Source organism: Ursus americanus, chromosome 10, assembly GCF_024610735.1.
Source record: "Ursus americanus isolate L20-20 chromosome 10, mUrsAme1.1.p, whole genome shotgun sequence".
Taxonomy (NCBI): Eukaryota; Metazoa; Chordata; class Mammalia; order Carnivora; family Ursidae; genus Ursus; species Ursus americanus.
Genome location: NC_142136.1, coordinates 548312 through 795341, shown reverse-complemented (window position 1 = coordinate 795341; position 247030 = coordinate 548312). Strand labels below are relative to the sequence as shown.

Genomic DNA, 247030 nt, shown 5'->3' with positions numbered 1-247030 from the left:
AGAAAATCTAAGAGAAGCAGAGAAAAAGCTGTGACCAAAAAAAAGAACTAAGTTTTTAACAGAACACAAAATTAACAGAAAAGCCAAAATATAATGGAAAGTCATGTTTTCAATAGCCACAAAACCGTGACAAAATTCCTAGTAGCAAACAGGGAAATATGCACATGAAAAGCGTGTTTACATGACGTGGGAGCAGAGAGAAAGCCTGAGGAAGGAACGCAGTGGCTGACCTTACGCTTATCTGCAGCGTCTGAGGACGCCATACGGCCCTCACCGTAGAAGACAGACCAGGTGACTCTGGAGTCGCAGGAGAAAACAGACGGGCAATTGCCACAAGTTGTTTTAGAGCCTGTCCTAGCGTGGTGTCAATGAAATGACATGCTCCTGGCACGGTGCCGCGTGAGGGGCGCGTCGTGGGGCGGGACCTGAATTACCACCTCGAGAAAACCACAGTTGGATCATCTCCTTCTTGACACCAAACTAAATTGCCGTGGTCAAAGATTGAAGTGTTAGCAAAAAAAACGAAGCCATAAATAGAAGAAGAAAACATGAGATACAAGTTTTTTTTAATTCTCATTGGAAAAAAGTCTAACCATGAATTAAGATACATTCTTTTCTCAAGTGACAAGCGTTCTGAAAGTTTTCATGGGGAACGGTGTGCCTGGGGCTTCCGGATAGGACTCGAGTACTCATTACTTGAGTGTGCATACAGCGGCCGGTGGACGAGCGTAGGCCAGCAACCTGTGTGTGCATGGAGGGTGCGTGCTCTGGGTGAGCTTTAAGAGAAGGGGCCAGGCCGAGGAGATGGTTACGATGAGCGCCCACCCACTGTGGTTTCCAGAAAGGAGAGAAGCCACGGCTGGCGGCAGAGTGGATTCCAAGGGATCGTTTTGAGACACGTCAGTTCAGAGCTTTGCAGATGTTTGGGCACCATCGTGCGGAGAGGCTTCCTGAGCCAGAAGGGGTGCCACCTGGGTGGCCTGGAATGGGGGACAGGCCAAGTCTGCCCCTGGGGGTGAGCCGGCTCCACGAAGGCTGGCCGCCGGGTGAGGAATTGTGAGGGTCTGGGCCGAGAGGGAGGGGCGGAGGGAGATGGGAGGGCTGGGACGACTGGGGCCTACACACAGAAGCCAGGGTTCACAGACTGGTCAGACTGGCCTACGGGGGCAGTGAGTGGAAGGGAAGCCCCATACCCCGTGTCCAGGCCCAGTGGCCAACGTCCCTGGTCGATGCCGTCACTACCCGCAGGGGAGAAGGGGAGGTGCGCAACCCGCCTCCCCTGCCCCCCCCTCCTCCCGCGGGAACTGAGGAGGCCTGGCGGGAAGAACCACGACCTGGGCAGACGTGGGGGCTGGGCCAGCAGAGGCGGGAGGTTGGGGCGGCCACGCGGCCGTGGAGGGAAGCACGTGTGGCAGACCAGGCGTGCCCTTGGCAGTGATGTGGAGTGACGGGGTCTCAGCGAACATACAGGCCTGTCTCAGCTTCGGAGGTGCCCGTACCTTTGACCCAAGAGATTCCATTTCCAGGTAATTACTGTGCGACGTGCTGCCACTCACTTCCTGGAAGCACTTCTGGTGCCGTCACGTTACAGAAGAATTCCTGGGTGTCCACCAGCACGTTTCAGTGTGTGTCCCAGCGAGTGTGCGAGGGACCGAGGGGCGAGTGTGCATGGCGTCCTGGAGGGCGAGGAACAGGGCAGAGTGGGCTTGCACTGCGTACCCTTCCCACTGTCTGAATTTCTGTCAAAACAACGTAAGTACCATTAATGACAAATGAAGAAAAACAGAGTGGTGCCCCCTCTGGCCCCACACCCCAGCTGCGTCATTTACTTCCTGTCATTGTTCGAACCTCCGATTCCTTGAAACCAAATTTGCTGTTTCTCAAGAGAATCTGTGAACAAGAGGACGTTAGGCCCGTATTTGCCCCCAGCGCTTCTCCCCTACGTCTGTCCCGATTCTGAGCGCTTCGGTCAGATTACTGTACGTATTTGTATTAATCAGACTTTGCACATTTTTGTCTAAAAGCCGAATGCTCGTCCCCGGCGTGGTGGTATTGTGATTCACCCCAGAGCCGAGGAGCCGGCCTGGCCCTGCATCCGCCACACACGGCCCCGCTCAGCGCCGTGCTCAGAGTCCCAGACACACCAGCTCCCGGCGCTCAGAGTCCACGTCCCGGGCACGCGCTGTGTGGGCGTTGGCTTCGTGCTCTCTCGGGGTCTCCACTTGTTCTGCCCACGAGAGAAGCGCATGTCTCGTCCTGTCGCTAGGGTCGGCCGTGTCCTGACCACCTGCCCTTCCCCCCGCGGGCCCCCTCGCGGCCCTGCGCGGTGACTCTCGGAGAGGAGGCATGGGGGATGCCCGTTCTGGGTCCCTGCCGGTCTCCTTGTTTGCGTAGAAAGCTCTAGGATCCAAGTCGTTTTCCTCAGGACTGTGGAGGCTTTGCTCTGAAGTTTCCAGCTAAAGTCTACTGCCATTTTGTAACTAACCTGTTGTTTCGAGTTTTTCCACAAAATTTTGAAGCCTTCTGTTCCTGAATTTTGTGCTGCTGTTCCACCAGAACTCCTGGCTCCATTCTGGGAAGTGTTCTCCCTACCTTGCATCTTCCCATCCCACCTTCTTTGAGAGAAACTCGTTCAGCAGACAGGCCACAAGATGTATCGAGAAGCAGCAGCCGTGGCCCCTGTCGCCCCTGCCCGTGGCGCACTGCTCCACGTGTGTTTCTGCGTCGGACTATTATCTCTTGTTTTCTGAGCTCTCCGTCTTAACAGCAGCCCCTTTTATGGCCACGGTATCTTCTTGTACCTCAGAGACCCGGTTTCAAAGTTGTTCTCAGGTTCTCAGGGTTGGTAAAGGGCTGGACGGTAGGGAGCTCAGGCTCGGTTGGCTGTGTGCAGTCGCTGTTGTGTCTCCCCCTTTATCTGACTTGCGGTGTGTGTCGGGGTCACGGGGCTGGGCTCGGGACCCCCCTCACAGCCTGCGTCCCTCCGGTCCCAGCTTGGCAGGACTGTCTCCTCGAGGAGAGTCTTCCCGGCCCAGTTTGGCCCTGCACGGGCAGCGTCTGGTGAACGGTCCACATTCCATAAACACCGATGTGAGTGATGAGGTGCCGGTATGACACACGAGCAAGGACTAGAGCCAAAGAATAAACACAAGTGTGGGTGCTGAGGAGCTGAGGAAGGAGTTTGAGCAAAGACATGGTTCCTGCACCAGGAGCTGGGAAACATCCAATTTTTGTAGCAACCAGGGGCCACTGCTGCTGGGACAGCCCGTGGCAGGTGGAGGCCGGGGCACAGGCAGCGTTTCTTCTGGATGAGGAATCGAGCAGGTGTACAGACTGGGAGGAAGGGGCTGCGGAGGGGAGGGGTGAAGCCCAGGGGCATATGTGTGTGTACGTGTGTGGGAGCGAGTTTGCACATGTCTCTTTGTGTGCGTGTGCCTCTGTGTATACACACATGTGCACATTTGTGTATACACGTGTGTGCATGTGCGCGTGTTCTTGCTAAGACAGGCCCTCATGTAAACATAGGCAAAGATACGGATGAATGCAAAGCAACAGGCTGAAGACCTGAGGAGGTCTGTAAGGATCCCTGTTATCAGTGATGTGCAGATCAAGGTCAACTGCTTTGTAGCCGAGACCTTGCATTTTACATGGACGCGGTGTTCGGTCTGCTTCTCAATGATGGCACATTCTTGAGGCACCAGAGTCCGTGCAGAGAGATGGTTTCAGGCTGCAGCTTTGAAGTCAGACGGCCCAGGGGTCCGAGCCTGGCTCTGTCACCATCGGGTGCCCCTACAAAAATTACTTAAACTCTCTCAACCTGGTTTTCTTGTCTTCTTGAAGGGCATAGTGCTGGTTGGCTGGTGGGCTTGTTCTGAGTTAACACGTACAAAGGTACCCCTACTACGTACCGCCCGCCACAAAAGGGTGAGTGGGGTCAGTGCACATCACAGACGAAACCAGCCTGCAGGAGGGCAGGGAAGTGTGGGAAGGGAATAAAGAGCAGAAATAAAGTGACCCAAACACCCTGAGAGACAAAGATTCCCAGACCGAGAATTAAGACCTATGTCTCCATAATCCACCAGACAGGCAGGGTAAATAGAAAAACACACATGGGGTAAAATAAACAATGAAAAACTACCTACCACAAAAACGGATCAGGAAAGCTGCAGTGGCCTCACTCATGCCAGGCAGTTCCGAGGACAAGGAGCTCTCCCAGGGACGGAGGGCCCACTTCGGAAAGAGAAAGGACACATGGGTCACCTTGAACCCTGACTGCAGGCCTCTAGGAACAGACCTTCGGAATGCACGGAGCAAGACCCGACGGAGCGGGAGAGGAGCAACGGGGACGGACAAATCCGTACTGGAAGGCGGGGGCGTCAACGCTCTTCTTTCAGTACTCGAGAAACAGAAAATCATGAAGAACCCGAAATGTGACTGGGCCCTTACAGAGTACTGCCCCCACAGCAGAACATTCTTTTCGAGTGCACGGGGACATGCGTCAAGGGAGGCCTACGGTGGGACATTAAACAGTCTCAGGTTTAAAAGGATAAAATTATACAGAATATGTCATCTGAACACAAATTAAATTAGAAATCTAACAAAGATTACTGTAAATAACCAAATGTTTGGAAATTAACCAATACATTTTTTTTTCTTTTTGAAGATTTTATTTTTAAGCAATGTCTACCCCATGTGGGGCTTGAACTCAGAAACCTGAGATCAAGGGTCGTACGCTGCACTGACTGAGCCAGCCAGGTGCCCCTAGCAATACACGTCTAAATAAATAATCCAGTAATTCTAATATAAATAAATAACGTAAGTAAATTACACACTTTTAAGTCACCCATGACTCAAATAAAACAAGGAAAATTAGAAAGTATTTTGAGTAAATAGGAAAACACAACATGTGAAAGTTTATTTAAAAAACAGCTAAAGAAATGCTTACAGGGAAATTTATAGCTTCAAACGTTTACAGTAAAAGAGATGGAAGTTTTAAATACAGTGACCGAAGCATCCACCTTCAAAAACTAGAAACAGAAGAACAACTTAAAGCCAAAGTAAATGGGAAGAAATAATAAAAGTAGAAATTAAAGAACTAGAATACGAGCAGATAGAGAAGACCCACAAAACTGACGAGCCTCTAGCCAGCCTAGTTGGAGAGGAAACAAAAACGAGCGATACCAGGACGGAAAGGACACGGTTCCAGGTCCTGCGGAGAAGGCTCTGAGTCGTTCACGCCAGTAAATTGTACAGCTTATAGCTGGCAAGGCCAAATTCCATGAGAGTCAAGCTGTCCAGATGCACACAAGAAGAAACAGAAAATAGTTGAATTTGTCATTTTAAATCTTTCCACACACACACATGCACACGCAAAGTCCACAACTGGAGGGTGTACTGGTGAATTCTCTTCAACTTCTGGGGAAGAAGCAACACCAATCTTACACAGTCTTTCCGAAACACAGGAGAGAATACCTCACAACTATTTTATGAGTCCAGCATTACCCTGACACAAAAACCAGACAAAAATATTACAAGAAAAGAAAATGACAGGCCAGTAGCCCTTCACCAAATATTAGCAGTTTGAATCCAGCAATATATAAAATAAGTAATACACCAAAACCAAGTGAAATCTGGTGCAGAAGTGCATGGTTAACTTAACATTTGAAAATCTAAAAAACAAAATAATAACAATCATCTCAATAGAAGCAGCATGTGATGAAATTCAACAGTGTTGATTTAAAGAACAGCTCCCAGCAAAGTAGGAGTAGAAAGGCACTTCCCTGAGCTGAGCAAGGACATTGACGTCATGCCTCAAACAGACGGAAAGCTTTCCCCCTGCGGCTGGGACGAGGGCGTGGAAGGAGGTGGTAGCCGCCGCGCTAAGACGGGAAAAAGAAAGAAAATGCAAACAGGTGGGAGGCAGTTTGTAAAGTCGTCTTCAGTCACACACAGCAGGAGCATGTGGGAAAGGAAGAAATCTACCAAACTGCTACTAGAGCCAATAGGCCAACTGAGCGCAGTCACGGGAGGTCGCGAAACAAAGGTCAGCTGTAGTTCCACATTCTAGCGGCAGCTGGAGAATGGAACTTAACGGTGCAGCCCCATTCGCAACAGTATCCAGAAACGTGTGAGATACTTAGGTTACAAACCGCACAAAAACACATTCACTAGAAACTACAAAGCATTGCTGAAAATTATTCAAAGAAGAAAGCAAACGAAGAGCTGCATCATGTCTGTTTTCTCCAACTTGGTATGTGCGATCAATCAGTGCCCACCAAAATCCCAACGGGGTTTTCCTTTATAGAACAATGATGAGCTCGTCTTAGAATATATGTGGAGGGGCACCTGGGTGGCTCAGCGGTTAAGCGTCTGTCTTCGGCTCGGGGCGTGATCCCGGCGTTCTGGGATCGAGCCCCATATCGGGCTCCTCTGCTGGGAGCCTGCTTCTCCCTCTCCCACTCCCCCTGCTTGTGTTCCCTCTCTCGCTGGCTGTCTCTCTCTCTGTCAAATAAATAAAATCTTTTTTTAAAAAATATATGTGGAAATGAGTCAAGGCAACTTGTAAAAGAACAGCTGTAGAGCTAACTCTCCCTAATTTAGAGACTTGCTCTGAAGAGGAAGAGACACAGATGAGCCAAAGGGAGCGGGGAGCATCAGGGCAGCTGCCCACGGTGGGCCGCTGTGTCACTTTCTGCAAAGGTGCCCAGGGAACTTAAGGCTGAGTCTTTGTATCAAAGAGCTATCTATCTGTTTGTCCGTGGGGGGGGGGCGGTGAACACTGATTTTTATCTCACACCATCCACAAAATTTAATTTGATCACAGGTCCAATTGTAGAAGCTAAAACCATAAAACTTCTAGAAGAAAACATAGATGAAAATTATTATAATATTGGGAAATGCAGAGATTTCTTAGGACACAAAAAGCATGAATCATGAAACACATACTGATAAGTTGGATTTTAATTAAATTGAAAGCTTGCTTTTTGAAAGATGCTATTAAGAAATAAAATAGCAAGCTACATCATGGGAGAAAATATTTACAATACTGGGAAGTAGCACATTCAGAACATATTTTTTAAAAAAACACTTAGAATTCAAGAAAAGTAATAACCATTTTTAAAAATTAGGACAAAGTTTGAAGGGACACTTAACCAAAGAAGATACGTGAATGGTGATGACGTGCGTGAAAGGATCATTTCATCTCGCTAGTCCTCAGGAAAACGCAAACTAGTCACGATGAGAGAATCACACAGCTATCGGAAAAGATGTGAAAGAGAGCGTTGACCAGGACGGTATGGATGGAAAAGCATCTGACAGTTTCTTCTTAAACATGCATTCCCTGATGACCCGGCTCCTCCATTCCGAGATATTTACCCAAGAGAAATGAAAGCCTTGTCCATCCAGCGATGTGGTTTTGATTGTTCATCACAGTTTTATTGGTGGTAACGACTCAGATGTCCTTCTGCAGGTGCTCAGGTGAGCTCATGGCCTTGCAGTGGGATCCGCCCCATCCCCTCTGAGCACCGTCGTGGGTTACAAATGTTGAAATATCTTTGTGCTGATTTCAGTTCCCATCTTGTCTCCCACTATTAGGAAAGGGCTGTGGTTAACCACATTTCATTTCTCAAACAAGCATAGGCCCTCGGTAACGTCACCCCCGACCCCAGGGCCCCCAGACCACGACCAGGTGAGCATGTCACTGGGAACATGAGCTTAACTGAAGTTACGCAGTTACTCCTGCAGCAAATGACTTGGGACTGTGTGAGCTACCCTGCTTTCCAAGAAAGTAAGTGTTTTGGTTCTTTTTTAATGGGAGAGTTCCTTTTTCATAAGCATCTAAAAGGAAGACTACCATGATTGGGGTATTTCAAGGAATCTATCAAAAGGAAGTTGTCAGAGATGTCCACAAGACGTGCAGAGAAGACGTTCTCAGTGACGTTATTTTAAACAGCAAAAAAGGACAGGCAGTGTAAGTGTCCTAAAGGAGAGGGCTGGTCTTCACAAGCGCCGTGTGACAGACTCTCGCTTCTCTCCCCACTCGTGAGCACACGTTTCACTTGAAAAGTTGATGGTTTTCTATTTTTCTAACGTGTCCCTCATTAATTTACCCTATAGCTTTTACACTTTCCAGCCACGATTTACTTGCCTTTTGTACCAGTAAGCCAAAATAAATATTCTTGAGGCAAGAGAAAGAGAAGTGAAAAATCTTGTCCCCTGGTAGTAAACGATAGGAGCGTGGCACAGACCCAGCTGTGACCCTGAACGGCACCATGGACTGCCCTGCCTGCTCGCAGGCCCAGTGCTGGCAAACCTCATCCTTCTGTGAGTGTCTGCCACCTAGTTCTTGGGTAAAGGAAAAATGACAGATACTTTCCATGAAACAGAAATATGAACAAATGATCCAGCCTGTGTGATGAACAACCAGGCAAAAGAAAACGTCATGCCCTCTAATGGTCGCTGGTGGGGGTATAAACTGCCAATAGGTTCTAAACATGGTTACTTTTTACCTAGTAAATTTATTCTGTTTATTTCCACCTCTGTCCATCTTCTGCCAGTTCCAGCATCACAGGGCCCATTCTCACCCCTCCTTATTTGTAACTTCTTTCTTCACAGGGAGAAACCTGCAAATTACTATTATCTGCGAAGCATCTACTTATTTGTTCAACACCAGTAAGTATACAAAGTAGTTAAAAACTGCTTTTTTTTTTTTTTAAGATTTATTTGAGAGAGAGAGCGTGAACAGGGGAAGAGGCAGAAGCAGACTTCCCACTGAGCAGGGAGCCCCACGTGGGGCTTTGATCCCAGGACCCTGGGATCATGACCTGAGCCAAAGGCAGACACTCAACCGACTGAGCCACCCAGGCGCCCCAAGAACTACTAACTCTTGCCCCTGTGAACATTAATAGAGGGAAATCTGGTTTAGAGTGGAGTCTGGGGGTTTGGGGGGGGGGCACGCCCTGCCTCTGTCCTCAACTGCAGACCCAGCTGAAGTCTGACCATATGTTAGAAGCTGGAGGGAAGGGGAGGGGAGCTGGACAAAAATGACAAGACGACGAAATTTACTAAAAACAAGCAAATGTAAAACTAAGGGGGAAAAACCCCAAGAATCAAGGACTGTTCGGTAGAGCAACAGTAATCAACAAACCGGGGCCCAAGTGGCTCAAGGAATGGTTCCAGAGCAGATGAGAGGCGAAGGCCTCAGTGAGGAAGGAGGACAGGAGAAGGAAGGAGGAGCCGGGACATTCCGGTTTGCGTAACTGCAGGAGCAAGGGGTGGAGGCGGGCGAAGGAAGGGGAGTGTGGCCAGAGCTCCAGACAGCAACGAAAGAGAAGACCCAGAAAGCCTCTAGGCAAACCGAGGGCTCAGGTAATAGGGCGTGAGCAGGAGAGGTATTTCGGGAAGGCTCTAGGACCAGGGAGACTGTCATTTCCTTTCCTGGGGCCTGTAGGGATATACGCGCTGTACCAGTGTTCCCGAACTTTCTTGATGAACGATGCCCCCCACCCCCATACGTCCTTTAGGAGGGTATCACAGCTGGCAATTCCTGTGACCTCGAATTCCCTTCAACCAGGATTTTGTCCCGCCTTAATTCCGTCCTTTGAGGTGCTGATGTTTTGTCTCAAACACGAATTGCAGCACTCAATACGCGTGTTCAAGTCGTCCCCTTTCTCACACCCACCCCCGTTAGAGAGTCCAGGGCCACAAGAGAGGAAATGCTTCGTGTTGAGGCCCTGGAGGAAACCCTCACTGCTCTCGGTGAGACCGGTCCCTGGGGGACGCGTGTCGGGCCCGGGCCTGAGCAGAGAGCCGCCATTCGGGGCACACCCGTCTCCTCCTTCGGCTGACGCCGGAAAGGGCGCTGTGGAACCCTCCTCCCCGTGCGCCGGCTGCATCCACTTTTCGCTTCAAGCCGCCAGGCCCCTCCCCGGCTGGGGAGCCGGCGCAGGGGTCACGTGGAGCCTCGGTCACGTGTCTGTAGTCACGTGCCTGTGGGTCACGTGCGAGGCGGGCGCTAGCCGGGACGAAGACGTCTTGTCCTCGTGCTCTCGCGAGATCTGCGGGGTCACGTGATAACGCGGGCGCGGCGCGGCCTCACGTGACGGGCGCCGCCGGCCGAAGGGTCTCTTACCTGCCGAGGGCGCCGCAGCGGCCGGGCCTCTGGACTGCGGGACCCTCGCCCTCACGTCGCTCCCCGGCCCGCCCGCCTGCCTCTGGCGCCCGCCCGCGTCCCAACCGCCCCCGACCCCCTCGGTTCCCGCTCCGGCCTCGGCAGCCCTCGCGCCCATGGCGGCCCTCGGCGGCGCTCGGCGGCGGTCTCTGCTCCTGCTGCTGCTCGGTGAGGGGCTGCGGGGCGGGAGTTCCCGGGCGTGCTGGGGTGGGCCGGGGGTGGGGAGGCCGAAGACATGAGGGGCCCGGGGAGGGGGGCGGCGGGCCCGCGAGTCGTCTTCGCCCCGGCGGAGGTCGGCGCCCGAGGTCTGGCGCGGAGCCCTCTGGCCGCTGCCTGAGGAGTTGGGTCGAGATGTCAGCTGAGGGCCAGTTCCGCTGTCGGGTCACTGAACTCGTGTTCTGGGTGTTAAGTTGGAAAATAAGTGGTTTGTTGGTTTCGGGACGGCTGTGGTTTATCCACGGGGGACACGTGAAGCAGTGCAGCCGAGGCGGCAGGACCTGCGTGGTCCCTCTGTCCTCCCCGGTGACACGGGTCTCACCGAGAGGAGAGTAGGGCGGCGCGGTGATCCCCGCCTTTTAGAATTAGTCTTTTGTGCTGTGAGCTCCTTCCCCCTCTGGTCGGGCTCGGAGCGCTTCCCGGCGTGTGCTTGTGTGACTGTGAGCTTAAAGTTGTCCCTCCATGTTCAGGGAAAGCACGGTGGTAAAATGAGGGGTGGGAGGACGGGGCCTCGGCCTCACAATGGCAGCGTTCATTTCTAGTGAGGGGTCGTAAAGAGCGCTGCCACTGTTCCGTGGGCGCTGGTTCCGGAGTCAAAACGTGGGACTCCGTCAGTAGAGACCTCGGAAGCAGCCGGGGGTGCTCAGTGTGTTGCTGAGTGAGGGATTATGTTCTTACCTTCTTGTCTCGGTAAGAAGAATATGTGCTGTGTCTTAAAGGGGAGTCACTGCGTGATTTGATTTCAAGTCTGTTTAGATGCCCTTGATGAACCTGTCTGTGGCACTTTTTGTGAGCCCCCTCCCAGTGAATACGGGAAGATTATCTAAAAGGCAGAGTCTGAAATGTGATACAGAAGACAACTCGTGGGAGCTCCCATGAGTGACGTGGATGTGGATACACATTACGGTACCTACCTGCCCACGAATTCTCCATCTCTGCCTCTAAACTCTACAATTCTGTTATTGAGACTGGATGGATTTTAGTTCCACGTTTTGTTTTGCCTATTGTGTAAAATGAGTTCTTTGAGCTGTATGAATAGCCACAGGGATGACCATATTCCAGCAGCAGACCCGGAGCTTTGCCCTTCCCTGGCAGGTGTAATTACTTACAGGAGAAGTTGCTGGAACAAGTTCTGTCAGGTCAGAACGGTAGCACTGCTCCTTATTAGAAGACTTCACAAGCATTAGAATATTCATATTTTATGTTTTAAAACTCACCTTGAAAATGAAGAGAAATAGCCTTCATTCCCTGCATCATGGTAGCCGGGAGTACTGTCCGTGGCCTAAGCTTTCTAATGCTTATTCCATTGCGTCTTTTTAGGTTTTATATTCAGTTGAAATCCAACTTTTAGAAAAGGTACATTCATTTGGATTTGGGTCTTTTTATTTTTTATTTATTTATTATTTTTTTTAAAGATTTTATTTATTTATTCGACAGAGATAGAGACAGCCAGTGAGAGAGGGAACACAAGCAGGGGAAGTGGGAGAGGAAGACGCAGGCTCATAGCAGAGGAGCCCGATGTGGGGCTCGATCCCACAACGCCGGGATCACGCCCTGAGCTGAAGGCAGACGCTTAACTGTTGTGCCACCCAGGCGCCCCTGGATTTGGGTCTTTTTAAAATGTTTATTTTGATGAATAATTTTACCAAAAAGCATCTTTTCTAAAAAATATTTCAAGCTTCAAAACTATGAATTCTTCCTGCATTTATAATTAGATAATTCTTAAAGCTTCATTTGTGTTTGAATACTTGGTAGAAAGCAAAGGCGAGGGTGAACTGAAAGCGTCCGACACTTGGGATTAGGTGACATTGCGTAATGTGACTCTTTAAACCACTGGTGTCAACTAGATGACTTCCTTCCCCTTTCCAAATGAAGAACTGTCACTTAGGAAGTTTGAAAAGTTTTCTAATTAATACTCTTTTTTGGGGGGCGCCTGGGTCGCGCAGTCGTTAAGGCGTCTGCCTTCGGCTCAGGGCGTGATCCCGGCGTTCCGGGATCGAGTCCCACGTCGGACTCCTCCGCTGGGAGTCTGCTTCTTCCTCTCCCACTCCCCCTGCTTGTGTTCCCTCTCTCGCTGGCTGTCTGTCACATAAACAAATAAAATCTTTAAAAAAAAAATACTCTTTTTTTAAAGATTTTATTCACTTGAGAGAGAGAGAGAGAGAACACAAGCGGCGGGGAGGGCCAGAGGCAGAGGGAGAAGCAGACTCCCTACTGAGCAGGGAGCCCCACATGGGACTCGATCCCGGGACCCTGAGATCATGACCTGAGCCAAAGTCAGACTTAACTGACTGAGCCACCCAGGCGCCCCTAATTAATATTATTTTTGATTGTGGGTCTTTTGTCAGTTACTTGGGTTGGTGACCAAATACTTAACTATATTTGAGGACCGTGGTTTCGAATCTATCGTTAGACGCTCCCTTCTCTCTGCATCCACGGAACTTGACTACATGCATATGTAGTATGAGCTTTTCCTAGAACATCATTTCAGTTGTGCTGTGATTACACACAGGTCTCCCTTCCTCATCTTACAGCCGCCCATCTTGTGTCTCACACATAGTAAGTGTTCCGTATATACGCATAGACGCCCGGTTTTACAGCAGCAGTCCCTACCAGATGTGCATACGTCAGGTCTTCAGAAGTGTCCACACTTGGGCCCTGCCTCTGTGGGTTGTGATTCCCTGTGAGGGATGGAACCTTGGTCTTTTTTTCTTTTTTCCTTTAAATCTTTGTAGATGATTATGTATTAATGATTAAGAAGAAAAATATTGGATTTAGAAGCATCAATCCAAGACAAACTAGGAAGTATTTCTTTAAAAAATTTTTTTTGAAGATTTTATTTGAGAGATCGTGCATGAGCAGGGGGGAGGGGCAGAGGGAGCGGGAGAAGCAGACTCCCTGCCCAGCAGGGAGCCCAGTGCAGGACTGGATCCCAGGACCCTGGAATCATGACCTGAGCCAAAGTCAGATGCCTAACTGACTGAGCCACCCAGGCGCCCCTCTTATAAAAATTTTAATGTAGAAATTTATTGACGTGTTCCTTTGGATGGCAGTCTCTTCATTTCAAAAATGAGTGTTTCATAATTTGAAACTTACTTGCTCACTTGGCAAGTGTTGGAGAGAAAGCACAGTTCAGATGTGGCACCAGTTCCAGGTTGCTCAGCACCACTCACTAGCTATGTGACCTTGAGCAGGTTAATGTCCCTGTCTCTTAGTCTCCACGGCTGTACAAGGGAATCATAATAGCATTTACCTGTTAAGGTTGTCATGATAATTAACTGCAGAATGCTTGGAGCAGGGCCTGGCACATAGCAAGTGCTTGTTAAATAAAGCACATAGCAAGTGCTTGTGTCAGGTACTGAGGGTTCAGTGATGAACTTGGTAGCAGAGGTCTGAACAGTTTTATTTAAATAACGTCAGTGAGCACTAAAGCCAGTGCTAATGTCCTGTGCTGAGTGCTCTGTGTACACTAGCTCATTTGATACTCTGATAACCCCGAGGGGTCAGCACGCTTGTTCTAGTTCACAGGCGCATAAACTGGAGGCAGCGATTGCTACTGGCCCAAGGTCACACAACTGGTAAGTGATGGAGGAGTCTGTCATAGTCATGCTTCTCACAGCTCTGTTTATTTTAGAGAATGGAATTTTTACCAGTGGGAGTACTTTGAAGGAATAAGCCAAAGTTACTCCTTTGTATGATTCCTGGAGAAATGATCAAGTTCATGCCTGTGGGAAGGACTGCTTGAGGTTAGCCATTGCCAGCAGGCCAGGGACCTAGCTTTGAAGAAGGACACCCACTCCTCAAATCATTGCAACATTTTAATTTAAGAAGAGTTTTTTTCTTCTTAAGCGGCTATCACTGTTACAGATTTAAGAAAAAAAAAAAAAAAAACTTAAGATCTTTAGGGGCAGCTGGGTGGCTCAGTTTCAGTGAAGCGTCTGCCTTTGGCTCAGGTTGTCATCCCAGGGTCCTGGGATCAAGTCCCACGTCTGGCTCCCTGCTCAGCAGGGAGTCTGCTTCTCCCTCTCCCTCTGCCCCTCGCCCTATTCCTGCTTGTGCACTCACACGCACACACCCTCTCTCTCTCTTTTTCAAATGAATACATTTTTTAAAATCTTAAAAAAAAAACAAAAAACTTCTGGCCATTAGCATACACACGCTTCTCTTATAATTTTATGTTCTAATGCTCTCGTAGACCTCTTTTTCTTGACCAAAATTTGGCTTCTGGGGCTAAGTTTCTTATTTGAACAATTGAAAATTTCTGGATCTCTCCAAAATAATTGTGGGTATCTAGTGCTGGTAAAATTTACTTTAAACTTGTTTTTGTACTACTTCTTCGTGTTACTTTGAAGCCTCGTACCCTCAGCATATTTACTAAGTGAAAAAAATGCTGTGTTTGAAAACTTATTTAATGTGAAATATTTCCTAATGAAGTGCTTTGAGTCAGTAGAAAGTGTTTTAATGATTTAGGGAACTCATTTATGGAAGTGCAGCTTGGTAAAAAGTGATACGTGCATGATCCCATGAGGGCAGCGTCCTGCTGAGTGCATGGCATGCACACTCACATATGACTCTGCAGCAGCCAGGCTAGGGCCACAGCCATGTGAGGGCGTCTCAGGCCCGAGAGAGCCTTTGACCAGGGCAGGGAGTAGCCCGTGTACACACGACCTGGGTCAGTGTCCAGTGTCTCTCTGGCTTCAGTGCCCATGCTTTAACACACATGTTCCTGCCTGGTGAACGTGCTTTTGCCTTGCTGGTGTCTCTCTGGACCACTGGTACACTTAACCCGTCCCTCTCTGAAGGCATGAGGATGATTTGTCTGTTTTTCTAAAATCTTTACTGAGTCAGAAATGAGCTGTGGAATTTTCTTTAGGTTTTACAATGGAAATTCATTTATCAGAGTTTCCTTTAGTGTAGTCTTGCCTGAGTACTCTGGAATGTAGGTTAAAATTTTGCAAAGCAAAACAGAAACTACACAGCTTTCTTATTTGCCCAGTTTGCTTCATTCTCATGCAGCAGCTTCTTGTGAATGTAGATTTTGGTATTTCATGTACCAGAAGCTTATGGGAGGGTATGTAGGGTTTCTGGCTACTTTTTGCTTTGTGCTTGAATAGCAGTTGGCTTTAAAAATTTTATTTTGTGACAGTTCCAAGGGTAAAATGAGTTGTTTGTTGGAATCATTTTACTTTGCTAGGGACAGAGATTTTAGAATGAAAAGTTAATTGAGTGTCTACTGAGCATATGCCTTCACAATGTGCCTGTGTCACATTGACCCTTGGAGTGGTGAGGGCACGGTTAGAGGGCATGCAGGGACTGGCAGCAGCAAGGAGGGGAGGGCATGTCAGTTCTGAACCATATGGTACCTGGTGCTGGCTGACAGCTGTTTGGCTTTCGAACTAGTGGAAACACCTATTTTTGCCTATGTATAAGAGAGGAGTGTACTAACCCGCGTGGCTTGGAAGAATTACCTACTGCTCTACAACAGTGGTCAGATTACATTTGCTGCTAACCTGCTCAAGGCTGTGGTATGTCGCAAAGCCAGACATTGCACTGACCCTGAGAATTTAAGGGAGAAACAGCCACCATCGCTGCCAAGGTGGAGGAACGTGTGAAGGTTTCATTCTGTCCCTCCCTTTTGGGATATGGCAGCCCTTCCTGAACATGTCGACTGATGTCCTAACGTCACACAGCCAAGTCCAGGTTCAGTCGAATCGCTGTTTTTTGAGAAGCCTTCTCAATCTCAGATCTGTAAGCCCATGGCTTTTCCTGCCATGCCAGCAGCCCACAAGAGGTAATGAGATCTGATTTTAAATCGTAGTTTAGGACCATAGCGAAAGATAGCACCCATTCTCCCATGGGCTTCTGCAGAAGGTCAGTATTTAGGTTGAGTTGTGCCTCCAGGGCCCTAGCACATCTTCCAGAGGCCCTCTGAGGACTGAGCGTGGAGCAGTGTGTGCCCAGGGTGACCTGGAAGTTGACAGGCGACCTCCCCAGCAGTATCCTGACATCGAGCATTAAAGAGCTGTCGACCAGGTTGGCAGACTGATCGATGAGTTTAGAGTTAACGTTTCCAGACTTGTATCTGGGAGGGACAGGACAGAAGACCCAGCTGAACCCAGCCTGGGTAATCCAAGTATCTCGTTTTTTTAAGAAGCACAGTGGTATATCCTGATAAAGCCCATTATTTCCACGGGTAGAGGCAACAGAAGCACCCAGTTGTATTTTCAAAACTGTGTTTGGATATTTCTGTCTTTCCTGGAGTTAGCAGGCCTCATACACGGCGCAGCAGCGATATTTGTGGTGAAGGATGCCAACGGGACAGCTTGCATCATGGCCAACTTCTCCGCTGCCTTCACAGCCAGTTATGACACCAGAAGCGGGCCTAAGGTAGGAAACACCGGGTCCTTCATGCAGTGTGTGGGTTTTTTTAATTATTATTTTAAATAAGTGTTTGGAAAAGGACCTCACTGTAACAGTTGGCATATGCATGTGCCCTGCTGGGGACTCCTGTGTGCTCCTGTGTACCCTGAAGCTGCAGTCGTGACATGTAAACCATCCTGTCATCTGCTCTCACTGTCCAGTAGGAGCCTTGTCCCAGACTCGTGCACGGTTCCCTTCTGTGGTCACAGTGCTGACCAGCCTGATGTGTTAGAGCCTGTCCTGGGACCCTGGTGGTCTCACATACTCTTTCAGGCACAGGGCACAGCTGTGTCTGCTGTTTGCCCAGCCGTCTGCAAGCTCTGTGCTCCTCTGAGATGCCCCTCAGTTGTCCTCTTAAAACAGCTTGTACTTCTGCAGGATAAAAGACGCTTTTTGCATTTGTAGATTTCTAACAAATAAGCTGCATTTGTATTTCTTTCTTTGTTAATTACCTGTTGGTGGACGTTTCACTTCTATTTAATGTTGACTCTTAAATGTATCTCTAAACCGCATGTTTTCAGTTCTTTGTTGAAACCACCATTTTTCCTGCCCCTCGCCATGTTGACAGCATCGGATCATCTTACTACCACTCGGGGGCAGTAGTGGGGCCTGCCGTTGGTGGGAAGGACAGCTCTTCTTCGGAGCACTCGGGACTTTGTGCCAGGTGCTCAGGCCTCACCAGCTCGGTGTGCTGGTCTCCACGTAAACGTGCTTGGGCACCCAAGACGGAAGAGGCTGGGCAGGTTCTGTCCCGCAGAAGCGTCTCAAGTTACAGAGACCAGTCCAGACACCTTTTGTGGTCGTTGCTACTTTACATTTTTTGTGTTTGGATTTTTTTAACGTCATTTTGATATATATTATGTCCACAAATGGGATCACCTGCGTGCTGCTGTGTACCTTACTTTTTATCACCGTATCTCTGTCACCTCGTGGGGTTCTGTCATTCCTTGGGAGCAGCATTAGTGGGCAGCATCACTGCGGTTTGGTTAGCCAGTCCAGTTCCTTTGGGGTCTCTAGGTGGCTTTGTAGTGGCTCAGTTTGCCTGTAGTGCTCCGCTCAAATACTTCTGCAGCAAACACTCTCTTTTTTTTTTTTTTTTAAGATTTCATTTATTTATGTGATAGAGAGACAGCCAGCGAGAGAGGGAACACAGCAGGGGGAGTGGGAGAGGAAGAAGCAGGCTCCCAGCCGAGGAGCCCGATGTGGGGCTCGATCCCGGAACGCCGGGATCACTCCCTGAGCCGAAGGCAGGTGCCCAACGACTGCGCTACCTAGGCGCCCCACACTCTCTTTTCTTTGTTTAAAGAGACGACTTTTTTTTAAGTACAAGTGACACACAGTGTGTTAGTTTCAGGTGTACACCTTAGTGATTTGACAAGTGTGTCCATTATGCTGTGCTCCCTGCACGTGTAGCTGTCATCTGTCCCATAAAGAGACATATTTCTTAAACATTTTTATAGCAAAGTAGTACTAGTTACTTTTTCAGATGTAAATACACAGCTCACTTGAAGCCTGGTAAGAATTACTTCAGTTTACCAAAATCATTTTAGTTTTAATTCTGCTATCAATTAAAATTATGTTAACAAAGAACATTTAATTATTTGAATAATTGTCAGCTTTGTCTTACTTGTTTTTCAGTCTGTACCGACATGTAATACTGACTTCGTTTGTGATTTTATTAATGATAAAAATGAATACGCTAACGGTGGCATCTAGGAAGGAGCTGAGGTCCGACTTCCTGAATGTCTTCCTTCGGCGCATCTGAATCCATTTCGTGACTTGCATTCTGACTGGGTCTGTCATCCTTTGTTCTAGAATGTAACCTTCGACCTGCCGTCCAATGCAGCAGTGTTAAATAGCAGCTCTTGTGGTAAACAGGGAGCTTCTGACCCCATTCTTGTCATTGCTTTTGGAAGAGGACATGAGCTGACCCTCAATTTCACAAGAAATGCAACACGTTACAGTGTTCGGCTGATGAGTTTTATTTACAACTTGTCTGACACACAGATTTTCCCCAATGCAAGCTCCAAGGGTAAGAACCAAAACTGACCGGTTATAAAGTTAAGAAAATTGGGTTGGAGAGCATCTAAAAGTTTAACTAAGTACTTCAAGTAGTTAAAAGTTGGGTTTTTTTTTAATACAGATATCAAGACTGTGGAATCTGCAACTGACATCAGGGCAGACATAAATAAAAAATACAGATGTGTGAGCAACAACCAGATTCACATGCGCAACGTCACTATCACGCTCCGTGATGCCACCATCCAGGCGTACCTTGCCAACAGTAGCTTCAGCAAGGAAGGTAGGACACTGCCTTTGATCTGGGTGCCCAGGCCCGACTCCAGTGCATGCAGACATGGCTTTGAGCCCATGCCTGAGGAAGATGTGTATGTGAGGATGCGTGCAGCCAGGGACTGAGCTGGCAGCTCGCACTTAGAATTGCTCACCAAACATTTTTCTCTACAGAAGGTGATCTCTTTAGGTGATGCTGGACAATTAACTGATTTAAAAGGGCAAAGCGGTTGCATCCCTTATTGGGGAACTGATGAGGTCAGGGTCGCAGGGTCTCTTCCAGTTCAAGCCAGATGTCTTTTCACCAAGATCTAGGCTTAATCTCTGTCCAGCTTGGTAGGCCAAGGGGCAGATGGTGGAAGGAGCTTGAGAGCCTTTTGGGGGGGGGGGGCTTGGGCGGATGACCCACCAGGGAGGCACCTGCCCACCCAGCTCCACTGATGGGCTCTGGGTCCCAACGACACAAGGCTCCAGGCCCCTCCTAGCTCTGTGTCTTGGGTAAGGTGGTCAGCCTCTTGTTTCCTTCTCTTGTGAAGTAAGAATAATAGCCTGTGTTAGCAGATCCTAAGGTTAAAAAGGAAATTTATGCAAAGTGCTGATCTCAGGGCCCGGCTCAGAGTTGGTAGTAAAGAGTGTTGTCATTCAACTATGACTGAAGAAAGCTCTCTTCCTCAGTCCTACCAGTCAGCTCCCAGATCGCTGTCCTCTTCCTGAAGGGTGAGGAAGTCGTCCCTCCTTCTCAGTGGTTAGCCGCGCTCTTGGGAGCCTTCAGTTTGCCATGTCCCCAGCGGTGTGGCTGGATCCTCAGAGGTGCCTGCCGGCGTGTAACTGATTTCCATAAGTCCCTGGTGCTCAGGGGCACAATGGACCAGTTAGCGCTTCATGCGGTTGGGTGCAGCCCTCCTGAGCGGCATGCGTGCTCTGAGCAGGGCCAGAACCTGGCCTGCAGGTGCCATCTAGCCCACCTCCAGTTTCTGTATGGCCAGTAAGCTGAAAATGGATGTTGTGCTTATCAATTTAAGGTTAAGAAAGATCAAAAGAACATTTCACAGCACATGAAAATGACATGAAAGTCAAGTTTCAGTGCCTGTAACTAGAGTTTCCTTGGCACACAGCCATGTTCCTTCACACACCTGTTTCTGTGGCTGCTTTCACACTCCTGTGGCAGAACCAGGCCAGCACAGACACCAGACAGCCACAGAGTCTAAAATGTTTGCTGTCTGTGACTGGGAAAAACACGTCCAGCAGCAAGTGTACAGGGCATAAAGGCAGGTCTGTGTGAGCTGGAGCAGCTCTCAAGGAGAACGGCTGGACGGGCCCTGTCTGCACCCCCCTTGTCTGGGGAGCTGCGTGTGTGTATGTCCGTCAGCAGGCCCAAGTGTGCACGCTAACACACACCTGCTTAGGCCGAAGAGTGACTGACTGCGCAGGGGTTAGAAGCATGCAAAATGCCTCGAGCTGATGCTCACCGTCTCAGATCTCCAGGGGACTGGGTTTCGTTCCAGCAGTGTCCTCCCTTCAGCCTTGAGGAGAAGGGAAAAGAAGGAACTGCCAGAAGCCTTGGGAAATGAGAGCATCCTGCTTTGCTGGCTCTGTTGAGTGACCTCACTACTACCTGGGCCTCAGGCAGTCGTGGAGTAGAGCTCCTCACCTATGCAACCTGTTTTCTTCTGCTTGGAAAGCTGCTGACCGCAGGCAGAGATGACCTGGCCTCCCCTGTTCGGGGTGCCCAGCTGCTGGGGTTCCTGAGGGCACTGGAGCCCAGGACAGGACTCCAGCTTCTGGTCTAAAATCACATGTGACAATGTGGAGAGGCTAATTTCTTTTAAGGTTAATTATTTTGTTTTTTAAGTAGATTTTATCCTTGAGAGCAGTTTTAGGTTCACGGTTAAACAGAGAGCACAGGGTTCCCACATAGCCCTGTCCCCATGCGCACACAAGCCCTCACTGTCGGCATCCTGCATGTTACTACCAGTGGAGGATGTATGCATGTGATTCCAGGTGGAAAAGCTGCCTCACAGAGGCGTTCCCTCCCCACGCCTGTGTCCCAGCCGCTGGCCCCCTCTTACGCCTGCTCCCATCCTACAGAGGATTACCTGGGGGTGGGCAGCTACCTGCTGTATTCTGTGAGGTGTTGATCAGAAACTTGGTCACTAAGCTCAGCCTCACTCCCCACCTCCCCTTGTGTCCCACGGTTCATCAGAGCTTTCTTTCATTTTATGTTAAATCTGTCTCTGCTGATGTGTCCGTGTTTTGGAAAGGAAACTTGCTTCCTTTTAAAGACACTAGTGCACTCTCTCAGTGAGTCTGCTGGGAAGAGGAGGGTTAGAGGCATCCCAGAATTGCACAGAATGTCCTCTGTAAGTTGGCATGCCCCTGTGACAGGCTGGAGGGCTTGGTGAGATCTTGGCATGCCTGCATACTCTTCATTGGACCGGAAGGAGTCCCCATAGCGCTTTTGGGTTCCTGTCACTATCAGGTCACATCCTCTATAGTCACCCTGATCGGTCTTTAAGAAGCTGGCTTGCTAAGAAATGAAATCCGCAAACAACAAATCTGTGCCCCGAGCTCCAGGGGCTCCCCCTTCCCCTGCCACACACACTACCCCATGATGTCTCCTTTGTTTCCCGGGAGGTGGTCCTCTGGCGGCCTGGGTCCAGGCCTAGTGACTGGGGGAGTTCTCAGAGCAGCCGTTTGGGCAGCAGGGAGGAGCTCCAGAATGGGTGTCTGCTGTATGGGTGGGGGCCGCAGTCCTCCCAGAAATTACTGCAGCAGACCTTGAAGAGCACAGGTGTGAGCTGTGTGGGTCCACTTACATGTGGACGTGTGTCAGTAAACGCAGTTCAGTACTGTAAATGTATTCTCAGGAATTTTTTTTCTCTACCTTCGTTGGAAGAATACAGTATGCAATGTCTATAACATACAAAATGTGTGTTAATTGAGTGCTATTGATAAGGCTTCTGGTCAACAGTAGGCTTTTATGATTAAGTTTTCGGGGGAGTCAGAAGCTATGTGGATTTTCGACTTTTTGGGGTCAGCTGTACTTGATGACATGACCTGAGCCGTGTTGGAGCTCAGCTGCTAGCATCTTCCACTGCTCCTCACCTCCCTGTGAGCTTGCGGTCTGATCTTTGGTGAGCCCCCTGGCTAGCTAGCACCTGTCACACCGCTTTTTGTCTGTGCTGCTGTTTCTGACTATGGTTTGCAATCAAAGGAACTGGTGTGTTTTCCCTGCAAGCAGGAGAGTGATGTAACTGACCACGTGTACCACGACAGCATAAATCGCTTTTAGAAATATTTGACTTCTGTAAAGTTGAGCCATTTGTTTATCTCCTCTTGTGCCAGTTTCATTTCTTTGGTTCTTAGGCACAGGCCTTTTGGGGGCGGGGGAAGTCTGTTACCTAAATCATAAGCTTTTTCAGGGCAAAGAGTTCATCTCAAGTATGTTAAGTATGTTTTACATTCTCGTAGTTCTACTTGTGGATTTTTTTTTTTAATTAAAGATTTTATTTATTTGACAGAGACATAGCAAGAGAGGGAACACAAGCAGGGGAAATGGGAGAGGGAGAAGCAGGCTTCCTGTCGAGCAGGGAGCCCAATGTGGGGCTTGATCCCAGGACCCCAGGATCATGACCTGAGCCAAAGGCAGACGCTTAATGGCTGAGCCACCCAGGCACCCCATCTACTCAGGGATTCTTAATGAAGAATTGTTACATGAAGATATATCCAAAAATTAGTAAATTTTTGGTCATAAAAACCAAAGTTTTTTTTTACTTCTGTTCATTTTATTTATTATTATTTTTTTTAATAATGATTTTTTATTATATTATGTTAGTCACCATACAGTACATCCCCGGTTTTCGATGTAAGGCTCGATGATTCATTAGTTGTGTATAACACCCAGTGCACCATGCAATACGTGCCCTCCTTACTACCCATCACCGGTCTATCCCATTCCCCCACCCCCCTCCCCTCTGTATCCCTCAGTTTGTTTCTCATAGTCCATAGTCTGTCATGTTTCATTCCCCCTTCTGATTACCCCCCCTTTCTTTATCCCTTTCTTCCCCTACTGATCATTCTAGTTCTTATGTTCCATAGATGAGAGAAATCATATGATAGTTGTCTTTCTCTGTTTGACTTATTTCACTAAGCATTATCTCCTCCAGTGCCGTCCATGTTGTAGCAAATGTTGAGAACTCATTCTTTCTGATTGCTGAGTAATATTCCATTGTATATATGGACTACAACTTCTTAATCCAGTCATCTGTTGCAGGGCATCTCGGCTCCTTCCACGATTTAGCTATTGTGGACATTGCTGCTATGAACATTGGGGTGCATATGGCCCTTCTCTTCACTACGTCTGTATCTTTGGGGTAAACACCCAGTAGTGCAATGGCTGGATCATAGGGTAGCTCAATTTTTAACTTTTTAAGGGACCTCCACACGGTTTTCCAGAGTGGCTGTACCAACTTGCATTCCCACCAACAATGTAGGAGGGATCCCCTTTCTCCACATCCTCTCCAACAATTGTTGAAAAACCAAAGTTTTTATTTGATGAACTGTCGGTGTTGGGGCAGGCTTCTGTGGCCTCACTCATCTGCAGTGTCATTGGGAGCCTGGACCAGAGAGCCTTGGTCACTCTGCCTCTCCACGTGCACTGTCCTGTCTGAGAAACCTCAGGTACTTACAGATTTTAGTTTAAAAGGAATCAAGCACAGGCCAGGGCTGCCGAACCGTCCTGTCGGTTTTGTTGGTGAGAGTGAGCACTGAGGAAAGCAGCGGTGTCTTCTTTCCCAGAGGTCTGTAAAGGAGGGCAGGGGGTCCTCATTCTGGAGTGGTCTGGGGATAGCTCTGCCTGGAGGCTGAGGCGGAGCGGGGGAGCATGTCCCACTCTGCGTCTGTGGGGACAGCGTTTCCTGCCCCAGGCCCAGCAGAGGGTTCGTGTTTGTTTATCTTTGCAGCTTTAAGATGTGGCACGTGGGCACTTGTGGATGCTTCTGTGCCTGTTAGTTCAGAACAGGAACTCCTGAGTATGGTTCACCCCAAGTTCACGTTCCACCCAGTCCCACCCAGTCCCACCCAGTTTGGCAGCATTTCTCCCTTAGGAGTGATTCCCAGGTGGCTCATGGTGAGGGGCTGATGCCAAAGTATCTCTCTCCGTGGGAGACTCTTTCTGACTGTAGCACACAGGCTTCCCTGGAAGTTGGCTGCTGGCAGATCATTTGAGGCCTCCAGGGCACTGAAGCTTTTGAAAATCATGCGAAGAGGAATCGTGGAAGGAGGCACAGCCTGCATTTCCTGGGGCCCCTGGTCTTCCCAGAGGCCTCTTCAAGTGCAGGTAGCACTTAGCACACACACTGTGATTTCCTCATCGTGGACTGAGCACTCTGCAAGCAGGACTGTCGTTTCTGCTTTGAGACGGGCTGTTCAGAGTGCGGACTTTGCATTTGCAGCTAGAAGGAGGAGGGAGCTTCGTCCATGCAGATTTCCGCTGTCTTGACGGTACATTGTCCGTGCTCCCAGGCTGACATTCTGCAGCCCGCTTTATGAAAACAGTGGCTCGTGTGTAAAAGTGCTGGTCAAATGCGTGTAGGTTAGTCTCCCCTGTGCATGCGGTGTGCTCATCTAGGCCAGGATTTGGAGGCCACCTGTTCTTGTTTTGCACATTTAATTATGTCATGTTGTGTAACAATTTGTAAAGTAATGATGAGGCTGTTCTTAACAGCTCAGCTATAACCTCAGCCTGCAGCTTAGCTCCGGGGGAGAGGCGGGTGGTGTGGCTAGCACACCCTGAGGGGGACGTCCCTGGCAGCATTTGCCCTGCCACCGTGAGCCCAGGTTACACCCACTCCATCATGCACTTCCCATCTTTATCTTCTGTCTAGAAAGGCACTGGATTACACAGGATTGTATTGTGTGAAGGCACACTGCATGAGTGAACTTTGCAGAGTGTGTGGAATCCCTTCTGTGTCGAAGTCCTACAGGGTGAACTTTCCCGTCTCTCCCCAGCTCCCGGCTCGACCCCCCCACCCAGGCAGATGGGATGTGGGGAAGGAAGGGGCCAAGCTTCCTTTGAGCTCGGAGTGAGAAGTGATCAGGTGGTCGGAAGTTTGAGCATCTTCCCGGTGGGCGCCGTGGCCCTGGACGTGGTGGGCCCACTCCCACAGCTCAGCGGGGCAGAGATGGGGACAGGGTGGGAATTAGATGGAGATCGTAGAAGTACTGTTCTAAAATTCTTGATTATGCAAAGAAACAGGGTGGTAAAACAGAGCTGAGTTTGGGGATGACGGTGTCCTGGAAATGCTGAGGAATGTCGGTCATCTTCACGGAAGGCAGTGGTCCTGGCTACACCTGGAGAGGACGTTCATTTAGCTTTGCTTTTGGTTCAGTCTGCCTTGATTTTGAATATAGATTTTTGTTGTAAATCATAGTGGATCAAACTCTTGAGAGTCTGAATCACATTTAAACTCCTCAGATCTCCTGTGGGGGCACCATGTGTCCTCCACCAAGGCCTGTCCTGCTCCAGCTTCCCTCACTCCTGGATTGTGGTCTCCTTCCTGGCAGTTTTCACTCACACTTACTGGGCCTTCTCCCTGCGTGAGGGTGCCTGCCTGTGGGTGTCTTCCCCCCATCTTGCTCCAAGTCACCCACCGCTGGCTAACTCATGTACCTGGTCTCAGCTCTGGTCTTGTGCCGCAGGGACCCACCTGACGCTCATCCCTCTCAGGGCCTCCTGGTTTCTCTCCCACGGGCACCATGCTGACCACACTAGCTTTGTCCTGGCATGTGTATCTGGGGCTGTCTGCCCCTTGGAGCCTGTGAGATCTCTGGCACCGTGCCTAGCATGCAGCTGCACAGAGAACGTTGTTTCGAACTATTGCCCTTTGCAGTGGTGTGTGGCTGCCTGTCCCAGTGGCAGGTGACAGTTAAGGTTTTCTTAACTTCACAGTACGAAGGAAGGTTTGTCGTGCAGAGGGGATAGATCTGTGAGGGCAGGGGTGCCCAGAGGCTGAGCTGGAAGAGCATCCAGTCAGAAGTGGTGGCAGAAGTGGGGACGGCCCTGTGGGACAGCGGCGCCTGCCTGTCCTGTACTTCCAGAGTGGGGTTGGCACGTGCCATCCTTGGGCAGACTGCGAAATCACGTTCTGCGGGTGCGGCTAGCTGAGAGTCTGCGAGGGTGCCATAGCCTGGGTGGCCTGAGGAACTAGGACTTTGTCTCTCTTCCCACTTGTCCGTCCAGAGACGCGCTGTGAGCAAGACGGGCCTTTCCCGACAACAGCGCCGCCGCCGCCGCCCCCCCACCCTTCGCCATCCCCAACACCGGAGAGTCCCTCTGTGTACAAGTACAACGTCAGTGGCACCAATGGGACCTGCCTGCTGGCCAGCATGGGGCTGCAGCTGAACATCACCTACAAGAAGAAGGACAACACGGTAGGCTCAGCCCCCAGAGCCCTTCTTTCTTGGTTGGAGTATTGGTACATGAACGTCATGGCTCTGCACACAAGTCTGAGAACATGGTTGTGCGTGTGCTGTGGTCAGCCTCTCGGCACACAGCCGTAGGCATCTGTCTGCATACCAGGGCTGCTTTTCTGTGAAACTGAATCGGGGAGTCGTCGGGTGGTCCCCAAAGACGCATGTTGTTTGGCACTCTGCAGGACAAGTTTATTGACCCTTAAGACAACGTTAACTTTTGCTTTAAACTTCACCGCTCCAATGTTTTTTATACCTTTCCTTTGGAATAATATTTCTCCCTACTTGGTGACCAAGTCTTTGGGGCTGTGCAGGGACCATGCTTGTGATGGGTGTGAAGCGTGTGGCTGTGGGGAGATGGGGTGGAGGGGCAAGTGTGCGCCCTTGTGAAAATAGCAACCAGGAGGAGCAGGAAAAATGGTTTCGGAACCCAGAAATCTGCGCTAGAGTAAACTTTGGATGTTTTCTTTCTGGTTTTGGTTAAAATGATTGTGGCCTTGAAGTTCTTGTTTTAAGATTACTTTTGTTTTTTCCCAGAGTATAGAGAACCCAGGGCACGAAATGGAACGGTCACTTGTCTCCTTTTCTTACTTAGACCGTGGCGGGAGTGTTCAGCATCAACCCCAACAAGACCACTGCCGGAGGGAGCTGCAGCCCCCAGCTGGTGACCCTGGAGCTCCGCAGCGAAAGCGTCCCTCTCCTGGCTTTCCAGTTTGGAATGGTGAGTCTCCATGTTCCTTTGTGCTCTGGGGGCTTTGGTGTCAGAGCTGCCTCGCGGCTCCGCCTGCCGCTCACTGTGGCTCTCCCCGTGCCCTCACGTGCTCCTGCACGGGGCAGCGGCTGAGCCAAGGGCAGCGTGCACTGGCTGCAGTGAAGATCAGAGTAAGGTGCCAAAACTCACAGCTCTGCCTTAGCGAGGAAGGCGGAGTCTGCTTTAGAGAAAGAAAAGCTGCCTTTTTTTGTGGGTGTTTTGGACCCTCGCCCCCCCCCCCCCATTCTGTTTTCGCTAAGGAACGCCTCGGTCGGTCCTTTATGCAGCAGATGTGAGGGAGGGCCTGCGGCCTGCCCAAAGCCGCCTTCCACGGCCAGCTGCGCGCTCAGCCCAGCCTCCCGCCTCACACGCTGTTGTCACCCCCTCTTGGAGGGGCAGCGTCTCTGGATCATGGGTCTTCTCTTCCTTATACCCATCTGGGATGAACCCTCTGGGAAGTTAGCAGAATCTTAGGGGAAGAACGGAAGTGCTGTCCGTGAGCGTTTACAGTACACGCTGCAAATGAGCTGATGAACGGTTGGGCTTCTCCTGATAAAGTTGACACTCCTGAAGTTCAGCAAACACTGGGGAAAGCTTGCTTGTTTAGAGTATGGCTTCTTCAATCCCATTTTTAGCAGAGTGTGATTCTATAAAAAGGTCTAGAAGGAACTAATCAGCATTCGTGTTCTCGAGATTTATGCGATGCCTTTTACAGACCGCGTACCCCAGAGCTTCATGCCGGAGCTAGAAATACAGGAGTCAGATTTATTACCAGCTGACCCTTCAGGTTTGACAGTAAACATGTGAATCTGGCAAGTGGTTAAGGGTTATCTTCTTTTCTTTCAGAACACAAGTACTAGCCGGTATTTCCTGCAAGGAATACAGTTGAATATGACTCTTCCCGACGCCAGAGGTAAGACCCTCACAACCCACCTGCCCGTCCAGGTGCCCCAGAGCACTCACTGTCACCTGCCTTTGCAGACCCCACCTTTAAGGCCGCCAACAACTCTCTGAGGGCACTTCAGGCCACCATCGGGAATTCGTACAAGTGTAACGCTGAGGAGCGCGTGCAGGTCACAGAGGCCTTTTCTGTCAACATCTTCAAAGTGTGGGTCCAGGCTTTCCAGGTGCAAGGTGACAAGTTTGGGTCTGGTGAGTAACATCGAGGGCAGAATTCAGACTCTGCACGGGGTCTGCAGGCTGTGGTTCTCTTTGGGTATTTAATCGTTTAGACCAAATTCCCCTTCCCGCATCACCTTGCCTTCGAAAGGCCCGGCGTCTTACAGATGTGAGCACATGGTACCGTTTGAACAAAGGTCATTTTAAGAACCGGTGTGTGTCATCCCCTGGAAAGCAGGATATAGGAATGCTGCTGTGTGGTGTGATGTGTCCAGGTGGTAGTCGATTAGAATTAGAGCCCGTCCTGTTCCATTCTCCGGCCAGGCTGTGGGAAGGGGTAGGGAGGAGGGAGAGGCCCGTGAGGTCACACCGTGACAGGTGGTGTGAGCGCGGTGCGTCCCTGTCTCCGCAGTGGAGGAATGCCAGCTGGATGAGAACAGCATGCTGATCCCCATCGCCGTGGGTGGTGCCCTGGCGGGTCTGGTCCTCATCGTGCTTATCGCCTACCTCATCGGAAGGAAGAGGAGCCATGCCGGCTACCAGACTATCTAGCACGGCCGCGAGAGGCACAGACCGGCAGCCGCCGCGGGGCCTCTGCTCATTTTCCTGAGCTTAGATTGGTGTTGAGGGAGGCACACTTTCTTGCAAACTGATTTTCAAATCTGCTTTATCCAATGTGAAGTTCATCTTGCAACATTTACTATGCACAAGAGTAACTTTGAAATGACGGTGTTAATTTTGCTAACTGGGTTAAATATTTTGCTAATGGTTCAACGTTAATATTTACCAAAGTAGAACTTTAAGGTGGGGGAGGGTAAGAGTGCTTTTCTAAGAGGGCACTGGCTCCACTGTCATTTGGCTTTTTAAGATTCTGGTGTTTGGCCTCTTCATTCTTGACTGAGCTTTCAGCCTCGCCAAGGGAGGGTCCCTGGTTTTGACCTTAGGACTGAGGAGGGCTGGGTAGGTGTTAGGCTGGTGTGCTTGAGAAACTAGTAGAGAAAGAAGATCTTAAAACAGAAGTACTCCAGAAGATGAAAATCGGAACGCTTAAATTAAGCTTTAGAAGCCAGGACAGGCCCAGCCCTCCCGCCCCCCGGCGGCACAGCTCAGTCCTCAGGCACGGGCGCTCCTACGCGTCAGGGCCTTTGGTCTTTCCATGCTCTGCCACTCAAGAGCTGGCACTTTTTTAAAATAGATAAATGGGTGTTATTTTTATTTACCTGTTTGTAAAGTGACTTTCAGTCTTCTGTTTGAGGTCCGGGGTGGCCTGTGCTGCGCTGGTGTAAATACTGGGTACCGCGCTCCGATCCAGGGGTGGCCTGTGCTGCGCTGGTGTAAATACTGGGTATCGCGCTCCGATCCACCCACTTGCGCTCGGGTGGCTGTGCACCGAGGACCCTTCATGTCACGCATTGCTGTAACAATGCTAATAAAACGTCTCTTTCTTTCTTTGTCTGGACCTCGTCCTTCTGTCTGCTCTCATGAGAGGTCTGGATGAAGATGCACGGTGGAGGGCAGGTGCCTGCCGGTGCCCCAGCTTTTGGGAGAGCTGATGTTGCTGCTGGTCTGCTGGGTAACTTGAAGGAGAAACAGGAATTGTGATTGAATAGCCAGGGCGTTGTGTCCCACCCACACTGTGAGGAGGGTGCTGCGACTCCTGCAGGGCACTGTTTGGAGCCCTGTGGCCCCACCCCTTTGAAGATGGGCCACCTTAATCTCGTCCAGAATGGTGGCAGCAGGAGGCTCCGCTGGCTGTGCTCAGAGCTTTCAGACCAGGAGCTGAAGCGTAAGATTTATTTTAATCTTTCCTTTTAAGCAAAGACCTATGCCTTCCAGAATTTACAGACCTTGCTGGCTGAGGCTGGAGCCAGCCTGCCTGCTAGGCAGCCCTGGGACTAGAGCGTCCAGAAGCAGCTCCCACCCCAGAGCTGCCTTCCTGGGAGGGAGGGGCTTGGGGCCACATGGCAGGTGTGTGTCAGGCCTCGCCGGGCAACTGTGCCGACCCCCACACCGGTGAGCCCATGCTGGACTGCACCATGAAGGGCAGCCTCTGGGACTCCCCAGGCTTTGGCAGCCTGCCCGAGCCACCACTTCCTCCCCACGAGAGCGTCTACGCGTGCAGTTTGCTCCCAGTGCAGCAGCATCTGTGACGCAGGGGAAGGGCAGCGCCTCTGCTGTGGCTTGGCTGGAAGTAGGACAGCCAGGCCCCTGCCGTGGGCACGGCTGCCATGGCCCAGTGCCTTGGCTGCACTTCCTGTTAGGGGTGAAACCACAGCCGCAGGGCTGCTGACAGGTTAACACCTCTCCTGTGTGGGGCTTTCTCCGCAGCCAGAGGCAGCGCCACTGTCAGCACCAGGAGACGGGTCGGGGTTAGGGAGAAGGCTGTCTCGCTGGGCCTTCCTCCAGGGATCCGGGCTGACGGCGGCTGCAGTTAGCATTTGCAGGCCGAGGGCAGACGCTTGCCATTCCCTAAAGCTCACCCACTTCTGTTTGCTTTATTCACCTGATACGGTAACTTCAAGAATCATTTTAAAAATCACCTGTCTAAAGAGCAGTCGGGTGCTGTGTGCAGAAACCTCACATCATGGTAAGTGCTGTGCCGCGGGAGGAGCAGAAGGCTATCCGATCGGCATTCACACAAAGGACAGTCTGCGGTTCTGGGTTTCACTTTTTTTTTTTTTTTTTTAAGATTTTATTTATTTATTTGACAGAGACAGAGACAGCCAGCGAGAGAGGGAACACAAGCAGGGGGAGTGGGAGAGGAAGAAGCAGGCTCCTAGCGGAGGAGCCTGATGTGAGGCTTGATCCCACAACGTGGGGATCATGCCCTGAGCCGAAGGCAGACGCCTAACCGCTGTGCCACCCAGGCGCCCCTCTGGGTTTCACTTTCAATCAGCAGATAAGACAGATAATCACAAACTCACAGTGTTGACATACTTTATGATAAATACGTACATCTCACATTTTATGGGTGAACATCTCAAGTAAAAATACATTTTTAGAAATTTATGACTTCATAGCCCATAACTGAGTTACAGAATGACAGAATTCTAAATCGTTCTTTTAAAAAATTCACAAGTGTAGAGACACCGAGTATTCACAGCACTAAGAAGGGAAGCAGTAGAAACTGGTCAGCCCTGGAAATGAAGCCTCGCGGTGCGCAGCAGGCAGGGCCCCGGGTCAGCCCTGTGCCAGCAGCCTGGCCCTGCAGCTCTCGCGCAGCCTGGTGATGGTGGCCATGGACAAGCTCCCAGGCTCAGAGAATATTTTCTGGAACAGAAACGAATCCGTTTAAGAAAAAGCTCAGTGGCACCCCACCCGCGCCAAGTAAGGGCTTGCCAGCAGCGGGGAGCCTCACCCCTGCTGCTGTGCAAGGGAGGCGGGGCCGTGCTTGTGCTGACCTTTGAACCCTGAGTGCCTGTGGCAACTCTGAAGCCAGCCTGAGCCCTTGGGGAGCGGAGGGCCATGCCATCACATCTTTTATGCCTAATAATTTAATAATTTTTGCAGTTATGGCTGAGAAATTCATGGTTACAAACTAGGCCAAACACAAGGCTAGCATCAAAAAGGTTTTTTTAAAGAAATTCCAGAAATTCTTCCATAGGTGCATGTTAAGTTGGAGCTAAGGTCAGGGTGGCGTGTTTATGTTCTAACCGGCTGCATTCCTGAAGGGGGGAGCAGGCACATCGTCTGCGGGGTGCTGGGCGTGGAGCTGCGTTCTTTCCAGGACGGCGGCAGGGAGCTCATGTGAGGTCACTGCTTATTCTCCAGAATGTTCCAGACGTTCTAGTGCGGGATTGCGGAGAGCACGGACACACGAGCTGCAATTACCGTGCTCGCGTGCTTTAATGCAGAAATACACGTTGGACTCCTGTCCCAAGGCCATTTCCCAACTTCCCTCGAAGGGGCACGTCTGCGGTTTCCTGTCCCTCCGGGCAGATGATGGAGCCAGCCTGGCAGCCGTGCTCGTCTGCGCTTCCCTCAGACGGCTCTGGGAATACCTGAGGCGCTCTATACAAGCTAGCGCTTATGGGGCACTTGCTGTGTGTGCGTGCGCGTGCAGGTCCTCGGCTACAGTCCCACACGGAGGCAAACCCAGACAGACTGGGGGCTGCTGGGTGGGGGGCGGGGCTGTGGGTGACGGCCACACAACCTGGGAATGTACCGGAGACCGCCGAGCCGTCATACGTGTTAAAGGGGGGAGCCCTACCTCATTCAGACAGAAAACCCCTGAGCCGCCGCCATCGCGGTCCCCTGGCGCACAAGGGGCTTGCGGTGGGGATGCAGACAGGGCGGGCTAGGGTCCCGTCCAGGCCAGCGTTCCGTCTCCTCTGAACTGGACATAAAATCGCAGACTCGTTTCCACACTCACTCCCCTGCTGCTTGACTCTGCCCCTAACTAAATGGCTCCCAGGGACAGAGAACCCCTTCTGGACAAGGCACCGGGTCACGCGTGACGGGCTCCAGTTCCTCCTGACCAGCCTCCCAATGAGTCGGCCGCAGGCTTCTGTCCCACGTTTCCCATCCAGGCGCCACCATTCAAAAAACGCTTGTAGCCCGTGGTGACCGGGGTCCCCGACAGCAGCCAGACAGCAGGTCACCCTGCATCCTCAAGGCCAGCTACAGCAGGGCCCCTCCCCCAAGCCCCAGGGCAGAGGCCCCAGCTTCTCTCTGGCTCTGTCTAGGCTGCTCCGCGCAGCAGGAGAAAGCTCCAGGCACACACTGCAAGGTCCTCGATTCTAGGGTAGGCCCGATGAAGGCTGCCCATCAGTCACCGGACAGCAGAGCTAGGGGCTTGCTCCCTCCTGGAGGCAGGCAGAGTCCCCTGGCCTTCCTGGCACCCTCTGCCACCTCCCCTGCACTGGTGATTCTTTCAGACAGGAAGGTAGAAACCTAAAATTTGCCTCTCCCGGCCTCCACGGCCTCCTCAGAAGGCCTGTCAGGCTTTTCAGCTCCTGCTTCATTCACTCAGCAGATCTGAGTGGTATACACGCCTGTCCCGGGTCTGGGGTAGGACAGAAAACAGACACCTGTGACCCCACTGGGACCAAGGACAGCCATCTGGAACCAGAGACGCCGGCAGCATGGGAAGGGCTCCAAACAGGACGGTGGCTCAGACGGGTTTCTGCTCCGACCCGGTGAACCTGGACGGACCCGACGGGGTCCCAGCCGCCCTGGAGCCCGCCATGGGGCTTGCAGCCCAGCAGGGGCTCTGGGAGGAGGTGGGTCTGGGAGGGCTGAGGGGCCCACGGAGGCAGAGGCCCAGAGGGCACAGGGACAGGCAGACTGGCTCACCCTCAGGCTGACACTCACCTGCATGAAGGTGTGGCACTCGGTCACAAAACTCCCCCTGGTGATCTCCTTGAACCTCTCACAGATGTCCGCCACGCTGCTCGCTTCCAAAATAAAGGCCTGGTGCTGCTTAATCAGGGTCAGGGCCACCCGGAAGATGATCTTGGACCCTTCATTGAACAAACAGTCCCAGATTCGGAGCACCGTCTGTAGAGAAACAGCGTGTCATGGGGGGCAGCCCGGGCGGCCCTGGTCCCAGCGAGGCACACGCCGCACTCACCTCCACGGGCAGGATGTCCACAAACAGGCAGATGAACCAGCGCGACACCACCAGAGTCCACAGGACGCCGTGCCCGTCCATCAGGGCCGCCACCGCCGGCAGCTTGGTCCTCACCAGCTCCCCCAGGACCTCCTGGTCTGTTTTCAGACCCAGCATGGCGGGACTGTAGTAATCTGCCACACGGACGAGAGCAGAAACCCAGGCTCTGTGTCCCTGGCCCCCTCTCCGCCAGGAGGGAAGCAAGGCTGTCGCGGAGAGCCCTTTCCTGAAGACGAGTCCCAGGGAGCCTCTGCAGCAAGAGCCCTGGGAGCGGCTCCCAAAGCGAGGCCCCACCGTGCCGCAGCGAGAGTCTGCTGGCGGTACGCAGGGACATCTGCATACCACGTTCACAGCAGCAGTGCCCACAACCACCACACGGCGGACGCAGCCCGTGCCCGCCTCGGGGGGAATGGATAAAAGGTGTGCATTGTGCACACAGTGGAATAGCACTCAGCCTCAGCAAGGAGATCCTGACACCTGCTACCACATGGGCGAAACTCGAGGATGCTGTGCTCAGGGAACAAAATACGCTGGACACAGGACAGGTGCTGCACGATCCCTCTCACACGCGGTCCCTGGAGCTGACACATTCACACGGGAAGTGGGAACCAACAGCCGGGGCCACCTGAGCCTTGGGGACAGTGCTGACAGCGAGCCCCTGCCTGGGAGTCAGAGAAGCTGTGGGTCCAGGCGGCCCCGCAGAGGACGGGACTTGGGTACAAATGTCTACCCTGGCACCCTCAAGGCCTGTCGGCTCACAGAGTCAGTCCTATGTGCTGTCTGCACACTTGAGGGCCCAGGACATTACATTTCTCTAGAAGGAGCCAAACATCCCCACCCCTCCAACTGCAGAAGGACAGAGACAGTGTGACGTCTGGGGTCTGTTCTGTTCATTCCCAAGGAGAACCGATGGCTTAATCTGGAGAAATTCCTTAGTGGAGTTAGAGGCTTGGGGGCCCCAGGCCATGGGAGCACAGAAAGCACAACTCGCTTGCCTTCTGCCAGGGCCGGCGCCCACGGCAGCTCGGATAGGACGCGCCTCTCACGGCGGCTACTTGGGATGCACGTTCGTCTTGCCAAAGAACTTTTTAGTTCATTAACGCCAACATATTATAATAAATTTTAATGCTTAGTTTTAGCTATTAAAGTTCAGGATGTAATCTCTGTCATAAAATAGGAAAATCTGGCTGGACAGTTTCTGGTCCTGCTGCCCCTCCACACACTGGCCGTTCACCGCAGCAAATGGACGAGATGTTAATTAACTAACCAGCCTGGTGAAAACAGGATCCTTAAGGACACTGACACGGTACCATGGTCACATTACTGATTTTCAAAGGGCATGCAGTAGGCCACATTTAATACCAAAGGCCCCTGGAAATGATTTAATAGAAGCCAATTTGGTTATAAAATACAGGGATTCTCAAAGTTTTTCCTGCTCATATCCTCATTTTGCATCTGTCTCCTCCTCTTAACCTGAGCAACGTCCTGGTCCACCCAGGGAGACCGGAGCAGAGTCTCTGTTGTCCCTTCGGAGTGTCCTGCACTCGACCCAGTTCCCTGAGTGACGTCCCCAAGGGAGCTGGGGTTAAGCCCTGGATGGGTAAGAGGGTTTGCTGAGCTCCCAGCACAGTGGCCTCATTCTGGGCCCCAGAGAGGCTTATAGCAGCTTCCAAAAATAGACCCGTTGAACTTGTACCCAGACTGCCACAGGCCCAGGCCAGTCACCAGGGCAGGAGCGCCAAGACCTTCCCTCCCCACATCCTACCCTGACGCAAAGGCAGACGGACCCCATGCCTTGGCCCATCTGAGCAGAAGAGCACACGTCAGGGCCAGCGTTCAGCTGAGTGCAGAATGGAGAAACCTCCTACATAGCCCTGAACAGGGCCCTGTGTCAGGGTATCCTGGGGACGGCATGCTTTTGCAAATAGTCTCATGGCCACATCAGCACATCGGAGGGCTGGGCTGGGCTGGGGGACAGGGTGGGGGTGGGGAGCACAGACTGAGAAAGAGCCAAGTGACTACTGCTGAGTAGTAAACAGAGCTAGGATCCAAGCCTGCGTAATCGAATTCCAAAACTGATGCTCTTCGGCCCCACGCAAAGGCAAAAAGCATGACCCACAGGCCAGGGGCACAGGCCATGAGGTGCGGCCTGCAGGCGGGACAACCCTCTGGGGCACATTCATCCACAGGACCCAGGACTCACGCCGGCCCCTCTGCTCCCCAGGACCCTTGAGCCTCCCCGACGCACACTGCCTGGGTCCTCACCTGGACCACCGAGCTTGAACTGGGCTACAAACAACCTGTTTCCCTACGTTTGGAGGTAGCCGCTCAGGACGCCAATACATTCATTCATTGGCGTCGGCTCGTGACTCCGTGTGCTGTCCTGCATCGGCACTCCCCCTGCGTCCCTGAGGTCAGACAGCGCCGTCGGCACCAGGGAGCTGCAGGCCCAGGAGGCCTCTTCCTGTCCCTTCCTCCTTCCGCCGGAGGCCTGGGTTTGAGTGGTGACAACCCAGAAGAGGCTGCCTGGCGTCACAGGAGGCTGGCATGAGCTGCCGGGTCTGCGCGCGCAGGGCCAAGTCGAGTGTACGGACATCGTGTGCTGACGTTCCAGAACGTGACTCCTATCCCATGTCGACTCCAAAACCGGGGTGTCACTGGCCCGGGGCGGTGGCCGCTGGTGGCTGTGCTGAGGCTCTGCCAGCTACTTCACAGGTGTCGAGCCCACTCCTCCTTGCTCACCGGAGACCGCGGCCGGCCACGCAGGCTTCCTCTGCTGCAAACGGACGGATTTTCTATGGAGCTGCTGCTGCTCAGTCTTAGGGGATCCTTCACGTGTTCACTACATGATGACAGACACCTTCCCCAAAACTGCAGCTGCTCTTTTCACTTTGCTTACGATGTGTCAAAATCAGTTTTTCATTTTAATGTAATTAAAATTATCAATCACATCTCTTACAGAATTTCATTCAAGAACGTCCTCCGTACTCAGCAATCGTGAAACCATTGTGCGTCTTATTTTCTTGGTATCAAAGTTTTGCTTTTTCACCTACGTCTTGAATTCATCTGGAATACAAATGAGGGTCTGTTCCCTTCACACGGACAACTGCCACAGAATGAAGCTGTAGACGGCCTGTGGTTTCCCCGTTAACTGACCTATGTCCCATACCAGTTCCCACCGACTTAGGGATGAGCAGACTGATTTCTGGGCTCCGCGCTGTGCTGTCCATCCCTGCCCGGCCACCACACTATTCCCACAATCACAGCATCAGGATGCGTCCCCAGGATTCTTTCCAGCCTGCCTGGCTTCACTCCGCCCTCGAGCATCTCACGGTTGGGCCCCGCTTGCATCCCGAGAGAACCCCTAGCCCGTCAAGACGCCAGCTGCTGCCGGCTCTGCGAGTGTGCACGTGTGTGGTGGGGAGGTGGTGCGGGCCCGTACTGGGACCTGACGGGCGTTTCTTCCTCTATTTGCTGCAAGATTGATAAAGAAACGATCCGTTCCTCTGAGGTTTGATGTGACTGTGTCTGCCCACAGGTCATCTCAGACATTGTAGGTTCCCTCAAATCAGTTTTGTTAGGTGGTATTTTCCTCAAAGTTTTCCATCTGGCCTCTTCATTTTATTCATATTCTCTTGGAGTTCTTAAAAGCCTCTACAGATTTCCAAATTACAGCACCTTTTTTTTTTTTTTTAAGATTTTTTAAATTTATTTATTTGACAAAGATAGACACAGCCAGCGAGAGAGGGAACACAAGCAGGGGGAGTGGGAGAGGAAGAAGCAGGCTCATAGCGGAGGAGCCTGATGCGGGGCTCGATCCCAGAACGCCGGGATCACGCCCTGAGCCGAACGCAGACGCTTAACGACTGAGCCACACAGGCGCCCCCCGTTTTCATTTCTAAATACCTGACCTGCTTTTTCTGGTAGTCCTGCCTGTTCTGCCTGTTTTTCCAAAGAATCAGCTTTCATCTCCCCTCCGCTTTCCGACTGCTTGTGCTCCGTGTTGCTGGTCCTCACTGTGCCATCCGTGTGTCTCTGTGCGTGTGAACATAAACCCCGGGAACGCACACAGCACATGCAGGCCATCTCCGGGGAGGAAGGGATCGGGCGCACTGGCCCAGGTTCTAGTCTACGCTCCGCACCACCTCCTCAACTTCTCACGGGAGGGCCTATCGGCGCATTTCTCTGGGGACATGGAAGGAAACAAGTCAAAGCAGGACACTGGCGCTGGAACCGTCCGGCTCGTGTGACTGACGAGCAGCACCTCAGTCCCCTTCCGAACTGGCAGTTTTATTTGGATATTTTGGTTTTGAATCAAGACCTGTTTATACTGCAGTTTGGTTCAATAGCACCTCGTGATGACAGAAAATGACATTTTATGGGCCAAAAAAGGGTCAGTCTGGAGCCCCTCTGGTTCTCTAAGTCGGCGCCTACAGCCTCCTGACACCTGTTCTACTCGTCCGAGTCACGCTGTGCGTGGCAGCCGCGGCTGCAGCCGTGGGATGGCGCCAGAGCAGGACTTTCACGCTCCCTTCATGGATGTTCCTGAGGCCCCAGAGCAACACTGGGACCCGGCAGGTTCTCAACAAATCTTTGCAGACGGGAACTGAATTGATCCGGGACCAAACACTCATCATAATTCAGTCTCTGGACGCGGCTCTGTCCCCACGTCACCTGGCGTCCTGCCCCTGCATCCTCGCCATTCCCGCTCCCGCAGCTCAGGCCCCCACAGCGGAGCTGGGACGCCTTCCTCGAAGGTGGCCCATCCGGGAGGGTGCAAGCGTGGGCGCTTGTGCCCTCGTGAATGGCGGCATGGGAGCTGAGGAAGCCCCGTCTGTCTAGATGCGTCCTTTCTGTCACGGTGCCACTCTGGTTCACGCTTCCGTGAGACACGTGCCAAGATCTGACAGTCGTGGGGTCGAGGCCTCAAGTGTCCCCATCTGTAAAACGGATTCAAGAGTTGGGCCGCGCCGTACGGCTGTTCTGACACGACACGTGCTGCATGCTGCGGGGCGGAAACCACGGCGCACACGCCCATGCAGTCCGCATGGGGCTGCCCGGCCGCGGCCCGCTTTCCTGCGCGAGCGGGCGGCCGAGCCCGACGGGGGCACTGCCATCCACACCCCAGGATCCGTCACGGCCGCCGAGGGCACAGGTCTACCCCTGCCCGAGACAGCTCCGGCCACTTCTCTCCCCAAAGCCATCTCATCCACGCTGCGCATCACCCAAACCAATGGTTTTTATTAACCGATGAAGTGACCATCAACTTGTAATTAAAACAGTTACTATTTGTTACTAAACAGAAAGGTAGAAAGGTGTGAAAAGAACGACTTTCACCTCAGCAATAGTACCAGTCCCAGCGCGCAATTACTCTCAGGACGACTCCCGAACTCGCGAGCAAGGGCCTCCGTCGGGTTCCGGGACCAGCAGGACCCGCCCGAGGCCGCACGAGTGTCCCCACGCGGTTCAGGCCGGACCGGGCCGAGTCCCCGACGCAGGAACGCAAGCTCTTCGGTGCAGCGCGAAGACAGCGCGGCCGGCTGCTGGGCTGAGGTGCGTCCCCTCCGTCCCCTCCGTCCCTCTGTCCCTCCGTCCCCTCTGTCCCTCTGTCCCTCCGTCCCTCCGCGCAGCCGCGAGGGCAGCGGCCACGGCCCGAAGGCGCGCGAACGGTGCACGTACCCGGCAGGATCCTTCCCACGAGCGCGTCCAACAGCCAGAAGGCCTCTTCCTCGCTCTTCGTGACGAGGATCAGATAGCCCGCTACGAAGTTCATTCCCTGCGGCGAGAAAGCGGGCGCTGAGCCCCTCGCGCGCCCCACAAGCGTCCCGGGCGGCCTCGCGGGGGCGCGCTGGGCACGAAGGGGCGGAGGCGCAGCTTGGGGTGACGGGCTCTGGCTCGGCCTGGGCACCCCCGGCGCTCCCCGCCCGCAGCCGCGCGCCTACGACAGTCGGGGGCACGGCCGCGTCCCACGGCAACCAGACCCGCGACCGAATTTCATCCCCAGCACGACGAACGCGGCCTGACACGTGCGGAGTGGACGGACTCTGCGGCGGACGCGGAGGGGGACACCCCCGGTCACGCGAGCTGCGGGCACGTGTCCGCGTGACTGCTCGTCAGTCCCGCCTCCCCCGTCCTCCTCCGGTGCCGGGGACAGCCGGCTTCGGGCAGCCGGCGAGATGCGTGCGGACACAGCACGCGGCGAGGGCCGCGTGACGACGGAGGCCCACGCCAGCGACCGCCAGAGACCGCCCGAGGCCGCGAGGGAGCCCGCCTGCAACCGGGACGGGGCCGACCCGCCGCGCCCCATCCCGGCGGCCCCGCATGCGCGCTCACGAACACGGGCGCGCTCACGAACACGCGCGCTCACGAACACGGGCGCTCACGAACACGGCGCGCTCACGAACACGGGCGCTCACGAACACGGCGCGCTCACGAACACGCGCGCTCACGAACACGGCGCGCTCACGAACACGGGCGCTCACGAACACGGGCGCTCACGAACACGCGCGCTCACGAACACGGCGCGCTCACGAACACGGGCGCTCACGAACACGCGCGCTCACGAACACGGGCGCTCACGAACACGCGCGCTCACGAACACGGGCGCTCACGAACACGGGCGCTCACGAACACGGCGCGCTCACGAACACGCGCGCTCACGAACACGCGCGCTCACGAACACGGGCGCTCACGAACACGGCGCGCTCACGAACACGGGCGCTCACGAACACGGGCGCTCACGAACACGGGCGCTCACGAACACAGGCGCGCTCACGAACACGGGCGCTCACGAACACGGGCGCTCACGAACACGGCGCGCTCACGAACACGGGCGCTCACGAACACGCGCGCTCACGAACACGGGCGCTCACGAACACGCGCGCTCACGAACACGGGCGCTCACGAACACAGGCGCGCTCACGAACACGGGCACTCACGAACACGCGCGCTCACGAACACGGGCGTTCACGCACACAGGCACGCTCACGAACACGCGCGCGCGCGCTCCGGCACCATGCCGCTGCTTAAAGCCGTCCGGGCTGTTTACAGCCATGGTTCACAGCTGCAAGGACGGCTCCTTCGCTACGTGAAGGCAGCTTCTCGGCCACGTGCTCTCCTCGGCTCCTCCAGGCCAGTCCTCGGCCGGGAGCCTCCGTGAGCGCGGTAACGGAAGCCCCGCGCAGCCCCTCTTTGGCATCGCCCAGGGGTACCAGAGCAACAGGAAAACAGCCTGGCGCGTAGGTCAGCGAACAGCGCTCTCTGGTACGTGTGTTTGCTGCCGGTCTCTGCAAAAGGACCTACCCCCCCCATCTCTGCAGCCCCTGCTCTCGCCCCCGCCCCCACCCCTGCCAGCGAGCTCATGGAGCCTTCCCCATGACTGTCCGATGCAAACTTCCCATCCCTGAAACTGCAGAAGCAGGAGCTCGGGAAGCAGGACGCTGCTCCCACCACGGGCCACAGGCAGAACGTGCGGTGCGGTCACGGGCAGCTCACACACCCCAGCAGCACAGGCCCGCACGGGAAGGACGCTGTGTCCCACACAGGCGCACAGAGAGTACTCCTGCAGCCCCGCACTCGGGCCCTTCTCTCTTTCCCTCCCCCACACCCCAGAGTGACGTCTGGGAGGAACAAGGAATGATTGGTCCACACGTAACGTGCTGCTTCCTGCAGCAAATCCACACAAGGTAACAAACAGGCAGGTAATGAAGCTTGCTGTTACCTGCGACTGCAGGGAAGATCTGACGCATCGCGCACGCGCACACACGTGCGTATACATACACGTACGCACATGCACAGACGTGCACACACGCACGCCCATGCACACACGTGCGTATACACACACCTACACACATGCACAGACGTGTGCACACATGCACACCCATGCATACACGCATATACAGGCACGTACACATGCACAGACGTGCATAATGCACGTACACACATGCACAGACATGCACAGATGCACGCCCATGCACACACATGCATATACATACACGTACACACATGCACACACATGCACACATGCGTACACATGCAGATGTGCACACGTGTATATGCAGGCACATGCACAGATGCATGCATACACACACATGTACACACATGCGTGCACACATGCACACATATACATGCACACACATGCACAGACACACACACACGTGTGCACACACTCACTACGCACTGAGGCCAGGAGGTGCTAGGCATTCATTCCAGTAACTACAGCCCTGTTCACATAAGTGACTTCCTGTCTGCTTCCCAAGCTCATCCTCACCCCTCTCTACGGTCTGGCACCAAAAGAAATCATAAGTAGATGTTTTACTGCTTCTCTACCTGGGAAACATTTCAAGGTCACAGCCCTGCGTCTGGGGCTCTGCCTCAGGGAGCTCAGGAATGGGATGGAACACTTAGCCTTCAGCAGGAGACTGTCCCTGCTATACGCTGTGGGGTGCTGATCACACTCACCTTCCCCCCCCATGTGCTACTTTCCTGGCGCTTACCTGGCAGTAGCCCACACCTTGGTTGTGGCGCCCATAGGCCAAAAGCACGTTGTACAGGGTCTTTTGTAAGCACGGATCTGCGCTCTTCCGGAATCTTATGTTGTCCGGGAAGGTCCTGTTCATATCTGCAGGGAAATTCACGACACGGAATTATCCAGAGGGTGGAGACGGAAAACTGGCCTGTGATGTACAAAGTAGTCCTTGTGTCTACCCCCAACGAGGCCTAAAACCCTGCCTGGCGACACTGGCTTCCCTTCATGCGCAACGGGGCCACGACAACAGGAGTCAGGAAGGAAGACAAAGGTGTTGGCGGGGTCCCCCGCCCTGTCCAGCTGCAGCCTGGGGGCCCTGGCGGCCCCAACAGCACGTTCTCTTCAAGGGGGCTTCTCCCGCCACATGGCCCCCGCCTCTCCTCACGGTCCTCTGCCCTGCACCCCATCTGTACCACCCCCCCTCCCTTAGCCAGGGAGGGCTTTCAACTCTAGGACCCCCGGTGACAGGTGAACTCTGTTCACAAAACTAGAAAATCTTCCCAATTCTGAAGATAGAAAACACACTAAGAATCCCTTTCAGAGATAAAGGACATGACTCAACACAGAGATGAATAAACCCGGCCGGCCTCCCTCTGCCCATAGGACACCCTGGCCCTGGCCCACCTTCTGCCCCCACGCTGGACAGGCCGGGCCCCATGCGGACCCAATACCTGGCCCATGTGTGTTAGCCCTGCAGACAGGTGGAAGGGAAAATGAGGGTATGTGTCTTTCTTCTGAACCCACTGACCCCACCTGGATGAGATTAGTGGTGTGTTTGCTGCCGTGCTAGGTGCAATCACAGAAAGGACCGGGACATGCCAGACCCTTAGCTCCCCACTCCGCCGTCGGGTGAGGCGCCTATGGGCTGGCCTCTGCTCACGCCAGCGTCCCCACCACTGGTGGGACAGTGCCTCTGTTCCTACCTACAGCGCCAGAGCTGAACCTCTGCTCATCAAAGAACAGACCTGAGCTAAATTTTAGTGCCTCAAAGCACATTATTTTTCATTGTATGTTTGTTAACAAAAAAAGTTTTTTCCTGGAATTCTATACATTTCAAAGCTAGAATCCACCAGCAGAAAATCAGTGTTTGAGTTTTTTTTAAAGATTTTGTTTATTTATTTGACACAAAGACAGCCAGTGAGAGAGACAGCCAGCGAGAGAGAGACAAGCAGGGGGAGTGGGAGAGGAAGAAGCAGGCTCCCAGTGGAGGAGCCTGATGCGGGGCTCGATCCCATAACGCCGGGATCACGCCCTGAGCGGAAGGCAGACGCTTAACGACTGAGCCACCCAGGCACCCCCAAAATTAGTGTTTTTTACTAATTCAGACTCTGGAGTGACCGGCTGCACTCAGTCTTATATAATATTCTTTATTAGGAGCTTTTCCACGTTTTGAAACTTTTCTCTGGGAATGGCCCCTCTTCCCTTTGTGGGAGGAGGTGTGGACAGGGACGTTCAGCCTGTGCTCATACTCTGTCCCTGTAAAGTGATTTCTCCGGGTTTCTCAAAAAACCAACTCAGAACGACCACATGGTCCAGCAGTCCCACTTCTGGGCACATCCCCAGAAGGACTGGAAGTAAGCCTCAGAAACCTCTGGACACCGGTTGCTGACAGCAGACTCACGAGCAGGAGGCGACTGGAGCGCCCATCACCAGCAAAGCAGAGACCCCGAACGGGTTCTGTCCCGACAACCAAACAGTACTCAGCCCTCAAAAGGAAGGGGACCCTGACTCGTGCGACAATATGGACGACCTCGAGGACCCCACACTGAGCCAAGTGGGCCAGACACAAATTCTGCATGATGTCACTTACCTGAGACAAAAAGGAGGAGGCCGGGCCAGGGGTGGGGAAGTCGCTGGTGTTTAATGGGGACAGACTTTCAGTTTGGGAAGACGAACAGTAAATTCTGTTATGTATATTTTACCACAATAAAAAACTTTTATCCAAAAATGCCAGCACCAAACAGAGCCCTGAAGTTCACTTTTACCAATAGCAACATTCTGTTCTATTTGCTATGGGCAGCCTCCCTTGGACCCGAGGCCTCCCACAACCTGAGGCAGCCCAGTGGCCCCTCCTCCCCGGGTTCTGGTGCTGAGGCTGCCTTGAGGGCCGAGGGACCCCCTTCCTTAGGCTGGGGACACACCCCAATCTCACTCCACCAGGGAGCCCCACCTCTCAGCACATTCAAGTAATTGGGTTTTAAAAAATTATTTCGCGGGGCGCCTGGGTGGCTCAGTCAGTGAAGCATCTGCCTTCGGCTCAGGTCATGATCCCAGGGTCCTGGGATCGAGTCCCGCATCGGGCTCCCTGCTCAGTGGGGAGTCTGCTTCTCCCTCTCCCTCTGCTGCTGTCCCCACTCATGTGTGTGCTCTCTCTCAAATAAAAATAAAAAATTATTTTGTGTTTAAGTTTGTATTTCTCAAAAATAAAATCAGAAAAGCAGATACACTTCCCCAAAATCTCATTATTCAGTTTAGGTTAAGTATTTGTTTGGGGCACTTTGGACATTTAAGAGTTGGGGAGCCAATGTGGCCAATGAGAAGATCTGGCGACCCGCCAGCACCCTAGACGAGGACGGGAGTCTGACACCGAGGCGGGCAGCCGTGGTGTGCAGCGTCAGGACACGCGCGTCCCCGTGTCTGGAAGTCCGAGGGCGCTGCCATCAGCACAAATTCCTCACAGTGATTACCCTCCGCGTCCTGACCGCCGGCTCGGCAGCCCGCTCACCCGCCTCGGGTTCTCCACGGAAGCAACCAGGTCCTTCCCTCACCCGCGTCCGCACTGGCTAGCTGGGCGCTCCAGCGTTTGCCGACACAACTACAACCACCGTTCTCCCCTCACGATGCTTAAGCTTTGGTCTTCCTTTAAGAAAAATAAAACTTCAACTTAAAAGCAGCAGGTCCCGCGTTTCTGCTCCAGCATCACAATTCCGGGCAGCTCACCTGTCCTGATGGCCTCCTCCAGCCTGTCGCGCCGCTCTCCCTGGAGGAGTCGCTGGTAATAGCCAGGGTTCTGGTCCATCTGGGCCTGGGCTCCACTCACCCCCATCCAGACACGGGCCCGGTGCTCGAGGGGCACGCCTTTCCGGATATAGCGCTTCACTGAAACGGACAGAAGGGGCTGCTTCAGGTGGACAGACGCGTGGACAGACACGCGTTGCCTGGGCTCAGAAACCAGCAGAGGCCTTTGAGCCAGGGGCGCGGATTTCCGTGCTTTCAGCTCACTCCCCCCGCGTCCAACGGGCGAAGCCTGGTACACACACGTCACAGACCCGCTCGCCGTCCCCACGCTGTGACAGGCAGGAACGTGACACAAGCAGCCCTGGGGCCTCCCTCGCCGCCAGCATGGACTGCGCCGGACGCCGCAGGCCAGGCCCCAAGCTCCAGGTCAGGGCCATGCAGGCCAGGATCCACACACAGGAGGAGACACCAGGAAAGCTGGAGGGACAGAGGCCACGCGGAGTGAAGGGACAGAAGCAGGAAGAGGCCCTTGCTGGTCGGGGAGTTGGCAGCAGTGCAGTGAGGGTCAGAGGGACAGCTGTGGGCAGGGACAGAAGCTCAGGTGCAGGGTCCAGCCCTGGAGTGACAGGAAAACAGGGAACCGTGGTGAGAGGATGAGCGGGAGGCAGAGAGCGGGAGGAGGCCCAGCAGGTTTCGGGGCTGGGGTCTGTGTGGCCGTGCAGGCTGGCCGGGGCTCCAGCAGCAGGGGTCACTGTCCCGTTCTATACCTGAACTGTGTAAGTGGAGAACTACTGTGTTGGGGGAGAATACCTCTATCGATGACAACTATGTGAAAAAGTAACCATTAATTTTCTCCTAACCAGAGGAACATATAGGAAAAGAAGCCAGAAACCACAAGCTACCTCAATGAATCACCGATCTCCCAGGTAGACGGGGGAGATTGTGAGACCAATGCTCAAATGGGTTACAGTAAGCCCGGGGCGCCACATTATGCTTTTAATGACCTTAATTTAACTCTTAGAACAGCTCGTTTTCAAAGGAAATATTCAAAGCTTTGTGGTTTTCCTTTCACATTATATTTTAAGTACCACTCTTAAAAAAGAAATGCACTTTAAAAATATATAAAATTTTAAAAACTGACTTTAAGAAAAAATAAAAGGTCATACAATGAAAGAAGTTCCACAGTAAGGCAACAGCTGCCTTTAACGGAAAAACACTACAGGAGTAACGCACGGAGCAGCCAAGACACACAGCACGGAGAAAGCCTAGCCCGTCCAGCTCCGGGCGGACCCACAACCGAGGAGTGCCCGGCGTGAAGCCGCAGGAGGCGCGCTGAGCGCGCAGGGGGCCACGAACAGACTCTGGTGCTGCTCCGTGAGGCCACAGAGAAGGAGAGAATGTCTTTGCCGGCGTGGCAGCAGTGTCCGCGTGGCAGCAGTGTCCACGCCGCTGCGTGCTCGCTGCTCGGGAGCGGGGAGCAGAGGCTCGTGTGGTTCTCCCGCACACCGAGCACTTTGTACCAAAGGAGCCGCCGACACGCGGCTGCCCGAGCAGCGGCCGCTCCCTGAGTTCAAGGGAGCCCAGACAGCGTGGCGCCAGCGGACACACACATACACCACGTGGAACGTCCCACACAAGCAGAAGCAACTGCCTTTTGACAAAGCTGCAAAGGAAACGCATGCAGGCAGAGCGGTCTTTCCCACAAAGGCGGCGGAGCGGCCGGAGCCCTGGCCCACGGCTGGCAGGAAGGCGCACCGCGAGGCCACCGGGGAAGGCTGTGGTTCCTTGTGCGTCAGGCACACAGTTCCCATGCGACCCAGCACCCCCACTCCTGGGCGTTGCCCTAAGAGAAGCAAGCGCTTGTCGGGTTCCCGCCACAGCCTGCGTGGACACGTTCGCCACGCTGGCCTGCACCGCCCGCAGGTCCCCCAGCCGCTGCACGCATGCAGACCCCGTGGTCACAGGAGACTGGAATGTTCCTCAGACCCAAGATCTGGGGCAAAAGCGGCACAAGGCGGAAGGAGCCAGCCTCGATGGCCAGGGGCCATGTGGGGCTGCTTACATGCCATCCTCAAAGGCCCCAGCTCGCAGCGCGGGGAGGGACCGGGCAGCAGGAGGGGCTGTTTTCAGTCTTGCTGGAGTGACACGGGGCTCTGTGTGTTTGTCTAAACTCACGGAAGTATAAACAGGTAAGAGTGAATTTCCCTGCAAATTATTTTTTTTTTAATAGAAAGGGGAAAAAAAAGGCAAGTGCAAAATGCTTAAACCCCTCCTCCGAGTCAGACACTGGGCTCTGCGGGGACCCGCCAGCCCCATCCCGAGGTGAAGTCAGGCCAAGAGGCCAAGGCCACTGAGCTGTTACAAGTTTCCAAGAACAAAGGCTTCTGCTACTTTTGTCGTTGGTCACCTGGAGTTACAGTGTTTCTTCAGAACAGAATGAAACCAGCTCACGTGTTCCCAGAGACTGACCTTCCCCAGTGGGGCTCGCCCGCTGCACCCCTGACCTCGGGGAATGCCAGCAGCGCCTCTGTGAAGAAGGTGGACGCCAGACGATTCACCTCCAACCGTCTGTCCCCACAAGTGAAGCGAATCCCTGTGTTTACTGGCATTTGCCTTTGAAGGTCTGTTTTTGCAGCTTAATTCTAACTCAGATGGTGTTGATACTCTGAGCCACTAGGAAGGAGACGGGCAGCAGCAAAAGGCCCAGCAGCTCTTGCCCAGGAGACACCCCTGGTGCCAGCGTGGGCGGGAGCAGGAGAAAGGATGACTGCCCAAGGCCAGGCTGAGTTTGTCCAACTGAGGTTTCCTAGATAGAGGGAAAGAAAGACACCGTCTTACAGTTCCCGGTGGTTATTTGCTATGGACGAAAAGAAAAAAGAGAAGGATAAAGCAGACCTTCATCGTGTCCACAAATGGGTAGCCAAGCCAGAAGTCTGGGCTGCCCTCTGCAGACACGGCCGACACCAAGATCCGGAGGTCACTTCGTTACTGGTGACGCGAAGGTCGGCGTCCAGATGAAAGTCCTCCAAAACAGAGCAACACAGCAAGATGAAGAAAACAAGACTGGGCCCCAGGATGGGACCAAAGGGGGCGTGCAGGTGCGGCTGGAAGCCAGGAGGCTCTGAACTGGCTCCCAGGCTGTGAACTTGCACCTGCAGGTCCCATCGCACTGCTGCCACCACCGCCACCTCCCTGGGATGCCACAGGCCGGACTAAGCTGCGTTCCGCCTGGAGCCGGCGGGAGAACTGGATTCTCATTGTTGGAATGACTCCTGCACTCTTGCTCACGCCCGACAGCCACTAACTGGCTGTCCGCCCGTCACGCCAAGCGCCAGCATCACAGAACCGTATGAGCCCACACGCCTCTCACAGATTGATCTGTGCCCCTGTTTCCTGAAGACAACAGGCCGCGAGGCCCCCTGACACTGACTGCCAGGCCCCAGACTGCAGGCTCGTCAGGAATCAAACATTCCTGCTTCCAAACCTGCTATCCCACTTATACTCGTCACCACAATCACACACTAACATTACAGGAGTCAAAGAAACATTAAGGCAAAAAAGAAGTATCTCACTAAAACCAACTTAAATCCTTAAAGGTGACAGATACCAGTGCTCAAAGAAAGCAGAAGCAAGAACAAGACAAACCCTTTGAGCCAGGTAAGAGAACTGAAAAGATGGGAAGGACGAGCATCTGGTACGTTCTGCGTCTGGTTGCTCTCACTCCTGCCCAGCTTGGCGAGAACAGATGCTAGATAACAGACACAGGACACAGAGTGTGGCTTCGGTAGGCGTGGCAGACCGTCAATCAGTGGGCCCACCTCGTTCAAAGGGAAGGATGGGACTCCCTAGAACCAAACGATAAAACCAAAAACGGAGGAAGATGAAGGCATGTCTGTGTTTCACGTGAAAACACAGGCTTATGCACGCACACACATGACAGCGACGGCGCTTTCCCTGACCGCTGGGTCAGCAGTCCGGAGCCAGCCACGGTGGGTGGGAGGCCTTCTCCTGCGTTAAGACAAACTCCCCAGCCATGGGTGCGCTGCATTTGCACGTGTGCGTGCGCCCTGCTCACAGAGACTCAGGGTGGTCCCCACGATCGCCTCTGCTTCACACAAGGGTGTGGGCCAGGAGAGGAACTCAGGGTCACTTTACATCTTTCACCACGATTAACGTGTTTTACCATGTACAGAAATCATGTTTACTTTATACACTTGTATTTTTTTAAGAACAAAAGACCAGTCAACTTTTAAGAATAAATGAAAAGTGAAACAAAAGCAGATAGAGCCAGTGGAAACACAGTTAACACCGGGGTGACGCGGGGATGGCCGTTAGTGATCCCTCGATGGGCACACGGTGCGCTGGCCTCCAGGATCCACAGGGCAACACGGGATCAGCCTGAGCCCCTCCCGACACCACCCCCCAACCGCAGACCTCCTGGAATGATGCCAGCTTACCTGGGTGCTTACCAAACCCTCACCCATCAGTAACAGATCCAACGAAGGGCCCCAGCAAGGGAGAGGCCCCTTGGTGGTGGGACCCAATGTCAAGCAAGAGCCTCCCTCCCCCACGAGCACCGCCTCCCCAAAATCAACCCGCCTCCACCAACCCTCCTGTTCAACTGGGCTATGCACTGGGACCACTCTGGGCCCTGTTCACTAACCCCTTTACAAGCAAAGATTGATCTTGTCACCCCCTTGCTTAAAAACCCTTCTACAGGTGGCCTCTCTCTGCCAGGTCATGTGATGGAACCCTGGTTCCAAGTCCAGCACGCCCTCATTCCATCCCCAGTGCTGGTCACACGGCTCTGTCCCTGCAGCTCACCCCTTCTTCGTCATTCCTGTCCTATTTCGGAAAGTCCCTTATCTTAACCCCTGGAGGCACACACCTGCCAACGCCCTCAGCACCGCCAGCAGGTTCCACCAGCCCTTTATGCGCAGCCTGGGGACAGGGCGGGCAAATCCTTCCTTCATTCATTTAACAAGTATCGAAGCAATTATAGAGACCAACACCAGACCAGATAATGCCCCAGTTACACAGACAGAGGGCAACAGAAGCAGGAGAGAGGGTAGGACTGTGTGGGTGTGTGGTGCAACAGGAAGGACCTGCCATCCCAGACAGGAGCTTGGGAGGGCCTCCTGGAGGCGGCATTCCAGTTGAAACCCGGAGGAGGGGAGAAGGCCCGAGAGAGGCAGGTGCAGGCCAGGTGCTCCAGGCCAGGTGCTCCTGGGAAACAGGGAGGCGGCAGCAGGCCTGGACCCTGAGGGAAGCAGGTAGGAAGGGCTGCACTGCAGGTATAGGCCCAGGGAGAACCTTCCCTCACTCTCCTTCTGAGGAGCAGGAAAGCGGTCTTCTTGCCAGCCATCCCCCGCACCCCAGATCTGAGCCCCTGTTTGGGAGGAAGGCCAGGGTCCCCATCTCGAAGGGAGGGAAGGGTCTCCTGCGCCTCACCAGAGCAAGTTCTAGCGAGTTGGAAGCTTTGCGCGGCCAGGTGAGGGCTCAGGGAGCCCGGGGCCTCTCCGCGGGCAGGCCCGGCGGTCCAGGTTTCCCACTCACCTGTCCCACTTCTCTGGACACGACCACTCCCCTTCAGAAGTTTAGACCACTTTATTGCTCTCCTGGTGAGTATCACGAGGTAGGTGGAAAAAAACTCCTCATAAGCGGCATAATCGAAGTCTTCAGGCCTTTCAAACCCGTATGGATCAATCCTACAACCCATGAATAAAAACAACCTGTAAGCCCCAAATAAAGTTTCGCGCGCACGTGCGCCCCGTGGCCCTGCCCAGGGTCCCCGCGGGGACGAGGCCTCGAGCGCGCCTGGGGCCGGAGCCCGAGCGCAGCGGGGGACCCCGGCCCCACACCCACTCGCACCCCACAGCCACCCGCACCCCACAACCCCAGGTCCCCATCCCGCTCCCCGCACCCCAGGCTGGGCGAGACGCGCCCCGGCCCCCACGCGCCCACCTGGGGACCCGGTCCCGGGCGCGCCCCGCGGACTCCATGCCGGGAAGGTGGGGAGGGGGCGCCCGGAGGCGCAGGAACCGCGGGGTCGACGCCGACGGGTCCAAGGCCACCTCCCGGGACCGGAGCGCGTGTCCTTCCGCCGGGCCGCGGGCGCGGGAGGCGGGGCGGGGGGCGGGGCCCGAGGGATGAGCAGGGGGAGGGGCGGCGAGGGAGGGGCGGGGGCGGGGCTGCACCTGCTCCTGAGGCCCCAGCGGAGGGCGGTGTCCGGAGCTGCTGGAGCCTGGAGCGTGGGAGGGGTTAGGCCTGCAGGGAGGGGTGCGGGATGGGAGGCTGGGGGCGGGATCAGGGGGCCTTCGAGGGCGGAATGGGGTGTGGGGGGGACGCGGGGGCAGGGTGGGGTACAGGGGGGCATCTGGGGGCAGGATTCGATGTCTGGGGTGCACCCGGGGGCGGGGTGGAGTAGGCGGGGGGGGCGCCCGCACGCGAGATGGGGTATGGGGGGGCACCCAGGGGAAGGATGGGGGGGCCCCCGCGGGAGGGATGGTAGGTGGCGCCCCGTGGGAGGGATGGTGGGGGGGCGCCCCGAGGGATGGAGGGGGTGCTTGGCGGAAGCTGGGTGTGGGATGGGGTGCACGCCACCGCCCCCCAGGCTGCGTAGGCCATCAGGAGTCCCCCTCACTCCCTTTAGGCCTTCTGGGCTTTGAGCAAAGGTTGGAGATAAATTCAGTTTGGATTTCTCTGAGATACCTTCAAACCTCAGTGCTGGGCATGTCCAAAGCTCAGAGTTCTGACCTATGACCCATATCTTTATTTTCTTTATGCAGAAAAAGAGCAAGTCTTATTTTTTACTTGCTCTTTTTCAGTCTACAGTTGTGATCTGAGAACAGCGTATTAATGAGACCATAATCCCTGCATCCACCTAGGGACCTGCCCCTTTCTGTCCTGCCTTCCCACAGCAGACTGGGGAGAGGGGACCCCAGTTCCAGCCCTGCCCTAACTTCCTGGGAGCCAAGCCTGGGGAAATCGCTGGCTGTCTGTGGCTCCTGCAGCCCAGGAGATGAGGCACCAGTAGGATTGCCCCCTGGCATGACTTGGGGTTAACAGCTCAGGGTGTATGTACTCTGCTCCCCCCAGGAGGCAGAAGTCGGGGCTCCCTCCTCGGTGCCTCTTTCCAAACTTGTGGTCAGAACCTTGGGAGTGGGAGTCAAGGCCAGGTGCTGTTTGCAACCCAGGACAATGTAGACCCAAGGCTTTATGTGCTTGTTAACGCGGGACACAGGGGGCCACCGAAGCGGGTCGCCAGCCACCCCCTGGCGCTCCAGCACCAGGGGTCTCCAGCACCATTACTCTGTCCTGAGATCTCAATATTGTGGCATGAAAACCACATCTAAGCTGCTTGTCAAATTGGGGAGACCATTGAAAATTTGCCCAAGCTGTTGTGTACTTTGGTTTAGAAATGTGGTGAGAAAGGGAGGGGATTTAAGATACTTTTGTGGGCGCCTGGGTGGCTCAGTTGGTCAAGCATCTGCTTTTGGCTCAGGTCAGGATCCTGAGGTCCTGGGATTGAGTCCTGACTCAGGCTCCGTGCTCAGCGGGGAGTCTGCTTCTCCTTCTCCCTCTGCTCCTCCCTCTGCTTGTGCGCATGTGCTCTGTCTCAAATAAATAAAATCCTTAAAAAAAAAAAAAAAGATAAGATAACTTTGTAGCCTCAGCCCTCCTTATCCCAAGGGTCTTTTTTGAAAAAACGGGCCTGAATAGAAAGACACCCCTGTGCCACTCCACTAGCGACCAGCCTTGTCTGAGGACATGTCTTTGTGGGACACCCCACACACTTTCTCGTGGGAAGTGCCTCTGGGCCACGTCTAGACGTGGTGAAGACACAACAGCTCTCACTGCAAGTCTCCCTGGGCGTCGGCGAACCTGCAGGCCCCTGACATGTTTCAGAGGCAGTCCGTCCCGGAAAGGACCTGGAGAGGAAATTGTGGAACACACCCTACCTCCAGCTGGAGACGTCCGTCCGGGTGTTTTCACGCTTCTGCAGACCCAGGAAGACTGCAGGAAATTTAGTGCTCCGGGGAACGTAACTTCAGAGGCCAGTTCTGCCAGCGTTCCTTGTTCTGGGGAAACCTTTCAAGCTCAGCTGAGTTCATGGCGTTTTGCTTTTGAAAGACAGTGTTCCTTCTTCCAAAGCCGCCTAGTACATGCTCTGACCTCCTTGGGACACTCTCAACAAGGGTCCTTTCTTCCACAGACTCAAGTCCACAGATGGGGCGAATTTTCCTCACAGCACCTGCTGGATCTTACGGAGCAGGACAAGCACCCAGCCCCTCGCCCACCCCAGCCCTCTTGTTTTTGCCGCTTCCTTTCCTTGGCAGGTTGCTACCAAAGGAAATGACTCCCTGAATCCCCCTCCAGTTCTGAGTCTTCTTTGGGGCCAAACCCATTTCCTGCTTCCTGTCACCATCTCTAGTAGCGAGCCGACACTCCTGCCCCCCACTTTTCTTGTACTCAGCACCTCGTGCCCCCACACTGCCCAGCTTCCAGCCCGCCCAGCCGTCCTGGGACGCGCGTCCTTCCCTTCCCTGTAAGTTCTGCTCCTCTCCTGTTGGGTATCAGGAGATACCAGCTCACTCCCTGCCACATGCTTTCTCACAACTGCCTTGAGGGGCTTCGCGGGCCTTCGCTCTGATGCCGCTGCAGGACACCCAGACCATGGGACGTGTGCATTTGGATGTGAGTGGGATGGTGGTATTTTGGGGCCAGATGAAACTGGACAGCAAGCATTCTGTGGGGGGCACGTTAGGTAAGAGTGACCACCCCAGGAAGTGGGGGAGGGAAGAAAGAGGAAGGGGGCCCAAGTGGCCAGGACAGTCAGCAGCAGGAGAGCCTGGGGTTTAGGGCTGCTGGCCACTGGGCCCAGTGTCTGCCTGAGCTGCCCACGTAGGAGCAGGAGGCCGCTGGACACTGTGTCACCTCCCACGCCGAGGGCTCTGAGTTCCCCGGGCACCTGCACTGGCTAGAGCCCCTTTCCTGAAAGCTGGCAGCCACAGTTCTCCAAGACACCAAATCCCGCACCCCCAGCCAGCCAGCAAGTTCCCGGTCTCTCTGGAGCGCCCCCTCGGCGCCCCTGGGAAGGCTGAAGTTCCTGGGGGCCGTGGCCGGCCCTCCTGTGAGAGGAGGGGGGCCCCTAGCCCGGTGTCGATCACCACCCCACGGTGGCTTCTTCCTGCGGGAGCCCCGGTTCTCGGGGCCTGATTGTAAAAGCTGCCACTGTTTAGAAGTCAGAAAGGGCCTCAGAGAACTTTAGCTCTGGGGGTGCCGACCGCCGGGCCAGTCATGGCTGCCCTGGGTGTTGGAGGGCAGAGGGAGCATCACCTGAGCCTGCGCTCCCTGGAGACCACGGTAGCAGGCCGCCACATGTCCGCCTGCCGCGGAAGCGTCTGCGCAGGCGCCGTGGGCAGGGAGGGTGGGGTGGACAACTGCCGGGGCTCTGTGATGCACCCAGACAGGGACCGGTCCCTGACTCAGAGACTCTGCATTTCTCACGAGCTCTGACAGCCCACGCCTGTACAACACTGTGACCCTGCTCTCAACAGGGGTCAAGGGGCAGCTGGTTCAGGGGAAAGAGGCCGGAGAGATGGGACCTCCAGGGGCAGCGTAGCCACACCCATGAAGCTCCGGTGTCGTCAGGGAGGAGCCTGGTCCAGGACGGGTGGCCGGTGGGACAGGGGACGCTGGAGCTGGGTGGGGGGGGGGTTCCCGACAGTGAGGTGACGGGGTCAAGCCCTTATTTGCCGTGTGGAAACACACTGTTGAGATCTGCTGAGCCCTGTGACCCTGGCAGACAGTGAAGGGGGAGACACACATCCCCTTTGTGTTCTGCCAAAGAGATCCCCACAGAGAACACACCCCCCTCCCGGGGCTGCAGGTGGGCCTCGGGGTCCCCATCGGTGCTGGGCTGGACTGTCGTCCCCGCTGATGGGGAACAGATGGCGTTTGCACCCCCCTGCTGACCCTGCTCAGCCTCCACGCCCGCTGTCCTGCAGGCCCAGCTGTGCTCTGTCAAGCGAGCCTCAGGTGGCCCAGCTCTGGAGAAGCTTCTGGACCTCGCAATGGCTATAGCCCCCCGATCATCCTTTCCAATAAAGTGCAAAGTCCAGATTTGTGCTCTGTTTTTATTTTATTTATTTATTTATTTATTTATTTATTTATTTATTTATTTATTTATTTATTTATTTATTTTTGAGATTTTATTTATTTAGGGGTGCCTGGATGGCTCAGCCGTTAAGCGTCTGCCTTCGGCTCAGGGCGTGATCCCGGGGTCCTGGGATCAAGCCCCACATCAGGCTCCTCTGCTAGGAGCCTGCTTCTTCCTCTCCCACTCCCCCTGCCTGTGTTCCCTCTCTCGCTGCCTCTCTCTGTCCAATAAATAAATAGAATCTTTCTTTTTAAAATTTTATTTATTTATTGGACAGAGAGAGAGACAGCCAGCGAGAGAGGGAACACAAGCAGGGGGAGTGGGAGAGGAAGCAGCAGGCTCCCAGTGGAGCAGGGAGCCCGATGCAGGGCTCGATCCCAAGACCCTGGGATCACGCCCTGAGCCGAAGGCAGATGCTTAACGGCTAAGCCACCCAGGCACCTTGTGCCTCGTGCTCTGTTTGACTAAAGAAGAATATTGATGGGCGTCTGGAGTTGGCTTGAAATATATTCCAGCAAGAGAGAAAAGGAAGGAGTGGGTGAGGAAGCCACAGCAAAACCACGAGGCTGGGCCTCGGCACCACGGAGGGGTTCTCGCGTCTGACAAGTTCCCTGATAACGTATGTAGCCAGTTAGGGAGTGATGCCCTCCCCTAGCGGGGGCAGGAGGGCCCAGAAGCGGCCCTGCGGCCTGGGTCCCCCACCAGCCTGGCCCACCGGGGCTCGGGGGCCCTCCCCGCAAAGCCAGAAGGAGCACTCGCAGATGCTGTTAGCGACGGGTTAAGGAAGTGGGCGGGGCGGGGGCGCTCTGAGGTCTCGGGGACCCCACCAAATGCCCCTATCTCCGCATCTGGGCGGCCGCCTGCCTGGAGCGCGTGTGGGGCCCTGTCCTCGGGGCGCTTTCCTCCAACGGCAAGCAGCCTTCCAGACCTGCGAGTGAGGGCCGGCCCAGGAGCCGGTGCGAACCATCGTCCTGGGCCGCCCCAGCGCGCCCGGCCTCGGGGTCCCCTGATGTGGGCCTCTCTCTCTGCGGGAAGCCCCTTCCGGAGACTGCAGTGGGGAGAGCGTGGGTCCCGGAAGCCGTGCTGCCCCCAGCGCACATGTCTGGGCACGTGACCCCGGCCGGCGGCTCACCTGGACCCGGAAGGGATTAGGCGGAGGCGGAGCGTTTCCGGTTCCGGACCCTCGCTGACGCGGGCGCCTCGTGGTCGTTCTCCTCGGAGAGCCCGTCCCGCGGGGAGTCACGCTGGGGTTTCTTCCGTGAAGCCCCTTCCAGAAGAAAACCGGGTTTTGGAAGAGGGCAGGTCCGCCGAGCAGCGTGGGAAGAGCTGCCGGAGCCCAGACTTAGCTCGAGCGGGCGCGTGCGAGCGGCTGACGGAGGCGGCCCCGCGTTGGCCGGCGGCTCCCGCTCTCGGGACAGACCTCGTGCACCGCGCCTTCGGCACGTTCCGGGCATCGCGGGAAACGCGGGATTCGGTTTTGGAGACAGTTTTGAGGGAATGTTGCCCATAAGCAAGTTTTATTTCATCATGAGACAAAATGAACTTTAAAAAAGATTTTATTTGAGCGAGCGAGCACCTGTGAGCAGGGCAGGGGCAGAGGGAGAGGGAGACTCTCCAGCAGACGCCTCGCCGAGCGGGGAGCCCGCCGCGGGGTCGATCCCAGCCCCTGGGGTCACGACCGGAGCTGAGGGCAGTGTTAGTGCAGAACTCCGGCCCGACGGCGAGGACAGCAGGTCCGCAACAGTCCTGGAGCCTAGAAGTCCGCGATCCAGGCCTGGCAGGGCCGGTCCCTGCACCCTGTCTCCTCCCCCTGTCCTGCGAGGTCGCCCCTGTGCACGTGCACCCTGACCTCCTCCTCCTCGCCCGGGGTAGGGCTCGGCCCGCCGGCCCGTAGTCCCTGACGCACCTCTTCGAAGACGGGACGTCCGAGCGCAGCCCCTTGAGAAGTATTCCTGCTGCCGAACGTGCCGGCACCGCCCACCGGGAGCGGTGATGGAAAGAGGCAGTCCCAGTTCACGGCACGACAGTCACACGTCGGGGAAACCCACTCGGCGGCACGGAGGTGGAGCTGACACGTGTGGCCTTGCCCGGTGAAGCGCGTGCGCAGGGCGCTCCCTGCAGGCAGCCCGCCTAGCCGCTCGCGGCCCGGCCTGCACGCACAGGAACCCCGGGACCCAGATTCCCGTGAGCAAGAGGTAAGGAGACCTTTCTCCTTGAGACTCAGTCTTTCCCGGGGAGTCTGTTCGGCGGGAAGAACACCCCCTTCGTTTCCGTGCTTTTCCCTCTGAACGTTGTAACACCCCCCCCCAACCCCCCGCCCCGCGGAGTTGACGGACCCTCGCCTTCGATGCGAAGCAGGTCCCAGGTCGGGAAGAGCCGCGGGGACTCGGTGGGCTGGGAGGCGTGCGCATAGAGCCTCCCCGGCCCCGGGAGCCGTGCGCGTAAGATGGCGCAGCTGTGAGCAGGCACCTCGTCCCCGCCCGCGAAGAGGGTGCGAGGAGCCGAGTCAGTAATGGACAGGGTGCTGGTCTCCCGGGTCTGTGGGGCAGCGCTGCTTGCAGGCGGGACACACGAGCAGCTGGATCGGGACAAGTCTGGGAGGGCGTTACTTTTAGAGGCCTGTTGACATTTCTCAGCAGCTGCCTCCGGCGGCTCGCCTGCAGGCTCTGAGCTGCCCCGGGACCCAGTGCGGTCTAGGTGCCGTCCCTTCACCCCCAGACGCGTCCCCTTCCTGCCCACTGACGCCAAGGCCACATACCGACCTCTCCTGCTTTCAAAATGGTGCTAAAATATACATCCCATACGACTTAGCATTGGACCCGGTTTTCAGTGAGCCAAGAGCTCAGGGGCCTTAAACACATTCCCGTTATTGTGTGACCAGCACCACCCTCTGTCTCCCGAACTTTCTCACCTTCCCAAACAGAAACTGGGTCCCCATAAACTCTGCCCTCAGCCCTTGGGCCCCTCCTGCTCTCTGTCACTGTGAACGGGGCTCCTCCAGGGACCTGTGCTTTTGTGAGGGGCTTATTTCTGCTGATGTCATGTCCTGCGGGTCCCGCGGCAGCCCAGGGGGTCCTGACTAGCTGGAGCCCATTTAACCTGAAGACCGAGTCTTGTCGGTTCTCTTTCCCCCTGAGCTTGTTCGACACGGTTCTGGCTGGGCAGGCCAGGGTGTGGGGAGAAGGAGGCTCTTTGTGTGTGCGTCCAGGGCAGGGAGTGGGGGTCAGATGTGCCCAGCGGCCCCATGGGCAGCCCGGGCCTTCAGTTTCAGCGACAGTGGGATAAGACAGGCCTCCTCGGAGGTGCCAGCAGGACCTCCTGCTTGCCGAAGCCACAGAAGAGGGAAGCGTGTTTACAGAAGAGGGGGTATCCGTGCACAGCCTGCTGGGGGTTTTCCTGGAGCGAGCCAGTAGCCGGGAGCGGCTCCCCTCCTGCAGCGAGTATCTTCTCAGGGAAGCTGTGCGGCAGAAATACCGACGGGGTGGTCGCTGGAGAGCTGACAGATTGGGGGACTGGAAAAGCCCCCCAGGATGGGGGCAGGTGACCCCCTGGCAGCATGACACGTTTGCAGTTGTTCACAGGGTGTGAGCGTCTGTGGGCCTCGCACCGTGTGACCCTCCTTGCCTGCACTTTGAGGCCCAGGGACGCAAGGTGCCCATGCCTTTCTCGCAAACAAGAGTGCGGACTGAAGAGAGGGGTTATGTCAAGGCGGGCAGAGTAGACCCGTGACTGCGTGTCCGGCAAGCAGGACCGGGAATAAGGGTCCGGTCGGGTAGCCAGCGCCAGGGAGCTTCTGTCACCCACAGGGAGCGCGGAGCCTCCCCTGGCAGCTCCCAAGTGACACTGCGTGCAGGCGGTCATGGTGCTGGCAGGGTGGGTGCCAAGTGCTGACAGCCCAGGCCCTAACTCAGTGCCTCGAGGACCAGCACAGCAGGTGTGGTGGTTTCATTTCAGGGCGGGGAAAACAGGAGCAGGCACGCGCTCGCACACCCACCATCTCCCCCTCCCAGACACCCCCACAGTGTGCACACATGCACACACATGGACCTCTCCCAAGGCCACATGGCCAGCCTGTGGCAGGGCTGCGGGGCTCTGTCCTGGAGCCCCACGGGAAGGTCTAGTGCAGAGGCCAGCTCTGGGGAGGGCTGGAGGAGCCTGTGCGTGCACACCCAGCCACTGGAAAGGCCCCTCCCCGGGGGTGCAGTTGAGAGCCGCTGTCACCAAAGGGTGGGGCGCCCGGTCCGGCCTCACCTGTCCACCCCAGAGTTCCGGGAGCTGCAGGGCCCTGTGGTGGCCACGTGACCGGCTCCGCTGCGCCCAGGGCTCCCCCACCTCGCCCGAAAGACCCGCCCCTTGCCTGCAGGGCCACAAAGGAAGCATCCGAAGCGACACCAAGATGACCCCACCCTGCCTGTGATAGGAAACATATTTTATTTCTGTTTTTGAAATTATCTCTAGCTGAATAATGTTAGTAAAAATTCAAAGGGAAGAACACAACAAATAAAATACAGTTAGTAGTTTTTTGCTAAAAAACCCATTTTATAGATGTTAGTATACAAAAAGTGATAAAACAGAACATAGACTTGAATAGCTGGGGTTATTACATAATCACATAATTACAAGATCGAAACTCAAATAAGGAAGAGACGCTGAGTTTGTGGAGTCCTAACCGCAGGCATTCGTGGATGGAGCACCTGAGACGGGCTGGCTCACAAGCGGGTCTGTAAACAGCAGAAGAAGCCTGAAGCAGGCCTTCATGTCCACAGCTCCACGAAGCACGCCCATCAGCTGACCAGCTCATATACACGTCCCCTTGTTGCGATGCTGACTGCCCTCGGGCGGCCACCCTTCTGTCTCAGCTGTTCCCGGGCAGGTGGGCTCAGGGGCCTTCTTTGCGTGGAGACACCTGCTTCCGTGGGGTCCTCCAGCCGCGTGGCCTTTGTGTAATGGGAACACACACTGAGCACCGTCAAGCCCCCGTGGAAATTCACCTTTGACCGCCAGCCACTCTGGCACAGGCAGCGGACCTGCGGCCGTATTTGGTGAACGGGGAGCAGGGCCCCACGCTTGCCAGGCGTCGAGCAGAGCTGGGAGCGCGACCTGCTTGAAGCTGCATCTGGAGGACAGTCTGATTCCAGCACTTGGACTCACACCCTCTGAGCATTCTCCAGCGGACTTTCTGGTCTGTTTAAAAATAGCAACACAAGCCTACCGCTTATTTTAAAAAGGGAACACTCAGTGAATATAATATTTTTATCTCCTCTGTCATCACATTCTTTGCCAAACATGGCCTCAGATCCTCTGGCACGAAGGAGGAAGGAGGACAGTGAGTAAGGCGGTGCCCTGCCAGGCGCAGGGGCACACGGTCCCCCTCCAGCTCCCGCAAAGACGCCGCGGGTGTGAGCACAGCCTCTGCTGGGCCCCACCCCCGAGCATGTGCCCAGCGCCTCGCGGGGTTTGCAGTGCCAGGAAGCCAGCCGACTAGATGCAGCCATCCCGAGATTCCCAAGGGGGGGGCACTGGACCCCCCCCAAGCCTGGGAGCCCCCAGGAAGGGACACCCCGTCCTCCAGCAGACGTGGGACGGCCCCTGTCTCCCACTGGCCCTCGACTCCAAGTAGGAGCCAGACGCAGCTGGCGAGGTGCCCCCCCAGGGCTCCCAGGTGCCCAGACAAGGGCGTGGGCAGCACCGTGTACACAGGCCACTGTCACACACTGTCATGCCATGAGCCCTCGCAGTGCGCGGGGGGCACTATCTCTCCTCTACAGAGGAGGCCAAGCATCGCTGTCCCGGGACTCCCAGACTCGGGACACCTCCGCCGTGGAAAGTGCCGATGTGCCGGACTTTGAACCGCTGGCTTGAGGGGTGGGCAGCAGGAAGTGGGCCTGCTGCTGGATGGAGCACCGCTGGCCACATGGACCCTCTGCCTCCTGCTGAGCCCCGCAAGAACCTCCGTGTACCGTGGTCACATCAGGCAGGCCCGGAGGAGGCGCCGCAGCCGCTCTCACCCTGCCCGCCCTGCACAGGACCAGGGCTGAGCACCGACCGAAGGTCTGGTCAGAAAGCACCTTCTCCATGTGGACGTTCCAGTCAGCGCGTCAAGGAAGCTTCTACGGGATGGGTAGACATTGCTTAGAACGTCGCTCACCTGAAGGGCAGCCAGCAGCACGGCATATTCGAGAGGCAGGAACCCCCTTCTGCAGATGGGGCGTCATGTGCACAGCGTGTGCAGGACAGCCGTCCCCTCGGGAGCCGGCGCTTTCTTGAGGCCACTTGATGGCCCTGAAGCTGGTGCACTATAGCGTTGAGAGTTGAACACCGTACACGAGATGTGACTCCCAGTGTGGCTGCGCCATAGTCACAGAAATTACCTTGAGGTCACGTGATTACCAGGGATTTTTTTTTTTATTTCTTTCCTTACGCTTCTATATAATACTCAACTACTCTAGACGGCAGAAGCATCATCATAGAGACTGAGAAGCACGGAAGAAGATCAAACGGCCCGGGCAGGAGGACAGGCAGCAAGGCCCCATGGGCAGCGGTGGGACACGGCACTGTGGAGGTTCCCGGTGCTCTGCACATGGCACCCGCAGGGACGCTGCTTGGGACGTGCGTCTGGAAACATCCATCCCTGCTCAGCGCCCCTTCCTGTGGGACTGACAACAGTGTCCCCGTGGTTTGTTCCACTCTGGCCCCGCGGGCACTTCACGGGCGACTCACCCGCCCATGCGGAGCGGAGGGGCCGCGGCCTACAGGTGACACCACAAAGAGCAAGGCAGCCAGAGCCACCAAGACAGGGCAGGAGAGACGCCCACAAGGCTCAGAGGTGAACATGAAGGTGTGGAAACAATGCGGCTCCGTGCGCAGAGAGCAATGTGGACCTGGGTGCCCTCGAGCGCCGTAAAGAACGGGACCCGTGGGGACAAGCACCTGGATGTCCTGGGCTGTCCCTCGTCCTCGCTCTTCCATCCCCAAGGAGAAGCCGCATGGGCCCCAGGAAGACGCTGCAGAGCTCCACAGTTCGGGGACGTGGCCCTCCCACGACCAGTTACCAAGCAGGAAAGGGATCCGCCACAGCGCACTCTGGACACGCACGTGCGAGGCCATGTGGATTGGAGGCAGGAAAGCAGCCTGAGCGAGGCGCTGACACTGAGGTGCCAGGCATGTCCGTGTCTGGAACCCAGGGCCTCACTTGGGAAGTTCGAACGTGTCATTGGCCCTGATAACTGTTGGTCTGAAGGACAGATCAAAGGACCGCTGGTCGCCAAAGCTCTGGGCTCTGTACTTGGCAAAGTGCGCCAGCCTTCTGCGGCGTTCACGCTCCAGCGTGCTGCCCCCTGCCTCCAGGGTGTTTGGGGGCTCCTCCTGGGCTGGGGCACAGGGCGTCTGGCAGCCCCCGAGCTTGGGTGCGGGCACTGTGGAGCCAGGCACTGGCTCGGGGCCAGAAGACCGCTGGCTCCTATCCACTGTGGGCTGGTTTTCTCCCACCTTGTGTGGTACTCCGGGCTCCGCCTGGCTGCCCCTGGGGGCTGGTCTCCGGGACCTGCCCTTTGCACCTGCAGTGGACACTGCTTCCAGTGAGTTGCTGGGGGGGCCTGCTGAGATGCGGGTCACCATCCTGTCGTCCTGGGCCTGCGCTGGGCGCCCCGGCTTCCCTGGGGGGGAAGGTGCTTGGTTCTCTCCAGCCTGCGCACCGTGTCCCCGAGGGGGGGTCTCTGCACGCCACGCCCGCTGTCCCCGTGCATGTTCTGGGCCTTTCTCAGTGTGTTGGTGATTCGTCCCCACTTCAGTGGCCCCCACCTCAGCGCCATGGCCCACCTCAACCTCCCTGGGCCGTGTTGGACTCTCTTTTGCAGCACATGACAGAGGCTTCGGGCCCCACGGAGCTACCCCCTTCTCTGGGGGGCCATCCAGCTTCATGGGCCCTGCAGCCCTCTCCAGTGCCCCCAGGCCTGCCTGTGGCTGATGCCTGACCCCCACCTCGACTCCCTCCCGGGAGCCAGCCCTCATGAGGGATGCAGGCGGCGGGTGTGCCCGGGGGTTGGGGCACTTCTGGGGCGCCCCACCTCCCCACTGCCCTTCTGCTGCGGCTCCCGGTGATAGAGGCTGGCGGGGAGCCCCAGCGCCGGGAGGAACCTGGTTTTGGGGCAGGACGTGCTTGTCCGCTTTGGCCTGTGGGTTCTCAGGAGGTGAAGGTGGAGGCCCCACCACAGTGCTGCCCGGGGGCACAGGGTGAGCCCAGCCTGGGACTGGGATCACTTCGCCCCCCCAGGGGCTCCCGTGCACAGCTGCGGCACCTGTGCCTCCTGCCACTGCGCTAGCTTCACCCTTGGCCACAGCAGTCGTGCGCGGCTCAGCCAACATGAGCGGGGCGCCTGCCACCTCCAGTGACACAGCGGCCGGGGACCTGGGGGCCTCCGGCCGGCGCTGCCCTGAACCCCCACAGGCGCCGCTCTCTGCAGCTCTGAGCAGATGCCTCTGGGGCCCGGCTGGTGCCGAGCCACACAGGGGGCTGGTGGCCCGGGTCAGAGCCACGGCAGCAAGGCTGTGGTGCGCTGGCGGTGGGCCACTCTCTTCCTCACACACTGGGTTCCCCTTTCTGGCCATGCTGTTTATGGGGCTTGGGACGTGACCAGCCACTGGTGTGGCGTGACTCTCTGTGGCCCCTGTGGCTGCCACCCATCTAGGGGCTTCGGGAGTTAGTTTGGGGCATTTGCTGAAGGAGGTGGGTCTGTTGCCGCTGAGGCCGGGGCTGGTGCTCCCTGCAGCCCGCAGGATGGGCTGGGCAGGGTCCCTTAGTGACGGCCCCCTGAGCTCTCGCTCACACAGGACCTTCTCGTCCGTGGAGGTCGGACTGTCAGACTGGGTCCTGTCTCTGGGGGTGACCTCCAGCGGTGCTGAGACGCCCGCCGGGTGTCCCATGTCAGCAGGCAGCTCTCGCTGATGGCCAGGGGCCGAGGGGCTGTCCCCTCTCCGAGCCTCTGAGGCCGTGGGATGATGCCATGGGGCACCCCCGCCACGGACCAACCTGTCACCTGATGCTGGCAAGTGATGCTTCTCACAGGCCAGCTCAGCCACGTCCTCTCCTGCCGGACCCTCAGGGCGCTGGAGCTCCTTTGAATCCCCAAAGCTGTATGTGTTTGCCTTTCCTCGAGTGGGACGTTTCTGAGGAACTGCTGCTGGGAGGTCCTGACCCATGCTGGTGACACCCCTTGCAGGTGGGACACTCAGGACTTTGAGGGCACCCTCAGCCATGCCGGCTGCCCTGGTGCTCTCACCGTCTGTCCCTGTGGGAAACGGCACTTGAGCAATTTCAAGCCCACCCCCACCCCCGCCTCCACTGCTCTGAAGACTAGAAGCTTTGTCTCCACGACTTGATGCCTTCGGCAGCGTGGCAGGAGGTGGTGGCATTTTGTACGTGTCCGGCCGGGTGACAGTCATCTGGGGAGACTCCGTGGCCTTGGACAGTGTGGCAGGAGATGGTGGCATTTCGTATGTGTCCGGCCGGGTGACAGTCATCTGGGGAGACTCCATGGCCTTGGACCACGTGGCAGGAGATGGTGGCATTTTGTACATGTCCGGCCGGGTGACCGTCACCTGGGGAGACTCCGCGGCCTTGGACAATGTGGCAGGAGATGGTGGCATTTCGTATGTGTCTGGCTGGGTGACAGTCATCTGGGGAGACTCCGCGGCCTTGGACAATGTGGCAGGAGATGGTGGCCTTTTGTACATGTCCGACCAGGTGACAGTCATCTGGGGAGACTCCATGGCCTTGGACCACGTGGCAGGAGATGGTGGCAATTGGTACGTGTCCGGCCGGGTGACAGTCACCTGGGGAGACTCCATGGCCTTGGACCACGTGGCAGGAGATGCTGGCAATTGGTACATGTCCGGCCGGGTGACAGTCACCTGGGGAGACTCCATGGCCTTGGACCACGTGGCAGGAGATGGTGGCAATTGGTACGTGTCCGGCCGGGTGACAGTCATCTGGGGAGACTCCACGGCCTTGGACAACGTGGCAGGAGATCGTGGCAATTGGTACGTGTCCGGCCGGGTGACCGTCACCTGGGGAGACTCCATGGCCTTGGACAGCATGGCAGGAGATGGTGGCATTTCATACGTGTCTGGCTGGGTGACAGTCATCTGGGGAGACTCCATGGCCTTGGACCACGTGGCAGGAGATGGTGGCAATTGGTATGTGTCCAGCCGGGTGACTGTCATCTGGGGAGACTCCATGGCCTTGGACCACGTGGCAGGAGATGGTGGCAATTGGTACGTGTCCGGCCGGGTGACAGTCATCTGGGGAGACTCCACGGCCTTGGACAACATGGCAGGAGATGGTGGCAATTGGTACGTGTCCGGCTGGGTGACAGTCACTTGGGGAGACTCCACGGCCTTCAGCAGCGAGGCAGGAGATGGTGGCAATTGGTACATGTCCGGCCGGGTGACAGTCACCTGGAGAGACTCCACGGCCTTTGGCAGTGTGGCAGGAGGTGGTGGCATTTGGTACATGACTGGCCGTGTGACAGTTATCTGGGGAGACTCCACAGCTGACTGTGCGCGTTGCAGAGCCTGGGCGGCGGGCGCCAGAAGGGGCGGGATATGTCCCACTATCTTCTGTTCCGGGAAAGTCTCCTGGACAGCAAACAGGGGGTCTCCTTCCGAGCCTAGAGTCACTCCTTCTGTTTCATCCTCAGAACTGCAAACCATCAGGGCAACCTCGGGGGCCATCCCTGCTCCTGCGCCCGGGAGTCCAGGCCACAGGCCCACCCTGGCTTCCCCAGGGCCCCCGGTGCGCTGTGAAGTGTCCCCTGCGGGGGGCAGGCCTATCCTGTCACCTCCTGTTGCCCTGGTATGCCCTGGGCTGGCTGGTTTGAGTAGGGACACCACGGGCTCACCGCCAGGAAGGGCCGCACCCCTGTGGGAGGCAGGAGAGGGGGCTGGCCCGGGGATGGGCTCGGGCCCCCCTCCCAGGAACGCCGTTTCCAGGCTGTCCCCGGGAGCCATGGCCCAGGGTGCTGGTGGCTGTGTGGGCCCGCCACCAGGCTGTCCCTGTCCTGCTGTTTTACTTCCCCTGGGCACTATGTCCCCTGCGGTGGGGGATGTGCCCGTTCCTCCCCTGGGCACGCGCCCCTGATGGGAGCGGCTGATTTTGGCGCAGTGGGACAGCCAGCTCCTGGGGGCACAGACAACAGTGGCGATGTTGAAGGCCAGCACGGGCTCCGCGGTGCAGGCCAGGAAGCGGGCTAGCGGCGTCCGGATGCAGGTGCTGGCCATGGTGGCCATGCAGAGCACGCGGGTCTTGGGCCTCTGCGTCTTCCTCCTCTGCGTGTTCTTCTTCTTCCTCCCGTCTGTGCGGAGCGGCAGCACACTGGCCTCTGAACAAAGACAGCCGCTCTGCTCAAACTTCTCCCGCAGCTTGGACAGGATGGAGCCCCTCTTGGGGGCCAACTTCGGCAGGGGCCCCCTGGCAGCTTTGGGCTCCTCGCGGACCTCCTTCTCCTCTGCGGCCAGGAATATCTTCAGGATGTTTTTCACGGTGCCCTTCCCGGTTGGGAGGCCCTGCCGGGGCTTCTGCCCGTGGGGCGGCCCCGGGTCCTGCGGGGGGCGGCCGGCTCCCTCCCGGGTCTTCTCCAGGAGCTTGTTGATGGTGGCGGTCACCAAGCTCCTGCTGGGGCCCTGCTTGTCCTTGGAAATCAGCCTCCCCACCTCCCGGGCCTTCTTGAGGCGGGGCTCGCGGCCCGAGCCCATGAACTTGGCCTGCAGGAGCTGGAAGCACGTGGGCCGCCGGTGGGTGTCCTGGCTGTCAGGAGAGCGTGGGGCCCTGCTCTCTCTGCCCTCTGCCCTCCTGGTGGGAGGTGGCTCTGGGGGCCTGTCCTGGAGATCCGTGACATAGAGCAGCAGGCTGCTGAGGACGGCCCGGGCTGCCGGGTCACACGTCACGCTGCTGACCTTCTTTCTCAGGGCTTGGACGTCCACGCACTTCTTACTGCCGTACGTCCTGCCACGCTTGGAGCTGCAGGAAAAAAAATCAATCGTCACAGATTTTATCTTTGTTGTCTTCCAAGGTGACTTCAGAGAATATTTCCTGTGGAGCAATCACATTTCAAATACCCCAAAAATCTGGGGGAAGGACAGAGGCCCGGGAGCCTGGAGATGCAGAGACGAGGGACATGCATGGCCTCTTGGGCTGCCGTTTGCTGCCCACTCAAGACTGCTGTCCTTCCAAGGGTTACTAGCTCTGTGGAAGCACTTTGGAAAGTGGATGTGTGTGTGTGCGGTATTGGACTGTTTTTACAGCGGATATACGATGCTCGTATAATTGGGGAAAAGTAAGCATAGGAAATTAACACTTTCTGTGGGGTTCTATGCATATCTAACTTGAGGTATGAGAAATGAAGTTAATACCACGGTTATATCCTGACTCAAGACCCGTGGACAACCACAGGCCTGGGAAGACACGGAGGGCCTCAGCTTTGGGGAAGGTCTCAGGGGCAGGAACGGAGGGTGGTGAACCCCTGGAGGAAGTGGTCTTCGCTGCCAAGCAGAGTGGATGGGGCTCGCCAGGTACAGGGGGCACCCCAGAATGCTCTCAGAGGTTCCCCGTGGCTGAGGGGCCTGAGCCTCTGTCCCCGAGAGACTCTTATCAGCACGGCAGCCACAGGCCCTTGACCTCAACCCAGCCACTGACAGACCTCCTGGGGACGGGGTCTCGGGCGCCTGATGTGGCTTCTGCACAGCCTGGCACAGGAGGTCCTCCCTGGTGGGCGGAGGCACATCTGTGAAGATGCACAGGACACAGCCCGGCCGTTCTGGCTTCTAGTGAGTCCTTCCAAGCAGATGGTCGCGGAGCACGACAGAACCACATCCTGCTCGACAGTCTTCACGCTGCTTTGGACGACGTTAGAGCGTTGGCCGCATTCTAAACGTGCAGCAACAGGCTGTTTCACGCACGGCACACGCCCACGGAAGCGAGAGCGCTGTCCTGGCTGGGAAAGTGCTCACGGCATATGTGAAGCGGCAAACTGCATGGCCCAATGTGGACTTAGATACCAGATTGAAAGGAAATACACATGATACTTTTCATGCTTTTATGCATTTCCCAGAAAAGAGGGCTCTGCATGTAGACGCCACACGCGTCTTCTTAATCAGCTGTGAGGACGTGCCCAGAGCCGCAGGTGGTCTGTCACCCAGCAGCCTGACCACACCGGGAAGTACTCGTTTCGGGGGGCGTGACCGTGGACGCCTGCCCCCACAGGCTCCCCGAGAGCCCCCAGTCCACCCAGCTGCGGTCAGTTCGGGGAGAGGGGCAGCATTAGTTGTCCTCAGACACCAGACAACCTGTGATGACCCGGAGTGCGGGGGCACTACCCCCATGCCTGACTCTCGTCCACCAGGGGCCTGAGCACTTGCCTCCCGACAAGGCTTCCGAGCCACCGCCACTGCTGGCCCAGGGACCCCACTCGGAGAATCCCAGGGATAGGTCGGGCTCTTTCCCAACCTCAGACAGCTGTGCATTTGGTGAGTTAGGACCCTAAAGCAAAACAGAAACCTGAATCCATTCCTAAGCCCGAGCAGTGTGAGCCAGCATGGCCACCGGGCCACATGTGCACGCAGTGAGCACCAGCTGATTCCTGGGCCACAGCTGCACCCGTCCAGCGCAGGACCGCCGAGGGGCTGGCCAGGCACATGGGCGCCCACACTGCTCACACATTGGCCCCCAAGGCGTGCGGGGACATCCTCTCTCCCACTACTCTCTGCAGGGTCATCAGAGACCTCACTTTTCCTGCCAGGGTAGGTTGTCAGTGGCCACTCGGGGCTCCATGGTCCAGGCTTCCTCCAGAGCCCACAAGCTTCATCTCCACGGCTTCAAAGGCAGCCCCAAGGAGACGCAGCCCAGGACCTGCGGGGACCGGGAGGAGACCTTGGTCAGTGCCAGCACTCCTGCGACCTGACTGTCCCCACGGCTCTGTCTCTGGACCGAGCGCTGGGATCCGTGGCCTCCTGCTCTGATGGGTAGCTGGCTGGCGGCACGGCTTTGTTTCCCAGAGGCACAAGACAGCAGGCATCCCCATGTCTCTTCGCGCGATTCATCCCGAGGCTCTGCCGTTGACTTTGCTGGGCGCCCCACCAGTGCCCTGGGCTTGCTCGGGCTTATCTCACTTTACTGCGTTCTCTCACACGTTGCTGTGCAGATACTGGGTCTGAGCGCGGCACCGGGACTGGAACACTGTCCGGGCGGCTCACAAGTGTGGGGAGCTCACCTGGGATGCCCAGCTCTGTGCGTCTGGCCCGACACCAGGGTCTCACAGGCACGTCACATGTGGCTGAACTCCCTCCCAGCACCTGCACGGCCCCAGCTGCCGCCTGCCTGGCCGGGCTTTGCAGTCCCACGTTTCCCTCCGCCTCATGGCCACCTCTCCGACTGCACACCCATGTGCTCTGGCCTCCGCCGTGTCTACAACTGGGTCCAAACTCCTGCTGCGGACAAGGCTACAGCCCTGAGCTCTTGGCACCACCTCCTCGTGCTGCATTCCTGCTTGCCCGTCCATGCTCGTGTCCCTCCTTCTGGGACCCGTGCTCTGGAAGACGCCCATGGAAGCCTCACCCCACCTGGAGCCCTGGGCCTCAGTGCTCATCCCAGCCAGACTGACTCCCGGGCAGACGACCAGACGCCCATCTCTGAGGAGTCCAGACCCTAGCTCCGTACCTGACTCACACAGGGCCTGTCGGTGCTGGCTGAGCTCACGGCTGGGACTGAGCGCCGGGCCAACACTGTCACTGCGCAGTCGCCCCAGGCGCCTGTCGTTGTGTGCGGGTCCTAGCTTCATGGGGATGGTGGCTGCAGCAGAGCCCGCCGCCTGCATCCTACACGGGGGCCTCTGGGCCCAGGACCTCGGCGTGCAGGCAGGGCCTGGTGCGGGTGCCGATGGGGGCCTCCTGGAGGAGCCGACCACACCGCCAGCCACAACTCTAGCCACCCTGCTGGGGGCCGTTGCTCCCTTGGCCCTTCCATTCACCTTCGTGACTGCAGGTTGAGTCACTCGAGGGCTGAAATAGCTCTGGAGTCATTCTGACGTCTGAACACGGCCCCTGAGGACCAGCCACGTGGCCTCGTGCGCCCTTGCAGCTTCCTTTGCCTACAGGCGCCAGGATCCCCGAGTCTGAATGGGAGGCAGCTCTGGCAGGGGTGCAGAGTGAGGGCAGCTTGGTATGGACTGAGCCCTGTTTCTCTGCTGTCGGCACCGGACGCTTCCCGCCACGATCTCCAAGCCATGGCTTCGATGCCGAGCGCCCCTCTGTGGCATGAAGCAAGGTGGGGACTCATCCCAATTGTGTTTACCTACCAGCCCACGGCGGGGCTGACATGCTGGTCACGTCACGAGGTGCGAAGATTCAGAATGACGCCTGGAGCAGGGAGTGCAGAGGGGTGACCATGTGGCCTCCTCCAATAGGTAACTTGTGCGTAGCAGTCACCATGAACACGATACCCCTCCTCGACTCCACCTGCCCCTGTGCTGTCTCTGCTGTCCTGCTCCCTCCACCCTAGGGATCCCCTGCCCCCAGAGAAATGCTGAGCTCTGTTTGCAAGACTATTGTGCCATGCGTGCTCACCACGTGGCTGAGCTGGGATCCTGCCCTCCCTTTAGGGACACGCTACCCAGTGCTAAGGCCATGAACTTGCCCATCTGGCCCTCTGACCCCACCTTGTACTCTGCTCCAGCAGCACTGGCCATCAATTGGTCCCCAGCTCATTCCTACCCCTGGACCTTTGCACAAGCTGTTCCCTCTGCTTTCCACTGCCTATCCTCGGGCTTTCACGTGGATCCTCCTGAGGTCACTCCCTGCGCACACAACCCTCAGCGCCCCCAACGCACCACCTGGGGTCGTTATTGCTGTAACAATCATTGTCTGAGATTCAAGTGCAGTTGCAAACATGCATATGTTTGGCTCCACGTGGGCAGGAAAACCACTGTTCTGCACTTTCCTGGGGCTTGCATCGAGGCCTGGCAGGAGCAGACCCTCAGGAGACACCTGTGGAGGGGACCAGTCTGAGGTCTGGCTCACGCTGCCCATCACTGTCAGGGGTGAGGGATGCAGACCTGTGTGCCTCAGCTCAGCTCCCTGCTCTGCTCTGTCCCAGCCCTGCACTGAGCCTTTCCGCCTGGAACAGCCACACTCCCGACGAGCTCCTATGCATCCTTCACACCCCAGTTCAGATGTTCTTCTCGGCAGAGCCTTCCCAGTGGCCTGGCTATGTTGCCCCCACTGGTCCTGGGGAGGCCCCTCAGTGTCCCCTGTGGGGTACCAGCACGGCCCTCTGCAGCCCTGCAGTCCATGAATCAGAACGGCTGGGGGCGTGAATTCTCCTGCAGGACGGTGTGAGCGCAGCTGTGGAGGTGAGGTCCCCAATCGGGGCCTCCCATGGCTGCCTGAGCCCAGACTTGCAGGCAGGCCCAGCACATTCTTCTCTGAGCCCCACACACCTGGCCTGCGCACTGCAGGTGAGGACAGTTGTGGGGAGCATCGGCCATTTGCTCCTCAAAGCCAAGTGTGTTTCCGTCTGGTCAGCGCTTCCCAGAGGTGGTCTGGGGTTGACGTCTTCATGTTGGGCTGCTGCCCCTGCTGGCTGGTGGGACAGGACCGGAACACCTTTATCTGGGGCCACTGTGAGTAGCATGGCCGCGATAAGCTTTCCTGGCGGTTCCGTTGGCACCTCTGGCTACTGAGAGGTCACCTGCAAATACAGGGGCACTAGAGGGTCAGGGTGCAGGACAACTCCCTGGCTGAGACCCTCCACCTCAGCCTGGCCCAAAAGGCCAGTAGCACCGGGTCCCTCGGGGGTCTTAGTGGGGCCTTCCTGGCAGGCAGCGCCTGGCCTTCACCATCTGCTTTATCAGCAGGCACGGGTCCGCCCTCATCAGTGTGTCCTCGGGCAACAAGGGGACATCCCTTGGCCCCCGTGTCCTCCTCTGAGATATGGGGTCTCCTAGGCCCTGTTGGGCAGACCGCTGAGTCCCATGGCAGCAGAGACCCCCCCAACCCCGCCAAGTGCATCCTTGGAAAGAAAGGGGAGAGAAACCAGCCAGGATCACCCCCACAGTGCTGCTCCCACACTTGTCTTCCACACAGAGAGCTGCGCCCTCATGACGGCCCCCTGCTGTCCTCTGGCCCAGCACACTCGCCAACTTGCCCCACACTGCCTGTGCCCTCCCAAGCCCTTGCAGACGCTCCCTGTGGCCAGCTCTCTGAGCAGGCCAGTCCTGCTGCCTGGAGCTGTGAGGGGTAGTGGAGCTGAAACTGTGCAGGAGTCAGGGTCAGGGAACCCGAGCCCCTGTGTTTTCCTAGAAATAAATCCGGCTGGAAATGGTAGGCAGCCGTCTGGGCTGGGGTATCCCCAGCCCTGCACCCAAGCCCCCCAGCTGGCGGGCTGCAGAGAGAGAGGGGCGTCAGTCCAGCCCTGGCTGATGGAGTCCGTGGGGTAGATGCAGGCAGCCGGAGGGTTCTCGGGCACCCCTCCCTCGTTCCCGGGGCACGGCTGCTGCTGGACACGTTTGTCTGCATCGCTGAGAGAGACAGCGGGCGGTGTGGCCCAGTGTTCGCACGCAGCAGTCAGCCCAATGTGAACAGCTGGTGCAGCTGGTGAAGGGAGCTTTTGGGGTCATTTTGTGGCTTTCTGTGTGTTTTAATGTACTTGAAAACAAGCGATTACAATGGGGGCAGGATGAACGCAGGACCAAGGGCTGACAGGTGGGCTGGGGGTCTCCCTCGTGTCCGTGTCCCCTTGGGCTGTGGCCCTGAGAAGGCCCTGTGTCCCCAGTGGCCTCCTCGGAAACGGTGTTTCCAGCTCCTTCTGCGGACACCTGGCCGAGCCTCCTTTGCTGTCTGCTCCAGCTGCCCGTGGGCCTGCGGCTGAGGACAAGTGCCACTGCCTCTGGAAGGCCGGCGGGCAGCTTAGAAGTGGGGCTGGGCTGTTAGGCCTACTGGGTCTACTTCACGAACAGCTCCCACCGTCCTGTGCCCAACAGGCAGTGATGGCACCCACTGCTGTCCCACCCCCGACCTGGGGAACCCCCGCCCCATGGAGGGGTCAGACCCAGAGAACCGGGCTGAGGCCGTTGTGCAGTTGGACCCTGTGAGTGGACCCTTCCGATCTCGTCAGGGGACTTGCTGGGTGGGTTGCCCCCAGCTGTCAGAGGGACAGAGCGTCTGCCAAACCTCCCATCTGGCTTCCAGATACAAAAACACTGGGAACAGGGTTCAAAATCTAAATGCCAAACCTCTTAACCCAAGAGCCTGGGGACATGCATTAATCCATCAGCCTGAAGTCTAGACGCCTGGGAGCAGAGCAGGGGACCTGCTCCGAAAGTGGAGCCCTGAGGGCAGGGGGCTGCCAGAAAGCAAACCCTTCCCGACGGGCCCAGCGCTGCCGGCAGGGTCAGGGCTGCCTCCGGAGCCCCAGCCTCTGAGCCCACGTGCCCATGCGCTGAGCTGGGGCGGGGGTCGTGGGGAGGACGCCATCTCCACGAGGAGGACCCGCCGCTGCCTGACACCCCCACCACGCAGAATGCAAAGTTGCCGGCCTACCTCGGGGACCAATGTCCTTGCAGGAGGGATGGGAGGCGACATTTGGAAATAGACATGGGGGTGGCAGAAGTGGGAACAACCGAGTAACGTGAATCACGTTGCACAAGAAAGTGCGGCATCTAAAAAGACCGGGGTCCAAAAATGCCAAAAGGAAAGGAGTGCACGCGTGCATGTGTGTGCAGATGCTCCCGGATTACACGTGAGAGGCGGCTTCTGGGGCCACCTGAGGGGCTGGGAGTGCTACTGTGGCTGAGGGCTTGGAGCCCCCTGCTCTCCACACACCACCGTGGACGCACGAGTTTCAGAAGCTGTGCGCCTGCGTCCCATTTGCAATAAGGATGGAATCACAAGTATTTAACGTAAAATCTGAGCGGGTGCGCTGTTCACCTCACCGTGTTTATGGTCTCATTTTCTTCAGTGCATGCATTTTTCTGCAGTGAGATGGGGAGACAGTCCACTCCTTTCAGGAGTCCTGTGAATTTTTGCTTAAATGTTTTATCATCAACCTGTAAATAGACCCACTTCCTGATTCTCAAGGATGGGCTGGGTTCTCCTAAACTGCCAGCGTGATGGAGCCCGGGTGTCCTTGCGCCGCCCCCCCCCCCCCGGCTCCTCCCCTGGGGCCGGCCTCTGGCTCCCATGGCCGGCGGGACGTGGCTCGGCAACAGTGAGCGTGCCAGCTTACCTTTGCGGGCCTCTGCTCCTGAAGGGCATGCTGGGTGCCATCCCCGCCCCCCAGCCTGGGCAGCCCATCCGAGGGGCCACCCTGCGCGTGGCTTTCTGCCGCTTCCCACTGAAAAGCCCCAGCAGCAGCGAGGGTTAGTTCAGTTACTGGGACCCTCCTTGCCGGCCGCCCCTGGATCTTTTGCCCGCCAGCCGGCGTGAAGCCTTCACACTGTCCTGAGAAGCGAGGGGGTGACCCCGTGGGCTCTGGGGGCCACCGGCCACGCTCGGAGGCCACCGCGGGGCCGGCCCCAGCCAAGCCGCCAAAGCGCCGTGTTAAATGTGAAACACCAACTGCTCTTTTATTCACACCAGATGCTACTTCAGAAAGACTGTGTCTGAGGTTATTTTTAGCAAGAGCGGGCGTTCTCTCTCTCAAGACTCGCCGCCAGAGACACCCCAGCCACGGGGAGCGGCTCCGTGTCCTTAGCAGCGGGCCCGGTGGAGCAGGTGGGGGCCGAGGCTGGGCCTGTCAGGCCCGCATGACAACTGCAGACCACGTGGAAGGAGATGCGGGAGATGCACGCGGACCCTTTATTTCCCGGTTTTCTCAGGCACTCGTTCCAAACGGGTTGGTTTTTAAGATCTAGTGTGATTAAAAACGTCGGCTGGAGGTTAAGCGCGTGCTTCCGGCTGCCGGTGTCTGAGGCCAGGAGCGGGCGGGCACACGCCCTGTCCACGCACGGCCGTCGTGGTTAGCTTTGTCGGCATCAGTGAGCGAGCAGCATTAGTTGTGCACAGAGTGAAATACACGGACTGTCCCCGAGACTGTTTGTGCTGCTGTTTGGAGCCTCGGGGCGACAGACCCAGGGTGGGGCCAGTGATGCCCTGGGGTCATGTGAGGGCAGGACAAACATCCTTGTGGGACAGACAGTGCATTTCCTACAGCAGGTAGTTGTGACATCAGGGGGAGGAAAGAGTTAAAATGTAATTATGGCCAATTAGGCACGGCGCACACCAGGAGGGCCGTGGGACAGCCAGAGCTGGACGCGGCTCCCCGCAAAGGGACAGTGGTGGGAGGGCTTTACTTCTCCTCCGTGGACAGGCGATACAGAGCTTCACCCAGACGCGCCAGCTCTTCCTTGTGCTCCAGGTCCTGGTACAGGCCCGTGGGAACCGCATCCAGGCCGTGCAGCAGCCCAAACAGGCAGCCCGCGATAGTCCCTGTGGCCCCGCTCTCGCCTGGAACAGAAACACAGGTCCTCAGGGGCCCCAGGGTCAAGGCCGACGGGTGTGGCGCCGGGATCTGGCACTAGCCACTGCCTGTGGGTCCGCCTTGCCAAGGGACCATCTCAGAGACCCTCTGGGCAGCCCCCTCCCTCCCTCTTTGCACACCCTGACACGTCTGAGTGTGTGCAGATGCCCGTGCTGTCCTGGGGTCCGGGCGCTCGGGGAGACCACGTCTGCGGGGCAGTAATGGTGTCAGGACCCGAGGGGCTCTGATGCCCACGGAGACCCCGTGCTCAGCACGAGGTGGTGCTTGCCAGGAATCCCCTCATTTCACACCCGCGGGAGAGAGCAGGCACCGGGAGGCGGGGAAATCCCGCCTGCACAGCCGTGGGACAGTCACGGCCACTCCTGGAGGGCTCGAACCGGCGGCTGCCTGATGTAAGGTGCTACAGAGCTCTCTCTGGCTACACAGTCCACAGAACTGTGTGGGGCCCGTACCAGCAGGACCCCCACTCTTAGCCCAGCAGCCTTGAAGGAGAGGGACGCTCACCCCGGCTCCTGCAGATGCCGTTTTCTTATGAGCTCAGACTCAAATGGCCACTCGAGGCAGCACCCCGCCCAGAGAAGGACACACATCCAGGGGGGTCAGGAGGCCGGTCCTTTGACGCCTGCAGCCCTGGACATCCCAGGAGGGTGCTTTGGGGTGAGAAGAGGGTGCTGGTCGCCCGGAACCCAAGACCATTAAAGAAGGCGATCTCACCTCCGTGACACATGGCCCGGTGGCAGAGCTCCGTCCAGCTGTCCCCAGCTCCTAGGAGAGCATCGTAGGCAATCATGGGGGCATCGTGGCCCCGCCGGCCCCCTCGGCCTTCTGAGCTCCATTTTCGGTAGGCCTGAAGGAAGAGCCGGGGGTCAGGGTCATGCATGACAGTCAAGCCAGTGTCAGCTGGAGCACATGCTTCCTGGATTCGTCCAGGGCCCTGCTGTCCACGTACTCGCTGCGCACTTGTGGAGCACCGTCTGTGTGCCAGGTCCTGCCCCAGGGCTGGGGGTGACCGTGCACAGGAAAGAGCCACTTCTTATGGCTCCTATGGAGGCAGACATTCCAAAGACAAACAATCCTGACCACATGTTGGGGTAGCCGCCAAGTCTACAGTGATAGAGCCCATGCAACCCTCGTCTGAGCAGAGCATGGGGCAGCGGGTGCCAAGGCCCTAACGCAGGGCTGGGTGGTGGTTCCAAATGAAGCCCGGCGGGTGCGCCATGAGCGGGAAGGCTGGAGAGAGCTGGGAATGGGCAGGGGTCGCGAGGTGGAGACTGGCTGGTCACACCCCTGTGCCCTGGCCACAGATTCAGTGCTGGTTGGGGCAGTAGCACCACCACCTGCAGGACCGCACATGGGGGCCTTCCTGCATCCGGGGAGGGGGGGCATGGGGGGCACACAGAGGGCCGGTAGGGAGCACCTGAGGAGGAAGGGTGGGTCTCCCCCTCCCCCTCCCCTTGCACCCTCCTGACACCTGGAATGCAGACGTGCTGGCCGGAGCTGGAGCAGCCAGCTTGGACGACAGTGGTGCCCTCAGAAGGCAGAGGAGCCACACAGAAGTGTCCTCAGCTCCTCACTGCAAGGGACTTCCCACTCTGCTTTGGGATCCGTGGACCTATGGGTAATAAGTGTCTATCTTGGCTAAGCCACGCTGACTCAGTGTTTTCCCTTGTGCTACCAAACCCGATGCTGACAACGTCAGCCAGTTAGGGGTTGTCTCAGCACAAGGAAGGGTGACGGTGTGCATGACCTCATGCATCGTGTACACTTTTAAGTCCCAGTGCCTAGAAAAAGTGAAGTGGAATAGAACATCTTTAACAACCATATTTTCAAATTATTTAGCACATACCACGCTTTTAATGAGAGAAAACAGAAAAATAAAAAGTTTTATCTGTTTCAAACATGCTTCCTCCAGGAAGGTTTCCACCCCCACCCCCACAGCTGCTCCAGGCCCCTTGTTGCTGTGGGGGGAGCCCCCCAGGCCAGGCTCTAAATGCGGCAGAAACACAGCCCCACTGCCGCGGCTCCTCAGCGGGACCCTGGGCAGTGAGGCCCAGACAACTCCTGTCCCCACCCCTCAGATGTGGGAAGACTTACCTTGTCCCTCTCCTCTGCATCATAGCGGTCGGGGAAGGTGGCTTTGTTTCCCGTGTCTTCGCTGATCTTTCTCTCCTCCAAGTAAAACTGCCATTTAGCTTCAAAGTAAAACCAGTGCTCCTGGTATTCTAAACATAAAGAATAGGGTGGGCTGCACACGAGGGCCACCAGCTGGGGCGTGGGGGCAGCGGGTGTCGCGCGGGCAGGAGCAGGAGGTGGAGGGCTGAGCCCCACCGCGGCGACGGCTCTGCGGCTCGGCAATGCTTGTGTCTGCACCTACTTTGAAACCATAGTGAGGAAGGTGGAGATGGGGGACAAAGTGACCCCAAGCCTTGCTTGACTCTGTTCCAAAGCCCAGGTGGGATTGCAGTCCTTCCAAGAGCATCCTCTTGAAAATTCCAAGCTGTATCCCTTCCCTGATGCAACCCAGCCTGGCAGGAGACGTTCCTTTACTCCCGGCTGACCGCCCAGTGCACAACCCTTACTCCTGACCAACTACCTGACGCCCAAGCCCCAGAGGTGTTGAAAGGACTTGCAAAATCACAGGGTGACGAGGACGTTCATGGCAGCAGCTACGCGGGTGCCGATATGGGGGCACGAGCCCCTGGGTGTCCCTCTGGCGGGCAGCTGGGCCGGCACACTGTGGCAGCCTCCTTGCCAGGATGAGGGAAGCTCCTGGCCCATGAGGCACAGCCACTGCTCTGGAGAGAGGGGACGGCTCGGGGGCTGGAGAAAGGCCCCGAGACAGGTCTTGGGGTGGGGCTCCAGGTCCTGAGGGAACCGCAGGGCCCTGGAAAAGCTGGCCCGAGTCTGCTTTACAAAACTAAAAGTAAAGCCGACCTAAGGTTGAGGCAAGATGACAGGGTCAGACGGGAAGTCCCAGCTGCCCCGCAGGGACGAGGGCTGGGCCTGCGTGTGGTCACCTCTGCCCTGGCCATTGGGCAGCCGACTCTAGGAACAGAAGTCCAGGCAGGAAAGCAGGGAACTGATTTTCCGTTGTCTCTACTGCCAATGGGCGTTGTCCCCACTAAGCAGAAGGCCCTGGAAGAATCGAACATGATTTTCTCTGGATAATTTTGGGTTTCTGTTAAAAAGGGTATGTGTCATAGGAGGTCATAAAACTCTAGGTTGAACACATTTAAAATCAAAGAACAAAGTGTCAAATTTTCTGACCAATGCCTGTCCTCCCCATTACCGTCCAGGAGCATCCCCGATGGCTGCTCTGTGAGAAATCCTGGGGGAGGCCAGTGCTCTGGGGGCCGTCCCTGACACAGCGTGAACGCAGTCACTGCATGGCCCACACTCGGCCTTGCTGACCTGTCTCTCCCAGGTGGGAGGAGGTAACCACAGACAGCCTCGCCTGGTGCAGAGACCTCCGGGTAAGAGTGACTTAAGCCAGTTGAAAAGAAGGCCAGCGTGGAGCTCTGTTCTATAATTAAGTTTATAGGGGGACACTTCAGTTCATGGTGGACACAAGGTTCTCTGCTTCCCATCGGAACGGGGCCCGGTGGATAAGAGTTTCCCAGCACTACAAGCTGGCAGAGGTCTCCTTGTCAAGTTGTTCTGGAAGCTTCTCCAAGATATTTAGAATGAGTCCCCACTCGTCGGAGGGTGACAGTGACTCATGGGTTTCCTGTCTCAAGACCTCAGCCTCGGGCTGCCCAGAAAACCAACAACTTTGCTCCTACACGCACCCTCAGCTCCCTCTGCCCCGGGACAAACATGGCAACTCATGCCAGAAATCCTCCTGGACACCTTCAGAACATCTGCATGCAGCTCCCGTCTTCCTAGAGGGAGAGAACCCTGCGGAGGGTCGGCGGCCCAAGGAGAAGCCGTGGGCTTCCTAGTCCTGCACCTGCTTCTCGCCTCTGGTCCGCCAGGTCACCACCACTCGCCCAACTGCCAGCAACACCACAGTCCCCTAGGACCTCTGCCGGACAAGCTGATGGACACCCCACTGGTGGCCAGGAGGGTGTGTATCCTTTGACAGTGGATTTGGGGTAACTGAGGACAGACAGACATTCCTGGGTATAGATGTCACCAGTGGGCACGGATGCCCATCTGACCTTGGTGGCAGCAGACTTCGAGTCAGGCAATCCGCAAGGTGGAGGAGTAGTGCAGACGTCAGTGTGGGTGTCCCTCGTCCCTCTCCGGGGAGTGGGCTACTTAAAGACCATCGAACTGGAGTGCACACTCCTTTCGTCTCTCCGCTGCCATCAGACAGCAGGAGGCCCGGGCTTGGGGTGCAGCGGCTTGCACTGCACCAGGTCTCCTGGCCACTGGGGTCCCCCTGGGCAGGTGCTGCCCTCTGCCAGGGGTGCCTTGGGCCCTTGGTTTCACTGTGGGGCAAATAAACCTCAAGCTGTCTGGGAACCTGGTCTGTCCAAATGCACTCTGAGTTTGAATCAGACAAGCCCGTTCAAGTGTGATAGGAGGGGAGGCCAGGCTCACCTGCCAGGTGCCGGATGGTCTTCTTACAGTACTCCTCAGCCAGCGGGACCGTCCGCATCATGTCCCTGCCCCACTGTTCCAGCGGCTTTCCTTGTGCAGCGTACGATGCAAACAGGGCCGTGCACAGGGACCCGAGGAAGCCTGCAGGGCAGGGCAGAACAGGAGAACGACAATGGCATCTGGGCCACGCCGGCTCTGAGCTCAGCGTGCTGGGCCGTGGCTCTGTGCACGCTGGACTTGTTTCCTGCACAAAGGGGTGCCACACCCCCAGCAAGGGCTGTCGTGGGGGCAGACGGTCCTCAGCACAGAGGAGTGCCCACCAGGCCAGCCCGAGACTCACAGAGACTGCAACCACACGGGAAAAGGCACGGCCATCTCCAGAGATGCTCTCGGTGGCTCACTGGCCACTCTGGAAGGCATCGCTACGGGCTGAAAGTGAGTGTCCCTTTCTCAGACCCATTACCGTTTGGACCACCTGCCATCGCCTGCCCCCTCTTGGGGGGTATCCAGCGCTGAGGACGTGCACAGGTTAATATGACCGCGATGCTTGCTGCCAGTGGTGTCTGGAACACTGGACAGGGCCCAACATGCCTTCCCCGGTGTGGCCCGCAGACCATCAAACCCTCAGTGTCCCTCAGTGTTTCATCAGATCTTCCGTTAGAAACAAATTGTGTGAAACATTTCTTTAATAATAGGGGGCACTATATCAGCCAATGTTCTAGAGGTTTGGGTTCTGGACCCCGAGTCTCGTGCTCCCCATATTGTCTCCAGACACTCGGCACCGTCACGGTTGGAGGTTCCTGTGTTTAGTCCGCCTCTAGCTGAACTGCTAGCAGCAGGTGCACAGCACGGAGTCCCCCCAGCCAGCTGAGATGCCGCCAGCTGCCCAAATTCTCTGCCTTTCACACAGACTTAAGGGTCTAAAGAACACCCACAAGGGTGTTGCCAGGAGGGCACAGTGTGGCTGCATCAGTTACAGGGGACATTGAAAGTGGCCTTGAGGGGATGCCTGGGTGGCTCAGTTGTTAAGCATCTGCCTTCAGCTCAGGTCATGATCTCAGGATCCTGGGATCGAGCCCTGTGTTGGGCTCCCTGCTCAGTGGGGAGTCTGCTTCTCTTTCTGCCTGCCACTCCCCCTGCTCGTGCTCTCTCTCTCAAATAAATAAATAAAATCTTAAAGTGGCCTTGAAAGAGAGAACAGTCTTGGGACAGTGGCTGGCCATCTGCGGACTCACAGGGGTGTGGGAGGGCGTGTTACCCACCTTGCCATGATGCAAGGGTGGTTACAGGTTTCTTTTTAAACTTAGGAGCCGACTGCCCTTCTAGGTCATGACCCATGGTCAGGTGCTGGGGCCCCGCCTGTGTGATGGACGTGCAGCGGGGAACCCTGGGGCGTGGCTGGTGCCACTGCCCCCAGGAGCACGAGCCAAGGGGCCCATTGTTCCCCCCACTGTCTGCTCATGAACAAGGAGGCCTGGCTCCAGCGCCACAGTCTTCCCTGTGACAGGTGGGGAAACAGGCACGGGCGGTGAAGTGAAGCTCACGTGGCCCGTGAGTATTGGTCTGGTTCAGGCCCCCACGTGGGCGCAGCATGTGGCAGCAGATGATGCCCAACACATGAGATATAAATGCGGATGCCCGTGACGTCACCCCGGAGCCTAGCCTAATTCAGATAACTGGTGCTTTCTTTCGTCCTGGCGCAAACGGCACTGCACCTGCTGGGGATGCTTCCTTCTCCAGCATCACTGTGGTCAATGCCAAGCCTGCTTCTAGATTGAAAACAGAGCGGAAGCAGAACTGAAGATGGAAAAGCCCAAGTCCGCCCACAGGTAGACGACCCACACGGTGGGTCTGGTTTCTGCGCGGGCGTCGCTCGCGCAGCCTCACCTGTGGGGTGGTTGTGGGTCATCCTGCCGCACTCGACACTGACTTCCACCAGCGTCTCCAGGCGCTCCGGCTTCCAGTACCGCATGCCGATGCACATGGCTTTGGTGGCGGCTCCAAACCCAGAGCCTACATGGAACACAGAACACCCAGTTTCAGATGTTGGCTCCAATGGCCCCACCTCTGGCCACCAAACTCTCACGAATAACCCGAAAGTGCAAACACGTCCATGTCATGTTTATCGCAGTGTCATTTAAGTGAGTGAAAAATCGTCAGATGACCCAAATGCCCAACAGAATGAAGTAAGTAAACTGCAAAGCCTCCAGGCACTGGGATTTTACTTTGGCAGGAAACACGGGATTGTTGATGGCTTGGGAGGTGCTCAAAACGTGCTCCCCCAGGAAAACGTGGCACACAGAGCTGCAGACCCAGCATGCTTTAACCAGATGCATTCTCTCTCTTTGAAGAGAGTTTCACGGACTTGTGGCTGTGGCACAGCCAGCTGCACGGGTCTCGGTCCCCGCCGGTAAGCTGCAGCGCGGCCTCCTGGATAAAGGTGGTGGGCCTGCCCGCCAGTCGCTCCGAAGGGTTCCAGGCACCCTCCAGGTCTGGCGCCACAGGCCCATAGGCCTTTCCTGGCGTTGTGTGCGCATGGAGTCATGCGGAATGTACTCCTTCCTGCCTAGCGTCTTCCACCCACGGTGACCACGTCGAGATGCCCCTGGGGCTGTCCTGCCAAAGGATTGACTTCTCCTCCCGCTGGGCGTACTGCGCAGTGCGGAGGGGCTGCCGCTCTGTCCGCCCACCTGCGGACAGATGCCTGGGCTGTTCCCAGTTGGGGGTGGGGGGTGATGGTGACAAATAACAGCACCGTGAACACTCCTAACCAAATCTTCGTACAGACACATGCCTTCCTTTCTCTCGGGAGACTCCTCGGACCACAGCGCTTAGCTCCTCCGACACATGAGTGCTCACCTGGGAAGGAGCTGCCAGACCGGCTTCCCAAGTGGCCGTGCTGCTCTACGTTCTGCTGGCGGCTCCTCTGCGCCCTGGATGCTCTTCGCAGGCTCTCCACTTCAGCGTGCTCGGCGCTGTCTCCCTGCGAGTTTAACACGCGTTTCCGAGAAACTACTGGTGCCGACCATGATTTCATGTGCTTTTTGGCCACCCCCGTCTCTTCCTTGGGGATTTGCTAGCTCAAATATCTCTCTTTTTTGTTTTGGGTTGCTTGTTTTCTTATCATGTTCTACGAGTTCTGAGTATTTATCAGATGTGTGCTTTGCAAATATTTTCTCCCAATCTGTAGTTTGCTGTGTTATTGTTTCAACAGTCTTCTGGGAACAGGATGAATTTGGGGAGCAGGTGTGCCCCTCAGTCCCTGGGATAGTCGTGTACGACTGGTTCTCTTTCTTCTTTAACTGGTTGGTAGAATTCCCCAGCGAGGCCATTTCTTTCATAGATACAGTGCTATTTACGTGATCTGTTTTTTCTCGAGTGACCTTTGGTAGCTTGTGTCCCTCGAGGAACTTGTCCATTTCGTCTAAGTCCTTAAATGTATTGGAACAAATTTTTAATAACATTCCCTTATTTCTCTCAGAATGTGCAGAGAGGTCGCCTCTCTCACTGGGCGCTGCTACTTTGGGTCGTCCCCTTTTGTCCGGATCAGTCCGGCTCCAGGTTCAACAACATCTTCATCTTCGTAAAGAATCAGCATTTGGTTGCGTCCATTTTCTCTATTTCTCTGTTTTCTGTGGCACTGATTTCCACTCTGATCTGCAGGGTTTAGCTTTCCCTTTGTTCTCCACTTTCTCACCGTGAATACTGAGGCCTTAACCTTGAACTCTGACGCCGGGGTGGGTGTGTCTATTTCTCTTGCTGTTCTACGTCGTTGTTAGTACACAGATGCTTGGGTTTGCCGTGTCTTCCCAGTGAATGGGTGCATTGTCATGATGGAATTGCCTTCTTTTCCCCTGGCAACGGTCTTTGCTCCAAAACTTGCTTTTTGTGAAACAGAGCCACACCAGCTTTCTTCTGCCTGCTGTTCACATGGTGAACCTTTCTTCTCCCTAACCCACCTGTGCCTTCATGTGTAAAGTGCATTTCCTGTGAGCGGCCTGGAGCTAGGACTTGCTTCTTCCTCCCAGCTGAGCCCCTGCCATTTACTTGGAGTCTTTAGACCATTTATATTTGATGTGATTATTGATGTGATCTGGGTCAAGTCTGTCATCCTGTTCTTTGCTTCCTTTTCTCTCTTGTCTGCCTATTTTGGGTTGAACATTACTGAGCAGTGAGATCAGCTGCCAGTCCCACCATGTAAAGGGCAGCGCCCGCCACCACAGGGAGGAGCCCTCAGACCTCGGCCAGCTTCTCTGGTCTGGAGTTGCCCAGGAGGACAAAACACAGGGACACGAGGTTGGCGCTTTCCTTTCTGGAATGAGAAGACGCAGGGAGACCTGCATTGGTAGCAAGCTCTGGTCTCCCATGGCGGTGGGTCCCTCCTAAAGCCGAGGTGGGGTTCGTGCTGCAGGGGAGACCCGTTCTCTCCCCGTGGGCCAGCTGCACTGGCAGGGTTGGTTAGGGCCGTGAGATGCTCAGTTTAAGCAGTTCAGGGAATTCACTGCATACCTAGAATAGGGAAAGGTTTCCCCTAATGAGGTGGAGAAATCCAAGGCCGAGGGACAGCCTCACACCCGGTCCCCCCAGATGGGAGCATTCTGGGCTGGGACACAGGTCACTTGTGGAGGCTTCTCCAACAAATATTTCCAAATGATTCCACTTTCTCTATGGTTTGCTTATTAGTTATAACTATTTTGTGATGTTAGTAGTTGCTGTGGGGCTGAGTACCCGCCTCTAACTTACCACAGCCCGCCTCATGCCTCGGACAAGCACCGTGTGGCCGCTCGCTTCCACCCTCCCCAGCCAGCCTCAACCACACTGTGTCCAACTCCTGCTCACGAGCGCTTTATAAACCCGCAGTACCTGACTAGTTTTTGAAGTCAGTGCTCCTTTAAAGAGATTTCAATAAGAAGTTACAAATTCTTCCCTATTTACTCATGTGATGATGATTTCCATCGAAGTTCTTTTTGTGTGGATTCCATTCTGTGTTAGGTTCCTTCTGCCCAAATGATGGTCTGTCCCTTAGCCTTTCTCACAGCGTGACTGCTGGTGATGAAGTCTTTAGCTTTTGTTTGCCTGGAAAAGGCTATTTGGCCATCGTTTCTGTAGGATGCTGTTCTAGGAGTACAACTCCAGGGTGAAGTGTTTTCCTTCTGTGCCTGCGTCACGCTGCTTCCGACAAGAGACCCGCACCCTCCTCGCTGTGCTGTCAGCACATAGCGCGCTTTTCGCCTTATTATCAGTTGTGAGCAATTTGCCGCGTGCCATAGTGTAGTGTTCTCCGTGTTTCTTGTGCTCGATAGTTACTGAGTTTCTTCAATCTGTGGGTTTACAATTTTCATTAAATTTAGAGAGATTTTGGCCCCCATTTCTTTTTTTCCTTTGGTTTTATTAGAATTCAATTTAGTTAACATATGATGTATTATTAGTTTCAGAGGTAGAGGTCAGTGGTTTATCAGTTGCATACAACACCCCGTGCTCACTCCATCACGTCCCCTCCTTAATGCCCATCCCCCAGTTACCCCATCCCCCACCCTCCTCCCTCCAGCAGCCCTCAGTTTGTTTCCAGGAGTCCAGAGTCTCTCATGGTTTGTCTCCCTCTCCGATTTCATCTTGTTTTATTTTTCTTCTCTTCCCCTATGAGCCTCTGTTTTGTTTTGTTAAATTCCACATATGAGTGAGATCATATGATAACTGTCTTTCTCTGACCGACTTATTTCGCTCAGCATAGTACCCTCTAGTTCCATCCACATCGTTGCAAGTACAAGATTTCATTCTTTCTGATGGCTGAGTACTAGTCCGTTGTACGTATGAACCACATCTCCTTTATCCATTCATGTGTCGATGGGCATCTGAGCTCTTTCCACAGTTTGGCTAGTGTGGACGTGGCTGCTGTGAACACTGGGGTGCAGGGGCCCCTTCGGATCACTATATTACTGTATCTTTGGGGTAAATACCCAGTAGTGCAATTGCTGGGTCGTAGGGTAACTCTATTTTTAACTTTTTGAGGACCCTCCCTACTGTTTTCCAGAGCGGCTGCACCAGCTTGCATTCCCACCAACAGTGGAAGAGGGTCCCCTGTCTCCACAACCTCACCAACACCTGTTGTTTCATGTCTTGTTGATTTTAGCCGTTCTGACTGGTGTGAGGTGGTGTCTCATTGTGGTTTTGATGTGTGTTTCCCGGATGCCGAGAGATGTGGAGCATCTTTTCATGTGTCTGTTGGCCGTTGTATGTCTTCTTTGGAGAAGTGTCTGTTCGTGACTTCTGAGATTTTGGCTGCTAGTTCTTCAAATCATTTCTTTGTTGCCCTCGCTCTGTCAGGGACCCTTTCACAGGCACATGAGGTCGCTGTGAGTCGTCTATGGCTCACTAGTGCTCTTTTCATATTTTTGGATGCTTTTTTCTCTACATGTCTGGTTCTGGGTTGTTTCTCTTGCTATGCCTTCAGACTCACTGTTTTTCTTCTAAAATGTCTAATCTGCTGTTAATCTCAGCCAATGCATTTAGAAACTCAGACATTATAGTGTTTTTTCTGGAAATGTGATTTAGGTTCTTTTTATACATCCACGTCCTTACTTAACTCTTTCAGCCTTTGGCATACATACTATTTTATACCTGGTTGATGACTCTAACATCTGCATCAGGATTCATCGGTTTTGATTTATTGATTTTCCTCTTCATTATAGATTATATTGTCCGCTTCTTTTATGCCAAGTAACATGATTGGATGCCAACCTCAGTATAAACCCCAAGGGGGGTCCAACCTCAGTATAAACCCCAAGGGGCAAGTTCGTCCCCTATAAACCCAGAGGGATGGTCTGGGACCCCAGGAGCAGGTGCCCTGGAGGCAGAGACCCTGGCGATGTAAATATATCACCATAAACACATCAGAGCACCCTGGAGACAGACCTTTATGCTGCTAGTATATGTGTTCCTGACTTTTTGGCAAAATACAAACTTAAAGGGAAAGCAGTTGAAAGTATTCCTTAAGGGGAAGCCAGGATTGGTGTCGAACAGACGCCCGGGTGGCAGGTGCGGCACAAAGGAGCCCCCGCCAGTCCCTCTGTCGTGCAGACCTGCACCGCTGCGGGTTAGTGGGCGACACGCGGGTTAGTGTGCAGACTGCTGTCCAGCATGCGCTTTACGCGGAGGAGAAAGCACCCCTGACCCTTCTCGTTGAACGGTGTGTGCCAGGCGAGGAGGTAGTTGTCCGGCTTCAGCTGTGAGCAGCCTTCAAGGGTGGCTGGATCTGCCCAATGTTCCGGAAGCTTCTCAAGGACTTCCACGTAGCGTTTCACCATCTCCCGGTACAGGTCGTCCAGGCACCAGTAGTCTGGGGAGAGAGGAGTAGGACAAGGTCAGACTGAGCAGGAAGGGCGGCAGCCCCGTAAGCCCGCAGGGCAGCAGGGACAAGGCAGGGGGCAGTAAGCTTCCTGACCCCGTCGGTAGGAGAGGAGGAAGCTTTAGGGGACCCACCTCCCACGGTCCTGGCTCCCTAGAGACACGTCGCATGCACACAGCTCACTAGATTTTATGCAGAATTCAGATATTATAGTTTGTTGTGCTTCTCATTCTGGTTACACAGCAGAGTCTAGACAAAACCCACAGTCCTCATCTCCTGCTGACAGTTCTATCCACGGCGAGGACAAACTGGCCTGAAATCTGCCCGTCCCTTGGGCTTTCACAAACCCACATCTCCATACAGGAACCTGAACCTCTGCGCCTCCGTTGGCCTCTCCCTCCTGTGATGCAGCCTAGTGGACTCCCAGTTCGTCCCAAACTGCACCCAGTGTGTGACGGCGTTCTGGGGACAAGCGCATTCTCAAGTCCCTGGAGGATCAGGGATGTGGAGGGCAGAGGCGCTAACGCGCTGCCCTCCAGCTGTCTGGCGGGCATTGCCCCTCGCCGGTTGCAGGTGCCCCTGCCAACACCGTCAGTCCTGTCGTGTTGGGGTTCCGGGAAGGCTCGGTGGTTATGCGACTTGCCCGAGACCAGAGACTGTAAACGGAGTCCGACTGCAGGCCTGGGCGTTGCTGTCGTTAAATAAATGCGCAGTGTGGCGGGTGCAGGCCACGTAGCTCCAGACGGGGCCTCTGATTTGCCTTGTTCCATCAGAGAGCAGGGCCAGGTGGTGGAGGGACAGCTGGGCCAGTGGAGGGCGCCACTGTGACTTGTACAGCTACCAACAAACTCCTTCTGTACCCAAACTGTATTTCAGGCCTTCGGGCTGGCCTCAGGAGCCGGGATTGCCCCTCTTCTGCTTGGGGCACATACCCTAACTTTGGGGGGTGTGGGGGAGGGGAGGACGCTGGGAGGGAGCCCCCCTCTCGGCCACCCCAGGGCCAGGATCCCCTCATGGGGGTGAGGGAGACAGGCACACTGGCCAAGTCTCTCCCTGCTCCGGGATGAAAGCCGCCGTTCCTGCCGCCATCAGGGCCAGTGGGCCCTCTGGCCCTGGAGTTGGGGCTCTGGAGGCAGGACTTCGTCTTCAGTCCTTTTGTCCCCAACTGCACACGGCTGGTGCCGTGTGGGACGTGCCACGCATGGCCCAGATCTGAGTGGGGATGGAGAGCCCGTGGCCACACCCAGTGGCGGGAGGAGTGGGCTTTGCAGGGCACGCGGCTGTGGGGGCATCCTGCCTGTGGGTCACCAGCACCTCCCTTACAAACAGCCTTTCTTAACTCCATCTGGGGTGAGTGAGCCTGGCCTTTCCGGAGTCCCTCAAATAATTCGTTTTATTCTGGAATCACATCCTTCTAAAGGAAAAAAAAATAAACCTCCCTAAAAGCAAAGAAGATGTGGTCCATATATACAATGGAATATTACTCAGCTATCAAAAAAGAACGATTTCTCAACATTTGCTGCAACATGGATGGCACTGGAGGAGATAATGCTAAGTGAAATAAGTCAAGCAGAGAAAGACAACTATCATATGATTTCTCTCATCTATGGAACATAAGAACTAGAATGATCAGTAGGGGAAGAAAGGGATAAAGAAAGGGGGGTAATCAGAAGGGGGAATGAAACATGAGAGACTATGGACTATGAGAAACAAACTGAGGGCTACAGAGGGGAGGGGGGTGGGGGAATGGGATAGGCGGTGATGGGTAGTAAGGAGGGCACGTATTGCATGGTGCACTGGGTGTTATACACAAGTAATGAATCATCGAACTTTACATCGAAAACCGGGGATGTACTGTATGGTGACTAATATAATAAAAAAATAGTATTATTTGAAAAAAAAGAACTACAAAAAAAAAAAAAGCAAAATGGCAACAAACAGTCTTCAGTTTGTTTCAGGTTAGAATTCAAACTAGAAACAGCTTTTTCTAAAGCTGCAATGCCGTGGTTCCTCCACTTTGTGACGTGGCTTTTCAGCTCACTTTTCTCCGCCTTCCCATCCAGTCTCCCCTGAGACAGGGTGGCTCATGAAACCCCTGTATGTCTCCCAACCAATGTCACCATAAAGAAAAGGCACACCACCCATATCGAGGGGCTTCATAGTAAAAATGTCAACTTTTCAAAATGCTGTTGCCATCAGGGAGCCCGTGATGGAGGAAGAGAGAGGGGGAGTCTGGACGGCCTGGTCCGCTCACACGTGGGCCAGGCCCCACGTTCCCCTGCAGGTATGGACACGCCCATGGCACCTGCCGTAGTCCCTGGTGGCTCATGCCCCCACTGCTCCTGTCCGGCCACAGCAGCTGGAGTGGCTGACCATCAGACCAGGACACTTAGAAAGACAGGCAGTAACTATCTTGCCATGAGCCACCTTCCCTTAATAATTGATTACGTGCCCGCGCTGCCCCACTTGATCTCACTTAACCCTATGACGAAGGCATCATCGTCCCAAAGTGCAGGAGGGAAAGCCAGCTCAAGAGTTTCAGGGCCAGGGAGCGCCAGGCCCCAGGGCCCCCGAGGTGGAGCCCCCTTCCCATCCTTGGGTGATGGGCACAGGGCCACACGCACAAGGCAGCCTGTGGTAAGTGTGTGTAGTGAGCTCGCGGGGCACGCTATGGAGACTGGATTGCCCACCCGGCCTGTGGGGCACGGGACACGGCTTTGGGGGCCACTATCTGATCTCGCCCAATTCTGTACGTTCCAGAGACATGGCCCAAAGTAGGAGGTCACACAGGCTGTCCGTGACCCTGCATCTCCCTCACAACAGCAGGATCCCATCATCTCACAGCGCAGAACAGCAGGACGTACTTCAAAATGCCAACCTGTGGTCCCGCTTTGTGAAAGTCTGCGGGTCTTTGGGAGAAGTAGTGAAGAACCACTGTCCATTGGGGCCCTCGGAGTCCCTGCGTGGCCATGACTGCAGGTGGTCGGGACAGTGCTGAGAACCTTATGTGTTGGAAGCAAGTTATCTGGGTCCCGTCCCAGCTCAGACACTCACGTGGCTGTGGGGCACTGGGCAAGTTACCTGACCTCTCTGCGTCCGTTCCTCTGTCTGTAAAACTGTAATAATGATGTCAACCTTCAGGGTGATGTGAGGGTCAGATGATGACACATGTGGGACCAGAACATACCGGGCAGCACTTAGCGCCGCATCAGGGCTGGCGGTCCCTGTGAACGGGGCTCAGAGGCCCCTTTATAGGCCACAATTTGCTATTATTTAATAAAGATTTTACGTATGTATGTATGTATGTATTTATTTGTCAGAGACAGAGAGCACAGAGGGAGAGGGAGAAGCAGACTCCCCGCTGATCAGGGAGCCAAACATGGGGGTCAATCCCAGGGTCCTGGGATTGTGACCTGAGCCAGAGGCAGACCCTTCACTGGCTGAGCCACCCAGGAGCTCCCACAATTTGCTATTAATTGAAAAAAAAAGATCCAGCTGTTTGACAACTACATTTAAATAAAATTTCAACTTAGATTCTTAGTGACTTGAAAAAGATGCCTGCTTGAGTTTCTGGAGGCTCGAGTCAGGGGTGATCCTCAGAAGTGTCCCCTCAAGGCGGGCAGACCAGAGGATGCTGGGTGCACAGCCACCCCTGCGGCCGGAGGCGGGGGCACGTCTCTGCTGGGAAACAAGACCCCAAATACCCCCATCCTCTCACATGCACACATTTCACACTGGGGCAGATTATGTCCTATTTCTGTCAAGAGGGCTTAATCTAATCTCAGCACGTCACGGTCAGCTGGCCAGTGCAGGCACGCCGCGGACTCCGCCATTCACAAAAGAGACAAGGGCAGACACGGAGAGGACATGGAGAGACACCCGTGGAGGGAGCAAGGACCGGCTGTGCGCAGCCCGAATGAGGCCGGCTCTGCTGGCGGGGCGGGGGGGGAACGCGAAGTTCTCGGGCCGGCACCCCTGCTTCGGGTGAGTCTGAGCACACGAGAAACTGGAGATCCTCGATGGCACAGTTGTGCAGACTCAGGAAGGCGCCTCACCCCCCAGTGCGCTGTGGCGCTATCTTATCTCTTCTGGTGCCTCGGCCGTCGCCCGGGTTATTTTGGAATGGGCCACGGCGCGGTCGGCATTCCTGCAGGATGAGCACAGAGCTAAGCTGAGTGCGCCCGGGGCCCGGGCCCAGCCTCATTGCCTCACCGTCGCCCCCAACACTCGCTCTGCGGCCACATGCGGATGAGGCGCACAGGCTGTCAGCCTGAACCTTGTCGGGAACGGTGCATGACCCACCCGCGGCTTCCCTGAAAGTCGTGCCAACTCGCGATCCTGCCGCGCACCTGCTCCCCGAAGAGCACTTCCCCTCCCCGCCCCGTCCAGCCGAATTCACAGCATCTCCCCAGGACCTGTTCTGTTTACGCGGGTATCTGAATCCTGTTTTGGGAGGTGGCATTTTGACTCAAATTCGTTGGGATTTAGAATTAATCCCCAAACAATATTATCTTAATGGGGTCCAAATTTCAAACGGGCTTATTATTTTGTATTCTTTTGAAATAAAATCAGAGGGCTTACTATCTGCAGTGAAAAGTTGAACCCTCTCCCAAAACAGCCCCAAAGCGAGAAATTCAACTGGTTTAACTCCGGGAACACGGGGCTCAGCCTCGTGGACAGTTTACAGACACAAACCAAGAGTCACGATTCCAGAGGCTGACTGCAGACAGGCAGAGGGACACGACCCATAGGGGCCGCGAGCAGGGACACTGCTGGCTGGGAGGTCAGGGGTTGCCGTGGCAGAAATGCCAGGCACCTCCAGGGCTCGGGTGCCCAGCAGCGGGTGCTGGCGGCTGAGGGCGGGGGAGGGGGGCTTACCTGTGGTCAGGGCGCCGGCCGTCGTCAGGTGCATGATGGTGTTGTCACTCACCGGCCACGTCTCCGCGGAGAGCAGCAGGTGGTCCAGGTCCGTGCTCCTCTGCAGCCCCTCCTGGACCTTCCTGCCTGAGGCACTGCTGTCCCTGCGGGTGTTTCTGTGCCCGAGCGCGTCCCCCACAGCCCCCAGCAGCATCGCAGCCTTGAACTTCTCCATGTGGGAGTCCGCTCCTCTGGCCGCGCACAACCTTTGTGCTTCGCGGCAGCGGCCTTCAGTGCGCACCACTGACCTCTGTTTTGGTCATTGTGCGGCTGTCAGCAGCTCCCTGAGTGGCCAGGCACGCCTTTTCTGTCTCTGCAGGTGGCACCAATGAGAACTGCTCCAGCCCCCTCTGCTCCCCGTGCCTGCCGAGGAGCCACGTGGACAGCGTCCCTCCCTTCCGCATCAGCACAGGCACCAGCTCTGGGCAGAGGAGCCCAGGGCTTAGTCAGCGTCGCAACAGCTGCGGCCGCCTCCCCGCAGAGCGACGACCTCTGAGCGCTGAGCCCTTGCCAGAGTTCTGGAGACGTGCACACGCCCAGCGTGCCGTCTGACTGCTGCCCCGCCCCCAGGCACCCTGTGCTTTCTGCCCCGACAGCTTGGTCTTTCCTCACGTTTCCAGTAAATGGAATCGTAGACTCTCTGTGGCCTCTCTGGCGTCTCTCACTAGCATAACACTGAGTTTCATTCCATGCATGGTTTTATTTTTTGGAAAACTTTTTTGATTACACACTGTGGTTGGCAGAAAGCCTCGGCAACGTGCGGGCCAAGGAGAGGTGCGCCTCCAGCGCGGGTGCGAGCGGCCGGCTCACCATTCGCGCACAGCAGGCAGGCTCTCCTGCGGCGGCTGGGCTCTGGGCGCGGACTCCTGCCGTGCCGAGGACGCTCCACGGCGGGAAGCTGGGGTGCGAACGTGCACATCAGGCTCTGGGGCTGAATCAGGAGTTAGCAAGCAGTGTCCCCGCCCGCCGCTGGCCCCGCCATGGGCCTGCGCTTCCCCCTTGGCCCCTGGGACCTGGTTACTCATCAGACCAGAAGTGGGACCCATCACCCCTGGATCTGGGAAACACGTGTGATAGAAATAGCAATTCTTTCACTAATAACAAGATGCCGAGGGCACTTGAGCTCAGGGTGTTTAGTCAGTGTTACCAAGGAGGCTCTAGAATATTCTTCCAGCCAGCAGGGTCCTGCGGGGGGCCGGGGCGGGGGGGGGGGGGGAGGCACGTGCGCTCCCTGTGCAGCAGGACAAGACCGTCACTGCACTCAGATAAGCACCCAGCACGGGTGAAGGGCATTGTGGGAACAGCTACACGGAGGGTCTGTGGCTCATTTCTTCTGCTGCCTCTGAGGCTGTGGAAACCTTTCCTGAAGTGGCCATGCCCTCCGGCCTGTGTGGGCACTCCCTGTCCTGTGGGGCAGCATTCCCGAGCCCGGCCATGTGCCTGGGGCCGTGGGCGCCCCTCCCCCCATGCAGCCTGCTGTCTGAGGGCTGGAGTGCTGCACTCAGACGTGCATGCGTCCCCGACATGGGAAGATGGGGTCCCACCTGTTCCAGAAATTCCTGGCAGGCGCTCCGTGTCTTAACTAAGCCTCTTGAATTTGGGTGGTTTGTGTATTTTTTATATAGTTTGCAATCCAGTATGTTCTGGTACAGGATACCCATCAGCTCAAGGACAGTCTCTCCTTTTCACATGGAAACAACCACAGTTAGTGGGCACACTCCGTGGTGATGGCAAGGAGAGCACCTGGCCAGGCTGTTCTCTCGAGCATCTAAGCAGGAGTGCGGGCCGCACACGGGTGGGGCGTCCCCAGACGGGCTGTGCTCCTGTGGGTCCCGTGGCGCCCAGCATCTTAGCAACCGAGAGCAGAACTGGAAGGACACCATCATCACAGCAGAGAAAATAATTTATTTTAATGTTTCCGAAGCTCTTACACTTTCATAGCATGCATGCCTTACACATACATAAGAGAAGAAAGAGAAACCCGGTTTTTTGAAGAGCCTGTGTCCAAGCACAGGGCTCTGTTTTCTCTGATAAACAGCCACACAGAACCTCCCCCACACCTCTGACTCTTGAGAACGAACAGACCTCCCGATTTGTGCGAGATTACCCAAGCGCTACAACTCGTCTGAGCACAACACTTTACGTGGCAGGAGCCTCGAAGGGTGCTGTAAAATCGCGGAGGTTTTTATTCTGCAAATACGCGCTCTCTTAGAGCCCCAGGCTCACAGGCAGAGGCAGCCTTGCTCCTCCCTGGGGAGCCGTGGAAGCGCAGGCCTGGGAGAAGCCTCGGGACTCGGTCGTGCACCTCGCTGGGGCCGCCCCGGCCCCGACGGTGGTGTCCAGCCTCAGGCCCCCTTTCCTCCCCCCACAGCCTGCTGTCTCTTTGAATGACTCCTTTTCGAAAGTATACATAGTTCACGCACCGCAAGTATGCAAAACCCCCCACTGGGCACAGATGCTTCCGGAAACTCGGAACCACATTTGTGAAGGTCAACTCAAGCACACATTTTACGCACACCGTCCATTTACAGGGAATCCAAAGTGAACTTCCTCTCCCCGTGAAGTGACCCCAACTCATCTGTCTCGTAAACTGGGTTGAGGGCAGGAAGCAGGCACACTTGTGACATGAAGATATTTCCACGTATGAGGTAGGTCCACACAGTGATTTGTGGAACGCGCAGCTTTTTCCAAACAGAAAGCAGGCGGCATCATGGGCCTTCCGCGTTCGGATGGCAGGTTCTGGGCCTTGCTGGACGGTCTTCTCTGGCCAGCAAACACCAGAAGAACGTAGACAACAACGTGATGAGCACGGGCTTCGGATGGAAACGAGGTGGAGGTTTCCCCCTGGGTGTTTTCGGAGAACGAAACGTATGCAACCACACACACGGCCAGAGGGCAGGTGACCGGCCTCGCAGACCGCTGGAAGGGACCAACTCACAGGACTTTCAAATCCATAATCCATTGCTTGTAAAAGAAATACTTTTCATGGAAAAATGTCTTCTTAAATGTAATAAAATACATCTTTTAAAAAAACAATCTTTACAAAATTTTTTAGGAAGCTCACTCAAATGACGTTGGAAGGAAAAGACCCGCGACTTGTCAAGAGTTTACAATAACGTCCCCGGAGCCCCCGCCCGCATGTGCCATCACTGCGCAAACCGTCACACCAAGAACCGCCGAAAGACTTTCACATGAACACCTACAGGGAATTAAAATAAAAATAGACCCAATAAATCTAGGTATTTGATAATTCAGAAAATAGAAATCTTGAATTCCTGGCACCAAGTTTATAAGATGTTCAAATCCATGTCAGATGTTCTTTAGGCCACACGGATACCGGCTTTGACCTGCAGAAAACCGCGCATCCTGCCGAGGACACAAACACCGCTTTTTAAGTGGAATTACAAGGCAGCCCGGCAGAGCTGTGGTCACTGCTGGCGTTCCCCTGACATCATGAGTGAAACAGCATATGCTCTGCCACTCGGCCAACAGGCTCTGAGTTACTTTTTCACAAGTATAATAAAAATCATGCAGAAATCCCCTAAAGCAACAGCCACGGGGCCACCCCCAGGCATCCCAAAGCCGCGTCTTCTGAGGAGCTCCTTCCGGCGTCCAACTCAGCCCTTTCTGTAGCAGGGGAAGTCATTCCAGCGCCCCGGCTGGCCAAGGGTGACTGCACAGCCAGCGACACGGGCACAGTGACCGACCGACCTTGCAGGAGGTGCTTCCTCTCGGCATCGTAATGCGTCTTCATTTTCTGCCTAGAAAGGGCTGCGCTTAGCGCCCGTGACGACTGGCCGCGCGTACTCGACGAAATCGTCTATGAGAACAGGCCATGCGCCTACAGGAAAGCAAACACAGATTTTTAAAAAAAAATCAACAGTTTAGAGTAATACTTTTATATTCAGAGCATTCTTCTCATAGTCAGTGTCTGTATTTCAAGAACTCAAGTGAATTTAAACTTCCCAGCCTGTTTCTCTGGAGGAATTGGCCAATGAAACCCATTCCTCCTGCTCTGGCCAGACCCAGGTGCAAATATGGGTGCGCTTGTGTGGACACTGCCTCTAACGACAGGGCAGGCGGGGCTGGCTGGCCACAAGGCCCCGGCCCCCGTCCCAGGCCGTCAGGAACAGGCACAGGGCCCTCTGCTTTCCCTGCAGAACACGGCCTCCTGGCTGCCCAGGTGCCTTTTTCTCCCTGGGCCATTTCCCCCTCCAGCCCAGGCCACCCCCACACTCTCAAGTGGCCCGGACCACCCAAGATCCTGGGACACCCCCCCCCCGCCGGCCTGACACACGCTCGCTGTAAGCTGTTGGCTGCTTCTCTGCAGACGAGCTGTGTCTCGCTACCATAGCTAAGCTTCTGGGAACTGGGCTTCCGTCTACGGTCCACTGTCCACGTTCACTCACACATGTTTAGTAAATGCCTGCTCTGTGCCCAGTGCGGAGGACACACACAGACACACACGCCAGGGCGGTGAGCCTTCACCGTCCAGAGCAAAGCACAGGGAGGTGAGACGGTGCCCAGAGGGTAGCGCTGAGGAAGCACACGGTGGGCGGGTGAGCCTGTGCTCCTTCCCTGAAGTGGCACAGCGCCCAGGGCGGTAGGCACGCAGATGCTCCCCGACTGGCTGTCCGGAGATGTTGGGGGGAGGGCCCACGAGATACGTAATCATGTTTACGTCAGGCACCGGCCGGCATCTTCAGACAGACAGGGCCTCGCACAGGATTGTGTACCTGGGGCGGCAGCTTCCAACACCCCCACGGCTCTGCCGCAGGCCCCTGGGCACGGCCACCCCGGAAATGCTCTAGTTTAGGGGACAGTGTCCTCTGGATGGAGACTACATCTGAAGCCCTATTTTTCTTTCGTGAGGTTGACAGACACTGAAGTGGGTCCTATTATTACCGCCGTCACCCCCACTGCACTGAGGGGTGGGGCCGGAGTCGGAGGAGCTGGTCGGCACCGTCCTGCGCCCCGGGGGCAGGGAGAGGCAGCCCGCGCGTCAGCGTTTCTGGCCAGCATCTGCAGCACTAGGACTTCCCGTACCTTCTTCGTCATAGTTAGACATATCATCTGCAATCATATTTCCAAAATCTAGCAGAAGGTTCCAGGTGTCCCTTGGGATTGATCTTTTGTGCTGCTCCTAATACATAAGAGAAAAAACCCACGAGACTTGAGGAGCAGACGTGACCCTCGGGTGTCCCACCGTCTAGCTGGCTCGGTGCGCAGTCACGCAGAGTAAGCACCACCCTCACACTGCGGACACTAGTGACAGAAAGAGGCTTCCGGAGAAATCTTAGGAGCCACATAATGCCAACGTGCAAATATGGAGAAGCAGACTTATTAAAAAACAGAGTAAACATTTAAAATACAAAGTGTATAATCTGTTCCAGTCAAATACGAGGGCATCCCTTTAAATCTCTACCTAACTCCCACTGATTCAGACACAATGCAGGAGGACAGGCAAACTGCACTTGGATACGATGTACTTCTCTCTCTACTAGGATGGGGTGACGGTCTAAAAGCACGTGATCAACATCTGAGATCTAGCAAACATGCGGAGAACACCGCACATCTGTGCTGGGATGCACCACCCGCGGAAGCTTCCACCTCGCAGTCCTGGCGGGCACTGTCCTCCCTGGCCTCCCCTCCTAGCACAGCGCTCCCCTCCTGAAGGGACCACGCACCACGCTCACCCCCTCTCTGGGCATTTATCTAAAGCTCCCCCAGAACGTGTAGCCGCTTTCTCCCGCTCCACATCAGGCCTGGACTCAGGGGAGTTCACTGTGCTCTGGGAGCATTCTGCTGAGCGGTTAGCCGCTCTCCTGTCTGGGGCTCTGTGTGCGTCCCCAAGGTGCGGCTGTGATGATGCCGCCCCATCTCTGGGAACGTCTGCAACCGAGGTCGCCGGCCACAAACTAGTAAGTGGGGGAGCAGAGTAAAAGTGATGGGCGGCTTTGAAGCCGTGTCTCGGCTTTCCCACGCTGCTGCAAGGAGGCCCCTAACCACATGGAGCCCCAGGGGACGGACGGACCTCGGCCAGGCCAGGGTCTGTGCCGTGATCAGGCCTGCCCCCTCACATGTTCCCGGAGGAACCGACACAGTAGGTCTGGGCACACCGACATCATGTGACTCTCTATTCTGCAGCGAGACCCCGTGCTCCACACGCATCACACCGTGACACCTGCTTCCCTCCCTCCCGACGAGGAGGAGCCCCCCTATGAAGAAGGCCCAACGCCACTCAGAGGCCCGCCTCCAGCACAGACAGACCCTCTCCCAAGGGGCCAGATAGCCCTCCCTTTTCCTTCTGAACATCGTAAACACGTTTAAAATGTATCAGACTATGAGCGCGCTGGACTCTGGGTTACAGTCCATAGCCTGAAGCGAGCGCGCTGGACTCTGGGTTACAGTCCATGGCCTGAAGCCAGTATCAACGTCCAGGACATGTGTGACTGGTGCTTTCTTCAGGAATTCCAAGTTTCTCAGAGGAAGCGCAGAATTAGTTAGAGTTCCCCAGAGAAGGTGGTGGAGGGATGACGGCCCAGGTCTGCAGGGCATCTGAAACCCTAGCCTGCGGGTTCTGTGTGTGGCTCCCTGAGCTGCTTCGGACATCGGCCTTGGCACAGCCCTGCCTAAAGCTCCGTGGCCGTGGCGCTCTGCATGGCTGAGTGGCCATGTGGGCACCGTACAGAACACCTTGGCCACATAACACAGACAGCCACGTAAACTGCTGGCCCCCTCCCACTGGGCACACAGAGCAAGAAGCAGGAGGACACTTACCAATAAAAACGTGTTCCAAAGATCTAAAAATTTAAACCTTCCAGATAATACTAAATTCCAGTATGCAACAGCCATTTCTAAATCTGGCAAAAAGAGAGAAAGAGCAGTTAATAAATCCCAATTTCTTTTTCCACTGCACAAAACGTGATCACTTCTTAGCACACTGATTCTCACCTCAATCAATAAAACTCAGCACTCTAAGCCAAGGTCAGAGGAGGCCTACCCCCCACATAGGTGTTCCTGAAATTGTGTGTAGTCTAAGCTTATAACTCTGGGGATCTATGCATTTGTGAGTCAGCCGTGTAAATGACTGTTCCGCACGGACATCAGTGTTGGGGACTCTCATTTTCGTCTATGTCGGGCTACCTTCAAACCTGGCCAAGCCAACCTGGATGCAACCCGTGCACACCATTTATTATCGGTGCTTTGCCACCGTGGGAGCGGAAAGAGTCAGACGCAAACGTAAGCCGCACGCGCGCTACAAGGGCTCCACGTTTTCTCAAGACCACAGCTAGGGAGAGAACTTCCACTGACGGGAGAACACTTAGAATCTAAACTGGTTATCAGTGAGAGTCAACATCCCCCGTCCTCCCCGACACAGACCCACGCCGCAGGGCTCGGGGGGAAGATGAGGTCTTACGGGATAGGGTCGCTGAGTTTTAGGACTGCATGAGAATACTGTCCTAAGCCGTAATTTTTGGAATGCTGACTCATTCTCTGCTTACTGTAAGTTTCATACCTGTCTCTTTCTGTGTGCTCGAGATGGCAAGTGTACTAAGAGGCTGAGCTGAGCTAAAACCAACAACCTGTAATCACGTGCTTTAGCCACAAGTGCTCAGCACTTCTAGACCATAAGAGAACAGTCATAATAAAACAATTTCCTAATTACATGTTTGCATACATACGTCAGGATGGGCTAATGTGAAAAACAGACAAATAAATACTTAAGGTAACAGATTCTTTTAAGTGCAAAATATCCAAGTAATCACTTTTCAGAAAATTTTCGTCAAATCCCTGGTCGGCCCCACGTGGGCGGATGGCGGAAGCAGCCGTAGGGGCGCCTGGGGGCTCCGTCGGCACGGCACGCAGACTCTCGATGTCAGGGTTGTGAGTCTGCGCCCCATGTGGGGTGCAGTTTACTTACAATTGAAATAAAAAAGTAGAGCCGTAACCTGAGATTTCCAGGAAAACTGCATACGCAAAGGGAAGTACAAGTGGCACCAGCTTTAAGTAAAATGCCTGTACTCCCCCTGTTTAAAGTCCATCACAGACTTTCTCAGCCTTAAATACGCTGGAGGCTTCATGAGAAAGAGACGGTCAGGAAGTCTGCAGGACCGACCGGACGGGACGGGTGGGACGGCTCGCTAAGCCTTGCCCGCCGCCCGAGGTCTAACGCGGAGACGAGCCTCTTGTCTCGCTAGGGCTACATCCCTGTGACTTCGAAAGAACGTGAACTGAGATCTACACTCAACTCAGCTTCAAGGTGACAACACCACACCGAGAAGTGGGGGTGAACCTGGGAGGAAAGAGGAATCGAGCCGTATGGCAGACATCTCATCTAGGTATTTTGGGGTTAGTCTGGTCCTAGAAACATTTCTTCAAAGTTCTTGATTCGCATGTTTGTGACTAAAAGTAAATGTACACATTTTCCATATTTAGTATTATCTATGTAAAAACGTTTTTACATGAGGGGCTCAGTCGGTAAAGCGTCTGCCTTTGGCTCAGGTCTTGATCTCAGGATCCCCGTGTCGGGCTCCCTGCTCAGCGGGGAACCTGCTTCTCCCTCTGCCGCTCCCCCTGCTTGTGCTCTCTCACCCTCTGTCAAATGAATAAATAAAATCTTTAAAAAAAATTCTATATTTAATCCTTCAGGAGACAGACCACATAATATGCTTTGGAAATTGTAAAATCAATTGTTCTGCTTTGGGTATGTAGTCATAAAATTATTCATCTGGCTTTATTTTTTTTTTTTAAGCCTTCAAAAAACTTCTAAATGGAGGGTCATGTATTTGAATAATCTGATTTCCTGAAGAGGCTGTTGCTTCCTGGCAGTTCCCTGCCCTCTCCCCAAGCTGCTAAGACTCTGCAGGTGTCCGTCCCTATAGGTGTCGGTGTCCTGCAGGTGTCTGCAGACAGGCCTGAGACTCAGGAAAGGGGCCACAGGTGAGAGTGGAGATCTCCCGTCTCTGCCGCCTGATGCAGAGGCTGAGCTCTCTAAACCAGAGCTTGTGTCGCAAACATCTTCCAAAAACACTCCTTCCCCTCACACTGAGTCTCCTTGAAATATTCATGGAGAAAGAAAATAGATTTACAGACTGTAAGTCAGGTACTTAATTCAGACTCTTAATTGACAACCTCCTGAAAATGGCTTGGAATTACACCTGAACTTGAGGGGGCGACTTCGGGCTGAAGCTGAAGATGGAGCGTCATCTCGAGAAAAGCCCGGTGATGCTGTCTTGACAACGCTCACGGCAGTCACTGGCTAGTCACAGGCATTAATTTGCCTCAGCCTCTTAGAAAGGAACAGATCGGAACAGGGAAGATGATGCAGCAGAAGCTGTAGTTCCACAAGTGAGAAAGCAGCTCAGGAAAGAATAGTCCTGGGCACACCTATTAGGGTTATCATAGAAAAGGGGGAAACCCCACATCAAAACCCCCAGAAGTAACAGGTGTCGGCAAAGATGTGGAGCCAGTGCACCTGTGGTCTGCTGGCGACAAGGTCAGGTGGGGCAGCCACCACGGAGACCAGTACGGTGGCTCCTCGGGAAATTCAATGCAGACTTACTACACAACCCCGCAATTCCACATTGGGAATAAGCCCAAGGAACGGAGAAGCAGGGGCTCGGGCAGACGTGGGAAGAGCCGTGTTCACAGCAGCATTTCTCACAAGACCTAAGAGCTGGAAGCGACCCGAGTGTCCACTGTGGATGAATGTGTGAGCAAAATGTGGCATGTGTGCCGTGCACATGGGAGTATCACCCAGGCTTCAAAAGGAAGGATACTGACACGACACAACCAGGAAGAGCCTTGGGGACACTGTGATCGAAGGAACAAACGAGTCGCAGAAGGACACGTGCTGCGAGCTACCTGTGGGAGCCAACTTTGCACAGACAGGCTGGCACCAGCGGCTGGGGGGCTGTCACTGTTTGGTAGGGAGAGTGCAGTTCTCAGGCTAGGAAAGTTCCAGAGACGGGTGGGGGCAGTGGTTGGACAACAGTGGGGGTGCCACTGAGCTGCCCACTTAAAACAGTTAAAATGGCAAAGAAGAAAGGAAGGAGAGGAGAGGAAAAACAGTCCGGGGAGAAGCCCCCCCGGACCCCGATGAAGATTTAGGATGAGCAGTTGTGTGCTTCAGCCCCTCCTTTCTGTCCGCCCCCCAATTTTTTTTAAAGTGAGGGAAGGGGGAGGGGAAGAGAGAGACAGAATCTCAAGCAGGCTCCGCCCCCAGCATGGAGCCCCATTGTGGGCTCAATCCCATGACCCTGAGACCACAACCTGAGCCAAAATCAAGAGTCGGATGCCCAACTCACTGAGCCACCCAGGTGCCCCTACTTTCTGTCCCTTACACGACTGATGACAAGGAACATTCATGGGCATGTGGAAGGGTTCTAGAAAGGTAGTGGGAGAGGCAGCATAGTTTTTAAATTTCTGTGAATCTTCACATAAAAACAGAAAAAGCACCTGGACAGCATATCCCAAACCAAAGGCAACATTTACAGTGCTGTCCAGGCAGGAGAGGATGACCCATCAGCAGTCACACGACCTGCATGGGCTATGGGGGGGTCAGAGCAGCATGGGGTCCCTGGCAGATGTGACAGCAGGGGCCTCGGGGCAGCAGCAGGTGCTCCCCACAAAGCCTTGCCAGGACAAGGGGACGAAGACCCTGAACTGGGCTGCTGGTGAACCAGCAGGAGGTGGGTGCAGGGACCTGCCCCAAGCTGGCCCCCACGCACCCCAGAACCCACCCACCAGGCATCTCCCAAATAGGGCCTCACCGCACAGGCAGTGGGGAATGGGTGGCAAGGTGACCAGCAAAGGACACCAGAGATAGGAAAAGACAAGGTAGGGAGAGCGACAGAGGCAGGGCACCTTAGGAAGCAAACTTCACATTACTGCACATGACACGCACATGCGTGCACACAGGGACCTACCGGCGGGCAAGTTCACGCACACGCGTGAGCCTGATGAGGAAAGTGGCCTGAGCCAGCCTCTTAGAAGCCCAAGAAAGTAATTTCACATAAAGATGAGCGAGCAAAAAACATGACACTTTATCCTAAGAAAAAACAATTGCAAACAGATTGTCACCCAGGAAAACAAGACCTTCCGTTTCAAACAGGCGAAGAGATCGAGAAATGACAAGACACAGGGAGAAGCACACACAACGGAGAGACTTGGGAGGAGAGGACAAAGCTCAGGGACCGGGAATCGAAGAAACTGTTTCAGAAATAGCCAAATTAGAGGGGGGACCCAGCAAAGAGGCTCAACAGATGGAGGCTGGAGGGAAAGAGGGGGACAGGGAAGGCAGTCCTTCCAGGAAAGAGCGAGGAGCCACAAGGGCTGCAGAGGAAGTGAGCCGTCTGGAAATCTAAGTCCTGGCAGGTGGAGAAAGGGGAGCCAGGGGTGGGGCAAGAGCCCTTCTGGAGGAAGAAAGACCAGAAAGGATTGGGGGGACGGCACGTCGCAGGTGCAGGGGCACTGGTCCTGCAGGGCCAGCACCCAGGCATTGTCAGCAACAATCACTGACTTCGAGGAGAAAGGAAAACAATCCTGGGGGGCGCCCTGGGCAGGGCAGTCAGATTATCCTCAGAGGATGGAGTCTGCATTCGGGACCAGAAAAGAGTGGAAGGACACATATAAGACACTCAAGGAAGGAAACACTTGAGCCAAGACCTCGTGCCCAGGACGACTGCTCGAGCACGCCAGGGCCAGGGCTCCCTGCGGACATGCATGGAGGCCGGCGGCACCGGCTCCCTGTCCGGCCGCACAGCCCCAGCGGCACCTAGTCGGTGCGCGCAGCGAACACGCAGGCTGCTATTCAGAAAGCGCATGCAACCTTTAAAAACATCCCTCAGTATTTATATTGGTGGCAGAAGAAAGAAAATGCGGTTATCATACAGGAACCTTACGTTAAAAACAGTCCTGCAGTCCTGACTGTGAATGAGAAGCACTAGCGTGAAGCTGTGTTTACTGAAGAATCTAGAGATAGTGGCCGAGTCGGTGTCCACGAGCACTGCTGCTGACGGCACTCTGGTCCTGAGATGGCTTTCTTCAGCCAAAGAAACCAGGGCTCCCTGCAGAAAGGGCCAGCGTCCTATGTGGGGCAGGAAGATGAGCCACAAGCAGCCTGTCCTGGCAGACGGGGTAACAGCCACACACCCCGGGTGACATCAAGGGGATGCCGGGGCCCACGCGCAGACACTCCCCCAGGGTCCCCCGGCTCCCCCGGCCACGGGAAGGATGATTATCCCTGAGCGTCAGCTGAAACCTTCCCCTGTGATTCAGTCCTTGGGTTCACAGCGATATGACAAAAATGCACACTGATGGACACTTTCCACAGGGTGCCAGGGAAACAGTCTGTTGTCTTGATGTGGGACAGTGGCACAGAAGCGAGTGTCCACCCGCTGTCCCCAGATGACCTGTGCTGCTGGGTGTGAGGCCTCGTCCACGTCATACATGGAAGACTGACGGAGCTGGCCACGGCGGGTGGACGGATCTAGGCAGTGAGCCGCAGAAGGAGCGGCGAGCGTCCCAAACACAAGATGGCCAGAGGCGAGGTCTGATCCAGACAGCCCTCAGTGCCTGCAGTCTCCCCAGAGGCTGGAAGGCGAGTGTGTGCCCACCTGGGACACCCCCAGGCGCACACCAGCACCACCACGCAGCGGACCGGCCACCTCATGGGATGTCATGGAGCCAAAAGCATTTTACCTATTTTTCTTAGTGGTCCTAACATAATTAATAAAAGCACTACTCATCCTGTTAAATAAATCAGAGGCCGGCAGTGCGGGCCCTGGTAGCCCAGATGGCAGGGCGGGTGATTTACGAAGAGACCTGGGACCCCCTATCCTCCCATATGCCTGTCCCTCTTTCTCAGATGGCCCCTCTGAGGGCCACGTACAGCTCAGAAGCCGCCCCTACACCCCACGCTGCCTCCCCTGGCAGCCACCTAACCTTGCCACGGTGGAAACAGCAGTGAAGAAGGAGTTCCTCCAGGTGTGTCCCGTCTGCACCGCTGAGAATGGAGCGCGGAGGTGGAAAGCGCCCTCAGACAGCGAGGTCCATGGAGGGTGCGTTTGCAGCTGGCTGCGAGGCAGGCAGGAGGTGAGTGTGTCTACTATGTCAGAGCGAGAGCAAAATGCATGGGCTGATGTCATCAAGACAGCGCCATGCACAAGGCAAGATGACGCTCCAACCAAGCAACCAACCAACCATTACAGCGACCTTGACCAAAGTCACACCATCTCCTACCTAAGGGGACACTTTAGCCTTGTCATCTGGCTTAAGACTGTGTGACCGCCAGGGGACGCGTCCTCAGGGCACTCTGTGGCCGCTCTCTGAGACAGCAAGAAAGCTTCTCCTGTCCACCACACACAGGAGCCAATGACGTGGCCCACTGCTTTCCATGGTGCCTACCATGACATGACCACATGAAGCAACACGACCTGAGCAAATCACCATGGTTTTGATCCATGTTTGCTGCTTTTAAAAAATGAGGTGAAGGCATTTGTATAGAAATAGAACTGTGACTATTTCAGGAGTTTAAAAATTGTGATATATTTTTTTCATACAACATATAAGCCTAGCATGAAACAAGTAATTTGAGATTGAGGGACAGCCTACAAGATGTGGGCAAACTGGGAAGTACCTTGGGCCAGACCCTGTCTAAAGGTGGGTCCTGAGTGTCCTGAGAATGTGCAGGCCACAGGAGAACAGGAGACAAGCTTGGAGCACAGGGCAGTGCCAACCCCCCACCCCACAAAGAGCCCGCCCCTCCCCACCCCCGCCGCTCTGGGAGGGAAGAGCCTGTCCCTCCCTCGACCTGCACCTGCATTTGATATGGTGACAGGAGAAGGAAAGGAAGAATGTCAGAGACAGAAGGGACAAGAGTGTTTACTACTCACACACACCTGCAAACACCCATGGGTGAGATTAGGCCCTGAAATCCATGCATTTTCAATCCCCTTTCGGTTTCCTACCTAAATTTGGTTACTGTATAATACTGCTTTATGTATAAGAACTCTTCCTCAAAACATTCTTTCTAACATACCTGTTTAATCCCTATTTAAAGGCCATGTAAGTCCCCGCTCCAAACTTGTAAGATATTTTACTGAACTAACCGTATCTGTTACATTAAACAGAAATAAGTTGTATAGTACTTAGGAGGAAAAACAAATGAAAATAAGCAGAAGAAAACCCTCAAAGAAATCAAAACAGATTGAAAATTTAAGTTAGGAATTTTCCAAATGTACCATATGTGGTAATAAACAAGTTACATTACAGCAAAACTGTACAACTCTGAAGGAAGTACTAAAATGGGATCCAGGCGCCTCAGAATTGTTGTAAATCTCCAGACCGGGACAGGATTCAGGTCCCCTGGCTGGTCCCAACAACGCCGTCTGCCGATCACACACCTGGCTGATAACAAACGCTCTGTGGACACTAACTGTTGACCTCTCTAACCCATGAGTCAACTGGATATCAATATGACGGGACAGGGAGCATCTGCAGATTAGTTCACTACCAAGTGCGCTAGCCTGCGCGTGGTGCAACCGCAGAGAGAAGACCCTAAGGAGGAACACTGTAGCGGCAGGAATGACACCTGGCTGGTCGTACCCACTTTCAGTCTCATGAAGATGTGGCTTCTTACGAGTGTGGATTTTACACTCACCTAAACCCTTCTGCCCGGGGTTCTTAGCGAAGGTGAAGGTAAACTGATAAAAATCCTTAAACTTCGCCGTGTCCTTCAGTTCCTGCTCCAGTCTCGGCAGAAGGGCTCTCAGCTTCTCGGTGCTGTCACACCTGCAATGAGAGACAGCGCTGTGGTGGCGGGAGTCATGCCTCCCCGCCTGCCAGCAGCTCCCCGGTGCCTGCGGGCTTAGCGGCCTGACGCTCACTCGCGTCCGCTCGGGTCTGGCCAGGCGCACTGCTTGGGGGCCCCTCGCCCTGGCTAGAAGGACTCTGACGTTCCGGAAGCGATTGTGGTGATGGCTGCACAGCTCTGGGAAGACACCAAAACCACTGACTTGTAGACTTTAAGTGGACGAGCTCTACAGTATAGGAACTATAGCTTAATAAAAAAGAAGAAAAGGAAAAAACAAAAACCAAAATTGCTTGCCTTCCTCTGTGAGTTGGAATACAGACACACGCACATGCCAGGGCCCTGGGATGACAGATGACCAAGGCGGAAAGACCCCATCTCCTCAGCCACCTCGTGGAGCCGAGCCACTCTGCCAGCCCGCGAGCTCCTGATCTTGTGGTCACTTCCTTACGGCAGGCTAGAGTTAAAAAATCCAAGTATGATAAAACACAACTCCATTGCTTTAAAATTGGGTTTTCTGGGTGGGGGAAGGGGGTACATAGGTGAGGGGTTGAGGGCACTTATCAGGATGAGCACCGAGTCATGTACAGAACTGCTGAATCACTACATGGTTCACCTGCAACTCATGTAACAATATGTTAATTATACTGGAATTTAAAAAATAAATTAAAATAAATAAATAATAAAATTGGATTTTCCTCCAAAAAGTCAACAACCTTTAAGACTATTAAAAAGCCTTGGGGCGCCTGGGTGGCTCAGTCAGTAAAGTGTCTGCCTTCGGCTCAGGTCATGGTCTCAGGGTCCTGGGATGGAGTCCCACATCGGGCTCCCTGCTCAGCGGGAAACCTGCTTCTCCTCCTCCCTCTGCTGCTGCCCCTCCCCTGGTCATGCTCTCCCTCTCCCATGCTCTCTCTCAAATAAATAAAATCTTTAAAAAAATAAAAAAAGAACATTAAAAAGACTTTATTTTTTTTTAAAGATTTTATTTATTTGACAGAGAGAGAGACAGCCAGCGAGAGAGGGAACACAAGCAGGGGGAGTGGGAGAGGAAGAAGCAGGCTCCTAGCAGAAGAGCCTGATGTGGGACTCGATCCCATAATACCGGGATCACGCCCTGAGCCGAAGGCAGACGCCTAACCGCTGTGCCACCCAGGCGCCCCAAGAACTGCTAACTATTCTGACTGCATTTTCATATGCATTTTAAATCCATCTGTCAGATCGCACATATGAAACTACTATGTATGGGGGTTTTGACTGATATCACACCAAGTTCATAGACAAATTTAGGGATAAAATACTGACTGTTCCAATCTATGAATGAGGTTTATGTCTCTATTTATTCAGGTTTCCTGCCTCTCAATGAGTTATTTACTCTATGGAGTTGGACACATCTTTAATTAGATTTATCCTAGGTGTTTTGTACTTTTGATGCTACTGAAAATGACAAATGTTTAAAATTCACTTTGCTTTGTTGTATTGTTGCATTCAGTATTCTAAAATAAGACTGATTTTTGTGTGCTGATCTTGGGTCCTCACTTATTGATTTGAATATTTTACCTGAGATCAGACCAGCTAATACCTCCTGTTCAAAGCTAAATAAACGTAGGCATTCATGTTCCGGTTAAGTACACATCCTGTAGGATTTGGCAGGAAGGCGGTGTGTGTTTGTGTGTGAGGGGGGGTGGGTGTGTCAGATTAAGGGCTGTCCCTCGTATTCCTGATTTGTGCTAAATTCTCTCTTTTTCAAAAAATGATGACTGGAATTGAATTTTATTAAACCCGTTTTATGCATTGAGATAATCCCCCCTTTTCTGTTAATAAATGACATTGATCGACTGACTTTGTAATGCTAAATCTCACAATCCTGGGCTATAATAAACTTTGTCAGGATAAATTAACCTGGTTTTTTGGTTGATTTGTTTTGGGGGCTGGATTTAGTTTGCTTATAATTTGTCTAAGATTTTTACATCTTATGCATCTTTTGAACCTTAGGACTGAGAGTAGCCAATAATTTTCCTTCTCAAAATATCCTCTTCTGCTTGCTTCAGCAGCACACACACCAAAATATCCTTTCCAGGTTTGGTTATCCAGGTTGTGTTGGCCTCAAAACAAATTAGAAACTGTTTCTTCCTGTATGATTTTCTAAGCGGTTGTGTAAAGTTGTGTAAAGTATTCTCTTCGTTAAATGTTTTGTAGGAGGTGCTGGTGCACCAATCCTGGCCAACTGTTTTCTTTTTGAAAAGATTTTAAATTATGGATTCAAATGTGAGAGTTGCAGAACTATTTATGTGTCCATTTCAGTGAATCGTATTTTTAAGAGAATTCCTCTCTTGCATCCAGGTTTTCACATTTACTAGCACAGAGTCGTTGGTGATATGTTCTTATTTTTAACAGCTATAGGGACTACAGTGATGTCTCCCGTTTCATTCCATATTGTTATCTGTTACTTATTACTTTTATCAATCTTCTCAAACAAGCTTCTGGCTTTATGGATTCTTCCTATTGACTTCATTTCTATTTCCTTAAATAACTGCCTGTTTAAAAAAATTAATCCCTTCCCTCTACACTCTTTAATTTCCTGCTCTTTTTCTACTTCTTGAGATGGATTCCTTGCTCACTGATTTTTAACTCTTCCTTCTAAAATATGCATTTAAGAAGTTGAATCCTGCAAGTTTTCATGTGTAGTGTTTTCTTCATCATTCAAAATATTCTCTAATTCCCACTGTAACTTCTTCTTACTCCCAAGGTTTATTCGGGAGTATACAATATGCACACATATTTCAACCTATCAAGTTATCTTTTTGTTATGTTTCTCCCCTAATTGTATTCTGGTCAGAAAGTATACTCTGTATCATTTCAATCCTTTGAAATCTGTCGCATATCTCATTTTATGGCCCAGTTGATGGCTGATATTTATAAATGGTCTGTTCTTCTCCTGAAAAGCATACGTATGCTTCATCATCGCTGCTCTAAGTGCACCCATTAGGCCATTTGTTGTGTTGTCCAAATCTATTTCCTTACTGATTTTTCACCTACGCATTCTCTCAGTTGGTAAGATGTGTGTGAGAATTCCCCACTTGGATTGTACATTTGTATCTTTCTCTTTGTAGTGTTTATTTTTCCTTTAAGTAATCCACTGCCTTCCATGTGAAATAAGCCTCCCTCATTATGAAATGTCCTTCACTATCTCTAGAATTACTTTTTGCCTTAAAGCTTATTTTAATATTGACATAGCGACACCACATTTTTTTGGTTCAATGTTTGCAAATTATATCAACTTTGATCCTTCACACTGTTTTGTGCCCTTACGTTTTAATTGTATCTTAAATTACATTCTGTATACTTCATATAAGGAGGCATAAATTTATCTATCACATTTTGGAAAGATTCACACTCAAAATCTTTAAAATACGTTTTTTAACTTATAGCACTTAGGATAGCAGACAGGAATTTTTAAAATTTACCTGTACAACATAATTCTAGATAATGCCTAAGAAATGCCAGTGTTTCCACAAGAAGCACTCATGTCCAAAATCTCCCATTTGGGGGAGGTTTTAGCAGATGGGATAAAGTGTACTACAAGGACAAGAGGATGCTTCTTTAATAGGGGTTTTCCATTGTAAAATCCCCGTACTTCGCCTCGGTTTTCCTGCGTGCACAGAACGCGAAGCGACATGCCGTGACACCGCTGTCACGGTGATGTCTTTGGTTGGTTTTATACAACCTCCAGCAATAGGGCACGTCTTGTAGAGTTATCATCTAAACAGACAAGGCTGATAAATGTAACAGATTCATCAGTTTAGTGGAAAAAACAGATGTTCTATTTTTTCCCCTGGGATGCTGTAAGTCTGTGCCTTAAGAACATGTTTACCTTAGACTTTCAAGCTCCTTCAGCAGCTAAAAATAAGCTAGTTTAAGTTGTCAATACTGAAATATCACAACATCAGCAAATAAAGCAAGCTGGCATTTATATCACTCTATGAAATAGCTCAGTAAGCTTAGTGACTACAAGACATTGAAGTTACATGCTTTCCTTTACTTCTCTGACCTGACAAGTGAGAAACATCTTAAGTTATTAATGAAGCTTTTATCCGAACCCTGTAGGTAGAACACAGAAGTATTACAAGCAAAAAACAAAATGACACTTCACTGATGTTTAACACAGCAACACAAATAATACATTTAGGGCACAGTGTCATGAAATAAATTGAATGGCTGGAAACAAACAAAGACTCCCTGATATTTACTGTGAATTCAAAACCAGAAGGATAAAAATCAAAAAGAAAAAAATTAATTACAAAAGGGATTAATCTGAATAAAAGTATCAAATAAAACTTTAACTGGAATTTAAAAGGAAACCAAAGGCTTAATAGAGCAAAGGCACAAAAAATGTATAAGATACACACAGAAATAAATTAATTTGAAATTAATGTTTATAGGTTGTTGAAAAATAATTAATGTTGAAAGCATCTTCCTTTTTGAAAAAATTTAAACTGAGACCAGTTTACTTACCCAAGCTCTGTCATGCCATCTACAAATTCCTTTTTGCTAAATTCACATTGCGTCGCCGCCCTGAATTTCCACGCTATAACCAAAACGCTGGCACTGGCAGGATCTAGGCTTAAGTCATCACAAAACTGCTGAATCCCATCAACTCCGATTCTGTTTTCATCTTGTGGGTCTACAGGTAAAATCAAGGGGGAAAGAAATTTGGTATTTTGGAAAGTACCACTCAAATGGGTGCTTAGAATCGTAGCAAGCATGTTTCAGACACATCAATCAATGGACCACAAATTTCTGCTGTATGTGAAACAGCAACGAATAATAATTTATCCAGCAAAAAAGCCGTTTTTTTTTTTTTTTTTAAGATTTTATTTATTTATTCGACAGAGATAGAGACAGCCAGCGAGAGAGGGAACACAAGCAGGGGGAGTAGGAGAGGAAGAGGCAGGCTCATAGTGGAGGAGCCTGATGTGGGGCTCGATCCCATAACGCCAGGATCACGCCCTGAGCTGAAGGCAGACGCTTAACCGCTGTGCCACCCAGGCGCCCCAAAAAAGCCGTATTTTAAAAATCTAGATTAGTAGAGTTTAGGGGAAGAAAAAAAGAATACGGCAACTTCTTTGAGAAGACTTCATCCTTAAGAAAAAATTTAATTTCCATGAAGTAAAATAAAAATTCAAGTTTATACAATTCTAGTTTGCCCAAAGGCAAACTGCTACAAAAAAATACTGCATTGTGAGGTGCCTGGCTGGCCCGGTTGGGGGAACATGTGACTCTAGATCTTGACTCTTGACCTCAGGGTCGTGAGTTTGAGCCCCAGGTTAGGTGTGGAGATTACTTAAAAATTTTTAAAAATCCATAATTAAAAAAATATTGCATTTGTAAAGTGTTTACAATAAGTTTTTATGACAACCCTGCCAAAACAATAGAGAAACTGATGTTTTTCTTTTTAAACTGATTTCATTTGCTATAATTTTAATGCTACTATACAACATTTAGGTTGCAAGATCATTTAGTTCATTCGTCCACATTTAATGTCTTAGAAATTCAGGCCTCCCTTACTCCCCATTTCTGGTTTAGAAATGAAATTAAGGAACTCAGCATTTCTGTATCAGAAAATCAAATAGCAGGGGCGCCTGGGTGGCACAGTCGTTAAGCGTCTGCCTTCGGCTCAGGGCGTGATCCCGGCGTTGTGGGATCGAGCCCCACATCAGGCTCCTCTGCTATGAGCCTGCTTCTTCCTCTCCCACTCCCCCTGCTTGTGTTCCCTCTCTCGCTGGCTGTCTCTATCTCTGTCGAATAAATAAATAAAATCTTTAAAAAAAAAAAAAAGAAAGAAAATCAAATAGCAAAATCTATTAGAAAAATCTCAGCAAGACCTCACCAAACTAGGTCTGGTAATTTCCAGCAGAATGCGCCTATACTGATATATCATCATGAGGTATGCGTTAATCCTGCTGGTTTAGAAAGTGCGAATAGAAGATCTGTAGCTGCTTTGCTCAGATGAAGATTAAGTGTGATACACTTTCCTTCCATCACACAAAATTTAACTTTGGTCACTTAAGTACTATATGATACCTTTTTATAGACATGTTGTTACCAAAAGAAAAGAAAAGAAAAGAAAAGAAAAGAAAAGAAAAAGTATCCCATCAATGAAACAAATGAAGCACAGCTTCCTCCCCACCTGTTGTCCAGTATGAGTGGGTGGGCGCCCCAGGGGCTTCTGCCTCTCACCCACCTTCCCAAAGTTACAGACCTTCAGGAGAAGAGCAAAACTGCCCTCGGTGCCTTCACCTCATACATTTCACATGCAATAATACCAACTATTTTAAAGTAATTGTGGAAGTACTCGTTCATTTGCATACATTAACATAATAACCAACGTTATATTTGTCAATAGTCTTTGAACAATATATTTCTTTCTAGACCCCTAGATGATTGCACAATGTGCCTACTTTAAATGACAAGAATTGCATGAATAAAACTAAATGATAAAAAGATGTTGTTTAAAGAAATAACTCTCACAAAGTATTTTTTAAAGGCGCTAGGCATACTTGAATCACTTCAGAAATCTGCATAGCACGTGACTCACAAAATTAGCTCCACAATTAACTTAGCCAAAAAAATGTAAAGCACATTAAAGCTTATTAAAAACAATGATTTTTCATTTTGAAAACCAATGTTCATTTTTCAAATACAATCTGGTCTTTCTACCGCTTAGTATGTTTCTGTGCCAAAGTTTAAAACAAAAAAAAGAATGTAATTTTCAGATCTAAATAGATTAAAATATATACTTGGTATTTTCGAAAGTAAAAAATGAAAATAATACATAAACAAGAATTTAAAGCCAAGGAATTATTCTGTTTGGGTTAATACTTGTTTAAATAGGTTTTCGTTTTTGTCTTTAAATTTTGGAAAAGAAGGCTAACCTTAGAAAGTACTAGAAAGAAAAATATAAACTCTTGAATAGTTATTGCCTCTCCAATTACAGCAGGGATTGGACATGTGATATGAAATCTGACAGCCTGCTGAGTGATTCCGATTGGTACAGACTTATCAGAGAGACCTCTTCCTGCAGCAGGACCATATTTTGATAGGGAAAGCTCCATTCCAAGGCTGATTTCAATAAAACAACAATGGTCCCCAATTTACAACACAAACGTTTCTTTGCTAAGAGCTGCCCCCCCCCCCCCCCAGCTTCCTCAACAGCCTGTCAGCTCCAGGCCCACCACGTGGCTGCACTGTGTTAGCAGAAGGATGACTTCTACCCTCAGGTCAGAGTTACCTCTTCAACTGCCCCCTCACCACGAGTCCTCCAGATCACACACAAAAGTGCCGGGGAAATCGGCGTGTGGCCGGAGCAGCACACCCCACAGCAAGGAGACGATGCCACAGCTGGCCGTGCCTGCCGCAGACCCCACCCCGGGCAGACTCACCACAGCTGCGTCTGCAGACCCCTCTCCGGTCATCCCAGCCCAGCCGCTATCGGTCACCAGTCCAGGGTCCCTTGAAACGGACTGGACGCCGCGGCGGATACCAGGAAGAGGAGGACTAGCCTTCCGGAGGTCTTGTAAACACGGCATAAGAAATTCAGGAGCTGGAATACTGCTTCTGCTCCCCGGAGATGGAAGCGAGCTGCCCACGTCTGCCCGCGGCCGCGGCCTCCCCTTACCTCTGTACCTGTTGTACAGCTGCTCCAGCTTCTTCTTGTCCACTGCGCTTCTCATGGGTTCCTTGGGGAAGGAGTCTGGGCTCGGTGAGAAGTCGTCTGCGGCCACGTCTAGTTTCCACTCATCCTGCGTTACGCAGCAGACGGCACTTCTTTGGCCACGGTGAGGAAATGCCATAAACTGGGGACCGTGTTCTTCCAAGATGACCTACGTGTTCGTGTTGGACACAGGGGCAGCAGGAAAGCCAACACCACTGGTCCAGAGCACTGTTTCAGCGTCCCGTGACTGCTGCCGGTGTTCTAACTGAGCCTAGCTGTGTCTCACTGGGTCAACTTCACTGCAGAACCCCGGGACAACACGCCTTGTTCTTCATTAGTCAAGAAGACGGCACGGTCTTCCGAAAACAGAAATGACAGCAATCTAATAACAAGTATGCAAAGTGTAGTCTTCAATTATGAGAATTCGTATTTTATACAAAATACATTTTGATCTCCACCCACTTCAATTTGCACAAAACACAACTTTATTTTTTTTCCTAAGATCCCTCTTTTACACACGTAGCCTTGTGATGCAGTGAGGCTGGGTATCTGACCCAAGGCGTGACTGTATCACCATCTGCAGGACCCTCTTCGGCTTCAGTTAATTTCAGGCTCTACTGAACAGGAGAAGGGCTTCACACAGTTCGTGAACATCCATGTGTTAAGTTTCTCCCTGTTTAAAATCAACAGAGCCACACCGATGAAAACATATACAGGTAACTAAGAATAGTGTTAAGCACCACTTACAAAAGTTCCAAAGCAGCCACAAAAAGCCTGTTATGACTAAATGTAATAACATGAATAACAGAAATATCTGTGCACATGAGACAGAAATAAAATGGAAAAATAGGGCAGAGGCTGAGGGAGGCAGTAAATAACAGAACTGCCAAGTAACTGTACTATATATAGTATGTGAGGAAACAAAACAGCGGCCCCGTCCTTCCAGATATGGGATGGTTAGGGTTGGACTTATCTAAGGTAACCTGATGAAAAGGACACAGCAATGAAAGTGACTCACTCCCTCTGTAAATCAGCAGACTCTAACCTCCAGATGCCAATGCTCTGAAACACTTCACAAAATAACATGAGGAAAACTTTCACTTGAAAGGGTTTATAGTCAATCTTGTTCAAAAAAGGATGTGACAGTCTATAAAACCACACAGAGCACACCGTAGCTTACAGAAATATGTAAATGCAATACACATGCCAATGGAGAGACTGGGGAGGGAAAAAGCAGGAAAGTCAGGGGTGAGACTCAGACACACACACCACATCCAAGAGCTGAACACAGGCTAAAAATCAGGCTCTGAGCTTCCTAGTTGCCAAATGAAAGATGAAAACAGGATTGGTCAGGAAAATCTGTTCTCATAAGATTTAAAAACCTTCCAGTGGCCCAGAGGTGGCCCAGCTCTTCCCGGCACTGAAACCCAAAGGAGTGGCCCCTGTGGTCACTCATGAAAGGGTGACTGCCTCGTGCCCTTCCTGCCCTTCCTGCCCTTCGCAATAGACCAGCCCGTCCCCCCAGTGCCGTGAACAGCAGAGCAAGCTCCCAAAGCTGCTTCTTACAGCATCCCTTACTGCATGCTGATGCCAAAACAGCTGGGTACAATTCAGCCGGAGAATAACATAATGCCGTTCAAACACACCGCTCCCCAGGTACAGTCTGGGCATAACAGGTCCTGAGACCTCTCAGGGGTTCCACCTGACAAAACTACATTCACGACAATCCCAAGCCATTATCTGCCTTTCTCAGGCTCACTGGAATGCAGTGGAGGCCATGTGACTTGTGCTTCTTGCAAGAATGTAAATATGCAATCCGCTGATTATTGTTATTTTTAAATATACAAATGTTTTTAAACTTTTCATTGTAACTTCTAAAACAGTAAATCCCGATGGCTACAACTCACATAAGCAAAAGCTCTTTGGGGCTCCAGCAATTTTTTAAAGTGCCTGGAGAGCCTGGTCCTAGCAAGTCTCAGAACTGCTGATGAAGCATAACACAGGGCACTGTCCTTTTGGCTACTTAGAACAATGACTGTTAATCACGTGGGGTCTTGGGTCCCTTCTGGAAACTGGTGAAAATCAGATCCTCTCTGCAGCAAAACGTGCTTTTGCATAAAATTTGGGGGTTTTCACAGATCACTGAAGCCTATCTCTTGGTTCCTCAACGGTGAAGGGAAGGTGAAACAGGTTCTAAGGCCCAGTAAGGTAGATGAGGGGCCACTGGTCTCTGTTGCAGCTAGTGGGTTCTGCAGTGTGTAAATGATGGATGTGCTGTGCACCAATACAACCATATTTACACACATGGGCAATGAGCCCGTGAGCTGTAGTTTCTAACCCTAATGTAGACTCTAGGGGAACATACAGAATGTATATTCTGGACGCTATTTCCTGAAACTGAGCCACTGAAAAGAAATAGACAAAGGGCTTGAGGTTGTAGTTTCTGGTAAGACTGAATTTAGCCAAATTACAACAGGTCCCATACGCTCTGACAGTAAGCTGACGAAAGGGAAAGCAGCATCTTTCATGAAGGTGATGGCTCCCCAAGGGAGGGTGGGTAAAGCCAAGGACTCCCTCAGAAACTGAAGTGGAGAGAGATGTTTGACACCCACCCAGCGCATCACTAGCCGCGCTCATAACATCTGTATTATGCAAATAGCCATCAGCGCTAGATTTTAAAATTCTGTCATGGTTGTAAAATAAAATTTGTGCACATACACAATGAAATTCAGCCATAAAAAGGAACAAAGTACTGAAAAATGCTACGATGTGGATGAAGCTTGGAAACATTATACCAAGTGAAAGAAGTCAGACATGAAAATTCCATTTATATGAAATATCCAGATAAGCAAATCCGTAGACAGCAAACAGCCCAGAGGCTGCCTGGGGCCTGGGGGGTAAAGGGGAAAGGGGAGTGACTGCTCAATGGGCATGGGGTTTTCCTTGAGGGTCATGAAACGGTTTGGAACTCACCAGAGGTGGTGGTAGTACAACACTGTGGATGTCCTCAACACCACTGAACTATGCACTTTAAAATACCTAATTTTAGGGGCGCCTGGGTGGCACAGCGGTTAATCCTCTGCCTTCGGCTCAGGGCGTGATCCCGGTGTTACGGGATCGAGTCCCACATCAGGCTCTTCTGCTATGAGCCTGCTTCTTCCTCTCCCACTCCCCCTGCTTGTGTTCCCTCTCTCGCTGGCTGTCTCTCTCTGTCAAATAAATAAATAAAATCTTTTAAAAAAAAATAATAAAATAAATAAATAAAATACCTAATTTTATGTTATGTGGATTCTACTTCAAAAAAAAAATTCAACATAGCACTCTTAGAACCTCCAAGATTAATCAACAGAGTAGCAAACTGTCAGGTAACTGAATTATTTCACCAGCATCACACAGCTGATGGATCTGTGCCAAGTAAATGTTGGCAGGCACCTGGAAGATCTGATGTCTGGTCTTGAGTACTTTTCCCGATAATCACCTCTTGAAGCTTCTCCTAATACACGACAAAATAATTATATCAACGGTGTAAAGAAAAATACTCTCTGAAAACTCTAGAAAAAGAGGTACAGGACTGTATGGACCAAGCCAGGCAAAGTGGCTTGAACTGTTACTATGTAAGTTACCAAGTGGGTAGACGTGCAGAGAGCGAAACAAGGCCATCCCTCCTCCATCTATTCCAAGTGCCTCGCGGGTCACAAGGCGCTGGCTCCTCGTGAGGAGCAGCAGCCATGGGTCTAAGCTTAGCCTGTAACAAGTCTGTGGCCAGAATGAACAGGAGAGGGATTCTGAATAAACATGCAACAGTGCGATGTTACGCCTCACAGGCTTCTCCGGGAAGTGGCCGTGACTGAAGCAATGATCGCTGGCTAAGTATAAAGACGATGTGTGCTTCATGTCCGAAAGGGACTAAGAGACTCAAGTTGCAATCTGTAGAAAAGGGAACTGGCATAAAGCTTTCTAGAAAAAAAAAGTCTCATAAACTAAAAAATTACAGGGATAGAAGCAAGATCTGGATCCATTTAGATGGGCTAAATCCATGTAAAATTAATGAAGGCCCATATTTGGCAGGACCAGGGCCTACTCTTCAAGCTCATGGCCCTCATTAAGGCTTACTGCATCAAGGAAATTAACATAAGAGCAGCTTTTTTGGGGGGGAGGGGAGATGTTCAATTGTTTTACTTTGTTAAAATATATAAAATTCTTGAAATAAAAATATGGACAATACAGTAGAAAATCAAATAAAATCTCTAAACTATAGGAAAAGTCTAAAACATTTCAACTGTGACTTTGAAAAAAATCACCTATATAATCTGGGCACCATGATTGCCCTGATACAAAATGGAAAAAAAAAGTTACTCTTTCTTTTTAAAAGATTTTTATTTATTTGACAGAGAGAGAAAACAAGAGCACAAGCAGGGGGAGCGGCAGGCAGAGGCAGAGGGTGAAGCAGGCTCCTCACCGAGCAGGGAGCCCAAGGTGGGACTCGGTCCCAGGACCCCGAGATCATGACCTGAGCTGAAGGCAGCCGCTTCACTGACTGAGCCCCCCAAGCGCCCCCTGAAAAATAGTTATTGCTGCAATGCCCTTCCACCGACACTTAATATGACAACATCTTTGGTTAGGGCAGCCAGGGCAACCATACTGATCAAATTAATGACATAAGCTTCGTCACTCCGCTTTGCTGTTTTGGTATACAGCAGCCTGGGTGGCATTAAATCCAAGTGTCCCCTTACACACTCTTGGGTCTTCAGCCTCTGCAGTGATGGCTCCGTGCTCTTCCACAAGTGATGCCCCTGCCCACGGAGCCCCTTCCCTGGAAGCCCGCCCTGCTGCGGGGGGCTCATCCTGCCTGGGCAGTGTGCCCAGAGCCTTCTGGCTGCCTGAAGACCGTGCTCCCTCTGGACTTCTAAGCCGACTCTCCCTGGCCTTGTTTCTCAGACCAGCCTCCTCCGTCTCCTTCTCCACTCCTCGCCCCCTGAAGTTCCCCCCTCAGGCCTCTACTCTTTCCCCTACACATTCCTCCTGGACCGTCTTCCTCCTCTTGGAAACCCTCCCACCAGCCCCCCGAGACGTGAGGACAAACACGAACCTTTTCTTCCTGTGCCCTAGAAGACTCTGCACACCTGACTCCTGTTCCCTCACCTGTTCCTACGGACACTTTCTCTGCCTCTCAGCGCTCCAGCCGGGCGGATTTTCTGGGTCCTGGGATCTGTCGTCTCCGCCGCCTATTTCGTTCCTTCTGCATGGAGTAGGGCACCCATTGGCCGCCCCTCCCACATCTCTCATCCCGGAGAATTCAGCCCACACCGCATGACACTCCGTGTTCCTCTGGTGGCGCCTCGCTGCCTCAGCCCTGGGCACCATCCCGCAGCCCACGGCAGACTCCTAGAACCTGTGCCTCTCGGAGCCCTTACTCCAACTGGAACACAACAGTTGTGCGTCAGTGCCTGTCTCCCCTGCGAAGACAGCGGCTCCGTGATGGCAAAGCCACATCTGTCCTGCGCGCCGTCAAACCCCCGCACCTTGTCCACTACCCTCCTTGCGCCGAGAAACCTCTGAATTTATTGAATAAGCGGTGAAACCCCTCGACTACCACGGTCTCCACTACACTTCAAAACAGGAGTCTTTTTCCAGAACCTCTTCTGAGCTGCACCTGTCTCTCTTCCTTCCTCATGACTATTGTCTTCCCACACAAACCTGCTCTTCCCTCCATACTTCCTATTTTGGTCACTAATGTCACCAGCTGCTCAGGTGCCCAAGCCAGGAGCTGGCAAGCCGGCTCCTCACAATTCGGCGAAGATCCTCCCCCTCCCCTCCGCCTTCTTATTCCTACGGAGAGTCTCGGGTTCGAGTACTCACGCCTCCTGCCTGGACTATCACAACAGCTTCCAACTGGTCTTCCCTCGGGTCCAACTCCTGTCCTCCTGACAAAATACAAGCAGGAGCACATCACACGCCGCCTTCTTGAAAACCTCCCGTGCAGCCCTCGTCTCCTGGACAAACCACCTCCCGCGCACGGACTCCAAGGCCCTGCTTGCGCCTCGCTACCCTCCCTGCCTCCCAAGTCCACCTGCCGGCCGCTCTGCATCAGCGGTAATGCTCCAAGGCGCCACCTTCCCCGCTTCATCCCTGGCGAGGGGCTTCCCTCCTCGTCCCCCCGGCTGCCCGCGTTCCCGCTCGAACCCTATTCAGAGTCGCCTCCACCGCGTCAGACCGCCCGCAGGCTCCCACCTGCGCGCCTCCCCTCAGAGCCCCTCGGGCCTGAGGCCGGCAGGCGACCCCGCCACTCCCGTGACCTTCGCGCCCCGCGCTCCCCGGGCTCCCCAGTCTCTGCCCCAGTCGCGCCCTGAGCCGCGATCCCGGCGCTCCCCGGCTCCCGGCTCCCGGCCCCCGCCCCGACCCCGGCGCTCCCTCGGCCCCCGGTACGGAGGAGGGGCCCGGCGGGACGCGACACCGCGGGCCACCTACCATTCTCCTCGACGCATCCCAGTTTCTCGCCGGCTCCGGCCGTCTGCGCAGGCGCCCCGGCCCGGCTGTCCTTGTCCTCGGCGTTGGCACCCGGGACACCCGCCCGAGAAGGGGCACAGGGGACAGCGACAGGTCCACCCGCGGCGGAACTCCAACTCCCGGCGGGCACCCGGCCGCCCGGGGGCGGACGGCACTCAGGCCCCGCCCCAGCCCCCAGCGTGCACCGCGTCGCCCGGGGGCGGACGGCACTCAGGCCCCGCCCCCAAGCTCCCAGCATGCACAGCGTCGTCCGGGGGCTTGCGGGACCCCACCTCCCGCGCTCCCTGGGGGCTCCGACGTGCAGAGCGCCGCCCGAGGACAATGAGACTCGCGGGCGACGTTCCCTCCTCTGACCCGACGTGCACTGCGCCGCCCGGGGGCCGACGGGACCCAAACCCGCCCTCTCCTACAAATCCCGAAGTACACTGCGCCGCCTGGGGGCCGATGGGATGCAGGCCCTGCCCTCCAAGGGCGGGGGACGCACCTCCCTCTAGGCCGCGTCCTCGGCGACGGCGTTCCGGAGAAAGCGACGGACCGCCAGGACCCTCCCCGCGCCCGAACGCGTCCTGGTCCCCGCCCCGGGGGCGGACCTGCCGCCTGGAAAGGGATGCGGTCAAGGCGCGACCCTGTTCGCTCCTTGGCTCCCGACGCCGGAGAGCCGGGCCCAGGACGCACGTCTGCCGTGCCGCGTCCAGGTGAGCGCTGCTCGCAGTTCGGGCGCGGGGCCTCGAGGCTCCCTCCTGGGGGTTCTCCCCTTCCCGGGTGTCCCTCCCCCTCTCCTTCGCCCCCAGTCTGCGTGCTCGGGGTCTCCCCTCCTCGGGGCGCCCTTTCCTTCCCTTCCCTTCCGAGTCCCGCTCTCCACGTCTGCTCCTGCGTGGTCTCCTCCCTGGCCGTGGACACCCTAGGATTGTCGTCCTGGGGGGCTGTGATCGGGGCGGTCTCCTGCAACGCCATGACTTGGGTTTATTGGTAAAACTGTGGAAGCTGCCAAAGTCTACGGGGAAGCACCTAAGGTCAGTTCCTAGGTTCCCCAAGCAGAGGCTTCATTCTTGCCTCAGCTTTAAGATTCCTACTCGTGTAGTTACTCGCGTAAATGGGAGTCACACGGAAGACCGAACAGGTTCTGCCAGCTTGGCCCCTGGAGGCTCTCTCATTCGGCCCCGCAGGTCCAGCAAGTCCGGAGAAAGGGCGGGGAGACCCCCTGCTGGCTGGATTTCGGAGGCAGGCTCCAGTCCCGGCCGAAGAAGCTGGGAGGGGCCCGCGCGCATCAGCTGACTCCTCCCAAGCCGCGGACTCTTCGCGACCATTCCTCCTTGACCCTGTGCCTGCTTTCCAGGCTCTAGGGAAAGGACAGGTGCCTTCTTATAGGCTCTGCCCTAAGTCCTGTTCGGATCTTACCTGATAGCACCCGAGTAGATGGAAACGGAAAGGAACATGGTTAGCTCTGATGCTCACTTTTTGTGAGATGATACAGTTATCTAGGGGCAAGGTAACTCAGCCTTCTCATATTTAAACATTTTTCTGATCATCTTCGGATCAGAGTGTCTTACTGGTTCTAGGTCTTTTCTTATATATCAACTTTTTAAAAAGTAGTATAGTAATGATTGGATTACTTAATGGAATACATGGTTTTTGTGGTTTAGTTATAACATTAAGTACTTTGAAGCTTCTTATGTCCATGAGAATTTTCCTTCGTTCTCTTTCCTTCCTTATTAACTCATTCTCTACTTATTTTACAAATTAGATGTGAATCTGGAAGTTGTATTTGTAAGATTATAAGTGCTTTATCTTTTAAGAATTATACTTTTGTCATTCGATGTGTTCATATTTAAAATTCTCCACGAGTTAGATTGAGGCAGGTTATTTCTGTTGGGGAGTTTGCTTTCTAAGACCTTTCCACGCGTGCTGCTTTTGTTTCCTGTTTATTTACTGTGCTGTGCTGAATCTGGAAGTGTTGCTGGTATCACAAAGAAATTCTAATGTTAAACCATTTCCTACAAACGATCTTTGTTTTCCTTTTTCAGAAGAAGCTAAGTGACCGGTATTGGACTTGTTAACTTTATTCCTGCCACACCCACACTGCTTGCTCTGAGATCTCCTGCACACGGCGCCAGGCACCGCATTTGGTACCAGGTCAGTAGCCCCACACTTAGGGCCTCGGTTCAGCTGAGTGGATGCGGCTGGGGTTCCTCCGAAGAGTTGTGTTAGACCCTGGCTGGGTTGGCCTCTGCCCAACAGACACTGGGTGCTGTATTAGTGCGGTGAATGAACTAGATTCTTTGAGCACTGTGATCAGGAAAATTGGAGAAAGTGGGTTTGGAAGGTCCAGAGGAAGAGAGATGATGGAGCATCCTGTGGTGACACGTAAGCAGAAGGGTGGGAGACAGAGCCTTGAGGTTTTCCAGTTTTAGCCCATTATAGAAAATTAAATAAAATCGAGGAGCTGCTGCTCCCTCTGTTTCCCCTCTCCCTCTGCCTCCCCAGCCCCATTCCCTGAGGGAACTTCAGCAACCCCAGGACTCTAGAGCTCTGTCTCATAGGACGTGTCTGAGGAAAAAGACCCTTTATATACCCTGCAGTCCTGATAGAGCTCAGAGTTAGAGGCATGTGGGAGAAATCTTTAACTTGGGTAACTTTGCTTGAAAAAGACTGGTTTTAGACTGCATTATTGTGCTTTGCTTTTGAGCTTTCTAGCCAATAAGTGACGTGACATTTGTGAATTACTAAAGATTTTCAAGGGAATAAGAGTAATGTGATTTTCATACAACAGTGAATTAAACGTATTGGGAATTTTTTTTTTTTTTTTAGATTCATTAATTTGAGAGAGAGAGTGTGCGTGGTGGGGGGGGAGGGACAGAAAGAGAGGGAGAGAATCTCAAGCAGACTCCCCACTGAGTGTGGGGCTTGACACTGGGCACAACCCCACCATCCATGAGATTATGATCTGAGCTGAAACCAAGAGTTGGAAGCTTTTGGTTTTGGCTGAATTGAAACTATGAATGTTTTTTGATTTTTTGAGTGGGCTAAATGGTGAACCCATTTGCCTTTTTATCCTAAATAACTTAGGATGTTTATTAAATATTTTTGTTCTTGATCAAGTAATCTCATCGATTTTAAGGTAAGTTTTGGGGATCGTGTTCTGCATTTATCAAGCAAGCAAAAACCATCAGAAATTTGGCAAAGCTGTGGAGACATATTTTAATTAATGTTGAAATACGTGTGAATAGAAACCTTTGGGGGTGGGTTGTGTTCAAAGTACTGATTTTGCTATGGCTCTAGATGAAAAATAACCTTGTGTTTTACTGTAGCAGAGACATCTTGAAAACCTTTGCTTCTGGTTTAGGGCATTTCCTAGTTTAAAATATAAAAAATGTCATGGGCATGTTTTCCTTGTTCTGCAATGTAAACAGTGATCATTACACATAATAAGGGTTTAGTGGGAAACAGTAAGCCTTTATATTGAATTTTTTAAATTTTATTTTGAGATAATTATAAACTTCTATACAGTTATAAGAACTAATACAGAGAAATCCCATAGATCCTTCGCCCAGATTTCCCCAATGATAGCTCCTGACAAAACATATGGTATAAACAGAAGAGTGCGTTGATCCGCTGCACCCACTGCTCAGACGGCCTGTTCCACGTGCACTCGTGTGTGTGCTCACATCGGTGCGACTCTGTCATGTGTGGACTCCTGGGGCCACCCACGCTGCCAAGATGCAGACCATTTCCATCCACAGGGTCCCTCTTCCCCTTCCCTGACCCCTGACAGCCCCTATCTGCTCTCCCCTCCACAGTTTGTGACTCCACGATGCTGTGTAAAAGGAGTGGTAGGGCCTCCGTGATAGGCTGTCCTCACGCACCCTTGAGATCCACTAAGATTGGATCAGTGAATCAAGGTATAGAAATTCTGGGGGCACCTGGGTGGCACAGTCGGTGAAGTGTCCACCTTCGGCTCAGGTCCTGATCCCAGGTCGTGGTATTGAGCCCAGCTTTGGACTCCATGCTCAGCAGGAAGCCTGCTTCTCCCTCTGCCTCTTCCCCGTGCTCAGGCACACACGTACGCTCCGTTTCTCCCTCTCAAATAAATAAATACAATCTTAAAAAAAAAAACATATAGAAATTCTAGGAATTCATTATAAAAACACAGGAAATCCAAAGTGCTTTTTTTTTTTTTTTAATAATTGAAGGTAATAATAACAAAACACTGGAGCCAAAATGTTTATTACTTAAGAAAAAGCACGCTACGATTTAGTAGTCCATGGGGTTTGGTAGCCAAGTTTGAAGGTAAGATGAAATTGAATTTATGAAGAAGGAGTGATTCATATTTTCAGAGTCTATAAAATTACAGTTTCATGTTCATGGTATAAGATTGTTTTGGTTGGAGATATGATATGACCACAACTAAAATTCTCAATGATTTCTTACAAAAATTAATAGTCTCTCATGTGTTGTAGGATAGAGTTATAACTAATTAATTTCAGGAACTTGTTTGGGGAAGGAACCAGAGATTAATAGAGGCGTGTTGTTCATAGTCTGTGTGGGAGGTTATTTGTCTGAAGTTTGAAATCCATAGAAGAGTCACTTTTTGAGATCTTTTAGGGAAAATGGGAAACATTGACAAAGCTTCAGAAATTTCTATCTTGGTTCTGAAAAATATTAAAAAAGCATGTGCTTCTGAAGTAGTGATTGAATTCTTTCTGTCTCCTGAAACAATAGAAGCTTAACAATAAAATGAGTCATTAAAATGGCAGATTAACTATGTTGCTAGGCATTACTGTGGTTAGGTAATCATTTATTTATTTTTAAGGTGGTAACATTTAAAGTTATATTCAAACTGGAACATAAAGTTGGGTGAGTTAGACAGCATATTCTCATGGATCCTACTTTTTTGGGGTAAAAAGGGAGCTATTGTAGGTACGTGAATTCTCTATGTGACATCAGGAGCCAAAGGATTAAAAAATGTATTGAAATTGAGCAGTTTCCTGACTTTTTAACCAGAATATTGAGCCAGAATATAATATTTTCTTGGTGACTTTTGATTGGCAGGTGTCCCTCCTGTCCTCCAGCAGTGGTATTGTTGGTTCAACCCTCACCAGACCCCCGGACGGCTAGTCTTTGCAGAGTTCTTGTGCTGATTTTTCAGAAGCTCTGTTTTGTCTCCACTTTCTCTTGGCTGTCATTTCTTGGTCTGGTCAGAATTTTATCTCTAGAAATGTCACAGTCTTATTTTTGCTGCATCTGATCTGTTTTGCCTGGGAAACCAGATTAAACTTGTGAGAATTGGGATTACTAGTGGAACTGAGGTACAGATACGTGTTTGAGTAAACAGATCCCCAGGGAGGGGAAATAACTGGTACATTTGACGTGATACTCCGTGGGATGCTGCTATTAATGATTCGTTTATATTAATATTTTGTTTTCTTTAAACTGCAAGTTTTGTGTAAATGGCTTTCTTTTGTTTGTTTTATTTTCTTTTTTGATATAGCTACCTGTGCCCAGTGACCTAGTTGCCACGTTTAGTGGTTACCTTTTAGGGCGCAGCTGGCTTGGCCTGTCTTGTGTTTGTTACTTCTTCCTTCTTTGTTCTCCGTTTTCCTGCCTCTGAGGTGGTTCCTTCTTGGTGGTCTTGCTGACCCAGCTTGTACCTGCTCCCTGATCACTGTCTCCTCTGGAGGACATGGCTCTCCCTCCTAGTGTAAGCAGGACAGAACAGCGCAGGACCCACTGCTGCCTACACCACAGCCTTCCGTGAGACCTCCAGCCCGTCGTGGTCAGGGTCCTGTCTGTGCTTCACCTGCTAGGGTAAATTCACACACAGTGCCTGGGCACTTCCGAAAGAGAAGGAGCCTAAATTTGGATGATAGAGAATGTGTGAACATCTAATAAAGCCCTGTTGATCCGGGTGTGGTTGTGTTTTATAAGTTTCTTTTTCTGTGTTTGACATCTGTGACTCTGGAAATTCAACAAAATACCTAATGATTTTGGAAAGGAAACAATATGGTAGAGTTAGCTAATAATAGCTCAAAGGATTTCATTCAGATATGATGTGGAGCATGTTTCCTCCAGGTGATTTCACTGATCTGAGGTAGTGGAAGTTGATGGTATTTTCTGGCCTTTAATACGTGGACCCTCTTAAGTCAAATTGATTTTTGTCTTTTGCACACAGTAGATTTTTTTGAATTTTTTGTTATGTTATGTTAGTTACCATACAGTACATCATTAGTTTTTGATGTAGTGTTCCATGATTCATTGTTTGCGTATAACACCCAGTGCTCCATGCAATACGTGCCCTCCTTATTACCAATCACCGGCCTATCCGATCCCCCAGCCCCTCCCCTCTGAAGCCCTCAGTTTGTTTCCCAGAGTCCATAGTCCCTCGTGGTTCATTCCCCCTTCTGTTTACCCCCCCTTCATTCTTCCCTTCCTTCTCCTACTGATCTTCCTATTTCTTATGTTCCATAAATGAGTGAAACGATATGATAATTGTCTTTCTCTGCTTGACTTATTTCCCTTGGCATAATCTCCTCCAGTTCCCTCCATGTTGCTGCAAATGTTGGGTAATCGTTCTTTCTGATGGCTAATATTCCATTGTATATATGGACCACATCTTCTTTATCCAGTCATCTGTTGAAGGGCATCTCGGCTCCTTCCACAATTTAGCTATTGTGGACAATGCTGCTATGAACATGGGGGTGCATATGGCCTTTCTCTTCACTATGTCTGTATCTTTGGTATAAATACCCAGTAATGCAATTGCTGGGTCATAGGGTAGCTCTATTTTTAACTTTTTGAGGGACCTCCACACTGTTTTCCAAAGTGGCTGTACCAACTTGGATTCCCACCAACAGTGTAAGAGGAATCCCGTTTCTCCACATCCTCTCCATTTGTTTTTTCCTGCCTTGTCTATTTTTGCCATTGTAATTGGCGTAAGGTGGTATCTCAATGTGGTTTTGATTTGAATTCCCCTGATGGCTAATGATTTTGAACATTTTTTCGTGTGTCTGTTAGCCATTTGTATGTCTTCATTGGAAAAGTGTTTATATCTTCTGCCCATTTTTCGATTTGATTATTTGTTTCTCGTTTACTGAGTTTGAGAAGTTCTTTATAGATCTTGGATACAAGCCTTTTATCTGTAGGTTCATTTCCAAATATCTTCTCCCATTCCGTGGGCTGCCTCTTAGTTTTGATGACTGTTTCTTTGCCGTGCAGAAACTTTTTATCTCGATGAAGTCCCACAAGTTCATTTTATCTTTTGTTCCTTTTGCCTGTGGAGATGTGTCATGAAAGAGGTTGCTGTGGCCGATGTCAAAGAGGTTGCAGCCTATGTTCTCCTCTATGATTTTGATGGATTCCTGTCTCACATTGAGGTCTTTCATCCATTTTGAGTTTATCTTTGTGTATGGTGTGAGAGAGTGGTCAAGTTTCATTCTTTTGTATATAGCTATCCAATTTTCCCAGCCCCATTTATTGAAGAGATGCACACAGTAGATTTAATAGGTGTATGAGGCTAAGTTTCTTTAAAAACAAACAAACAAACAAACAAACAAAAAAACAACCTTTAAATTCGACATAACCTTTAATCTCAATTCTTTACCAGGCCCTGTACTTTAATATGCAGTATTTGACTTAAATCCAGGTATAATAGTTCAGATATTAATGTTTATCTAGGAAAAATAACATCTTCAAAAAAGTAATAGTTTTCTGAATGTAATTATTTAATACTTTTAACTCTGATCTGAATAGTAATGAATCATTGTTCAACTATATGTGATGGTAGATCTCTTTTTCAGGTGAAAATGTATATCTAAAATGCAAGCCCACCTTAGCAGAAGCCTTCGGACAGCGTTGCCCTGTCCTCTTAAACTGGATCATGAAGGTATTGGAAAAGAATTACTTCTGGATGTTGCTTCCACTGCTTCGTTTGATGGCCGAGGCTGCAGAACATGAAGAGGTGGCAAAACATGCCATCAAGTTACACCGAGGCCGAGGAGCAGCCATCACTCAGAGGAAACAGTGGGTCCTCGATAGTTGCAGAAAGCTCTCTGGGCTTCTTCGCCAAAAGACTGTGGTTCTGAACAAACTGAAAAGTGCAATCAGAGCAGTAGAAAAAGACGTTAGCCTGTCAGATGAAGAGAAACTGTTTCAGGTGCACACATTTGAAATTTTCCAAAAAGAGCTGAATGAAAGTGAAAACTCAGTGTTCCAGGCGATCCATGGCCTCCAGAGAGCCCTACAGGGAGACTACAGAGATGTCGTGAACATGAAGGAGAGCAGCAGGCAGCGCCTGGAGGCCCTGAGAGAGGCTGCGATAAAGGTCAGTCCGCCCAGCTCTGAGCCAGATAGCAGGGCCAGTAGGAGTCCGGGGACAGCGGGGCGGGCGCGGGTTCTCCAGTAGCTGTGGTCTGTCAGGCGCCTGGTCACAGCAAAACACGTACCGGAAACGTCCCTACCTTGTGCATGATATCTTAGCATAGCTCCATTTCGTGACGTTTAGGACTTGTTCTAATGCTTTTCTCTGTTGTGGAAATCTGCAGGTAATTAAAATAGTGACTCAAGTTATCCCAGTAAACTGACGTGGAAATAAATATATTTGTAACCCCAATCAACATTTTGAGTTTCTGACAATTCTTTTTAGTGTGAAGGTTGGCTGTCTTTAATGTCTATCTACTGAAAATAAAAATACAAAGATTAATTTTAAACAAATACATACATTTGAAATAAGGATTTTAATGAAGCGTATTTTTAAAATGGTGAGATGAAACTATTATTGTATCAGATGTGATATTTCTGTGATTTTTTTTTAAGCCATCATTTATGCCATTCATTATGTGCCAGGCACTTTAAATACAGATCTACCTTGACCAACAATGGGGTTTTGTCCCCGTCAGCCCGTCATAAGTTGAACATACAGCAAGTCAGAAATACACTAAACACACCTAAGCTGCACAGCACCGCTGCTTAGCCTGGCCCACCTTCAGTGTGCTTAGAGCACTGACGCTGGGCAGTATTCTCTGACACGGAGCCTGTTTCATAACAAAGCGCTGAATAGCTCCCGTAATGTATTGAGTTCTGTACTGAAAGTGAAAACAGAATACTTGTCACTGTGTCCATTGTTTACCGTGTGATCGCTGGCTGATTGGGAGCTGTGGCCCCGTGCCACTGCCCAGCATCGTGAGAGGGTCCCGCTGCCTATGGCTAGCCCAGGAAAAGATCACATCAAAATCCCAAGTGTGTTTTCTACTGAATGTGTATCACTTTCACACGGTCGTGAAGTCAAAGTTTTAAGTCCAACCATTGTAAGTCAGAGACTGTTGGTATGTGAAATATTTCATCTTCATAGAAAGGTGATGGTATTATCACAAGTTAAAAAAGTAGAGAGGGTACAGACTTAGTAAACTTTCTTTACCAAAGTACGGTATATTGGGTAGAAACATGGTAGTGGGGTAGATGGCTGAGTCAGGGTTTTCGGCCACCTTGATTCGGTAGCTTGTCTGTTCAGTATGTGTGATGGTATGTTGGAAACAGACCCTGATGCCGTCCTCTGAACAGATACTACTGCCTTACCAAATCCTTTGGACAGTTAAGACATTAAAACTCCTTGGTTTTAAAGATAGGCACATAGTGGTAGTGATTTGAGGTGGGTTTACTATAAAATAGAGAACTAACACGAGTTTGAGTGATGTTGACGCAAGTGCACATGCTCTCTACACATGGGTGTGCCTCACATCTGAGACAGTCCAGATGTTGGTAGCTGCTCTCTACACATGGTTGTGCCTCACATCTGAGACAGTCCAGATGTTGGTAGCTGCTCTCTACACATGGGTGTGCCTCACATCTGAGACAGTCCAGATGTTGGTAGCTGCTCTCTGCACATGGGTTGTGCCTCACATCTGAGACAGTCCAGATGTTGGTAGCTGCTCTCTACACATGGGTGTGCCTCACATCTGAGACAGTCCAGATGTTGGTAGCTGCTCTCTACACATGGGTTGTGCCTCACATCTGAGACAGTCCAGATGTTGGTAGCTGCTCTCTGCACATGGGTGTGCCTCACATCTGAGACAGTCCAGATGTTGGTAGCTGCTCTCTGCACATGGTTGTGCCTCACATCTGAGACAGTCCAGATGTTGGTAGCTGCTCTCTGCACATGGGTGTGCCTCACATCTGAGACAGTCCAGATGTTGGTAGCTGCTCTCTACACATGGGTGTGCCTCACATCTGAGACAGTCCAGATGTTGGTAGCAGTGTGTGTCTTAGAGTCATTGGATGGTGTTGAGTTGAGGTCTGTCAAACAGTCATGCTTGTCCTTGGGACTGTCCTGTTGCTTCCCTGTTCCAGCTATGCCCCACCCGTTTAAAGTAGGAATATGTATCTTAATAGTAGGGATGTTGATTTGATTGATAGCTTGAGCTTAAATATGATTGTATAAAATACCTGTATCGTTGGCACCATCCGTCAGTTTCCCAAGTAATGCTGTCATTTTCTTCTGGAACAATTTCTCCTTTGTAACTTGGAATTTGTGTGTATCCTGCTTAGAAATTTTTAGCTCAGGGCGCCTGGGTGGCTCAGTCGTTAAGCGTCTGCCTTCGGCCCAGGGCGTGATCCCGGAGTCCTGGGATCGAGTCCCACATCGGGCCCCTCTGCTGGGAGCCTGCTTCTTCCTCTCCCACTCCCCCTGCCTGTGTTCCCTCTCTCGCTGGCTGTCTCTCTCTCTGTCAAATAAATAAATAAAATCTTTTAAAAAAAATTCTTTTTAGCTCAATGATCAAGTATCACAGGTGTTTTTAGAGTACAGTGGGACATCCATACATGTAGGCATGATGTCTGGAATATTATCTGTTCAGTGAGTGGTTTTGTTCAGAATTTAGTTACAGTAGTATATCACGTTTGTTGGTGTGTACATACAAATAGCTTTCCGTGAACATTTTGCTAAGCTCCATTATGTTTGAGTGATCTAGGATACTTAACTTTCTCTCGTTGACCGGAGCCAGATTTACATGATTATGAACATATTTGGCAGCGAGAGCACATTGGTTGGTGTGGCTGGGCCAGGCAGCTGAGGGCTAGGAAGTCCTAACCTGGTCTGTTTCTTAATAAGCCCCACATTTCATTTCTCACCAATGAACAGGAAGAGACAGAATATGTGGAACTTCTTGCAGCAGAAAAACATCAAGTTGAAGCTCTCAAAAATATGCAACATCAAAACAAGAGTTTATCCATACTTGATGAAATTCTTGAAGATGTGAGAAAGGCCGCCGATCGTCTAGAGGAAGAAATAGAAGAGCACGCTTTTGATGACAATAAATCAGTAAGTAGTATTCCAGGACAATTTCCTCTTTGCTCGGGCTGCTTGCAGAGATGAAGACAAAACCAAAACACCTGTGTGTCTCAGAAAGTGATTTGGTTTGGTTACGCAGAAGTACACTAGATGTCCTTTACTTCACCTCATGTTTTTGTCAGTGCCACACCAGTGGCTCATCTCTGTCCCACTTTTGCCTTCAGGGGGACTGGGACTCTGGTCTCAAGAAAGCTCGCCCTGGGATGGTCGGGTTTTAGTGCTGATCTGCCCAGGGGGCCATAAAGTCCTTCTAGGAGTCGTGTCCGAGGGAGGCTTTCAGACCTCTCACTTGCCGTGACATATTCAGGATTCTCTGGGGAAAGTTATATTAACGCCAGAAATTGACTGTGAGTCCTAAGAAGGACTCAGAAAAGCACGCAGTAGTAAAAGCAAGTGGGAACACAGTCCGGGGTGGGTGAGCACCAAGTAGGGCTGCTAACGTCGCCAGCTGCAGCAGGGAGGAGAACGTGTGAGGAACGTGTCCTTTATGCGCTGATCATCGGGCTTCCCTACCACACACTCCTCCAATTCACTGCTGCCCCCAGCACCGTGGGTCAGTACGGACCCTGTGGACAAGGGCTCAGCCCAACACTTCCCTCCATTTCAGATGCCCATCACGGGTTGCAGGTTTTCACCTTGGAGGGTCCCACAATCCCCTCCTCCGGCTCTCAGAACACAGGAAGACAGTTTATTTGCTAGGTTACCTGGACATGTGAAATATACAGCTCAGAAACAGCCAGGTGGAAGGGGTGGAAGAGTGTGGATGCAGCAACCCTACACTCTGGGTCTGCTTCCTTCCCTCCCAGCTGAACACCTTCACGTGTGGAGCAACCTGGAAGTGCTCCAAACCCCATACTTGAAGGGTTTAATGGAAGCCGCCTTGTGTAGGCTTGTGATGAACTCAGCCTTGTCTCCTCCCGGAGGTCATGTGGTCGCTTCCTTAGTTGGCCAGCCCCATCTGTGGTTATCCAGCAGGTTTCTAAAAGTCTCCTCACTGCTGTGAACTCGGGTGAGGTTGCAAAGGGCTGGTAAGGTTCTCCTGTGGCCCCTTACGTGTAGGAAATTGCACACGTGTGGGAGCTTTGAGCCAGGACGGGGGATGAAGACCGATATGTATTTCTTGTTACAGGTTATACCCTGAGTCACGCAGAGCAGCTGTTTGGGAGAAATAGAAACCGTAAACACTTGACCCTCGCATCACTTTTTTGCTTGAAATAATTTTCTTAATTTGTTAATGAGTATCTATCGATCTTTCATCGCATATGACAGAATACTAGAAACATTCCTGTCACTTCTATAGAATTTATGCTCTAAAAATGGAACTTGAGAACATTTCCTTGTTTTTAATTACACAATGTTGGTTATTCTTACAGGTGAAAGGAGTCAATTTTGAGGCAGTTCTCAGAGTAGAAGAAGAAGAGGCCAATTCTAAGCAAAACCTCACAAAGAGGGAAGTGGAGGATGATTTGGGTCTCAGCATGCTGATTGACTCCCAGAACAACCGGTACGTCTTGACCAAGCCCAGGGATGCCACGGTTCCACGCGCAGATCACCACTTCCTCAAGGTAGTCCGTCTCTTTGCTCCGCTCTCAAAATCTCCGCCCCTTCTGTCCCATTTCCTGGTGACGTAAGACTGAGCTCTTTTCTGAGCATCGTAAATAGGGTGCACGACCTTCCTCCTAACAGAGTATCCACTGGAATTCCCTGTTTTCTACGACTTGAAACATTTTCTCTTAATCTTTAATTTTTTCCCCAAGACAATAAGGCATTTTAATATTTAAAATGAAAATTAATTTTCCTTTTGAGAATCTGGAAGTCTTTTTGAAGGCAGGAGCTACTGTGATGGGCTCGAGCTCTGTTAGCGGAAATGAGCATCTGGTGAGGCAGAGAGGCTTTGGCTAAGGGGTCGTGTGTGGCTTTGTGTAGGCATGGGTGCGGGATGAGACCCGGCTTCTCCACAGGTGACTGGCGTTCCAGATTGAGTTAGAGGCACATCTGTGCCCTCTGAGGAAGCCAGTCTAGTAAAAGAGGATATGGGATTGTGTAAAGATTTGCAGTTGAAAGTGTTATGGGTGGAGATCACTACTTGGGTTTGGACCAGAGTGGGTAACAGGTGTGGAATGACTGGGTCAGCCTGCTCAGGGAAGGCTGGCGGGGTCCAGACACACGGTCAGGTCTCCAGCATAGTCCTGGATGCTGAAATTTGTGCTAGTCTTAAAGAGGATGACAGCACAGGCTGAGAGGAAGGTGCATGATGCCCAGGGAGTGCTGGGAGTGGCTGACTCCTATGCCGAGAAAGTCAAACCGGGAAGGTCAGCCCAGGTATCGCCTGCGGTGTTGTGGCCAGAGTGGAAACTGGGAGGGGCCGGGTCTGCAGAACATCTGCTTTCTCTACTAACCAGCCCTGTCTCCTTGTCTTGCCAACTGTTATCTTAAGTTTGTGTTTCTTTTTTGTTTATTCTCCTCCAGGACATTGTTACCATAGGAATGTTGTCTTTACCTTGTGGCTGGCTGTGCACAATAATAGGGTTGCCTACGATGTTTGGTTATATTGTTTGTGGTGTACTTCTGGGGCCTTCGGGACTAAATAGTATTAAGGTAAGGGCGGGATTTAACTGTTTTAGCACCCGTTTAACAGAATACTAAACACTCACAAAGACTAAAGAGTTTTGAAGTTTTGAACTTGAATTAATAAAGATAGTAGTTTCTTTTCTTTTTTTTTTTTTTAAGATTTTATTTATTTATTCGACAGAGACAGCCAGTGAGAGAGGGAACACAAGCAGGGGGAGTGGGAGAGGAAGAAGCAGGCTCATAGCGGAGGAGCCTGATGTGGGGCTCGATCCCATAACGCTGGGATCACGCCCTGAGCTGAAGGCAGACGCTTAACCGCTGTGCCACCCAGGCGCCCCAAGATAGTAGTTTCTTATAAACCATATCAAAGAAGATGCTCTATAAAGTTTCATAAGAAATTTCTAAACCATAAGGAAATAATTTTGTTCATGAGTGAATGGATGACTTGACTAGAGAAAAAATCCATTCATGTCTTTAAATTTTATTAGTTTTAGGAATTCTATTTTCAGTAATGGGATGAACTATGTTATTCAGATACTGAAAGCAACTCAAAATGCTGGATTAAATGTATAATTTAAAAAATTATAACATATTATAAAGCTGGTAAAGTAGTGAGGAATTATCAAGCCTAAATGTGGGGTATGGTGACAACCCCAGGACACGGTGAGTGCTGAGGCTGCTGTTGCTAGAGGCTGTTTGCTAAACAGATTGATGAGTTTTGTCCTGTATCGATGGCACTTTGTGGCGGTAAGGAAGGGTCCCCAAGCTTTTGTGGGCTCCAGAGTGTGTCATCTAAATACACACAATGCAGACAAAATGAGAACAGAGTGCCAAGAGTGAGTGTTCCGAGTCCCACACAGGAGTAATACGGGGTGGGGAGAAACAAGCAGCGGAGTCCTCAGAACGTCCCTGGCCCTTCCTAGCTGGGTAGAACAGGGCAGGCAGACAGGCAGAGGGGTGGGCACTCCACCTGTAGACTCACCCCTGCCGCTAACTGATGCACCTCGCCGGGCAGAAGGACTGCTACACTTTCTCCAGACTGGACAACAGAAGAAGGTGTGAAAAAAATCCTCATCCCTAAGTAATCTTAACAGCGGGTCTGATTGGCAGGGGGATGGAAGGCGGTGCCCGGGCTCAAAGCCCAGGACCTTCGTGGCAGGTGAGCCAGTGAGTGGTGTGGCAGGTGCTCTTGTGGGCTGGGCTCAACTTGGCAGGGTGGCCTCTGGGAAGAATGGCTTTTGGGTTTGTTCTTTTTTTAAAGATTTATTTATTAGAGAGAAAGGGAGAGAAGGCACCCGCGGAGCAGGGGTAGGGGCAGAGGGAGAGAAGCTGACTCCCCACTGAGCTTAGAGCCCCGTCTCTGAGATCATGACCTGAGCCAAAACCAAGAGTTGGACACTCAACCGACTGAGCCACCCACATGCGCCTGGGAAGAATGGTTTTAATTCAGTTTTCTTAGTAGGTAATCTCCACGTGATTGAGAACAAAATTGTGTGGGTAAAAAAAAAATTTTTAAGTTGTAGATGAAAAATCTCTTCCTGCCTTTGTCCCATCCCTCCCTTTCCAGAGTATTTACAAACGATAGAAAATACAAATGTATTTTCCTTATTTATTTATTTATTTATTTATTTAAAAGATTTTATTTATTTATTTGACAGAGAGAGACAGTCAGCGAGAGAGGGAACACAGGCAGGGGGAGTGGGAGAGGAAGAAGCAGGCTCCCAGCGGAGGAGCCTGATGTGGGGCTCGATCCCAGAACCCTGGGATCACGCCCTGAGCCGAAGGCAGACGCTTGACGACTGCGCCACCCAGGCGCCCCCCTTTTTTATTTTTTCTTCACAGCAGAGATTGCTTATAAAAATTAAAGCTGAATAATAATAAAGGCTGAATAAAGTAATAAATATAAGTGGAAGTTACAAATATTACAATTCCTAACAAGTCTGCTGTACCTTGGAAAATAATGTAATTACAGTAGACCAAGTTGAAAATCCTAGGGTGTACCAGCCAGAAGTGGGAGGTGATTTAGGGAGGAAGTGTGGTGGTGCCAATGTTTATCTTTGACAGGCTTGTGTTCATTAAGTGGAGAAGAACAGGTTTAAGTAAGTTACTGTAAAGTCATAGGTTGCAGCTTCGTTTTAAACAGGGAGTAGAAGTAAAAGCAGTAAGGAAAAGCCAGGAGAAAAGGAGTAAGAGCAGAAACCTGCTACCACAATGAGTAGGAGTGGAGTAAAGTTCCCTGTTCAAGGACACAGGTTGCAGATGGCGTCAGGAAGAATGGACAGTAAGCAAGATTCAGTGAAAATAAGATGAGTAAGAAAGGTTGAAGAGAGAGGAGGGAGATGGCAGCGAGAAAGAGGATGGGGCCCGTCCTGTTGGTGGCTGGCGGGCCGTGTGTATGTCCCTGCGCAGCAGGTCAGGGCGGCCGTGGACACGTGGAGTCCTGTGCTTCACTTTCACATGTTGGGTTCATGGCTGCACTGGAAAGCACGAGTGTAAATAGTGGAGGTGGTACCAAATAGAACAGTGTGGAAAGCATGCTCTACTATCACATAATGGCCTAGAAAGTCAATGGTGAACGAAGAACCAGAACAAACACAGCACTCGAGAACACGGTATCTCAGAACCGGTGGGGTGTGGCCCGCTGTGGCGCCAGGAGCAAGTGGGTACACATGGCTGTGCACAGACCCACGTGAGTGTGGGCACTCGGGGTTCAGACGCCCCACTCCGGTTCAGTGCCGGCCATCCTCCAGGGAAAGCGAAGGCAGGCAGAGATGGAGAGAGCTGTGGCAGCTGCTAACCTGAAAACAGGTGAATTCATGAGCCAGTCCTTAGGAAAAAAGATACAAAGAGTCCTTCAGCTAATCAAGAAAAATGAAAAAAACCGTACAATCAGGAAGTTCAAGTTATCTCAGATACAGAGCACATTGAAAGAGTTAGTTTAAAAAAAAAATACTTTGCTTTTTTGGGGTGGTCCCACTGAGTATGTTAGCATACGATTGTTCTATGAAGTATACATCATATGTGAAATACATTAAATTATGTGGTTTTACAATTGTGTTTGCAGTCTGTTGTGCAGGTGGAGACCTTGGGAGAGGTCGGTGTGTTCTTTACTCTGTTCCTTGTTGGCCTGGAGTTCTCCCCAGAAAGGCTGAGAAAGGTAAGGGCCTCACCAGGCAGTGTTGTTGCCCCCAATTTAGTATCGTATGGTTTCAGTTTATTTACTTTCAGTGTGTTTACATGATCGGGCTATCAAATTAAACATTTTAGAATAGGTTTTAGTTTGATGTTATTTTTAGAGCATAAATTCTGAAAGATAAAAAATGCTAGAAAAGGTAAATATTCAATGCATAAATAAAATTAGCTTTCATGTGGCTGATTTTGAGGGAAGTATGGCTTTTTATCAAGAAGCAGAGCAGGGGAGGAAGAGGCCACATCCTTCAGAGCACCGAAAGGTGAATAGTGTGTCAATGCACAGACGAGGCTGGCCAAGCCCTAGGGCCTTGAGTGTTCGCCTGAGAGCCTCTGTGCTGACCCCCTCCTGCTCCTTCTCTGGGCCCCTCCTGTTCTTGCCAGAGGACCTGGGTGCGGGAGTTGGTTTTTGTCTGAGAGGGTGTGGGCCGAGCAGAAAACAAGTGCTTTCCAGTAGGGTAGGATGAGTTTCAGGATAATTTCTTTTGTCGGTATATACCATTCCTGTTTGTATAAATATCAGATAGTCTTTTATTATCGTGTCTCTTCAACACAATTGAAAACCCTGGAGATTTAGAATCAAACCTGATTTCTTCCACATTTTCCATCATGTCTAACAGCACTAAGAAAACACCGAGGTGCCTCATCAGTGTTTGATTATTAAGCGGTGCCGGCTTCCATGGGACCACGTGTTTTCATCCAGGGAGAGGGGGGAGGTAGTGCTGTCCACCGTGGAGACGTGCTGTGAGCATTAGGTCGTATGTGCATGGACATGCATTACACAGAGAGAGGCGTGTGTTTAGTCCCTGTGACAGCAACGAGCACTCAGGAAGCCAACAAGAGTGGTTGCTGTTTTTGTTGTGTTCAGATCACGACGTTGGGTATTGTGCTGATGGTGTGTTTACGACAGAGCTCCTTCCTGAAAGATTGAGGCCCCTGACAGGGCAGTGTGTGTGTGTGCTCTGCGTATTGTCACTAAATGTGTGTAACAAATGTGTCCTCTTGAAGGTGTGGAAGATAGCCTTACAAGGACCATGTTACATGACGCTGTTGATGATCGCATTTGGCTTGTTATGGGGACACCTCTTACAGATCAGACCCACTCAGAGCGTCTTTATTTCTACCTGCTTGTCCTTATCGAGCACACCCTTAGTGTCCAGATTCCTCGTGGGCAGTGCCCGGGGTGAAAAAGAAGGTAGGTGGTGATGTGTTGTAAGTATGTGTTGAAGTATTAGCTGTGTCATTGACTTGAATTCACTCCAAAGGCCTTTTAGAAAAATTACAACTCTGCCCCCGTCCCTGGGGCTCTCCTCACAGTCACAGTCCCAATTCAGCTTTTCCAAATCTCCACTGGACTAAAAGTGGCATTTACATGCTTGTTGATTTAGGATAGTTTGAGGACCGCGTTCAAAAGAAACAAATCCACATTGGAAAATGAGAATTGGTGATTTAGGAGATGAACGTGCCGCCCCCGAGCTGGAGCCGCCCCGTGGCAGTGCTGCCCTCACGTGAGACCAGACGTGTCTGTGACCTGCAGCCTGAAACGGAACGACTGGTGGACACTGTCCACGGCGCTAATTGCAGCTGGGCTGGGAACACACAGACTTCTGTAACCTATGGCAGCTGAAGGGGCTTTTGCCTTTTTGGTGCCAGCTTCAGCTCTGTGCACAAGACGCTGGCCTCCGATCGTCACTGGACGTGCTGAAGCCAGACTGTATCCGAAGCTTGGGGGTGAACACTCCAGGGTCTCACTGCCACTGTTTACGTCATGGGAACTCGTGATGGTGATGTTCACTGTTTTGTTTTTATTTTGTAAAAGTAAAAAACAGGGTTAAAATGTTGTAGTAACTTCACACTGATATTTGCCCTGCACCAACACAGCAATGAGAGGGAAATAGGAGAAGAGAAAACCAGAGTCGTGTGGCTGGCTTCTCTTGTAAAACCCGTCTTGCTGTACATGGAACCAGTCATGGGCTGCAGGCTCCTGGCGTCACTGGCAGCCATACGCAGCACGCCACCGCCTGATACCGGGGGTTTTACAACGGAGGCTAGAAACGTTGGGAACAGTCTGGTGTCTTCCGCTGATTCGTGGGCTGTGGACCGTGGATGCGGCTTCCTGGCTTGGAACTGGACTAGCTAGTGGTCCGTCTGTGGGGGTCCCAGTGTCCCCGTAGCCTGGCGATTAGGACCACCCCTCACAAGACCCAGGTGACAGAGGCGGTGAAGGGGGCAGTTGCAGTGAAGTAGGAGAATGAAGACAACTCTGTAAGGACCCACACACTGGGTGTCAGTGTGCGTGAGGACGCCGGCTAGGAGAGACCCGTGACAGACCTGATGTCAGGATGTGAATTCTCCTTGTTTGTGGAGAAGTCTCATAACCCCTGTCAGATGAGCTTGCATGAGGCCCTCAAACATAAGTGAAGGAATCGCGCCTATTCAGTTTGAGTAGGCACAGAGATAGGACACGGTATAGACAGAAGACGTAGGAGAGAATGCCAAGAGACAGGAGAATAGCTAAGAGGCTCAGTATGTATACAGTAGAAGTCCTGGAAGAATAGAGTGGAAGAAACAGCTGTTAACGTTCAGACTTGGAGAAAGATGTGAGCCTTTGACTTGAACGTACCACTCCAGAACCGAGGAGGAAAACAGGAAAATAAATGTACTCAAGGCACGTCCCAGGACAACAGCAGAGCTGCAAGGACAAAGGGGAGGGCTTGACACCTGTCCAAGAACACAGGTGATCCACACACCTCCACCACTCCGGGTGGTGGACGCCTGTGGACTCATGTCTTTGGCATGCACACCCATCAGAGCTGTCACCGAAGAGCAGGTAGAAGGGAAGGTGTCATCAGACACATGCAGGCTGGAGAGCATGGCTGTCCATCCAGCCGCGCACCAAGCACCGGAACGTAAGAAAGCAAAGGAGAACAGACAGATGTTTCCAGGTTGGCAAATTTCATTAACCTCATACACAAAGTGCCCCACGTAGTCTATGTATGGACTGTTAGGAGGAAGGTTTTTTCATTTTATAGAAGGCATACCCGGAGCTCTGAACTGTAAGAAGGTAGGAGTGTTCACGGGGTTGCAGGTTTGGGAGGTAGGCGTGCATACTGACAAACCTGGGCTTTGTAGAAATTTATAATTAAACTCACAGGCTAACATGTGGCACCTGCAGGACCATTAAAAAATGTAATCTGGAGGAAGAAAGCTTTGATTTATAATGTCCACAAAAAATAACTTAGGAATAAATCTCTGAAAAAATGTGTGTGACCTCTGAGGACAAGAGTACAAAATGTTATTGAAGAGAGACCTCATGTTCATGATGGAAAGACTCGATACATAAAGATGTTGTTTCTCCCAAATTTATAAACTCCCAGCTATCCCAGTAAAAAATCTGGCAGGCTTTTTCATGAAACTTGGCAAACTGAGCCTACCGTTCATTTAAGAGCAAAGACCAAGAATTTTATATTATATTTATATAATTATATTTATATAATTATATTATATTCATTTGAAGTGAGGTGCTTCTGCACCACATGGCAAGCCCTGAGGTCCTGTCCCTGTGCTTGGAGAGCATGGCACGTCCAGGCCAGATGGGGCAGGAGGGGAGTGGGCAGCCAGACGCGCACATGCGTGGGAGCGTGTGGGCCACTGGGTGGGTGGGAATTCGTTGTCCGTACAGACGGATAAAACCAGAGCCTCCCTTGAGCCACACACAAAAGCCAGCTCGATGTGGGTTAGACACCTCGGTGTGAAGGGCAGAACTTCAGAGCCTGCCAGAGAGAGATGGGAGACTCCCTGTGACCGGAGGGTAGAGAGGATTGCTGGAATCGAGATGCAGAGAGGATTGCTGGAATCGAGATGCAGAATCCAAAAGAAAAAATGTTGTCAAACCTGAACACATTGAACTTTGTAAAACTTAAAAAGACCTTTTTTTAGAAGCTGCAAACTAAGAGGAGACATTTGCTGTGTATATAAGATGTGCAAGGAAGGAATACTTAGAACGCATCAAGAACTTCAACAACAATCAAAGCAAAAGGAAGCCCAACTGGAAAATAGGCCGAACATCCTAATGGAGGACTCAGGGATGAGATGTGCATGATGAGTAAACATGAAGAAGGACTCAGCAGTGGTTAGGGGAATGCAGGTGCAGGCCATTCCTCACATGTGCCGCCCTGGAGTGTCCTCGGCTGTCCCCTGTGTCAGCAGGAGCATGGGCTCTCACGCACTGTCAGTGGCAGTGGGAGCTTTCTCAGCCGCTTTGGGGAACACTACCACAACAGAAAGTTCCATTTCTAGAGACACGTCCTAGAAAGCTCTTCAAATGTGAAAGAATATTCAAAACAGTTATTTTTTTTTTAAGATTTTATTTGGGGGGGGGCAAGCAAGCAGGGGGAGGGGGCAGAGGGAGAAGCAGACTGCCTGCTGAGCGGGGAGCCCGATCAGGATGGGGGACTCGATCCCAGGACCCTGGGATCATGACCTGAGCCGAAGGCAGACACAACCGACTGAGCCACCCAGGCGCCCCCAAAACAGTTATTTTCTATAGCAAAAATTTTAATCTGAATTATTTAGTAATACAACGAGCAGTTAAATTATGGTGTATTCATATATACTGGAGTACTGCAGATGTAAAAATGAGTTAATCATTATGCTATCAAGGAAGAGATATAAAATACAGAAGATGTCTTGTCTGATATAATTTATGGAAAGTTTGAAATTGTGCAAAGCTATGTCCTCAGAGCTACACCCTGAGACAGAAGGAAATGCATGCCCAAGGGTGACGCCCCTGCCTCTTCACATGTGGGTGTGGTGTTCCCCAGATTCTCCTTTTTCCCTTCTCAAGGTTTCAGGCCTAGTACATTGGATAGTGGGGCCCAGACCCCCAGAGGGGTCAAGTAGATGGCTCCAGCCTTCCATGCCCATGCTTAGAACCCACAGAACAATGAAGGGTTAGGCAGCCAGAGCTCATGGTAGCAGCTTGGTTATGATGAAAGGTGACACAGAAGATGTGACAATGGTGGCTTTGGGTCCCTGTCCCCAGAGTGAGACTTGCTACCAGCCCCGTGCTGCGTGGACCCACAGAGGCCTCCCCTGCAAAACACAGGCCTGCAAGAGACCCCCCACACTGTGACCTCGCTTCCCCTTGCCCAGGTAGACCATGCTTGTCTGTGGGAGCAGTATGGGCAGGGTAGGACACAAGGCCAGGGTGGAGGCTGGGAGTGGTTAAAGGGGAATCTCCTCGTGAAAACACAAGGGAAGGGGGTGTTCCCGGTAAATGTGCTAGAATGTTCATCGTAACATGCTTGCAGTAGTGGGAAGATTGAAAACCTAAGTGCCCATCATTTGGGGAATGGGTAAATTGCTGTATTCTATACCAGTTTTAAAAAGAGATCTTTAAGCATCAGCAATGGATAATTTTCAGACGTAATGGTGAGCAAAACAAAAACCAAGTTGCAGATATTGACTATATTATGTAAAGTTTATAATTACAAAATCATAAACTCAGTGTTCCCAAATACATAGATGTTGTTATGTTAAAGCAGAAAAACCCTCAAGGGAATAATCCGCATGAAAACTAAGGTGTTGATTGGGGGTGTGGCAGGAGGGGTCCAGCTGTGGTTGGGGGCTCCCTGGTAGTACCCACAGTGTCTCAGGATCTTACTTCTTGTCAAAACTCTGAAGCCAGCGTCTCAGAAGTTTACAGTTTAGCAAAGCATAGTCATGGGTATTCATCATATTCTTTATTTTCCTTACATTTAAAGTATTTAATAAAAGGGATAGAAAACAGGAAAGAAATTAAATGCTGTATAAATGATAAGCACAAAAATTAAGCTTAGTGCAAAATGCAGGCAGATGAAAAAATATTGAGAGTGGTGTCTTTATAAGAGTTCAGTCTGAGTAATTACTTTCACCTGTCTTGACTATACCACTTACCTTTCCCATCAGTCACCACAGTGGGTGCGTGTCTTTCCCTGTCCCGCCTCAGGGAGCTGCTTCTCTGCACAGGCTTCCTGAGATCTGGCCGCCCCGAACACCCTGCCCCTGTTCCGTGTCGCCTGCCCCCTGGTGGTAGATAGTTCGTGCCCACTGATTTAAGACCTTGGACTGTGAGCAGGTGTAAGGCAAAGAACAGAATTTTTAATAGAAAATGCTGGCAGTATATCATCAAATGCTGTTTCTAAAAAGTAAGGTGTGACTGGAGATTTTGTATTTCCTCAAAGTCAAGAAGAAGCACCATCAGGGGCACAGGGCAGAACTACCTTAATCTCATGTGAGGCCTTGGGGAGGAAGACGGCCGTGTCATTGCGAACTCAGGACCTAACAGATTTCCCAAGGTCAAGAGTCAGCGGTCATAAACCCGTTGAGGTGTTTGTTGAAAGTGTCCCACTCCTCCATTATTTGTTGTGAGGGAAGCATTCTTCACTAAGATGTGCAACCCTCAGGGACGCAACAGCGACCTGATGGGACTATCCATTCGGAATGGTGCAAAATTCTGAGGCAAGATACTCTCTTCACCAAAAATTCAACTTTGCGTGGAGAATAAAGGAAGCCTCTTGGAAGGATCAAGTGTGACTTTTGCTGGTGATAAGGAATTTTTATTTGATTTGATTTGTTCATTCTTTTTCTTTACCATAAGGTTATTTTTATCAGATTGACCTTTAAATATCTGTTCTCAGGAGTAGTTTTTTTTTTTTTTCCTAAGAAAAAGCTTATTTTACGGGGGTGGGGTTGGGGAACATGACCATTAAGTGTTTAGAAACACATTTAAAAGTTTGGTCCAGGGGCGCCTGGGTGGCTCAGCCAGTTAAGAGTCTGTCTTTGGCTCGGGTCATGATCCCAGGGTCTTGGGATTGAGCCCCGCGTCGGGCTTCCTGCTCCGCTGGGAGCCTGCTTCTCTCTCTCCCTTTGCCTGCTGCTCCCCCTGCTTGTGCTCTCTTGCTCACCCTCTCTCTCAAACAAGTAAAATATTAAAAAAAAAAAAAAAAAAAAAGTTTGGTCCAAAGCCAGAACTGTTGGTTGGAAATGGAGATGTCGGAGGCCCATGTGACGCATTGATTTGGGGAAAATGGTATCCGTGTCTTGTCTTCTTTGCAGAGGAGCAGGTGGTCCCTTTAGCAGCCCCGGCTACTGTCTTCCTGTTCGTTCACCTGGTGAGCCAGTGTTTCTCTAGCAGATCCGTGTTTGTCTCAGGGACCAACGCTCAGTGTAGCGGTGCTAGCAGGCTGGAGGTGCGACCAGAAAGGGGGCTAGGCCAGGTCTCCTGAACAGCTCAGGGGAGCAATAGAGTCTGGACACGAAGGCTGCTTCCTACATTCTAGGGACACAGCATGAAATTGGCTACCCAGGCCCGTCATATTCTTGTGTCCCATGCCACATTTTTATGACGGTGTTTTTTCTGTAATTGTGTAAGTAAAAGGTAGTAGAAATGAAAAACTAGGGATTTTCTTTACCAAAAGGTTTTTATGTTTAAGATGTTTCAATGTTTGCTCTCAAAGAGATTTTAAAGTCTATGCTCTCTTAAAGTACCAAATTATTTGAATTATTTTGGAAATAAGCACGACGATTGTGTTTTGACTTGGGACACTTTAAATTATTATAAATCTGTGCTATTGATAGGTTTTTCCTTCAGCAGGTGACATCGACTACAGCGCGGTGCTGCTTGGGATGCTCGTCGTGCAGGACGTGCAGCTGGGCTTGTTCATAGCTGGCCTGCCCACCCTTATCCAGGCTGGAGCCGGTACTTCCTCCAGGTCAGGGTGCTGTTGCTTCACCGCACAGCCTGTGCTTCTGGCTTCCCACCCTCTGTTTATAAAAGTGCCATTTAATACCTTTTTCCGAAGAGATGTTCAGAGCTTGTGTGGCGCAGGCTGAGAGCTCAGACTCTGGAGTCACGCTGCCTGGGCTCCCGCGCCGTCTGTCAACCTTGGGCGCACTGCTTCTCCTCACTCTTCCTCAGTTTTGTCATCTAGAAAGTGAGGGTGAGGTCACTCCCTATCAGAGCAGTTAGGATTAAATGGGTTAAAATATAAAAGTGCTTAGCACAATGCCTGGAACATGGGATGTGTGTGTGTGTGTGATCTCGTGTATGAAGGACGTGTGCGTGTGTGTGTGTGATGGCGTGTGTGCATGTATGTGATTGTGTGCATGTGCGTGTATGCATGCCATTATTGGGGGGATTATCATTGTTAGTGTCTCCACCATTACCTTTCGCCTGATCCTTTTCTCGCTTCTTCGAATAAAATAATCCAAAACCTGAACTGCACTTGCTTAGGTTCATGTGGAGAGAGAAGTCACATTGAAAAGTGGAAAAATAAATTTATCCAGAAAGTTGTAGGTTATGCGGTATATACAACCTATTTCAAGAACCCCAGCCAGAAAATACATCACTTGGAAAATGTAAGGAGCCCCATAAAATTTAAAGATAAATCGCACATGGGTTAGGACTACAAGCTTGAGTTTGTTTAAGCAGATATACTATATGCATGTAACTATTGGGCTTTGAGTGTTTCCAGATGCCACATTTATTGATTTCATGTCTCACAGTGATGATACCATAGGTCACAAATTAGTAGACTTTCTTGAAGTTTCTTTTGGAGCCACCTTGAAATGCTGAGATCTGTCATTTAATTTATTTGTTCCTTTCTGATCTGTATGCCTTTTATTTCTTCTTCTTGCCTTGTTGCCCTGGCTAGCATTTCCAGTGTGTTGTTGAGTAACATTATGTGAGTGGATGTTCCTGCCTTTTTCCTCATCTTAGAGGGAAAGCATCAACTTTTTAACCATTAAATGTGTTGTTAACTGTGGGGTTTTTTGCAGATGTTCTTTATCACTTTAGGGAAGTTCCCTTCTAGTCTTAGTTTGTTGAGAGTTTTTATTGTTAGTTGGATTTTGTCAAATGCTTTTTCCACATCTATTGATGATAAAATTGTATGGTTTTTCTTCTTTAGCCAATTGATACAGTTGATTGACTTCTGAAAGTCAAACCAGCCTTGAATACCGAGAATGAACCCCACCTTGTGGGGGTTGTGGTATATAATTCTTTTTGTACATTTTGTACAATTAGCCAATATTTTGTTGAGAATTTTTATGTCTGAGTTCATGAGAGATATTGGTGTGTAGCTTTCTTTTATGGTAATCTCCTTTTCTGGTTTGGTATTGGGGTAATACTAGGTTAAAAAAATAATTTGGGACATGTTCCTTCTCTCTGTTTTCTGGAAAACAGTGTATAAAACTGCTGTTAATTCTTTCTTAAATATTTGGTACAGTTCTCTAATGAAACCATCTGGGGCTTGAGATTTGTTTGGGGGGATTTTTCTTAAGTTACAGATTCAATTTGCTTAATGGTTATGAGGCTATTCAGATTATCTACTACGTTTTGTTGAGTTGTGGTAGCTTGGGTTTTCAAGGAGTTGGTCCGTTCCATCTCATTGGTCATACAGTTGTTCTCAGTGTTCCTTTATCACCCTTTTGATGTCTGTGGGGTCTCTTTCGCTCCTCATGTTGGTAACTTGCATCGTCTCTTTCTTTTTCTTTGTCAATCTTCTTAGAAGTTTGGCAATTTTATTAATCTCTTCAAATTACCAACTCTGTTTCATTGGTTTTTCTCTTTGTTTTTCTGTTTTTAATTTCACTGGTTTCTGCCCTTCTTTTTTTTTTTCTTTCCTCCTTTCCTTTTTTTTTTTTTTTCCCCCTTTTGTGTTGGGTTTATTTCACTCTTATTTTTCTAGGTTCTTGTGCTGTGAGTGTAGATTATTGATTTGAAACCTTTTTTCTTTTCTACTGTATTTAGTGCTACAAATTTTCCTTGCAGCACTGTCTTAGCTGCATTTCTTTTATTGTGATATGTTGTATTTTTATCTTCATTCAGTTCAGTTAATGTAAAACATCTCCTCTGATGCTTCATCTTTGACCTATGGGTTATTTAGAAGTCTGTTGCTTAATTTCCAAGTGTTTATGGAGATTTTCCTATTGTCTTTCTCTTACTGATTTCTAGTTTGATTCTACTGTGGTCACAGAACAAACACACTTTGTATGATTTTAATTCTTTTAAATTTGTTGAGCTTTGTCTTGTGGCCTCAGCTATGGTCTGTGGTAAGTACTCCCCAGTCACTTGAAAACAAAATGTGTATTGTGATGTTGAGTGGAGTATTTTTTGTGAGATCCTGTTTGTTCATTGCATTGTTCAGTTTTTCTGTATCCTTGCTGTGGTTCCAGCAATCGTTGAGGTAGGTTATTAACATCCCCACTTAAAATCGTTTGTTTATTTCTTCTTGCTCTATCAGCTTTTGCTTTATGTATTTTGGAGCTGTTTTGTTTGGTACGTACACATTTAGGATCATTTCGTCTTCCGGGTGGATAGATCTTATTATGTAATATTTCTTTTATTCCTAGTAATTTTCCTTATTCTGAAATTCACTTATCTGATATCAGTATAGCCACTCCTGCTTGTTTTTTATTAGTGTCTACAGTGATCTGTCTTTTCCATCTTCTTACTGTCAATCTCCTCGTGCCATTGTATCTGAAATAAGCTTCACATAGACAAGGTATTGCAGGATGATGTTTTTTTAATCCTGTCTTAATTGGTGTTGAGACCATTTGCATTTGATATGTTAGGGCTTCAGTCTCTCATTTTGTTATTTGTTTTCTCTGTTTCTTGTCCTCTTTTACATTTTTCTTACCTCCTTGTCGGTTACTTGCATACTTTTAAGGATTTCATGATTTTTTTTTTTTTAAGATTTTATTTATTTATTTGACAGAGAGAGAGACAGCCAGCGAGAGAGGGAACACAAGCAGGGGGAGTGGGAGAGGAAGAAGCAGGCTCATAGCGGAGGAGCCTGATGTGGGGCTCGATCCCAGATCGCCGGGATCACGCCCTGAGCCGAAGGCAGACGCTTAACTGCTGTGCCACCCAGGCGCCCCCAGGACTGCATGGTTTTGAGTGTGTTACTTTGTATAGTTATTTTAGTAGCTACTCTGGGCACTGTAGTGCACACGTTACCGTAATCAGCCCACTGCTGTCGACGCTTCACCCGTTCCTGTGGAACGGGACCTTATTTCCATTTAGTTCCCTTTCCTCTCCCTACTTTTTAAATATAATTGTTGTGTTTTCTCTGCTTATATTATGAGCACCATATCAGATGGCTTTATTAACTTTGCTTCAATAATTAAATAGGATTTTTATTTTATTATTTTATCTTATTTTTTTAAATAGGATTTTTAAACTCATGATTATCTATTATGTTTTTACCAGTTCATTTGTTCTTACTTGCTTCAAGATCTCTTTTGTTATAATTTCCTTTCTGTCTGAGGACTTTCTTTCGTCATTCTTTCGTAGTTAGTCTGCTTTTGGTGACAAATTGTCATAGTTTTCTTCTGAGAACATTTTATCTCCCCTCATTCCTGAAGGACATTTTCACAGGATATGGATTTTGCAGTTGACAGTTCTTTTCTTCCAACACTTGAAAAATGTGCTACTTCTCTGGCCCCCGGTGCCTTCAGTGAGAACTCGGCTGCCATTTCTTTTTTTTTTTTTTTTTTTTTAAGATTTTTATTTATTTATTTGACAGAGATAGAGACAGCCAATGAGAGAGGGACCACAAGCAGGGGGAGTGGGAGAGGAAGAAGCAGGCCCACAGAGGAGGAGCCTGACGCGGGGCTCGAACCCGGAACGCCGGGATCACGCCCTGAGCCGAAGGCAGACGCTTAACCGCTGTGCCACCCAGGCGCCCCTTGGCTGCCATTTCAATTTGTGGTTTTCCAAACACAGGTTACAGAGAATCACGTAAAGGAGTGGTTTCTCTGGCTGCTTTTAAGATTCATTCTTCGTTTTTAGTTTTCAGAAATCTAACTACGGTGCATCTTGGTGTCTTCGTTGGTTCAGCTGCTCTAACAGCACCACAGGCATTAATCTCACAGTCTGGCGGCTGGACGACAGTCTGGCGGCTGGACGTCTGCGATCAATGCTGGCAGATTCAGTTCTTGACCAGAACTCACTTTCACACAGCCATCCTCTTGCTGTGTCCTCATGTGGCAGAGGGCACCCAGCACAGAAAGTCTCTAGTCTCTTCTTATGACGGGGGCACCGACCCCACCTCAGGGCCCCAGCCTCGTGACTCCACCTAAACCTGATCACCTCCTGGGGGTCCCTCCTCCTCACAGCATCATGTCGGGACTTCACACAGGACTTTGCTACAGACATTGAATCCATAACACTCTGGGCGTATCCTATATGGAGTTCGCTTGGCTTCTTGAATCTGTAGGTTTATGTCTCATGCCTAATTTAGGATTTTTCAGCCATTATTTCCTCAAATATTGTTTGAGTCCCATATGCTCTCCCCTGCTAGGACTCCAGGGGTTTTCTTATTGTCCCACAGGCCTTTGAGATGACTCTTCTTCCTGCCCCCCCCCCATTTTCTCTCTGTTGTTCAGACCAGGTAAGTTCTGTTAATCTGTCCTCAAGTTCACAGATTCTGTCCTCTGTCTTCACTCTGTGTAATCCATCCAGCAAGATTTTTATTTTGGTTATTACAGTTGACGCTTGAAAAAAGCTGGTTTGAACTGTGTGGGTCCATGGATATACACAGGATGGTGCTGTAAACATATTTTATCTTCCATATAATGTTTTTGCCATATTCTTTTCTATACCAACTTCATTATAAGAATACAGTGTATAATTCATACACACAGTATGTGTTATCAACTATGTTATCAGTAAGACTTCTGGTCAGTAGTGGACTGTTAGTTGTTGGGGGAGTCAAAAGTTATATGCAGCTTTTTGTGCAGATGGTTTGTGCCCCTTCACCCCCACGTTGTTCAAAGGTCAACTGTATATTGTTTGGTTGTATAATTTCCATTTGGGCCTCCTTTTTATGACTTCTGTTTCTTTACTGAGATATTTTTTCATTTCTTTCAAGAGAGAATTTTTAATTGGTGTTGAATCATATTTTCAATGGCTGCTTAAAATCTTTGTCAGATAATTCTAATAACGATTCACCTTGATGTTTACCTTTTGCCAGATGTTATGTTAAGTTTCAACAATCCTAAAATGATTAAAATCTCTTCTCTGCCGGGCAGGGAAAGTAGAAGGAATGAATAGTTTTTGAACTGGGATTTCTGGAGGTTAAGGCTCGGGCCCTAGAGCTCCAGCTCTGCCACTTACCAGTCTTGCAATCTCTAGGCTTCAGTTTTCTCCCTGAAGACAGGGATGGGGTGAGGCACCTGGCTGGCTCAGTCGGTGAAATATGTGACTCTTGATCTTGGGGTGTGGGTTCGAGCCCCACGTTGGATATAGAGATTATTTAAAATAAAATCTTAAAGAAAACCAGTGGGGCTTGTATGGAAATCGTACCTGCCTCATGGGCTGGGTGAGGGTTGCAAGAGAGAATCCAAAGAGCGCCTAGCTCACTACCTGGCGGGTAGAACTGTTAAAGTTAGTTTATTGAGAAGTTCCTCTTGTCATTTTCCTCTGATTCAGATTTTTTTTTAACTATCAGAAAAGTAACACTTCTCATCACAACCTATAAATCAGAGCCAGTTATTTTTCCTTCTGGCTACAGATTTTCAACCTAAGTAACTGAACAAAATTTGGACAGCAAAAGGAAGAGTTGCAACTTTAGTTGAAAATCATTTGTGTTCTATTTAAGAAGTGTGCAGTAAACTATGACTCGTCGAGGCGAGACTCTCCTTACCAAATGGGAAGCCGCGCCTCCGCAAAGAGCTGGAGGTGGAAGTGTCACCAGAGGACGTTGTCTCAGCCAGAAAGCTTTGGGGACTGTTCTTTTGTGTTTTTCCAGTTACGAAATCCAGTCCGTGTATTGATCCTATTGATATTATTCCACGTTAGCCATGAAACATTACAGTTTTAATGATGTAGAAAAGATGTTCTATATTATGTTTAGCTGTAAAAAATGGAGTCAGATCATACACAGTATTCCTCAAAAGCCTAAACACAGAGTTGCCAAAAGACTCAGCTGTTCCACTCCAAGGTATTTACCCAAGAGAAGTGAAAACACCTGCCATATAAAACCTCTGTGTGGGGATGATGGCAGCACAAGAGTGTTTCTGTCCTTAATGCCACAAGTTAATATACTTTAAAATGGTTGAAGTGGTAGTTTTATGTTACGATTATTTTACCACAATAAAAATTACAAAACTTGTGTATGAATGTTCATAGCGGCATTATTCATAATCACTGAAAAGTGGAAACAGCTCAAATGTCCGTAAGCTAATGAACGGATAAAGTGTGCTGTGACCGCACCACGGGATGTTCAGCCACTGACACAGGCCACGTGCAAGCCCACAAACCATGACAACATCACGCTTATGAACAAAGCACACACACAGGCCATATATTGTGTGATTGCATTTGTGTGACGCGACCAGAATAGGCAAATCCATAGGCAGGAAGTAGATGAGGGGCTGTCGGGCCGCGGCAGAAGCAGAGCGTGAGCGCTGATGGGCGGGTAGATGCGCCCTGAAATGGGCGGTGGTGGTGGGTGCACACCTCGGTGAGTATACTGGAAACCACTGGAGTGTGCACTTCATTTTCTTTTTAAAGATTTATTTACTTATTTTAGAGAGTGCAGGAGCGGGGGGAGGGGCAGAGGGAGAGAGACAGTCCCAAGCAGGCCCCCTGCTGAGTGCAGAGCCTGAGGTGGGGTCGATCCCACAACCCTGAGGTCAAGACCTGAGTGGAAATCAAGAGTCAGAGGGTCAACTGACTGAGCTCCCTAGGCGCCTCTGAATTATCCACTTTTAGGAGTAAATTGTATGGAATGAGAATTTTATTTTAATAAAACTATTAAAAATTATATATAATATTTCGGTTACATGAAGAAAATGAGAGACTAGAAACAGATCTACTTACTTGTATAATTGATATATATTTAAAAACAAGGGGTTGATGATTGTCTACTAGTAGAGGGATAGTTTATGATCATTTTACTGTCTGCTATGTATATTTTCTTCATAATTTGGGAAAACCTCTTCCAATTTTGATAACCAGGGAAAATTTATAGTAAACAAACTAGACAAAATTAGTGGTAATGTTAATATGAACATTGCCTCTTTATTAAGCTCTAGTCAGAATTTTTTTTAAACATTTTTTTGAGAGTGTGCGTGTACAAGCAGGGAGAGGGGCAGAAGCAGAGGGAGAAGCAGGCTCCCTGCTGAGCAAGGAACCTGATGCGGGACTCGATCTCAGAACCCTGGAATCATGACCTGAGCCAAAGGCAGACGCTTCACGGAGTGAGCCAACCAGTCTCCCCTCTAATCAGAATTAATCTTGATCTTTTCTAAAGGAAAGCATTAACTCCCCCCCCAAATATTTCACAGTTAAATAACAGAACACAGAGACTATGATAATACTTTTTAAAGAGTGATTTGAATTATTAAGTCTTGCAAGATCATGAAAATTCTAGAAAAAAGTATGAATGGATTTGTTTGTAATATTGAAGATGGGGGCCCTTGGCTTCGAGCAGAGCAGAAATCACAGTAGCCATAAAGGATGGGAAAGTGTATTTTCTGCATGAAACGTTATCACATGGAAGTTTCATTCTGTGAGTATTTAAATACACCTGCATGTATACACGTACACATGTGCTTGTAAACACACGTGTGGCCACACGTGCTCTGGAGACATGCAGGTACACATTTGGTAAGCAGGCCAAAGACAAATGGGAAAAATATTTGTAAACACATAAAAGGCAGAGTTAAATTTCTTACTTCATAAAGAACTACAAATTAGTAAAAACAAAATAAAACACTTTGAATAACCCAGTTAAAAAATAGGCAAGCAGCGAACCTAGAAATGAGCAGGTGGAAGATGCTCACGCTGCCGCGTAGCGCGGAAGGCCTCTCCTGCCCGTCCGACGGGGGTGATGGGGCGCGGCTGCAGCGCTCCGGGCAGAGGGCTGAGCAGTGCGCGAGCGATCACCAGAGGGGTCTGGTCAGATGCGTGGGGTGCAGAGGGTCAGAGCAGGGTGAGGAGTGGCGGACGGCCGCGTCAGGTTGGCAGGGCCTCTGAGTCGGAAACACGGAGGACGCCCTGGGGCGGTGGGGAGCCCCCGAGGTGGGGGCCTGGTGCACAGGTCCTGCCAGAGGGAACGTGGGCCTTCAGGGAGCGGAGGCTGGTGGAGGCTGCTGTGTGGGTGAGGGATGCGGGCAGTTGCGGCTGGGCCAGGAAGCCTGGGCTCGTGGTGTGGCTCCGGAGCATCACGAGACCGATAGGTTAGTGCAGCCGTGTGGGTAGGTGGCGGCACCTCAGGAAGGGGTGCGGGGTGCCGGGCGCAGGCCACGTGCCGCATGACTGGGGTGGGAAGACTGGCAGGGAGTTGAGGTAGACCCAGCCTGCTTCGTTCTGTGCAGGCCTGCGAGGGCTACAGATCCCAGTTCCACACGCCTGCCTCCCTCTCGGTGAGCCCGCGTGGAGCCTTCCGCAGCGAGGGCACTCGAGCCCAGCTGGGTCTGATTCCCCACGTGATCAGCCGTGTGCAGCTTGACATTCGTGTCCACCGCTGCTGCTTTAAGCTTTGACTGCAAATGATGAATTCTCTCCTAGTAATCAGATTTGTATTCTTCCACTGAGAATTTTTACTTTTATTTTTTTAAGATTTTAGTTATTTATTTGACAGAGATAGAGACAGCCAGCGAGAGAGGGAACACAAGCAGGGGGAGTGGGAGAGGAAGAAGCAGGCTCATAGCGGAGGAGCCTGATGTGGGGCTCAATCCCATAACGCCGGGATCACGCCCTGAGCCGAAGGCAGACGCTTAACCGCTGTGCCACCCAGGCGCCCCTCCACTGAGAATTTTTAAACCAGAATTCCAGACTAAATAGTTTCCTAAATATGATGAACTAAGTTTTTAAAAAACTAAATTTAATTAAATAAAAACTATGTATATTCATTGTAAATACTATAAACATGCAATAGTGCCTTTCTTCTGAAAGTTTTTTTTTTTTAAGATTTTATTTATTTATTTGACAGAGATAGAGACAGCCAGCGAGAGAGGGAACACAAGCAGGGGGAGTGGGAGAGGGAGAAGCAGGCTCCCAGTGGAGGAACCTGATGTGGGGCTCGATCCCAGAACGCCAGGATCACGCCCTGAGCCGAAGGCAGATGCTTAACAACTGAGCCACCCCGGTGCCCCTCTTCTGAAAAGCTTTTTGACTGAGATCTTAAGAATACATTCTGGGGGTAAATAGCATATTCTCAAAAGAGCTTTGCACCGAATCCTGTTCTCTGAGACTAAACAACAGACATGAGATTCGGGGTTCTGGCACGGCCACAAGGAGCGACTTTGCTGCATGTCGCTGGGGTTCTGTGGCCGTGCCTCGAGTGCTGAGCCTGCGGAGTGATGGTCGTTGCAGGAAGAACTTCAAGTGGGGATTAGTTCCTGGTGAGGATTTTTGTTACCAGTCACTGTATGAGCTGTGGTCAGGAGTCCTCATACCCTGGAAGATGGATTTGCTTCGAATTGTTGGCAAAACAATCCAGCTTCCATATTGGATTCAAATAACTTAATTTGAACGAAGTTATTTAGAATTACTGTGATTGATAGGTTTTTAGTTCTTGGAAATAAAAATGTGATTTGGGGAATTTATTTTGTAACATGTCAAAGAAAAGTGAAAGCCCATTTTATTGGGTGTCAGGGAAATGTGTGCTGGAGGTGGAATAACATCCCTTTCTTCTCTCCTAGCATTGTCATGGAGACTCTGCGGATCCTGGCTTTGGTCGGTCAGATTCTCTTCTCGCTCGCTGCTGCTTTTCTTCTATGTCTCGTTATAAAGACTTACCTCATTGGACCGTATTATCGGAAACTGCATGTGGAAAGCAAAGGGAACAAAGAAATCCTTATCTTAGGAATCTCTGCTTTCATCTTTTTAATGTTAACGGTAATTCTCAAAATACCTGATATTTACGTACTCTGACTTGTAACCTGTTCACTGAGAGCTTAAGTTCAGTTCTTTGTCTTTTATTTTAATAGTAGTTAAAACATTTGAAACACATGGTCGTATTTTTATTATGCATGGTCCTTACTCTACCCCTCAGTATTTGTACAATGAGCTAAACCTGTTTGCTCCCATAATTTTTTTTTAAGATTTTATTTTTATTTATTTGAGAGAGAATGAGCAGTGGAGAGGGGCAGAGGGAGAAGCAGACTCCCGCTGAGCAGGGAGCCCGATGTGGGGCTCATTCCCAGGACCCTGAGATCAAGGCAGACGCCCAATGACTGAGCCACCCAGGTGCTCCTGTTCCCGTACTTTTAAGCACTTTGCTAAAATGGCACCTCAAGCATGGCACTGCAGGTGGTCTGGGTGGCCTTGAGAGCCACGTGGACTCCCAGCATCACCAGCGTTGCGTTGTCTTAAACTTTCAGACAACTTTGTACCTGAAATCGGATGAACAGTTTAAAACAGGTTTTCTATTCGATGATGACAAAGCTGGTCAGCTGTGTAGCTTCTTTTGCCATAATGTGAAAAGTTGAAAATGAAAATAGAAGGTTCGTTTTAGAAGCAGCCTTCTCCTTACTGAAAGGACGTGCTTCTCTTGAGAGAACGGGGGAAATGCTGTGAGACCCCCACCAAAAGTCCGTGGTACCAGCGTCACCTATGGCTCCGCAGCTTCGCTCCTCACCGTGGGCCCCAGAGAAGTGAAGATTCGGGTTCGCACAGAAGCTCGCATGTGACTGTTCACAGTAGCTGTGTTCGTAGCAGCCAAACCCCCAGATGTCCTTCAGCAGCTGCCTGGTTCCACCAGCTGTGATCCGTCCGCACCAAGGAAGACCACCCAGGTTTAAAACAGCTGGTCCATGAATCTCCAGAGAACTACCCTGAGCGGGAAAAGCCAGTCCCACGGGTCACACACTGTGTGATTCCATTTATGTGACATTTGTGATGATAAAATTTTAGAAATGGAAGATTGCTGGTTGCCAGGGGTTATGGAGAGGGTGGGGGGAGGATCCTGTGACAGAAAGTTGCGTGTGTCCTCACTGCGGTGCGTCCATATCCTGGCTGTGATCTCGTGCCCTGACTTAGCAAGATGCTGCCACTGGGGAGAATGAGCAGGGGGTGCATGAGAGCTCCTTGGATTGCTGCTTAAAACTGCAAGCTAATCTACATTTACCTCGAACCAAAAAGGCTAATTTTAAAAGGTTCATTTTAATTTAAAGGAAATTAACAAAAACGATTTCGTCATGTATGATTTAATTGTCTACTAATTTATAATCTTGGGAGAAGTCTAAGATCTGCTTCTGCTCAAAGCTGCTCATGTGTGTGACGTCCTTTTTTTACATTGCTTTATCCATTCTGGAGTATTTTTCTCTCTGGAAATAACATCCGGCAGAGCGGTGTCGTCTGGATGACTTCCACGCTGTCTTCCCAGTGGCTAAACTGGTTAAACTGGTTCTCTTTCTTCCAGAGCAGCTGCTGGTCCTCACGCTCATCCGATCGGCTTACAGTTCACGTGCCGTTGTTGCCGTGACGTAGTCCTGGCGTGTCTCACAGTCGTCCTTTCTGTTGTTGGACATTCGGGTGGGTTCCCGTTCGGGCTCTTGCGAGTAAAGCGGCTGTTCACGCGCTCCCGCATGCTCACGGGCGGGCGCGTGGGAGTCGGCTTGCTGGCTGGAGCTGTGCACACCCCCCACCCCCCACCCCCGTGCCGGCAGGGCTCGGGGTCTCCGCACCCTCCGCACCCTCCCCCGCAGCGCCGCGGGTTCAGCGGTTCTGCTGGGTGCTCGCAGTGTCTCCTGGGGGCTTTGACTCACATTGCCCTCTGGAGCTGTGTGGACGCCCTCCTTGGGGCCGGCCTGTCAACCCTCAGTTTGGTTATTTCTCTTACTGGGTTGTAGGAATTTTTATATATTCTGGCAAATCTTTTGTCTGTTTTTCTTTTTACTAAAATGAAATTCCTATAATAAAATCAGCCATTTTAACCCTTTTAAAGTGTACAAGTCAGTGGTTTTCAGCACGTTCGCAGCACTGTGCGACAGTCAGCACTGTCAGAACATTCCCGTCACCCCCCAAAAACCCCGAATCTCCAGTCCCGCCTGGCCCCCCATCCCGCAGTAACCGCTCCCTGCTTTCTGTCCCCATGGACTTGCCTCTGTGTCTGCCGCGCTCATGTGGCGCCACGTAAAGGTCCAGCCACGCCGGCGCGGGTTTCTGTACTTGATGCCTTTTTATGGCTGAAATTCTGTGTCCCGTGTATTTTTGAGAAGATCTTCCAGTCTGTGACTTACCTTTTGACTCTCTTCATGGCATTTTTTAATAGACAGGAGTTCTTAACTTTCACGTACTCTAAGTTTCAAATTTTGTACAGAGAGCACTTTTTCGGTCCTGTGTAGATCTTTGCCTTCCCTGGGTCCAAAGGCACCCGTGTCGTCATCCAGGATGTCCTGCTTTGCTTTTCTCGTTAGATCTGCATCCGTCTGGACGTATGTGGAGCCCAGGCATAGGGCTGTGGTCAAGGATTCGTGTTACCACGCGCATCTCTCTGTGCCGCACTGGGCACAGGGTCACCTTGTCAGAAGCCAAGAGGCATGTGAGCGCGTGAGTGTGAGCGTGCATGTGGGTGTGAGCGTGTGTGAGTGTGCGAGCACGAGTGCATGAGTATGAGCGCGAGGGGGTCCTTCGCGGTCCAGGCTGCCCGGCCGTATTCGTGGTCTTTCCAGCACCCGCGTGAGTTGTTGGATTCAGCTTGTCAGTGTTCGCAGCCGCTGCAGGGACTCGGGGCCCAGGAGGGAGAGCTCCTGCGTCCACGGCTGCGAGCCTCTTGCCTGGGAGCACACACTGCGGGTCCCGGCTCTCGTGCATGTTTCTCTGTGGTGTTTGGTGTGAGGGCCATGCGTTCCCTTGTGGGACTTGTTCCGGGTGCTGTTGTGAAGCGTTTTTCCTTGACGGCTCTTTCTGCTGGCTGCTGGCTTCTGAGCGTGGTTTTACTTCCTCAGAATAAGAAGCATCTACTACTTTCAAGTTGTTTTGTGTCAGTAGCACCTCATGAAGCAGTCTACCGGAAGCTTTGTGTTTAACAGGTGTCGTTAGAAACCCAGCCAATCCTGACGTGTGCCACGTCCGGCCCGCTGAACGTGCTGGCACTTCCCTCTGGGGTCCTGTTCTCTCCGGGCATCGCTCTCTAGACTGTCCACTTTCTCTGCGTGCTTTCAGTTGGAGACCGGAAAGGTTTTTACAGTAACACATGTTTTATTGCCATAGTTGGGCGAGTCACTGGGTCGAGGTAAAGAAAATCTATCACAACTATTTAAAGTAAATTTTCAAAAGTATTGTCATTCAAAGATTTGAATGATTGTTTCAAATATCTTAATTTTTTTTCCTCCTTGTATGGAATATTCAACTAATGTTCGTTTCCTGTGCGTATCTCAGCTCGACCCCACAGAGGCCCCTCCGGGGACTTTGAGATGGGCCTTTGGTGTGATGGCACACCTGCCTTTGGGCATGAACCTGCCCCTGGCCAGATGTGTACTGGTGGCACTTGTGAGTGACATGTGGCCTTCCCCTTTCGCCCAGGTCACGGAGCTGCTGGACATCTCCATGGAGCTGGGCTGCTTCCTGGCCGGAGCGCTCATCTCTTCCCAAGGCCACATGGTCACCGAGGAGGTCGTGTCTTACATCGAGCCCATCCGTGACTTCCTGGTTATCATCTTCTTCGCATCCATAGGTAACCTTTCTTGTTCACATCAGGACATTCACGCAGTATTTGTGAGACAGATCCACGTGACTTCTGTGACCTGTTTACATATTTCTATTTATGCAGTAAGAACAGTTCCGTAAAAATTGGGGTCTGCAGAGAAATCTTATTAAAAAGGGAAAATTTGCACTCGGGGATATGGACTTGTTGATCAGTGGCCATGCTCTGGGGGCACTCTGATGCCCTCGGGGGAGTGACCCTGGGGTCCCAGCACCACATGCAGAATCACCGAGGGCCCTGGCTGAGCGCTGAGCAGTGAGAGCAGTGCGACCAGCAAAGGGCAGTTTGGGGCCCAGATGAAGGAGGGCCCCCCCGGGGGGGGGGCTGAACGCTGAGGCAGCAGTGCTCGGCGTGGGCACCTGGGAGGGCATGGGGGTGGGGATTCGGTCCAGATGGCGGGACCCTCAGAGGCCAGGAAGGCCCCTGCACATGGTGCACATGGTGGCGGGCGGCAGTGCAGACTCTTAGTCGTCCCCGTGTTCCTCCCGCTAGACCAGGTGTCGCAGGCTCTGCTCCTCTTCACGATCCCGCTGGCACCTGACTTCATATATGCTGTGTCACTGAAATACCACTGTACCCATTCCTTTGTGCTGTATTTTTTTAAGATTTTATTTATTAGAGAGAGCACATGTACGAGCAGGGGAGAGGGAGAAGCAGGCTTCACAATGAGCAGGGAGCTCGTTGCAGGACTCGATCCCAGGACCCCAAGGTCATGACCTGAGCTGAAGGCAGACGCTTCACCAACTGAGCCCCCCAGGTGACCTCCTCTGTGTTGTGTTGAACGGGGGCCAGTGTCCCCCAGGCAGGTCCGTGCAGTGGGCTGGGTCAGGGATGTGTGCACATGTGTGCTTACGCTGGTCACTTCATACTACGGGTGACAGTGTGATGAGTTTGAGGAACACAGGTGCAGCCAGAGCTGGTCTGCACCCGTAATGCTGGGGGCTCTAAAACCCCAGAACTGGCTCCTCCCCTGGCACATGTACCCTGGGCCATCGTCAGGGCTCAGGGAGCACACAGACTTGGGAGGTGGCCGAGGCAGACCCAGGAAGAGGGACATTGCCAAGAAGGAGGTTGGGGCAGGTGCTTGTCAGCAGGCCCCCGCGGAGCAGCATAAAGGGTCGGTACTGCTGAATTCCACGGAAGAGAAGCCTATCTTGGGAGCACGGGGGTTCTTGGGTTTGTGTTTCTGCGTCAAACAGACGCAGACTGCTGAGGGGTCGCACGTGTCCCTGCCCCATCGTGAGCTCCCGGTGCTCACAAGGAGAGGCCCTGTCAGCCGTGCCCTCCTTAGGGGTGTGAGGCTGGCCGCCGAGTGAGGAGGGGCCCGCCAGCACCCACCCCGCGTCCCTCATCCCCGGCACGCAGAGCCTGCCAGCAGGCACTGACCACAGCAGGAGAACGGTTCTTGGTTGTTTTGTCAGGACAGCAAGGAGCCATGAGTGTCCAGGCTTCTCCCCTCGCTTCCCGGCCCCGGGAGGTGTCTGTACCTCGTACAGCATGTTTTCACAAAGGAAAATCACTTAGCTGCTGCTTGCCGTCCCATTTTGCCAAGTCCTGAGGGTGAAGTCTGGTGGAGGATGGCCCTCGGCACCTGGGCCCCTTCCCCTGCGGCGAGCCAGCTCCAGAACCGCGAGCAGCAGACGCGGGCATGAGCCATGCACACGGGGCCCCGCAGGGTGACGCTCACAAGCTGCTCGTGTGCGGGGAAAGGGCAAGAGGAAGCCTGAGCGTCGCAGACTCATGGCTGAGGACTGAGGCGAGAGTGACTGTGTCTGTCCTTTCCCTACCAGGCCTTCACGTGTTCCCCACTTTTGTGGTGTACGAGCTCAGCGTCCTGATGGTCCTCACCCTGTCGGTGGTGATCATGAAGGTACGGATTCTCCTCAGTGCTTTGTGATCGGTACAATTCCTGTCGTTTTTGGTCAATGTGGGACAGAGCTTCACTTCCTACCCAGAGTGACGTGGAGTCTGCAAACTCCAACGAGGCTGCTTACCCGGAGCCCCTCTTGCCACCCAGCAGTCTGGGGACTGCATGGGATAGGACCGAGGCCTTTGGGTTTGTTTTCCTTCCTTGTCTCAGAATTGGGTATGTTTGAAATGGGGAGCTATGAGAGCGGGGCCAGGAGAAGTGACTTCTGGACACCCTGCGAGGCCCTGCGCTGGGACGCCCCTCCTGAAGCCCCCACCAGCGGTGCATGCACACGTACGCTCGATCGCTTCTGTGCTGTAGAAGTGTTATAATGTTTGTACCCACCACATCAGTGGTTTATTATGAAAGGATGTAACTCAGGGACAGCCAGATGGAAGAGGGGCCCAGGGCGGGGCTGTGGGGCAGGGCGTGGAGTGCCCATGCCTGTCCAGACCCCTCACAGACGTCCAGCTTCACTGCTACTGAGAATTACCTCACCACTGTCTGTCCCCCATGACCTGTCTGTCCTCCATGACCGCAGATTCTTTTTTTTTTTTTTTAGATTTTTATTTATTTATTTGAGAGAGAATGGAGGGGAGGGGTAGAGGGAGAAGCCGACTCCCCGCTGAGCAGGGAGCCCGATGCGGGACTCGATCCCAGGACCCCAAGATCATGACCTGAGCTGAAGGCAGATGCTTCACCGACTGGGCCACCCACGTGCCCCAATGACTACAGATCCTTGAGTTGCCTGTGTTAACATTCATTTCAGGGTCCGATTACCTGTTCAGTAGCTGTCTGGCTTTGTAGATTATAAAAGTTGACTTAATGGGCGCCTGGGTGTCTCAGTCGGTGAAGCATCTGTCTTCAGCTCACGTCATGATCGAGGGGTCCTGGGATCGAGTCCCGCATCGGGCTCCCTGCTCAGTGTGGAGCCTGCTTCTCCCTCTGCCGCTCCCCCTGCTTGTGCTCTCTCTCTGTCAAATGAATAATATCTTCTAAAAAAAAAGTTGACTTAAAATACTATTTTTTTTTTAATTGGGGTGGAGAGGCACAGAGGGAGAGGGAGAGAGAATCTCAAGCAGCAGACTCCATGCCCAGCATGGAGCCGAACGTGGGGCTCGATCCCAGACCCCGAGATCAGGACCTGAGCCAAAACCAAGAGTCGGACACCAAACCGATGGAGCCATCCAGGCGCCCCTGACTTAAAATCCTTCCACTGGAAGGAATCCGAGTCCCTGATGATTGTTGCACTTGCCCCACGGATTCTGGACTGCTCACCTCTAGATTCTGCGTATGTGAGAGACACAGTTCTCTCCTTAGAAAGTAGAATGTCCTTGAGTGCTGCCGGACACCCACTGCTGTCGACTTAGCCGGGGGGGACCGACTTATCAGTAAACCTCAGCCCTTGATTTTGCTCTGTCCAGCGTGGTTTTCTGGCAGACACTCTGGGTCCCTTCGGTGCCTCTGCACGTGTCCCGGTGTTGGGCGAGGGTGAGGCGCTAACACGGATGCTCTCGCAGTTTGTTCTGGCAGCTCTGGTCTTGTCTCTCCTCCTGCCGAAGAGCAGTCAGTACGTCAAGTGGATCGTGGCTGCGGGCCTGGCGCAGGTCAGCGAGCTCTCTTTTGTCCTGGGGAGCAGAGCACGCAGAGCTGGCATCATTTCTCGGGAGGTGAGTCTGCAGCCACGTGCTGTGCGTGTGTGGGGAGCCCTGGTCCACACACCCCCACACTGGCGTCTGAGCATCCTGCCCGCAGTCGCGAGCAGCGGGTGTGGGCCCGGGGCTCTGCCCCTCACCGGCACGGAGGAGTAACGTCCTTGTTGACGCTGCCCCATCACTACTCGCATCTCTGGCAGAAAGTAAACCCTGAGTCAGAGCCCCCCCACTAGTTTGTGCAGGGCCATCAGCCAGGCCGAGAGCCCCGGCCTTCCCAGGACCGCATCTGTGAGCCGTGTGCCTGCGCTTGGGTCTGAACTCCGAAACCATGGAAAAAGCAGAACTGGAATGTTGTTGTGTGAAAGTCCCTGGTTGGTTTGTGGAGTTTTTTCACAAAATACATTGCAGCATTGGCCTGTGTGTAAAAGGTGAGCTTGGGTTCAGAAGTGCTTCTGAAGACACCGTGTCTCCAAATTTTGGGGAGTTGGAATTAAAACTGGAATAGAAGTGATGACAGAGCCTCCTGTGTATAAAATACACGGAGGCTTTTCCCGCGTATCAACATATACGAAAGTTTGGGGCTCTTTTCATTGGCTCCCTCCTTCCCCCACCATAGTTTTAAGCGTGCATGCGCTGGGCCCTCTGCGTGGCGCCTGGAAGGTGAGCCCCCCGCCCCCCATTTGCCTCCTTCCCCTTTGTCTTTGGTCCGTTCATCCTGGGCCTGGCTCTCTCCCGTGCCGGGTGCACGCACGCCCGTGTGTGGGTCTGTGGGCACGGCCGCCCGCCGCTGTGCACTTGCCTTGTTCTCTCCAGCTTTGTTCATTTGCCCTTTGAAAACTGGCTGTGAATTAGAACTTGGTAAATGTTGTCTGATGACCCCCGGTTGTCACTTTAAATTTGACTAGCAGGACGTTTGTGCTTGGCTGTGGCCTATGGGGTCCGTGGGCCGCAGTCCGGTCCACCGTGGTAAGAGCTAATGTCCCTTAGAGCAGGGCCAGTGTGAGCCCTGAGTGACCTGAGGACTGGTGATGCTGCTGATTGAGTGCAAGGAGGGTGGACAGTAAAGGGGCTCTGCTGCAGACAGAGGCTAAATGCCGGCTCGCGGTGTAGAAGCAGCCGGGACCCCCGGCTCTGACTGCCGGGTCCCCGAGGATCGCATGTAGGCCAGCGGCCGGGAGACTGCATACCGTTTCCCCACAGACTTGTGCTTCTAGCTTAGAAACACTCAGGGCGCTCTCAGATTGGGGGTTTGTGGGCATACAAGCTCATGAACGGTAGTTTCTACCCAAACCTGACTGGACCCACCAGCACCATTCTGCATCTAGTTTTGTTTTGCCCTTTTTGTGTGCACGTGTCGGGTGGGTCCTTGAACAAGGGCGGGGGTTTGCCTGTTGCCCCCCTTAAGGTGAGCATCCTCCCTTGGGCACCCTGTTGCCAGTAAGCCCCTCCCCCCCACGAGATGCCTCCAATATCCGGTTCTGCACACCTGCTCCCTAGTTTGGGCCAAGGGATAGAGAAGTTCCTCTTGGTGCGTGGGACGTGCTGGCAAGCATTCAGAATTCCGTGCTTGTGCCCTCGTGTCTATGAGTATGAGGAAGATAGGATGAGTCTCGATTTTGAAGAAATGGTGGCTGAGGAATGACGTCTGTGCACAGGCTCCGTCCGAGGCCTGCACTGCGGCCGCGTGCTCAGTCTGCCCGCGGGGTGAGCCATGTGCACGAGTTTCCATCAGGGCCCACATCTCCCCGCACCTCACGTCCACATGTCCGCGTGCCCGTGGCTCCCTGGGGTGTGCAGGGGCGTCTCCTAGTCCTGCGCGAGACCACTGCCGCTTACCTGTTGCAGGTGTACCTCCTCATCCTGAGTGTGACCACACTCAGCCTCTTGCTGGCCCCGGTGCTGTGGAGGGCCGCCGTCACGAGGTGCGCGCCCCGGCCGGAGAGACGCTCAAGCCTCTGAGGGCCACGGCGGGACGGACAGCTTCACGAGTGAGACCCGTGTGCGGCCGCACCTCCCTGTGCGCCCGTTGCCTCGGGGACAAAGCGCCCGGTGGGAGGGGCTCCCCGTCTGCCCGGCGTGACGACCTTTACTCCGCAGTCTCGGGTCTCGCCGAGTGATTTATTCCATTCAGTGGTCATGCACAGTATAAATATAACGCCAGATTTTACGGTCACCTTGACTGTTTTGCCTGGATGTGCCTTTTTTTCTGAAGTTAATGTTAACTTTCTATTGTTACTTCATCAGTTCATGATTTTTTGGTAAAACAATCAGAAAGGTTTTTTATTTATTCAACTTTTGTGTTGCAATCTGTTGGTCAATATTTGTTATTAAACGTTTCTGTGATGTGACATTTTAATTCGGGCGGTGAGTTTGGAAGTTACTTTAGTCATTACTGTCTCTTTTCTAAAATGACAGATATCTTCTAAATGTCTATTTGTTTTTATTATAATAATTTTAAATAAAACACTCATGTCGGTTTTTATTAGATATGTCATTCTTTTAAAATATTTGTTTTGAATCACAGGAATATGCATGCTTTAATAAAGATCATTTACAATCAGGAATTAATTGAAATTTATTGGAATTTTTTTTAGATTTTTCTGTTAAACTGATCTTTGACAGTTTTCAAAAATGAGGATGATTTATACCTTGCCACATCATTCTCTAAGAGACCAAGTTAATACAGTGCTATTTGTAAAGCCTAAGTTGTAACTTTGAACTTTATATTTTGGTTACTATATGCCCCATTTCAGAGAACTCGGGGCTGGAAGGTCTGGTCCTTACAGATTCCCCGAGAGGCGCTGTGAGTGGAGTGTCCTGTCGAGATGGGCTTTAAGAGCCTAGCAGTTGGACCAGAGTCCTTACAGCGGAGGGACGCCACCTCGGGCACGACCACGACCGCAGATGTGACCGTGTGATTAACAGTGTGTGGGAGGAAGTGAGCTGCATCTGGTCTGCAGGAAATGGATAGAGAAGAGATACAGCACTGGTTTTATTCATTCTCAATCAGAGCACATCAGTGCCCTTCCCTTGAAACCACTGGGTGTGGACGCGCGGGCAGAACGCTTTCTCTTACGTGCCCAGCAGGCTGGAATCCACTCAGGACGGCCTCTGGGGTGCCTATTCTTTCATTTTCGATCCCCAGCACCTGAGGGCAGAGTCAGGAGCTCAAGAAATCGTGTTGAGTGGAAGGAGACCTATATGATGCGCTGACATAGTTTTTCCCAGAACACGGAGCCAATGTCACCGGTGGGTAAAGACGCCAAGAGGACGCGTCTCTGGAAGATGTCTGCCCGCAGGGCACCCTCCCTGGGGGGCTCCAGCCCCAGGATGTGGCCTCTTCACCTTCCACTCACCTCTCAGGGCCCATCATCCACACCCCTCCCACACAGTGAGGCCACAGAGCCGTCCCCGGCCTCGTCCTCCGTCTCTCCTCCTCATCCGGACTCGGAGAGCTCAGCTGTCCCTTCTCTGCCCCGACCAGCCACTGGGCACCCCTGGGAGCCCCTGCCGCTGCCGCCATCAGCATCTCTTCTGCGCATGGGCGAGTCCTGCTATTGATGGCACGCCGGAGGGAAGCGTGCTTGCCGACCAGCCTGGGAGTGACGTCCTCACCTTGATTTTAAAACCTGGTGTCTGCTGTGAGCCCGTTCCTAGTGGATTGACATCTGAGGTGCAGAGCTGAAGACAGAGGGGAGGGTGGGGCACCAGCTGCTGACGGCCAGTGCCTCACCGGGTCCCCGACACACGTCGTCTGGGTAGTCACCCCTCACACCCGGAGTGCTAACCCAACCCCCAGCTCCTCCGGTCCCCACGCGCATTGCGCGTGTTCCAACCTGCTGGTGCCCTCGCGCGGCCTTCCTGCTTCCTGGGTCTGAGTTCCGCCTACACTCTGGCGGGTAGGCACCCTCGTCCGTGCTGTCCTGGTGCTCTGCTGTGCGTGGGGGGCAGGATCGCGGTAAACCGCGCCCTCAGTTCCCGGGGCCTGAAGCCCCACGTGGAAGAGCTTCATTCGGCCTGAGGGAAGCCAGAGCACGTCCAGCACCATCTGGCTGGAGGCTTGAGAGCCGTGGCCGTTAGAGCAGGTCTTGCGTGGGAGGTCAGTTAGGAGAGAAGCTTGCTCAGTTTGCTTACACCATGGACACAGGAGAACACCTGTGCATCACTGACTGTGGGCAAAGCAGGCAGGGGAGGGAGGGTGCAGAGTGGAGGCAGAGCTGGCGGCCTGGTGCACGGAATGGGCCGGGGAACCGCCAACCACTCGGGAGAAAGCAGGCGGGTCGGGGGTGCCCAGGAGCGGCACGAGGTGCTGGGCTAGCAGGTGCTCAGAGGTCGGTGTGTGAGACAGCCTCCCCCACGGCTCCCGGGCCACGGGCACCAGGTGTGGCAGAGCAGAGCCCCCTTGGGGGAAGGCCGCGGCCACGTCTCCCTCGCGGTACTAATCCATGCTGCCAAAGCCTAAATGCGGAGACGGCATGGCTTCGCGGCCCCGAGCAGAGCACAGAGGCGGCCAGCATCCACTTCAGGCACAGTGTCTCCCGGGCCCAAAGTGGTTGTGCTACGTCAGAGCCCCGAGGAGGAAGGTGAGGCAGGCTCAGGCCCAGCGGCGGGGCGGGCGTGGGGGCCTCGGTGCTCAGAAGCTGCAGGTGCGGGCGTGGTGGGGCTGTGGCCCCGGGCGAGGCCGACGCTCCTGGGCTCGGGCAGGTGGTTCTTCCAGGTGACCGGTGAGGAGCAGGCAGGCAGGGAGGAGGAAGGAGAGGCCATGGTGTGCAGGCTCCGTAGGGTGGGCGGCTGCTCCAGTGTCCGACTCCGGAACTCCTGCTGGCTCCCCACACCCCTGGGACATGCCAGCCCTTGGCCCTCAGCACGAAGGTCCGGATGACCCTGCCGCTCCGTGGCTCCCAGTGCAGAGCGCCTCCGCCTGTGGGCCGGGGGCCCAGGGCTCTCCGTTCCTCCTGCGTGATGGCAGCCCCAGCCCCTGCAAGTGTCATTAATCTGGGGAATCGCCTAACCCCCACCCACGCCTCCCGGCCACACACTGGCTCCCTCTCCCCCTGCCTGCCCAGGCCGAGGTCCGCGGCTTCCGGAGGCCTGTGGCAGCAGCACCTTCGCCAGCACGGGGCCTCGAGGTTGGCTGTGGAGAGTCCGTGCGCCCTGCACGTGAGACAGGCGGAGAGGTCGGCTGCCCTGTTTCCGTCAGCTCATCCAGAAAGAGTGAGGCTTGTCTTTCTTGAGGGCAAGTAGGACCTGGTGCCCCGCAGGCCTCTGGCCTCCCTGTCCTGGCCGGAGTGAAGAGGCCTTTGCTTTGCTTGCTTTAGGGAGGAATGTGCTGAGGGGTCCAGAGGGCACTGGCCGAGGGCAGGGCCCATCCCCAGCTGCTCCAGGAGCTCATGGGGGCTCGGGCTGAACCCTGACCCTGCTGCCTGGGGATCCTGCCGACACCTGACTTTGAATGCCGCGTGAGGAATCCAGAAACGTGACATGCACGTGTTTAGAGATTTGGGGTGAACACGCCTAGGGGAGGGTGGGGGCAGGCCTTTATTAGGATGAGCCCGATGCGCCCACATCCCCGTGCTTGCTGTGAGGACACTCCCTGCCTTTAGAAACCCTGTCACGAGCTGTTTCTCACATGCAGGCCGTGTGGGCATGGGTGTGGTCGCCACAGGAAACCGTGTCGGCGCTGGGACACCCCTCCCCTGCACGGCCCCTAGCCCTGCCTCCCCGGCCCTTCAGCGTTCACCGTGGTGCTCGCTTCCTTCCCCGAGGAGCCGTTAGTGGCGTGAACGCTTCCCAGAAGTACTGTGTTCTGTGGTCTTTTACTCAACCGCGTGTTTCTGACTCATCCTGATGCTGAGTCTGAGACAGACATTCTCACCCTCTGTGACCGTCCCTTCCGTGAAGACGCTGCAAAGTGCTTCTGTCACCAGCAGCGTCCCAGCATTGTCACCACGGCATAGTTTTGGAAATGCTCAGCGAGGGGAGAGGCAGGGGGGCCTCACACATGGCCTCGGGGTCTTTGACTCCTGCAAGGAGACACAGCAGCGTTCGTGTGCACGCAGGTGTGGGTGCCCAAGTGCTTCTCAGGCGGCACGTTAGCACCTACCTGGCGGTGGTCAGCCTTTGTCACCTCCTCCACGGGACGCTCATGAGCCTCGAGAGACTCTCTGTTGGCCTGTGTTGAGGCACTAGTCCCAGGGCAGGGGTGAAGTGGCGTAAGGAGCGACCTGAAAACGCCTGACCCGTGGTGGATGCAGCTGCGTCACAGGCGGGTCCCTGGGGACGCCCAGTGTCGTCCAGAGCCAGCACGGCTCTGTCCTGATGGAGCCCAGATCCCGTCCGTCCGGACTGGGGCCTGAAAATGAGTGTTTCTGACGCATTTCCAGGCAGTGCTGGTGCGGCTGGGCTGGGAGCACACAGGAGAGACAGCCGTCCAGCTCATGGTGGCCCTAGCTGGGCCTTTGCTGACTGAACACGTGGACCCAGATGCAAAGACAAAGGCCTCCGAGCCAGGAATGGAGTCTGGAACAGAGCTGCCGCGGCACTGGGCTCCGAGGACCACTGCGCAGCGTCTCTCCAACAGCGGACTCTGGTGGAAGAGGCATCCCCTGGAGTGGATTGTGGCTGCGGGAGCACAGCCACCCAGCCAGGCAAGTGCTGTTGCCGTCTCTGGCTCCGTCACACATGCGCGTCACGTGCGCGTGTTGGCCAGTCAGAGAGTTTGAAGCCGCTGGCATAAGGGAGGAAGGTCGGGGAGGGCAGAACGCAGGTGCTTCCTGGGGCTGAGGGGGCCGTGGGGCCTCGGGAGTGGCTTGGGGGGGGCGCTCAGGAGACCCTGGCTTCCAGCACCTTCTGCCCCGACCAGGCGCCAGGCGGGCACCACCATGGCGTCCAGCGCACAGAGGGAGGCCGCGTGCGGCCGGCGTGCTCAGGTGCTTCTCAGGGAGCGGCCGTGTGTCCTGCCCGGACAGGGGGAGCCGGGGTGCAGGCTGCACGCCGGGGGAGCACCAGTTGTCCATACGAAGCAAGTCACTGGAATCTCTTATTATTTCCCGATTTATGAATGAAATCAAGTGTGGAGAAATGAGCCAAGAACTTGGCGTGCACACAGGCGAGGCGGGCGCGAGGACAGAAGGGAGCATTTGTAAGCAAAGGGGCACCATTATTTCAAAACAAGGGGTGTTCGAGAGGGAGGGGAGCACATCGAGCTCTGCACTCTGCCTGCGTCCCCTGGGGGGACGACCCGCGGGAGGTGCTTTTATGGGCTTGCTGTTACCTCAAACCCGCTTCAGGGATCAAAGTGCCGCCTCAGCATGGATCCCTCACATGGGGGTCGGGCGACGTTTTGAGATGTGTTTCCTCCCCTAAATTCCCTTTTCTTCCCTCAAAGTGGACTCCAGCGTCTCAGGGTGGATCACAACGGTCCCGAGGACAGAGCTAGCTTGCCGGTCTTCCGGGCGTTTTACAAAAGCCCTCCAAAGTTTAGAGGCTCGACCGAGAAGGTAGAAGGAGGGTGAATTTGCACATCGAGACGGAGGCTGGGGAGCCGTCCATGTGGGCTAAGGACGGGACCCAGCAGTCTCACGAAGGACCCCATGCACCCGTGGCGTCTGACTCGGGACACCGGCCATGACCGTGCGCATCCTGGGCAGAGAAAACCCCAAGAACAAGAGGAAAGCTCGCAGGAGCCCAGTGGACGGACACTGAGCCTGAACATAGGCCGGCTGTCCAAGGGTGCCGTCCGTCAGCCCCGGGACTGTGCACCGGGCTCCCGCGCGGGCAGCAAGCCGCTAGCTCAGCCACGCTAGTGTCCGCCGCTCGGCCGCCAGCTCCAGCACGCGGCCTGGACCCTTTCCAGGTTCGTGCACGGTTCCAAATTCCTTTTGATAGCTGCCGTTTTCCCGCAAACCTTTCCTTGAAATGTGAAGATTAGAGAAAGAGGGTGGACACAAACCCAGGAGAACTGAAAAGTGGAGGGTACTCTGAAATGACAGTTTGGAGGTCAGCAAGTCAGCAAGAGGTCGGGCCTCACGATCTGAGATTGTAAAGCAGGAAGGTCGGTCCGCCTTCCTTGTAGGCCGCTCTGCAAGGCCACCGGTCCTCCATCCCTGACGCTGGGAACCCCGTCAGCCCTGGTGCCACCGCTGCGGGGGCAGAAGCCAGGCCTCGGGGAAGTGGACAGGGGCGCACTCCGCTGGGGTCGTCGGGTGCCTGCACTTTTGCCGCGCTCGCCGTCCTGACCGCGCTGCACACTGTGGTCCAGGTCACGGGCTTCCAGAAATTAGCTAAGGCCGCCCGGCAAGAAGGAACTTTCCGGGCTGAATGAAGGACCATCAACTCCCACTTGCAGGTTTCCAGATTCACGCCTGCTCCTCAGCTTTCCCTGAGTAAAGGGCACAAGCCGGCCGTTCCTGCGAGCTGACGTCTGCCTTCTGTCCCACGACGGTCTCTTCTGTGTTTCCATCGCACGCGTTCCCGAGACACCTCGTTGCACCAGGAACGAGTGCTTGGCAAGCACTGAAAACCGACACTCCGTTTTTGACTGCTCCCCGGCGCGTCTGACCCACTTATAGGATCCAAAATACACTTCACCTGCCGTTTGTGGCCATCTAACTCTGCTGTCGTCCCCGTCATGCTGACGGCTCTTGATTGTCTGTGTTTATTCTGGTCCAACATCCACGTTGAACTAACTCGCAGAGAATTTAACCCCCCAGAGAGGGAGACGAGGCTGGGGTGCCAGGCCACTGAGGCTCCTACCAGCACTGAGTGGCAACTGTGTGTACATGTCACTGGCCTAGTTTGAGGACCGTGGACGTCGTTAGGTCTGGACCCTCCCCTCCTCCCACCGGAAGGACTGGAGCTTGGCTCGCCACCCAGTGAACCTGCCTTGTTACAGAGACCCCAGGACACTGACACAGGCTTCCTGTGCCTGCTCAGGAATGAGGACTTGCTTCCCTCTTCGGCCCTGCATCCTCGTGGCTACAGGACTTGGGAGACCCGGTGGGTGTGTAGGACGACCGGGGCCAGCCCTGGGGCCAGCCACCTGCAGGCTCAGCTGGAACAAGGGCCCCGAGGGTCTGCACAGGAGCGGCCCCAGGTGCGGCTCCGGGCATGGGTGTAGCAGGACTTCATGGTGGGGTGGGGGCCTCAGCGGGGGCAGGGCTTTGGATGAATGCGGGGTGGGGGAGGGGGGCGCCGCAGGCTGGAGTGGGCGGGGCTTCAGAGGGGGCTCCAAGGTGTGGGGCGGGGCCGCGGGGGGGGGCGGGACAAAGGGACCCCAAGTCCCTGCAGCTTGTGGGCGTGGGCCTCCTTGGGGCCCCTCCACCTGCCGCCCTGCAGACCCAGAGCCCAAAGGTTGGTGCGACTCTGTCCCATTGGGTTCCCCTGGCTGCATGTGGGAGTTGCTGCCCCTTTCCCATAGGTGACACATGAGCTCGGGCTGCCCAGCCTGTCATTCGGTCAGTTCACAGAGTCCTCCCAGCTTGGGGTGGGCTTTCCTCCATCAGGCAGGTGCTCTAGGAGAAGTTATACCAAGTGACAGAACGTAAAGGACTAAGTTTCTGCGAGTACAAGTGTGTGCGTGTGTATGGACAGGTAGGTACATAGGTGAGTGTAGACGAGTGATGGACATGATAGGTGGGTATAGAAGTAGACACACGGGCAGATGGAGAGACATATGGTAGGTGACAGGTGGAGAGGCAGCCAGCAGCCCCCTGGCTCGCAGCACCGGAACGCCCACCAGCTGGCGGCTGGGGGCCCCTCTGCACCATTCAGACAGGGACTACGGGAACGCCGTCAAAGCACACGGCATTTCCCACCCTGACCCAGCGTGGCCTTGGGCTCAGACGGCCAACACTACTTTTAAGACCTGGCATTAGAAATTTTCACATTGGGGCGCCTGGGTGGCTCAGTCGTTAAGCATCTGCCTTCGGCTCAGGGCGTGATCCCGAAGTCCTGAGATCGAGCCCCATATCAGGCTCCTCCGCTATGAGCCTGCTTCTTCCTCTCCCACTCCCCCTGCTTGTGTTCCCTCTCTCGCTGGCTGTCTCTCTCTGTCAAATAAATAAATAAATAAAAGTCTTAAAAAAAAAAAAAAGAAATTTTCACATTTCTTGTTTTAAAATGGGTCGCGGTGCGGGTGGGGGGTCAGTGGGAGGTTGGGGTGCAGGTGCCCGTGGTAGTGTTGGTGTGCGGGAGCTGGGCCGTATGAGTGGAGAGGGCCCCTACCCGTGATGAAGGCGCTGGGTCTCCATCCTCTCAGAGACCTGCCTGGTGCGGGGGCCAAGCGGGCTGTGAGCAGGCAGGTGGGCGGGACCGCGGGGAACGGGGCCCTGACTCTGGCTTCCGTGCAAGGCTGGGATTGTGCACTACAGGCATAAATTAAACCTCTTGGGATTACAAATAAAAATCATGGAACACTGATTAGAAGCCGAGGCTCTGCGTGGCTGCACAGAGTGGGTGTGGGACACAGGAACCAACCCCAGCACTCTCCCCACAGGCACGGACACTCCGACAGCCATTCCAGTGAGAATATATGAGTGAAAGCATCTTATCCTATGATTGTACGTGTGGGTTTTAAAAGGCACCTTTACTTCCCTTCATGGCTGAATGCCCAGGGCACCTTCGGAACCTCCGGAGTCCTCCACTGAACTCTAGCGACCTCTGCTCTTCGCCGGTCCCAGGCGAGGGATTTTCACTTTGAGATAAAAGGTGGGGGTGGCGGGAAGCTGTTGCCCACATGGGCCACTGGAGAGCACCCCCCTCCCAAGCATCTTCTCTTCTGGGGTCGGCTCGCGGGTGTCGACGGCTGTAGGGTTCGGCCACCTGCTGCTCCAATCCTGATCCCTGGCCAGGGTTCTGGTCAGTCTAGAGTTGAGGTCGAGGCCCTCAGCTCTGTCCAGCACACATCTCATTCTCTCTCCCCGCCACGGAAGCGGCCGTCGCCAGCCACATGTGGGCGGGTGCAAGCCCCTGCTCAGGTCACCAGCCGGGTCTGGTTCTGTGGCTGGCTCTCGAGGGAAAGCTGCCGAAAAGGCACGGGGACCTCTTCCCCACAGCCTGAGGCTCCGAGACCATGGTCAGCAGGAGCTGGCGGGAGAGGGGGTGCGGCAGCCCCAGCCACCGGCCCTGCTGGGTCCGGAGCCTCTAGTGACATCATCTACCAGATGCGATGTGAAAAGGACATGGAGCAGATGGGTGAGTTTGAGGTCCCCTGGCTAATGATCCTGCAGCCCCAGGTGGTCGTGCAGAAGCCTTTTGCCTGGGAGGCTGGGTGGGGGTTGGGTGGGTCATGTTAACACTCACACTGTCTTGTTGTCGTGGGACCGTTCTAAATCAGAGAGGAAGAGTACACTGGGCTCTGCCTGGTGTTGTCCGAGGCACCACGGAAGCTGACGCAGGGCACCCCACCCCTGCCGGCAGCACCCCCGACCTTGACCCCGGCTCCAGCTCCACTCCCTAGCCTTCCTCCACCACCCACCTGTGGTTTGGGCCAGACACCTGGGTGTGGGGGGGGGCAGGTAGCAAGTGAGAATTTCCTTTAAACATCCCTTTGGTGTCTCCTTGAAAGGCTGAGCACTGGCTGACCCTGCGGCTTGCTCATCGCCAACTGGACTGGCCCCCGAAATGGGTCTGGTGTCGATTTCCTCCTTAGTTTCCAGTTTAGTTCCATCTGGACCTATTTTCCTGTGTCCTCAGCAGAACAGATCTCAACTCCTCCAGCCAGCAGCCCCCACTGACACCCACACGGCTCCCCTCCCTGACCCCGTGGGTCCCAGGCCCCCACCCACCCACCCCGACAGACTCCAGGCCACTTTATGGCCCATTTCCTTCGTCCATCAGTCAGAGGAGGTGGTTAGACAAGACGGCTGCCGTGGGGAATCTTTTTTCCTGTAAGGACACCAAGGAGCAAGAAGAGCACGCGGAGGAAGGAAAGCGGCCAGAGCAGAAAGAAATCACAGACACGCCCCCGCAGCTGGAGGGCAGGCGGCGGGAGGGGCGAGAGGAGCCGGAGGCAGATGGGGCCGTGGGGTGGGCTCTGAGCCTCGGCTGGCTTCCACACTGCAGGGGTGCACCGCCCCTGGGGCCAGATGGCCCATTCCTTGAAAGAAGCCAGAAATCTGGAACTCTGTGTAGAATCCTGTGAGCTGTGAATGTCGGCAACATTTTTTACTTTTATTTTTCCTTTTTAATCTTGGATAGGGCAAACCGTCCGTTTGCAGCTTTCATACCAAGAGATGTTTCCTGGGTTTTTTAAACTAAGATTTTGTTTTATATATTTATACAGAAAAGTAGAAAATGCCAGACAAAAGAAAGAGTGCTTGTATTTCACTGCTAAAAATAACTATATAAAGTGAGAAGGGAAAGCAGTCCCAAGATCTCCAGTCTCTGGTCTGACCGGAGTCTGGTCACCAAAGGGGAACTGGGCCAACGTGGGCTGGAGTGGTCCTCGGGCCAGAATGTGCAGGGCCAAGTGGGCAGAGGTGGGTGATATAGTTTTGGAATATAGGTGAGGTTCGGTGGGGTGAGGTCTGGAGCCGATGGCCAAGAAGGAATTCTTGAGGCAACTTTGGTGCAAAAAAGGTGGTTTATTACAGCACGGGGACAGGCCCCGTGGGCAGAAAGAGCTGCTGCCCCGGGTTGTGAGGGTGGCTGATTATATACCATGGGGCTGGGGGAGGTGAGGAAAAGGGAGGTTTCAGAGGAACTTTCATACACTAAAGAGGACCTACAAGACCCCGGAGGCCTTGCCTTTGTCAAGTACGGGTGGTTTCTCCCTCTAGCAAGGCTTTAATGAGCAGAGAGTTGGCGGCTTCCTGGGAGAATGTCACACTGGCTCACCCCGGAGTGGGGGTGGGGGTAGCAGGGTGTCAGCCTGTGCTTTGTCCTCAGCCAGCCTGTGGCTCCCTCATCAGCAGGAACTGAAGTAACACTGAGATGTCTCAGGCGTTGGACCTCAGGTGGAATGACCAGGGCCGTCGGGACCTCTGTTCCCACATGCTGGTGCGTGCTTGGTTCAGTGTGTTTGTCTGCTGAGCATAAATCCTCGTGCAGCCTCACCCAGCGGAGGATAAACACTCCTCAAGAGAAGTGACTACTAACCCAGATTTGGTGCTTACCAGCCTCTCTAGCTGCTTCCTTTTTGTTTTCTCTTACACATATGACGTGCGCGTGCGCTCTGAGTCTGTTGTCTGTCAGCTGTCAGTGGGGTGGGTACGTGGGCGTGAGGGACGATCTACCTCATTTGTGTTCGGTGCTGCTTCTGATCCTGTTGTGGGTACACGTCCCTGTTGGGTCTCCTGCTGTTGGACCTTGAACTGTGGTTCACTTTTTGGTAGTGTAAACCCTGATGCTGAGTGTGCCCCCGGATACACCCTAGAAGCAGCATGGCTGGGCAGTAGGGTATGGGAATACTCAACCTAATAAGATAATGCCAAATTATTCTCAAAAGTGATGACATCAGTTTACATCCCTACTAGCTGTGTGTAAGGGATATGACTGATCCACAGCCTTTCCAATACTTGCTGTTGTCAGACTTGCACAGCAAGTGGGTATAAACCGATTTCTGCTTGAGCTCTTCATTTGCATTCCCCTGATAATTAATAAGACTAAGAATCAATTCAAATGTATATATGTTGGCCAATTTATAATACTGACTCTGCCAATCCATGAGCGTAGCAGATCCTTCCATTTACTTAATTCTTCTTTAGTTTTTGTAGACTTCTGTGCAGGGGTCTTATGTATTTTTTTCATTACCTTTATTCCTAGGTATTTTACATTTTGGATCCATTGCTCAATGGCATTTTAAAAAGCTGTCTATTGCCATATAACGTACCTACATAAAGGTGCAAATATCACAAATTTACAGCTTCAGGAACTTTCACCGAACACACCTATGTAACCTGTGCCCAGCTCAAGAACCTTATCCGCACCCAACGACCCTGCATAGAGGGGTATTCTCTTCCATTCATTTCTACCCCCACAAGTAATCACAGGTGACCTGGCTTACTTTTGCTTACTTGGTACTTTGTAATAATGGACTCACACAAAATGTAGTCTTTTGGGTCAGGCAACTTTTGCTCAAAGTGGTGTGAGGAAGTTGACCCAAGTGTTGCCTGTGGTCATGGACATTCCTTCCAAGTGTACCTGTATCACAGCTTTTCCTTCTACAAAGGGGCAGCAGGGAGGTGCCCCTGGGGCCATTACACATAGTGCTCCTGGAAGCGCTCTAGAAGAGTCTTTGGTAGACGTATGCACTTACTTTTCTTGGATCTACTCTTGGAATGCCGTTGCTGGGTCACAGAGCACTTGTATGCTTGACTTGATTAGGAAATATCAAGCAGTTTTCCAAAGCGATTTGAACATGTTACTCCTAGCAGCAAGGTATGACAGTTCCAGGTGTACCACATTTTTATCAACAGTTTTTATTATCAACCCCTTGTTTTTGGGTGTGAGATGGTATCCTACAGTGGTTTTAATTTGCATTTTCCTGATTGCTAAGGAAGTTGGAAACATTTTCACATGCTTCTTAGTTATTCAGATTTCTTCTTTAATATAATAGTTCAAGTTTTTGACAATTAACAGAGTTCTTTACGTTTTATTTATTGATTTGTAGTTGTTCTTTGCATAGGAGTTTTTATCAGAAATACCGATTGTGAATACGTTCCCTAGTCTATGGATGTCTTCTAAACTTGCTTTTGATGAAAAAGAGTTTTAACTTTTGATAAAGTTTAATTTACACATTTTTTTCTTTTGTTGTTAGTGCCATATTTGTCCTATTTTTAAAACCCTTGCCTATTCCAAGGTCCTGTTTTCTTCTAGAAAATTTAAATTAAGCTTTCAGAAATTATTTTTTTGAGTTTGGTATGAGTACAGATCAAAGTTTATTTTTTTCCACATGGAAATCCAGTAGATTCAGCACCATTTATTGGAAAGACTTTCTTTTCCCTGTTGAATTACATCAATGCCTTTTTTGAAAATCAAGTAACTGTAAACATGTGGGTCTGTTGGGATTTTCTATTCCGTCTCCTTGATCTGTTTATCCTTTGTCACATCACATTGTCTAAATGTGGCATCAAAATCTGGTAGTGCAAATCCTTCAACAGTACTGTTCTTCAGATTGTCTTGATATTGTAAGATGTTGGTATTAAATATAAATTTTGAAATCAGATTGTCACTGGAAAATCTGAAAATACATGGAGATTAAACAACACATTTCTAAAAAACACATGGATAAGGAAGAAATCTCAAGAGAAATTTAAAAGTATTTTGAACAAAATGAAAATGAAAACATGACTTACCTCATTTGTGGTATGCAGTGAAAGCAGTGCTTAGAGGGGAACTGACAGCACTGAGTGCACACAGTCAAGAAGAAGAAAGATTTAAAACCGGTCACCAAAGCTTCCACCCTGGGAAGCTGAAAAAAGAAGAGCAAATTAAATCCAAAGTAAGCAGAAGAAAGTAAATTACAAACCTAGACCAGATGTCAATGCAATTGAAAACAGGAGGACATCAATAGAGAAAATCAATGAAACCAAAAGCTCTTTCTTTGAAAATATCAATAAAATCATAAAATTCTAGCTGGGCTAAGAAAAAAAAAGAGAAGACACAAATTACTAATATCAGAAACAAAAGAAGGGACATTACTACAGATCCCATGGACATTAAAAGGATAAGAAAGGACTATTATGGGGGCGCCTGGGTGGCTCAGTCGGTTGAGTGTCTGCCTTCCGGTCATGATCTTGGGGTCCTGGGATCAAGTCCCACATTGGGCTCCCTGCTCAACAGAGAGTCTGCTTCTCCCTCTCTCTCTCTGTCGTTCCCCCTGATTGTGCTCTCTCTCTCCGTGTCAAGTAAATAAATAAAATCTTTAAAAAAAAAAAGTTATGAACAACTCCTTGCCCACAAACCCACAGATGTGATAACCCAGATGAAATGAACTAATTCCTTAAAAGACACTGTAGTGTTAAGTGACATTAAGCTATTTTTTCTCTTCTTTTAAATTAAAAATCAATTTAATTAACATATAGTGTATTATTAGTTTTAGAGGTAGAGTTCAATGATTCATCAGTTGCATACAACACCCAGTGCTCACTCCATCATGTGCCCTCTTTAATGCCCATCGTCCAGTTACCCCATCCCCCCACCTACCTCCCTTCCAGCAGCCCTCAGTTTGTTTCCTAGAGTTAAGAGTCTCTTATGGTTTGTCTCCCTCTCTGATTTCGTCTCATTTTATTTTTCCTTCCTTTTCCCTATGTTTATCTGGTTTTTTTCTCAAATTCCACGTATGAATGAAATCATATGGTATTTGTCTTTCTCTCACTGACTTATTTCACTTAGCCTAATATGTTCTAGTTCCATCCACATTGTTGCAAAGGGCAAGATTTCATTCTTTTTTTTTTAAAGATTTTTTAAAATTTTATTTATTTGTCAGAGAGAGAGAGAGAGCACAAGCAGGGGGAGTGGCAGGCAGAAGGATAAGCAGGCTCCCCGCTGAGCAAGGACCCTGATATAGGACTTGATCCCAGGACCCTGGGAGCAATACCTGAGCCGAAGGCAGATGCTTCACTGACTGAGCCACCCAGACATCCCAAGATTTCACTTTTTTTGATGGCTGAGTAATATTCCATTGTATATATACACAACATCTTCTTTATCCAGTCATCTGACATGAAGCTTTTGATTACTGAGGCATCCATTTCAAAAGACATCTGTCTTGAATAAACATATCTCCCCCTGTATGACACAGCTTCCAGCCAAAACAAAACAAAAACCAGATAAGGAACGAGGTCAGCCCCAGACATGAAGGTCCCTCTTTCAGAAAGCTCTGGGTAACCTAGGTAACAGTGTGAAGGACTCCATATCTCCCTTCAGTGCCCTAATTCCCACTCTTATGTGTTAAGTTAGCCAGAAAAGAAGCAGAAAAGCCCTAGACACCCTGTCCTTGGGTCCTACTAAAGGCAGAGCCCCAGATGCATGTGCTCTCTCTTTACCTGTGATCTCACTGGGTGGTCCTTGGGTGTTCCGTGTATCCTCCAGGAATTGTGAGTAATAAATCTTGTTCCTCAAACCAACTGATGGTTTTTGTGGAAGTGCATCCTGTGGCCATAAGAATACAAGGGTCAGTCCTCATATTGGCCCTGGCGGGGAATGTCTGTGGGCTCACTATGAATAACATGAGCCCGGATGAGTGCCTCAGGCATTCCTAGTCCCGATAATTAATAACCTTCCCAAACAGAAAGCACCAAGTTCGTGTAGGTTCACAGTGAATTCTACCAAACATTTAAGAAAGAAATAGTACTAAAATCTACAATAGGCTAAAGAGGAAAATCACATTATCCTCTCAATACACACAGAAGAAACATTTGACAAACTCCAATACTCATTCATGATTTTAAAATACTCTTAGCAAACTAGCGATAGAAGAGAATTTACTCAAATTGATAGTAAACACCTACAAAAAACCTACAGCTAGCATCACAGTTAATAGTGAGAAACTCAAAGCTTTCCCACTAAGATCAAGAACAAGACGAGAGGGGCCCCTGGGGGGCTCAGTCAGTTAAGCATCTGCTTTTGGCTCAGGTCATGATCTTGGGGTCTTGGGATCAAGCCCTGTGTTGGGCTCCCTGCTCACAGGGGAGCCTGCTTCTCCCTCTGCTTCTGCCCCTCCACCCTCTCATGCTCTCTCTCTCTTTCTCGCTCTCTCATAAATAAATAAAATCGTAAAAAAAAAAAAAAGAACAAGGGAAGAATGTTCTCTCTCACCCCTCCTTTTCAACATTTTACTGGAAGTCCTAGCTAATGCAAAAAGACCAAAAAAAAAAAAAAAAGAGGAAGAAGAAGAAAAAGAAAAGGTGCAAAGATTGGTAAGAAAGAAAGAAAACTATCTTTGTTTGCTGATGACAGGACTGTCTGTGTAGCAAATCCAGAAGAGTTGCCGAGAAACTCTGGAGTTAATAAGCAATTATAACAAAGTTACAGGGTACAGGGTGAGTATACAAAAGTCAGTTGCTTATATGCCAGCAATGAACAAGTAGAGTTTGAAATAAAAAAACTTAATACCACTTATGTTAGTACCCCCAAAATGAAATACTTAGGTATAAACAGAACAAAATATGTATAAACTCTACATGAGAAAAACTATAAAATTCTGATGAAAGATACCAAAGAACTATAAATAAATGGAGAGATATTCTATGTCCATGAATCCGAAGCCTCATTCATAATGTCGGGGTGTCAGCTCTTCCCAACTTTATCTATACATTCAGTGCAATCCCAATCAAAATCCCAGCAAGTTTTTGTGTAGATATTGGCAAACCGATTCTAACATTTATAGGTAGAGGTAAAAGACTCAGAAGAGCCAAAACAGTGCTGAAGGACAAGAACAGTTTGAGGACTGACACTATCCAACTTCAAGACCTACTGTAAAGCTATAGTAATCAAGATTGTGTGTTATTAGCAGAAGAACAGACAAGTAGATCAACGGAACAGAACAGAGCGCCCAGAAATAGACCCACATAAATACATACGTGGCAAATAAGCATAATGAAAAGATGTTCCACACCATATGTCATTAGGAAATTGCAAATCAAAACAACAATGAAATTCCACCACACACCTGTTAGAATGGCCAAAATTCAACAGTGACAACACCCGTGCTGATAAACGGGAACGCTCATCCATTGCTGCTGGGAGTGCAAGATCCATCCCCTTCAGAAGACAGTGCGGCAGTCACCGACTAAACTAAACATACTCTCACTATAAGACCCAGCAATCATGCTCTTTGATATTCACCCAAATGAGCTGAAAACGTGTCCTGCACATACGTGCTTATAGCAGCTTTGTTCGTAATTGCCAAACGGTGGAAGCAACTAAGATGTCCTTCAGTAGATGAATGTATAGGGGCGCCTGGCTGGCTCAGTCGGTGGATCATGTGACTCTTGACCTCAGGGTTGTAAGTTCGAACCCCATGTTGGGTGTAGAGATTACTTAAAACAATCTTTAAAAAAAAAAGTAGATGAATGTATAAATAGATTGTGGTATATCCAGACAATTGAATATTATTTAGTCCTAAATATTACATAGGCTATCAAGCCATGAAAAGCCCTGGAGGAAACTTACTTGTTGCTAAGTGAAAGAAACCAGTCTGAGAGTACATACTGTACGGTTCCAAGTATATGACATTCTGGAAAAGGCAAAACTGCAGAGACAGTGTAACGGTCAATAGTTGCCAGGAGTTAGTAGGGAGGGAGGATGAAGAAGTGGAATACAGAAGCTTCTAGGGCAGGATCAGTGTGATTCCATACATGTCATTATACATTTGCCAAAATATAGAATGTGCAAGACCAAGAGTGGACCCCAGTGTAAACCATGGACTTCGGGTGATTATGCTGTGTCAATGTGTGTTCACTGATCTTAGCAAATGTGCCACTCTGATGCAGAATTTGGATAGTGGGGGAGGCTGTGTGTAGGGGCAGGGCAGGGGGTATATGAGAAGTTTCTGTACTTTCTGCTCAGTTTTGTTCTGAACCTCAAATTGCTATAAAAGTGAAGTCTATTTTTCCCCCCAAACCAGGTTTCTAATTTCTTCCAAAATAATGCTGAGATTTTGATCGAGACGGCATTGTCTATAGGTTAGTTTGGAAAGAATGGGCACCTTGACAATACTGAGTCTCCCAATCCAAAAATATGATATATCTCCAAAGTGTTGGGTCTACTTTAGATTTTTAAAACAGTGTTTTGTATTTTTTCTATAGATCTTTGCACATCTAAATTAATTCCCAATAAGCTGATATTTTTCATGCTATTTTAAACAATATTTAAAATTGTTTTCCAGTAGTTTGTTGTTATACAGAAACATACTGTTTTTATCGCACAGGTCTTATATCTAGAGAATCTGCTGGATTTAGTGGTTAGTTTTGGTAGATTCTTGTGGTACTCCACATACACAATCATTTCGAGGAATAGAGACAGTTTAAGTTCTTCCTATTCAATATTTATGCCTCAATTTCTTTTTTCCTTATTGCACTGGTTAGAACCTTCTGATTAATGTTGAACAGAAGGGGATTTTCTTCCAACTGTTTTGAAAGTTTCAAAATACTGTGAGGTTGGTGGGGCACATGGGTGGCTCAGCTGGGGAAGCGTCTGACTTTGGCTCAGGTCATGATCTCAGCCCTGCGTTGGGCTCCCCATGAGTGGGGAGTCTGCTTGTCCCTCTCCTTCCTCTACTCTTCCCCCTACTCATGTTCTCTCTCTCTCTCTCAAATAAATAAAATCTTCTAAGAAAATACAGTGAGGTTGAGCAAATAGTAAAATACACACTCATACCTAAACGGCTGTTATCATTTTGCTATATTTGTTCTCCCCACTCTTTCTCTCTCTCCTCCTCTCCCATCTCAAAGACACACATACATCTCTCCCCCAACCACTCAAAAGTAAAGTATTGGCATCATGATGCTTAGAAACTCAGTTCATCACCATGCCTCTTCTAAGAAAAAAGACAGTCATCTGCACTGTCACACTACCATTGTCATACCTACCAAATAGCAAGGTCTTCTCTTATCTATTTTTTGGAACATAGATAATCTTCCCCAATTGTCCTTTCTAGCTTCTTTTTTTTTTTTAAAGAAAATAGTTCCATTGAGCTATAATTCATGTGCCATCAATTCACCCATTTAAAATGTACAATTCAATGTTTTTTGGTTACTAATTTCTAAAATTGTGGTAAAATACACTTCATAAAATTTGCCACTTTGCCTATTTTTAAGTGTACAATTCAGTGGTGTTAATTAAACTCACCATGTTGTGCACCCATTACCACTTTCTATTTCAAAACTTTTGAATCACCCTAAACAGAAACTCTGTGACTATTAAGTAATACCGCTCCCCATCCTCTACTAGCCTTGCTCACTGGTCACCACGCGTGTGCTTTATGTATCCACTCAGCTGCCTAGCTTAGCTATTTCACGTAAATAGAACCACACCCCGTTTGCCCTTTTGTGTCTGACTTACTTCACTCACTATAGTATTTTCAAGGTTCATTCACGTTGTAGCATGTGTTAGAATTTCATTCCTTTATATGGCTGAATAATATTCCATTCTGTATATTTATACCACATTTTGTTTATCCATTCACCCGCTGACGGCACTTATGTTGTTTCCGCCTTTTGCCTACTGTGAATAATGCTGCAGTGAACGTTGGCATAGAAGCATCTAACAGATTACTTGTGTGTGTGTGTGTGTGTGTGTGTGTGTGTGTGTGTGTGTGTGCGGAGTTCTGTTAATGTGATGTGTTAACATTGACTGGTTCTCTTATGTTGAAAAACACTTGCATCCTTGGAATAAATCCCACTTGGTCATAGTGTGTAATTGGATGAAAGATATGACTATAAATCCAAGAAGCTCAATGAATTCAAAGTAGGATGAACTCAAAGTCAAGTAAACTTAAAGAGACCGGCACCGAAACACCTTGTAATCAAACTCAAAGACACAGGGAATCTCTAAAGCAAAGAGATGTGACTCACTGAGATCCTGAGTAAGACGAACAGCCGGTTTCTTATCAGAAGCCATGGATGCCAGAAGGCAGGAGGATGACATATTTAAAATGTTGAGGGAAAACCCTCCAACCTGCCAATCAAGGATTCTGTATCCAGAAAACCTGTACTTCAAAAATAAGGGAGAAAGTAAGACATTTCCAGAGAGACAAAAGCAGAAAGAGTTTATGTCCACTAGAACTGTCGTACAAGAGACGCTATAGAGAATCCTTTCGGTTGGGACAGAAGGACACTAGACACAGCCAGAGGCCATATGAAGAAACAAAGACCTGTAGTAAGGGTGAATACAGGGGCAAATTATTGTATTCTTGGTTCGTAGCTATACTTTTAATTTCCTACCTGATTTAATAGACAAATGCATAAAATACTTAGAACTCTACATATTGGGCAAATAAGGTATATTTGTGTAGATGGATCAAAAAACATAGATTGGCAGAATGGATAACAAGCAGGCTCCAACTACATGCTGCCTGGAAGACTTGCTCTTGATCTGAGGACACACAAGTTGAAAGTGAGAGGATGCAAAAAGATTTTACTCACAATTTTGAGTTGTGACCAAATAGTGACCAAAAGAGACTGAAGTGGCTATGCTAATATCAGACAACATAGATTTTAAGTAAAACATTGTCATAAGAGGGGTGCCTGGGTGGCTCAGTTGGTTAAGCTGGCCCTGGGTTTTGGCTCAGGTCATGCTCTGGGCGTGCATCTGGCTCCATACTCAACAGGGAGTCTGCTTGAGATTCTGCCCCTCTCCCTCTGCCCCTCCCCAAGCTTGCACACACGCACATGCACCATCTTTAAAAAATTGTTACACGAGACAAAGGACATTCTGTAATAATAACAACGACATAATGTGACTGTGATAAAGGGTGAGTTCACAAGAAGATATACCAATTAGAAATACATACATACACACTAGGGGCACCCAGGTGGCTCAGTCAAAGAGCACTTGAGTTCAAGCCCCACATGGGGTGTAGACACTACTTAAATAAAACTTAAAAAAATAAATACATGTATATACACACTAAACATCAGTGTTTCTAAATAAAGGAAGCGAGCACTGACAGGTTAAGGGAGAAAAAGGCCATTCTAGAACAACATAGGGGACCTCAATGCCCCACCTCCAGCCATGGGCACAACACCAAGACAGAAGGCCATCAGGAACTCAGAGGCCCTGCACCACACTACACACCGATTGGACCTAACTCAGCCTGCCGACATCAGCACACACATTTGTCTCCAGCACGCACGCAGCCTTCTCCAGGGTTAGGTCCCGGAGACACGGCTGACCCGGTGTGAGCCAGCAGTGCGTTGAAGAAGAGCCTCGCTTGGAGTCTGCTCATCTCAGTGCCCTGGCTTCTTACCAGCCCCAAAGCAGGGTGCAAACTGAGAAATTTGAAGCAGGACGTAGCATGATTGTCCATTTTTAAAATACCACTCTGGCTGCTGGATAGGCAAGCGATCTGAGTGGGACGACTGCAGGAGGGAGCAGAGGAGTCGTTCGTCGTCCTCAGTGAAGAGGGCAGTAGAGGACAAGGGGGTGGCGGAGGAGATGGGAAAGAGAAGAGCTCAAGGTATTTCAAGTTGCTGACTGGTTTTAGCTACCAAGAGCACATGAGGCGTTTGACTTCCATCCAGGTTTCTAGTACGAATAACTGGGCGGACAGAGTTCCTTTCCTGCACCGGGGGATGCTGGACAAAGGCGCAGGATTGGCGGAAGAGGCATGAGTTCACGGTTGTTGTTGCAGATGACGTGGTAAGGGTTCGTCATATCACCCAGTTGTCTACTGAGAAGTCGTGCTCTTCCAACCTCGCATCAACGGCTTATGATGGTGTCCGTGAGGCCAAGAATTTATTTTTATTTTTTTAAAGATTTTATTTATTTATTTGAGATAGAGCAAGAGAGAGAGAGAGAGAGCACAAGCAGGGGGAGTGGGAGGCAGAGGGAGAGGAACAAGCAGACTCCCCGCTGAGCAGGGAGCCCAATGCGGAACTCGATCCCAGGACCCTGGGACCGTGACCTGAACCAAAGGCAGATGCTTCACTGCCTAAGCCCCCCAGGTGCCCCAAAGCCAGGAATTTAAATGGTTTTCCCCAAAGGAATCTGTAGCCTGGTTATAGGACGGCAAACCTAGACTGGAGAAAGACTCGGTGTGTGCTGTGCTGGAGGTTTTAGGGAGTGTGGAGAGGAAGAATGCACTCTCGAAGTGGCCTATCGATGTCTTGCTTTCTGCTGCCCGGCCTGGAGTGCCACTGCCAGAAACCTTTCCCAAAACTGCCCTGTGTCCAGTCCTCCTGCCCCAGCTGCCCCACACCCGCCCACACCAGCCTCTTCCTTGTCCTGGCCCAACAGCCTGGATGTGGGCTCCTGGGTCTGACCCCTGCTCTTCCCTGCCCCTATGCATCCTCAGCATGTTCTAGTAACGCTCTCTGTAGCCAACACTTGCATTTTGGAAGCTGGTGTCTGAAGGAACCCCTTACGTTTAAGAAATCTGCTCTCGTTAACTATTGGCAGGAGGCAGGTGCCACCCTCCCCCACTCCTCGCCCCCTGGGGAAATGTCACCACTACCAGAAGCTAGAGCAGTGGAGGAAGCCTGCCCATGCCCAGGCTTCAGTCCACAGTGGTGTGCTCCAGAACGGTAATCGCATTTGGACCGGTTTAAACCATTCTGGTCTCCGAGGCACAGTTTGCATGTTGGTGCCGCTGCCCCAGCCAGGTCGAGGGGGCAAGCCCAGCTTCCCTGGCCCCTGCGTGTTGCTGCTGAGCCGACTGACTGCAAATCTGCCGTCCTATTTTAGCAATCCTCTATCTTATTCATCTGTACAATATCAGCACTCAGAGTTTGGGGAGGAATGCAGGAAAGGCAAAACTTACGAAAGTGTGGTTTGTCTTCTTACCAAAGAACTCTATTGCTATCTATTTCTCAGCTAAAGGAATCTGAGCATCGGAGAGGCTGAGATGACTTATCCGAGGCCATTTGACTTCCCTTCGTGTCAGCTTCACTGTAGCAGGTGGGCTGTAAGGCCCCTCCCCAAATCTGTAAGATCAGCAGACAGGTAGTGGAGAAATGACCAAAGCGTTCGGTTGTACGTAAAGTCAAGTCCCCAACACCTGCTGTAGGCTCCGGGGCTGCTCTCCCTCCCCGTGACAGAACCGGATTCTATGGCGGAAGGACATGATGTAAGGACAACGTGGGTATTTCCGCCTCACACTGTAGGGTTCTGTAGAAAATAATCTTGTTGCCATCCCAGCTAGGGCAGTGTGGCCTCCCAGGAGAGCCCTTTAGAAGGGCTGTGGGGTTAAATGGCCAAGACCGGGACGATTTCTTGCATCGCAGAAGCCAGAGAGCACTGCAGGCAAAGGGAAGTGAAGAGGGTCTGAACAGTAAACAGGCTGGTGAGGTCAGCTTGAGTGAACTGGGTGCCACAGTCCAGAATTTGTCAGACCTGAGAAGTACTTCCCAAAGGACCACGGCTTCAGCCTGCAAATGATCATGCAAGTCTTTTAAGATGCGAGTAAATGCTGGGAGCCTAATACACAAGACGGGCCAGGACTGGCCTCTTCCCAAGAAATTTGACCAGAAATGTTCAAAATGAATCATGACGTAAGGAAGAGTAAGGATATCTCCACGTGTCTCGGTGGTGGGGTGGGGACTGCAGAATTTCTCTGTCAATGGGGCTTGAAGCGGTGACCTCCCTGGAGAGGGCTAGAGGATTTATCCTGAGGTTGAGCAAACATACTGATTTACTGATATTTTATGATACCCACACATAAGCAGGACAAAGTTTTCCAAAAATGGCTGTATATTTTAGCAAAGAATGAGAAAATGTCCCTTGTCCACATTAGGAACATTCCCCTATATAACTTCCACAAGCCCCTGTCCTCATCCCTGTCTTCCCACATCTTGATGTCACCATATTATGACCCAAGAAGGTGGAAAAAAGAAAGGCTGGACAGGACCAGTGTCGTCAAGGAGGGAACCAAATCGGATATTTAACACACACTTAGAATTTCAATTTTCAAGGGATTAGAACACGTTCTCTTTAAAGGACAGTTTAATGGGGTGATGATGTTGGGGGACCCCCTGAGACTCAACAGAGCAGGCCAACAAAGAAAGAGGGAGCTTTTGGGAGATGCGGACTTTCCCCGGGAAGGGTCTGATCACTTTATTCTAATCAACACAGAACAGTACCGTGGATGATGACACAGGATTGAATGCCAGCCACGGAGATGGGGACAGGTCAACACCCGAACGAAAGCATCACCAAAAGTCATGCTTCCCGAGCCCATGCTGCAGACAGAGTGGATACTGGAGGGTCAGGTGGACGCAGGCACCTGCAGGCTCATTACTCTTCAAGAAGGTTGCATGTCTGTGATCCAGTCTAGAGACTTCAAGGCAGGGCAGCGGCCGAAAATATTTGGATCTTCAACCAAAACTTTTAGAAATTCTGATACCTTTTAACACAGAAATGGGGGTTCTGTGGTATATTTGACTATGGAGTCAAAAAATAAAAACCCCAACCAACTTTTTGCCCTTTTCCCAAGTAAACCAGAGCCTCTTGAGCGGTCCCTGCTGTGGTAGCTCTTGCGAGATCGGCGTATTTCACTACAGTGATTTCTGTGCAGACATTACGGAGAATATTAGGGGTCGTTATCCCGTGGGAATGTTGTTGAATTACTGGAATCTTGAGTTCGCGGGGAGAGGTTTAAGATTCTGTACTCCGATCCCCTTTCTTCCTGAGCCCCCGGCTCTTACTGAGAAGCTTGCTGTCCTGTGTACTTGGGTCTGAGGGCTCGGAGTGGAGCATCCAGCTGCTGCCTGGGGGGCGCATGTTCAAATACAGTCAAAAATAAAGAGATACTGTGCAAGAAAAAGGGAGCTAGGACACATGACCCTAGAGGGACAACATGGAGGCTGCAGGTTCCGACACCCCGGGGGACCTGCTAAGGGGCCAAGAGCGGTATAAACTGCACCAGCAGAGAATTAAGACCATTCTGCAGGCAGGAATATGCAGGACTTTGCCTCTGCCCCATCACCCTCACCATCCACCTATCTTTGGTGCCCATCTGTGCTAATCTGCACAAAGAAGGTGCATATTTCTGCTGTCTTCAAGAAACCAGTGCTGCGCCCAGTGTTAGCAGAAGCGGCCTGTTGGCAGGGAAGCAGGAGTGGACATGAAACGTGTTGGGGTGTAATGGAATAGCAGCTGCCCCCACAGTGGAGAGAGGCTTTTGCTCTGCTCCTCACTGCACAGAGCCATGCAGCCCTGAACTTTGGACTGGAGCCCGGCCTCTGCTGGGTCTCTAGCCTGGGGGGTGGGGGGATATCGGGTGGGGTGGGCAATGCCGCCCTGCAGGTGGTGGGCTCCAAGGAGGACCAGTCTCCAGGGCTCAGGGTCCACCGGGCCTACCTGGTGCTGGGGGAGCAAACAGGCTGCCTGATTTCCCTCCTGAGCACCACACCAGGATGCGGGAATCGGGTGTAGGCTGGGTTTAGGCATGGAGACCGCTCGCCCTGCAGGTGCACAGGGCCTGCTGCACTGTGTGCACGCACACGCTATCTTCCCCGTGCACCTACACTTGCACACGGGCACATATGCACACTAAACAAACCCAGCCTGCCCTTCTCTTCCACAAGTACACTTGGACACATGTGCACATACACTCATCACGTCTTCTCCACGTGTGCACACACCGGCCTTTCTTCCTCCGTGTGTACAGCCACACATGCATGCAGCTGGCCTCTATCCAAGCGCGCACACACCTCTGCCCTCTCCTCCAAAGATACCACGCCTGCCTGTGCGCACCCCCAACCCCCTCTCCGCATAAGCGCCTGTGCGCGCGAGATCTACCCTCCTTCCGCCTGCATGAACACACACCCAGAAATACACTCATGTGCACATGCACACACCTGGCCTCCTCTCTCCCTTGCATACATCCGTGCACACACACTTGCCCCCCTCTGCACCTCTGCACACACCTGGCCCCTCTCCCGGCAGCACAAGCACACTCCCGGCCCTTCTCCAGGTGCGCGCACACCTCCGGTCCCTCTCCGAGTGCGCGCACACACACCAACACGTACACACCGCCTGCCCTTCTCCAAGTGTGCGCGCACATTGGCACGTTGCACACCTGCGGCTCCTTTCCAGGTATGCGCACACCTCCGGGCCCTCTCCAAGTGCGCGCGCACCACGGCTTCTCGGCACCAGACTTTTTCGTCTCTGTCCCCGCCCGGCGCGCACGCGCACATGCACCCGCACCCGCGCGCGCGCAGCCCATCCCCCTCGGAGCGCGCGGGCCGCACCGGCGGGAGGAGGAGGAGGGAGGCGAAGGCGCGAAAAGGCGCGCAGGCGCGCTGCGGGAGCCGGCCCGCCGCCCACGTCACGTCGCCGCGCCGCGCACGTCACGCCGCCCGACGCCCGCTCGCAGGGTGAGCCCCGCGCGCCGGCGCCTCGCAGGGCAGGGACCCCGGGGCCGAGCGCGCCGCCGGGACCCCGCCCGTGCCCGCGCGCCGGAGCGAGCCAGGTGCGGCGGGCCGGGGTCCCGCGGGGGGCGCGGACGCGCGGGCGCCCGCCCCGGTCCCGCCGCGTGTGCGCGCCGGCTCCGCGGCTCCCGCGCCCTGGGCCCCGGGCCCCCCGCGTCCTCGCCGCCGTCGGGGGCGCCCGGGTGGCCCGGCCCGGCGGGGTCGCGGGCGGGTCCCGGGCGCCGGGGCCCAGGGCGCGCGGGGGCCCTGCGGGCGGGGCTCCCGCGGAGCAGCGGCGCTCGCGCCGGGGGGCCGGGGCGCCGGGGTCGGCCCGAGCGCGGGGTTCTGGGGGCCCCCGCTGGCGCCGCGCGGGGTGGGGGCGGCGCTGACCTGACTGCCGGTTCCGGCGCGGGAGGCGCGCGCGCGGCGGCGGCGGAGGCCGGGTGACAGGCCCGCCGGGCCGGAAGCCCACCTGTCACGGTGGCCGCGGGTGGCTGCAGGCGGCCGGGTCTTTGTGTGGGCCGGTGGGCTGTACCCGCTGTCGGGGGCGGGGGGCGGGCGCCGGTGGGCAGCTGCCCCCAGGCCGGGCCGCGGGTCTGGAGAGGAGGGAGGGCCGCTCCGGGGGAGGGGGGTGCCGGGGCCGCCGGGGTTTTCATTCTTACTCATTTCTTGTCTTTCCGTCTTTCTTACCAGAAAAATCAGTTTTCTTCTCTGGAGGGTGAACCTTATAGCATCGATTTCACGGATCTGGTAACATGGCAAAAGATGTAAGTATATCTGCTCCGTCCGCGGACACGTCCTCGCTCTCCGTCCGTGGCTCGGCCGCGGCGGTGCGCGGGGGGCCCGCGGGTGCCCGCGCCGCCCGTCCTGCAGGCTGGGTCGCCCTCCCGTTCTGGATATTTGGGTTAAGTGAGGCCAAGCGCTGCGGCTGCGGCCGGTCATGCGCGCAGGGACCCCGAGCACCTGCGTGTGGACGGCAGGCCTAAGCACTTGCTTTGGCTACGTTGTTGTGGGGTGGTTTTTTTTTTTTTTTTTTTGCCTCAGAAAAATGAAATTTGGTGACTAATGAAATGTGAAAAATCCTACTTTAGCTTTTTCCGTGTTTGTCATGAAACTATAGAATACGTTGAATACTTTTTTAAACTTTGTTCCAGGAAACAGGCCTTTAGGTCTCGCAGCAGTGTGTTCCCCGGGCCGTGTGCTTTGCTGCGCCCTGTGGGGGTCAGTGCAGCCGGCCGCCCAGTAGTTGTTGCGCAGAGCTGGAGACCCGGCCCAGAGCGCGGCATGTGCCGGACCGCAGCCTCGCTGAAGGCATGCCGCGCTCGGTCGCCTCTGGGCACGCACCGCTGTTAGGCTCCCGCCCTGCAGCGCGGGGCTTAGTGTGGCAGAGAGTGAGAATCCGCGCTCGCACCTGCGTGGTGTGGTGTAAGCTGAAGTCGCCTCTGCGCGCTATGTCAGCTTGCGGTTATCACCTCCAGGTGCGTTTGTGGATGGCCATGCCCGGTTCCCTGGTGTTTACCCCCCAGAGCTGCCCGACAGGTGGTGTGTGCGCAGTAGCAAAGGAGGGGTCTCAGGGAGCCTGTGTGCTCCAGCGAGCCACGTTTGTTGACTTTACTGTGTTCGGAGGCTGAATGACTGCGTGTCGGGAGGCCCTCTTGGAGCCCATCGTGGCCTCTGCCATCTCCTGCAATGGGCAGCTCCACAGAAGCAGCCTCCGCAAAGTGCAGGGCAGCCTCGGGCTCCCCCTGGCTGGGTGTCCCTGGAGCTGACGGTGGGTGACCCTCTGGAGGGTAGAGTGGGGTAGTGGAGGCTGATAGGCAGCCTGAGGAGAAGCAGAGGTGAGTGCCTTCATGTCCTGAGAGCTGGGGACGTCGGGTGTGGCTGGAACCAGGTGTCACCAGGGCTGGTGGATGGGCTGGGATGGGCTGTGTGGTCCCCAGGAAGGCGTTCGGCTATTTCTCTAGCTGCCTTGCTGTTTTGAAGTAGGGGTGTGACATCTGAGTCTGGGGCGGTGACTCCGGCAGCCGGTGTTGGAAGCAGCAAGGGTTAATTGAGGCAGTAGCGCTGCAGTTTGAGCTAACGTAAGATCAGAGCACAGGGGGTGGGCTGGGACCCCAGCTTTACAGAGCTCCAGGGTCTCTGTGGAGGGCTGGAGGGGGCTGGAGTTGGGTGCTGGGGGTCACAGTGAAAGAGGACAAATTTAGGGGACAGGTAAGGGTCAGCCAGGCAGATTTTAGCGAAGAGAGTACAGGAAAATGGCATGGCAGGTTTTGGGAACGCTAGACAGTTGAGCGCGTTGACTGAGGGGTGATGGAGTGGTGGGGCATGGGCAGGTTTTAAAGGGTAGGAGCCACCCCTTGAAGGAGAGGGGCGCCAGCTGGAGGGGGCCTAGGGAGGGGCAGCAGGCTCGGGGCCGTGTTGGCCATCCTGACCGGTTATCTGTGGGCCACACTGGCCCTGGCGGGCATCTAGGCACGCAGACCACTGTCGTAGGCTAACCCCCCGAACTGTGTCTCTGGTGGAGGGGCCTGATGTCATCTTCCGGGAAGACCTGTATCTTTTCACTCATCCTGTGGTGGGCGTGTCTCAGTTTAGAATTGACACGAGCCAGGCCCTTGGCTCCTGTGTGCGGTGTCTACCTCAGTTCTCAGCATGTGGGGACGAGGGGGAAATGCCCGAGTCGAGGGCGACCTGCCTGTTTTGTTCATGTGTCCATCCTGTCCATCATCTGCTGTTTGACGAGTGCCCGTGCCTGGCAGAGAGAGCAAGGTGTACCATTTGCCTTCTCCCATGAAGCTTGCAGGGGCTGGGGGGGCCTAGAGCAGTGGGGGTGTTGGGGCAGGAGGGGAGCCGGGGCATGGAGGGGCTGCACGGTATGAGGGGGCCCTGGAGCAGGGAGCTGGAGGGGGGGCAGGGGTAATGGGGAGGCTGGGACGTGGAGGGACCAGGGGTTGGGGGGTAGAGGGTGGATGGAGAAATGGGGTTTGCCCCAGGGGCAGGAGGGCATGGGGGGGAACCCGGAGGTATGGGAAGGCAGGGCTGGGGTGGCTGGGGGTGGAGGCCCCCGAGGAAGCAGTGCTGTTTTCACAGGAATGGGGGGACAGGAAGAGTGTGGAGGTGGGTGTGTGGGGCCTGCAAGAGGCTAGACCGAGAGCCCAGCTGCTCTGGCGCTCACTGCACCTCGTGTTTTCTGTTTCTAGAACACAAATAAATATTTCTGTGTTTTTAAAAAGGGTATCTAGACAAAACACTGTAATTCCTTTGCTTGAAAAAACCCTTGCATTTTCTAGCAACGTGTGAAAATAAGCCTGATTCCTTGGTGATTTGTTGCAAGCGTTGCATTTTGCAGGCGTGTGTCTTCACCTGGAGGTGTGCGTGACAGGAGCGAGTGGGCTGCCGTCAGGTGTCCTGGGGGCAGGACCCTGTGCCCTCCTGCTTCTCTGTCTTTACTCCGGCCTGACACAGACGGCCATGTGGCCTGGGGCAGCGTGTCAGGATGGAGGCCTGCGGGTGCCTGTCTCTAGGAAGCTGGCTGGGCAGCGGGGGCTGAGTGGGCCATAGGCCTTCGACATTCTTTTACTGAAAGTATGTTGGTGTAAGCTGGCGATGAAAAATTCAAATGGTAAAAATCCAAATTCCGTATTCATACCTGGCGTGGAGGGGAGAAAGCTCAGGTGGCACAAAGCACAATGTGAAAGTGACCGAGACCCCACCTCCGTCATTCCCAGAAGTGGCCGACCCTGAGCAGCAGTTTTGGGGTTCACTTCCGGAATTTAATATAAGAATATCGGCAGGTACTGGTATCTGGGGCGGGAGTTCTCTGGCTGTAGAGACAGGCCACACAGTTCCAGCAGTCCCTCCTGCAGTCTGGAACACTTTTGGAAGCCAACACCTGGGGGTCAGTGCAGCCAGCAGAGAACTGCCTCAGGGCCTCCCACCAGCGCCCACATGGGACCCTCTGGCCGCGTGCGGGCTGCCTCTCCATGCTCAGCTGGAAGCTTGGGGCCCTCCTTAGTTGAGCACCGTGGCCAGTGTTTCTACAGTCCTGTGGAGAGCGTCTCAGCTGGGCAAGGCACACGGTGACATTTCAGTTGCCACCCTCGGACCTTGTGGGTACAGCCATGGACCTGTCCCTCTGTCATGGGGTCTCATCACCCTCGGAGGTGAAAAATGGAGATTATGTACTGATTAATGAAGCTAGGGATCTGTGATTTTGGTTTTGTGCCAATCGAGGCTCCCGTGGACATAGATCACGACTGGGGAGGTTCGCCAGGCTGAGAAGACAGTCACATTTTCAGCACTGAGAAGGGCCCCAGAGGTAAACGTCGACCTCAGAGAAAATACAGAAATTGTAATTGCTTAAATGTGCTCATTGTGTTAGAAATTGCCCTTGGGTGAAGTAGGAAGGGGAAGGCATCTGACGTGATAGTGTGCCCACATGCGAGCTGTGTGCATTGCTGTGTGTGTGTGCACGTGTGTGTGTGCGCGCGTGCGCGCGCAGTGCGGCCCCACAGGGCTTTGCGGATTTCGTCAAGGTCACAAGCAGAGCCCACGCCCGAGCCCCTCGTGAGCCCCGGTGGGAAGTCTGTGTTCTTGTCCTCGTCTAGTGCTGTGAAGGTTTGTAAAGAACAGGGAGGTAGCTGGCTGGCTGTAAAATTACAGAGATGCTTTTGCGGGGGGATGTCACTAGGCGGCCGTGGCCCTTCCTGGGGCCTTCCCTGCCCCTGCAGGCTGCAGGCGTGGGAGCCAGAAGGCCGGCCTGCCTGCGGGGAGCCTGGTCCACGGTTGAGGGCAGTGCCGCGGCAGCTCCTGCTGGAGGAGGTGGTCTGTAAGTCCTTGTGCAGCGTGTATGGCCTCTGGCTTGAAAGCGGGTCTGGGACTCCACTTTGTGTTCTGTGAGTTTATGGAAAATTCTCTGAATGGTGTTATCGAGAGCTGGAGACCAAGGAAGAATGCACCCCATCTAAGCTTTGGAGGGCTGATATAATGAGGCCTGCTTTAATACCACTAGGAGACTAATGAGCTTATCTAAAAATACACGTACTGAGTATCATTTTTCAGACCCAGACCTCGATGGCGAAATGAGGGCTGAAGAAGTAAACGCGGTAAAGCAGTGGCATGCGGTTTCCTTCGGTCTCGGCCGGAGTGAGTGGTGGGATCCGATGCTAACTTGTGCCGCAGAGACGTCACGTTGGACGTGGAGAGGGGCGTCGGTGGCTCGCACGCAGGTTACCAAGTGAGGAGGGCTGTGGTGGTGGGCTTGCTCTTACCCGGGCTTCTCATGGTTCAGAATTCACGTTTTTCTGTGTGGGATGCACTGGGGAAACTCTGGGATGGGGTCCCAAGCAGAAATCTGCAGCTCAATTGAGAATGTCAACCCGGAGCATCTCGGTGTCAAACAGTGTTGGACGAATGAATTCCTGGTATAAAACTCGAAAGATAAAAGGCTGTCCTTCTCCTAGAATCAGTTCCGTGCTTTTGGTTTGTCTCGGACCATTGGGCAATGGGCCTGTGGTGTTTCTGCACACCGTGGCTGATGGTGTGACTTCTAGGGGACACTTTCCTCCCAGAGCACAGAGCCACCTTTCTGAAAAGCTCTTCCCTTTAAATGTTTAAAACACCTTATTACTTTTCAGCGTAGAACAGTTAGGAAATTCTCATTCGGAATCCATACCTGGCTTCTCCTGCGTTGAACTTCGCACTGTCTGTGGGCAGGGAGGGGTCACCCAGCAGGTGCTTGCTGAGGGCGTATTGTCTGGGCTGTGGGGTGTCGGCACTGGCCGAACGAGAGGTGGGACCCCCAGACACCTTCCGACTTAGTGTCGTGTGACACGCGAGAGGGCGTGTGTGCTGCCCGTCCCAGATGTGGTCCAGCGTGGGTTTAGCAGCTGTACGTTTATTCGGCACGTTGGGGAGTTGTAGATGGTCGGTTGTTGAAAAATCAAAATGGATACAAACCTCAACACGTCATTTTATTTTATTTTATTTTATTTTATTTTATTTTATTTTATTTTATTTTATTTTTTTAAGATTTTTTATTTATTTATCTGACAGAGATAGAGACAGCCAGCGAGAGAGGGAACACAAGCAGGGGGAGTGGGAGAGGAAGAAGCAGGTTCATAGTGGAGGAGCCTGATGTGGGACTCGATCCCATAACGCCGGGATCACGCCCTGAGCTGAAGGCAGACGCCTAACTGCTGTGCCACCCAGGCGCCCCCCAACACGTCATTTTAAATTCAAGTATTTATTCACTCCCCAGTCCTTGCTTTAGAGTGAAAGCCCTTTCTTAGCCCATGTGTTTGAGAGTCTTGCCTAAGCTGACATGTGATGTCGGTGTGTCGTTTAAAGACATCACACGCAGCCTTCTAGGTTGTCTCAGGTTTTCCAGGGTTTTAATAACAGGTGAAGCAAAGCAGGGAGGCGTTTAGGAATGCACATGGCGAGCGTCCCACAGCACTTGACCGAGCTCCCGGGAGTGCAGCCGTGCAGGTTGCCTGAGATTCCCCAGGAAGGGCCGAATGCCCACTGGTTTGACAAATGGCGTCCCACCGTATGGACGCGCCCTAGGTCCCCCGTCTCCAGCGCTGGGGGTTCTCATGCTCTCTGGCCAGCTCTTCTCAACCTTGTGCCGACTGCGATGGCGTCCAGGGGTAAGTCCTCGGGCGTGGAACTGTGTGGACGCAGACGCGCACTGTCTTTGAGAACAATTGTGCCGGTGTGTGGTTTCATCGGGTTGTAGCAGAGAACTCATTGTAACGGCGTTCAGTTTGAAATTCAGTTTAAAAGCCCAGAAAACTTGCTCCCTTTGGTAGGTAAAATTTTAAGTTGTGTTTTGTGTTAGTTATGTCTTGACACAGAAGTTGAATATTTTCCTTTTAAAACGTGTTTCTCTGAATTGATGGCGTGCCCTGTGCTCATTTTCCTAGTCTAGTGTCAGATTCCTGTTGGTTTGCACTCACTCTTTATAAATTGAGGTTGTTAACCCTTTATTCATCATTTCGTAGCAAAATGTTAACATTAGGTTTGCCTTTGTCATTCTGGCAAGCGTTGTAAATGTAAAATGATTTCATTGAAAACCTGTGGTTTATACCTTGAATTCATACCCTGAGTTTTCATGTTAAATACAGGTAGTTTTAGGTAGTTTAAATGTTTGTGTTGGGTTTGATGGGTTAGTAGGTATTTGTTCATCTTCATTTAGCGGGACCCTTAGGACTCCGAGGCCCACGTTCAGGACAGTGGCCAGTGTTCGCGTAACTTCCTGAGTAATGACAGTGCAGCAGAAGCAAAGCCCATCGGGTCTGCTCAGCCTTGTGCAATGTCTTCCTTCCTCCGCTTGGAAGTAATAGTGACTTGGACTCTACCTTGAGGGGCCTTATGTTTCTCATTTTATTTGCTTTTCTGAAAAACGAGGGTTTGAGTGACAGTTTTTTACCCTCCTGTATTGACACAACCTAAGTCCTAGTTTGCAGGGAAGGAGGAGGAAGAGGGAGGTGTTTAGGTGGGAGTTCAACCTGCAAACTTGTCCCGAGGCTGAGTGTGGGGGTCAGTTATGAAGTCGTACGCGGCTTTGATGCAGAGCACTTTGCAGAAGTTGCTCACTCCTGGGGGTCGCCAGCACTTCTGCACTGCTGAAGCCCTTTGCTTTGTGAAATTTAGGTACCTCACGTGTAATGAAACACAGCATAAAAGACGAATGTTTGCTTTAATATGGTCTAAGTAAGTGGCTCACAGTAGGACGGCTGTGGGTTATGAGGTGACCTGTCCTTGTTTTAGGGTGCCCTGGTGTGCCCTCCCCCAGCACAAGCACCAGCTTGGGCAGGAGGGAAGTGGCAAAATTAAACAATCTCGTGGGGTTTTGCAACTGCAGAGAGCTTTGAAACCAGGCCTGTAGACCTGGGTGCTGGAGCACTTCCCAGCAGGACAGGGGCTCCCGGGGCACCTTCCTCCTGTGGATGTAGCTCCTCTTTCCTTAACAAACTGAGCAGTGGCCCCACGGAGCTGCACGGCCACGTCTCACTTTGGGGGCGGGAGGGGTGAGGAGGTGGTCAGTGTGCAGGTCAGTTTCTCTGATGCCCGAGGCCCCGCCGTCTCGTGCATCCTAGGTCGTCGTTGCAGTGACGTCTGGCTAGACACTGTGCTCATTCTGCATTTTGGAGCAGTCCTTCCCCTGGGCAGGGAGAGGGCCCACTGGGCCCCAGGGAGCTGCCCTGGAGGTTGTGAAGGACTGTGGTCCTCGTGCAAGCTCCTGGCCTTGGCGACTTGGTTTTTGTTGAAAGGGAAGTCAGGGTCTTTCTGAAAGGGAGAAAGTGCTCTGCAGTAACTTTTCCAGAATAGAAGTCAGAGTAGCGTGTTTTTAAATTAGCCAGTAAAATAAAGACACTGCTTGAGCAGAAACATCTCCACCTTTGGCTCTGTTACTCCCAGGAGAGGCCTATAGGCCTGGACCCCACCACCCTCCACTTGAAGCCACGGGACCATGGGCATTTCCTGGAAAGGATTTCTATGTCAGGACAGACACAGTGATTCCGAGTGGACCCACACTGTGGGCTTGAGTTCAGCTGTCCCTCTTGCTGAGTTTTCTCTGGGGCTTGGTGACTCGTTGGGAGAATGAAGGTGACAACTGTCCTGTCCCTTCCTCTCGGGGCAGTGATGATTAAAGGGCCAGGCGCATCATCACATGTCCCGCCTAGCCTGGCAACCCTTGGGTGGATTCTGAGAGCAAGGCGTACGGCTTTGAAGAACTTAGGAGCTCATCGCAGGCCCGGGCCTTGTAGACATGCTTCGAGGCTGTGAGTGGTTGGTCTAATCAGAGCTCTGGGGGAGGACTCCACTCCTGGTGAGGGAATCGGCTCCTTGTTAGGGCCTGAGCTCGGGAACCGAGTTGGGGTGCAAGGGGCAGCAGGCTCCTGGAGACAGGGTGTAGGGAGGATGCTGCTTCTCTGTCAGGAGTCCAGGGTCCCCAGGCCCATTTTAGCCCCGTTCCTCACCTCAACCCCAGTCTCTCTGCAGACAGCTCTCTGCCCTGCCTCCTCCAGCTTGCCCTGACTGTAGTTTGGACAAGTTGCGTGGAGGTGGGCCCCAGGAACTTGTCCTGGGTGGATGGAGCCTCTGAACCCTGGGGGTCCCCCTTTAGGGGTTGAGGCTGGGGCTTGGCCGTCAGGAGGGTAGGTGTGGGGCAGTTAAATAGCATGGACTTTGGTTAAGGAGAAATGCACTCGGTGTGGCCATCTGGTGGGTTCAGGCTTTGTCATTATAAAGAAGGTGGACTCCTGTCTATGGGGGAATGACTTCCTGATAAATCACATCCTAGTCTGTTGCTCTATGTCCCGCCTTACGAGTCCCCGCCAGGTCCCATGAGCCGTCTCCCTCCACTGCTCAGCAGCTGTGAAAATGCAGGACTCAGCATACAGAGCCACTTCAGCGTACATTGGCCGTAGAAACGCCAGAAAGTGAGACGCGGGCAAATACTTAAACAGTGTTTTGGAGCCCTGTTATATTTTCTTCCAGGCAGTTTTGCATTTCTACGTGCTCTAGAATAAATCTGATATTTTTCTGGCAAAAAGGCAAAGGTTGAAGTGCAGAGCACAGTCAGATATGGAAGAAAAGCAGATGCTGTGGTTCAGGCTGCGTCGTCTAGGAAGGGCGGTAACTCTGGGGCACGAGGGAAACCGATCCAAGGAGAAACACAGAACCTTGTGCTTGGTGTGAGTAGGAGGCTGCTGCTGCCTGTGCTTGTTGAAGTGGGCTGGGGGATAGTAGTGTAATGATTCTGCGTTTGGTGGACATTTAGGTCCAGCCTGGTAGGTGGAGTCAGGCAGAGGCAGATGGAGACGCTGATTTATACCGAATGTCTGGTGGCGGTCGCGGGAGCCAAGGGCTGCGGGCATTTCTGCGCCGGGAGAGACTGCACGTCGTGGAGTGTGAGGAGAGGAGAGTGCTGGAGAGGTTGGCCTAGGCTCTGCGTCGTTTTGCTGACCATTGGTGGGGGAGGGGATGGCAGGAACAACTGTACCTGTTTGTAGCTGCTGGTGTCGTGGCCCCTGGCAGAGAACCCAGGTTCTCACCTAAATTTCAGAAACCCTGGTGGCAGTACCGCCCGCTCCCCTGACCCTGTGCCTCACCTCCTCCCCCTTTCTCCTCAACTCGTTGGGATTTGCGAATTTGACTCCTACCTCCCAGGTCTCCCCTCACCGATGGACTTGAGGCTCTCTCCCGAGGATGTGGATTTCTTATGGTTGCTGGCTGGAGTGCGCTCGTGGCGTGAGCCTGTGCGTTTCCTTTCCAGACTTGCCCTTCTGCTCTTCAGCCACCACTGCCCTGCCTGTGGCTCAGAGCCAGCTCTCCATGACCTTCCGTCCTGCTCTGTCTGGTCTGTGGACATGGGCCTCTGCTCCATTGGCTCTTGCCGCTACCTTGGTCTGTTTCCTGTGGTTGCCCCTCCGATCCACAGCCTCTAGCCTGCATCCTGACCCGTCCCCCATCATCACTAGATTTTGTTATCCTTGGGACCCTATATCCTTTGTTTTATCCAGGCTATGCTTTATCCAGTTACAAAGCACAGCGTTTTAGTAAGAATTCAAAGGATATCAGAAAGCTAACAGTTATTGAAAATCATAGTCCAGGGTGATTCTATTATTAATGTGCTGGTGATGATTTTGGGGATAACTCCCTAGCTGTGAGTGTTTAACATACAGCGCTATCGTACAGCTTCACATAAACGGACTTCCACGTTCTCTTCCTGCTGTTTAACTCCACAGCTTGTAGGTACATTGGTAACTATAAACATAAATACCTGAAAAGTCACTTTTATGGAACATTTGAGTTCTATGCAAGTGCAGAGAGAACATGGTGCTGACACCCTGCACCCCGTCACCGTCCTGAGCAGCCCTGCTCGCGGCTGTTTGTCCACACTTCTCCGTCTGCCGGGTGATCGTAGAGCTGGTTACAAACACGTTGTCCTCCCATTAAATATTCTAGCGTGTATCTCCTGAAATGCCCAAAATAACGAACGAGAGTTTGTTAGTATCATCTGAGAGCTGGTGTCTGGGAATTTGATCGGTTTGCGTCAGGGTAGAGCTGGTGTTTTGTTTGGTTGTGTCCTCGTGTATTTGGTCCTGCTGATGGGCATTTAGGTTGTTTCCGGGAGCTTCCTTCCCTGTAAGCGGAATTGGGACACGCACCCTTGCTCGCGGGCTCTTGCAGTGGCCGGTGGCCCAGAGTGCCCTCCCTGCCTTGGGAGTGCGCCGGTCCCGCAGGGCGGGCGGGTTGGGGAGAGGCAGGAGCGCTCGCTCACTGTGTGCTGTTTAGGGCACGGGCTCAGTCCGAAGCCCGCCGCTGAAAGTAGCGCTCCTGCCATATTGTTTCCACTTTGTTCTTTTGTCCACTTGGAACCTGTTTTTTGCGTGATGAAACTGAACTCTGCCTTAGACTTTTTCGCATAATGCGCCACATCCGATTGCTTTGTGAGGTCACTGTGGTGCCGTTTCTGTGCAAGGACAGAATAGGCGGCAGGCGGGGAAGGCAGGAAAGTGCCCAGTGCGGGCTTCGGTGCGTCCTCAGGTGCCCTGTCAGTGTTGTCACGGCTTGCGGTGACATTGTTACCCTGTGGTTTCCTGGGGTCCAGAGTTCGGCTGCAGCTGTGCTGGCTCCCAGTCCAGCACCCGGAGGCAGCCTGACAGCTCCGGGTCCCTGTGGGCAGGACCATGCCTGAGCTCACTCACCTGGTCCACGGGACGCGTTCACTTCTGGGCTGTTGGTTGGGAGGCGGCCCTCAGTTTCTGGCCTTGTGGGTCCTCTGCAGGGTAGCTAATGTGGCCAGAGTGAGGCAGCAGCCAGGGAGGGGAGGGAGGGGATGGAGCGAGGTACACACACACACACACACACGCACACACACACACACACGGAGCGAGAGACGCGTCAGCAGGACAGGCCTCCTGAAACCTAACCTGGCCTTGGCAGATCTTGTCACTAGGTCAGGCCACACTCAAGGGGAGGGGGTTGGGCAGGGCCACGAAGTTCTGGGGTGGGAGGCCCCCCTCCCGCATTGGACACATGCGGGGTGCCCCCAGGCTGTCTGCTGGACCTGGCCGGTCCTTAAGGGGTGTCTGCGGCTGGGAGGATGGTGGTGCGGGAGGCTCTGGTCCTGTGTGCTCTGAAGTCAAGGGAGGGTCTGCATGGGACCCACAGGGTGAAGTGAGGGGCGGGTCCCACTGCGGGTCCCCAGGCCGTCCAGATAGCTCTGGATGCAGCTGCTTCCTTAGATCGTCGCCCCTAGAGCTTGTGGCGTTCAGGAGAGTCCGGCGTACTGCGGTGTGATGCGCAGTGTGGACGTTTCCGCTCAGTGCCGTGCCGTGTATCCCTCAGGGAAGCTCAGGATCTCCTCTGTGGCGCTGCGTGCTTCTGTAGCGGGGTCGGCCCTGGGTACTTGGTGTCTTTGTTGCCTCTGTGAGAGGACTGGGTGGATCTTCTCGTTCTTGCCGTCACCCTGTCGGCCTCATGCAGGTGCCCCCAGCAGCACCCATGCCCTCTGTGCTCCCTCAGGCACACGCGTGCTTCTGATGCTGTGGTTGGGTGCCGGCCGCCACTGTGTGCCGCGTGTGCGGACTTGGAAGGGGCCTTCTGGAAGGAGCAGAGTCGGGAGCGTCGCTGAGGGCGAGGTCCGCAGAGGAGGGAGGGTCCTCTCCCCAGGTCCTCGTGGACTCTTTCGAGGCGCCCGGATGACGGCACCTGCTGGTGTTCTGTGTGGGTATCAGTAAGGACGTGGGTGTGTAGGTTTCTCTTTCTGTGCTGGCTTTCCCAGGTTTCCCCATCCTCATGACGCGGTTGAAACCTCGACTCCTCATGCTCTCATTGGCCTGTCTTGGTGGTTTCGTCCTCCTGTCTTGGAATTATGTCTGCATTCCACTGGCAAACTGCCGGGCCCACTGCCTCCTCTGGGAAGTACAGTTCTGTTGGAGCGGTCTTGCTGTTTGTGTCAGACCTCCCGTGGCCTTCGGTGCCGCTCAGCACTTCCAGCCTCCCCCGGGCTGGTGCCCTGCCTCACAGGGCCTCTGTCCAGTGGGGGGCCAGGGGCAGCAGGAAGTCACTGGTACGGGAGTAGAAAGTGCTCAGAGAGGCAGCCCGAAGCATGGGGCCTGCCCGTCCATGGAGGAGGGCAGCGAGGCTGCACCCCGCAGCCGGTCACCGGCTTCATCTCTGACGTGCCCCGTGGTCCCTCAGCTCCAGGGCTCTGTCTGCTGAGGGGTCTGCACTTCATCCTGCGGGCCCCCAGAGGAAGTCTTGTCTTGGCGGGGTTGTTTTAGAGAAGGGGTGGAGGGGACTCAGGGTGGGCGGCAGGCGGAGGCAGGGCCTGGCCACGGCCCTCGTGGCCTGTGGAGGCTGGAGGGCCCTGGGATGAAGCCTGGAGCTTGGTGACTCCCAGCTGGTTCTGCTGAATTCCCTAAAGCATCCCAGTGCCATTTCAGTCGGGGCTCCACAGCTCAGCTTGCCGTGCGCGCTGAGCTCTGGGCTGTGAGCAGGGTCCTTGGAGCTACCGCGAGAGCAGAGCACCCAGCTGTGTTTCCATTAAGTACAAATGCGACAGGAGGAATCATGTTTGTGAGAAACACTAGGGGAGTTGTGGCAAACGGTGCTTCTGCTTCTGGTTTACGTGTTAACACAAATTTAGCGTTTTGGTGTTTACTGGAGGGTAGGTTTGCACCTTAAGTGTAAAGATTTTGCAGAAAAATACATCCTATGCACTTACCTTAAAATTAGCTGAAGTTTCAGGAATAGCTTTTACAGTACAAAACACAGCCTGTGTTCTGATGTTTGTCGCGTCCGCGCGGGTCTCGTCTCTGGGCAGAAGATGGGAGGGATGTAGGCCGTGTGGCCGCGGTATTTTCCTGGGTCCGTGTCTGTGGTTGTGTAACTGAGGCTCTGTCATATTTACTAACTAAACCTGTAACAACGGGTTCGTGTTGGAACATCTCTGGGAGGCTGTCACGGACGCGTTAGCACTTCCTTATGTGGAAGGCGAGGGGCGGGGGCTTCGCTCGCGGCTCCGGGGCTGGAGCTGAGCACCTGGGCATGGCGCGGGTGTCCAGGTGTGCCGTCCCCCGGCAGGAGTCGCAGGAAGGCCCGTGTTCCTCCTCACAGACAGAAGGCAAGCATGAGATCACGGAGCAGTCATGAAGGAACTCCGCGAGGGGAACCTTTTCCGAGCCCCACTGCACATATTGAACACAGACGTCAGTGTTGACTTTGTCGAGTATGGTCTGAGCCCGCGTTACCCACGTCCTCGGAGAGGGAGTCTCGCTACGTGTCTGCTGTGCACCCCTAGTAGACCTCGTCCACCAGCACCATCGGTAGCGGGCAGCGCTTTGGGGTGCTGCTGACGACCACTCACAGGGACCACGTTGCACTGGCCTTCCCGTGTGGAGCCCTGGCGGTCCTGTGCTCGGAACCCCATAGTCGCGGGCAGATGGAGACGCCACGTCCCCCAGGTGCAGATTTTAAAGGTTTGCACCTCATGCTGTGATTGTGAGGCCGTGAGGGAGGTGGGCTTGCACTGCTCTCCTCGTCCTGCAGGTGGGGACTTGCCTGGGGTCCCCCCGCAGGAGAGCCCAGGGTGGGCGTCTGGGAAGGGAGCAGAGCGCAGCGCAGGGTGGGCGGCCGCTCCACGGGGGCACGGCAGCACCGCCGCGAGGGAGGAGTGCCAGGCGTCAGCCCCTAAGCCGGGGGCGGGGCGGGGTGTGTCTTACAGCTGACGCAGGGATCAGATCCACAGTAGTGAGCTCTTTTCTGGGGAGGTGATAGTAATTTCCTGTTGTACTAGGTCCACGGTCAGCCACAGAGGTCTTTATCAGATGTTCTGTGTCTTTTTCGACTCACACCCCGTGAAGGGGGAGGTGTTTCAGAAAAGCACCATTAGAGGAAGGCTGAGACTGGGACCCAGGGGTGGAGGGGGGGGGTCTGGGTGAGATGCTGGTGACCTTTCCATTCGTTCCTGAATTAGTCTGTGTGGTTCAGAGAGACCTGCTTCTCTCCTGAAGTCCACTCCGTCCTCAGCTTCTGCCGTGTGACGCCTGGTGCCCCCGTGGTCCGCTGTACCAGCTGCTGCGCGGGAGGGGAGCAGCCCTGGGGGGCTGTGCCCCCGCAGACGAGGTAGACACACAGCCTGGAGCCGGTGAGTGTGTCCCCTGAGTTGGTCATCAAGCCCAGAAGTGATTTCTGTCATCTTCACAGACAGCAGAATCAGGGGGACGAGCTGGGCGGGGCCTGGATTCTGGCTTCATTTGGGAACGGGGTTGTGTGGAGGGTGTGTGGGCAGTCGCCTGGGTGAGCCAGCACCAGGGCCGGTTTAGGTCGTCCCTGCGTGGACGCTGGTTGACCTCGAGAGTCTGTCCGGCCGTGGTGTCACCGGCTGCCAGCTTTTGCTGGCTGGGCCGTCGGGGGCGATCCAGCCTGGCCGGGCGCCACAGGGCCCGCTTGCTGCTAGACTGCCTCTCCGTACAGATGGACTTGTGAAGTGCTGCTGTCTGTCTTTGTCTGAGGTCAGGAAACCTAGATATGTTAATTTGGTTATGGCTTTTGTCTTTGATAATTGGCAGTTAGTCATGTTACACCAGGAAATTTGGGCCAAATCTGCGTGCAACTGTTAGAGTCTGCTTCAAAAATACATTCAGTGACTTCCCTGTTGAATAAAAGAAGCACTTTCTCTTATGTTCTAGAGAAAAATCATTGACCACTGTCCTCTGTTGCTGTGAAACCCCAGAGCTCAGTGGGTAAAGTAACAGTAAACGTTTCTTCTCCCGCACGGTTTCTGGGGCTCAGAATTTGGGACTGGCTGGGTCGCGGTGGATACGCTGCCCGATCTGCAGCAGCCAGCAGGCGTGCGCCCAGAGCGTTTGCACGGTGGCTGCCCCACGTGCCTCTCACCTCCCACCGTCCCGCCGTCTCTGCTGCCACCACAGCCCCAGGACAGGGCTGCCGGGCGGCGTGGACCCTCCCAGAGCCTGACTTCCCTCCCCAGCTGGAGCACGTGGGGCCTTTGGGCTCCCACATCTGCACCGTGACAAGGTCACTGTCCTCCAGGCTTGGTCTGTAGGCGTTCAGCTTTGTGTTCTCCACATCACCTGTGAGCAGGAGCATTGAAAGTAGTATTGTTTCCTGATTTCCTTAGTGAGAAGCAAGCTTGCGCCTCTTGTGATTCTGACACGTTGTGTCACAAAACAGATCATTTCTGTGCCTGGAAGACTTGCCTTGGGGTAACTGGTCGCTATCTCGAGTGCGGACAGCACAGGCGTCCACAGGAGCCAGTGGCCAGCTGCTCGACTTCTTCCTAGGTCAGATTTACTGGCTTGGGAATAAGGCAGGTGTGTATTTACTGACCTGGCAGCTTCTCTGGGAAGATGGTCCCGTCGGAGGCGGCAGTTCCAGAAGCGGCCCCTGGGTCCGTAGCATCCAGGCGGTGTCGCCGCTGGGGGACTGCCAGCGTCTGCTGGTGTGGCCCGTGTGCTGCCGCCCTAGCAGGAACGGCAACCCCGTCAGACAGAGTCTTCCCAGCCCGGTGTCTGGACTCGTGCTGCTGGGACAGCCACTTTGTGCTGGACCACCGCGCATCACTGGGCTCTCACGGGACCAGACTGGGGGCCAGGCCTGCCTGCCGCACACATGGTGGGAGGGCTTTGCTGACCGCTGCTGCCCATTGTAGAAGTCCAGCCCCCCTCTTGCAGGAGCTCTTGTGGAGTGCAAGAGACAGAAACGTGTCTTACCGAGCAGGGGTATGCGGATTCACGTTAGGGTTTTCCTGGTGTCGGCGAGCAGACATGATGCTTGCGGATGGACCTGTCTCTCGTCCAGCACTTGGGTGGCTCCCTTCATCCTTTTCGCTTGGCCAGCGTCTTCCTTTATGTTCCTGTCCCTGTTCTCCAGTGACATCTCAGCTCTGGCTCATGACATCGAGATGGTAGGGAGGGACCGGCCTCTTTGTTGGTTCCCAGACTTTGCCGGAAAGGACTGTGCTGGTCTGTTCCTGACCCAGGCTGCTCACTGAGTGGCTCCTGCAGGCAGTGTTTGGCGGGGAAAAATGAAGCCCTCTGCTCCAGGGAGGATGGGCTGCTTTGACTGATCGCGTGAGTCGGACGGGGTGTCTTCCAGGTCCACCAAGCCCGGTTTCGTTCCCAGTTTGGGTTGTGAGGTGTTGGTTGCCAGGGTTGTGCCCCTGCTGTGCTGACCGTGACCGCCATCTCTGTGGGAAGGGGATGGCAGCATTCTTGGCATTCCCGTGAGTGGCCAGGAGCGCCGTGACCAGTGACTGCCGCGTCTGAGTAGCGCATCCAGTGGCAGCAGGTCGGGGCAGATGCCGGGTCCCACCGGTCCCACCGAGGCAGACCCAGGCAGGCAGTGACAGGCCCTGCTCTCGTTGGGTCTTTGTGGCTTGCCGGCTCCGGCATCCACTCGTGCATCTGCTCTGGTGTGGGTGGATAGTGGACAAGGAGGTCAGGGCCACTGTCCGTGGGATTGAGGAGCCCTTGGCCGTGGGAGGGAGGAGCTGGCAGCACCAGTGATGTGCAGGGAGCCTGGGGCCGTCGACAGGTGCTGCTGCTGTCAGTGTGCGGCCTGCGGGTCTCCTGCCACGGCCAGCCCCTTGCTCTGTGGCATTTGGTGTCCTGTGGCTCTGGGCACTTGGAGCCTGTTTGCTGGGACCAGCCTGGTGCAGGCTCCCTGGCCGGAGTGAGTCGCTCTGCTCCCCCAGCACGTGGAAGGTCCTCTTCACCCACCTCCTGGCCAGTGATCTTCTAGCCCAGCCAGGCCTCAGCCTATGATTGTCCTCGTGGGCGTGTGCTTGGCTCCCTCAGTTTCTGTGGGAAGGTGGGGTTTTGGAGAGTCCGGGGAATGTGGCCCATGGGGTGTTGCCCGGCTCTGAGGCCGTGCAGGTGGCCCCTCACTGTGCAGGCCTGACTTCCATCTCCGGCGGATTCAGCGGCTCGGATGTACGCTCTGAACTCTTGCGTGGATTGTGCATTTGGGTGCGTTTGGTTCGTTCACTGTGCACAAAGGGAGACAGCGAGCCCATGCCTGGAATGTGGTAGGGCCCGAGGTGGGCGGTCTCCCGTGCCAGGCTCAGGCGAGCTGTGCGTGTGTGCACTCCGGGCTTGTCGCTGCCCCAGGCGCGTTTGGGAGGTGTCCCTCTGGAGGTTGCAGACCTCAGGCTCCTCCCAGGATCGAGGCTCTGGCCTCCGCCGTGCCCCTGGGGACTGCATTGCTCAGGTGGGCAGTGGGGCTTCCTGGAGAAGCAGGACGGCGCCAGAAGCTGTGCTCGGATCCCTCCACAGGCTGGCCCGTGCTCACGCATCCCATGAAGAAAGTCCCGGCACACAGACACGTGAGCTTCTGTGGGTGTGTGTGAGGTGACTGTGGACACAGGCGTGAGTCCTCGAACACCTGGGCCATGGAGTCTCCTGGACGTTCTCGGGGTTGCTCGCGCTAGGCCAGGAATTCCACTGCCCTGGTCGTTGGTGGTCAGAGGCCCCGGGCAGGAGGGAGGGGCTTGTCTGCTGGGATCGACTGACCTGTGTTATGGTCTGTGTGCATGTGTGTGTATTTATGCACATGCGTGTACATGTGTGGGTGCAGATGCCTGTGTCTGTGGGTGCGTGTGCACATACATGTATGTGTGAGTAAATGAGTGTGTGTAAGCATGTGCCTGCAGCAGGGCCGGCGCCCAGAGGCTTGGTTTTCCAGGACCTGTGCTGGCCCCGTGTGGCCTGCAGACGCCCTCTGCTGGTGGCTGGGGACGAGGCGCGCTCTGGACACTGCCAGCACAGGGTGCCCACGACGCACTCCTTCCGGCGGAAAGTCCAGGCCAACGAAAGCAGAATGCAAGGCAGCAGTCATTCCTAGTGCTGGACACGACGGCTTGTGGCGTCCCGGGGGCCCTGCCGGCCCTTTCTGTGCATGTGCACACGTGTGTTGTGATGTTGCTTCCCTGGTGCCCCCTGCGTGCCTGTGCTGTCGGCGGGCACTGCTGTGCAGGCGCCCTGCTCATGACGCGGGGGTGCCGAGGACGTCAGGCACACCCTGTGGTTCCCATGTGCTGCCTGGCCCCAGGCCCACACTCCTCCTGCTACGCCCGGGGCTCTGACCAAGGCCTCTTCTCAGGCCCCGTTACTAGGCTGCTCTCAAGCTGGTCAGATGAGTTTTCACACCCACCCAAGGTGTGCCCCTGCTAATCTCAGGCTCGCCGGTTAGTGCATATGCTGACTTCGTCCACAAAAGCTGTGTTTCGTTACTATGTCAGGGGCTAAGCTTCGAAGGCAGAAATCTTCAAATCATCTTTTCTCTGCTGAGTGTGCAGCCAGAGAGCTCAGTGGCAGGAGGCCCTGCGCTCCCTGCATGGGGTCCTGCCCTTGTTTGCGTAATAGTGACCATTGTGTCTTTTTAGTGCTGTATTTTACACGTCCTTCAGACGGGCTGGCTATTTATTGTCCTTGTTGCTTTCTGCAGGCCGGTCTAATTGAAGCCAACGGGGAACTCAAGGTCTTCATAGACCAGAACCTTAGTCCTGGAAAAGGTAAGGCGCCTCTTTCTGAAATACAATACTGTTGGTAAGAGTGTTCGGTTTGGTGTGTTTGTGAATTTCTCTGGTGTGAGAGTCTGGTCAGCAGTGGGGACCCTGCTGCAGGAGTGCTCCGGCCTGGGGCCCCTAACAGAAGGGGTGGCACACTGTTCGGAGCTCAGCCGGACACGCCACCTGCAGGCACACAGCAGCGGAGTTCATCTTGGTTTGTAAGTCACGTACGGTTTGCGGAAGTTCGGGAACGTGAAGAAGTGTGGAGAACCCAGGTCGTGTGCTCAAGGCCGCTGTGAGCCCTCGGCGGTGGGGGGGGCGGTGGTGTCTGCTCTGGACACAGGCGCCGACTAGAACAGACTCGAATCCGAGGCTTGTGGTGCACACCTCGTGTGCAGACCCGTCCTCCTGGTCAGGAAGCCGTGAGTGTGTTCAGGGGTGGGCGTGGATTGCCGGAGCCCCTCCTCCCCCCGAGGCCCCACGGTTCCCCTCGCAGAGTGACCGTGAGGAATGTCTGCCAGCATGTTTGAGCCCTCTGCTTGTTTCCTTGGGTAGACTTGCCGTGGAAGTGCCAGATCAGAGGAGACGATGGGCGACTGCCAGCTGCCCGTAGCACTGTGACCCTGTGGCGCTCATAGTGGCAGGGTCGCTTCTGCCACCTCTGCTCTGTCTGCATCAGCCAGACAGACGCCCGAACACGGGACCTCGTGGCTCCTGAAGCGGGTGCTGTGTCCCAGCCCCTTCCCGTCCGTCTGTTGCTGGCTGGTGGGATAGGAGCCCAGCCATCTCCTGCCCCGTGGGGCCCTTCCCTGTGTGGCTCAACAGGCCGGCGTGGCTTGGGGTGGCGGGCTCACGCCCCATCCCTCTGTTGCTTTGGGACGTCACCTTCAGTTACCCACGGAGGCTCTCGTGCCCTGCAGGGCCCCCTGCCTACGTCCCATCCAGGCTCCGCCGGTCTTCCTTGTCCCACTGGCCGCTCTCCCCCAGGATGGGCTGTGGGCCCGCACGGGCTCTCCTGGTTTCTCTGTTTTTGGAAGGTCGTAGGCAGCATCCTGCTTTTCTGAGGATCCCTTGCTCTTTCGCTTTCTGTACAAGGATGGAGAGTGTGCTGAGGGGTTCGGCGTGTGCAGGTGGTTTATTTCTCTCGATGGCTTTCACCGTTCACAAACTGCTCGAGTGAGACGCTGTAGTGTAACTAACGAGACCCTTAGAATCTCAGGAGTTGTAGGCATGACGTGTTTTGTTAAACTGATGAAGCAGAAATAATCGTGAAGAAAATCTACAAACTTTGCTCCCTTGGAAATGATGGAAATCTTTCGTTCTGGTGTTTATCTTGAATACGTCTATTGTTTGGATACTCTGAGAGCCTCTCTTATTATCACGTGCTGCTTGTCTCCTTTTCCTTCTTATGAACAGCTTGAGTCCTATGGAGTTTGGTGGTGAGTCAGGGGGTTGGACTGGAGGGACCAGAAAACAGCTTCTTGAATTCAGTAGAATATTCTGGTGTTAGCTGCCTGCACTGTTCAAAGTGTTTCATATCCTTGTTGGGTGTGGTTTGGCCGCTCTGCAGCCCCCTTCTCTTGCCTGGGCTGCTCCCCCAGTGGGTTCCATGCTCCCACTCATGGCTGGATGCAGAAGAGCTGCCCCTTGAGGCTCTCCTGGCTTCTGCCTCTGCTTCTGCGCCTCTGCTGGGACCAGCGCGGCCTCCCAGGTGCTTGGACTCCTTGCCTTCTTCTGGGGCTCCTGCCCCTGCACTCGGGGATGTTCTGGGTACGAGAAGGCCCATGACCACATTTCTGCACCCTGCTCGCCAGCTCTGGCCCTGCCCGTGCAGGCTGAGTGCCGCCAGACTTCTCTGCACTTCAGAGAAGTTGTTTCTAATCAACAGAGACGTTTGTTGTTGGACAGGCAGCCCGGGGCTGTTCTGGCTGTGGACGGAGCAGGACCAGGCTGTTTGACGGCATAGGCTCTGACCCATCCCGTCTGCCCGTCGAGACCGTTTCCATCTCTTTGCTTCGGGCTCAGGAGTTTGAAGGATAATTTTGGGCAGTGTGGTGCTGACTCGAGCTCTTCACTTCGGGTTATTCACTGGTGTTTCATGAGGTTGAGGAGCTCGTGGGGGTCAGACTGTGTTGTCTGATTCAGCGGTCACTGTAGTCACTTCCCGAAGAGGTCTGGTAAAGGCTCAGCCAGGGTCGTGGTGAGTGAGGCCCAGACCCTGTGGCACAAGCTTGTCCAGGAGTCCAGGGATGTGGCCGGCAATGTGTGCCGGAGAGCCCTCTCTCTGGAGTGACCGTGAGGGTCAGGAGCTGGCGCTCACTGTGGGGGTTCAACAGTGGGGCAGAGGGCGGTCACAAGGAGGGCTGCGGCCCAGGCCCGGTGCAGGCTGGGCATTGAGGGGCAGGGGCTGGTCTCACTTTTTGCCCCCACCCCTGCACCACCTGCGTGCTGCACCTGCAGGGCCAGCTTGCCGCCAGTCCCAGTTCCACCCACCGAGAATTTGGGAATGGGCCAGCATCTGCATTGTGCTGGGCCTGGGCACTCACGGGGACCCTGCTGCCCTCGGCTGGTGTCAGTGAGCCCCTCCTGAGATGAGGCCTCCCCCTTGTCTGCTCCTACCCAAGCTCTGGCTGTGATGCCCCATCACGTGAGGCTCCCGTGCACTCCCAGGCGGGCCTTGCTGCTCTTGCCCTGTTCCTCGGGTCCTGACCGCGACTCTGCTCTGCCTGCCTCTTCCTGCTGCTGATGGGCACGTTTCCAGATCCCAGTGTCTACAGGCTTCTCCAGAGGCAGAGCCTGTGGGGGGCATGTTGCAAGTGAGAGAGAGGCTCGTGTCGTGGAACTGGCCCATGTGACAAAGGGGTTGGCAGGTTTGAAATGTGCAGGGCAAGCTGGCAGGCTAGACGCAGGCAGCACTCCTTCCTCCTTGAGGAAACCCGGGTTCTGCTCTGCAAGCCTTTGTCTGGTTAGGTGGTTCCGGAGGGTGGTCTCCTTTACCTGACGTCTGTTCACTGGCTCCAGAGTGGCGTCCAGCTGGCCTGTGATTGGATAGCTGGGGATGGACACCTTGGCAAGTGGGCATATCAAGCCGGTCATCACAGCTGTCTGTACCCACCGGCCCTGAAGACAGAGCCCCCGACAGTCAGAGGCGGGAAAGTGTTACGTGTGCAGTCCTAGCTGTGATGGCGTTGGGTCGCTTCCAGTGTTTTGCCAATGGCTGTAATGGGTGTGAACCTTTGCACGTATGTTTGTTCCTGTGTTTTGGGCAGATGCTCAGGAGTGGGAACTGGATCACGTGGCACGTGTGCGTGGCTGCACCAAACACGTGAGCGCCCAGGCCCTGCACACCCGCAGCAGCGTCTCCCCTTGCCATGTTTTGGGTTCTGGTGGCCCCAGTGGATCTGAGCCCCTCCTGGGCCTGCCTTGCTAGTAGGGGTCTGTCCACATGCTTCTCTGGCCCAGTTTCTCTCTGCTGTTCCTACCTGGTTTTCCTCTTCCAGCCATCTGGCTGCTGCCTTGGGGCTCAGGCCGCCCTCCCCCGCCATGTGTGCACCCCCCCCATGCACCTGCTGCCTGCCTGCCCTTCGTGCACAGGCAGCCTGGGGCCACAGCTCGCGTGCGGCCTTCTTCCTCTCATCGGGTTATCTGTCTGCACTTTGTCCTCTCGCACCTTTTCAAAGAAGTTTTTCTTTATTAGACAAACAACACATGGTCTCTGAAGAAACCCCGAGTGTACCTCAGAGTAAAGTCAAAGTGTGTGTTCGCCGTTCTGTAAACACTTTCCTGACACGGTGTTTGGGCGTGTCATGTCTGTGGGCCTGCTCGTCCTGTTCCTGCAGTCGTGCGAGCCAACACTTGGCTGTCGCTGGGCCATTCCTGGAGTTTCTAGTGCTGCCTTTTGTCGCCTGGCACCTTTCTGCTGGAGAGCTGTGATGCCTGTTGATTGTTGACAGAGACCTGTCTTCTCCCTGAAGAGCTCCAAGCCGGCATGTGCTCCGTGCGGGGGGTGACGTGCGGCGCTTTCCTTCTGTTTCAGGGTTGCTTCTCCCCGTAGAAGGGTTCTGAGGCAGGAGAGATGAAATTTGGGGCGTGCCGTGTGGCCAGAAACCTGGCATCACTGTGTCATTCTTGAGATGTGGTGACTGCGCCCTCCCACATGCACCTGTACGCACGGTGGGTCAGTTCAGGCTGGTGTTTGTGCGGCGGTTGGGAGGGGGGCCTGCTGCAGGAGGACATGGCAGGGCTCACTCAGCCCCTCAGAGGCTGCCCTCCCGGGGAACGTGGAGCAGAGGCATCGGCTTGTTCTCTCCTCCCAGCCCCGGGAACCCAGAGGATGCCTAGAGCGCGGAGGGATGTCCCAGCCTCCGAACCCTGCTGCTGGGCTTGCGATGATGACCGGCCACAGTGCCCAGAAGAGTGCACGCTGCGCAGACGGGGGGTGAGGGCGTCGTCAACGCGCCTCAGTCAGAGTGGGCATGCTGAGAGGGGGTGCACCTCCGCTCGGACCGGGGGAGCCCGTGCAGAGCCCGTTTCCCCTTTCAGGGTGCTTGGCTGGCGAACAGCAAGCACGTGGGGTGACGTGGCCGCCACAGTAGCCCCAGGAGCGAGCCTCTGCTGGAGCCGGAGAGCTGAGAAGGGCCACGTTGCTGCTTCTCCTGTGCCTGCTGAGTGGGGCAGCTTCTGCTGTTGCCTGGGCAGAGCCACGCGCACCGCGGCACAGTCCAGCGGCCCTCGGCCGTATCAGCACACAGTGTCTGTAGCGTGGTGGGCAAAGTATTCTCTCTTAAGGGTTAGGTTCTCAGAACTTAAAAGTGGCTAAAATTGTTGTCAAGAAAACATTAAACCTTATGATTTCATAATTTAAGATATCTTAAAACCTATGGATATTAATGGATTGTGTTGACTAATTACGACATTCTTACGTAATATTTTTAGAACCCTTTTTCTGTTAGTGGTTATAGCGATTCAGACCACATATATCCCTAACGCATTTTCTTGGGAGGTAAGGAATCCTCCATTTCATGATGTTTTATTTGAAAATATCGTGTTATATAGTTCCCTTAATAAAAGGCTGTAAGTACCTTTTACAGTTACAATAATACTGTTTCTAGTGAGTAGATTTCTGGGCTGTTATAATTTCGCCGTCTTGTAACGGAAGTGTTAGTTCCTGAGCCTGTAAGCACGTGTGTGTGTGTGACGGTCTTTCTCAGAAGGGGTATGTTGAACATTCTCATTTCTGTGGCCAGATTAAACCAGAAATGAAATTGCATCCTTGGGGCGCCTGGGTGGCGCAGCGGTTAAGCGTCTGCCTTCGGCTCAGGGCGTGATCCCGGCGTTCTGGGATCGAGCCCCACATCAGGCTCTTCCGCTATGAGCCTGCTTCTTCCTCTCCCACTCCCCCTGCTTGTGTTCCCTCTCTCACTGGCTGTCTCTATCTCTGTCAAATAAATAAATAAAATCTTTAAAAAAAAAAAAAAAGAAATCACATCCTTGAGATTGACAAAAAGGGACATGTCTTCCTGAGTCAGCAGTTGGCGGGAACCTGGGAGAGGGACACTGGCTGCCGGGGCGTGCACCCGCGTGTGCGTGTGCATATGTGTGTGTGCGTCTGCCAGGGTGTGCGTCCATGTGTGCGTGTGCATATGTGTGTGTGTGTCTGCCGGGGTGTGCGCCCATGTGTGCGTGTGCATATGTGTGTGTGTGTCTGCCGGGGTGTGCACCCATGTGTGCGTGTGCATATGTGTGTGTGTGTCTGCCGGGGTGTGCGTCCGCGTGTGCGTGTGCATATGTGTGTGTGTGTCTGCCGGGGCGTGCGCCCATGTGTGCGTGTGCATATGTGTGTGTGTGTCTGCCGGGGTGTGCGCCCATGTGTGCGTGTGCATATGTGTGTGTGTGTGTCTGCTGGGGTGTGCGCCCATGTGTGCGTGTGCATATGTGTGTGTGTGTCTGCTGGGGCGTGCGTCCGCGTGTGCGTGTGCATATGTGTGTGTGTGTCTGCCGGGGCGTGCGCCCATGTGTGCGTGTGCATATGTGTGTGTGTGTGTCTGCCGGGGTGTGCGCCCATGTGTGCGTGTGCATATGTGTGTGTGTGTCTGCCGGGGCGTGCGTCCGCGTGTGCGTGTGCATATGTGTGTGTGTGTCTGCTGGGTGTGCGCCCATGTGTGCGTGTGCATATGTGTGTGTGTGTCTGCTGGGGTGTGTGCCCATGTGTGCGTGTGCATATGTGTGTGTGTGTCTGCCGGGGCGTGCGCCCATGTGTGCGTGCACGTGCATGTGTGCATGTCTGCCGGGACGCGCAGTCGTGTGTGTTTGCGTCTGTGCGTGTCTGCTGGAGCGTGTTCCCATGCATGTGTGCACGTGTACGTGCATGAGTGTGTGTGTGTGCCTGCCCACGCATGTGTGTGTGGGTGCACGTGTTTGAGTACGCATGCGTCTGCTAGGTTGTGTGCTCATGATATGTGCACTTATGTGGACACGTGTGCGTGTGCGTCTGCCAGGGTGTGCGCCCATGCGTGCGTGTGTTTGCGTGCGTGTGTGCGTGTTCAGCCCATGACACAGATGGTCACCTCGACTCTGATGGAAGCTGACTGGACTCCCTGGACTCAGGGAGACTCAGCAGAAGGAGGCCCGCCCGACCTTAGTGCCGTGTCTCAGTAGGAGCGTCTGTGCATTCGCACAGTCAGCCTGTTATCAGGGAATCGCGGTACAGCATTAAAGGAACCAGCCAGGTCCTTCTGTGGAAAGTCCCAGCAACAGTGTAAGCATAGCTGCAGACTACCCTTTTCTAGATTTCAGAGGCCCACACAGGTCATACTTGTATTTTCTCGGAGTCGTGGATGAGCATGGAAAAGTATGAAACACGGGGCGCATCCGTCAAGCCCTGGTGGCTGTGGGCAGGGATGGGGTGGGTCTGTGGACGGCAGGGGTAGCTCTGCTCCTCGCATCTCCAGCAGATAGGGTAAACGGTCGTGGTTAATTCTAGGTTGTCCTGGAGCAAGATTGCCTGCAAAGTGATTCTTTGTATTGAAGAGTTTCTCACCCAGTAAAACAAGGCAGAGACCCTGGTGAGAAGGACAGGTGGTGTTGTCCAGGAAAGGGTCCCTGGACCCGATCCACTTCTGCCTCAGCCCTGCCCTTGCCCAAACTGTCCCTCTCCTCATTCCCCCAGCTGGGGGCGGGGCTTGGGAATTCCAGATTGGGGCTCTAAGCTCGTTACTTATAGAAAGACGTTCCTGGGGTTCTGGGTGGTTTCTGTTCTCCTAATCTGCAGCTTAGCCCCAGAGACGAGCGCCCTGTCCTGTCGGCCCCTGTCTTTCGATGTCATTTATTTGACGTGCAAAATAAGCTTTCAGACACAGTGTCATAAGAACTGTAAGAACCGCCTGGAGTGCTGATGTTGACAGGGCGTCATTTGCAAAACAAAAAAAAATTTGTTTTTTAGTGAATCAGTTCAGTATTCCTAGAAACCTAATTACTAATCTATACATGAATCTGAAAAGTGGTATGTTTTAAATCTCTGTGAGAAATAGAATAACTTTATTTTTTGTCTTTTAAAACATCTTTTACGTATCTAAAAACGTTGTTAGAAATTTGCTTTTGCTAAGATACAGATCTCTATGTTTAGAGGAAAATAAAAACTCAAAGCAAATACATGTAGAAAATAAATATCTGTTGGTGTTGGTTGGTAAGAATACTAATATTTAGCCAGTTGGTTTGGTCGATTTGTGCTGTTAAGTTATTCAGTGCTTGTGTGCAGCAGTAAGGTTCACGGTTCTTCAGTTCTCAAGTCTCTTGCTTACAGTGCACGGGCTGTAAAGGGGTCGGAAATGAGCCTTCAGGCCAGGCTAGAGGAGGACAGTGTTGGACTGCTTATTGGGGAGGCCATCACGAGGCAGAGTCTGTGAAGCGAGGAAGATGCCATCTGTGTCCACTGAGCTCGAGTCCCGCCCCCCACCAACCTGGCAGGGTCCTGTGCTCGCCCAGGTGGCCGCAGGAGGCTGGTGTGTTCCAGGAGCCACGGGATGCGAGGCGTGGTGACCCGAGCAGGATTTCCCCACTCCCTGCGCGGCAGTGACTGGGAGACCGCGGGTGGGTCTGCTTCTTCCCCAGGGTGCTGAGGCCCTTCTCAGTAAGGCGTGGATGGGGCACACGCTGCTCGCCCTCCCGGGTCTCCGGGCACCACCATCACTCTACACACTCCCTTTATTTTCTCTCTGCCTTTTGAGGGTTAGGGCAACGGCTTTGTTTCTATATTTTGAGTTTTTATCATTTGTACTTCATTTGATTTTATTTAATGTGTAAAATAAAATTGTTTTACCATTTTTATTTGTTGTTATATGCCTAGCACCAAGGACAGAGCCAGGCACATAGAACTCTTAGCAAACACTGAAGGAATGAGCACCTCTGTTCCACGTGTATCCTTCCCCTTTGTGTTGTGATAAGATCATCTGCGTGTGTTCAAAGAGGGGGCAGCTTCCTCACCAGGCATTTCACCTCCTGGAAACAGAGATGTGATTCTACTTCTCAAGGAAGAAGAGTGTTAAATGTTTTTTTTTCCTGGAGAGAGTGTGAGCGTGCGTGGGGGTGGGGTTGGGGAGAGGCAGAGAGAGAGAGAGAGGATCTCAAGCCGACTCCACGCTGAGTGCAGAGCCTGCCGTGGGGCTCAGTCCCACCACCCTGAGATCTCAGCTGAAACCAAGAGTCAGATGCTTAGCCTGCTGAGCCACAAGAGTGTTGGATTTCTAGTTTTGCAAACAGAGAAATGCTGGAGCATTCAGAAGACTCTAATTGTCACAGAATTGTAGGATTTCAAGAGCTGCTCTCCCCAGACCCTGTAGGTGGGCAGGCAGCCTCACAGGGGTTCGGGGCAGGTCGGTGGTGCACCTGGGGCGCCTGAGCCCCCACCCACCCGGACACGGAAGCACCCAGGAGGGGCTGACGGGTGGGAGAGCAGGCGGTTGTTCCACGTGGACGCCTTGAGATGAGAGTTGAACTTAGAAGTATTTGCAGCTGACCCACAAACCTAAGGTGGGTAAAGTAAGAGTCTCTAGTTAGAAGCATCGTCCTCCTGAAGCTGTCCCATTTAGCCTTAATCCAGAACGGAACTAACCTGTTACCTCCTTACGTTGCAGGCGTGGTGTCCTTGGTAGCTGTCCACCCCTCCACAGTGAACACGCTGGGGAAGCAGCTCTTGCCAAAAACATTCGGACAGTCCAATGTCAACATTGCACAGCAAGTGGTAAGGGGCCCTGGGCAGGTGGGCTTGCCGATTCTGGACGGTGGCCCGTAGCTCTGGTGCGGAGGTTGGGGTGTGAGGTCTGCCTTCTGCAGTGCCCTCTCGAATGCTTGCGGTGCTGGGACGAGTGTGCACTCCCTTGGCTCAGACCTGCCTGCAGGCTCAGGCCCGGCACCTTCCCCTCCTGCTACGTGTGTCCGCTGACCCTGAGTCTGCCCCAGAGCGTGGACTTGTGTGGGGGTGCAGCACCTGGCCTTGACCCTCCTCAGCGTGGGTGTTACTTGCCTGGGAAATGAGGGTGGTGCCCTTGCAAGGCACACAGTGGGCTTAGGGCTGTATAGGCCGTCAGGGTGCTGGGACAGGTGTGTCTGTGCTGTGGCCCACCCACTCGGAGGGGTCAGAGGTGGTGTGCTCCTGGGACCGTGCTGAGTGCCCCTGCTTCCTCATCACCTGTGGGGTTCAGTGGGCCCTTCCTGATGGAACTCTTGTCAGACTGAAACCGCCCCTACTCCTGGGCCATGCGTAGCATCGAGAGAAGGATGTTGGCTGCCCAGCTGTTCTTGTTCAGACCTGAGCTCCCACTTGTGGGTGAGCACCCTGGGCAACTGTGCATGTGCCCCGTCACCTTGTCCCCGTCAGGGGATGTGACTGCTTTTTCTAGCAGAGGGGCTGTGAATTTTTTCAAAGCAATGCTATGTCGAAGTCCTACACTGTATTTGGCTCATCACAGCTTTTTAGTAAATGTCTTTTTGATACAAGTTAAATATTCCATTTTATGTTTTATTCTGTAAGTCTTATTATTTTTAGCTACTATGTATCACAGCAGATTTAGCTTGGGAATACCTCCTTAATTATAGGAGTAGTTCTGTTTTTATGGTTATAAATAGTAGGGAGGAAAATTAACACGAAGATTTGTGTCAGTACCTTAAACTTTATCAGCCTGAAAGTTATGGCCCTGGTCTGACTCTGGTTGTTTCCGGGCAGCTAGTGATGGTAACTCACCCTTCGCAAACCTCGGCACTGTGACCTATAGCTTACATGTCGCGGGTGTCTCTCGACTTGTCCGCCAGAGGGTTGAGGACAGGAGGACTGGTGCATTGTGACCTGAGAGCCTTGTCTTTGTGGGATGTGAGCGTGGCTTGGGCTCTTGAGGGGCTCGAGCCCCGGTCGTGAGCCTGAGTCGGTTCCCATGGGCACGGTTTCCAGGAGGGCAGTTAAGACGGGGGAGGAGCAGAGAGAAAACAGCTCCCTGTCATCCAGTGAGCAGTTATTGAGCACCTGCTGTGTGCCTGGCCCTCTGACTTTCATTCTTGTTGTGGACCAGTTGTGCCAAGAGGTCCAGTTAAGGGAGAGGACAGGAGCGAGGGTGCTGGCCGTGGGGGCCCAGACCGCATGTCAGGCAGCCCTCTGGTGACTCTCCTGCCTGTCGGCGTGGGTGCTAGTGTCCTAAACCCACTTTCCTGAGAACGGCACCAATCCAGTCCATGTAAAACATGTTCAGTAAATGCCGTGACTCCCAGGCCTCCGTGTGTCCCAGACAGTCAGCCCTGAGCCTCGGCTAAAGTGCGTTGTCCGCGTGAGCTGGGCCCCAAGAACGCACGTGCTCATTCAACAGAAACAAGGTTCCGGAGGCACGTCTCCTCTCTGGGGATTTGTTTTCTTTTCAGTCCTTTCTTTTTTTCGGAAAGCTTGCTATTTGATTTCATGGCTTTGAATGAGGGTGATCCACAGTTTGGAAAACTCTGTGATGAAACTTTGATCATTGGAAATGTGAATTTAAAGAATGAAATTGCGAGTGTTTTTTCTTTCTATGGTTTGTGGGTCATTAGCCCTGACAGGTAACCTGACCTAGAACAAAGTGCCCGGTCAGCTGTCCCCCGACCACAGCAGGCAGCACACTCATCCTGCTAAGAAGGGGCCCGCCCAGTGGGCACGGTCAGTCCCTGAGGCTGCCCCCCCCCCCCCGCCGCGAAGGGCTGCCCCAGCACCTGGCGCCCGACGGTGACTCGTCCCACAGCGTCGTCATGTCAGGCCACTTGGCTGTGCAGAACCTGGGAAGTCATGTTTCTGAACCGTCTCCTGGATTAGCTTTTTGGTGTGGGTGGAGTCACGTACAAGATCCTGAAAACTGGGATTTGACTTGACTGCACAGCCGTGTCTGTGTGACCCCCATGTAAACGTTTGCATGTTAATCAGTGGGGCCAAATCCGAAGTCCTTGTCGAAGACAAACCGGGCTTTCCCTTCCTTCGGTGAAGAGATGGTGTGGGTTGCTCGGACTTAGCCACATGCGGGGTGGGTCGCACTGCCGTCCCCGGAGCTGCCCTCACCCGGGGGTGTGTGTCGTTTCTCGCAGTGCTGATGGCCCCCCCGCCCCCACCAACGCTGCACTGTTCGGGGTGTCGGGTCCCCCGCGAAGCCGCCTTTGGGATGAGGCTCCCACATGCGGATGGGCTGGTGTGTGATCCCTTTGTTGTGAGAGTTTTTCTGATGGTGTTTTGGCCTTACTTTAGCACCCCTGAAAGAGAGGATTTCATCCTCCTCCAAGTCACTAGAAGGAAGGGAAAGTAAACTAGGGCAAGAGGAACAGCGGGAATGTGCCCTGAGGCTCGCTTCGCAGGCTGCTCAGCTAACCAGGACCCCCCAGGCGACCTCCCCAGGGCTCGCTGTTCCGTCGGGCCAGGCTTGCCGGGGCGGGCCGTTCCCTGCTGCTTTTGTTGAACTGGGGAAGACACCTGAAGTCGGTGAGGGAAACGGCCCGTTCAGAACAGAAGTGCCGGTCGGTGGCGTCTCTAGCTCAGCAGCGTCAGCCCCTGGTGCTCACGCGACCGTGTTCTCTGATCTTCGTAGCTAACGGAACTCGGCAGTGCCTGCACAGGATGGGAAATGGTAAAATGGCAGGGTCGTATGCGGGAGATTGCTGATTGTGTTCTGAATTGTCTCTTTTGACTGTAGGTAATTGGTACGCCTCAGAGACCTGCAGCGCCCAACACTATCGTGGTAGGAAGCCCACACACCCCTAACACTCACTTTGTCTCACAGAACCAGCCTTCAGACCCCTCACCTTGGTCTGCCGGGTGAGCACATTGCCTAGAATTGTAACCCCAGCTCTCTGTGCCACGTGGGCCGGCCGTCGCGCCCGGAGTAGACGTAGTCCAGGTGCACTTTTCCTCGTAAAGGAGAAGTCGGTCTGCGGGGGAGCTGCCCTCTGCAGCTCGGGGGTGGCGGCACCGTGAAGGGTGGGGAGTTTGTGGTGGAAGAAGAGGAGGAAACTGGCTTCTCAGCGCTGCGGTGACTTTGGCGCTTTTTCCGTTGTCTGCACCGGAAAGTAGCGTGTAGGGACCAGTGTGCACATGTGACGGGCCCCAGCAGCTTCACCCGCTGCAGCTTTGTAACTGCTGTTCCACGGGTGACACCCGCGGGACGGTCCTGCCACACTGTCACCTTGACCCTGTCTTCCCGTAAAGCAGCCTAGTAAGAAAACGATTTTACTCAGAGGTCAGCTCTGTGACTTTCCTTAAAAACAAAAACAAAGCTTTTCGGAATTATGTCTGTATTGCAATGTTCTAAAGCAAAAATCAGGATGCCCCACATCATCCAGTGAGAAACTCGGAGCCCCCCTTTCCTTGACGTGGTGACTTAAACAGTTGAGACGTTGGGTTTCCCCGAGATCTGAAGCGCACCGCGGTCTTCGGTGTCGGGTGCCCGTCGCCATGTGGCTGTCATGGTCTCCACACCGCCTTGGCTCGTAGCCTACTCAAATTTTCCCAGAAGTTCTTAAATTTGCAGTAAAACTTGCATAATTCCTGTGTCCGAGGACATGTTTTTAAGAAGCAGTATTGGCGTGTCAGGATGCAGTAGATACGCACCGGCTCCTCCCCTTGCGGGTGTCTGCCCCGTGTTTCCTGGGAGCTGATGCAGATGTGAGGCCTGGCCACTTAAGTTTGTTTCCTGGCCCTGAAAGAAAGCAAGGGAGCCTTGGCCCCATGGCTGCGCCCAGTGCGCTGTGCAGACAAGCCGGGTCCCTGGAGCTGTGCCCGGGGTCTCGGCTCATGCCCATCTTGCTAGCCTTGTGGATGAACGTGTGTCTCCCCTGGGGCTGGCGCGGAGGGTGCTGAGGGCGCTGCTGTTTCTTTGTATTTTTGAAGGAAGCGCCACAGGAAAGGGGAGAAGAACGGGAAGGGCCTGAGGCACTTCTCCATGAAGGTCTGCGAGAAGGTGCAGAGGAAGGGCACCACGTCCTACAACGAGGTGGCCGACGAGCTGGTCGCAGAGTTCAGTGCTGCCGACAACCACATCCTACCAAACGAGTCCGTGAGTATGTGCCGTGTGGCAGGGACACGCACCAGCGTCGTACGGCTCACTCTGGGTTTCTCTGAAACAACTGCAGACACACATAGTTGAGAGAACAACACAAAAGAATTTTCCGGACCTGTTCGTGGCTGACAGCTTACCCTCCCCCTATGCTGTCGTGTAGGGCTCTGGCTCCTGTCAGGCCAGCTCCCTAGAGAAACCCCCTCTGTCTTGGGGCCCAGAGGGGATGTGCTGGACTGAAGTTGCTGCTGCTGGCGGGTTCACGGGGCATGAGGCAGGTTGGCGATGCGTTTCCCTGAGTGTGCCGGGTCTGGCGTGTGAGTCTTCACCTGTGAGCTGTTCTGGATGGTTTGGAAAACTCACGCTCCGTCCCCCCCAGGCTTACGACCAGAAGAACATAAGACGGAGAGTCTATGATGCCTTAAATGTGCTGATGGCCATGAACATCATCTCTAAGGAGAAGAAGGAGATCAAGTGGATTGGTCTGCCCACCAACTCGGCTCAGGAATGTCAGAATTTAGAGGTACGCAGCTCACCTGTTTCCCATCGTGCCCCTGTAGGTTCGCCCTGGAGCAGGTGTTTGGAGCGGGCGTTTCTGTTGTGTGTCCGGGCGTGCCTGCTTAGGGTCTGGTCCTGTGTGTGCCTGGCCTGGACGGGGGGTCAGCTGCTTCCCCTTGCCCCATGCTTGCCCACCAGACGGTGGTGTGCCACCCATCCAACCTGCCTGCGCTCTGTGGGCCCCGGTGAGGAGGCGTCTGGCCCAGCCGTGGGCAGCAAACCCCAGCGTAGGGAAGTTTGAGATTGAAGAAACCCCCATGTGTCCCGCATGCCGGTCGGCTCTAGGCCACTGTTAAGATTTGGGCAAACGGGTTCGGCGAGCACGTCTCTAGGGGGCGCAGCTAGATGCTTCGTGACGCTGCCGTCCTTGTTTTGAAGGTGGAGAGGCAGAGGAGACTTGAAAGGATCAAGCAGAAACAGTCTCAGCTTCAGGAGCTCATTCTGCAGGTAAGGCGCTGCTCTGTCTGCCGGTCTGGTCCCTCCCGTCGCGGTGTCCCTGTGCCCCTTGATCTGCCGCCTGGACGTGCCCGAAGGCCCAGAGTAGGGGGCTGGCACCACGTCCTGCGCCTGTGCCGCCTTATGTGCAGTCGGAGGGCAGACCCGCACGGCTTTTCCCAGGGTGTCGTCCTAACCGTTGTGCATTAACATTCATCTCTTACTGCACCTCGCCGACGAGCTCTGTCCTAGAGTCAGGGATAGGAGGAAACGTGGGTAAGTAGGGTTCAGTCCTGTCTGCGGCCTTGGCGCATATCCGCCGTGGAGAATCTGTACTTGGAGAGTTTGCAGATTCACAAGTGCCCCGAGCTGTGCAGGCGTCGTCAACGTGAACTCTTGCAGACATGGGCCTTATTCCCAGGGAGAGTGCGTGCATGAGTAAGCGAACATGCCGCGTGTGCTGTCACAGAGTCTGCATGGCGGGAGGGACGGCCCTGGGAAGGTAGCGCGTGAAGCTTCCCCGGGAGAGGTGTGAAGTACGTTCTGAGTACCAGACCCCAGGCTGGGGGTGTGAGATGGCAGCTGTGGGTCAGAGGTCAGCATGCGTGGGTCGTGGGCATGTGTCGCCATCACTTGCACCTGCAGAGATGTCCTCACATATGACCCCCATCCCTGTAGGGTCCTGGAGATGCCCATTTGGGGTCGGAGGTAAAATTCCAGATGCGTACCGGGAGCTTCCTGGAGAGGGTGGCTGGTCCCTGGACGGAGGCCGTGTGGTGGGGCCTGGGGTGTGGGGGTCAGCTGCCGTGGAAGTGCTGGTTGGCCAAGGAAGGGAGCATGGCTCAGCAGAGATTTATTGAGGTGCCCGTGGACACCAAGGGTGGCGAGGCCACAGGCTCTGTGATCATGTTGGAGGGAGCATGGGGGAGCCCTGGGACCCGGGGGGGGATGTGTAGCGGGGTCTGAGGACAGGCCTAGTGGCTGATGTTGGGAGATCTTTGAACATAGGGAAAGGCCAGGAGGGGTCGGCGAGGGGCTTGGGGGACCTGCTGGCCCAGCACCCACAGACCACGGTGGAGGGCGTACATCTTGCCCCTCTGGGTGTGCTCAGGACAGGGGCACCGTGGTCACTCCGCCCGAGCAGAGGCATCCAGTGCAGGGACTGCTTCAGTGGGCGGGAAGCAGCCTCAGGGTCAGGGACGCAGGAGAGGGGCAGGCACACGTCTTCCGGGCAGCGGTCCTTCCTTCCAGTCAGTTCCCTGCGGCATCTGCAGCACACGAAGCTACTTGAAAAAATCCAGTCACTGCCTCTCCTGCTAAGCCGTGAGCCCCAAGTCCCCTTGTGGAGCACTGTGGCACAGGGCGAGCTGGGGCAGGAGGGGTGCTTGCAGCTTTAACCGCAGGGGTTACAGCCTAGGCCCCCGAGAGAGCCCCGTACCAGCGGTCTGCTGCTCTTTGCCGCTCTGGGTGCTCAGCCGAATGTCCGCCTTCTTGGGACACGGAAGGGGCAGGAGGAATGTAACTTCCAGCACTGATAGCATTTCTTGTAACCCTCCTGGGAGAGGCTTCTTTCCTAGTGGTGTGAGTGCCTGCCTCCATTCCCCTCGGGGTGTTAGCTTCTCAGGGTGCGCTCTCTCTGCTGGGCCCACACGAGGCCCTGCATCCCCGAGCGAATTGCTCTGACCTCTCAAGGGGCCTGACCCTTGCTGCTGCCCTGTGGGGATGGGCGGGGTCATCTGGGACATCCATGGACAAGGCCTCAGACTGGTGGCAGCTGGTGTGAGCAGCGTGCTGGTGGCTTATTTTTTTTTAGCAAATTGCCTTCAAGAATCTGGTGCAGAGGAACCGCCAGGCGGAGCAGCAGGCCAGCCGGCCGCCCCCTCCCAACTCTGTCATCCACCTGCCCTTCATCATCGTCAACACCAGCAAGAAGACTGTGATTGACTGCAGCATTTCCAATGACAAGTAGGTCCAGCGACTGGTGGGCCCTCCGCCCTGAGGTCCCAGCCGAGCCTCAGGTCAGTGGAGAATGCCACTGTCTCCGCCAGCGGCACGTCCGCTTACTTCTTCATAGAAGCATCTGATTTGTAATCATTAAGTAGTCGTTTAGCACAATGAAGTTATAGACTTATTTCTTGCATCCCTGGTTTTGTGTTTATCTTGTAAAAGGAAAACATAAAATCCATCAGGGTTGTTAGTAGTATAGCCGTTGAAACCTTGTACAAACAGCGGCCAGCGTTCACTGTTGGCCGGGGGCGCAGGTGGGGTGCCCACGCTCGGGGGCCGCCCGGGCCACGGAGCTCTGTGTTCACGGTTTCTGAGTGGATGGGTTTTGGAGGATGCCAGATGGAAAGCGGGTCCGAGGGAGGTTGGGCTGAGTGGGGCATCTCCATGCAGGGCCCCGCACCGTGATGACCACGGCAAGTGACTCCTCTTCTGACGGCGAGTCTGTCCCCCAGGTTCGAGTATCTGTTCAACTTCGACAACACGTTTGAGATCCACGATGACATCGAGGTGCTGAAGCGCATGGGCATGGCCTGCGGGCTGGAGTCGGGGAGCTGCTCCGCCGAAGACCTGAAGATGGCGAGGAGTTTGGTGCCGAAAGCGCTGGAACCCTACGTGACAGGTCCGTCACGTCCGGTTCCCTTGGGGGCCGTGGAGCCAGACCCCAGCTCTGGAAGCATGGCCCGCCTTTGCTGAGGCTGGATCTGCACTCGGCATCGCGAGTGGAGACAGCCGGATGGGAGGGGCCGGGGGCCGCAGGGATGGGGGGACGTGGGAATGGGGGGGCCAGGGGTGGCGGGCAGGATGCCTGCAGGGACTGTGGTGCGTGGAGGCCACGTTGGCATTTTGGGGATTTGCCAGTGTAGTTTATGTGGTGAAGGTGTTAAGTTAGGGTTTCACCTTCTGGGTTCAAGTCGGGAGAGACTGGAATTCTCGGAAGCCGTGGACGGCTCCCCCAAGGTGGGCGTTTGTCCTCTGTGGCCGGGTAACCCAGAAAAGGCTCCAAGGGATGTTGTGCTCTGCGCCTCCTTCTTACGTGGGGGTGAGGAGGTGTTTGCCTGGGGAGCTGTGCTCTGGTTCTCCTGTTGCCCTTCCCTGCTGGGGACTCCTTTGCTGAGTGGCAGGGTCGTGGCCACAGAGGGCAGGTGCTTTGTGGTGAGAAAGCTGCTGGGCCTGCCCCACTTGGTGATGTGTGTCCCCCCGCCAAAGCCGCTGGGCTGGACCAGACTGCAGGGCTCCCACTGCCCCCCCAGACTGCAGCAGCTGCGCACCATAGAAGCCCCTGATGCTGGCCGCGCTCCTGGTGCGTGCCGTCTCCTTGAACAGGGGGTTGGGGTCCTCCTCGGCCCCACTTACCACTTTCTTACAGTGTGTGTTTCACGGCACAGCTGTGTGGTCATCAGTGATCACGTAAACTAAGGACTGGGCGCCTCCTGGGGAGGATGGCCGGTATCCCGGCACAGAAATCACTGGAGGGTCAGCTCTCTGGCCTGTACCCGCCTTGTGGCAGCGTGAGCCTGTCTTGTGACCTTTGCTTTGTTTTCTTCTCTTTGCAGAGATGGCTCAGGGATCAGTTGGAGGGGTGTTCGTGACATCATCAGTTTCGACCTCAAATGGCACAAGGCTTTCTGCCAGGTGACTGCGGCTCTGGGCCCAGCGGGTGGGCGGAGCCCCTGGCTCTCCTGCAGACAGCCCTTCCTCCTCCACGGCTCCGACCTGGCTCCTTGTGTGGATGGAGGGACCCCACGTGTTGGCCGCAGTGTCGGCGTCGGCCACTGGCCAGGGTTCCTCTCGAGCTGTGCGCCCTGAAGGTCCCCTCTGGCTCATACCCTGGGTGGACAGGAGCCTTTTTCTTATGGTTTCTTCCCCCTAAAACTTCAAAGTGACTCATGACTTTTGTTTTAAAAAGTAGCCTGCAGTGAAGTGGGGCCCAAACTGCCTGAGGCCCTGCAGACAGCCTGGGGGATGGGGTATTTCTCCATCTGTGTTTCCTATTTCCATTTAACACACTTCAGTTCACACTGTACGTAAAATTTTGTTCTCTGCTTTATTTATTTATTTATTTATTTTTAAAGATTTTATTTATTTGAGCAAGAGAGAGAGCGAGCATGAGGTGGGGAGAGGGGAGCGGCAGAGGCAGAGGGAGAAGCAGGCTCCCCGCTGAACAGGGAGCCCGATGTGGGACTCGATCTCAGGACCCTGGGATCATGCCCTGAGCTACCCAGGCGCCCCTTTTTTTCACTTTACTATTTATCGTGTGTCTTGTTTCTGTGTTACTGATGGAGTTTTATCACTCAAATCAACGTGTATTAGTCTTTGACCTAGCCATCCCACAAAGCAGAATTGTATCGTCCCTGGGTATTTATCTTAGTTTTTTTAAGGTTAGTATAAGGTAATTTCTGCATTAAGTATTGACAAAACAATGGTTTTATTAACTTTCATGTCTGTCATGTTTTATTTTATACATATTATCTTATATCAATCCTAAATATTATTAGATGTTTAATTTCTTGAAATATGAGATAGATTGGCAGTTTGTAGATTCAACAAAATGGATCGATCTGCTAAAGGGTGATGCGGTGCTCTGCGGCCGTCTTGCGCGCCACGGTTCTGTGACGTGGGTGAGGCTCCGGCCTGCACCGTGAGATGGACTGGCCGTGGGGTCGTCACTGAAGTCCTTTGTGGGGTGTCTGGCCCGGGTCAGGTTTCGGCGGAGATCAGCTCAGTTTGTTTGTTTGTTTGTTTATTTATTTATTTTAATGATTTTTTATTATGTTAGTCACCATACAGTACATCCCCGGTTTCCGATGTAAGGCTCGATGATTCATTAGTTGTGTATAACACCCAGTGCACCATGCAATACGTGCCCTCCTTACTACCCATCACCAGTCTATCCCATTCCCCCCCTCCTCCCCTCTGAGGCCCTCAGTTTCAGCTCTGTTTTTGACTGTGACCCTCCCTGTGTGTGTGTGCGGCGGTCGGTCTGTGGGATGCTGAGCACTGGTTATTCCAAGAGGCAGGATTTGGGTATTGATTCAAGTTTCGAAGACTCACCTCAGGTTTATAACAAGGCCGGTAGAGCCACTACCATTTCAGAACAAAAACCTCTGTAGAAATTGGCATTATTTTATGAAGGCACAGTAATTTCTTGGGCAGTTAGGTGGTTCCCGTTTATAAGAAAAGATGCAATTTGAAGCAGCTTTATGGCTAAATTTTTTACCCTTTCTGACTTTTTTGCTAGGCTGGATTTCACAGGTGTGGAGTTCCTTTGTCAAAGAGCGTAACATTTAATAGTTTTTATCGTACGTTGTTACTAAATACTAGTATGAAGCATTAACGTGTGTGTATGGTTGTATGTTACAGAAGACTGTTCCTCGGCGCATCGGCTCTGGCCTGTGGTGGGTGTGGGGCACTCTGCACTTCGGGCTCCCCTGTGCGCTGCCAGATGAGAGCTGTGCTCGTTGGTCACCCACGCCCCAAACCCCCTGTTTTTCGAGTGTACAACAGCCACATCTCCTGTGTAGCTCTGCCCCTGTGTCCTGTCACACTGAGGCAGGCGGCTGGAGGCAGAGAGGATGCTGAGCGTGGGGCTTCTCTGCGGGTGATCTCAAACCCCCGGTGCTTGCGGGAAGTGTCCGGCTGGAATCTGGAGGGTCTCCGTGGAGCTTAAATCCTACACTGGCCTCCCTTTAGTATCTCGTGTTCCTTAGAATACATTTTCTTGCTGCTCAGACACTAAGAAGTCACAATGACTTTTGATGACAGCTCTCTGAGCAGATTCCGTGTCGGGTAGACGTGTGCCGCTTGTCACCTCCGTGGGCTGTCACCTGCCGGTGCCCCAAGACGGTGTCAATGCTCAGTGTCTGACCCACTCTGCCAGGTGCTGGGAGGTGCCTGAACCCAGAAGTCTTTCCTCAGGATCCTGGCTTTTAGAATCTCTGTTCTAGGCCAGTGCCTTGCCTGGGGTGCTGTTGACATTTGGGCCAGATGACTGTCGTGCGTGCTGCCCTGTGCCTCGTGAGCTGTTTAGCGGCACCCTGGCGCTCAGATGCCAGGAGGCCCCCCAGTCGTGACAGCGGAGATGGTTAGATGTCCCCTGTTGAGACTCCCAGGGGCTCAGTGGCGGTGTAGACGGGTTCCAGACACCTGTCTGAGGACAGAGTGTAGGGCCAGGCAGCCCTGCAGCTCCAATCCCCCACGCCCCTGAGCTCCGCCCTGCCAGCCCCACTGCCTTTCAGCAAGTGCTGTTTCATGAGCTGGTCGACAGCTGTGGGTCCTTGGAGTTGTTTCTGGAAGTTGAGATTGCAGAGAGAGCATCAGCGTGAGACTCCCCTGTCACAGCTCAGCTTCCTGGGCCCTGCATTGGTGCCCCAGGAGCTGAGGGTGGGGCCTGGGGTGTCGTCGACGTGTGCATGCATGCAGCATCACGCAGCCACACGCACAGACCCAGCACACGCCACAGACCCAACACGTGCACACATGTACACACACCACACAGACCCAATACATGGACACACACGCACGTATACCCAACCACACATACGTGTGCACACACACATGTGCGTACATGTGCACATGTGCGCACCACACCCAACATGTGCACACAACACAGACCAATACGTGCACACACATGCACAACCACACATACATGTGCGTGCGTGTACACAGCCACACACACGTGCCACACGTGCACAGATGTGTACCACACCCAACATGTGCATGCACACAAGCACCACAGACCCAACACGCGCACACTCGTAACGTGCATACACATACACATGCACAACCACACACGTGCACACAACCACACACACATGCACACCCAACCACACATACATGTGCATGCGTGTGAGCACACAACCACACACGTGCGTACATGTGCACCACACCCAACATGTGCACACACATGTACACGACATAGACCCAACACGTGCATACATGTGCACACCCAACCACACACATGTGCATACGTGTGCACACACAACCACGTACACATATGCATACACATGCACACACTCAGCCACACGCCACAGGCCCAACATGTACATACACGTGCAACCCAACCACGCACACACACGTGCGTACATGTGCACACAAGCGCCACAGACCCAACACGTGCACACGTGTACATGTGTATATGCATGCACACGCACAACCACACACATGCACACCACCACGCATACACACGTGCATGACGTGCACAGTCACAGTACACGTGCACACAGGCACACTTACACAGCATGTGCATACACATGCACACCACCTCGCTTAGCACCTCCCAGGCACTGCCATCCGGGGAGCCTTGCTTTGGAGGGACCCCTCTCCTTTCCTGGGGCCCCTTTTCCCTAAGCGCCCCCCCCGGAGATCAAGGGGGTCACAAGCACACAGCCTGGAAGAAGGAGCCGCGGTTTTCCAGCTCTTGAGCACATTGGGGTTTTGTGTGTGACGTAATCACCAACACCACGGCTGCCGGTGCTGCTTAGCTTCGGTCCTGTGTTGTGGAGAGTGGGCTTAGGTGGAGTGTTGGGTTCGGTTGGTACAGACGTGGGGGCTCCCCGCCCTGCCTCACTGCCTCGTCTTGCCTCGTCCTGACAGTGACCTGACCAATGGTGCGGACGGCATGCTGGCCACGAGCTCCAGCGGGTCCCAGTACAGCGGCTCCCGGGTGGAGACCCCCGTGTCTTACGTCGGGGAGGACGAGGAGGAGGACGACGACTTCAATGAGAACGAGGAGGAGGACTGACGCCCGCCCGCGGCCCGCCCTCGTGGTCTGCGTCGGGAGCACTGGTTTCGGGAGAGACTGCTTCTGCCATGGGCGTTTGTTTCTTTTTGGCCTCCTCCACGGGAGCCGGCGGTGAGCCGTCGACTGGCCGTGTGGCTCCGATGAGCAGGCGAGGGCTGTGTCCCGCGGGGTCTTGGGGTGAGCTGTGGTGCGCTTCCACGCCAGCGGCGACGCAGGGCCTCTCTTCACTGTCTAGGATTTTGTTTTCATTGTCTGTTTCTCATTCAGAGTTCACTTTGCTCCCTCCTTGCTGCGCGCACGGAAGCGGTGACACTCCATCCACGTCGCAGAGTGAGACGTCGTGTTGCCGCGGCCGGTGCGCCCGAGCGCCGTGTGTCCTCAGCGTGTTGGGAACGGCGCAGCTGCTGGGGGCGTGTGGCCCCCTCCCAATGCCGTCCGCGTCTGGGGGCCCAGCGAGCGGCGGGCTCTGCTCTTCACTGTTCGGCGCCATCGACTGTATCGTGACTTTATTTTCCCTTAAATTATATTGACTGTGTGATTCCATCAAGTTTATATATTTTTTTTCTCTATGTTGCAGCAAATTGCGAAGTTTCTTTGTTTTTGTTTTGTTTGGCTAAAGTTTCCTGCCGTGCTGGTGCAGCCGCGACGGCGGTGGAAGGCTCGGGCGTGTGCTCGTGGACAGTCCGCCTGATTTCCACAGGCGGGCGTGAACTCTTGTGTCGTTGTTTACAGGCCTGCACATCTGTCATCTAAGGACACAGACTGAAACAAGCACCGTCTCTGTTTCGTGAGCATCTTCCTGTATCTATGATGAAGTTGACATTAAATAGAGAGAATGTTCTAACAGTTTTTTAACTCAAAATTTGTCAATCATTTTTAATAGTTCTTTTTTTATAAAAAGAAAAAGGAATTTCAGGACAGGCAGTGGCCCCTTTTAAAATTTATTCACAAAGAACCATTAACCGCACAGTCGCCGTCAGCTGCCTGTTCTAAACAATAGTCTTTTTATTGAAACACAAATAAACTTTTCTGTAATATTTTATGGAATATAAAGAGACTTTAATTGTTTGACTTGTTTAACTTGGCACTGTTAGTTTTTATTAATAAAACGCGCATGGGCATTTTAAACAAGCTCTGTGTTCCTCTAATTCAGGGTTCTTGTCCACAAGTTACTTCTCTTCTGTGTCAGTCTTGCTTCTCACCAAGCGAGGGGTGGTTGCCAGGCCAGAGGGGGGCCCGGTGGACACGCCGAAGTGCATCTGTCCTCCCGTGCCTGCGACGCGGACATCGGCCCCCGTCTTTCTCCTGAGTCCTCGGAGTTGAGACAGATTCTGGGGGTTTGACCTTCAGGAGTAAGGTCGTAAGGTAAGAAAGGATAGTGAAGTGTCGTACGAATGTGCAGAAGACCAGAGGCCTCGGAGGGGCGTCCGAGGTGCCGTGGAGGAAGTGGCAGCTGGTGTTTTCTTGCCAGTCGTGACTTCCTTCCACTGTCTCAAGAGCAGCAGGACCCGGGGGGGCGGGGGGAGGTGAATGTGCGGCCAGCGAGTTCTGGCGCTCACTGGCTGCTGCGTGCCCCGTTGAGGTGACGCGTGCGGGGCAGCCGGCTCTCGGGAGCATGGGCCAGCAGCTCACAGACTCCACCTGTCCTCGGGTGTCTGACAGGTTTCCTACCCTCAGCTGTGTGGGGCCGTGTCGCTCTGTGGCCGGTGACGTTGTGCCTGGTGCTTGCGTCGGATTAGGTCACCAGGTCACGTGTCGTGGCTGGTCTCGGGGGGTGCTCCAAGAGAGCAGTTTCGTTTGATGAGAATGCTGTCATTCTGGGATTTTGCACAGGGACTGGCGTGAGCCACCTGCACGTCCCTGGGTGTTGGAGGGCGTTCTTGAGTCTGTGGCTTCCTCTGGGGTTAGGTCCCACCGTATGTGTGACGCCCTCACGCCTCACCTGCTCTCCTCCTGCAGCTCTGTGTGTTCTCGGGGGCGACCCTGCTCCAGCCTCGTCTGAATTTCCCTGACAGGGGATTGAAACTTTAAGAAGAAGATTTTTAAAGAGAAGGTGATTTTTTTGTTATATTTTCCCCTTATCAGAAAAGACATGGTTGTTTTACATAGAATAAGAGTGATTTTAATGTTTTATTTTAGGAATAAAATAAAACCGTTTAGGAATTCCGTTCTTTAAGAGCAAACCTTCAGAATGTCCGTTCTCGTAAGGCGTGTTTCTCTGAGAGCGTGCGCGCAGGTACCCGGATTTCATCGACTTTAGAAAAATTAAGGTATAGGGAGGAGCATGAAGTCTGCCTGGAACAATATTTAGGGTCATGCTGGTCGGGTAGCTGCTGCCTCAGGGTTACCATGTCAGCCCAGCGTTTTTGTCATAGCTACAAATTCGGGGTCAACAGAAAGGGTTTCGCGAGAGGCCGTTGACTCTACACTGAGTGCTCGGTGCACAGGTGTCTGCCTGCCGTTCCCTGGCTGGCTGCACAGCGTGGGGAGGCCTGGTGGGGAGCAGTGGGCAGCTGGGTCGCGGTCCGCACGGGCCCGCGGGCAGGCCGGCTTCCCCTCTCTACTGCTGAATGTTGAGCTTGAACTCCACTTTCCCTTCGTAGGGGTCGTGCGGGTTGTCGAACGTCACATGCTCCGCCAGGATCTTGCACACGACGAGGACTTCTGTGTTTCTGGGGATGTTGAGAAGCTTCGCGGCAACCAGAGGGTTGCTGTAGTGGGGCTGGAACACGTGTGGGAAGATGGGAGGACGAGAGCGTTAGAAACCACGTGGCAGCTGTCCCGTTAGGCAGCAAGCCTGCCTGCTCGGTCTGCGTGCGGCCTGCGGCGGCTGTGCACAGCTTGCGCTCTCTGCCACGTGTGGGACTCGCTCTCTCCGTTTAGGAACGAGGAGAGCCATTCTGGGTAGGGAGACAACACCAGTGACAAGTTCAAGTTCAAATTGTATTTGATGAAAATTAGTATAAAAATAAAACAGGAAAAATCGAGAGATTTGGAGGACATGCTTTATAATGGGTATATGGTTGTCTGAAAGGATTTGGGAAACTGGGAAAGCGCTAGGTTTGGTATTTGTGTTTTGCACGTGAGCTGTGTTTTCAGGTAGGGAAACACCCAGAGGGCTACACGGTCACCTTTGTTTCATTTGCGTATGTAAAATGTTGATGGCTTTCCTTTTGCCAGTGATTGCTAGATTTGGGAAGATTCTGCGGCTGTCGTCCGCGACCCGAGAAGCAAACCTACCTGCGCCTTCTTCCCGTAGTAAGGGAAGTAGTGGAGGCTGAAGGTGCCGTTGGGTGGGTAGTACTGCACCTGCAGGGGCCGGGCGTCCTTGTGCGGGTCCTGGGGCAGAGAGGGCACTGCCTGAGTGCGGCACGCGCTTCTGTGCGTGTCTGCGTGTATCAGCACATGCGCACTGCCCGGCGGGCAGCTGGAGCTCGTCCAAACGCAGGTGGAGGACACTCGTGTCTGTTAAAAGCTCCAGGCAGCCCACGCATGTGGACACACACCGAGACAGAGCCTTGCCCCGCAGCGAGGCGGGCTGTGGGGGGTGGGGCGCTGCCGCTAACAGCAGGGAGCCTTGGGTCGAGGCCCCCACCGGGAAAACAAGCGTTAGAAAGTATTTCATGACGACACATTTGTTTTTTTGGTGTTGTGCTCAAAGACTGGTTTTGAGAAAAACGGGAGTAAATTAGTGCCAACTCTGAGCAGGTTTTTCCAGATTGCTACCAAACGCTTGGAAGTCGTTGGTGACGCGCTGTCCCAGGTGCTGCTTGAAGCAAGTCAGTAACAGAGATACACCGTTATTCTGGCTGGGTTTCTGTGCCCTGCAGTAACGCTGCTCTGAGTGATGGTTCGTGTGACCGTGGGTCTGGATGGTCGGGCCGGCTGCTGCGGGGCACCTAGGGGAACGCGGCTGTGGTGGGGCCGCGCACTCACCAGAAGGGCGCAGTCCACTCTGGGTGCTGTGCTGTTGCTGGGGAGGAAGTTCACGATCTGGAAGGAAAGGGCATCCTTGTGGCTCTTCCACCGCGTGCGCGCGTGAGCGGCTTGTCCAAGCTGGGGCTCCTGCCGGCACCTCCTTCAGCCGCAACCCTGCCCCAGGGTGGTCTTGGCTGCCGGCACGTGGCAGAGGTGGACGGAGGGGCCTGAGCCATGGCTGCCCCTCTCCAGTGCTCCGCAGTGCCCTGGGGTGCCCGCCTGTGCTGCTCCCACGTCACACTGTCTTGGCCTCCTGGGTCCCAAGCCTGTGTCCGCCTGCTCGTGCCTGGTGCCCTCCCCACACACCTGCCCTGGTGTGCATGGCTTCCCCCGCCAGGCAGCACTGAGACCCAGCGGGGACCCAGGAGTGTGGGCCATTCACAAATGCGTGGCTTCCCTGGGTCTCTCTGGAAGGAAGCTGAGGGGCTGCATGCGTGTTGGCTGGCCCGGAGCAGAGACCCCCAGCCCTCCTGCCTTCCTTGGCTTCCCGTGGCGTGTCCCCCACCCCTGCACTCCAAGGCTGGGTGAACCATGCCCTCCTGTGGTGTGCTTGCCCTGGCCTGTTCAGCTTCCCATGTGCCCGGCAGAGGGTCCCTGGCCCAGATTGAGAACCTCTGCTCGGGATGGGTCCCAGCTGTCCTCGAGTCACCTGTACGCAGCCGGGCTGCTGTGAAGCTGTGGTGCGCACACGGCCACCCTGAGCAGCCCCGACTCTGCCTCTCAGAGTCCAGATGCTGCAGAGCGTGACGTCAGGGCTGTGTCTGAGCACGTTCGGGTTGTATTTGGGGGAAGGTCAGCTCCTGAGCCAACGCGACAGGTGCATGCTGAGTGAAGGTGCAGAGTAGGAGGGGCCGTGGCCCTGCCAGCCTGGGCCCCTGTGCAGGAACGCACAGGGTCACGCAAGGGCTGGGCACCCTGGCCCCTCCAGGCCACGGCTCTCTCCACCTCACGTGGGTCTGGGGTCTGCAGCCCCTCTGCACTCACCCTGTTCATCTTAATGATAAAGCACGGCTTTCCTTCCGCAAAGCCGAAGTTGGGGTCCATCAGGCCTGAGCAGTTTTGCAGCATGTCTGCTGTGAACTTGCAGGAGAACTTGGTGTGGTTTGGGGCCTGGAAGCTTTCCTGGAAGAAGTACTTCTCGGAGGTGCAGTTGATGCTGTCCTCCTGGGATGCTGGCGAGTAGCCTGCCAGGACAGACGTGCCTGTGGGCGCCGACCTCCAACCACAGCCACCTGGGGCTGGCGGGGGGGTGGCAAAGCCCACACCCCTCCGTGAAATTGTCTTAGGGAAAAATGGGCGGGAAGCGCATTACGTCACCTGCCAGGAAGTTGTGGAGTGTGTGCACGAGGTCCACCCAGGTCCTGTTGTCAGAGACGTTGTAGGAAATGTCCAGGCCTTTCTCCCCATAGACATCCGGCCTCAAGGTCACCCCTGGAGAGAGAGCACGACACATCTTAGTCCGTTCCCCCTAAAGTATTGGTCACACCCCAGCCACTTGCTGTGGAGATGGTGGGTCACATGAAGAGCTGGCCCAGCCCGGCGGCCAAGAGTGGGATGCTGCAGTCCTGGCTGGGCCTGGGTCCTCGAGGGCCCCTGGGTGAGGAGGCTGCGGCCAGGTTCCTCTGCAGAAGCAGCTCAGGAGGGACCCGCCCTCCTGGGAGCCGCACCGTCAGCGCCAGGCCTGCCTGGCCGCGTGGCCGGGACTGTGTTGCTAGATGAAGCTGTTTGAATGCACATTTGAAACTCTTCAGTGGTTTCGGTCGGTCCGAAAGCAACATGGACAACGTGTTAATTGTACAACAGGAAAAGATGCCCCATGCGTGGAGTCGGAACAGTTGTGTGCCTAGTGGGCACCCTCACTTCTGTTCACGCAAAAACACACAAACCCGTGTGTGTCATAAATTAGGTAAGTGGGATCCTAGCACTCAGGTCCTATGTGATCTTCCATTTTCCAGTGCCATCACGGTCACGCCGACTCACCTCCCGTCCACAAATACCGTCGTGCTTTGCCGTGTGAATGTTCCACAGTTTACGAAGACAGTCCCGCTGGGTGTGACCTCTCACGTATGTAAGCTAGTCTTCTCTTGTTCCGTGGATGCTGTGGAGTAACGTCTGTACGAGGTTTAAAATCAAGACCTCGAGAGGATCTGACCAAGAAGAGGAAGTGGGTACCCCTGACGAGGGCCCACTCCGTGCGTGCGCCACAGCCGCTTCCCGTGGTCTCACGGCTCGCTCATCCACGTCAGTGGCAGCTGTCGCCCTCCCCTGCCTTCCCTGGCCCTTCCACCCACTGGGTTTTGGACCACAGATGTCTTCTCACACATATCCTGAGTCCAAGCCTGATTAAAAGAATGGTGTTGTCCACAATTATATTACGGTTGCGCCCTGAGGTTGGTAACGTCCTGTGCTCTGCTCTGAAACTGTGCTGAAAACCCCCATGGCGGACTGTTGGTTGGCTCTAAAAATGACACCCAATAAAGCACTTTGGCGTCGTGATCACTGATCAAGGGATTCACCGAAGACCCCAGCGGGAGAGCTGGACCTGCCCGAGGGAAACACGGTCCCCCCAGCTCTGGTGTCTGAGCCCGCCGTCTCTTGGAGACTTGCGTTTCCTGTCCTCTCCCGGGGAAGTGCAGGAACCGCCGACGGGCATTTCCGGGGTTATTGCTTCCTGAGAACGTGTGAAGGACGTGTGGCCGACGAACGTTCTGAGTCACTGTGCTGGACATTGTGTCTTCTCCCTTGACCCCTCTGTCCCTCCCTTCACCCCAGCTCCCTCCTGCACTTCCTTATTTGGTTTGTGCACACAGCGGGGGTGAGCGGCCCCCCAGGGCCGAGGAGGTGCGGCCTGTTGCAGGCGTGGAGTCCTGTTGTCTCCAGGGACCCTCTCTCCCCTCGGTGCTGACTCGGGGGCAGAGGGTGTTCAGCCTTTGATCCGAGCCTCCGCCCTCGAACAGGACGGTAGACAAGCTGCTCAGAGAACACCGCGTTCTGAAGAACTTGTGGTTACGGACGTGAGCCTCCCACAGAGAAGCCTCAGTGCCGAGGGACGTCCAGTAGGAAGCAGAAGCCCCCTCCTTCCCGCAGACGCTCCGCTGCTCATCTCCCCGGTGACGCGTGCACCCTCCCAGACGTGTCCTCTGCGTATCCGCGTGTAAGGTAGGTGAGGGGAAGACGGTCTCTATACCAAGTCTGTTTTAACAATTAAAACTAACCCTACATCACACTATCATCTGGGGCCACCATCCTCAAAAGAAGCTGAGGGGCTGTCCCCACCCGGGTGTGCCCCTTCAGAACCCTGGGGCCACCAGCGGGAGCGGCCCCGATGCGTGGGGTCCTGGCGTCCAGGCGTGAGACACCGGCCACGTTACCTGGTGACTTTAGCTGGTCCTGGTAGTCGGGCGTGTAGGGGTCGAGCGTGCACATCAGCGTGTAAATGCACAGGGCGAAGATTCCGGTCATCACCACGTAGAAACCCACGTAGTAGAGGCTGATCCACACTGTGGGGAGAGGTGGGGGGAGGCGGCCGGCCTGTGGGACCAGCGTTGGGCAACCCTCGCTTCTCAAGTTCCAGAGTGTTCTCATCACCCAAGAGAGGCTCTGTACCCCTTAACTTAAAAGTCCTTAAAAATCCTAATTTATAGGAACATAGCTTAAAAAATGCTCTTCTCAAATCTAAGGCTGAACCTTCGGGGCTGCCCCTCAGGTGTGCCCACTTTGTAGGCGTCTGCTGTCAATGGGGATTAGAGGCTTTTGGGGTCATCTGGTGAGGGAGGTGCAGCCTAGCCAGAAGCCCTGGCAGGATCTGGGTCCTGGGGCCTGGACTGCTGGTGGCTGGTCTGTGTGTGTCCTCCGAGCAGCCCATCCCTGCCTCCCCGCCCCCCCACCCCCAGGCACGTACCCCAGCGGGACAACGTCCGGCCCAGCATCTGCCCCGTGTCCGGGTTCCAGCAGTAGCGTTGGAATTCCTCCATCCGCTGGCTGCACGACTTCTTCTCCTGCAGTGCTGCCATCCTGCGGAATGGTGCTGCCCACACCCAGCCCGAGAGGAGAGAGCTGCTTCTGGGTTTTATAGTCCCCTCCTCTGGAGGGCAAAGGCACTGTGGGGACCGGCTCCAGGCGTCGTTGATCACACCTTGCTATCCAAACACAGTGGCTATCAGACGCCCCTCCTCGCGGGATGCCCTTGGCCACGTCCTTGTCTGTCCTGATACCGACCAAGGAGAAGGACTTTGCCGCAGGGGCAGTTCCTCAGGAGTGCAGGGTGAGTGAGGACCGTGGCTCTGTGCCCGAGATGGACCTGGTCTGAGCTGATGGGGGTGGCGACCCAGGGGGCTCCCGCCACTGTCATTCCTGCGGTTATCACTTGCTGGGCAACACATCTGGCAGCGACGACGAGGCCACGTGTGAAAGGGGCCAGAGGCTCTGTTGTAGACGAGAGGGTTCAGAGGGTTCCCACCTTCACCTCCCATCACTCCTGATGCTTAGGTGATGAGGGTGCAGTCCTCTGAGATCTGTTGTTGGGGTGGGGCTGGGCCCTTTGGGACTGCTTTGCATCTATGAGGAATTCACAAGTCATACAGCCTAGAGGTACTTTCTAAAATTGAAAGCACGCCAGTGCCTGGCATCTTCTTGAAATGCAGTTCTGACCCAGTGGAGACCCACTGGGCCCAGGGGCTCCTGGTGAGCTGTGCCGCTGGCTTTAGGGCCGCAGCAGTGTCCAGGCGTGGCACGCTTGGCCTGGCAGCACATCCGCGTCTGCTGGGTCTCCTTGGATACTTCCGACACCTGTCTCACCGCCAAGCTTCTGAGGGAGCTGACCTGCCAGATGGCCTGAGTGCCCAGACAGCTGCAAGCCCCCAGACCATCCTGGTGCGTGACGAGATCCAAGAGACCTCGGCAGCTCACGTAGCTGGGCCCGCGACGTCTGCTCGCCAGGGTGCCTAGCTCTGCAGTTAGGTGAATGGAACGTGCCACAGCCTTTTCACAAAGATCTGAGTCAAAGCCTGATGAAAATACGGGTGTTGTAGACAGAGACCTAGAACTTAATTTTTTGTCACATCCGGGTTTTCCCTCTGAAGGACCGTGTAGCCAAATTCGAAGATTTCTTTGGGAAGAAGGAAAAGGGACAATGCTCTTGTAATTGTTCTGCCTTATTTTCTTTAGGATGATTTAGAGTTTTTAACAAAACAGGCACCTGGAGATTCAGAGGGAATAGTCCATTTTAGTTTGGACTTGTAAGTCTTTAATGAGCCAATTCTGTGTGTTTTCTGTAACAGTTTTCATTCACAACTTTGGAATTTTGGGTCGGTAAGACACAGAGTGGCATGAGGCTGCGGTCTAATTGCCCACAGTCTGTGGGCCTTGGACCCCAGTTGCTGGGGCCTGAAGATACAGTGCAGCGAATGTTGCCCGCAGAATGAATGCCACCCTTGTCTGGAAAGTCTAGATGCCCTCGAAATGAATACGATGTGAATTCTTTCTGAAAGTCATTGAATGAAATCTTCCACATTTCGTGGAAGCACGTGAAAGTATGTGTGCTGAACTGCACACACGTTATCAAAATGACCTCCCTGTGGGGAGGAGAGGCCGGGAGAGGGCGGCCTCCTGCGCAGCGTGCTCTGAGGACGGAGGACAGATGCCCCGTAAGGAGCAGGCTCCAGGCAATGTGGGGAGCCCGGGCTTCTCCCCAGCCTGGCAGTAATGAGGTGGGGCCCACCCCTCCTGCTGCTGGAGTAGAGTCAGAGAAGCCAGCTAAACCGGAAGGGTTATATAATAGGAAAATGTCCAGGTTTCAGCTGATTATCATGCATCAGACCAAGAGCCAGGAAGATTTCAAAATGAATTAAGACAAGAGACACTGATATCAAGGTGGCAGGGTTGTTGAAATCAGAGATTTTAAGGCAGTTATGATCAAAATACTTGAGTGAGCAATTATAAACATGCTTGAAACAAAAGGAAGAAAAAAAAGGCTCAACAAAGAGAAAGTTTAAGGAAAGAAATAGAAGATACAGAGAAGACCCGATGGAAATTTTAGATTCAAAAAACATAATGAAAATGAGAAGCTCAGCAAATGGATTCAACGGCATAAGGGAGGGGACAGGGGAAGGAGTCAGTGACATAGAAAAAAAAGCAGTAGACCTGATCTAAACAGTAGGAAGTAGATTCAGAAAAAACTGTGCAGTGCCTCGGGTCTGGACGACTGTAAGGAAGACGTGACATCCGTGTTGTCAGAATTCTGCGAGGAGAGAAGAAAGGGCAGGGCTGGAAACTCCCCAAACTTGGCAAATGACATAAACCTGCAAGTTCAAGAAGTTGATTGAAACCCAAACAATATAACTCTTCCAAAATCCAAGATGCATCATCATTAAACTTTTGAAAATTGAAAACATACACCCCAAATCGAGAAAGCGTCCAGAGAAATACCATTTGAGTTACAGAAGATGATTCATCAGGAGCCAGAATCAGAAGGAGCTGCAGAATGTATTTAAATGCTGAAAGAAGAGACCAGTCACCAGATCCTGAATCCAGCACAAATATCCTTCAGGAACAAAGGGGGTCCCAACATTCTCAGACGAAGGACAAGGAAAAAAGGTAATTTGTCACCAGTAGATTTATCCTAAAAGGATGTCTAAAGGAAGTGCTCAAAACAGAAAGACAATGTTAAAAGAAGGAACGTTGGAGGATCAGGAAGGAAGAAATAATACGGTAAAAGCAAAATATGGGTAAAGGCTATAAGCTTCCTTTTCTCCTTGAATTTTCTAAACTATGTTTGATGGTTGAAGGAAAAACCATAGCATTGCCTGATATTCTAAATGTAAGTAAGTGAAATAATGTAATTATATTATAAACAAGGAAGGATAAAAGGAGGTATATTTCTGCACTTTACTTGAACTGATAAAATGATAGCAATTGAGCCCCACGTAGGGAGGGCTCAGTGCTCGGTGGGGAGTCTGCCTGATGATTCTCTCCCTCTGTCCCTCCCCTCACTCATGCGCATGTGCTGTCTCAAATAAATAAATCTTTATTTTTTATTATTTTTTAAGATTTTATTTATTTTTTTGACAGAGAGACAGCCAGCAAGAGGGGGAACACAAGCAGGGGGAGTGGGAGAGGCAGAAGCAGGCTCCCCGCTGATGTGGGGCTCAATCCCAGAACCCCGGGATCACGCCCTGAGCCGAAGGCAGACGCTTAACGACTGAGCCACCCAGGCGCCCCTAAATAAATCTTTAAAAAGATGATAGCAATAGAATGTGATAGGTCATGTATATATGATACCAACAGCAACCAATAAAAATCTGCGTAAAGAGATACACTCAAAAATACTATAGATAAATCAAAATTGAATTCTAAAAAATGTTCAAGTGACCCATGGGAAAAGTGGAAAAAGAAAACAAATGAAAGACAAAAATGGCAGACTTGAGCAACAATAACATTAAATGTAAATGCTATAAATACACCAATCACAAAACGGACACTAGATTTAAAAACATGAGCCAGCTCTAAGCCATCTACAAGAGCCTCGTCTCCAATAGGGTGATTAGGCAGGTGAATAGGAAAGAATGGAAAGAGATGCGTCATGCAAATCCTAATCAAATGAAGCATGTATGGTTAAATTAATATCATAGAGACTTCAAGCAGAGAAATTACAAGAGACAGAGATTGTGTCATGGTAAAGGGTCCATCCACCAAGGAGATGAAGCAGCCCTCAGTGTGTGCACCGAACAGCAGAGCTGCAAAGTGCGTGGAGCAGACGAGTAAAACTGAAAGTAGAGACAAATGCACGAGCTTGGTGATGGGCGCCGACGCTTCTCTCTCAGCAGCTGGTAGAAGAGCTGACTAGAACACCAGCGTGGGTATAGAAGCATCAACAGTACTGTCCACCAGCAGGATGCCGTCGACATTTGTTGAGCACCCCACCTGAGCACAGCAGAGTACGATTTCTTTTTAAGTGACCTTGGAACATATACCAGGGTGGACCATATCCTGGGCCATAAAATGAAGCCCAACAAATTCAAGGGAGTCGAAATCATGCAGAGTGTGGTCTCCAACCACGACGCAATCCAACTAGAAACTAAGAACAGACAACAGGAGGATCTCCAAACGCGTGAAAACTAAACAACACACTTCAAATAATTCGTAAGTCAAAAGGGAGTCTTGAGGGTAATTAGAAAAGAACTACGGAGGACGATGAAAAACAGAAAACATCACAGTTCATGGGATGTAGCCAGAGCCAGTTCGAAGGAGAGTTTGCAGTTCTAAGTGCATTCCAAGAGAAAGTCTCAAGTTAATAATCTAAGTTCCCACTTGGAAAACTTAGAAAAAGTGGGGGGGGGGTAGCAAGTAGAAGGAAAAAAGATAAGAACAGAAATCAATGAAATTAAAAACAAAAGCAAAAGGGAAAATCCATGAAAGAGCTGGTTCTTTGAAAAGTCAATAAAATTGACACACCTATAGCAAGAGAAAAGACACAACCAAATTAAAAATGAAATATCACTACAGACCCTCCAGACATAAAAAAGGGAAATGCCACACACAGTTTTATACACATAAACTCGACAACTTCGATGAAATTGGCTTCTTCCTCAAAAAACACAACTTGTCCAGTTTGAAATAGATAGTTTGAATAGCCTTATAAATATTAAGGAAATTGAATTTGTAATTTAAAATCTTCCCAAAAAAACCCTCCAGGCCCTGATGGTTTCACCGGAGAATTCTACCAAACATGTCATGAAGAGCACGAATTGTGCCCTGTGTCCTTCGGGAAATAGAA

At 52.9% G+C, this 247030-nt stretch overlaps 8 protein-coding genes across 39 annotated transcripts; 3 read left to right on the top strand and 5 right to left on the bottom strand.

The window, feature by feature from the left end:
* Positions 1-10073: 10073 nt before the first annotated feature.
* Positions 10074-29895, top strand: LAMP1 (lysosome associated membrane protein 1). The gene is made up of 9 exons (XM_045772928.2): positions 10074-10336; positions 16650-16771; positions 18620-18836; positions 18948-19106; positions 26337-26527; positions 27162-27287; positions 28164-28230; positions 28299-28469; positions 28849-29895. Exons 1-9 carry the CDS (start codon positions 10285-10287, stop codon positions 28986-28988), a joined length of 1245 nt encoding a protein of 414 aa, XP_045628884.2. The 5' UTR covers positions 10074-10284; the 3' UTR covers positions 28989-29895.
* Positions 29896-31079: 1184 nt separating this feature from the next.
* Positions 31080-51647, bottom strand: GRTP1 (growth hormone regulated TBC protein 1). 7 transcript variants are annotated; one of them, XR_015725880.1, is made up of 9 exons: positions 51497-51647; positions 51089-51240; positions 45515-45673; positions 42543-42667; positions 39727-39823; positions 34009-34181; positions 33750-33935; positions 32091-32257; positions 31573-31706 (listed from the first exon to the last, which is right to left on the bottom strand). XR_015725880.1 is itself a non-coding variant. In XM_087864943.1 (8 exons), exons 3-8 carry the CDS (start codon positions 48139-48141, stop codon positions 31617-31619), a joined length of 873 nt encoding a protein of 290 aa, XP_087721069.1. In that variant the 5' UTR covers positions 48142-48338; positions 48428-48555; positions 51089-51218; the 3' UTR covers positions 31080-31616. The 7 variants fall into 7 exon arrangements, 6 of the variants coding, with proteins under 6 accessions (XP_087721069.1, XP_087721070.1, XP_087721071.1 ...); XM_087864943.1 differs by lacking the exons at positions 32091-32257; positions 39727-39823; positions 51497-51647 and adding exons at positions 48002-48338; positions 48428-48555 and having other exon boundaries at positions 31080-31706; positions 51089-51218; XM_045772940.2 differs by lacking the exon at positions 32091-32257 and having other exon boundaries at positions 31083-31706.
* An 8461-nt stretch (positions 51648-60108) lies between these two features.
* Positions 60109-76166, bottom strand: LOC148109315 (uncharacterized). 4 transcript variants are annotated; one of them, XM_087864936.1, is made up of 3 exons: positions 76034-76166; positions 72182-72432; positions 60109-67710 (listed from the first exon to the last, which is right to left on the bottom strand). In XM_087864936.1, exons 2-3 carry the CDS (start codon positions 72373-72375, stop codon positions 62883-62885), a joined length of 5022 nt encoding a protein of 1673 aa, XP_087721062.1. In that variant the 5' UTR covers positions 72376-72432; positions 76034-76166; the 3' UTR covers positions 60109-62882. The 4 variants fall into 4 exon arrangements, with proteins under 4 accessions (XP_087721062.1, XP_087721064.1, XP_087721066.1 ...); XM_087864938.1 differs by lacking the exons at positions 72182-72432; positions 76034-76166 and adding an exon at positions 70405-72175; XM_087864940.1 differs by lacking the exons at positions 72182-72432; positions 76034-76166 and adding an exon at positions 69471-70377.
* LOC123776734 (inactive ADP-ribosyltransferase ARH2) lies at positions 74636-93357 on the bottom strand. Its single transcript, XM_045772960.2, has 7 exons — positions 92990-93357; positions 87938-88102; positions 82654-82779; positions 80767-80907; positions 78316-78443; positions 76936-77068; positions 74636-76187 (listed from the first exon to the last, which is right to left on the bottom strand). Exons 1-7 carry the CDS (start codon positions 93201-93203, stop codon positions 76030-76032), a joined length of 1065 nt encoding a protein of 354 aa, XP_045628916.2. The 5' UTR covers positions 93204-93357; the 3' UTR covers positions 74636-76029.
* A 1556-nt stretch (positions 93358-94913) lies between these two features.
* DCUN1D2 (defective in cullin neddylation 1 domain containing 2) lies at positions 94914-122230 on the bottom strand. 17 transcript variants are annotated; one of them, XM_045772904.2, is made up of 10 exons: positions 122023-122225; positions 121414-121478; positions 120697-120793; positions 115519-116227; positions 112356-112524; positions 107694-107824; positions 105977-106108; positions 99809-99891; positions 98075-98171; positions 94914-96869 (listed from the first exon to the last, which is right to left on the bottom strand). In XM_045772904.2, exons 4-10 carry the CDS (start codon positions 115691-115693, stop codon positions 96790-96792), a joined length of 867 nt encoding a protein of 288 aa, XP_045628860.1. In that variant the 5' UTR covers positions 115694-116227; positions 120697-120793; positions 121414-121478; positions 122023-122225; the 3' UTR covers positions 94914-96789. The 17 variants fall into 17 exon arrangements, 13 of the variants coding, with proteins under 13 accessions (XP_045628860.1, XP_087721054.1, XP_045628855.1 ...); XM_087864928.1 differs by having other exon boundaries at positions 115519-115936; XM_045772899.2 differs by lacking the exon at positions 120697-120793.
* A 262-nt stretch (positions 122231-122492) lies between these two features.
* Positions 122493-166909, top strand: SLC9D1 (solute carrier family 9 member D1). 6 transcript variants are annotated; one of them, XM_087864927.1, is made up of 14 exons: positions 122493-122756; positions 124086-124194; positions 129855-130378; positions 133190-133369; positions 134773-134967; positions 135869-135997; positions 139035-139127; positions 140168-140354; positions 146796-146913; positions 156857-157052; positions 160683-160833; positions 162654-162733; positions 164293-164442; positions 166273-166909. In XM_087864927.1, exons 3-14 carry the CDS (start codon positions 129935-129937, stop codon positions 166384-166386), a joined length of 2037 nt encoding a protein of 678 aa, XP_087721053.1. In that variant the 5' UTR covers positions 122493-122756; positions 124086-124194; positions 129855-129934; the 3' UTR covers positions 166387-166909. The 6 variants fall into 6 exon arrangements, 5 of the variants coding, with proteins under 5 accessions (XP_087721053.1, XP_045628848.1, XP_087721052.1 ...); XM_087864926.1 differs by having other exon boundaries at positions 122494-122756; positions 146793-146913; XM_045772891.2 differs by having other exon boundaries at positions 122496-122756; positions 134773-134964.
* Positions 166910-192330: 25421 nt separating this feature from the next.
* TFDP1 (transcription factor Dp-1) lies at positions 192331-235347 on the top strand. Of its 2 annotated transcripts, none has more exons than XM_045772985.2 (12): positions 192331-192407; positions 193134-193207; positions 211929-211995; positions 221124-221230; positions 224181-224302; positions 225374-225539; positions 225919-226062; positions 226476-226544; positions 228346-228497; positions 228992-229158; positions 230093-230171; positions 234132-235347. In XM_045772985.2, exons 2-12 carry the CDS (start codon positions 193196-193198, stop codon positions 234277-234279), a joined length of 1233 nt encoding a protein of 410 aa, XP_045628941.1. In that variant the 5' UTR covers positions 192331-192407; positions 193134-193195; the 3' UTR covers positions 234280-235347. The 2 variants fall into 2 exon arrangements, with proteins under 2 accessions (XP_045628941.1, XP_045628940.1); XM_045772984.2 differs by having other exon boundaries at positions 192366-192502.
* A 993-nt stretch (positions 235348-236340) lies between these two features.
* ATP4B (ATPase H+/K+ transporting subunit beta) lies at positions 236341-242398 on the bottom strand. The gene is made up of 7 exons (XM_045772988.2): positions 242159-242398; positions 241629-241757; positions 239575-239688; positions 239242-239441; positions 238216-238272; positions 237520-237618; positions 236341-237001 (listed from the first exon to the last, which is right to left on the bottom strand). Exons 1-7 carry the CDS (start codon positions 242268-242270, stop codon positions 236840-236842), a joined length of 873 nt encoding a protein of 290 aa, XP_045628944.1. The 5' UTR covers positions 242271-242398; the 3' UTR covers positions 236341-236839.
* Positions 242399-247030: the final 4632 nt, after the last annotated feature.

Coding starts and splice junctions, on each gene's coding strand:
- LAMP1 (XM_045772928.2), top strand. CDS start 10,285: ATGGCGGCCCTCGGCGGCGCTCGGCGGCGGTCTCTGCTCCTGCTGCTG. Junction 16,772..18,619: donor ACACCAGAAGCGGGCCTAAG/GTAGGAAACACC, acceptor CCTTTGTTCTAG/AATGTAACCTTCGACCTGCC. Junction 27,288..28,163: donor TGGCTTTCCAGTTTGGAATG/GTGAGTCTCCAT, acceptor CTTTTCTTTCAG/AACACAAGTACTAGCCGGTA.
- GRTP1 (XM_045772940.2), bottom strand. CDS start 51,534: ATGGAGTCCGCGGGGCGCGCCCGGGACCGGGTCCCCAG. Junction 39,824..42,542: donor AAGGTGTGGGCTACTGCCAG/GTAAGCGCCAGG, acceptor TTCTCGCCGCAG/GGAATGAACTTCGTAGCGGG. Junction 31,707..33,749: donor AGTGCCACACCTTCATGCAG/GTGAGTGTCAGC, acceptor TTTCTGTTCCAG/AAAATATTCTCTGAGCCTGG.
- LOC148109315 (XM_087864936.1), bottom strand. CDS start 72,375: ATGCTACTCACAGTGGCCCCAGATAAAGGTGTTCCGGTCCTGTCCCAC. Junction 67,711..72,181: donor ACCTGCAGTGCGCAGGCCAG/GTGTGTGGGGCT, acceptor TTTTTCCTGCAG/CTCCAAGCGTGGCAGGACGT.
- LOC123776734 (XM_045772960.2), bottom strand. CDS start 93,203: ATGGAGAAGTTCAAGGCTGCGATGCTGCTGGGGGCTGTGGGGGACGCG. Junction 82,780..87,937: donor CACACCGTTCAACGAGAAGG/GTCAGGGGTGCT, acceptor TGTTCCATGTAG/GCTCTGGGTTTGGAGCCGCC. Junction 80,908..82,653: donor GACCCACAACCACCCCACAG/GTGAGGCTGCGC, acceptor CCTGCCCTGCAG/GCTTCCTCGGGTCCCTGTGC.
- DCUN1D2 (XM_045772904.2), bottom strand. CDS start 115,693: ATGGCATTTCCTCACCGTGGCCAAAGAAGTGCCGTCTGCTGCGTAACG. Junction 107,825..112,355: donor GATGGCATGACAGAGCTTGG/GTAAGTAAACTG, acceptor CTCTCATTGCAG/GTGTGACAGCACCGAGAAGC. Junction 98,172..99,808: donor TTTGGAACACGTTTTTATTG/GTAAGTGTCCTC, acceptor CTTATGTATTAG/GAGCAGCACAAAAGATCAAT.
- SLC9D1 (XM_087864926.1), top strand. CDS start 129,935: ATGAAGGTATTGGAAAAGAATTACTTCTGGATGTTGCTTCCACTGCTT. Junction 135,998..139,034: donor CGGGACTAAATAGTATTAAG/GTAAGGGCGGGA, acceptor TTGTGTTTGCAG/TCTGTTGTGCAGGTGGAGAC. Junction 140,355..146,792: donor TGCCCGGGGTGAAAAAGAAG/GTAGGTGGTGAT, acceptor TTTTTCCTTCAG/CAGGTGACATCGACTACAGC.
- TFDP1 (XM_045772985.2), top strand. Junction 226,545..228,345: donor TTCAGGAGCTCATTCTGCAG/GTAAGGCGCTGC, acceptor ATTTTTTTTTAG/CAAATTGCCTTCAAGAATCT. Junction 228,498..228,991: donor TGCAGCATTTCCAATGACAA/GTAGGTCCAGCG, acceptor TCTGTCCCCCAG/GTTCGAGTATCTGTTCAACT.
- ATP4B (XM_045772988.2), bottom strand. CDS start 242,270: ATGGCAGCACTGCAGGAGAAGAAGTCGTGCAGCCAGCGGATGGAGGAA. Junction 237,619..238,215: donor GAGTGGACTGCGCCCTTCTG/GTGAGTGCGCGG, acceptor TCTCTGCCCCAG/GACCCGCACAAGGACGCCCG. Junction 237,002..237,519: donor ACTACGGGAAGAAGGCGCAG/GTAGGTTTGCTT, acceptor CACGTGTTCCAG/CCCCACTACAGCAACCCTCT.